General features: G+C 43.6%; 2 protein-coding genes across 2 annotated transcripts; both read right to left on the bottom strand.

Moving 5' to 3' along the window:
* Positions 1-13912: 13912 nt before the first annotated feature.
* On the bottom strand, positions 13913-183322 carry efnb1 (ephrin-B1). Its single transcript, XM_067997070.1, has 5 exons — positions 182667-183322; positions 87065-87342; positions 34029-34121; positions 29246-29377; positions 13913-25551 (listed from the first exon to the last, which is right to left on the bottom strand). The coding sequence occupies exons 1-5, from the start codon at positions 182783-182785 to the stop codon at positions 25166-25168; spliced, it is 1008 nt and encodes a 335-aa protein (XP_067853171.1). The 5' UTR covers positions 182786-183322; the 3' UTR covers positions 13913-25165.
* Positions 183323-206549: 23227 nt separating this feature from the next.
* LOC137332802 (S-antigen protein-like) lies at positions 206550-227316 on the bottom strand. Its single transcript, XM_067996737.1, has 7 exons — positions 227202-227316; positions 222646-222765; positions 218815-218861; positions 216948-217000; positions 212263-212324; positions 210316-212156; positions 206550-206849 (listed from the first exon to the last, which is right to left on the bottom strand). Exons 1-7 carry the CDS (start codon positions 227314-227316, stop codon positions 206550-206552), a joined length of 2538 nt encoding a protein of 845 aa, XP_067852838.1.
* Between the last annotated feature and the right edge of the window lie 61042 nt (positions 227317-288358).

Here is a 288358-nt window from a genome sequence, read left to right on the forward strand (position 1 = left end):
GCGGGGGGGCGCCGAAAATCGGAGAATCCCGGAATGGGTCGGGAGCCCGACTCCAACCCACCCACTTCCGGGTTCCCCACTGACACGCCGGCGTGCGCACGCAGCCCCTGCTGGTGGGAATCCCGCAGGCAATTAAAGCCAGCGGGGTTCCACTTGAAGCTATTTACTTTGCTTGTTCAGGTCATTAACTGACCTGATTAAGGGATTATGTGAGGAGGGGTGGGATTTTAGAGCAAACTGGGACTGTTTCCCGTACTGGGGGAAACACTCCCAATTCAAATGGACCTGTTGCAGCCATCAGCCTGTGGCAGCTGCAAAGGTCCATTTGACAGGTGGTGGGGGGAGACCCTCACTCATTGCAGGAGGCCACTCTGTCACTTGGGACAAAGTTTGGCCTCCACCACCACCCTCCTGACAATCAAAGTCACCAACTTGCACACTTACCCCGGGGTCCAGAGACATGTACCTACCTTGCGGACCCCCTCAGATGTACAGCTTCCGGATGGGGGCCACCGTAGCTGCAGTCATGACCTCCTCGGAGGGCAAACAGCATCACCAGCCTCGCCATCCACCTCTGACACGTGGAGCTCCACAACAGCGTGCTGTGACACATCCACCTGTACAGCAGGAGGGAGGGCAACCGCAGAGAGAGATGCGTCGCAGAGGGCACTACCCTCGCCACAGGGTCCACAGACCGAGGGTCAGCCTCCTGGACCTCTCTGAGCAGCAGTGCACACGGAGGCTCAGAGTCACTCGACATGTAGTCGTGGACATCTGCAGCCTCCTTCATGCCAAGCTGCTCCTGGCTGGCCCGAGCACCATCTTCTTACCTGTCGCTGTCAAAGTCACCACTGCCCTCAACAACTTCTCCTCCGCATCCTTCCAGGGTGCCACCGGGGACATCGCCGACGTCTCTCAGCCGTCTGCACAAAAGAGCCCTGCAAATACACCTACACCCACTCTACAGTGACACAATGGGTGGCATCAGTTGTGGGTCTTCATAGTGATCCTCAGGAAAGGGCATTATTGCACAAACCAGACAAGATTCGCAAAGACATGGCAGTAATGGTGACAATATAATATGTAATGTGAGTCGGTCAGAAATTCAATATAAGTAACAACCATGACAAACCCTCAAACATCCTTGTGCATCCCCTTCATGCTCACGACAGGTTTGCCTTACGTTGCCTACTGCACATATGTGATGCATGCCCTGTGGCTGCAGCACAGGTAGTGGCAGGTTGAGTGAGGCTGACCGTGAAAGAGATGCACGAGAAGGTGAGTATGAGATAGAGCCATGAGATTGTATGAGGATTGGGTTGAGTGGTAGTGGCGGGATGAGTACTGGCGAGGTGAGTAAGTGCAGGTAAGATGAGGATGAGGTTTGAGTGGGTATGAGGGGTGATGTGACTGACTAGTGTTGGCAGTGCAGAAGGAGGTGTGGGGTGGGGGCGGTGATGTGGCAGACGGAGTGTGGGGGAATGAGTAAGTGTACTCACTTTGGCTGACCTACTGAGGTCATTGGAGCGCTTCCTGCATTGTATGCAGGTGGGCGATATGTTGGTGGTGCAGGTGACCTCCTCTGCCACCTCGAGCCAGGCCTTCTTGGTGGCAGAGGCAGGCCGCTTCCTCCCGCCCGCCGGGGGGAAGATCTCTGTCCTCCCCCTCCTCCTCACCCCATGTATTGATACCTGGAGTGAGGCATCATTACACTGGGAGCAGCCTTCCCCCTGGGCTGCTCCATGCTGTAATTTTTTCTATTTGTTGCAGCATCTGTCAGTGGAGGACTGCCCCTTTAAATAGAGCTCCTCCAGCTGACAGATCTTACTGCGCATGTGCAGCCCGCCCGACACGCAGATCAGCAGTGGGGAACCCGGAAGACAAGGTAAGTGGATCCAATTGGGCTACGATCGCGCGGGGGGCTGACTAATTTCACCGGGCGCATTACCCACGTGCCCAATAGCCCCCCCGCCGAGAACCCGCAGCCCTGGTAACATCGGGCCCAATAGAACTGATATCACCACATTACCATCATCATGTACTCACTCACTTCAATAGCACTGTGGTTGATGCCAAAACTACACCTCCCAATGGGAGTGAATCAAGGTATTCTGTTATTTCCAGTAGGAACACAGACTACCCTTCAGGTGGTCTATCTGATAACATGGAACAATACTGTCATGTTTTTTGGTGCTCATGAAGGTGAATAATGTTAGTGCTGAGAACAAAACATTTTTGGCACTCATTATTCCATCAAACATTTCCATGCCAAGTATAACACAGGATAGAGACAGAGCAAAACATCATCTACACTGTCCCATCGAGCATCCTCTGGGTCAGGAAAAGCACAGGATAGTGGCACAGTAAAGCTCCTTCTACATTATTTCATCAAGCACTCCCAATAATGCATCAGGTTACAAGTGCCTCCCCCATTGCAACAACATGGTATTTGCATACTGTGACATTAATGAGCAAGATGCCAATTTAATGCCATTTAGTGACCAAGTTATGGATAGTTTTGCACTGTGCACTCTTATCCACTGAGATCTGGATTGGGGCTTCCCAAATGTATACACTATTGTGAGGATTGGAGCCCAGGTCCCAGAAACAAAAGGACAGCATTCAAACCTTTTGAGCCACCCAGCTCTCCATCAAGGAGAGGAAATCTTCACTCCCTTCAATATGCAGGTCCCAGGGGTGAAAGTATAATGCTTTAACTCTGTGCACCATTCAATCTTTGTGGGGGACAACCAGGTAACGAACAGGAGGAAAAGACTCCATGACATTCCCGTCCTCAACCATGGTGAAGTCCAGCACATGAGTGCAAGACACAAGGCTGAAGTGTTTGAAAGTATCTTCAGTCAAAAGTGCAGAGTGAATGATCCTTCTCAGCCTCCTCTCAAGGTCCCATCAGCATAGCTACCAGTATCCAGTCAATTCGGTTCAGTTCACATGAAATTAAGAAGCCACTGAGGGCTATGGATCCTAACAAACTCCCAATGATAGTGCTGTGCCCTCCCAGAAACAGCTGCCCCCCTAGTCAAACTATTCCGGTACAGCAATGACACTGGCATCAACTGACAATATGGAATATTCCCCAGATATGTCCTATCCACAAAAAACAGGACAAATCTAACTCGGCCAATGACCACTCTATCAACTTCCTCCCAATCATTAGTAAAGTAATGGAAGAATTAATCAATAATGCCATCATGTGACACCTACTCACCAATAACCTGCTCATGGATGTTCAGTTCTGGTTCTGCCACAACCACTCAACTTCATACCTCTTCACAATCTTGATTCAGACATGGACACAAGAGCTGAATACCAGACAAAAGGCGAGAGTAGCTGACCTGGACATTAAGGCAGCATTCGACCGAGTATGGCACCAAGGAGTTCTAGCAAAACTGAAGTCAATGGGGATCAAAGGGAATACCATCCAATGTTTGGTGTCATAGCTGATGCCAAGAAAGATGTTTGTGGTTGTCAGAGGCCAGTCATCGCAGCCCCAGGATGTCACTGCAGGAGTTCTTCAGGGAAGTGTCCTAGGCCCAATGATCTTTAGCTGTTTCAATATGGCCCACAAGAAGTTCTCGCAAAAGTCAGTTTTCAAAACTTATCTCAACCTCTTCTGGCCATGGTTTGGCTGTTGGGTTCCACACCGTGCGGTCCCCCTCCTGATGATGTTAACTACATCACCCTCAAACTCAATATGATTTTAAGTCCGAAACTAGGGGCTTAAATTTAAACAAGGCCAATTATATAGGTATGATGGGCGAGTTGGCTAAGGTAGATTGGGAAATTAGATTAAAAGATATGACAGTAGATAAGCAATGGTGAACATTTAAAGAAATAATTTATAATTGCCAGCGAATATACATTCCTTTGAGGAATAAAAACTCCACAGGAAAAGTGTTCCACCGTGGCTAACTGGAGAAGTTAAGGATAGTATTAAATTAAGAGAAGATGCTTACAATGTTGCCAAAAAGAGTAGTAAGCTTCAGGATTGGGAGGGTTTTAGAAATCAGCAAAGGATAACCACGAAATTGATAAAGAGGGAGAAAATTGAATACGAGAGTAAACTAGCAAGAAATGTAAAAACTGATTATAAAAGCTTTACAGGTATATAAAAAAAGAGATTAGTGAAAGTAAATGTGGTCCCTTAGAGGCAGAGAAAGGAAATGGTACAGACGTTAAACAAATATTTTATATCTGTCTTGACAGCAGAAGACACAAAAAACATACTGGAAATAATGGGGAACCAAGGGTCTAATGAGAGGGAGGAACTTAAAGTAATTAAGATTAGTAAAAAAAAAGTATTAGAAAAATTAACGGGACTAAAAGCCAACAAATCCCCTGGACCTGATGGCCTACATCCTAGGATTTTAAAAAGGAGGTGGCTGCAGAGATAGTGGATGCATTGAAATTTGATCTTCCAAAATTCCCTAGATTCTAGAACGGTCCCCGTAGGTTGGAAGGTAGCAAATGTAACCCCGCTATTCAAGAAAGGAGGGAGACAAAACAGGGAACTATAGGCCAGTTAGCCTGACATCAGTAGTAGGGAAAATGCTAGAATCTATTATTAAGGACGTAGTAACAGGGTACTTAGAAAATCATTATATGATTAGGCAGAGTCAACATGGTTTTATGAAAGGGAAATAGTGTTTGACAAATTTATTAGAATTTTTTGAGGGTGTAACTAGCAGGATTGATAAGGGGGAAACCAGTGTATTTAGTATATTTAGATTTTGAAAAGGCATCCGATAAGGTGTCACACAAGAGGTTGTTACACTAGGTTGGGCTCATGGAATTGGGGGTCATATATTAGCATGGATTGAGGATTGATTAATGGACAGAAAACAGAGAGTAGGAAAAAACAGGTAATTTTCAGGTTGGCAGGTTGTAACTAGTGGGGTGCTGCAGGGACCGGCTTGGGCCTCAGCTGTTTACAATTTATATTAATGACTTAGATGAAGGGACCGAGTGTAATGTATCCAAGTTTGCTGACGATACAAAGTTAGATGGGAAAGTAACCTGTGAGGAGGACGCAAAGAGTCTGCAAAGGGATATAGACAGGTTAAGTGAGTGGGCAAGGTGTTAGATGGAGTATAATGTAGAGAAATGTGAGGTTATTCACTTTGGTAAGAAAAATAGAAAAATGAATATTTTTTAAATGGTAAGAAACTATTAAATGTTGATGTTAAGAAGGATTTGGGTGTCCTTGTACATGAATCACAGAAAGTAACCTTGCAGGTACAGCAAGCAATTAGGAAGGCAAATGGTATGTTAGCCTTACTTCAAGGGGATTGGAGTACAAGAGTAAGGAAGTCTTGCTGCAATTGTACAGGGCTTTGGTGAGACCACACCTGGAGTAGTGTGTGCAGTTTTAGTCTCCATTTGTAAGGAAGGATACACTTGCCTTGGAGGCAGTGTAATGGAGGTTCACTAGATTGATTCCTTGATGAGAGGGTTGTCCTATGAGGAGAGATTGAGTAGAATGGGCCTATACTCTCTGGCGTTTAGAAAAATGAGAGGTAATCTCATTGAAACATAAAAGATTATTAGGGGGCTTGACAGGGTAGATGCTGTGAGGATGTTTCCCCTGGCTGGAGAGTCTAGAACTAGGGGACATAGTCTCAGGATAAGGGGTCAGCCATTTAAGACGGAGATGAGGAGGAATTTCTTCACTCAGAGTGGAATTCTCTACCTAGAGGGCTGTGGATGCTCAGTTGTTGAGTATATTTGAAGACTGAGTTCAATAGATTTTTGGACTCTAAGTGAACCAAAGGATATGAGGATCGGGCAGGAAAGTGGTGTTGTGGTAGCAGATCAGCCATGAACGTATTAAATGGCGGAGCAGGCTCGAGGGGCCGTATGGCCTACTACTGCTCCAATTTCTTATGTTCTTATGTCGAGGCACCAATGATGTAATCAAGCCATGAGTTTTGAATTTAAAGTAGGCCTCCATCTGCCTGTAGCGAAAGCCTCGGCCGACTTTCAAGTCGTTGTAGATGAAATGGGGCCGAGTGGAAATGGAGACCCCTCAGGCCAGTAAATGGACTTGGCCTAATCTTAACCTTTCCCACGCACTACTCTCACTGTGCAAGGAGGATTAAAATTAAGGCCTTAAAGTCTGATGTATTAGGCCAATTAATCCCATTGAATTTCTTTCTTTTTGTGTATACATAACATTTGGTAAAACCATCCAATACAGCCCAGAAATTGTTGAAATTAAATGAGAATGCAAAATTTCAGAAACTTCTCTCAGGATTTGGTGTTCAGAATCCAGTAGGAACAATATAATTCTAAATCAAAAGATCTGAGCACTTACTGCACCTTGCAGACTTCAGCCATCAACCAATGCCTTTTATTGTTACATCAAAGTGAATCGGCTCCTTCCGATTTCCTCCAGTAAATGGCATTTTCTCCCCGGCAGACACTAAAAATCAGGCAAGTTTCTAACAGATGAAAAATCACACCTTATTCTCATTCGGCAACCTCCACTCTCCAGTCCACATCCGACTCTCACACATTGACATAATTGTTTCCATATCGGGCAACTGCAGAGAATGCTGTGTAAAGCCATTACACTCTAGAGAAACACTAACCATCTTTCACACTTTTTTGATTGTCGCAGCAGAGAGAAAAATAAATATATTTGAACTGGGAGTGAGTAAGCTGCCATAATGTAATTATTCAAAAGAACAACCTATTTGAAGTGATCAAAAATCACGATTATTTTCTTTCTTTTTTTTCCTGAGGTGAGTTAGCTGTCTGGCACACACATGACATTCATTACTCTGCTGCAGTTATTACAGGGTTCAGGTGCTGCCTGGTTCCTGCATTTCTACAATACACACATTGTAGAAAGTGCGTACAGATACTCATAAAAATACAGAGCGAGGATCTCCAGGGTTTCAAATGCAATAATACACACTTAAGGGTTTATAGGCAATAAAAAAAAAGTCATTATGGACTCAAGAAGATGAATTTCCTTTTTCTGTCAGTTGTCTTGGCTTGTGTTTCAAGTGAAACATCAAATTAACACACTACCTTTCCAAAGCTGTCAGCTATCAAAAGTATCTCCTAAATGTATTAAAGATTTTATTAACCCTTGAAAGACTTAGTATGATTTTAAAAGATATATTTACTCTCCTCTCCTGAAAGTATTGACTAAGGCCTGCATACGGTATCACATCCAAATAGCCATTCTTTAGTGTGAGTCAGTGAGTGCTGACAGGATATTTGTTCTTGGAGGGCACTGCATTCACCTGAAATCTATACATGTGTACTTTCCAGTAGGCATCTCATTGATTACCAATCAGGAATGGAAATCCTGACTGATTTTTCCCTCCACACTAGCCCTGGGGCTCTTGGTGAGCCTGCAGGATCTGTAGTTCAGAGGGTAAGTTAACAGGCAAGTGATTTGCTCGAGTCTTAACAATGCCATTATGAAACCTGCTGCTAACAGACTGCCCAGATTTTCTCCCCTTCCTGTAGGGCAGCACATGACACCTCCCCATGAATGGAGATCAGTGTTTCTGCATGTGGGGATCCCAGGCATGGACTGTCTTTGTTCATGAATCACCACATTATTGCTCCAATGAACTGTACAACCAACCATTGCATTTAGAGCATTTTTTTCTTTCGAAATTGGCATTGTATTGATTTAAATTGCCGGTTAATCCTAAGCAGATCACAGTCACTCTCCCACAGGCTATACATTTCATACCCCTCAATTCCCTGTGCATGGAGCTCTTATCATAGGCACACCATCAGGTAGAGAGGCAGCCAAGCAGAATACAGAAAGAGAAGAAAAACACCCTCCTTCTGGCCAGGGACACACTCTCCTGTAGCCCCTACCAATTAACTTCACAGGAATATTAGGGGAAGAGCTGGAAGCAGATTGTCCACTTGCCCTCTCACTCAAGCAGGGACTGATAAATGGAACCAGAGGGAGGGAGGGTGAAGTTACATGAAAAAAAGTTATAAATAGTTGCTTTTGGCCTGTTTTACAGCAGTCATATTCACAATATAGCCTGAGGGCAACCTGTAGCCTATCTTCTCTTCACCTGTGGCCCTCGACAAACACTGCTCCGTGTGTCTCTGAGCCTCCAGTCACTGTCTGTCTGTCTGTGAGGTGTTAACTGGAATTCAGTGCTGTTGCCTTTCCTCTTTCTCCAAGAAAAAGCTTTAATATAATGATTAGTACAGGAGTTTGTGCATTTGTGAGAATGGACTTTGAGCAAAGTAATGCTTGAGATTATGACCCTTGACAAAGACTGAATAAGTAACAGCCATGTACATTAAATGTTCTTGGACACATTTTGTGTAGAATTTTCAACATGATCTCTTATCACCACAGGACCACAGTGGAAGTGATTCTCCCAGATTCCCCGCCCCATCCACCAGTGAAGTCAGTCAACCCAGCTTGTACTAAATGTTTCTATAGAAGGGGGAATTTGAACATTGAAGAGATCATAATTAAATATACATTTAAAATGAACACTATGTGCTGCCAGTCTACAGTTTTGAACTCTCCCATGGGCTGCCACATTGTAGGAGTTACCAAAGATTAAAAATCTGAGCCTCAAGAAGACATAATGAAAACTGGGAATGTTCACGCTGTAGAAATGAAAACTCAAGATACTGAGGGATATAGATAAATTGATCTCTAATAAATTATTTGATATAACCACAAACTCTAACCAAGGGCGTAGGCTCAAGATCAGAAGAGGAAAAATGAACAGATAATTTAGATTGAACTAGTTCATGCAGAGGCTGGTGAATGTGTTCAGAGAGACAGTGGAGACAGATAATGTCAGCAAATCCTAGAGAAAGCTGGATAGTGTTTTGCCGATAGATGTGATTGGAGGCTATCAGAGGTAGAGTACAGTATGGTATTTTTGAACTATGGGAACGCCCACCTAGAACAGAAACCTCTTTTCCTATGATTCTGCTTAGAGCACATCTCACAAAATTGTGCAATCTCAATGTGTGATTTTCTGTCCATTAGGTTATAATAAAATGGAAAACCATTGGTTAGGAATGCAGAAGCGGAAGTTTTATCCCATATTCTTTTTATTCTCTCTCATTGGCTCCACTAGTCTCCTGAGGATGCAGACTTCTGCAGCACTCCAGTACCTCTCCAACTGGCCATTCTTCATTTGTGAGCAGGCTGCTTGATCAAGGAGGCCATCGCAGCGAAGCCCAATCCCACTCTCACCCGAGACTTCTCTACACACAAGACTTTTTTTTTTAAAAGCAGGGGTCACGGGTTCGGGAGAGGGAACACCGGCTGATTTTCCCCTTCCTAGCCCAATAGTACTGCGAGCAATTATAGCTTGTTACTGCTGCTCCAGTTGAGGTCAGTTAACTTTGTACAGACTAAGGGTTAAACCTGGGACCACCTTGGTTTGTTTGGGTCAACACCACACCAGACAGCACGTTTACTCACCAGGTCAGATCTGCCTGAGCCCATGAGTAACCAACTTGTTGTGTGTCAAGTCCCCCTAGCCCACACAGCACAGGTCTTCCTGAGCCATTTCTCAATCTACTTTTGCTCCTGTTCACCAAATTCTCAGTGATAATCTTAATAGAAATATCACACACACAAATGGAAAGAAATACACATATTTACTTATATACACATTCGCTTGTACGTACAGACAAGCAAGCAGACACCACATATGCACTCACTTACATAGTCAATTGCGGCTACCTTCATTCTCCAACACACTCGTCTCAACAGCTCACTTGTCTCCAGGTATAATTGTTGCGCTGCCTCACTTGTGACATGTTGTTAGTTGCAGCCCCTCCAGCTATCAGTGAGGTTGCGGTTTGTCATTTTCAAGAGTTTTTCTTTTAAATGTAAGAATGTTTCTACCTGTGTGAGCACCACACCTAGAGCTAATAATATGTTCCAATGCATTACATCAGAGAGTCTAGGAGCACTAAGGGGCAAACAACAAGCGCCTGTCATTTCCCACAATGTTCATCTTGCTTTGTATGATGGTTTGTCTGTTCCTGCAGCAATGATTAAATCACTGAAGTTTTTAATTTTCCACATTTTTGATCTATCTACATCAACTCTTAAAGTGTTAGTTGTTGCAATTCTTGAAAAACTGTGACATTCCTGTTTATTCAGCAATGTATGATTATCCACTATGTAACTGGACAAGTTCCAGTTTATTTAGTTGGTCAGCATTATTCACTATATAACAGGACAAGTTCCTGTGTATTCAGCAGGGTATGGTTATTTACTGTGCAACTGCACAAGTACCTGTTCATTCAGCAGGGTAAGTGCTGTGTAACTATAGTTGCTGTTTATTCAGCAGGGTAAAAGTTATTCACTCTATTACTTACAAAGTGGCGTCTTCAATAATGTAAGGGTTTCTCACTATGTGACTGGATAGAGTTGCTGTTTATTCAGCAAGGTAAGGGTTATTCACAGTGTGATTGCTGTTTATTCAATGGGCCAGAAATCGCTCAGAGCAGTGAGGCAATGGTCATTGCCGCTCCTGCAAATTAAATTAATGAAATTACTTACTGCGGGCTCTGCGGCGTCGAATTGCTTGAATTTGAACTTTTAAAAAAATTGTGCGCTATCAACCCAGCCTCTGAGCAACGTGAGTTGCCCCGTGGCTGGAAAAGTCGGTGAGAGAAGACACGCCCACAAAATCTGTCAGGAAGAGATGTCACACCCACAGATTCCACCTGCATTGCTCAAACAGGTAAGCAGACTTCATTCATTTAAAGTTTGTATTCTCTATATCATTGTAAATAAAGATTTTAATTTTTTTTATAAAACATCAAATAAATAATTGAATTAAAAAGAGGGAAAAAGTAAAAAAAAATTTTTTTTTTTTTAATGACCAAAAACTATTAAAATAAGGAGTAATGAGACTCCACATTTTTAAAAGTCAATATTTAGTTGTTTGGCAGTCATTAAAACTTGGATTAGATCTGTATTTTTAAGCGTACCTTTTTGATGGCGTAATTAGTTACTTTCCAGCTGGGCAGATAAGCACGTTTGCACTTTTTCAATGATTTCTCTGATTGCAGTGTGCGATGGCCCTTTAATTCAAAGCTGTCAAATCGCCAGTGAACCTCTAGGAGCAAGTTCCGGATTTCAGTGTTTCACTGCGCATGTACAAATGCAGGAACTTGCTCCTCCATTTCGCTACCAACAACAAAGACCCCAATAAGTTTAACTGTGTGTTATCAGTGATTAAATGAAAAATTGATGGAGAAATTCCGCTCTACGTTGCATCTGGTAAGGCTCTAGTACCTCGTAGTGCTGAGTTCCCAAATCAGCCATGTAGTTCTGAGGACTGACCAAGAGGAGGCACTGCACTTCCCCAAGGGGAGAGGAGGAACCTAATAGATTCATTTCAGGATAGCTTCCATCAGACATTTCAGTATAGCATCTGCCTGGAAGCATGTTACCTGTGAGCAATCTTGGCATCGACAGAATGCTATAGTCTTCAAGTTTGAAACGTCAAAAGAAAAATTGACCCATGCTGACAAAATCCTGCTTCCTTCCTCTTGGCATATTGGTTGTCTTTCTCCAAAGTGTTTACATTTTGTTTTCAGTTTTGGCTAATCCACTTATTGATGGTCTGGCTAAAATCTTAACTTCAACACATACACAGCACAGCTGCTGATTTGCAACAAAGAGGAATAATAATAAGTATCCTGCTGCAGCTTTCGGATCAATCAATATTATTAATATTTTATGAAATCTCTACAGATCAACAGAAAAGCGCCTCAGAAAATCTCAATAATAATTAAATAATTACATCAGCAACTCTCTTGCTTCCAGAACCAATGTTGTATATATCAAGCACTCCTAGGTCTGGTATATCATGGGTTCGTGAGTAAAGCTCCATCAGTACTGTTCCATTAAGTAACTCCAAGTTAGGTACAACAGGGGTTAGATAAAGTTTTGTACTAACTTTGAGCAAATTATGAGAGTTTGAATAGAATTATATTGTAATATGGCATAACTTATTTCCAGCCCTCAAAGGATTACTAGGAATGTAGAAGACCAGTCTGACCTGGAAGAAAGGCTCCAACAAGACCATAAAATTACCATATGTGTTTGTTTAAGCATTTTGATATTGAGATTCATACAAGGATAAGTATAAACAGAGATGATCAAAAGCGGTGTGGAACACGTTGGCCCCTAAACTGCTGGGACCATTGAAATGTTTTTCCAAGGCAAACAGCCAGTCAAATATAAATATACAATGTAGGATACAAGATTAAAGAGATATTGTAGAGTTTTTAAACAAAATTATCTTTGGGGACAGGAAGAAACTCTTACAATCTTTCCTCAGGAGATTAAATAGGATTGAGTTATATCGTCCATGAGAGGGGAAATTATACATGGTATGTGGAAGTGGAAGACTTGATAGGAGGAATGGCATGTTCTTTCACAAATAGAGCTGAACCCCATCAAATGCAGAACGACTCTGTCACATACCTTGAATTGAGATTCCATCACCTCCAGATAAACCATCCAATCAGTAACACTTTGTCAACTAACCCATTTAACAGTTAATTCAGCACTCAAACACAAACCACAGGAATGCTCTATGGCAGCACATATTCTAGTCTATATCTGAAATGTACTACTCTCTGTAGGAGTCATTTAGTAGTGGATTAAGTATAGTTCAGCATTTGGATAAATATTATCAGCTACAGAACAAGGCTGCAAAATAAAACCAGATCTCTGTCTTTGACAGTATCCTATGAGTTCCAAAAAAATGGATACCTTTATTATTGAGGAATCAGATGAAGGTCCAAGGGCTTTTAGTGCAGGACAGATGTGTGTTCAGTAGTGATGTCTTCCAAAGTCAAATATCCTGCTGTCACTTATTGCTGATATTGGCCATTTGAGTGAGGAACAAAGGGTGCTGAAAACACCTGGAACCCTAGCCAAAGACAGCACCTTCAGGAGACTGCAGAGATGCATGGCAACAGGACCAGCCAATGTATATTGTATATAAATTACACATAAGTTTCCCATATACAGATTGGATACTGAACAGAAATAAAAATCTTTTGAGGAAACTGAGTTTTGCAAAAGTACAGCAAGCAAAGTGCAAAGTCTGAAATGTAGATTACAGCATAAAAAAGGATCCTTTATGGTCTTATTTGAAATCATGATATGAAATTAAAATAGTCAAAAGACTTGTATTTATATGGCACCTTATCACATCTCAAACCGCTTTACATACAATGAATTAGTTTAAAATGTAGTAACTGTTATGTCGGCAAATACAGCAGCCACTCTGTACAGCAAGATCCTACAGATAGCAATGAAATGAATGACTAATTAATCTATTCTGGCTGATGTTGGTTAAGGGAATAATAGTGGACAGGATATCAGAAGAGCTTCCTGCTCTTATTCAAATAGTAAACAATTTTACAACACCAAGTTATAGTCCAGCAATTTTATTTTAAATTCACAAGCTTTCGGAGATTTTCTCCTTCCTCAGGCAAATGTCCACATCATTCTTCAAATAGTGCATGGGACCTTTAGTATCTAATAAAAATCTGAACCACCAGAATAGGCGACAAGGCATTGATTTAACATCTCAGACAATGCAGCACTCCCTCCTACTGCACTGAGTGTCAGCCTGGATTGTGTGCTTATTTCCTGGAGTGTTAATTGAATCCACAACCTTCTCACTCAGGAGCAAGAGTGCGACCAACTGAGCCATGATCATCAAATCTTACTTTGTAGGGTCCACCTAATTAATAAAAACTTTCTTAATCAAATTGAGTTCATGCTGTTGAAAGTAACAAGATAAATTTTCAAATGAATTTTTATCTGTATGTTATTTGTAAGATAAAGACCTCTTGTAGATAAAATGAAAAAATATACTCCTTTCAGTCAAAATTCAATACAATATTTTATTAATATTTAAAACATAAAAGCAGTGAGGTTCAGACTCAGAAGCAGGGTGAAGTGTGGCTGATTGATAGGAGATTGGTGTTTGAAGTTTTCTTAAACAATATCACAAGTTCACTGTGACGTTATCCCCTGCTTCATTTGTGTATGTATCTCTCTTTGTTTTGGCCTAAACAGCATTGATAAGAATTCCTCTGGTTTCCATGTATACTGACCGTGTAGATGTGTCCATGAAGATTTGCCTTTTAGAAATTACGATGTTGCTACACAACAACCAGAGGATCTCTTACTCCCATATATTTAATAATAAACAATAATTAGCACAGTGATCCTCCCCTCCCCCATCCACAACTCAACTCCATCTCTACTCCTCAGCATCCTACCTTGATATACCTCCACTGGCTCTGTCTAAAGACCAGATTTTCTAAAGAAAAGTTACAGCTCAGTGCACATGGGGTCTGCAGGAGGTCAGTGCAATGCAGAGACATTACATCAATGCAAGTGTTGGGAGTGATTTAGACTCCAGAATTGGAGGTATAGTGCCGAAATTTGCAGATGATACCAAATTGGGGTGGGGGGGGGGTAAAGCAAACAATGTGGAGGACTGCACCAAAATAAAGGAAGACATAAACAAACTTGCAGAGTGGGTGGATAAACAGCAAATTAAATTCAATATAGTGAAGTGTGAGGTGGTTCATTTTGGTAGGAGGAATAAGGAAGCCACTTATTCCTTGGAAGGTAAGAAACTAAATGAGGTAGGAGAGCAAAGAGATTGGGAATACAGATATATAACTTGCTAAAGGTAGCAGCGCAAGTTGATAAGGCTATAAAGAGTGCAAAGTAGTGAGATTCATTTTTAGAGGAACGGAATACAAAAGCAGAGAGGAAACGTCAAATTTATATAGAACCTTGGTTAGGCTACACTTGGAGTAGTGTGTGAAGTTCTGCTCTCTCTACTACAAAAAGGATATTGAAGCACTAGAAAAAAAATACAGAAAAGATTTAATAAGGATGTTACCAGAATTGAGAAGAAAACAGCTATCAGGAAAGGTTGAGCAGGCTGCAGCTCTTCTCTGGAAAAGAGGGGTATTTAAAATTATGGAGGGGTTTGATAGGGTGGACATGAAGAAATTGTTTCCAGTTGTGGGTGAGCCCAGAACAACTAAGCATAAATATAAGATAGCCAATAACAGATCAAATAAAACAGAGGAATTTCTTTACACAGAGCATGGTGAAAATGTGGAACTCGTTGCCACATGGAGTGATTGAGCAGATAGCAATGACATATTCAAGGGGAGGTTTGATGCATACATGAGGGTAAAGGGAATAAAGGGATGGGAAGCAGCATGGAAAGAGGCAATTAGAGTGGGAAGAGGGTTGTTTGGAGTATAAACACTGCCATGGACCAGTTGGGTCGAATGGCATGTTTCTGTGCCACTTGGAAATATATTGCCATTCCTTCATCGTTGCTGGGTCAAAATTCTGGAACTCCCTACCTAACAGCACTGTGGGAGAACCTTCACCACACGGACTGCAGCGGTTCAAGAAGACGGCTCACCACCACCTTCTCAAGGGCAATTAGGGATGGGCAATAAATGCTGGCCTTGCCAGCGACACCCACATCCCATGAACGAATAAAAAAAAGATTCAATGTAATTCTATGTCTAACCTTGTCACCCTTCTTCCACCACCAGGGGCAGCATTAGGACTCTGCAACCGGCCTCAGTAGATCCTGTGATAAGTTTAACTATTGATGTTAGGGGCCCCCAGACCGAATCTTTGTGCAGGGCCCCCAAAAGGCAAAAGCCTTTCCTGCATACCAATCCCAACAAAAAAATAAACAGGGCAACGGCATAATCCACCACAGGCCTGAAACTCAAGGGGCTGGAGGATTACTCAGCTCCTAACATCACGCGTCCATTCATTTAATGAGTCAGCAACTGTGGATCTTTGGATGTAGTATCTTAACCAGTTGCAATTACGTGTCAGTGTGGCCCGGGGGTATGATATACTACAAATTAGTGCATAGAAAAGCCCGGTAATGTTAATCAACCCCCACCATCTCCAATTGACACAAGAAAATCACTTCCAGGTAGAAACTAAACAAGCTAAAATAAAATATGTACAGGTGTAAACAGAGAGGAATAGAGAAAAGTGAAATACAGGCTAGAATCTAATCAAGGGGTTCAGGTGGTTTATACTTGGAACAACAGATAGCCTGGAGCGAGTTACAGTGTAGAATCTGATTGAGGTGTTCTGATGATGTATAGATAGAAAAATGGCTATACAGGAATGAGTTATATGCTGGAATCTAATTGAAAGGTTTGGATGATGGTATGAATTGTTGTTTTCTCATCATTATCCAAAGCAGCAGGACATTTGAAGTTGATTTTGAGATTCACGGGCAGGAATGTATTATTTTATGTAATATAGATGTCATTTCATTGAAAGGTTTAAACTTCAATTTGTGCTGATGGTTGGGGCTAGCATCAAGGATGGCAGCTATCCAACCTCTTCACATAACTAATGAATGGTGATGCCAACAGAAGTGTATTTATGTCCCATGACATTGTCAAAAGGGGGTATTTGCCGAGATAGATTTCATCATGGTGTACCAAAATCAGTAAGCCCATACACTGAAGCAATTGGAAATTCTCATTTCACCTGTCTCACCAAAACCTTTAAGTCTGTGTGCCGTGTCCCCTCTCAGCATGAGTCTGTCCATTTCAGTATCACTGTGCTTCAATATATGAACAACTCTCAGCTAATCACTATGTCATAAGTTACTTCATCTTCTCTCTTACTCTTTTCAATCTTGATGTTGTCCTGCACTATGGACTTTAGCCCTGCATCAAGATTTCGTAATTTAAGGAAAACCATGCCGAAGACTCTTGTCAAATGTTTAGACTTCTCTTCCCCTCTTTTCCATGGTCATGTACTGTCATGATTTGGAGTAGCTAACTTAGATGGAACACTGTGTGTGGCAGGTGGGGGAGGGGGAAAGGGAAGGAGGCCCCAGTAATATGGGAACACATTCTAAATACATTGAACAAAGTTACTCTCCTGCCAGGTACTGGGTAAATGTACTACCCAGTGTGGTTGGGATCAAAATCCAATTCCTGGTCTGTGTTGAGTTAGTTGATCTCAGCCAGGGGTCAGTAGGGGTGCTATACCTGGTCTCCGTGCCCTGAGCTTGGAAGGAGAAAGGATATCGGCCATGATTCCCACTCCAGATTGTTATCTAGTGACTCTTTCTAGAAACTGTAGCTGCAATGCTCTCCACATTCAAATAGCTGATTAACACTCACAGGTGAAGAATACACACTTAGGCTAAGTGCTGAAAGTTTGTTGGTGTCTCAGCCAGAGGTAACATTTTTAGGAGAGGAGAAAATTGGGCAAAAGAAGATATTAATCTGGCTAGCAGAGGAGAGGTTTTAATTCTTATTAACTATGATGTCATTTTTTGCATCCTTCCATATCATTGCTGAATGGCCTGAACAGTCTCACCGTGATTGAAAGATCTATTTTAAATTTACGGTTGATTCTGCACTGCCCGAATCTTCCATTCGAGAGCAGAAACTTTGTGGCTCCTGACTGATTTAATGAGACACCTCGATGGTGTTGGTGAGTGGAAGGAAGCATCACAAGGGTACTCCATCTCATGCTCTGTCCTAACAGATTAACTTTAATGCATTGAGTGCAGGCAGCATTTAGGCTTTAGTAAGCCTGTCTTATTACTACTGAGCATGTAAAGACACAAGAGCACCTTCGGGCTCCTGCTCTCTGTCCTGTCTAGTTACCACTATGGGGGATCCTATTTAAACACTTATTTTCTTGGAAAACTTAGGTGAAGGGCCAAGGCCCATATTTCAGGATACCAGAAAGGCTGGAAGGAGTAGACAAGATGACAAAATAGATAAAGGTATGATTAGTGACACCAAACTTGGGTTGTTACAGCCTGAGGATTGCAGAAGGAAGGAAAGACAGAAGGAGGTAAGGAATTCCAATTTTCAGATCCTGGGAAAGAGTGAATGAGAGTACAAGGTGGTGTAATGAATTTTGATTTCAATGGAGCGAGGATACAGGAAGGAGGAACACAATTGATCCTATAGGTATAAGTATAACACTTAAATTGGAGACTTGGAATCCTCAAACCTCCCCAGTCCAACTCAAAACTGAAAAATAAAGGCTTGTCAATTTTGTCCAATCACACAACCGCCTTTAGGATCAACTTCAGTAAAATCTAATCACATGAAGAAACCATGTGTTTTTACAGTGGGTTCCTGATCTCAGCTAGATGGTCATAGATACTAACTGGAGAGTGGGTGATGTCCCCCAGGATGGGGAGTAGGGGAAGGGCAATAGCTGAATGAATCACTGTTGAGTTGAACTGATCTATTCCCCAGTGACTGGCTACACAACCTGGGAGTGGGACACCCAACAATGCTCTCTTACCTGCAAAAGAGTTTATAGTGGGTGGAGCAGGGGGGATGGGTTCAAATGTGATCTGACAAAAGCACGAGATTGTTCACATATAGTTGTAACAGCAGATATTTCAACAACAACAACTTACATTTATATAGCACCTTTAACATAGTAAAACATCCCCAGGTGCTTCACAGGAGTGATTTTCAAACAAAACTTGACACCGAGGCACATACGGAGATATTAAGACAGGTGACCAAAAGCTTAGTCAAAGGGGTAGGTTTTAAGGAGCAGAGAGACATAGAGATGCAGAGAGGTTTATGGAGGGAATTCCAGAGCTTAAGGCCTAGGTAGCTGAAGGCACAGCTGCCAATGGTGGAGCGATTAAAATCAGGCATGTGCAAGAAACAAGAACTGGAGGAGCGCAGAGATCTTGGGATGGTGTGGGGGGGGTGCTGTAGGGCTGAAGGAGGTTATGGAGATAGGGAGGGGTGAGGCCATGAAGGGATTCGAAAACAAGGATGAGAATTTTAAAATTGAGGCATTCCGGACTGGGAGCCAATGTAGGTCAGCGAGCACAAGGGCGATGGGTGAATGACGCTTGGTGTGAGTTAGGATACGGCCAGCAGAGTTTTGGATGAGCTCAAGTTTATGGAGGGTGAAAAACGGGACAGCATTGGAATACAACTCGAACACAATTAAGGGATATTACAGCTTGAACCAGGTATAGCCTGAGTGGAACTAGGTGTGAATTTCTAAATTCCCACCTATTTTGCTTCAGATGTTGAGTGCGTAAAACGGGCATTGAAAGATCTTCAATGGAAAGGAAAATCAGGCAGGATGTATAACGGGCAACAGATGTGCTACTGCCTATTTTACACCCCGCTGAAGTTGAATGTTCTGCCCATAGTAGGTATCTGTAAATGTACATTTGAGACCTTGCTGGGTGTTGTGTGTATTTGAGGGGAGGTGGCAATTTTTTGAGAGTGTACTGGTGGCAGGGAAACCACACCGACCCACCAGCATGTATTCCAAACATTCCCTCCATGTATGTGCATCTACAGTGCCCATCTGTATGTGCCTGTAGTGTTTAGTGATGCATATCTATATCCTTCTATGGTTCATGTGTGTCAGTGTATAACTGTATATCTGTCTATAGTGCATACTTCTATGTGTATTTAGAGTGTGCATCTGTAGGTGTCCGCGCAGTGCGTATCTGTATGTGTGCACACAAGTACATATAAACATCCGTAAATAGGGGGGTGCCGCCAGAAGACTGGACAATTGCAAATGTTACATCCTTGTTCAAAAAAGGGTGTAAGGATAAACCCAGCAACACTAGTCCAGTCAGCTTAGCCTCAGTGGTGGGGCAACTTTTAGAAACGATAATCCGGGACAGAATTAGCAGTCACTTGGACGAGTGTGGATTGATTAGGGAAAGGCGACAGAGAGTAGGGATAATGGGAAGGTACTCACATTGGCAGGATGTGACTAGTGGAGTCCCGCAGGGATCTGTCTTGGGGCCTCAATTATTCACAATATTTATTAACGACTTAGATGAAGGCATAGAAAGTCTCATATCTAAGTTTGCCGATGACGCAAAGATTGGTGGCATTGTAAGCAGTGTAGATGAAAACATAAAATTACAAAGCGATATTGATAGATTAGGTGAATGGGCAAAACTGTGGCAAATGGAATTCAATGTAGATAAATGTGAGGTCATCCACTTTGGATCAAAAAAGGATAGAACAGGGTACTTTCTAAATGGTAAAACGTTAAAAACAGTGGATGTCCAAAGGGACCTAGGGGTTCAGGTACATAGATCATTGAAAGTGTCATGAACAGTTGCAGAAAATAATCAATAAGGCTAATGGAATGCTGGCCTTTATATCTAGAGGACTAGAGTACAAGGGGGCAGAAGTTATGCTGCAGCTATACAAAACCCTGGTTAGACCGCACCTGGAGTACTGTGAGCAGTTCTGGACACCGCACCTTCGGAAGGACATATTGGCCTTGGCCTTGGGTTTACTAGAATGATACCTGGACTTCAAGGGTTAAGTTATGAGGAGAGATTACACAAATTGGGGTTGTATTCTCTCGAGTTTAGAAGGTTAAGGGGTGATCTGATCGAAGTTTATAAGATATTAAGGGGAACGCATAGGGTGGATAGAAAGAAACTATTTCCGCTGGTTGGGGATTTTAGGAGTAGGGGGCATAGTCTAAAAATTAGAGCCAGATCTTTCAGGAGTGAGATTAGAAAACATTTATAAGCACAAAGGGCGGTAGAAGTTTGGAACTCTCTTCCGCAAACGGCAATTGATACTAGCTCAATTGCTAAATTTAAATCTGAGATAGATAGCTTTTTGGCAATCAAAGGTATTAAGGGATATGGGCCAAAGGCAGGTATATGGAGTTAGACAACAGATCAGCCATGATCTTATCAAATGGCAGAGCAGGCACGAGTGGCTGAATGGCCTACTCCTGTTCCTATGTTCCGGAGAACGAGGAGAGGCAATATAAACTAGAGGGCACAATTCTAAAAGGGGTACAGGAACAGAGTGATCTGGGGGTATATGTGCACAAATCGCTGAAGGTGGCAGGGCACATTGAGAAAGCTGTTAAAAAAGCATACGGGATTGTGGGCTTTATAAATAGAGGCATAATGTACAAAAACATGGAAGTCATGAAGAATCTTCATAAAACACTGGTTCGGTCACAACTGGAGTATTGTGCCAAGTTCTGGGCACCGCACTTTAGGAAAGATGTGAAGGCCTTAGAGAGGGTGCAGAAGTGATTTATCAGAATGATTCCAGGGATGAGGGACATTAGTTACGTGGATAGATTGGAGAAACTGGAGTTGTTCTCCTTGGAACAGAGATGATTGCGAGGAGATTAGATAGAGGTATTCAAAATCATGAAGGATCTAGCTAGAGTAGATAGAGAGAAACTGTTCTCATTGGCGGAAGGGTCAAGAACCAGAGGACATAGATTTATGGTGATTAAGGTGAACCAAAGGTGACATGAGGAAAAACATTTTGACACAGCGAGTGGTTGGGATCTGGAATGCACTGCCGGAGAGGGTGGTGGAGGCAGATTCAATCATGGCCTTCAAAAGGGAACTGGATAAGTACTTGACAGGAAAAAATTTGCAGGGCTATGGGGGTAGGGCGGGGGAGTGGGACTAGCTGGATTGCTCTTGCATAGAGCTGGTGCGGACTCGACGGGCCAAATGGCCCTCTTCTGTGCCGTAACCTTTCTACAATTCTATATCTCGATATAGTATCTTTGCATGGTTGTGTGCGGCAATGCACTGCATCTGTACGTGCATGCAACAGGTCTCTCCACATCTGCTACCTTAAACCAGCTGTGTTTGGAAGGGGTGTTTCATTAGTTGTTTTTGATCCACTTAATCTTTGTCATTCAGCCAATCAAACCCTTCTCCAGCCTTGGAACAAATGGATCCATTAGCATCTAATCGTATCAGGACAGGAAGCAGAGGAGCGTGAAAACCCTTTCAAACCTTTTACTAATCAAGATTTTTCAAAATAAGCTTTTATCCGAAACTGATTCAGAGAGCAGACAGTATCCATGCAGTGCACGTATTCTGGCTACATTTCAAAACCCATCTCGGACACTATCTCCGTAAATTAAACATGGCTGAAGTGTGCACATATCACTGTTTTAAAGAATCTCATTTTTGTTGCACTGTCTAAAAACATTCGAAATGGGCATATTTTCTCAGGCCTCTCCAGCCGAGAGATTCTCAGTCTATTTTTAACCCACTTTATAAAATGTAGACTTTGCGACTTGAGTATGATTTTTTTTTAAACAGAGAGAGAGGTACTCGCTGGAATCCTTTACCAAGTATAGTAACTGAAATAGCTATCCCATTGGCAATGTCTCCAGGTACCTTCACTGTCCTGTGCCAAATTCTGTGGCTTTTTTCTTTCTTTATCCTCACAACACTGGCTCCTTCACAGCATGTGTTGACAGGAGGCTGGTCTATATCTTCAAGGATGGGGAAAGAGGATTTTTGCCCTCTCTGTTCTTGATCCTTCATCATCCCTCTCATCATCTTTAATGCCTTTCAGATTTTGAAATCCTGATTGGATGTCCCAATGCTGCTACTCAGACAATATTGTTATGTACACTGTCATTTCATTGATCCTGTTTGTTCAATTTTCTTATGTTGCCTGCATGTTATTTTGTTACAACAAATTTGTTCTGTTGGATACTGTCAAGCTTCTCAGATAATCAAGCATGAAAAAAAGATTAAAACTGCAAGTGCTGGAGATTAGAATTGAAAATAGAAAATGCTGGAAATACACTACAGATAGGTCAGAATCTTGGAGAAAAGGTGAGCATTGTATACAGAGACCCTCTGTCAGACATCCAGTATCCTTCTCGATTATGCCACATTAGATATTTGTTATTGATTTATTGAGCTTACTGGTCAGAAAAGAGGACACAAGCAATTGCACAGATCCTCTTACCAACTGAGCAATCAAACTAACCTCACCAGCTACGTTCATCTCAGCTCCAAGTTCATGCAATGGGTACTGTGGCAAGCAGACTACAAGATCCACAGCTGGGTGGAATCAATTAGATGGTTTACACCAGCCTGAAAGCACTCAAGAAAGGTCTTATGTTTTCATTGGTGTACTGAAAAGTTTTGTAGACACAGTTCTTTTATTACTAGGAACCCCGGGTATGGGGGCCAAGGTCAATTATATAGGTTGAAAAAGAGAAAGAAAGATGCTGTGTTAAATAAAGTAGTGATTAGGTGACACCAAGCTTAGATTTTAAAAGTCTATTGATTGTAGGAGGAAGGGAAAACAGAGCGCCAATAAGGTCCACCATTTACAGTTCCTTAAAACAATGAATGAGAGTAGAAGATGGTGCAATGGGTCTTGATTCCATCACAGTGAGGATGCAGGGAGGAGGCAGTGTATGTAGGACTAGACATCTGGAGCATAGGAGGAACAAAAGAGGAAAGTTCAGAGGAGCACTGATCATAGTAGTATCAGTAAACAGAGCAAGAGAGAGAGAGAGAGAGACACACACACACAACAAAGGTTGCAACAGAGAGGCTTGATGGACAAGATGACTTGTTTTTCTGTATGACATTGAGGAAATAGAAAGAAGAATTAATCAGTTTCAAAGTGTGAAATTAAACAGCGGTCCACCAGGAAGTTATTTCAGTGAATAACATGAGGGTTATCAGCAGCCTCCACTGCAGCTGCAAGATCAAGCCCTTGCTGGAAGGTGCACACCTTCAAATATCCAAGTCCACTGGACTAAAATTAAAGAAACAACTCCCATTCTGACTGAGTCTTGCATAAAACCAGGACTGATGACATTCCCTGCACCCCATGAGTTTGAGGCATTTCATATTGTCTTAAATAATGAAAATCCTCATCTATCTACAACATGTTCTGAAAGGCAATGAAGGTCACAGTCTCAAACTAGTTTGTAAAGATCAACTCCTGCCCATCGGGGGCCTTTGTAAGCAATTTCAGCGCCAGAAGCCCAATCCTATCTGGATAGTCTGCCAATACCTTTTGGATTCCAGGCCAATATATAGCATCTTGGCCCTGCAACTATACCTAGGAGGAAAAAAAACAATTTCTCCCCCTCAGAATCGCCCCGCCATCTCTCTGTATTATACCATTTAAAACAGAAACCAAAATTTAATCTTTGCTTTTCTTTTATACTTTCTTGGACTGAATGGCAGAGTCTGGGCTAGCTGGCCACCTTCAACATACACTGCATTTCTGTAAGTTGATCATTCCTTGCATACCTCACCAGGCAAGTCCAGGCCAATTGAGGTGAACCCCAGCAACATACATACAAATCATAGTCTGGACATTAACTAGGCTAACCTTAATAAGACCAACTACCAATCAATTGCGTCCCAATTGCCAAAGACCATCTGAACATTATTTTGCTAATCTCTGCTGTATTTCTTGTCAAAATATTTCCAAAGGTTGTTGGGGTGAAGTGGAGGCTGGATTGGTATATAAACTAAGGATAGATTGGTAAGTATGTTTATAATTTACATAGATCACATTACAACAAAAACTTATCTTTCAATCAAAGATTGAGAAATGAGGAAGAGGGGTTGCAGCTAAAATGAGCAGGCAAAGTAAATATGAAATGTCCTTCCCCCACCCCCACATCCCCCAATCAGAGTTTTTGCGTTGCAAGTCTCATCACCTGAGCAGTTGAAGTTCAGAAAGGTTTGAAGCAGCTCCAAGGTCCCTGTGCTACAGAGAACCAACTGCTTCATAATCCTCAGTCTTTTTAATTGTCTGTTTGGAGGTGGCCCTAGTTTTGCATTTAAACTGTGGCTTTTCCTCACATCTCAAAAGATAGAGGCTCTCATCATCTTGTTTCTTTTCAATTCTTTCTTGCATTTGGAAAATGGAAGATAGAAGATAGAAGAGGGAGAGGGAGGGATGAGTTGTGTGTTCCTCCCTCTTTCAAGCCTTTTACATACTGAGGGAATGGCTGTACGAAAAAGAAAGAAAAGGCTGTAGATAGACCCTGGCCCATCAGGAACACCCATTCTTCAGCCTCCTTTGTAGCAAAGGAAAAGTCATCTTCCATTTCTCTTTTTTTTTCTTTTTTCTTTTTTTAAAACGCAAGTTTGCTGAACTTAATACTGAAACCTTCCTTGCTGGCCACTATCATAGTTTTATTTATACTCTCCCAAAGACACTTCGTATATGGGGAGTCTGTACGTGTCAGGAGAAGATTTAGATATCATTAAGTAGGCCAGGCGACACTCAGAATTCTCTCACTTTTTCATGGCTGTCAAACCTTGTAGTAGATGTTTGCAGGGCTCTGTGGAGGCATCTCTTGAACAATATATACTGGATGGCCGTAGTCACCGCTAACTTTTTCATAGTGAGGACAGTAGTTGTTATCATTAGTCCTCAGCGGGATTATGATGTCACTGGGTTCTGAGCCACTATTTCCACTGCACTTTGGGCTGGCCAGTGTGTTGAGGGAAAGGACTGCTGACCTCTGCTGGGAACTCTTCCTGTGTCGCTTTCTAAACTTTATTAAGAGGACCACGAGGAAAATTATGATGAGGATAAAGATGATGCAGCCTGCTCCGATCGCAGCGAAAAGTGCCATTTTGGAGCCAAAGATTCCTTCGTTGTTGTTCAGCTTGCCTTTAATCTGACTATCAGTACCTGTGGAAAGGGAAGAGGGAAATGAGTGAGCTTTCAGATTCCGAGCAGTGTTTAAGTTCAACTCAACAGGTTCCGTTAAACTAATTAGCATAATATCATCAATAAAAAATAAGATTAGCCAAACTGCCCGTTAGTTTTGGACTTCTTGAGGAGGGGGTGATGGCATAAATGTCAAGGATACGAGGTTATGGATCTCTACTCACTACTGGATCATTTTGGCAAGGGGAGGGCTCCGTCCTCTTCAGATATTTTTCTTTTTGTTTCCCCGAGTTCCCTGCACAGTAGGTGCACGTTGTTGGTGACCCTGCAGGTGAGCATGAGTTGGTCACTCTGTATGAGCGCAGTGTTGGGCACAATGTTGCCTTCACTAGCACCATACGGAGCTGCACGACACCAGAAGACCCAATGGTGAATTTTCCGTCCTTTGCTATGGGAGTGTGGCTGGCTTACACCTGGCTCAAGACTCCAGATGTGGCTCCGATAGGAAACTCAGCAAGGGGAGGGTGTGGACAGTATACTGGTGCTCTAACATGTGGTCCTAACCTGCCAACTTCGTTGAATATTTTTGATCCAGCTGACTTCATTACATCTAGTAACACGTCACGCATTAATAGCAGCTCATTATGAAGTAGAAAACCTGAAATCGGTAAGACTTGTATTCTTTTCTTCCTCTTTAAAAATCTTTGCACAATGCAACATCACTGCTTACAACACTGTATTAGAAGGCACCTATTTTTAGGTGCCCCAAAAAGCATATAAATGCACAAAGCCCGAGAGTGGTAAGATTATTCTAATACAGCTGAGCTGGCCTGAAGTTAGGAGGAATTATTAAATGTTGCTGCTGAGTTGTTGGGATGGAGGTACCCAGGAGAAATCAGACAGCTTTCTATGGTGGTGGGGGGGGGCGAAGAATTAGCAGCATCACTCATACTGGCCATGCAACAGCCAGACAGCATCAGAACAGGGAGGGAGACCAGCGAACATGTTGAGAGTGTGGCATCAAACTGCATCACACACAAAAAGACAACTGAAGAATGATTTATCGAGCACTGCTGGCAAAGGTCTGGGTCTCTTTATTATAGTCTCAGAGGGGCATTGGTACACAAAACAAAACTCAAGTAAGCAGGAAAAAAATAAGTTCCAGTACAGCAAAGAAAAAGAGAGAAGTTATTAAAAAAAAGAAAATCTAAACTATATCCAAGAAAATCTGTGAGGAGTAATTTTAAATTAGTTCAGTATAATGTGCGAGACAGAGATGTGAGCTAAATAACAACACATAGACAATGCTGATGTCGAAGCGCTTTTAATTTTAATTATCATTTGTCTCTGGAATTTTCCTCCTTTAGATTCTGTTACTACCATCGACTTGTTTAATGTCGAGTAAGCAGGGTGCTGCTGAATCAATACCTGGAACAATCTGTTGGTAAGGAAGCTTTCAATCTGCTACACTGTTTCCTCCAAATCAGATCCCAAGGGATCTAACTCCTGCCAAGATGGAAACTAGTCTGACTCAATCCATATCTGACATTATCATCGCACAACAGTCATCTGTTTTGCTTTGAATGCGAGTAAAATGGATCAATCCTGAGTTTGATTCAACCCTGCCTTGTAAATGGTTCATTAAGAGACTCTCAGATTAGCTTCAATGCCCGGTCTGTGCTGAGCAAAGTGGTCGTACCCTGGGTGGCAGTTAGGGTTCTACAATTGGTCTCAATGCTGTTGGGTTAGGGACAGGAAAAAAATAAATCAACCAGGATTCTTGCTCCTGATCGCCATTGAGTAACCCCTGCTGAAAAGCACGTGTATGTGGTCTTTGGGGGAGACGAGAATCAGGCTCGGCTCTGAGGCTCCCCACACCATGTTTGAATAGCCTGCTGACACTCACTACCTAGATTCACACACCAAGAACAGCCATATGGATAAAACCACCTGAAGGATGATTTATAGAGCAATGGTGGCAAAGACCTGGATGATGCCCATGATGCATTTGAGCAGTACAGTACAGTACAGCTATTACTCAGTACAGCTATTACTCAGTAGCTCAGCTTACTGGTGGCTGAGCCTTCAGTCACTTCGGGACAGGTTTTCATTTTACTGCCCGAGCATTGAGCATTGAACATCGCTGGGTGGAGCGCAAAAAAAAAATTTTGCAGAGAGGATCGCATGTCCCTAACATAAATTCCCTGATAGTCCTTCCATTGAAATTAACGGATGGAAAACCTGGCAGGTTCTGTAAGGGGTACCTTTACCTGGTGAGAACTTGCCGCCAGATTTTCCTTTCTGCGCTCAGTCTAGGCAATGCCTAACGTCCAGGTGGCAAAGATGAAAACTGACACTCTTAGATCTACTCTCTGGAACTCCCTTCCGAAACTCTACTGCCTCTGCATTTCCTAAAAACCTTCTCTAGACCCATCGCTTTGACCAAGCTTTCAGTCACCTCTCCTAAATTTCACACTGTGCTTCAACAACTATTTAAAATTTGTTTTTCTTTAATGTGCCGTGGGACATTTTTCTCTATTAAAGGCACTATTTAAATATAAGTTATTGTTGTCGTCATTGTACTGAAGTGGTCACCAAGCTGTTTTTTTAAAATAGAAGGCTTGGGGGAGATCTTATTGAAATTTTTACGGTATAGATAAATTTAATTTAATGGTATAGATAAACTGATTTTGAATGAATTGTTTGACATAATCACAAACTCTATAACCAGGGGCACAGGCTCAAGATCAGAAGAGGGAAGGTGAACAGACAGTTTAGATTTAACTACTTCATACAGAGGGTGATGAATGTGTGCAACAGGCTGCCCAGGAAGACTGCCTTCCTGTACCCTGATCCAACTCTCAACCTCCCCCACAGGCAATCCCTGGGACAGTGACAGACTCTGTTCTGATTCAGACTGTGTGGAAGGGGGCAGACCCAGTTAAGAAAATGGATGGATTCGCAAAGACTTCAGAGAAAGAAGGAGGGAACAGCATTTTCTTCTCAAAGTTATTTCTTTTTGTGTCAGTTTTGTTTTCATTAAGGTGAAGGATGTTACTGCTGGGGAATAGGAACACATTCCACTTGGTGCCTCAGAGTAAAGTTCGTCTAACACCCCAGCAAGCACTCCCAGCTCAGGTTAGTTGCAGAGTAAAACTCCCTCCACTTTGCCCCAACACTGAACCTCAGCCCCAACTTCAGAAGAGCACTCCTCTGTACCAGTATGACATTTTTCCCCATTTCTCACACCAGGCATCCTGTGGTCCCTCAGTGAAATTGACAACTTAGCCCTGACTTGTACTGAAATAGGACAAATTTTCTGCTTAGGCTTATGCCTTCAGGGAACTGGATTAGGAATGCCTAGATTCATTTAACGTAGAATCTACCAAGCCAACAACGGAGACTTTAGGGACAATTTTCTGAATTCACGCTAACCTCACCCACTAGAAACGCATACTGAAAAATTGGATGTGTGCTTCATACAATTCCAGGACCATTTAAATTAATGGTTAGAGGCTTTCTGCCAGGAGCATGAAGTCAGAAAATTACTCCTTTTAATCCCATCAGTCGGGGTTGCATATAAACCCAGGATCCAGAGGCAAAAGTTTAATCTATTTACCACCCCTCTTCCCACCACCATGGCATCATCTTAAAATCTTTACCCTCAGGAAGCAGAATTATGGAAAGACATCCCAGCAAGTCCTTCCTTCCTCACCTGTGTTCCCAGATTTCTCTTCTGAAGATGGCTCTTTCCAGAGGGAGATAACGCTCTTCACTGTGTTGTCCTGGCCTTTCCCCGGCGCTCTTGTAGGATTCTGTTCTTTCAGTGGCGGTCTTGTATTTGGATCTGGATGGAAAGGAAGTGGAAATTACTGACTGCACCAGCTGTTTGGTACTCCAGTGTCTCGATCAGTGCAGAGTTGTTGGTTAACATCAAGGTGTCAAACGTAAAGGCTATGAGGTAGTTGCACATGGCATCAGTGCCGGGCTACAGAGCAAGTATTGGGTGGGTATGAGCAACAAGCTTTTGATCCTGGCAATGCCATCCGAAGGAAAGGGTGGGAAATTTGGAAGGAATGTCTGCTGACCCTCACTGGGCAACTCGCGTTCACATCTTTTTAATTGGCCAGGAAGTTACCTGGTTGCACGAAGGAGTGAGAGTGGGGTCAAGGTCTAAAAAGGTGATGTAAGATTTGGGGATTTGGTGATGCAATAGTCTTTCATCATGACTTTCATCATAGCCTTTCAACTAGTCCAGATTGAAGGGCTGTATTAGTACCTTATAAACCGATAAGAGTGCCATCTAGGACAGGTAACCAGACCAGCACACTAATATGCACAACTTGATAGCATACTCTAGTAAGAACAACCTAACCTCCGTGATCCCAAAAGTATGGATATCCACATTTTCCAGACTCATGCACTTCACTCAGATTCTTACCTTCTCTACCTACCTTCCAAATGCATAGATCTAGTTTCAATATGTGTGCACTTTTGTGCCATGATACAACTATTTCCAAGCCTGCCCTGAACTTGAGCTGGAACAAACAACATTGGGGTCAATTTTAACTATTGGGCGGATTTTGGTGGGCTATGGGTGAGGCGCTCATGCCACCCGCCTGAAGTTCCTGCTGCGAGGTCAGCCATTTTGAGGGCTGGACTGCATTTTAATATCACAGGTAGTTCGCAGAATTCTGGAGGGTCTAACGCTGAGCAGAAGCGGAAATCACAGGGGATACGTGGACAAGCCTGAAGTTGGCCTGAAAATTTTTGTGGGGCCAGGAGGACCATGAATGGCCTCGACATCAAGGCAGCATTTGACTGAGTATGGCACCCAGGAGAACTAGCAAAACTGAGGTCAAAGGGGGTTAAGGGGAAACCTGTGGCTGGAGTCATACCTGACCCAAAATAAGATGGCACTGTTGTTGGAGTCCAATCTATGTTACTATGTTCCAATCATCACAGTCCTAAGACACCAGTGCAAGAGCTCCTCAGTGTGATGTCCTTGACCCAACCATTTTCAGCTGCTTCATCAATGACCTGCCCTCCATCATAACGGAGGAGTGGACTGATGGTTCTACAGTGTTCCTCTCCATTCACAATTCCTCCAATAATGAAGAATCCCATGCCAGCCTACGGCATTCAGGACAGCATCCAAGCTTGGCCTGACAAGTGATAGATAACGTTCAAGGTACCAGTGCCAGGTAATAACCATCTCTAATAAAGCTCAACCACCTCCACCTGACCTTCAATGGCACCACCATCACTGAGTCCCCTATCAACAATCTAGGGGTAACAATTGACCAGCCACATGAACACCATGGCTACAAAAGCAGGGCAGAGTCTGAGTACTTTGATAAGTGGCTCACCTTCTGACCCCTCAAAGTCTCTCCATCATCTACATGGCTCAAGTCAGGAGTTTGATTGAATACTCACCACTCAGCTGGATAGGTGCAGCTGCAACATTCAAGAAGCTCAACACCATCTAGTACAAAGCAGTTTGCTTGATTGGCATCTCTTTTACTGAACTCAATATCCATCCTCTCCACCACAATCACACTGTGGCTGCACAACGTATTACTTACATGTTGCACTGCAGCAACTCACCAAGCTAACTTCTACAGTACTTCCTCGCCCTGTGACATCTAACGCTGAGAAGAACAATAGCAGCAATATCACAGGAATATCACCACCTGCAAGTTACACACCACCCTGATCTGGATGTATATTTCACATTGTTCACCTGAGGAAGGGGGAAGCCTCCGAAAGCTTGTGAATTTAAAATAAAATTGCTGGACTATAACTTGGTGTTGTAAAATTGTTTACAATTGGATGTATATAGCTATTCTTTTATCATCGCTGGGTCAAAATTACTGGAATCCCCTGCCCAACACCATCACAGGGGCACCATCAGCACAAGGACTGTAGCAGTTCAAGCACCATCTCCTGAGAGTAACTAGGGATGAGCAATAAACAGCCTTGCCAACATCACAAGAACAAATATTAAAACAATTAGCAGTACTGGGTAGGGAAACTGGGGCAGTTCTGTGCTTTGGTAACACTAGAGAATGGACCTGGGCTTCGATAGCACTGCAGAATGGCCACGGGTTTTGGCAGTATTAGGGAAGGGGGGGGCGGGGGGGGGTCCTGAAGTCTGGCAGCACTGCAGTGAGGCTGCTGTGATTTGGAAGCACGGGTCAACCCTTTGATCTGGCATCACGATGAGGAAAACCTGGGAACTGGCAGAATGGAGGGGAGGTGGAATATGAGATTTGCTTCAATCGTAGTTTCTTGTATCTGGCAGCAGTGAGGGGCGGAGAGGGCACTGGGTGGGGACATCACAGCTACGGCAGCATTATTTTGTAACCTCCTAAGAAATTTCTGTAAACATTCCATTTTCAGTTTTGTTATTGGTTCTTGGAAGTTAATATCTGTCTCTGCCTGTGTGTGTTCTCTCTCTAATTAGAATGTTCACATTTTCTAACTACCAGCAATACACAGGTGATAATCAGGTAACAATTAGAGCCTTTTTATTTGCTTTCAATATTCAACTTTTTTTTCCCCAACTCAAATTAGGAAGGGAAAGAGGAAAGATGCTGTATATGTTACTGTCTTTTACCCTCAATTAAGTGCACTTTTAGCCAGGGTCACACTGTGCTACAATTGGCTTATGTACCCATGGGTTAATGAGGAGGAAAAGAAAATCAGGCACATTTTCTGCTCTTTTAATTAGTATCCAGCAACCCCCGTTGGAAAGTGCATTGGTGCGTATGGCTATTTGGGCGAGATGCTGGAGAGTGGCTAACACCAATGGAACCGCAGCCCGATAAGACGCAGTGCCTTCAGGGAGACACAAGACTTTCTTATAACTCATTCTCTGAGGGGCCACCAAACTCCGACTTCAGATCTCATTCTCGTTTGATTTGCTTTTGTAGCTGAACCCGTGACATGTCACTCTCAGTGTCAACGTGAACACTGGCATAACTGGAATGAAATCATACAAAGTCCTTTCTGGTACAGTGCGGGAGAGATTAAGCTGGGTATGTAGCAGGCAATGTAAAATCAGCCAGTTTAGATTCAGACTAAATGATTGAAATGGCATTTTAAAAGCACAGAGATATATAAAGACAGATTATATAACAACAACTTGCATTTATATAGCACCTTTAACGTAGTAAAACGTCCCAAAGAACTTCACAGGAGTGATTATCAAACAAAATTTGACACTGAGCCACATGAGGATATATTAAGACAGGTGACCAAAAGCTGGGTCAAAGAGGTAGATTTTAAGGAGCGTCTTAAAGGAGGAGAGAGAGGTAAAGAGGTGGAGAGGTTTAGGGAGGGAATTCCAGCGCTTAGGGCCTACGCAACTGAAGGCACGGCCGCCAATGGTGGAGCGATTAAAATCGGGGATGCACAAGAGGCAAGAATTGGAGGAGCTCAGAGATCTTGGCGGGTTGTCGAGCTGGAGGAAGTTACAGAGATAGGGAGGGGCGAGGCCATGGAGGGATTTGAAAACAACGATGGGAATTTTAAAATCGAGGTGATCCCAGACCAGGAGCCAATGTAGGTCTGCAAGCATTGGGACTTGGTGTGAGTTAGGTTATGGGCAGCAGAGTTTTGGATGAGCTCAAGTTCATGGAGGGTGGAAGACGGGAGGCCGGCCAGGAGAGCATTAGAATAGTCAAGTCTATAGTTAACAAAGGCACGGATGAGGGTTTCAGCAGCAGATGAGCTGAGGCAGGGGCGAAGGTGGGTGATGTTATGGAGGTGGAAGTAGGAGATCTTGGTGATGGAGTGGATATGTGGTCAGAAGCTCATCTCGGGGTCAAATAGGATGCCAAGGTTGCGAACGGTCTGGTTCAGCCTCAGTCAGCATTCACAATCATGGATAGGCAAATATACAAACAGAAATATAGAGACACAGCTATACACAGATGAGCAAGACAGAGGTGCACATGCAAATAGACAAAGAAATGTGCGGAGCAATACATATGCACAAACAAAGATTCCGCTTAATGAACTGCTGGGCATAGAATCAGTCACACAGACAGGTAAACAAAGACAATCAGACACACACAGACAAATGCACACAGGCATCCATAGGGTCCCAGATATCAGGTGCGTGCATCTACACGTGTGTACACAGATTGTTGCTCCAACAATGCTTCTGCACAGGATAACGGAGAGTTTTTGGAAACCCTAAAATCCTGCACAGAATAAAACCCTAACTACTCAGTTTCAGGACTCTATCCTGAATGTGTTGCAGGAGGGATCTCAGGCATTCCCCTTAGTTTAACTATCATGTCCTGGTACAATAACTCTTCAGTTAACAGATGCATTCCCAGCACACTTTCAAAAACACTACTGCAGTTGGGTACCTCAGAACTGTGAGTGGACTTGTTGTAGTTTTAACAGATCATGTTGCAGGCAGCTGTGATTTTAGTTGTACATTTCATGACCATACTATGGGGTTAGGACAGTAACTCACTGTTTACCTTGTCCAACTTTCATAACAATCTTCATGGATCGAGTCTTGCACACTCCACCATTTCTGTTCTCCAAGCCTTCGAGTGACCCATTGGAAGTAGCTGGAAGGAAGAACTCAACATTATTATCCCATTCAGCGATTAGGTATAAATCAAGACTAACATACGCAGGAGCTAATAGAGACTTACATTTCTATAGAGCCTAATCACATTGAAACATCTCAATGTGCTTCCCGTATAGTGAATTACTTTGAAATGTAGTGAAATGTTGCTATGTTTATAAGCAGCTATCCTATGCCAACAACTTTCCGCATACAGCAATGAGACAAATGACCAGCTGATCTATTTTTTGGTGGTATTGGTTGAGGGAGCAATTCGGACAGAAGACCTTCAGAGAAAAAGCAACAAATAGAGGAAGGGCACCTCAGAGACTGTGTTCACTCAGCTTACCCCCTTGTCCACCCATGACATTTAACCCCTCATTCATTATTGCTCATTGCTATACCGAAAATGTATCAACACTACAGTTCAAGATGTGATATTCAAACTCTCTGATTTCCTTATTGACCAGAATTCATTAAATACATTTGCTTTACAGTCACCAATAATTAACCACAAACAAGGCTACCTATTGATATGTTCTGTCTGTTACTGCTAACTGCATTTAAGTCAAAATTCAAGCTTGGCATCACCTCGATTTTAAAATTCCCATCATTATTTGCCATGTCTTCCATCTTACTGTTTTCAACCTCGTTGGTGTCCTTCACTGTGGGTTTCTCAATATGAAGCTTTTTTTTGCTCAACGCAGGAGCAATAACGTTGTCACCATGAGCGATTTCTCACGCCAGTAAGTTATTGTTCCCAGGTGTAGGTGACTGCATTGTGTAGCGATCCTGAGTGACTGGGGTATGGGAGGACGGGGTCTTGTCTCCTCCCACTGCTGGGGTGATGAGGGGGAAATTGGATAAATAAAGCAAAAACCATAAGGTTCTGGAGAGAGAGAAAGAGAGAAAGAGAGAGAGACAGAGAGAGAAGAGGAGAGAAAAGAGAGAGGAGAAAGAAGAGCGAGAGCAAAAGTGAGAGAGAAAAAAAAAGAGGAAGCACTAAAATGAGAGAGAACGCACACGAGAGCATGCATGTGCACAAGCACATGAGGGATGTGCTGTTGCAGTTACTAACCTGCATCATTGCTGCTGGTTATTAATACATGCACTCTGTTCTAAATATGTAAATGTGTTTGGAGTTTAGTCTGGGAGAAGTTGAAGGCCCTTGTATCTGGCGTTTATGCAGGTTTTATAATTGGTGTCCAGATAAAAATATCTTAAGGTGGCGAGGACAGATCAAGCCCAGCAGTTTTTTTTTCAAACTGGCCAATCACCTTTTGACTTACGAAGGAGCAACGGGTAGAAATTAGTCTTCTCCTCAAATCAAGGGGTCAAATGGAGGAGAGATACATATTTTGTCATGCAAAATTACTTTTTTAGATTTATCTCTATGTTTAAACTGTTATATCTGTTTAGACTGACATTTTACATATTTAATATGGATTACAAAATCTCTTTTCCTTCCCCCCTCCTGTATAGAAAGAGGACAAATTTCTGTTAAATTTCAAATACTGTACTTTGCTAAAGAGGATTAGTATCTGGCCAAACTATTAAGCTATTGCTTACTGAGAAGTGATAGTGATAGGGAGTGAGGGAGTGAGGGAGTGTGAGTGAGGTGCGAGGGATTGAGTGAGCGAGCGAGAGATGGGAAGTAAAAATGGTCCATTGGTAGGTTGTTTTAAAACAGTTGTTTGGATTTAAAATTTTAATTGTTGCTGTAAGACTGGCTTCAGTGCCACTTCACATAAATGGAGCAGAAACTGATTTTTAAATTGTTTAATCTGTTTAGGCTCATGTGGAGCATAAACACCAGTTGGGTCAAATGGCCTGTTTCTGTGCTGTTCATTTTATGTAATTCTATGTAAAGTTAAGCCTGATAACAATATTTCATCTGAGTTTGCTGTAGATCTAGTGAATGATATGGCAGGAAGGGGAGCTCGGAGGATTTCATAGAATCGTAGAATGGTTACAGCACAGAAGGAGGCCATTCGGCCCATCGAGCCCATACCGGCTCTTTGTAAGAGCAATCCAGTTAGTCCCATTCCCTTGCTCTCTCCCTGTAGCCCTGCAAATTTTTTCCCTTCAAGTAATTATCCAATTCCTTTTTGAGAGCCACGATTGAATCTCCTTCCACCACTCTTTCGGGCAGCGCATTCCAGATCATAACTACTCACTGCGTAAAAAAGTTTTTCCTCATGTCGGCTTTGGTTCTTTTGCCAATCACCTTAAATCCTCTAGTTCTCGACCCTCCCGCCAAAGGGAACAGTTTCTCTTTATTTACTTTATCTAAACCCTTCATGATTTTGAACACCTCTATCAAATCTCCTCTTAACCTTCTTTGCTCTAAGGAGAACAACCCCAGCTTCTCCAGTCTATCCACGTAACTGAAGTCCCTCATCCCTGGATCCATTCTAGTAAATCTTTTCTGCACCCTCTCTAAGGCCTTCACATCCATCCTAAACCGTGGTGCCCAGAATTGGACACAATACTCCATTTGTGGCCAAACCAGTTTTTTTTTATATAAAAGGTTCAACATAACTTCCTTGCTTTTGTACTCTGTGCCTCTATTTATAAAGCCCAGGAACCCATATGCTTTTTAAAACCATTTTCTCCACCTGTCCTGCCACCTTCAAAGATTTGTGCACATATACCCCCAGGTCTCTCTGTTCCTGCACCCCATTTAGAATTGCACCATTTAGTTTATATTGCCTCCCCTCATTCTTCCTGCTAAAATGTATCATTTTGCATTTCTCTGTGCTAAATTTCATCTGCCATGTGTCCGTCCATTCCACCAGCCTGTCTATGTCCTCTTGAAGTCTATTACTATCCTCCTCACTCTTTACTACACTTCCAAGTTTTGTGCCATCTGCAAATTTTGAAATTGTGCCCTGTACACCCATGTCCAAGTCATTAATATATATCAAAAAAAAGCAGTGGTCCTAGTACCAACCCCTGGGGAACACCACTGCATGCCTTCCTCCAGTACGAAAAACAACCGTTCACCAATGCTCTCTGCTTCCTGTCATTTAGTCAATTTCGTATCCATGCTGCCACTGCCCCTTTTATTCCATGGGCTTCAATTTTGCTGACAAGCCTATTATTATGTGGCACTTTATCAAACGTCTTTTGAAAGTCCATATACACCACATCAACCGCATTGCCCTCATCAAAAAACTCAATCAAGTTAGTTAAACATGATTTGCCTTTAACAAATCTGTGCTGGCTTTCCTTTATTAATCCATACTTGTCCAAGTGACTATTAATTTTGTCCAAGATTATTGTTTCTAAAAGCTTTCCCACCATGGAGGTTAAACTGACTGGCCTGTAGTTGCTGGGTTTTTCCGTACACCCTTTTTTGAACAAGTATATAACATTTGCAATTCTCCAGTCCTCTGGCGCCACCCCATATCTAAGGAGGATTGGAAGATTATGGCCAGTACCTCTGCAATTTTCACCCTTACTTCCCTCAGCAACCCAGGATGCATGCCATCTGAACCGGGTGACTTAGCTACTTTAAGTACAGCTAGTCTTTCTAGTACCTCCTCTATCAATTTTTAGCCCATCCAGTATCTCAACTACCTCCTCTTTCACTGTGACTTTGGCAGCATCTTCTATCTTGGTAAAGACAGATGCAAAGTATTCATTTAGTACCTCAGCCATGCCCTCTGCCTCCATGCATAGATCTCCTTTTTGGTCCCACCCAGTCTCTTACTACCCGTTTACTATTTATATGCCTGTAGAAGACTTTTGGATTCCCTTTTATGGTAGTCGCCAGTCTATTCTTGTACTCTCTCTTTGCCCCTCTTATTTCCTTTTTCGCTTTCCCTCTGTACTTTCTATATTCAGCCTAGTTCTCACTTGTATAATCAGCCTGACATCTGTCTTATGCCCTCTTTTTCTGCTTCATCTTACTCTCTATCTCTTTCGTCATCCAGGGAGTTCTGGCTTTGGTTGCTCTACCTTTCCCCCTCTTGGGAATATACCTAGACAGTACCTGAACCATCTCCTCTTTAAAAGCCACCCATTGTTCGTTTACAGTTTTGCCTGCCAATCTTTGATTCCAATTTACCCGGGCCAGATCTGTTCTCAATCCCTTGAAATTGGCCCTCCTCCAATTAAGTATTTTTACTCTAGATTGCTCCTTATATCCTTTTCAATAACTAATCTAAACCTTATGATACTATGATCACTGTTCCCTAAATGTTCTCCCACTGACACTTGCTTCACTTGACCCACTTCATTCCCCAGAACTAGATCCAGCAATGTCGTCTTCCTCGTTGTGCTGGAAACATACTGATCAAGAAAGTTCTCCTGAACACACTTCAGAAATTCCTCCCCCTCTTTGCCTTTTACATTATTACTGTCCCAGTCTATATTAGGATAGTTGAAGTCCCCCATTATCACTACTCTATAGTTCTTACACCTCTGTAATTTCCCTGCAAAATTGCTCCTCGATATCCTTCCCTCTTGTTGGTGGCCAATAGAATACACCCAGTAGTGTAATGTAGCCTCTATTGATTCTTAACTCTAACCAAGTAGATTCTGTCCTTGACCCCTCAAGGACATCCTCTCTCTTCCAGCACTGCAATATTCTCCTTAATCAATACTGCCACCCCCTCTCCTTATTTTCTTTCCCTGAACACCATGTATCCAGGAATATTTAGTACCCAATCCTGCCCCTTTTTGAGCCAGGTTCCGTTATCGCCACTACATCATATTCCCATGTGGCTATTTGCGCCTGCAGATCACCAACCTTATTTACCATGTTTCATGCGTTTACACACATGCACTCTAAACCTATCTTAGACCTTCTTGTATTCTCTCTTAGTCTGATCCCACCTAATACTGTGCTATTTCTTACTCTAGTGCTATTTGTCTCTCCCAATCCTTTGTGCACCTTGTTTCTCCTTTCCAGTCCTGGTGTCCATCCCCCTGCCAAATTAGTTTAAACCCTCCCCCACTAATGAACCTCCCCGTGGGGACATTGGTCTCTGTTCAGGTGCAACACGTCCGTCTTGAACAGGTCCCTCCTGCCCCAGAACTGGTCCCAATGCTCCAAGAATCTGAAGCTTTCTCTCTTGCACTATATCTCTAGCCATACAATAACCTGCCTTATCTTCTTATTTCTGTACTCACTAGCGTGTGGCACTGGGACTAATCCAGAGATGACTACCTTTGAGGTCCTGCTTTTTAAACTTTCTCCCTAGCTCCTGAAACTCTGACCGCAGGACCTCATCCCTTTTCGTTGGTACCCACATGGACCACGACTTCTGGCTGTTCCCCTTCCCCCCTGCAGAACATTCTGCACCCTCTCAGTGGCACCAGGGAGGCAACACACCAAGCGGGACTCATGGCAGCGGTCACAGAAATGCCTGTCTGTCCCCCAACTATCGAATTCCCTATGACTGCTGCCTTTCTACACTTCACTTTGCCTCCCTGTGCAGTCCTTTGCCCCATGGTGCGATGCACTCCTTCAAGGTGTCATCATCCTCACTGGTATTCAATTCAAACCTGGTATTCACCCGGTTTGAGGGTGCCACACACCTAGAAGATTCCTGCACTGCCTGCCTCTTCCTACCCTTTCGGATGGCCACCCACTTGCTATCCTGAACTCTACGTGGCTGTGGAGTGACCACCTCCTGGAACATACAATCCAGGAAACCTACAGCCTCCCTTATGCTCTGCAGTGTCTCCAGCTGCCCCTCAAGCTCAGAAACCCTCAGCTTAAGCTCGAGCAACTTGGAGCCATTTCCCGCACAAGAGTTAGGGGGAGCCCTCTGATGGGTACCCTATGGGCAGACAAGCCCAATTTGATATCGGGATCCAGACACACTTGGCGGTATCAACCCTGGATAGACGCCAGTCGTTAGGAACAATAATTGTTACTGTGGTCGCCACCGCACCATCAGATATAAATACAAAAAAGGATAAGAAGCACGCTATATTTAACAACAATGAGACACAGTCTCCAAGTGACTGGCTGAAGCAGATGTCACCATATAGGGAAAAGGTGGGGGAAAAGAGTGATACCTGGATAACTTCTCAAATAACCTTATTATCTGGAAGGGGAACCCTGCTAGTGTTCGCAGACTGCCAAGGGGACATTAGACCTTGAGCGAAAATTCTCCAAATTACTAAGACAAACATTCTTACGCAATGGCATGGTTAATGGTATTCTACAGAACATTCTAGTTGGAAAGCAACCCACATTTGTATGCTTCATAGTAGCACAGTTCAGAAGCTTATTGTCACCCCCTGACGACATTTCAAATCTCACTAATTCAGGAAAGGTTTACCTAAAATACCAAATTATACTGGGGTCTGTAGATTTGATAATCATTCTAGAGCTGGTACTATAACCCCACAAAGTGTTTTGCACATTTGGGATGCCTGACATGGAAACATTCAAGGAAATGTCAATATCTCTGGCAAGGAGCAGGCAGCTGAAATGTTTTGGCTGTGGTGTACCCAATTGCACAACCCCATTCCTGCCTACATTGCAATGAAACTCCTCAAACATTTTTCCTCAGAGGGAAGGGTGAATTATAGCTAAGGAAGCTACCAACTGGAAAGACCAATGGCTAGCTTCAGAAGTTTCCCATGGCGGGAGGGTCAACACAAAATTGTTACCTATCAGAAAAGGGAGAAACAAAATTCAAATTCATTTGCCACCTTCAAAAGAAAAAGATAATTTGACAAACTGGAGTCCGTGGATGACTATGTTAAAATAAGCAATTTGGAGCTCAACGTGAAAAATGAGCCACATTCACTATGACAAAGGCAAAATTCATCAACGATATTCAAGGATTGATCAGCTGACCGTATATAGGTCCAGCCCTTATAGCAACAAATTGTACAAGTACCAGACCCGCTGGAGTAGTTAATACAAAGTTTGATTATCGGTGAGAAAAGTTCAGTCAGGATTGTCTACTAATTGAGAATTTGTGCCTTTCCTACTGGGCCTCAATATGGGGTTTTGGTATTAAATCGCTTCACTTGCTTGACAGAATCATTATGTCGGTATCTGATGTGTTACTGATGAGATGTCAGAAATTGAGGCGGAGGGGAACGCAACAATCCTGAGGGTCTGGGTTGTGGGAATCACAGAAATTTACAGCACAGAAAGAGCCCATTCCGCCCATCGTGTCTGTACCGGCCGAAAAAGAGCTATCCAGCCTAATCCCACTTTCCAGCTCTTGGTCTGTAGCCATATAGGTTACGGCACTTCAAGTACATATCCAAGAACTTTTTAAATGGGATGAGGGTTTCTGCTTCTACCACCCTTTCAGGCAGTGAGTTCCAGACCCCCACCACCTTCTGGGTGAAAAAAATTCTCCTCAACTCTCCTCTAATCCTCCTGCCAATTACTTTAAATCTATGCCCCCTGGTTATTGACCTCTCTGCTAAGGGAAATAGGTCCTTCCTATCCACTCTATCTAGGCCCCTCATAACTTTATACACGTCAATCTCCCCACAGCCTCCTCTGTTCCAAAGAAAACATCCCCAGCCTCTCCAATCTTTCCTCATAGCTAAAATTCTCCAGTCCTGACAACAACCTCAAATCTCCTCTCTAGTGCAAATCACATCTTTTCTGTAATGTGGAGACCAGAACCGTACACAGTGCTCTAGCTGTGGCCTAACTAGTGTTTTATACAGTTCCAGCATAACCTCCCTGCTCTTATATTCTATGCCTCGGCTAAGAAAGGAAAGTATCCTGTTTGCCTTGTTAACCACCTTATCTACCTGTCCTGTTACCTTCAGGGATCTGTGGACATGCACTCCAAGGTCCCTCACTTCCTCTACACTTCTCAGTATCCTACCATTTATTGTGTATTCCCTTGCCATGTTTGCCCTCCCCAAATGCATTATCTCACACTTCTCTGGATTGAATTCCATTTGCCACTTTTCTGCCCATCTGACCAGTCCATTGATATCTTGCTGCAGTCTACAGCTTTCCTCCTCACTATCAACCACACGGCCAATTTTTGTATCATCTTGCAAACATCTCAATCATGCTGCCTACATTTAAGTCTAAATCATTAATATATATCACAAAAGGCAAGGGACCTAGTACTGAGCCCTGTGGAACCCCACTGGAAACAGCCTACCAGTCACAAAAACACCCGACGACCATTACCCTTTGCTTCCTGCCACTAAGCCACTGAGCCAATTTTGGATCCATCGTGCCACTTTCTCTTGGATCCCATGATCTTTTACTTTTCTGACCAGTCTACCATGTGGGACCTTGTCAAAAGCCTTGCTAAAATCCATGTAGACTACATCAAACGTGCTACCCTCATCTACCCTCCTTGTTACCGCCTCAAAAAATTCAATCAAGTTAGTCAGACACGACCTTCCCTTAACAAATCCATGCTAACTGTCCTTGATTAATTTGTGCCTTTCTAGATGACAATTAATACTGTCCCTCAGCATTGTTTCCAATAATTTGCCCACCACCGAGGTTAGGCTGACTGGCCTGTAATTACTCAGCCTATCCCTTTCTCCCTTTTTGAACAACGGTACAAGATTAGCAGTCCTCCAGTACCACGCCTGTAGCCAGTGAGGATTGGAAAATGATGGTCAGAGCCTTCGTTATTTCCTTCCTTTCTTCTCTTAACAGCCTGGGATACATTTCACCCGAGCCTGGCAATTTATTAACTTTCAAAGATGCTAAACCCCTTTCTCACTAGGTTTATCCCATCTAATATTTCACACTCCTCCTTAACTACAATGTCTGCATCATCCCTCTCTTTTGTGAAGACAGACGCAAAGTATTCATTAAGAACCATACCCATGTCTTCTGCCTCCACACACAGGTTACCTTTTTGGTCTCTAATAGGCCCCACTCTTTCCTTGGTTATCCTCTTGCTCTTTATGTATTTATAAAACATCTTTGGGTTGTCCTTCATTTTACTTGCCAATATTTTTTCATACCCTTTCTTTGCTTTCCTAATTTTCTTTTTAATTTCACCCCTGCACATTCTATACTCCTCTAGGCTTTCTGCAGTATTCAGCTCTCGGTATCTGACATATGCTTCCCTTTTTTGCCTTATCCTACCCTGTATGCTCCTTGTCATCCAGGGAGCTCTAGATTTGGGAGTCCCACCCTTTTTCTTTGTGGGAACATATTTGCTCTGAACCCTCACTATCTCCTCCTTGAATACCTCCCACTGCTCTGATGGGAAGATGGAGTTGTGGCTCCTCCCACCCCTGCGGAAGGCGAAGGAAAAAGTTGGGTATACGAGACAAAACCCAAAAGGTTCCATGGAGTGAGGGAGAGACACGATAGTCAAGGTGCTGTTACAGTTGCTTACTTGTATCATTGTTACCTAGGACCTTCTTGTTTGTATGCCGTAGAACCATACTAATTGTTGCATATCCCCAGCGAGTCTTTAGGTGTGTTTACACACAGCTTTATCAATGCAAGTTGTTGGGAAGGTTCACTGGGGAAAAAGAGTTCACCATTGCTTCCATTAGCTACCTCACTGCTTTAAAATAATTCTCTCATTTCTCGTGTCCTTAATTGAAAGGCTCCTTTATATACTGCGTGCACCTCAACCTTAATCTCTGAAGCACCTACTTGGCTGAAAAACAGTCAAATCATTAGACCATACAGCTCTCAAAATTGAAGCTCCCACTTAGCAAAGGAGACACAAGGGCACAACACTGTCAGAATTAAAATTATACACAGAAGAAAAGGCCCAACAAAAAAAAAATCAAAATGACTATGAGATGAGAGCTAATGTTTGTTGGCTACCAAAGTGGAATCTGTTTACATTCCTCCTGCTGAAGCATAGAAACAATTTTTGCTGGCTGCCTGTTCAAGACTGGTTATACATTCAACATTCGTTAATATCATTTTTGGAAGGATTCCAAGCCAACCGAGGCCTCAGGAATATCTATTTGCTCCCTTACTTTCTGGACTAGATTCAAATTTAATGCTGGTTTGAATTATGGATTAGTTTGATGTGCCCAGGTCTGATGAAGACTACATTTGGTTATTTTACACACACTGCCAAAACCGTTTTCACTTCAACTATCAAACTGGCAAAACATCACAAATAATGTGCAACTTTGTAGCTTTCCCATCAGCACACAGAAGATCTTACGTCCAAATCGCCTACTTTGAGATTTGTCTAACTGTCAAGGCTCATCACAATGCCTCCTGTTTTAACACATTCGATCCTTTAACCTCCAATAAGTGGTACTCCTTAACCTCCCTCCCATAATTGATAGGCTTTTAAAATCCAAGCGTTTGCTCCGCCAATAATTTTGTGAACATACAAAATGAGTAGCTAACCATACTGACCACAAAAGGTGCCAGATTCAATCGCCAGTTTGTGCTGATTCAGTAGTCCAGGTACAATATGGTGCAGTCAGGCCAGGTACAAGATGATGCACCTGGGAACATTACATTCAGACCGTGAATGGGATGGTGCAGTGCTGCACTCAGCAAGGTATGATATTATACTCTGCACCCGTGAGATCAGTACAGTCAAGATTCCTTTGCATGGGTTTTGGAAACCAGCGCCATCCCAGCAGAAACAAATCACTGCCGAGTAGTTTTGACCTTCAGCTTATTAACTCAGTAATGCAGACAGACTAAAAATCAGATTCCAAGTAACCATGGAACTCATCTGATGATTAAAAATTACAGTACACTAAGCTTCCGTTTAACCAAGAGTTCAACACTACTCCAACAAAATAATAAGTTGACACATCTGAAAATATTCAAGCTGCAGATTAACCCGACAAAAGTATATGTTCTGAGCATCTTCTTAAAAAGAATTTGTGCTAATATGTGTCACTACTAGTTTTTTTTCCCCAGGAGATGCATCTCCTGAGAGACAGCAGAAAGCTCCCTTTTTTTTTACAATTTTATACTGCTTGTAGTCCTTCAGAGCAGACCCTGGGGAAATGTGCCTTCAGCTTGTATCAGATACAGAGAAGAGTTGTCAACTTAGTGTATCAATGATTAACAGAGCAGGCAGTATAGTGTTGTAGAGTGTCAGCGAAGCTAGTAACAGTTAAGTGGAAAACAGGTTAAATGGCCATCCATAATTTTTTTTTGAATTGGAAGAGAATCGATAGCTAAATCGCTATTATTTGGAGCGCAAATAATGTTTTAGGCTGTTGGATGTATTCTTAATGGCCATTTAGTATGTGACAGGGTGCAGAACAGCAGAACGTTCCTTGTATGGGGTTGATCTCGAGCCCCCGAAGATACATTACTCAGAGTCCAGGCTTTGGAGTAGGGGCTGCAGTGGCACTGTGGGATTTGCAACTGCTTGTGGAAGGGGAACTTGCAAGAAGAAAGACACTCATGATGCTGATGTTATTCTTGCTGGTGCGATATGGTGCTAGGCCTGCTATAAAGGTATTCGTAAGTTTTAAAACAAACTTTAAAGGAAGCTTTGATGGAAAATACTGATTGTCGCTATGGAAACCAGGCTTGGCTGAGATTCTGAATAAAGCAGGCATTATGTCTGATGGAAAGGGAATTAGGAAAATTTGGGTGGTGTAGCCTACCTAGAGAGGCAACAAGTCTCCATCTTATGCATTTCTTAATCAAAATAATTGGCTGATGACTTAGGGTAAATGCACATTGGCTTGACATCACTCAACAAATGCAATAGGCCGAGGCAGTTCCCTCTCCGTTTCTTGAACTAACTCCACCCCAATCCACAGATTGAATTATTCATGTTATTCAGTTAAATGCATGCTACAAGTGTGTTATAAATAGAACGATTCATGGCAGCATCATGAGAGATGTCGCCACTCATCAGGTCGTCCATGATGACCTAAAGCATCATCACTCATTGAACTTTCCACTCAGACTCCTCACAGAGAAATTTACCACAGCTCATCAATGGCCATGACAGATAATCTCCAGGAATTGTAAAAAGCTTCTCAGGAGAATGAAATGATGGGCATGATAAGTCTGCTGCACTACAAACTATTTCACTCCATTATTATGCAAATTACCTGAACAGATTCAATCCCTTGTCTGGCCAATCTTGGTTTAAGGAGTATTTTGTTTCATCCTTTTTGGCCCTGGGATTCTTTTTCTGTTTTCTTTTCCCTCTCCCAGGAGATGACATAGCTGCTAGGGAGTAGGAAGCATCTAGTCATGATGCTCCAGGCATCATGAGTGTGGGGCTGACTTGACGGACCAGCTGGTCTTTCCCTGCCTATCATTTTTGTACGTTCGTAAGTAGGACCCTGCTCTTGATCACTATCCAGCGACTTCAGCTGGAAAGCAAATGTGTGAACATTGCGCAAGGATAGGATCACCTGTGATGTTCCTCCCTCCTGACCAACAAATAGTCTGCCAATAATCACAGTCTAGGCTCAACACGCAAGGAATAACCACTTGGACTGCTTGTACACATAATACTTTACCCGAAGAGTCACTAGCTTCAGAGGAGGGGCATTGGATTGGGATGAATGGTGAAAGTGATCCCCAAAATACTGGTACAAAACCTGAAATCTCATGTAATAAACACAGAATTTGACTTTATTAGTCACCACAAACGAATGCTCTGATTATTGGGAACTGCCGCACCTTTACATTATATGCAAGGCAACTTGGTTTTCTGTTTTCATGCAAAATGGATACAATAATAGACAAGGATCCTCAGAGCACTGGCAACAATCCCAGAATCCTATTCAATAAAAATGGAATTTAACTTATTTAATTCTGACCTATCTGATGTTAGAGGCAACAATTTCTGTTTAAATAGGATGATTTCAGATTTTTTTTCTTGCTTGCTGGCATTTTATTACATTGAGCTGCACTCAGCATTGTTGAGCTACTAAACAAATTAGTTTAACATTCCAACTCATGGAGTGTAGACAGCAGTGTGCCTAATTTATCAGCTGTGAGCCTGTTGATACTCATGCTGCAAGGACTCCTTTGTGTTTCTTTCTTTTCCCCTCCCTTTCAACATTCGATGGAGCTGCTTCTTCGGCCTTCAGTCTGCTGGCTGAGCATGTGCCGGCTGAGCATGTGCCAAGTAATATTCAGTGTGAAATGTTGATTGAGAGGGGTTAAATATTTAAGGGGAAAGATATTTAACTGAGCCATCACATAATCCAAAACACTGAATATACGGTAACTGTACACGTTGTGAGGCCTCTCGTGCTGCATTTATGTCCAGAGCTGTAAATAAATCCTAGCTGCATGGTGTTCAGCTGTGAGCCATATCTTAAGGTGTCAACTCACACCAGAAATATTACCAGGGTGAAAAGCTGCAAGCTCTATCTGCCACATTGGCCTCAAGGGATTGCCAAATGGCACTAACTATTCTTCTTTCTGCTATGATCCTGTGCTTTTCTCTTTCTCTCTGCACAGTCTCTCTAGTTGTGGGACTTGCACATTCCCTCCTGCATTCTATTCCAACAGAGCGAGGCTTTCATTTGTACTACAAATGCTGGGCGAATCCAACCTCCATGGAGCATTCTTTACTTTGTCTTTTCTTTCCTCTGTCTTGCAGGAGCACAAGTGGCAGGAACTCCAGCCACAGTTTATGCACGTACGAGATCGCAATCTGAGGCAGGAAAGCAGAAGATCAAGTCTCACAGGTAGGCCTCCTATAGCATAGCACAACTTCTAGTTGAAATCTTGCTTCCCGGTGCTGTGGAATCTGACCGTTTACATTGTGAGGCTGGTCCCACAGCGTGAGCAGCAACAGACAGTCAAGAAACTCCCAGAATTTGCCAACTGTTTCTTTTTTTTCTGGTCACCAGATCTTTCCCAATGTTCGGGCAAGGTGTGCAGAGCCCAATGTGAAAATCTCAGTCTCTATAGTTGGACTGAGGGCATGCCAGAAATACTGGAGACTAGTATCACAAAAGGTGGCCATTTAGATTGCTGCTCTGGCACTATTACCTTTGAGAACCGAACAAGACCATCCCTTGTTTTCCAAAAACGAAAACCTGCCTTCTCATGATATCCTTTAATCCTTTCTCTATCCAGAAACAGTTACAATAGTGTCTTTTACCCATACATATCAATGGCCTTCCCTGGTAACTTATTTCACGCTGCTATTACCAGGTGGGTGGAAAAAGTCCTGCCTTATTTTCCTTCTTTTTAAACTTTCTCATTTTTAATGTGTCCCCTGATATTTCAAATCTTCAGCATGATGAACAGTTGCCTCGATCAACTTGTCAATTCACTTCTGAAATTTCTGTTCAGACACCTCAAAATCTCTCCTTCAACAGGAACAAGCTCAACTTCTTTTATCTTTCCTCAAAGGGGGAGGGGAAAGAGAAAGAAAGGAATCAGTGCTGCACAATGATACACTTTCTTATATTTCTCAAACTGCTCATAGTAAAGAAATAAGCTCCATTTATTTGGTGCCCTTCACCTGCTAGGTGAGGAAAGTGCCTAAATGCTATGCAGCATGTCACATAAGGTGTTTGCCACAGACTGCTATCAGTTCTGTGGCTGAGCAGAGCTTGGATGCTGAGCTTCTGAAGCCTACATCTATGCAGAGACTGTGATGGGTGCTGGGACTCCCTACTGTTTGTATTTGAAGTGTGATGCATCCCAATCTGAGATAATTGCCTTTGCTTTGGTTTGCTGGGAGTGGGGGGGGGAGACTTTGCCAAAACTTGCTGCTGGCCCACTTATCTGCATTTGCCAATAGTTAAATCTGCCAATTCAAATTTTCAGTCACTGCAGCTGCCTGGAATGTGAATCTTCTAAATTTTAAAAAGTGTTTGTTGAGCGTGGTTGAAACAGGCCCATCTATCACTGACATCGGGTCTGACTGCACATGGTCAGTGCAGCTCAGTCCTGCGCTCTCCCATGTTGGATGGAAGTCAGCACATATGAGAAGTTCTTAAGGTTTATTCCATTTGAGCACAGAAAGTGAACTCTTAAACTGTGATATTCCAGTAGAAAGGTGTATATTAATTGGTAATTAACTCACTTCCAGATTCAAAGCATCTGTACAAATGCATCCTGGCACTAACTAATCACCAATTAACGTACACTTTCTCCTTCATTACTGCCTAAGAACACACAAGGTTTTCAAACCCTCAGGGCTCTTTACAGGCCAGACAAAGTCAGCACGACTTCCAATCTGGCCTTTAGGAGCCTATTTGATCTCAAAAGGCAGAGAAGAAGAAGAAAATCTGACAGTACTCTTGCTGTTGTGCTCGAAGGATTTCTCGAGCTTATGCAGGGGTTTAAGCAGAATGTCAAGCTGCCGATGTTAACCATAATATTCTTTGAGGGTAAGTTAGAACATACAGCAAGTAGTTCATGTACAACGTTTTCCCCCCAAATTTTCTCCCCTCCTCTCCTGAAGATATCAGGGACAATTGTGGTCTGCCTACCACCCTGCTTGCAGCATGAATGGAGCAGCAGGCAGATGAAAACCTACCACTCACTTACCACCTGAGGCCTGCCTGACTTGATTTTCAAACAGGTTTCAGAATAGGTCGCCGATCTTCCATCTGAAGCACGTGGAGTCACATTAAAATATTGAAATCAGTATCCAATGTTGTCTTTAGGACCCTGATGCATTTTTGGTCTTCCATTGGATGGGGCACATGCTCAGCGTGCTCTGCCCAGTGGAACCGGTCAAATCAGCAGTCCTGAAAGGGGCCACTAAAGACCGCTCAAAAAAATGTTCCTCACCAGCTTTGCCGATGACTTTTGTGGGGCTAAGAGAAACATGGACCTTCCCGCCCACTGCCAGTCCCTCCGTGACCCCGCACACCAACCCCCCCCCCATCCCACCTCCCCCCTTTAAAAGGCCCACTCCCAGCTCGACTCCAAGAGGGAGCTGCCAGATTCCCCATACACCCTGATCGATAAGCTGCCTGGGGGCAATCATTCACCACTGCCAGCTCGCCAGTATTACTCTAATTAAGCCCAACCATAAAAATGGTTCAGGTCTCCGGTGAGCTTCATTGGTCAGGCGGTGTGATCAGTTTGCCTAAAGATGCCAAAAACAAAGTCTGGCCCCATCAACTCCAGCCATCCACTTCTGATGCCGACAGTCAAGGGAAAAGAAAACCGGGCGGGGTGTATAACAGGCGGCCAATCCGCTGTCACCAGTTTTGCATCCCTGCCAAAGTTGAATTTTACTCCCATGTGAGGGGCTGTCAGAGTCTGTCTTGACCATGAAAGCCCCCCACAGTCAAATAGTCTTCAACATTCACACATGAAGACTGACCATTTGGGTGATCTATTATACAGCCAACAGAACTGCCGCCCAGTATAAAATGGCACCTTACGGAAAGGAGAATAAATTTGATGAGAGAAAAGTGCAACTTACATCGTTATAGTCATTCTATTTTAAGTCATTACTGGAATCACCCTGGCAGATTCCAACTGTGATGTTCCTCAGCAACCTATTCCTTAGAGAAGCACAAAACCAACAACAACAGCAAGAACCAACTGCAAAAATCTTAAATGGTTGCCATTCCAAATCCCACAAATCTTTTCAGCACGATTTTAAAGCTGTGGTTGAACGTCTTTAACAGCTGTTGAGTACTGAGTAAGCCTTTAAATAGACACTTCACAGAAAAGAAAATATTAACCTGGGTTCTAATCTCCTATTGATACAACAGGAAGGATCTGATGTAAGGTTGTGATACCCAAGTGATCCATAAACTAATTCCCTCCCATGTTTTCACATATAATTTGCTTCATATCTCTGAACAAACATGGTTAGTTCTGCCTCTGCAGACTCACCCCAAACCCACCTCTTGAATTGATTGAATTTTTGAGGAGGTAACAAGGAGGGTCAAGGACAGTCAATGAGGGTAGTGCATTTGATAAGTCCACATGGATTTTAGCAAGGCTTTTGACAAGGTCCCACATGGCAGACTGATCAAAAAAGTACAAGCCCATGGGATCCAAGGGAGAGTGGTAAGTTGGATCCAAAATTGGCTTAGTGGCAGGAAGCAAAGGGTAATGGTCGACGGGTGTTTTTGTGACTGGAAGGCTGTTTCCAGTGTGGTTCCGTAGGGCTCAGTACTAGGTCCCTTGCTTTTTGTGATATATATTAATGATTTGGACTTAAAAGAAGGGGGCACAATTAAGAAGTTTGCAGATGATACAAAAATTGGCTGTGTGGTTGATAGTGAGGAGGAAAGCTGTAGACTGCAGGAAGATATCAATGGATTGATCAGGTGGGCAGAAAAGTGGCAAATGGAATTTAATCCGGAGAAGTGTGAGATAATGAATTTGGGAAGGGCAAACAAGGCAAGGGAATACACAATAAATGGGAGGATACTGAGAAGTGTAGAGGATGTGAGGGACCTTGGAGTGCATGTCCACAGATCCCTGAAGGTAACAGGGCAGATAGATAAGGTGGTTAAGGCGGCATATGAAATACTTTCCTTTATTAGCCAAGGCATAGAATATAAGACCAAGGAGGTTATGCTATAACTGATAAAACACTAGTTAGGCCACAGCTTGAGTACTGCGTACAGTTCTAGAGGGTACAGAGGAGATTCACGAGGATGTTGCCAGGACTGAAGAATTTTAGCTATGAGGAAAGAGTGGATAGGCTGGGGTTTTTCTCTTTGGAACAGAGGAGGCTGAAGGGTGATTTAATTGAGGTGTACAAAATTATGAGGGGCCTAGATAGAGTGGATAGGAAGGACCTATTTCCCTTAGCAAAGAAGTCAATAACCAGGGGACATAGATTTAAAAAGTGATTGGTAGAAGGATTAGAGGGGAGCTGAGGAAAATGTTTTTCACCTAGGGAGGGAGATGGGGGTCTGGAACTCACTGCTTGAAAGGGTGGTAGAGGCAGAAACTCTCCACTCATTTAAAAAGTACCTGGATGTGCACCTGAAGTGCTGTGACCTACAAGGCTACGGACCAAGTGCTGAAAAGTGGGATTAGGCTGGATAGCTTTTTCGGCCGGTGCGGACTCGATGGGCCAAATAGCCTCCTTCTGAGCCGTAAATTTTCTATAATTCTTTCCTCGGATTCACTTGCAACCCAGCCCAATCCACCTTTACCCATGCCAAGCCCTGTTTGCTTACTCAACTTCACACCAAACACAGTGGGGGAATAATTGGATAAGGGCCGTTTTCGGGCGGGGGTAGCATGATGCGCTAGTACCCCGTGCCCGATGGCCCCTACGCAGGCAGCACGTGAACTTTGTGCTGCCTGCTACTTACCACAATATCTCCGTGCAGCCAGCACTACTGAGAGGCTGCACGGGGAATGAGGAAGTTGGAAATGGGGCGCGCACAGCACAAGTCATCAGCAGCCTGCACCTCTTAAAGGTGTAGGTGCACATTTCAAATGGCAGGTACACACTTCACTAGGAGGAGAGAAAGATGGCCACGAGGATAGCAGGACCGGCACGAGAGAGGGCTCCACACTTCTCCAATGATGCACTGGAGGCCCTGGTGGAAGGGGTAGACGAAAGGAGGGCAAACATGTACCCGCAGGGTGGCAGGAGACCCTCCAGACTGCAGCTCCGCAAGCATTGGCAGGCTGTGGCGCAGGACCTCAACGCCAGGAGCATTGCACCACGCACATGGGTGCAGTGCCGAAAGAAGTTCCATGATCTGACATGAGTGGTCAAGGTGAGTGAATGCAAGTGTCAAGTGGCACATCCAACCAACTACACCACTGCTCCATACATCACACTCCCCATCACCCACCCACCAACAAACACTGCCCATTCATACACGATGCAGCACTCGGCACGCTGCATCTCACCAGCACATAGTGCCACACAACCACCACTCACAGGTCACACAAACTGGCAGCTATTCGACCACGACAGGCACATCACCCATACACCTTGCAGGATACTCACTGATACACCCTCCTCTGTCTTGCAGGAAAAGATGGCACTTAACAGCCGGCAGCAGGAGGGACCTGAGGGCGGACAGGCAGATTCACACGTCCTCACCCCTCTAGAGGAGACAGTTATTCAGATCACTGGGGGGCCGTCGCTGCAGCCGTGACAACATGCTACGCTGGAGGTCCCGATGAAGGGAGTCTCTGCATATCTAATGCTCCTTCTCCTTTCCCACATCTCCCTCCTCCCATAATCTTTTCTGTCTCACGTGCTGCAGATGCTGTCGGCATGCATGTCTTACTTGCTCCTCTCCCCACTCCACAACTCAACCTGTTTCCCTTTGTCATTGCAGATACCCAAGAACACGTGGCAGCACCGTCCGAAGAGAAGGAGGGAGACACTGAAGCCACAGTCACTCGTTCTGACACTTGCTTCCCCCAGCTCAGAGACTGACACTGCGCGTCCTTTAGAGGCTAGGTTAGAGGAGGGATCTGCACGTGGTGAGACACTGAGCACAAGTGCACAGGAGCCAGGGCAGGGGGGAATGTGTACCACAGGTGCCAGCTCGCCAGAGGGCAAGATCGCTACTAGTTCTGCTGCAGAGGAGTCAGTTGAGGACTTCGATGGGCCAGGCTACAGAAGACGGCTGATGGGCGTACACCACCAAATGCTTGGGGCACTGGAAAACCTGCCAGAAAGCCTGCGTATAATGAGAAGAGACATGGAGGAGTCCAGCTTCAACTTGGCACAGGGCTTTGCACCGAGTTTGGAGCCCATCCTTTCCAACTTGGAACCCACCACAATGCAGTGTCTGATGACTGATGCCACAGCTTCCATTGCTGCACAAACATCTGCTATCTAAGGTCTGACTGCTGCATTTGGAGCTCAGGCTGCTCCCTTGGAAGCTCATTCTGCTGCTATCATGGGTCTGGGGACCACTGTGGAACGGGGCTTCCAGGGCATCACAGCACTTCAGCAATCCGTTCTCCAGGATTGCCGAGGCGCCGCCCCATGCGAGTGGCATGTGGCACCATGGCAGTTGGACCTGCTGTCCTCTCTCAGGACGACAGCCTTCCAGCTCCCACCCATGCCACTCCGCCAGTGCCCCTGTTGTTGCCTATTGGCCAGCCAGGCCAGACTGCTGCAGCCCATGCTGCAATGGTGCAGTCTGAAGCCGGGGTCTCCTGGCCCAGAGCTACTTGAGGTCGTCCTCCAAGGCCATCTGGACACTCCTCCATTGAAGACTAAGCAGCCTCCCACCACCCATGCTCCAGCCATTGGGGAAGCACCTCATAGGAGCACTAAGGTAGCTAAAGGCACTCAAACAAAAGGCACTAAGGCAATGCACAAGGGTGAATAGTTTTGTTCGGGTTCCATAATTTTATTTATTCATTGATAAATGTGACTTTGAATTTGCATTTGGTGGTGGTTTTTATTTGTGCAATGAGCTGAGGGGGAAACCAATGTGTAATCAGATGGAGGGCGATTCGATTGTCTTGTGGGAGGGGAAAGGTGGAGAGTTTAGAATTGTTGGTGAGTTAGGGGATGTAGTTGACATTATTGATAGCGGGCACGGATCAGGCGAGCACACAGAGCCCTTGCAGACAAGGCGTGTGGTCCCTGCTCCACCCTTGTGTCTTCCTCCACTTCCTCTTCCGGCTCCACCACCTCCTCCTCCAGGTCTTCTCCAATCATTGGTGGCAAAGGCTAGTCCATCATGATGGCGAGGTTGTGCAGCATGCAACATACCACCACGAATCTGCCCACCCGCTCAGGGGAGTACTGCAGGGCTCCTCCACACCAGTCCAGGCAGCGGAAGTGTTGTTTGAGAAGGCCTATGGTGTGCTCCATGATATTGCGTGTGGCAGCATGGCTCTCATTATAGGCCTGCTCTGCACGTGTGCATGGGTTCCTGACCGGTGTCATGAGCCATGGCATGAGGGGATAGCGTGTGTCGCCCAGCAGCTGGCCTCTGACTTGCCGAGTCGGGTGAAAGACAGCTGGCACGTTGGACTGCCGCTGCTCCCAGGGTAGCAGGCATCAACCTCCATGATTCGATGCGTGTGGTCGCACACCAGCTGCACGTTGAGGGAGTGGAAGCTCGTTCGGTTGACGAGGATGGCTGAGTTGATATGCGGGGCACAAGAGCAATACGCGTGCAGACAATGGCACCCTGCACCATGGGGAAGCCAGCAATGCGAGCAAACCCCCGGGCTCGCTCGTTTTGCTTGTCTCTGTCGAGAGGGAAGGTGATGAACCTGTTCCTCATCTGGTGCAGTGCGTCTGTGACCTCCCTTATGCAGCAGTACACTGCATACTGCGAGATGTTGGACATGTCGCCAGCAGAGGCCTGAAATGCTCCTCAGCCGTAGAAATTCAGCGCCACGGTGACCTTCACAGCCACAAGCAATGCTGTCCTCGCCCTGCTCTGAGGCTGCAGTTGTGGCCGCACCAGTTGACAGATCTCGGTCACTGCTTCCTTGGTGAACCTCAGGCGTCGGATGCAATTCTCCTTGGTCATGTTGAGGGAAGAGAATTGGTCCTGAAAGGCCCTCATTGGGTAGGGCCTCCTGCTCAGTGCCCTGCGCCTCCTCATCCTCCGTCTCCTCACAGCTTGATCTGCTAAGCGTGGCCTCTCTGCATGCTCCCAGTCGTGTTCAATGCCCAGAGGGAACCCTAGCAGACCACCCATGGTTGCCAGGAATGTCGTTCAACCATCGTTGTAACTTTCTGAACCGCAAGGCATTACCTGCCTAACCACTCTCAAATGTACTCTAGGAACTCTCAGTAAGAATAGGGAGCTTCAAAAAAAACACTTCCTACTCCAACAGCAGCCAGAAGCAATAATCCAGCAACTACCTGCAACACCTGAATGGCCCCTTTAAATAGCACTGGTCGAAATGGTGTTTATCACTTTAAATCAGCATTGCACACTGCACGTATTTTCTCCCTACTTTACCTGCTTCCAGCGTTCGGTATTTGCGCATCTGCTAACTCCTATACCAAGATGGCCAAAACAACGGGCGCCATACGGCCCAATTTAGCGCCCAGTAAGTTCTTCCAACTTGATCCATTCAGATTTGGCAGATAGTCTCGAGCTGCTTCACTTCAGCAAAGAGCTGATTCCACGGTATTGTGACGACGGGAAAAGGAAAGAGAAAGAGAAAGGTCTATTTGTTCGAGGTGCCAGCTGATGGAAGACACTGAAGAGGAAACTCGATGCATGAATGGAAATATTCACTCTTCGCCAATCCCCCAGTGCTGCACCTAATCCAACCTCCCGCTCACCAGTCTTGAAAAAATTAAAATTAATTATAGACTAAAACCAAAAAAAATTATTTGAACTGAAGAAATGATGACACAGCTGCCATGTATGCAAGGGTTTGTCTGGGCAGAGTAGGTTTTGTTTAGTTCTGGTAAGTCAGGCCTATAAAACACATTACTGAGTCTGTCTGCAATTTAGAGCCCCGAATCAGCAATTATTTTTCCAGTGTTTATTGTAAATGGGGGGATTAGGCGGACGTTACCATTTATTGAAAACAGGACCCTTCCTGACCTGCTTGCCTAAACAGAAAGAACACAATGAACCCACTACAAAGGAAAGTATGTAAAACACGCTGGGTGTTAAGCAGTGTGCAAACTGAGCGCTGACAGATGTTTGCAATGTGTCTTGAGTCTCATACAAAATTAAAAATATATGTAGCATATACAGTACAATAGCACTGCCACGAAATACAGCTGTTGTTGAGCTTTGTAGCCACGGACCAGTTGCTTAAAGCTGGTAACTTGGTGAACTGGGGTACGGATAGACCTCCTAACATCATCCCAGATAATAATGATTGTGTGCCCTGGAACCTATTCCAAAGGAACACTGAGGTAGAAACACACAGACAGAGAGAGGGCGTTCCGAAGGGCCGCATAGTCGGCTGGGGGTGGCGCGGTGGAGAGGCCTAAACTTTCCTTCTGGGGCCCGCTGGCTTCTGCTCCCACTGGCCCCACAAGGGAAGTCAATAAAGTATAAACACTTACCTATTGGGCCTCTTCTGGTCCCGGTTATTCTTTTTGCTTGGCTGATCTAGCAGGAAAGCTACAATCGCTTCCCCACACAGGCCTAAAATAACAGACAGGCCCTGATCATGTCATTAGAGCCCAATCTGCATATTTAAAGAAGGACCCCATGGGTTTCTGGCAAAGTGTCAAACTACCGCCCATCAACTCAACTATTCCAATGCTCTCCTTGCCGGCCTCCCATCTTCCATCCTCCATAAACTTCCAAAACTCTGCTGCCCACAGCCTAACCTGCACCAGGTCCCGTTCACCCATCAGCCCTCTGCTCGCTGACCTACATTGTTCACCAACACGTCGAATTTAAAATTGCCGTCATATTCAAATCCCTCCATGGCCTCGCCCCTCCCCATGTCTGTAACCTCCTACAACCTTCTAATAACTCTGTGTTCCTCCAACGATGGCCTCTTATACATCCCCCAATCCCTTCACCCCACCACTGGCAGTAGCGCTTTCAGCTATCTGGGCCCTAATCACTGGAATTCCCTCCCTAAATCTCTTCACCCCTCCACTTCATTCTCCTCCTTTAAGGTGCACCTTAAAAGCTACCTGTTTGACCAAGCTTTTATTCACCCCTCCTAATATCTCCTTCTTTGGCTTGGTGTCAATTTTTGTCTGTTGCACGCCTGTGAAGCACCTTGGGAAGTTTTCCTATGTAAAAGGCGCTATACAAATGCAAGTTGTTGTTGTTGTCGTCAAGTACTGAGAAATCAACACAGAATTTGTTTACCCCATATGGGGTGTACCTTCTTTCTCTATAAGGATACACCCAATATACCCAAATCCAGAGACTTAAGCACAGATTGGAAAGAGCCAAGGTTTAAGATTCTCCAACTGTGAAGCACACAGCTGTTGAAGTTTAACCAACTAAGACTGTGCAGTTCACAAGTAATAGAGGACTGGCAAGCTTCCCACTGCTTTTCCAGAGAGGACTACCTTGCCAGTTGGAGCATTGATTTTCAGGATTATCTGGATTAGAGAGGGAAGAATTCTAACCCTTATTGCCAGGTTTATCCCTCCAGATTTCACTAATGAGCCAGGTTGGCTGGTCAGTCATCAACAGTGCCCCAAAGTTCTGAGAACCTGTCCAGTTCAGTTATCAGATTACGGAGTATCACATGAAGTTGATCCTGTGCCAACATTCTATTGTCAGGTATGTTACCTTGAAGCTAACTTGACCCCTAACAGACTCCCACCCCTCCCTCCCAAGGAGGAGAGTCACAAAGTTGTTCATTCAAGAACTGACCGGCAAGATCTTGAACCTTTGCTTGATGGGCAGCAGGTACCAGGAACTCCTCATGAGTGGCATGAGGAGGAGCACAATTCACCATAAAACTTGTTGGTGCATTGCCACCAGCCTCCTGACCACAGCATGGACACATACTATGCCTTGCGAAATGGTGGTTCTCCAAGTCAGAGGTGCGGCACCTCAGCTACAGCTACTTGTCTCTCTGCAACCAATGACAGGCATTGATCCTTGAATAAAGAACACATTATCATGCCCTGTCTCCAGGTAACATCTTGAGCAGCTAACATTGCAAGTTTCAGATTCATCAGTTTTATGAAGGACCTATGCAGAACAACTTGCTACAAGCCAGCCATACTGATGTTCTGAATGTTCAAATCCAATGTCACGTACCAGGTTAGTGCAGGTCGAAGTCTTTCTTCACAGCAATGGTCCCCATTTCTCCTTTTTGCTACCAATCCATCCTACAGCTTGGTTCTGGGTCTTGCACATGAAAGCACTTCCACTGCATGCCTGGGAGTTCTGCAGCATGTTTGAACATATCTTACACATAAGCTTAACCTTCATTGGACCTGTACTGTCACTGAAGACAAGGACAGATGGGCGGGGCAGGAGAAAGAGTGCATGCGTGATGCGATGGTGTTACAGTGAGGTGTTTGGGGTATATCAGAGAGTACTACAGTACAGAGTATATCAGAGTGTTCAAGTAAGGGGTATTGGGCATATCAGATAGTATCACTATTAGGGCCGTAGATATACAGAGAGGTGCACAATACGGTATGTCAAACAGCAAGTGGCATATATCAGGGGTTGCTACAGTGAGGCATGTGGAGTATATCAGATAGTGTTACAGTGAGCAGTTTCTGTACCAGTACAATTTCTGTAACATACTTGATTTTGGACTAGTTGCAGCCTACCCATATGTTGAAATTAAATGGGCTCCAACTGTGCCCAAATGATTAGAGCACATCATTCAAAGTCTCAACTTTTAAAATCAAAACTTAATTCTACATAACCCCAGAAGATACACAAATAAAATCAGTCATGCAGTGCAGAGACCAGGATAAAATCTGAGGCAAAACATCCTTTCACTGTAATATTAAGGCAGAATGGCCTCTAAAAGGGGGGGGGGGGGAAGGGGAAGAGGGAGGAAAGGGAGAGAAAAGTTCTCTCAGAATAACTTGCTACTGTAGAAATAGTTTCTGTGTCAGTTGTTAGCAGTACCATGAATTGGATCTGACAGTTGCAGGAGACGAAAAGGGCATTTCAATCTATTGTGCTGCCCGCTGACCACTGAGGTTCAGCTCTCATCAGATCACAGACGGCAGCCAAATTAAGCCAAAGCAGTTTTTGTTGAGGATTGTAGTCAGGAGGATTAGCCCTCGACTCAGCCTGGGAAATAATATTAAAGGGCGACCTTTAGAAATCTTTCGAGACAGCTGCACCATGGGAGACAGGAGCCAAGAACCCAGAGTATTAAAAGCAGATCATGCCATGCAGGATCCACATTATACGTGTAGAAATAAGAGTGTGAAGTAATTTCCAATTCTAGCAGATTTAACATTTCTACAAAATTCAAAGGCTTTCCTATACACCAGTTTTCCCCTCCCCTCCTCCTTAACTCCTTTAATGTTTGTTCAACAGGAGCAAATTATTTTCCTGTAAGACCTAAATCTTTAACCTTTGAAAATTGATTAAAGTAAATCCCTGGTCTGACCGCCTACTTTTATAATTCTGTCACTGATTGGCTCTCTATTATACCCCTTGTGCTCAAAAAGGTACACAAATGGAACCTGCCTTCACAATTTGACAAAATAATATCTCCCACCAGCCCATCTTCTCCTCTCCCAGTAGATGATGTCACGGTTGATGGCTGGAGAATGACCTAGATTCAACCTATGGCATAGTCAGGGGAAGGGTCCACTGAAGACAGGACACAATGCAAGCTTTACAGTAGAGATACATCAATGGGGCTCATATGGCCTAGGAGTCATTTTCCGCTCACCTCACCATTTCCTGTGGCCCTCAATAGTCTTGCTGCTCAAAGTGCCTCCAAGTTTCAGTACAAGGCCTGTCTGACTGTGGGATGTTGACCAAGCTGGGTTTTAGTGCTGTTCACTTTCCTTTTCTTAGTCTCCAACAAAAGGCGGCAAGGAAATGCTATTGGGTGAATGGGTTATCCCAATTTCTATATAACAATTGCAAGGGACCTGAATCACTGCTACTATAATTTTATTCTTTCCAATCTCTTCTTGTGGAGAAATGCTTGGCCTCCACTCACCAAATGTCCATAGTGACACGATTGAATTTAGGAGCTCACTGTGTGGGGAAATTACAGCCCGAGACCCACATCCAATAATGCCACAGGACAGCATTCTTCACAATTGTCCTCATGCAAGACATTGGTTGGAATTTTGTCCCCTTGACACAAATGCCAACAATGCTGGTATTATTTCCAGTTTTGAAATCTTTATATTAATAAAGGTCCTATTACTTGTCGGAATTTCAATAATTTTACTTCCGAGACTAACTTCACTTCTCAGTTTTAGCTAGCCCCAGTGGGGAAAGCTAATAATTCCCATCAAAGACCAGTGAAATCCATTACTGCTCTCTTGGCCTTAGCGAAGGGAGCAATCATGAGCACTCAGGTCAACAAACCTTCCATTTCTGAACGGCAGACATTCTCAACTATGGTTGCCATCTGCTGTTAAAGCACATTGTTGAGAGGATGTACCACTCCCAGGAATTGGCTTTTATGTCTGCCATGGCTCACTGGCAGTACTCTTGCCCCTGAGTCGGAGGTTGCGGCTTCAAGTCCCACTCTAGAGACTTGAGCATATATTCTGGGCTGGCACTTCAGTGCAGTACTGAGGGCTTGCTGCAGTGTCGGAGGTGCCTTCTTTCAGATGAGACGTTAAACCTAGGACCCCCCCCACCGCCTGCCCTCTTAGGTGGACGTAAAAGATCTGGCTCTAATCAAAGAAGAGTAGGGGAGTTCTCTAGGTGTCTCGGCCAATATTCATTCCTCAACCAACATCACTAAAACAAATTATCTGGTCACTTACCTCATTGCTGTTTGTGGAATCTTGCTGTGCGCAAATTAGCTGCCGCATTTCTTACACTACAACGATGACTACACTTCAAAAGTACTTCAGGGCTGTAAAGCGTTTTTGGTTGTGAAAGACGCTAGATAAATGCAAGTTCTACTTTCTTAAATGTCAAAATATGTCAATAAATGGACTAGCAATCAAGTCCATTACCAGAAGTTACACGTGTCCCTTTGTAAAGCACCCATGGTTAGGCCGCTGTAGAACTGGAAAAAGGGCGCATGCTCCACCTAGTTTTCACAGAAACCTGGCAGACATGTCCTGAAAAAGGTGCAGGACCCTTCCTTTTATATTTAAATTTTCCAATGCTGCTTTCAAGCAACGGCCAGGGATGCCCAAAAACAGTGAGGACCAATATGAGGATGGACATGCTGCTGGCGCAGATCGGGGGCAGGACTTCGCTCCCAGAAATTGGTACACATTGCACCCGTTTTACACCCAACCAATGGGCAGAAGGCATACCAGTTTCTACCCTATAGTGTCTAAATTTACATTTTAGATATTTCTGGTTCTGTGGCTCAAATCCATACGAGCTCCAACTGTCAAATCATTGTCTCCACATAAGTGACAGGGCATTTGTGGTGCTAGTTGGTAATCTTGCCTCCTTTGTGAGTGGATGCGTGTTATAAAAATACAACAGAACTTTTATCCAGATTGCAGCTCATCAAATCTCTTTCACCTTCAAAAGAACCAACCCGATTTACATTTCCATTTATTTCTGATCTGCTCTGCCAGTTTACTGACTGGGTGGTAAAAGTTGAAACTTACCCCCACCGACTCTACTAGTACCCTGTTTTCATAAGGTCCACCATATGAAAGCGGGGCATTAGTAGAGTCGGTGGGGGTAAGTTTCAACTTTTACCACCCAGTCGGTAAACTGGCAGAGCAGATCAGAAATAAATGGAAATATAGATCGGGTGGGTTTTGTAACAGACGGATGATCTGCTCCATCAGTTTACTACCCAGGCAGTGAAGGTAATAATTACCCCCATGTCCAATCGCAGCTCAGCAGCAAATAAGAAAAGAAATAGAATTCTGAACTATATAGCTAAAACAGTAGAGCATAAGTCAGGGCAATTCATGCTTAAGCTATATAGTCTCTAGCCAAACCACAGCTTGAGTTATTGCCAGTGAGACATAAGGGAGACATTCAAACCCTGGAGGTGGCACAGAGAGGAACTAGGAGACTGATCTCTAATGTCTGATGCAAGGAAAGACCAGAGAAACATGGGGCATAAAATTCAACTTTGGCATGTGCACAAAATGGATAGTAGCAAATTGGCCACTCAGTATAAACCCCATTGGATATTCCATTAACTTAAATGGAAAGGAAAATTGGGTGGGGTATAAAACGGGCAGCTGATACGTTACTGCCTGTTCTGTGCCCCACCGAAGTTGAATTTCATCCTCAAGGTCTTTGCAGCCTGGAAAGTGGCCACTAAGAGTCACCTAAATGCACATCAGAGGAGGAGAGGTCATGTTGTCTTGAATAACTGTCTTTCCTTTCTTCTCCAATCTACAGGATTTTAAACTCCAATATTAGTATCACCTAACCTCTATTTAACCGCATTTCTCCTGTATTTCAATCCTGGTGGTGACCTACAATATGAACCTTGACTTTTCAACCTAAAAAAAAGTGAATTTGTAATTCTTATTTTTTTTGTCTATTTTCTCCCTAGTTCTTACTTTTTGGATGACTGTTGGATAAGAAAGGGCGAACAATCAGAGCGTAGGTCTTTGCTGAGTCAGAAGGTTGTGGATTTATTCTCCACTCCAGAATGAGTGCGCACAATTGTAGTTGATCCATTGAATGCTGCATTGTCAGAGATGCTGCCCATCAGATGAGAGGGCCATTATTGTGTGGTTCTGGCAGAGAGCTTCGCCTGAAGCCCAAGAATTAAAATGAATAGACAGAAATTGTGGGAAACCCCTGGTTTCCTGATATTTGTGGCCACCTGGTAAGGCTCTCCAACAGTATTGCACATTTGTTAAAATTCGACCCTGAGATTTAAACTGAGGCTTCTGCTTGTTTAGGTGATTCAGACAAACATGGCACTATTCGAAGAAGAACAAGGAGTCCTCTTGGTGTTCTGGCTCACACCTCTTCCTCAACCAACATCAACAAAACCAGATTAACTGGTGATTCATCTCATTCTTGTTTGTGGAATCTTGCTGTGTGCAAAATGGCTGCTGTGTTTGCCTACATGACAACTCTGCACTTCAAAGTCATTCGTTGTATCTGAAGTACTTTGAGATGCTTGAGAGAAAAGATAAAGCATTACATAAATGGAAGTATTTATTTTCTCTTGAACAGTGTACTTTATAGCCAAACTGCACCCTCCGTAGAAGACTAAAAAAAAATAGGCCTTCTGTCCCAACCAGAAAACAGTGCATGGTGCCAGGAAAATTAAATAGAAATGGAAGGTGAACCTTTTTTTTAAAAAATGGGAAGAAATGCAGTATTCAAGGACATAAGAGGGTGAGAAAGGGTTAATGTCACCCTTCTCTGAAGAGGGCAGCCTCACAGAGAGGATTGGTAATCTCAGAAACGTTTCTGTGCGACAGTCTGCTGCAACAGGGCACCCAATGGGATTAAAGAGAATAAAACCTGGTCTCTGCCCAATTTCAGTCACTGAGCTTTTGTATCATTTAAGTTTTCTCAGACAACAAAGGTTTAGTGAGCTATGGGACACAGTATAACAAAAACATACTGAAGTCATCTATTTTTCAGAGGGATCACTGCAATAATATTAAGTTGAAGGGAAGATATGTATTGGATACACATTGGGAACAGAACACTTTTTCCCATAACGTTGCCTGGCCAAAGGAAAGGAACTGTGCCCAAAGTCCTCTGGAATCTCTTCGATAGAAAGAGAGAAAAAGTGAATGGAAGAAATTTGAGACCCCTGAAGATTCTATTCTAGAGTTAAGCAAATTAATGGAGGACCCCTGTGACCCCCATCCAGACATCAACCTATTGATGTGTTTCACAAGTCCAAAAATGTGCTTCAACCCTAACCCCAGAAGAGCATCTCCCATCCACTAGTGCGATATTCTTCACTTCTCACATCAGCCATCCTGTGATCTCACTCGGCTAGGTTGCTAATTTAGTACTAAAATGGGAACAGGTTATTGCAGTTGATCAGACGCTGGCTATTCACTTCTGGGTCTGGGTTGAAATCCAGCATCAAGTAATTGGACTGAGGACCCCTCTCTCTGCTAGCTGTAACAGCCCTGCATGAAATGATTTTGGACAGTCTCAACCCAGTTCCTGGTAGGCTTATGCCCAAGGCATATACGTGCCCGAACTTCAGATGGATGTAAATACAAGTCTTAGTAACGACATCTGTGTAACTTGATGCAGCGACATGCATTACTCTCTCAAATAAATAATGGCAAGCAGATGCTCATTCTCTAGCACCAAGCCGGTCAGCCAGTAAAATGGCAGTGAAACAGAGGGTGCTGGTGGCAGCAGGAACACTGGGTGAACTGTCAAAGTCACATCCGTTTCCAAGCCCATGAATTAATCTAAACATCTTACAGTTATGTGGAAAATCAAAACAAGAATTCCCACAGCAACCATAAAAGACACCAGCATGTACATGACTCAGGAATGTCTGGCTATAAATATAGCATTATTCCACCTCAGCTGTCTGGGCAGACACATTCCCTTATCAAAAACTTGCTGCTCTAAATACTTTGAGAAGTAAACATGCTGTAAATTAGTTTTTCCGAAGTAAAGCTATTTCTCCCCCGCCGCCAATATCAGAGGTGAACTTATTCTCTGCTTGTCATGCTTCCTAAATACAGGTAAAAGTTGTATGTGTCATGGAGCCCTGGGTGCATATCCTGAGCTGAAACACTCACCTTATACAATAGACAAGTCCATTTGATCTTTATTGTACTCATCAAGACAAAGAATGTTGGCACTGGGCAATACAACATTTTCCCATTTCAGAGACACAGCATCAAGCAGGTCAAGTGTAATCCAGGTTAGCAATGCAACTACGTCTTTCAGATGAGATGTTAAACATCTCAGGTGAAAGTTAAAGATCCTATGGCACCGAAGAGCAGGGTAGTTCTCCCGATATCGTGGTCAATATTTATCCCTCAACCAATATCACTGAAACAGATTATCTGGTTATTATCACACTGTTGTTTGTGGGACCTTGTTGTGCACAAATTCACTGCCACATTTCCTACATTACAACAGTGACTACACTTCAAAAGTACATCATAGTCTGTAAAGCGCTTCCGGTCATCTTGAGGCCATGAAAGGCGCTATATAAATGCAAGTCTTTCTTTTTCAATAAAGTATAGTTGCAACCACTGGACTTGGGTGGGGGGGGGGGGGGGTGGATGAGCTATCTCCCCTGATTCCAAATTCTAGAATAGCCTCTGGTGTCCCCAAACTTTTTATACATGGCTGCATCTTTGAAGTAAAGCACTCTCTGCTCAACAACATGCTGCAGTGCCAACGTCAACTGGGCATCCTACTGCACCAGTATGACATTTTTACTCATTTTCCAGAGCAGTCTGTTGACACTTGAGCCTTGATTTTTCTGCTGAGTACGGCCTGATTTTTGGGCTGTACTTAGATATGCAGGAGGGGTAAATAGGACAGCCATCCATTATCCCAATTGCGGCCCATTTTTGTACCCACTAAAATTCTGATGAACGGTGGAAGCACCCACCCATTCTTGGGTAAGTGTATGTAAATGAGACGTAGTGATGGCATGCATCCTATTTTCTGCCATTTCCACCTCATTTTGCTCAGTAGTAATCATGCCCGTTTTATATGGGCAGTCAGGATTGGTAGGCAGTGGGCAAAAGGCAGAAGTTAGTACAAAGAGTCAAGAAAAGATAAGTGAATGCTTTACAGAATTCTTATCTCCCCACCTGATTTCAGAAATGTTTTTAATTCCACACCTACTTTAGCATAAGTTTTTCTGGCATTCCCTCCCACCCTTCAGAGAGGGTACAATGGGTTTCCCATTGGAGAGTCGCCTCTACTTTTGTAACAGGAAAAGAAGTAGCCATGAAACGGAGGACAGGATACTGAGGCTGCACAGGAGACTCATCGCACCCATCCACTGGCACCGCCACACCACAGGACAGAGGCAGAGGGACTCCTATCAGCACATATTTGAGGAGCAGGGGTAGCAGTTTGAAAACATTGCAGAATACCACTCTTTGCTGGCTCTTTCCTTCAAGTACACAACCTTCCCTGTGCACTCCAAATCACACAGCTCACATTCATTCCGCCAGATGAAAGCAACTTTCAAACCTTGCAAAGATCAATGTCTGTACCGACAGCAGTGATTTAGTGTAACCATGATTTTAAGTAATTTTAAGTAATGTGAGCCTAGTGCTTGTTATCACAATGCTTCCCCATGGTGTCTATGTATGAGTGGGGACTCTTAAATCTAATCTTGTGCTTCTTCTACATGCTACCTAAATGGCAGGAAGCTAGGAGGCTGGATGTTGGGTTCATAAACTAGCCTTTTGGTATTGAGGTGGCCATCATCTTATGGCAGCTAAGTCCCAATAGGGACCTGCTGCTTGTAAGACTGCATGGACAGCATGGCCCTGCACTGTTTCAGCCACATGCAGGAATTGCACAAGATTTGCTGGAAGCCCCATATATGTTGTAATCGAAGAGATAACAGCATGATCCGTGCCACTAGTACAGTGTACTGCCTCTGCACGGCCAGTGACCCATAGAAAAGCAGATCTAATAGTACAAACGAGGGTACTGGAGCCCCGTGAGATACTTCCCTGCACCCCACCCAATCTCTTGGAGGCTGGAAGAGACAACCTTCTCCAAACTGGCACCCCAGATCTCAATGGCAGCAGTCTGAGCATCCATGGAGGAAGTCCTTAGGGATTCTGTCATAGGGCCTCCGCTGTACATCTGCCTAGATTTCCACATGCTCCAGGTTGGACTGCAGTGCTCCAAAACCATCCATCACAGTATCATGCATGTGGACTCCTTTAATTACACTGCCATCAACAGCTGACACAGCCACCAAGTGCTTGCACATTAGCTTGATGCTCTGCAAGAATATTTCTTTCAAATTCAGGATCTACGAGATTTAGGTCTCTAGGCTCTTCAGCTGACTAATGACTTCTAGTCAGCAACATCCTCCTCCTTGACTTGCACCCCCAGCTGCTTGCTTACACTTTGTGTTTCAACAGTACACTCCTCCCTGTCTCACTTTTTTTAATTCACTCCAGTTGATGTCTCTGCACTTGTGCTTGAGAGACAGTGAGTCACCATGCATGTACTGTACAGCTCGCTGGCCAAGATGCAAGCAGACCTGGTTTTTCTTCTCCCTTTGGTTCTTTTTCCTCAGTCCCACCTGGGGGTGGGGGGGGGGGGGGGGGGGGGTGGAGAAGAGAGATTAGAATGGATTGCTGAGGAGCAGAGGTCACTTCACTTTCAGTAACAGTGACCTGAGGATTTCCCGATATTGCCTGCTGACAGAGTATAATACGATGAGAAAAGAGAGAAGCAGAATGTCACGACAACTACAACTGGCACTGGTCAAGGTATTTGCCAGTCTCCCTATGGCTTCCTTCCCCAGGAGCTCCAATGCTTCTTCCACATTAAGGGAGAGATGGTCGAGGTTTGGCATGAACCACCTGTAGCCAATCTCTCTCTACTGTTATAGGCTTTTTTATTTGAAAGGAAATTTTTTAAAATGAGAATGGCCTGGTTCCCATAAAATACTGTCAAACACAGGTGTCTGCATACATCCCATATTAATGGTAATGACAGGTGCATGAACCAAGCAATTACATACCATCTGGGCTGAAAACGTGCAAAGATGTGAGTGAAGGAACACTTGCAGGTTAAAGTTGGGAGTGTAAAGGGCACTAGACTACTTTATGGGCATTGATGGAAAGCTATTTCAAGAATTTTGACAGTGAGGAAAGGTGATTGTGAGATGCAGACATGTCCAGTTCAGTGCATTGTTGAAAGGTGCGGTTAACTCCTCTTACCTTGCCAGACCTGGTAATGTCATTAAACTTTTTCCAGCAGTGAGTTGTCATGCGTGGGGTCATTGAGTTGCCCTGACCACCTGATGCCATTGCTGCTGTGCTGATCCTCTTGTCAGTGTTACTACGTGCCAAACAGTAATTCTCCTCCTCCTAACTTCATGGAGAAACACTCCCATTGCCTTATCACTAATTTCGGAGATTCTGATTTCTCTTGTAGATTAAAAGACATTATTAGACTGGAAAACTTTCAAGACTGGTAGAAATACAATTTTTGGTGTGTTGTCCCTTTTAACTGTTGCAAGCCTTCAAATCTGGTGACAACACACAAAGTTTGCAATGCCCCAAATGGCAAGCTCCCAATGAAGGGCATTCCTGACATCAGGGGCTCACCACCATTTTTCAAATTAAGCTAGCCACATAAACTCCAATAGGGGCAGCCCATGTTTTAGTAGGTGGGCGCAAGTCACGTTCTGCCATTTTTCCACTCGGGCTTTAATGCAAAAAGAAAATCTAGGCTTAACTGCATAGTCTCACACGGGATGAATGTCTTAATTCGGTGAGATGCTGGAGGCTGCATATGGGTCAGCTGGAGTGGAGCAGAGAAAGAAAAAAAGAAATTGAATTTTTTTGGCTGTGCAGAAGACGGCAGAACTCAGCAGCAAACGCTCAGCGTCACTGTCATCTGAAAAGCCCATTAAGGATTCAAGCAATGTCGCGGGCACAGGCAGTCCTTGGGTGCTCCTAAAAAGAGCTGCCGTGCCTGAAACTGTTGATTAACAGACAGCAGGGCAGAGTTTATGAAAACCAGTCAAGGCTAATGATGCAGTCGCTCCTCAATCCCAGCGCCACACAACTTCTCCTCATTTATTCTTTTCATTCAGCTCATGCCTCTAATATAAAACAGATGAGATGACTTGCCTCATATCATTTCTGCCACAGAAGCACAGAGACACATTTCAGGAAGAGCAGATCCCCAGCAGTATTCAGCATGTTTCTGACAACATTTTAAGTTCAAGAATTAGGGAGACTCAGAGGAGAGATCTGATGAGTTTGTTCCAGAAAACAAAATAGCTTATCTGATATATTTTTTCACTAAAAAGCTATTTCCCATTTTAACTGGCAGCAAGACACATCAGAGTCATATCATAGTTCAGTGACAGTATATACGATGCTACAGTGACTCAGTGGGTAAATGCACCGTCAATTGTGGAAACGAGCACCTATGTGAACTTTGTGATATTCTGTATGGCTGAATAATCTGCCAACGCTCACTGCTTCAGGTCATACATGAAGTATGACCAATTGGGTGAGGTATTGAAGGGTGGCCAGCTGCTGTGGCATTGCATCTCAGCAAGAATCAGCACTTTCATGAGAGGAAGGCAGAAAAGACTTGAATAAATAAATAAATGAAGATGTCCAAAAGCACAGCTGCATTCATGAAAATCATGCATACCTTTTTTCTATCTTACATTTTGTATTGCAGGGTTAGTTGAAGTTTGGCTAAATGTAGGTGCTACCTGTGCCTGAGTACATCGTTTAGCAATGAATCCTAACTCTGTTCAGACTAATATGACATGATCCACTTCAAAACTAACACTAATAGAAAATGGTTCAACTCAAAACTAAACATTAACAGGGCATGATTGTTCTCTTAGTGTATTTTGAATTTAATGTCCAGCTCACATTTCCTACTAAGAGAATACTGTCCAACTCAAAGCTGATTCCAAAAAGACACAGTTGAACTGAGAACCTACAACTCTGAAGCACCCCAATTGCTGTCCATCAGCTGAATCAGCACAGATAAGGGATCAAACCTGGGCCCTTCCTGGTCTGTGACACTCAGCTGCTCACCAGATTAACCAATAGAACCATTTTCCCCTTTTAAGGAATTCTTCATTCTTGGCTTTCTTAATATAGTGATGTTTTTACATATGTTTACTCTTTCAAGTTGTTAAAAACATTCAAAATAGTAGCAATGATTGCAAAAATTAGGAACCTTGAAATAAACAGAAGATTCAAGGAGAATGATTTTTCACAAAGACACAAGGGGCCTGTTAACATGCAAGACCAATGATGTAAACAAAACAAATAGTTTCTTCTTTTAAAAAGAAGAAATGTTTGGAAATACAGCGGGATTGAGATCAACAAAAAAGGATGGAATTGGCGAGCTAAGTTGCCTTTTCCTGTTCCTAAAATTTTCTGTATTTTCTAACTCAAAACACACTGAACACCATACAATGGCCAGGTCTCTCAAAGTCTTTCACTGTGTTAAATTTAGGCAGGGTTTCAAAAGACAATTCTTTTTGCCCACTTTAAATATGGCCATACATTTCAGGATACTGAGTTTTCTCTCCTGGAAAAATATGTTATCTTCTATAACATTCTGCCCAAGTTGGTATCACTGCAAACTAAATTCTAAATGGTAGAATTTGACCTCAGAGTTCACATGGTGCACTGAGTTCATTTCATCTGTTTATGTCACATCTGAACCCTCAGCACTATTTATATAATTTAAATATAATGACAATTACTACTTCTTCCCCCACCTACAGGTGCTGACTCTTCTGAGGTTGTTCTGCAAGCAGAATATCAAGTATTCTTCATCTGCGAGTCTAGCAGGAAGCCATTCAATTGTTGAAGGTGGATTGAAAGCATAACAGCTTAGCTAGACAGCAACCACACTTCCTAGCAAGGTTCACCAGATAGCAATTAGGAGTGAGAACTCTGGCTACTCTTCCACCTCTCTAGCCCGAGGGCACTGAGGCCCCAAATGCTGTACTCGCCAAAATCGATTGTCACGGAATGGCCTGGGGATTGAACCATGGGGGCTTTCCTGGACTCTCTGGATTAGTACCAAACTGGGCAGTGCAGTTATTCACTCCCCACAGAAAGTGCTTCTGTTTCTATGTACAGAAATTTTGCATCATGTTGATAAGCTATCTGAATTTCACTCTTGTTGGCTCACAACCTCATGATGGGAATCGCTGCATTGTAACACGCGCACTTATCTGTGATTCTCGGTGTCAGGGTTTTTTTTGAGGTTGTAACTGGCAGGGTAGATAAAGGGCAACCAGTGGATGTAGTATATTTGGATTTTCAAAAGGCATTCGATAAGGTACCACATAAAAGGTTGTTACACAAGGTAAGGGCTCATGGGGTTGGGGGTAACATATGGATAGAGGATTGGTTAACAGACAGAAAACAGAGAGGAGGGGTAAACGGGTCATTTTCAGGTTGGCAGGCTGTAACCAGAGGGGTACCACAAGGATCGGTGCTTGGGCCTCAACTATTTACAATCTATTTTAATGACATGGATAAACTACACTCGGTCCCTTCATCTAAGTTTGCTGACGATAGGTGGGAAAGTAAGCTGCGAGGAGGACACAAAAAGTCTACAAAGGGATGTAGACAGGTTAAGTGAGTGGGCAAGAAGGTAGCAGATGGAGTATAATGTGGGGAGATGTGAGGTTATTCACTTTGGTAGGAAGAATAGAAAAACAGAATATTTTTTAAATGGTGAGAAACTATTACATTTGGTGTCCAGAGATACTTGGGTGTCCTGGTACAAGAAACACGAAAAGTTAGCATGCAGGTACAGCAAGCAATTAGGAAAGTAAATGGCATGTTGGCCTTTACTGCAAGGGGTTTGGAGTAGAAGAGTCAGGAAGTCTTACTACAATTGTACAGGGCTTTGGTGAGATCTCACCTGGAGTGCTGTGTACAGTTTTGGTCTCCTTATCTAAGGAAGGATATACTTGCCTTGGAGGTGGTGCAACAAAGGTTCACTAGATTGATTCCTGGGATGAGAGGGTTGCCCTATGAGGAGAGATTGAGTAGAATGGGCCTACACTCTCTGGAGTTTAGAAGAATGAGAGGTGATCTCATTGAAATATATAAGATTCTGAGGGGGCTTGACAGGGTGGATGCTGAGAGGTTGATTCCCATGGATGGAGATTCTAGAACTAGAGGGCATAGTTGCAGGATAAGGGGTTGGCCATTTAAGACTGAGATGAGGAGGAATTTCTTCACTCAGAGGGTTGTGAATCTTTGGAATTCTCTATCTCAGAGGGCTGTGGATGCTGAGTTGTTGAGTATATTCAAGGCTGAGATAGATAGATTTTTGGACTCTAGGGGTATCAAGGGATATAGGGATCGGGCGGGAAAGTGGAGCTGAGGTTGAAGATCAGCCATGATCTAACTGAATGGCGGAGCTGGCCCGAGGGGCTGTATTGCCTACTCCTGCTCCTATTTCTTATGTTCTTATGTAACATCTAAAGTCGACAGATCCTCTGGACCTGATGGCCTGTATCCTACGATTTTAAAAGAGGCAGTTGCAGAGATAGTGGATGCATTGGTTTTGATCTTCCAGAATTCCCTAGATTCTGGAACGGTCCCCTTGGATTGGAAGGTAGCAAATGTAACTCCTTTATTCAAGAAAGGAGGGAGAGAGAAAACAGGGAACTATACACCGAGTTAGCCTGACATCGGAAGTAGGGAAAATGCTAGAATCTATTATTAAGGACGTAGTGACAGGGCACTTAGAAAATCAGTATATGAAAGGGAAATAGTGTTTGACAAATTTATTAGAGTTTCTTGTGGGCGCAACTAGCAGGGTAGATAAGGGGGGAACCAGTGTATGTAGTATATTTGGATTTTCAAAAGGCATTCGATAAGCTGCCACATAAGAGGTTGTTACACAAGATTAGGGCTCATGGGATTGGGGGTAATATATTAGCGTTGATTGGGCATTGGTTAATAGATAGAAAACAGAGTAGGAATAAATGGGTTATTTTCAGGATGGCAGGCTGTAACCAGTGGGGTGCCACAAGGATCGCTGCTTGGGCCTCAGCTGTTTACAATATATATCAATGACTTAGATGAGGGGACCGAGTGTAACGTATCAGAGTTTGCTGATGAAACAAAGCTAGGTGGGAAAATAAGTTGTGAGGCTGCAAAGGGTTATAAACAGGTTAAGTGAGTGGGCGAGAAGGTGGCAGATGGAGTATTACGTCGGGAAATGTGAAATTATCCACTATGGTAGAAAGAATAGACAAGTAGAATTTTTTTTTTTAAAAAGGTGAGACACTAAGAAATGTTGGTAGTCAGAGCAATTTGGGTGTCCTTGTACATGAATCACAGAAAGTTAACATGCAGGTACAGCAAGCAATTAGGAAAGCAAATATTAATAGATTAAGGTGAATGGGCAAAACTGTGGTAAATGAATTTCAATGTAGGCAAGTGTGAGGTCATCCATTTTGGACTTAAAAAGGATAGATCAGAATATTTTCTAAATGGTGAAAAGCTTGAAACAGTGGAGGTCCAAAGAGACTTAGGCATCCATGTACACAGATCATTAAAATGTCATGGACAGGTACAGAAAATAACCAAAAAGGCTAATGGCCTTTATATCTAGAGGACTAGAATACAAGGGGGTAGAAGTCATGCTACAGTTATACAAAGCCCTGTTTAGACCACACCTGGAGTACTGTGTTCAGTTCTGGGCACCACAACTTAGGAAGGATATATTGGTCTAGGAGGGTGTGCAACGTAGATTTACTGGAATGATACCTGGACTCCAAGGGCTTAAATTAAGAGGTGAGATTACACAAGCTAGGGTTGCATTCCCTGGAAATTAGACGATTAAGGGGTGATTTGATCGAAATTTTCAAGATATTAAGGGGAACCGATAGGGCAGATAGAGAGAAACTATTTCCACTGGTTGGGGAGTCTAAGACTAGGGGACATAGCCTAAAAATTAGAGCCAGGATTTTCAGGAGTGGAGTTAGGAAACCCTTTTACACGCAAAGGGTGGTAGACGTTTGGAACTCTCTTTTACAAACGGCAGTTGATGCTAGCTCAATTGTTAATTTTAAATCTGAGATTGATAGATTTTTGTTAACAAAAAGGTATTAAGGGATATGGGGCTAAGGCAGGAATATGGAGTTAGGTCACATATCAGCCATGATCTCACTGAATGGCGGAACAGGCGAGGGGCTAAATGGCCTACTCCTGTTCCTACGGGAATGGCTGCTGAAACCTCCACCTTGAAGCAATGTTTTTCCTATCAGGCAATCACACAAACAGAACAGACATATGTTGAGAGCAGGATTGTGACTAGGATTTCACTGAAGTGTAATGGTGGGCGTGTGAAATCTTCGTGCTGTGTCAACTTGAACGGTGAAAAATATCTAGCAGTATAATTACAGATTTTGTCCTTATAAACCTGGATTATGCTGGACAGAGTACTTTGCACCGTATAACATTAGGGTTAAATTATTGGTAACAGCTCAATCATAGATGGTGGTAGCAATTTGAGGTAATCAATTAAGGGTATCACACAAGAATGATACTGCACAACTTTAAAGTATATATTAACTGGTTTGTTTGTCCTGTAGTGTTTTGGTACTGATACTCTAAATAAGCTTTAAAAGGATGTAGCAGTTTGGGGGGGGTGGGGGGGAAGAGAAGAGGACTTTTTAAATGCAGAAAGGGATATTAACATTCAAAGTTGGCCCAGATTTCAACTTCACTAAGAAATATGCATTAGATGTCAGTGACCTATACAAACATGGCAGAGTCTGACATTTAAACTGTTTTGAACAAAGTGTTTTTGATGTACAGGAAAAGAAAATGTCATGCTGCACATTCATCTCTGCTGGATGCTCTGCTGCTAATTTCCAAAAGCATGACAGACGGTTCAGATAATGGTGTGAATCAACTGGTGTTCTATTATTAGCAGGTGCTGGTACTGGGAACCATTGTTCCACTGACTCGAGCAATGAGCCCAGATTGAAGGGGATGATCCATCTCAAGAAAGCACAGAATGAGAAAAGACCATTGGACCAATCAAGCCCACCCTTCCACAAGCTGTGTATAATCCACCCAATCATGGACGTGACCCACCAATATATTCTTCTGAGTGAAAGATCTACATAAATACTCCCTGATAATTAAAGTTAATTAAGCAAAACTCCAGAATATCCATCAATCAGCACATCTCTAATATTCAACCCTGACCGGGCTGCTTGCCACAGACAACATCTTCTCTCTTCCCAGGCCACACATCACTACAATAATGGAATGCTTTGTTTGGTAGATACTCAGGTCACAGCAAGGCAATTTTTCCACAAGGGTGGTGATGTATCTTCATGTAGTAGCTTGTGATTCAATAGTAGCCAAAAACTAGCAATATGTATGGAATGCTGCAAGCAACACAAGGCCGAGGGTAGGAGCAGGGAGAGGAAGGGGAGATTAATGTTTGGCACAACATGTTTGGCACAACATGTTTAACTTATTGGTGACACACTACCTCACACCAGAAAATAACCAGATATTTCTAGCGGTTGCAGAACCTGGGCGGAACGCAACCAAATGCTCAAAGAGAGAAAGAAAAAAAAGAGATAGAGTGAGCCAGAAAATGCGAAGTGTGACACAGAAAAGAAGAAGCAGAGAGAGAAGGAGGGGAGGAGAAGACAGAGGGCATGAGAGAAACCATGGAAGAAGGACAAGAGAGAGAAACAATTTTTCCAGACTTGCCAATTTCAGCATCCTTAATTAGAGGGGTGCGAGAGGCCGTGCATTTTTAGTAGACTGAACCAGTGGTAGAAAGCTCCTGAGAACTTATGATTGGTGTTTTTGCTCCTTTCTATTGCCAAGAATGGCATGTAGCCAAAAACTACAAAAGAATAAAATATCCCTAAATTACAACAGTGACTACATTTCAAAAGTACTTAATTGACTGTGAAGTGCTTTGGGGTGTCTTGAGGTTGTGAAAGCCACTATATAAATGCAAGTTTGTTTTTATTTTCTAAAGTAAAGTATGGTTTTGTTCCAGAGCATCAGGATTTTAATTTAACAAAATGGCGTGCACACCCCTGATCTCAGCTGGAGTAGCAGTTGAGATGCTACAAGGTGTCTCAGCACCCTTTGGTTAGGGAAGAGGTAATAAAAAAAAACAGCCAGTGTTCCTGCTCCTGACCATTGTCCAGTGACCTCTGCTGGGAAGTGCATTTGTTTGGACAATGGGTGAGGATAGATTGGATTCCATTGTGGTATCCCTAAAAAGTCAAATAGTTGACACATAGGCTCGATATTTACGGGGAGGTGGGGTTCGTAGCGGCCGGGAAACCCGGAAATGCGGGTAACATGGAGGTCCTGCTGAATTTAACGGCAGGACCTCATTTTTACATTTTTTCTCTGTCTCCCAGATGGAGAGGCTGGGTGGCAGCTGAACGGGAAGGCCTGCGCTGGTAGGCTGCACCTGGAGAGCGGAGATGAGGGAGGGAGGGAGAGATCAGAAAGCGTTAAATCTAAAAGCTTGCTAAAATTTGGGCCACACAACCTCATTAAAATATTTAAATTATGGACCCACCTCTGGAGAGTCGGTTAGTCGCCCACCCCACAACCTGCCTCTGTTAAAACTGGAAGTGGGCGGGTTGGGGTCGGGTTTCTGATTTTTGAAATTTTAACAACCCCCCCCCACACACGCCCCAAACGCCTCTCCCGCCCGCCCTGTGGGTTAAACTTCCTCCCTTACTGTCTAGATTCAAAGATGAAGGATGGGCCCTTGGTGCTTTGGCCAAGCAACCGTCCTTGATGCTTGACCCAGGCTGTTAGTGTTGCCAGACTATTTAACTGTGGAGAGCATCACAGCCAAGCCTAATCCTGACATTAACATATACAGAAACACACACACATATATTCACTTTTTCATGTGGAGGCACAGGATAGTATTCAGGAGAAGGAACCCTGGTTACTGTTTTCTCTCCCTAATCCATGGGCAATGATGTGAGTTGTAGCACCCAAACTGTTGCCCTAACTGAGGTTACCTAGCTCAGTACAGACCAGGAAATGAACCTGGTACCTCCCTGGCCTGTGTGGCTCAGCACCACAGTACATGGTGCATTTACCACCTGGTTTTGGATTAATTTTAATTAACTTTTCTCCCCATTTAAAAACACAGTGCAGTGTGGTTTTAAACGCTGTATTCCCAGCAGTGTTCCCTCCAATACACTCACAAGCTACTTGTGACTGGCTTAGGATCCAAGCAATTGAAACACGGTTCATTGGCAATTCTCCAAATCCCTGCTGACGTTTGAGAACAGTTACCTTGGCTCTGCTTTTGCACCATTAACAATTTTATTTTGTTCCCTCCTGTTCCACAGTGGGTCAAAGATTTCAGACGAGAGCACTTCTTTAATCTAATGATCTTAAAAGTATTAAGCCTCTGTGACCTCTGCAACTCTCCTAGTTCCAATTGACAGCATTGGTTCAACCAAGCAGCCTCTAAATCAGCTGTGACTCAAAACCCAGTTTACTTTGCTCAGTGACTAGAATTGGAAACTTTGTGTTAAATTCAATTTGGCACACCATACTCTTTTTATATATTTTTGAAAATTTTGATCTGTTCACGTTCCTGCCCATCAGCAATGTCACTTTGCAGCACGCTACTGGGAGGGAATCAAGTCAAGTCACGTGTTCAAGACTTCATGGGAGGAAGGGGCAAATTATCATCTACAGAAAGAATAAAAGTCGGCATTAACCTCCTGGTCCCAATGGCTCCGTTGGTAAATGCACTGCACGGTGTGGCACTAAGCCATAGAAATTGGGAAGGTCCCAGATTCAATGCCAGGTTTGTGCTGAATTAGCTGATGTCAACTGAGATGGTAATGGGCCACCACGATTGGCCTCAGTGCTCCTGGGCTAAAGTGTGCAAAAAGAAATCAGCCAAGGTTCAAGGCCATGTCCATTCCTGCACATTGAAGACTGTTCTGGAGTTTGAGGAACTCAGGTGAGAAAGATATTGGGCTCAGCCTTGCGGAAATATCCTGCCGACACTCACCGTCCAGACTCATGCGTGAAGAATGATGAATTGAATAAAGTACTGAAGGGCAGCTGGTGCTGATGAAACTGTACCCCAGCAAGGAGTCAGCGATCAGGGAAGGGTGATAGGGAAAACATTAGGGAGATATAAAAGGTAACTATCATTATATTGAAGAGCAAATACAACATTTCCAAATATACAATTACCCATTAAATCCTATTAATGTGATCTCCAAAGGCCCCTAATTTCTCAGATGCCTTATCCCTGCCTTCCGGTTGTTTCTTGGTGCTCCTATCTTTCGCCTCACCCTTCACTATTGTTCTTAATCTGTGCCCTTCAGTGATGATCTCCTTATTTGTGTGCTTTTCCCCCACACAGTCTTTTAGGCCTCTTCACTGTGCAGGCATGCTCTCACTGCCACCAGTGTCCGTGGTATTTCACAGCCTCCACTCTGCAACAGAGGAGATCAGCGAGTGCGTTTTAAAAACGATGAATGTACGGTGTCATGTAAAATGTCAGATAGCCAGGTGAAGGATAGAATACTAGAGCCTAGTCTTCAGTTGCTTCCAAGCCTTTGTTCTCAGAGATCCCCCTTACATATCATGTACCCCTTAGATAACTCCCTCCTATAAATGGATGAGAGTCCCCAATTGATACCCACCACCTGAATACAATTAACTCTAATTGATATGTTAATTGTATCCATGTGATTTATGTCAGTTACAATCAGTGTTCCAATGACATCACTGTGGACTCCAGCGAGAGACTGCGACCATGATGACCACATCCTCTTTAGACGGTAGGTTTAGATAGATACAGTGCTGCTGTGTTGAAGGAATGTTCTGGGTGAGGTGCTATAACAGCTCCTTATTTGTCTCAATTTACCTTCCCTCTGATTCTCCCACCAGCAACCCCCACCCACCCCTGCAAGTGTGTATTTTGTTTCTTTTATACTATAATGATTGTGCAATCATCAAGTGCCTGGCTGTCCTGATGATGGTACCAGTTCTACTGCATATCAGAGGCTTGAATGCAGCCTCACTAAATTCATTAAAGGTCAGCATCTTGCGCCCCCCACCCCTCCCCCTGGAAAGTAATGCGTTTAACAGAAGCATGTGTAAAAGTGTGTGAAAACGTGTAGGGAGGTGGGTGGCGAGAGGACTCCAGTCACAGGACACAGCTCACAGAATAGGTTCAATTAACTGGACATCAATGAAGTAGGTGGGTGTATGATCTTTTCCAAACAAAGGGCATCATCACATCACATGAATGAGTTGAAAGTTGGAGCCTTTTTTTAAAATCATTCTCCCTCCTCCCTTCCTCAAACTCCAGAACAATCTTCAATCACTCCACTTAACTCAACAGGTCTCAACATTGGAGAAACAATTACACAGTGTGTTGGTGGTGTGGGGGAGGGGCGGTGGAAGCACTTCTGAATTCATCCTCTACTTGACTTTTTTATCCATTAAAGCTCTGACACTGACCATGGAACGCTAATTAATAATTTAAACTGATGCAATGCCTCAGTAAAGGCTTATAAAGGCAGAGTCCAATTAGAATGGTCAGAGGAATAGACATCATTGTTGCTCTACGGTTGTCTTACAATAAACTATTACAGTTATCAATTGACCTGACAGCCCTAGTCCTCCACAAGTTGTGGTTGTTTGAAGCCTGTTACAGAGACCACCTCTTTTGTTTGGGCAGTAAGGGGTTTGAGTGTGTGTAACACTATAATGCCTTTACAGATAGGCAGGTCTGATTTATTATATTACTTCAGCTGGAGTATGCAGGTGGGTCATCCTGAGCCATGTATGGAAGTTGGCTTCTCGACCATGTGTGGTACTGAACCATACAGACTAGGAAGATCCCAGGCCCAACTATAATTGGCTTCAGAATCCCCATAGTAGGAGGAAAAAAATATCAACCAGGTTTCCTGCTCCTGATTGCTGTCCAAAGAACCTTGCTGGAAAGTATTCATATGTGGACAAGATCAGGCCTAGCTGCAATGGTGAGGGCAGTCCTCTAGTACTTTGCCCAAGTGGCCATTTTTCATGTTTAAGCCAAGACAGTGACTGTCAGTGAACTATTTGATCACTGGAATTATCAGGCTGGGAGCTAACCAGACCCCAAACTCCATAAGTGAACTCATCTTTCAGACTCCTGTGCATGCCTAGTACTATACTGCAAAACAATCAGTCCTCTTAAGAGAGTCTGTACTCTTCTTAACATTGCCAACAGATTTGAGCCAAATGAATAGGCTGATAGCATTGTCCACCCCGGTACAAACACAGCCCAAGTTGGAGGAAACAGAAGAAAGCTCCCACTTACGACGTCTCCCTAACCTCCTCCCCTTCCCTTTTGCTTCCAGCAATCATAGAGGTCCCAGAACTTTTCATGAGGCATAAAATCTTTCTGAATGAGGCCAAACTGTTGTGGCTCGTGCTGAACTGCTTTAAAAGCTTGTCCTACATCTTGAAGATTAATATCAGATGTTTCTGTTGTAACTCAGCCCAGTGTTTTGCACCCAAGAGTATGAAAAGATGTTCTAGTGAGAGGTCAGCAGGCACTAAATGAAAAAGAAAAGGGAGCAGGGCAGGGATTTAAAAAAAAAGACAGCTCTTCCCTCAGGATTAAACCCTGACCTTCATTCTCTTGTCCTGTCACTAAAGCCTAGTCTGATAAAAGATGTTCTAAATGAGTTTTGGCATATAGCTAGGAGTCTAGAATGGAACTAAAACGGCTCAGGAATTGGGGCTGTTTCCACAGACGAGTGGCCCACAACAGGCACCTGGCTAGTGGGAAGTGGGGAGGGGGGACTTTGTGCTTTGTGGCAATTTTGATGTTTTCCCCTTGTACATTTGCAAATTTATTGTACCTACGGCCACCCACACCGGTTGCTCGAGATTAACCCTTCATCACTCCGTCTACCAGGAATTGTGTTTCCTCCCGGTGGTGTTCATTACTCTCAGCTCAACTGATTCTTAACACCCAATAGCAGAGAAAATTATATTTTCAGACAGCTATCAGCATGCCAAGTTGATCAAAGTAGCAATGCAGAGGTTTCATGGAAACAAACAGGTGGTTGTATTATCATCAAGGAGCAAAGAGTTCTCCTGGTGTCCTGAACAACATTCCTCTTCTGATGGAAACAGGAATTTCTGCCAGTATTTATATGATTTTACATTGCTATGGAAAATTACAATTAAAAAAGACATCTGCCATCTCTGGGAGGTGTGTGTGAAGTTTGCCTGGTTCCTCTTTCCATGGAATCCTCTGCATTGCTACTTTTGTGATTTGGCTTGCTGATAGCAGTCTGAAACAAACTGACCACTCGCTCACTGAAATATTGTTTCCGCAGATTAATTTTGAATTTAGCGCAGGCTGTGTCCTCTGGTTCTACTCTTCCAGACAAGGTGAAATAGCTTGTCATGGTCTGCATCAGTCCCCTTAGAATCCTAAAAACAGCAATGGTCTATATTATCTAGTCCCTTTAGAATTCTAGAAGCAGCAATCCTATCACCTCTCAACCTCCTTTTTTAAGACTAGTTTTAGCCTGCACACAGTGGAATATGAATAGGAATATGGTATTTTTCCATTGTTTAAGGTGATGGAAGAATGTAGTGAGTATTCTATGTTTTTTTCCAGTAAGTGACTGACTGTGATTCAGGGTTAATTGCCACACCTGGGATATGCTAAGCCACACATAGTACAAAGGCACATGTTTTTCCTCATCATAAACTTGATCTGTTAATGAAAACTCCAGACTACCTGTAAGCATGAGAAACGCATCATGAAAAGACCAAATTGTAACATCTCCCTCAACCAACTCAAAAAAGAGATTTACTGGTCATTCATCTTATTCCCCGTTTGTGAGATCTTGTAGTGTGTAAAATAGTTGCAGTTTGCCTACACAATAGTCATTACGTTCTAGATTCATTTTAGGTGAAAACATTACAAGACATCTCTAAGAGGTCTGATAAGGTGCTACATAAATGCAAAGCTTTCTTTCTCTACACGCCTCCTGACAAACTCCATGCAAAGGATTGACAGCCCTCATCCACAACAGGGAAAATGATGTCATGTGACAGTCAACCTATGAGGCAATTTCATGGAGTTGGATGTTTCACATGCCTTTGTGCTCCCAGCTCTCCCACCTTCTTCCACTTCCCCAGTGTGTAAAGTTTCTTTACCTTATTAAAAGTTTTAGAATTTGGTGTTGAATTTTATTTTCTGGTTCGGTCATGGGAAGACAATTAAACACAACACGCTGGGCAGTTCAGTTCATTAGGTGCTGGCCTTGAAGCACACGGAGCGATCGAAGACAGATTGAGTCTGTTAACTGTGATAGGCAGCTGCCAATGCTAATCACCTTGACACTCTTGAGCCAAAAAGAACAAAGAGCAGTAAAAATCAATTTAGGAGTGGACAAGAGAGAGACAGAGACAGAGACACACAAAGAGCGAGCGAGCCACACAGAGAGCGAGTGAGTGAGCGAGCCACACAGACAGGCAGACAGAGAGGGAGCGAGCGACACAGACAGGCAGACAGAGAGGGCAAGCGAGCCACAGAGCGGCAGACAGAGAAGGCAAGCGAGCCACAGAGCAAGTCAGAGCGAGACAACACCTGATTAGGATGGTGGCAGAAGAGGAGGGATGGTGGGGGAAGAGGAGGGAGAGGATGTGACATGGTCCAGCACCTACCGGTCTTTATCTGTTGTCCCAAAATGGTAACATTGCTAATACCCTAAAAAAATGAATTTCTGTCTCCTGAGTTTCAACAAAACAAAAGCATTATTTGAGAAATTTGTGACCCATTCTACGGGACAAATCAAGGCTGAGAAAAGCAAGAGACAATGCATGGTAAATCATGAAATTGTGAATAAACACCAAACTTGGATTTTAAAAAGGCTGTAGATTGCAGGAGGAAGGAAAGACCAAGGGAAATAAGGAGTTATAGTTTTGAGGTCCTGGGAAAGCTTTGAGCTGTAACCTAGTATCCAGGGCTCTGCACCCTGAGATATCAGAATTATCCACTTCAGTTACAGCAGGGAAATGGTAACAAGGGAACACAGTGACAATCTCAAAATGAGTATTCAGATGGGCAGCACCATTACAGGCATTCCTAATGTCACAGCCTCCAGGCTGTATGATGCTGCTCCTCACTCCAATTGCTCTTGTTTTAATGATTGGTTGTTCAGAAGTTACATGATATTGTTCACACAAGAACCATAGCAACAGGCAGTGGGGTAGAACAGGAAAAGTGTGTGCAAGCTGACTGGGCCCAATCCCTCCACAGTCAAATCACTCTCCGATTACTGCTTACTGACTCCAACAGAAACAAGGCCTGTCATTCAATTAGTGGGCACAGTCTGCCAGGAGGAAAGTTTTTTGGGCATGATACTAGAATTAACTTCTTTAGACTCCACCTACCCTTTCTAGTAATTAAAATCTTTCCTTCTCTTTGTTGAACTTTGAAGAAAACCAGTCTCAGTTATTATCAGCAGTCTCTCTTCAGATGGTTTAAATTCAGTCTCATGTGTGCTCAAGGTGACTCTTTCCCAGATGGGTTTTTTCAGGAATGCCTCATTTTTTAGAAGGACTTCAGTTTTTGTCAAAAGAGGAGGGGGGGGGGGGGGGGGGGGAGACAAGAATTTCTTATTGTGTATTGCAAGGGGAAAATAGTTCATAATACACAAGAAACCCAGTCCCTCCACCCCTGCCCTAATCGCTTGGCAGTGGTGGGGAGCAGGATAGAATATAAATCAGAGGAAGTAATGATGAAACTGTAGTGCTCTGGTCAGACCACAACTTGAGTACCGTGATCCATTTTGGTCAGCGAGGCACAAGGAAGACATTCAAGCGTTGGAAGCCATGCAAAGAAGAGTCACCAAGCTGACTCCTAGTGCTAGAAATTTGCATTATGAAGAGAGACTGGAAAAACTTGGGCTTTTCAGCCTTGAAAAGAGGTGTTTGAAGGGTTATCTTACATGTATATAACATAGTAAATGATATGGAAAAAGCAAATCCAAACAATTACTTTAAACTAAACCATAAGATTAAAACAAGGGGCCACAGGTCCAAACTAGTAAAAAGCAAATTTAGGACCGAGTGATCACCAAAGGAATGGACATCCAGATATAGTATTAAAGTTGAAACTCTGCAATCATTGAAGAAACAATTGGATGCTGCAATGAGGGATCTTTGGGGACAATCTATATTGTCCCCAATGATGAGCCTTCCTCAGCCATAATTATCCTGCAATCTTAAGTGTAACAATTCAGTTATTTGATACAATAAATTACACAATCAAATAGTTGTAACCAACAAATGTAGTTGACTGATTGGATGTTTCAAATAAAAAGGGTTGATTCTGCAGTGTTCAGGTTAAAGGGACAGTGATCTTTTGAAAAGCTTTTTTTTAAAAAAAACCTCCTTAGGGTTTTATTTCCTCTTGTGCACTATTTTCACTGCACCATTTAATACATTTCCATTAAATTCCTTTTTCTGCTACTGTAACCCAGTCATTAACCAGCTTATTTTAAAAAAAAATATGCATAACAAAGGAAAATAAATGTCATTAATTATAATTTACATCCAAAAGCTCTCATGTAATGATGCAGACAATTCTTGTTATCACCCTGCCCCCAAAATAAGCAACAGTCCCATTTTGGGCTTGCAAAGTTGTCAAAACATACAATTTACTCAAGTCCTGGGAGGTTTTTTTGGTGCATATGTTTCCTGCAGGAAATTCAAAAACATAAAAAGCTACTTGTAAATTTTCAAAGTGATCATAACCACTTAAAAAAAAAATCTTATGTAAATGTTGCCAAACTGAAGTGTTGTCAATTATTGGGTTAACTTCAGCTACAACTCACAAATGATTTGACACCTGCAGTGATTTGTAGTAAGAACTTTATCTTTACTGGAGAGAGGCCTCTTTATAAAGTACACCCCCATCCTTCCTCCTTGATATACCACGCCACAGACAAAGAATTTACTGAGGTGCAGCTGGATGTCAACAGAATCTGCTCAGGTGTACTTCATTTGTACTCTACTTAATATTTACAATTGGCTTCCCTGCCCCTGCCTTATAACTCCCTGTGCCATGCAATACATCAAGACGACAGGAAGTGCAACCAAAGTCCTACCTTGCCTTGTCAATCACTCTTAGGTCAGGTACAGCGCTGGTTACATGCAATGTAAAGCTCCCTCTACATTGCCCTAATGTGGAGATGCCGGTGATGGACCGGGTCGGGTGGACAAATGTAAGGAATCTTACAACACCAGGTTATAGTCCAACAATTTTATTTTAAAATCACAAGCTTTTGGAGATTATCCCCTTCGGATAATCTCCAAAAGCTTGTGATTTTAAAATAAAATTGTTGGACTATAACCTGGTGTTGTAAGATTCCTTACATTGCCCCAAGTCCAACATCCCCTACTGCACCCCTCTGAAATTTCCATTGCCCTGCACTCACATCCTTGTGCCTCTGTGGGAGTTTCATGCTGAGACCCATATCCACTATGAGTTACAGTGAGACTACCCAAACTTGATTCATTGTAGAACCTTACAATAGAGACGTCCATGCTATTAGTCTGGCTGCATTTGAATCCAGGGTAGCATCTAACACTGGATGCCATTTAGTCATATTGAACAAAAATTATTTGAAAGATCATCTAAGAGTGGAACTTAACAGAAATCATCAAATTACCTCTAACTGGTATGTACACAGATACACATCACAACATCAGCAAAAAGCTGAAACAATCCCTCCCACCCCTCAGGAGTTCATCGGCATATTTCAGATGGAACAAAGATTAAGAAAAAGCTCATATCACCTTATACCTGATCTAACCCTTCCCCCTGTTAAATGAGGCAGATCTGACTCACTCCCTTAATTACTTAAATCCAGACCTGACTCAATCCCCCAATCACTCTGACCCAGACCTGATGTGCTCCCCAATCTCACAGACCCAAACTCAGCCCACTCCTACATTATACAGACCCAGCCCGACCTGTTCCAGCAACCACACTGAGCCAGACTGACACGCTCCCCAACTCACAGACCCAATCCATTCTCCCAATTACATTGATCTGGACCTGACAATTCCTGGGATCGATTGTGGAATAAAGGGGGAGTCTTGTCATTATGTATTACAGACGCTCTTTCACTCATGCGAAAGCAGAATTTATGTCCCTGCACAAAAGAGAGCCAGCTTTCCTAAAGCCAACCTGGGAGATAATCCTGTAACATGAAATTAAGGCCACGTGACTGAAGGGGACAAAATTCACAGGTCTACAGTATAATTTCACGGATCCATCAATGCAATAGAAATAGCAAGCCAGAGAATTGCTAGTGGCTTGCCTCTTCTTCACCTGTGGCCCTTAAAAGACATGCTGTTGCATGTCTCTCTAGGTCTCCGTTTATTGTCTGTCCAACTTTTGGCTACTAACCTTCTTGGGATTCAGTGTTGATCCCTTTCCTCTTCAGCAAGAGAAAGCTTTAATAAAATGATAGGTTTCCATCATTTCTCTCTCCCTTCCAATTGAGTGTTGGCCCAGCCTCCACTCAGCAACTACCCAAGTGATGTGACAGAAATCAGCAGCTCACCATGTGAGGAATCACAGGCACAGACCCGCATTCACTTGTTCTGTGGTGCAGAGTGTCAACAGTATTCCTGAGAACGTCTCTCGAGCAAGGCATCAGTTGTGGCTGTGACCCTCAGCAAAAAGTTACTTAGGTATTTTGAATCAAGATTCTCTAGTCACACAGTGTTTATTTCATGTAGAATGTATACACTGGTTCATCAAACTGGAAATGAGCTAGTTTGTCTCCAGCAATCTCACATTATATCAATACAAACAAACAGTTACAAATCACAGTGCCCCCGGCCCATGGGTACTCACAGATGATGAAGTAATCCTGGCCCCTAATGAACTCCAGCCCCATGTAGTTGGGGCTAAACTCCTGGAATTTGATGGTGAATCTTAATTTCTTATCGGGTTTGTTACACGCAATAAGCAAGTGGGGGTTGATGACGGTGCTGCATGTCTCTGACTGCGCCTTGGTCACCAAGTACAGCTTGTAATATTCATACTGGTCTTGATTGTTCGCTTTCGGACAGATTATATCCAGCTTGTCGCCGATCTCTGGATACAACACCAGGCCTTTCCCAGCTTGGAACCTAAAAAAAAAGGATCAAAAGGAGATATAAGTTTGACGTTTTAATGGAACAGAGTTTCCAGCCCTCGTCCACCACCAACGGGATACCATAGGTCCCTTTAAAACCCAGCAACTATAATAACTGCCTGATAATGACCCTTAAATACAACTACAGTATATGTTTAAATATATGCGGAAGAGCACAAGTATTCTTTCCCCTCACTATTTTCTCCCACCGTCTTCCTGGGGTAAAATGTATGTTGAGCCTGCTCCTTTTCTCATTCAATCTCCACACATAAAACACTTTACAAAAGAATAGTGATTAGGAACTCGAAACCTAGCTGATTTTCCTCTCCTTAGTCCAGGAGCACGGAAGATAACTGTAGTACAGCTTTGGGTGAGATCAATTAATTCAGCAGAGACCAGGATTGAAGTAGGAATATTCATGGTCTTCAGAGCTTGGTACCACTAATTGGTGTATTTACCCAGTGAGCCATTGGGGCAGCTTAAAATGCAAGGTTTGAGTGACACTACCTCCACTTTACTGTACGAAAATGCAAAATTTCTATTACCAGTTAAATTAAGTCATAATAACATTGCTCATCAAATCGCCTGGAGTGAACTGAAAACTCTACCGTAAAGCCCAGACTGTGACCATCGAGGAATATCACACTGCATTAAATGCAAAACCAGCCATAGTGCAAACGTTCCAAACAGCAGTGAAAGAGTTTTTTTTTTAAAAAGCTAGCTGGCTCCCCTGATGTTACCACAGTGAGTAGCTGAGCCAACAATCAGGAAGGTCCCTAGTTTGATTCATGATCAGTGGTGAGGTAGCTAATCTCAGCTGGACTAACAGCTGGGCTGTTATAATTGGCCATAATGCCTCAGGGTTGAGGAAAAAGAAAAAAAGCGAGCCAGGATTTCTGCTCCTGACTGCTGTCCAGTGAATTCTGCTGGAAGGTACAGCCAGGATCTGACTCAGTTGTGATGCTCCATGATAGAACAACCTGTGGACACTCACATTAGAATCAGCACTTGGACAGGATACAGTATGGCGGCCACTACCTGCAGAACTGTATCCCAGCAGAGTTTGCACCTTCAGGGGAGATAAAAACAAACAAGACTGGAGCTGTTCAACCCTTGGAAGTATGTCTGCTACATATATGTGCAACAGTTGGGTGCGTGTACGCACGCACAAACACAGGCACACAGCAGTGAGTGAACTCTAATGCCTCATCCTTATTACAGAACGGCTGTTTCCCTAGAAACAGGAAACATCATGTTACAAGAAGGTTTTTCTCATAGCTGTCTCAGGCAAATTACTACTCTTTCATTCCATCCATAAGTAGACCGAGCTGCCAGGCCAAAAATGTCAATTCCACATCGCTGGCCTATACATGCCCATCCTCAACATTGAGGAAGCTCCACAGGAATAATAGGACCATTGGGAATGAATATGACTTTGCATCATCTGCATGCGAACAGGATCACACATGCCAAGTTGTTCAGTGTTGCTGAATCTGCCCAGCAGTATAAACAGGGGGGGATGGAATGTGAGCAGGAGAGAACGGGATACAAGCAGAAGAGAATGATGTAAGAGCAGGAGAAAACAGGATATTTACAGGACATAAATGAGATATGAACAGGAAAGAATGGGATATAAATCGGGATATCAGAGAGCTCAGGTCAATCCAAGCACATCATCCAAATCTACATGTTGTTGTACAACCCCCAAAGTGCATAGCATCCTTACTAGCCCAGGCAGCATTCTGATATCCAGACAGAACAATATAAACACACACAGATAGAGAGACACACAGGCTCAAATACATACAGACACATGTATGGGAAACAGGAATGTTCTGGAAATTAACCAACTTCATGTCGGACGACGAGAGGGGAATGAAATTAAAATGGGCTCAGCTTCCCTCCTAGCCAAGTAGAATTTGGTGGAATCCCATTCAATCTCTGGGCTCAATACACACAATGGAAGTAAAACATCGGAGCGCCAAATCCTGCAACACCCCTGGGGGAGAAGGCCTTTAGGTTAAGCACCATGGGACATTTTACTACGTCAAAGACGCTATATAAATGCAAGTTGTTGTTGGGAGAGCTCATCATAATTAATGACTCGGTCATGTCTCATTCTCTCATCGTGTCAAGTAGCTCGGAGGTTCATTGCATGGTCTGGAGAGCCTCATTTATTGCAGTAATGTCTGAAGTGACTAGCCTGAACCCGGGGTGATGCCTAATGGCTTCTTGATTTGGGAAGAAATCTTCCCTATTGTTTTTTTTAAACCAAGCTTTCTTTACTGTTGTTTTGGTCAAGAAATTTACAGACTTTTTCAGGCCAGGGTTTGATAGAGTACATTTGATTATAGATTATCCAATACTAGCAGGTACATACAATGTTACACAGTTCGATATATTAGGATGGGGATCTTTGGTGACACCAGGTCATTCCTACACAGAGGCCTGGATTTTAAGGGTTAATTTTTTTGTGTCTTATTCTTTAGGTTTTGAAATCCATTGGATACGGTGGATCCCCAGCATTAGGAACAAGCCAGCCGGACCACAGGAGAAAAGTGCAACTAAATAGCCCATGAGACTCAACAAACAAGTTCCTCCTGATGGCTTAGCAAGTAAGGGACATAAGGTCTGTTAGATACAGGCTTACTTCTAAGTTAACTAATCTCAGCCCGGATGGCAGTCGGGTAGGCTGGAATTGGCCTCAATGCCCCTGGGCTAGGTTGATTTGGTAACTCCCCCTGGAAAGTACATGTGTATGAAAATTAGGGTCAGGTTTGGCTGTGAGGTCTCAATTGACAATGTCCAAGTTCACGCATGAAGGAAGGTCAATTGGGCAAAGTACTAAAGGGTGCCCAGTGCCTTCAGGAGAGGAAAGAAACTGGAATAATTAAAACAGGTAGATCGGATCAGTGTCCCACAAGGATCTGTGCTGGGGCCTCAACTATTCACTGTTTTTATTAACTTCTTAGATGATAGAGAGCCACATATCCAAGTTTGACAATGACACAAAGATAGGCAACATTGTAAGCAATATAGATGGAAGCATTAAATTACAGAGCTATTAATAGAGTAAGTGAATGGGCAAAACTGTGGAAAATGGATTTCAATGTAGGCAAGTGTGACATCATCCATTTTGGACTTAAAAAGGATGGATCAGAGTACTTTCTAAATGGTGAAAAGCTCAAAACAGTGGAGGTCCAAAGAGACTTAGGGGCCCATGTATATAGATCATTAAAGTGTCATGGACAGGTACAGAAAATAATCAAAACGGCTAATGGAATGCTGGCTTTTATATCTAGAGGACTAGAGTACAAGGGGATAGAAATTATGTTACAGCTATACAAAGCCCTGGTCAGACCACACCTGGAGTATTGTGTTCAGTTCTGGGCACCGCACCTTAGGAAGGATGTATTGGCCCTGGAAGGAGTGCAGCGTAGATTTACTAGAATGATACCTGGACTCCAAGGGTTAATTTACAAGGAGAGATTGCACAAACTAGGGTTGTATTCCCTGGAATTTAGAAGATTAAGGGGTGATTTGATCGAAGTTTGCAAGATATTAAGCGGAACTGATAGGGTAGATAGAGAGAAACTATTTCCACTGGTTGGGGAGTCTAGGACTAGGGGAGTCTAGGACTAGGGGGCATAGCCTAAAACTTAGAGCCAGGACTTTCAGGAGTGAAGTTAGGAAACACTTCTACACACAAAGGGTGGTAGAAGTTTGGAAATCTCTTCCGCAAATGGCAGTTGATACTAGCTCAATTGTTAATTTTAAATCTGAGATTGATAGCTTTTGGTTAACCAAAAGCTATTAAGGGACATGGGGCTACAGCAGGTATATGGAATTAGGTCACATATCAGCCATGATCTTATTGAATGGCGGAACACACTCGAGGGGCTAAATGGCCTATTCCTGTTCCTATGACTGAACACATTGTGCTGGATTCTCTTCCAGTGTGGGCACGTCACAGGTTCTGATCATCCCATTGACTCCGTTACAGCCACAAAGGAATGGAGCAGCAGCTGGCTGGATTATGTCCCAACTATCTTATGTCCCTGCTGCGCTACATGACTGGATGCAATGCTTAATGTTCTGATGTTTCTTGGATTAAGGTTTTACCAAGACAGATGGCTGTCACAAGCTAACAGTTTAAACTCAGTATTTCACTCTCTAATTCCCCACGCAAGCTCCAATGTGTTTTAATTATCATCTACAGAGAGTAGCCCGTGTTTTTTTTTTAAATGTCCAGATAAGTGAGCATTTTTTTTAAAATGCCCCCCTAGTTCACAATTAAACACTTTAATAGGTCAGATATGTGTGTTTTTCTTAGTCTGCTGGTAAGCACTTGAGGTTAAACAAACCATCTGGTAAACTCGTAACTTGATTCCTTATGAGAACGTTGTGGTAACCCTATCAGCCTTTGTAAAGCCCAAATGAGACCAAAGGAGTCTTATCAAATGCTGAGATCCCACTTGCCCAAAACAGTCTTTATATTATACAGTATATATTTTAGCAGGTCTCTCGTGACATTGCTCACAAGAAATCAGGTGATAGGCTGTTTAGTCATGGTATCAACATTATATTATGTAACGTATTGGTTTCCTGCTAAAGTGAGGATGTGTCCCTTTAGAGCCACAAAGTTTAATTGCTATAACTACACAAAGCCTGAGGTCCATCAGTATTTAATTGTTCAGTGATGTAAGTTCACAGTTTGGAAGAGAGCTGTAGATTTCCATTTCCAGGCAGAGCCAGATTAAGAATTCTTGAGGCCCTGAGCACCAAGGAAATTTGAGGCCCCTCTGCATAGGCAGGTGTCAGCAGTGATACTGCCTTGCTCCCTTCTGACAATATTTTTAAATACTAGAATATTTTGATCCAGCAGTTGCACGTAGTGTTTCTGTGTTATGGTGGGTTTCACTGGGGCCCCTAGGAATGGACCCCCATTGACCAGTGTGTTAATTTGCCCCTGCTTCCAGGTCAGGAAAAACAGCATTAAGCCGGAAATCTGACATGGAAGCTATATATATTTATTCACACTTAATGCAATTGTATGTATATTTTGTACATATTTTATGTATATTGTAAATATATGGAGCTCACTCCTTCAAAAAAAAGTATCCAAAACCAGGTTGGCAGTTTTTGAAATGTAGTAGCTGACATCACATTGCTGGTAGCCTGGGAACTGTAACTTCAGATCCTACAAATTGTAGTATTTTGAATCCATCTGAAAGAGTGGCATGTAGGAGCCGTTGTGATGGGGTTTGGGGGGGGGGGGGGTGGTCAAAATCAGAGACTGGCACAAACCTTGGAGGGGGATTAAAGCTGGTCAGATGAGGGAGAAAACATTGTGCATTAGTGAATCTAATCGCTGGAAAGAAAGGAAAAGAACTTTTCTTGACCTCAGGATGTCCCAAAGTGCTTTACAGCCAATGAGGTACTCCTGACTTCCCTATCCATCCACCTTGTCAATGGACTCCTGGTATCAGAAATAAGCCACGTGTAGAGTTGGTTGAGAGCTGGAAGTAGAGCAGTGGGTGTGAACTAATTTCCTCACATTCCACTTGTGCAAAGTGTTCGCACATCTGTTAGACTGCTAACAAACTCAGTGGCATTTCAGCATTTTAAGAGAAGAGTGGACATCAATAGCCCTGTATCATCTGACAAGATGAAATTGCAATCGGTTAAGGAACAATGTAGAATGCAGCAGCAGAAAAGCAGAAACACCCATGTAAATGATCTCAAGTATATGAATTCCACAGAATTTTGAAGTAATCATTCTGCCTTCTTTATGGCTATTCAACTTTTGTCCCCCTCCAATTTTTACCTCTTCTCTCATGAAGGTGTGAACTCACACTGGCCTATGTTTCCTCAGTGCTGGCAGCTCTCTGGTAACTCGCTTAAGTGGTATTTGTCATGAGCATCCTCAGCCTAACGATAAGTCAGCTGGCTATTTATCCCTGGAAGGAAACACGCAGCTGAGGCCAATTCTATCCTCACCTGATGTCCACAAACAGGCACTTTCCAATGGGCCACTGGATAGCGATCAGGAGTCTCTACCCTGGCTAATTTCCACCTCTCCCCCACAACACGGCACATTGAGTTAGTTCGGCACAGGTTGTGACTGAGGCTGGGATCTTACTGATCAGTATGGCTCAGTACTACAACAACAGCCTGTTCAGCTGCAACACTTTTACACACAACCAATTTATTTTACCGAACGTATGTTACACATATACATAGTATTGCACATGATGTAGAAACTTATGCAAAGGGAAGATCTGCTCACTGCATTTTACATTTAGGCAATGGGAAAAGTCACCACCACCAGTAGAGTAATCCAACTACAGTGCTGTTTATATATTCTTTAAATGCAACCCACTAAAGCATGGCTGAGTCACACTGACTGTTTAGTCTCTTTCTTTACTTGATCTCACTATGCATGAAGTGCAGATCAGCAGAATCTTAATGACTCCCATTCCTGATTTTTCTTAATATCTACATTTCTCTCTCAGGATGTTCCATCCAAGGGGGAGTGAGAAAAGAACATGCTCCTCTGGAAGGGCTTTGATGTTACGGTCTTCACATCTCTGAAGTGTGTTCGGATGTTTTACTATGTTAAAAGCACTATAAAAATGCACGTTATTATTACTGTTGTCTCTCACAGGTGCAGAAGACTTAGAGAGTAAAAAAGCATCTGATGAGCAGCCTGGCACCTCTAAAAGGAACCTCTTCTCTATCTGATTCACCAACACTGTGATCATAGCTCTCCCTTTCTCTCCTCTCTCTCTCTCTGCTCTTTCCTCCTTCCCCTCCCTTTGCTGCATCCATGACGAACTGAATGAAAGCAGAACAGTGCCTGAACAGGGCAGCCATGACAAGCCTAATGCAGCAAAGAGCTACTGACTGTCTGATGTGTCCAATGTCACCAGAAGCCACCCGGAAGCATCTGGATGCATAAAAGTTAAGTGCTGGTATCACCTTCATTGCCGCAAACAAGGCAGTGCCCTTGTGGAAAGAGGCTGCAAGTCAGGTTCCAACAGCTGGCATATCTCAGTCACGGGAAAAATGCAGCCTTCTCAGACACTGCCAAAGGAAAAATTCCGATAGATTGTCCGTAGACTGTAGATTCTACAGAGCAGATACTTGCAGGTATGGTGTTGACTGCATGTACGCTGCTGCATTCTCCTGGCTTCCATTCTTTCCTACTCCATATCCTCATTACCTTCTTCCTCAAAGCACAGGATCAATGGAAAGCACAAACGGAAATCCCATTATTTCACTATTCACAGCTCCTTTTAATTCTCAGCAAGTTTCACAAAATACCTATAAAGATGTACAGAACCTGCAGCTTCACTGTGGAAATGACTCTCAGCCAAAGCAGTGTGGCAGAATCACAATCCCGTGTGGCCTTTCACCTTCCCATCTGTGGGACATTATACAGGTTTCTCCAAACCAGGTTCACTGGTACTGTTCTTGGCACATACAAGATCACAAGATAATTACAGATGAGTTACAACATTCAGCCAATCTCAGCTCATCCATCCAGATTAACCATAAAGTCCTCCATTTAGTTCTTAAATGATTCCAGGGTTTTTGCCTCCACTACTCTATCTGGGAGTCCATTATATATGTTGATTTTTCTTTGTTTGAAGAAAAACTTCCTGTAACCAGTTCTTAAATTTACCTTTTACTAGTTTAAACCTATGATCCCAAGATCTACTTTCACAGGTTAAATTAAATTTCCAGAATTACCTCTTCCATACAATTTGCAATCTTGTATACCTCTATAAATTACCTCTCAAATGTCTCCTTTCAAAGCTGAAGAACCCAAGGTTCTCCAGTCTTTCCTCAAAACTGGGGTCAATAAGACTGTGAATCTGCTTTGTGGCTCTTCTCTGTATTGCCTCCAGTGCTTGAGTGTTTCCCTTGTGTCTCTGAACAGAACTGGATGCATTGTCCAAAGTGTGGTCTGGCTAGAGCACAGTTTGACCATGATTACCTCTGACTTGTATTCTACTCTCCTGGCTATATAGTTACATAAAATAAATTTAAAATTTTAGGTTTTTTTTTCATTGGTTAAGTTAAAATTAATCAGAAATCTCTTAATTGTTTGACTTTTAAAAAGGATTCCAGGGATTGATTTTCCCCAATTTGCTATAAAGCAGAGTTTTATATTGATCTTTACCTTTTTGCTAAAATTAGCAAATTAAGGAAAATATGCAGTCCCCCCCAATGCAAAATTGATATCTGAGACATCTCAGTCCAGTTCCTATTGAGCACTGGCCCACAGTACAACTGCCCGAAACTGGAAATCACACTCAGAGGGCACAAGATGACAACAAGTTGCACTCATACAGCACCTATAACAGAGAAAACATCCCAAGGCGCTTCACAAAGATCTAAGGAGAAAATGAACACCGAGCCGAAGAAGGAGATATTAGAAGGGGTGATCAATAGCTTGGTCAAAGAAGTAGTTTTTAAGGAGAGTCTTAAAGGAGAGGGAGGTGGAGAGGCATAGGGGTATAGGGAAGGAATGAGGCAGAAGCAGCTGAAGGTATGGCCATCAATGGTGGGGTGAAGGGGAGGGGATACAAAAGAGGCCAGAGTCGGTGGAATGCAGAGTTCAGGGCGGGGAGCAGGGGGTTTGTAAGGCTGGAGAAGATTACAAAAAAGATAGGGAGGGGCAAGGTCATGATAGGATTTAAACACAAGGATGAGAATCTTAAATTTGAGGCATTGGAGGTCTGGGAGTCAATGTAGGTCAGTGAAGACAGGGATGATGGGTGAATGGAACTAGCTTGCAAATGGAAAAAATATCAAACTGGTGCAATAGTGTGCACTACTGGTGCAAAAGTGTGTGTTCTTCTGAGGTTGGGACTGAGGCTCACTGTTGGGGCAAAGCAGAGGGAGTTTCACTCTGCATCTAATCTATGCTATACCTGACCTGGGACTACTTAATGCTGACACTAGTTGCCTGAAATGGAAAGTGTTCCACTTCCAAAAAATAACACCCCTCATTAAGGAGGAGTACAAAATGCACGTACAAAAACAAAGGAGTTTTGATAACATGACTGCCCCAAGGGCAGAAAACACAGTAGTAAAGGAGGTTGTACAGACAAAACACAGACAGTATACAGTACAACAGAACCATCAACATGGTAGACTTAAACCAATTCAGCCTTCTGTGTTGCTTAACCACTTCATGCCTTTCCCAACATCCAGCCTCAACATGGCTCACAGCCTTCAGTGTATCACGTACTATACAGTCTCTGCCAACTTATGCAGGAACCAACAGGTTTCTGTTTATACACACACCTAAGCGCATATTTGTATAAATGTTCTTTAACTGGTCCATGTCAGCCTCCTGTCGCCACTCTCCCCTGTTTACATTGGCATCCAGCACCATTCTTTGTCAGATGCCAATCAAAGGTGACGCCAGGCAAATCCAGCAGCTCTTCAAGACCCAGAACAAGTGAGTCGGCCTTTATGGCAAGAGAACTACTGTATGCAATTGGCATACAGTTATAAAGTAAATGCATCCAGACACCAGACACGTGTGTACACACACATGCACAGGAACTGACTCAGTGTCATTGACTGCATACACAGAACTCTCACTGTTGATGCTACTCGAACAGAAGTGACCTGGTCTTCGGAGGCTGAATGACATAGCAGAGTCACTATCTCATAGCCTGATCCTCTAGATAAAATTAAAGAGTAGAACCAGATTCCCTTCCTTTTATCATTGGGAATTGCAAATTGACAGGGATATTTAGGAGGCAGCAAGAAGAAAAAGTAGAGAGCAACACATGGAGGTTGTGGGTCTCTGAATGTGGTTCTCACAAGATCATTTTTTTTTTTAGAACATCAGAAAGGGTTCCAGAGACATATACACACAGAATCAAATCAGCAGCTTGCAACTTTGCTGGAACCATTTCCAGATAGTCAGTTTGATCACATACTAAGTCTAATGAATTGGAAATAAGAAGGTATTGTACAGTATAATGTAGCTGGGGTTAAGCAAGATTGACCCCAGGAATATATTTATGCAAACGGTGTGCTCTGGATACATCAAAATTGTCACTATCATCTCCTGTCTCCGCATTGATATTAATGCAGAAGAGACTGCATTATTTCCTTCCTCCCCCCACTTGCATGTCCTTTTTAAAATTGCTCCACCTCACTAGAATTGCTATCTGAGAGAGTACGGTCTACAGCTTAGTTCAATCAACAATTTCTAGAGATTGCAATGAGACAGAAAGCAAGAAACTCCAACTACAAAGAGTTAACATTGTTGTGAAAAGAGAGACAAGGAAAAACAAGTTGGGGAGACAGGGCAATTCCCCAGGAGACTCAACAGGAATTTAATGTCACTTCAATTATATCAAAATCTATTTATACCCATTCCTCTCTGAAGGCATGTGCTTGTGCCCTGTAGCATTAATAACGCAGTGTACGTGCCTCGGGAGGCAAACAGGAATTGCAGCGGCACGTAGCATCGGGTCCATCTTTTTGATTCTGAACGCAGGGGACCGAGCTCTTGACCTTCCTACACAGGGCAGCAGTGCGCTTTTGCCATTATTGGTCCTCATGGACATTCCCCCGACATTGGGGACAATCTGCATCCAGAATGAGAAAGTGAATATAAGTTTGTAGTAACTGGCCATGTGCAATATTTGTATATCTCTATCATATCCACATAAAGCCCCAAAGTGCTTCATAACCAAATGAATTATTTACTGAAGTGCAGTCACTATTATGTAGGCAAAGACAACAGCCAATTTGCACACAGTAAGGTCCCACAAAAAGCAATGAGATAAATGACCATTTAATGTTTTTGGCAACGTTGGTTGAAGGAGAAATATAGACATAACACCATAAAACCTCCTCCTTTGATTTCACATGGGATTTATTATGTCAACCTGAACCGATGAAACAGGCAGACGGCGCCTCAGTTTAAGTACTCATTCAAAAGGCAGCAGTTCCAAAAATGCAGCATTCCTTCAGTACTGCAATGAAGTCTCTGCCTTGATTATGTGCTCAAGTCCTCAATTGGGGCTTTAACCCGCATCTTCTGAATCAGGTGTGCTACCAACTGCTTCAAGGGAACTGGCTGAATTATGGAAGCATTTTTACTGGATAATATGAATGGGACATTAATGTCTCTTGCAGATACCTCATGATGCCATACAGTGGTCCAAAGAGAAAATTGAAGAGAGAGAAAAAGACAAACAGAAAGAAAGAGGCTGAGAGACAAAGAAAGAAGTGAGGCAGAGAGTGAGAAAAAGAAACAGAACAGAAAAGTGACAAAGATGAGAGAGAGAGAGAGAGAGAGAGAGAGAGAGAGAAGAAAAATAACTACTTGTATTTATATAGCACCTTTAAGTAGTAAAAGATCCCAAGGCACTTCAGAGATACAAGGAAAAAAATGGATGCCAAACAAAAGGCGGCAATATTAGGAGGGGTGACCATAAGCTTGGTCAAAGAGATAGGTTTTTAAGATAAGTCAAAGACGGAGAGGGAGGTGGAGAGGCAGAGGGATTTAGGAAGGGAACTGCAGAGTGTGGAGCCTATGCCATCAGTGATGGGGCACAGGAAGGGGGCAATGCACAAGAGGCCAGAGACAGAGGAACAGAGAGTTTAAGGGATAGGGCGTTTTAGCACTGGAGAAAGTCACATAGATAGGGAGGGCTGAGGCCATGGGTGGGTTTAAATACTAGAATAAGAATTTTAAGTTTGAGGAATTGGGGGACCAAGAGCCAATGTACATCAGTGAGGCAAACAGCACTTGGTATGGGATAGGACACAGGCAGCAGAGTTCTGAATGAGCTGAAGTTTATGGAGGATAGAGGATAGAGGATAGAGGATAGAGGATAGAGGATAGAGGATAGAGGATAGAGGATAGAGGATAGAGGATAGAGGGCTAGTGAGGAGAGGTGATGGAGAGTGGTAGAAGTGGGTGTCATCAGCAGATATGTGGAAGCTAACCCCATGTCTGCGATGATGTCACCAAGAGGCAGCACGTAGCTGAGGGATACGAGGGTGTCAAGGTCAGGTCCTTGGGGAACTATGGAGGTAACAGTTTGGTGATAGTAAGGGAAGCCATTGCTTGAGCTGCTCAGGCTATGATTGGATAGTTATGAGTGGAACCAAGAGAGGACAGTCCCATTGAGCTGGAGGAAGATGGTGTGGTTGACTGTGCCAAAGGCTGCACAGAAGGTCAAGAAGGACTAGGAATGATATTACACCATAGTCAAAGGGTATATGTCATTTGTGACTTAGCTTAGGGCCATTTCAGTACTGTGGCAGTGGTGGAAACCTGATTGGAGAGATTCAAAAACAGAGTTGTGGAAAAGATGGGGATATTTACCCCCAGCCTCCTGATAATGTCCCTCCTCCCTCAGCAATACGGAAATAATTGTGTCCCAAAGATCATTTTCCTATAACCTGCAATCCTGTTCCCAACCAGATATTTATCCAAAGTGTTAAGTCGCTACTTTCAATTACACTTACTGGGAGTTACTTGCACATATGCAATAGTGTGCGTGTATAATTAAAATGTAACTTAGTAAGATGGATGGATGCAGGTTATATTCAGCTGATATTTATGCGAATTGATGGCATCTTACTCTCTCTCCTTGCACAATGCATCCTCTGCGAGAGAGGGAAATGAAAAGGCACACATGCAAGTACACACATGCATAGACCTACACACTGCGACTTAAATGTCATTTCTATTATGGAATTGCTTTCACATTTCTGAATTCAGTCCACGGAGCAAGTTCAGAAACCAGCAGTGACTCTGAACAATGGTGTGGTTGGCACAAAATCATAATCCCAAGCTCTGCGGAGCTGCTCCGATGTCAAGCAAAGATTTGTTCAAGGCAAGATTAATACGCGTCAACAGTGCTGAAACCACATAGCTGACTTGTACAGGTGGTTGCAGCCAGAATAACATGGTGACCCCAACAAGCATCACATTTACCTGTCCCGCTACTAGTACTTTGTGTGGAATGGTCTAATCAGACCACACCTCAAATACAATGAACAGTTCTGATCATCGTGGCACAAAAGAATCAATTAAGTGCCGGAAACAGTGCAAAGAAGAGCTACATGGCTGATCCCTAGCATCAGATGACTGAGCTATATGAAAAACTAGAGAGACTTGGGGTGATCAGCCTTGAAAGGTCAATTCAGCGTTGGCCTCAGAGGTATAACGATAGTAAACAGTATAAGGAAAAGGTAAATCTGGAACACTACAAACTAAACCAGGACAAAGGACTAATATCAAGAAGTCTTTTACACAGCGGTTGAATAACAGTTGGAATGGGCTTTCATGTATGAGAGCTAAAAACCTTTGATCATTAGAGAAACATTTGGGATGCTGTAATGAGGGGGACTTAAGGTTCTTTCTGCTTAGACAGAATTTTAGAATTTCGAGCATAGAAGGAGGCCATTTGGCCCACATATCTGCACTGCAGTGATAGTCGGTGTAAAAATAGGAAAGGTACAAATTCATTTAATCTTAAATTTTATATATTCTTTTGCCTTTTAAAAAAATATATATAAACCCTTAACCTAAACAAATGATACAATAAAAAAGGCTGCTCCACATATTTACGTGACGAGATCAATTTATTTATGCGAATGTGGTAAAAGGAGGGTGAAACATGTATCTACCTGCAGTGGGGAAAAATGCACTATTTATTTTCCAGTAACCAAAAGACACTTGCGTCATTATTTCTGGAGGGAACTCTTACAAACTGCTTTCTGAATCCTTTCAATGGAGAAATAAACCCCTCTCCCACTCACCCCCGACACTCTTCTCCCCCCCCCCCCCCCCTTTGCAACAGTGTAACTTCCAACCACACTGTGAGCAATGGCACAGAAGATCTGCTATTTTCTTCAAAAGTTTTGACACCTTGCCCCATCCGATCTTGAATGGAACTGACTCTTGCTGGGGTACAATTACACAGGCAGCAGTCACCTTGCTACTTTTCCCAAGCAGCAACACTTCATATGTGAGCGTAGTGAGAATTAGCAGGTTGTTCAACATCCTACCCTGAATCTGTCCTCATCCAACCTCCTCACATCTCAGTTCTCCAGGAGACACCAGATAGCGATCAGCAGCAGGAGCCCTGGCTGATTCTTCCGCTCCCCAGCCTAGGGTTGGTGAGGTTAATTATATAGTGCCCTTACCACTTTAGCTCCAGGTCTCAAACTCCATAGGTACAAATGTGCTCAAATTTTACAAACATCTCAAAGGGACTTCATGAAAAATATATTTGTCAAACATTTTTTCTGGGATGGAAGAAGTCACATTAGCTGTCTGTCATCTTCAGCACAACAGAGTAACAAAATTCATGATGTGTATTTCAAAGCCATTATTTGTCATCAAATGGAAAGAGAATTGCCAGAAATGCTTTCATGAAGACAGTACCCCTTCAAAATCCCTCTATGTTACTCCCCCACCCCTCCCCCCCATACTCTCTAGCATTCTTTGTCAGAGCCCCCTCTTTGGAACTGCATCTCCGCTGTGTGCCTCCCAGCCGCATCAGCAACACAGAACTGTTGTCACACGCTTCGTGTAGTGGAAAAGACAACAAGCAGCACTGCTTAGTACCAACATAAATATTAATGAGATACACAATGCATGAATATTAATGATACACACATCATGAATATGTATGAGCTTTAACTGATGCAACAAATTCAGTCTGGCAGAGGACAACCTGGTTTATTTTTTATATAAAAATAATGTTTTTGTCATTGTGATGGGAGTCAGTCTTCCTCCTTGTTTCTGCGCATTTTTTCCATTGCTCCTTAATCTTCACTTTTTGGAGAGGCAGGCATAGTATACAAATTCTTTTATAAAACTGAAATAAAACATTTATTGAATAACCTTTAGACTAGAGTGGATTACAGAAAAAGGAAGCGATTGCCTAGAGAATTAAAGTCTGTCGAGTGGCAAAATGGCTTAGGTGTTACTGTGCAATTTCAGAGACGCGTGTATTATCAGTGCAGAGAGGCTATTGCTAAGGCAAATAAAGTACTAGGATACACAGATAAGACAATTCAGTATAGTGTTCTTCTACAAGACCCAGGTTAGGCCACATCGGGAATACTGGGGGTGAAGTTGGTCTTTGGCAGTAGCGCAAAATGGACGATAGCGAATCTGGCACCCATTTTACATCTCCCCTTGACTTAAATGGAAAAGAATAACGGACAGGATGTAAAATCAGACGGGATGTAAAATGGACGGCTAATTCACTATCGCCTATTTTGCATTATCACGCAAAACTAATTTCATCCTCACTGTATCCAGTTTTAGTCTTATCGCTTGCCAGGTAATATTAAGGTTCAAAGGAGGTCTACTAGAATGATCCCTAGCCTAAAAGCCTTGAGTTATCATGATAGGCTTGATGAGCCGGGGCTTTTTACTCTAGAAAAATGTAGACTTTGGGGAGATTTATTTGAAGTATTTAAAATGCCAAAGGGACTTGACTGTGTCTCTGTGAATAGACTATTTGAGATAGCTAGGTTAGGCAAAACGAGGGGTTACATGACTGCTAATTGTAAACAATTTTACAACACCAAGTTATAGTCCAGCAATTTTATTTTAAATTCACAAGCTTTCGGAGATTTTCTCCTTCCTCAGGCAAACGTTTGCCTGAGGAAGGAGAAAATCTCCGAAAGCTTGTGAATTTAAAATAAAATTGCTGGACTATAACTTGGTGTTGTAAAATTGTTTACAATTGTCAACCCCAGTCCATCACCGGCATCTCCACATCATGACTGCTAATGGGAGAGAACAATGTGAGTCACAAAGCTTTGTTGCATCATGAATGTTTGGCATGAGCTGGATGGACCAGCCAGTCTTTTCCTGTTCGTCTTTTCGTATATTCCTATATTTGTAATGACTATTTAGAGACTCAAAGCTACAATGGGTGGGAGGAGGCTCATGTGGAGCATAAACACCAGCATTTCCCAGTTGGGCCAAATGCCGTGTTTCTGTGCTGTACATTTTATGTAATTCAATGTAATGTGCAGTCTCATTCCAGCCCTTCCCCCTTCATCTCTCCCTCCCCCTCCCCCTCCCCAGGGACTGCCTAGATCATACAAGTCAGCCAAAACTCATTTCATGCAGAACCCCTTCAGCTACAGGAGACTTTCATCCACAAGGTAGGTTGGGATGAAAGAGATGCTTCGACTTATTTGATCTCATCCTACCAGAATACCAACCCTACCATCTTTGCATTATAATATCTAGCTGTGTTTTTTTAAATAAATGAATTACCTGCCCCGACTTCAACCAGGCTTCACGGCAACCATTTCCAGCTGTTGATTACCCACCATGTAAAAGAAATACTTCCTGACATCTGTCCTAAACCTGTCCTTCATAATCCTGAACCCATGCCCTCATGTCCTGCTGCCTTAGCATATCTGAAACTGTTGTTCAAAGTTTACATACTCTTTCCTGTTAAATAACTTGTGTACTTTTTGAAGGTTCCTCTATAACATCAGTCACAGCTGGATTTGAAAGCCAGTCCCTCAGGCCACTCCCTCTTCTCAATTTGCTCAAAAGACCTGGGAACCTTTGGTAAAGCAGCAGATTTTAATTCTGCATTCCTCACAGCAAGGCAAAGTCTTGGCTCAGAGCAAGTTATTCGAAACAATCTGGAGTCCGGTGATACACAGATGGACTAGGTCATTCAAAGAGTGCATCACTTCAGGCCATTGCTGAAATCCCAAGAGTTCATTACATGCCATCCTACATACCTGACAAATTTAAATAGGAAGGGCTGTATGCTTGTGGTTCACAGTAAACCAGTGTCAGTTGAGAGCAGGCATGATTTAGAAAAACTTAAATAAATCGTTTACAAGAAAAAAATGCAGACATTTCTGGCCTTCAAAACCAGCCACTTGTTCTTAATGCACCTGCCGCTTAGACACATGCAGTTTCTTGTTTCTCCTTCTTCCCTGTTCCCTTCCCACGCCGCCATTTGAAGTTTTGTTTTTAAAGACCTTTGCTCGTAAAGAGCACTCTCTGAAGAGTGGTTTGAAGTTACAGATTTGCTGCCTCACAGAGGCAGCTGGGGGCCTACTCTTTTAAGGTGAAATTCTGCAAATTCCTCCATGGAACTGGAAAGCAGGGAAAGAGCAATTAGATTGGAAATGGAATTAAACTATTAACAAAAGAAAAATCAAGTGACATTCTGTGATTCATTGGCAACACTTTGAATCTTTTATCAATCAAGCATTTGGAAAAGCTTTTACTAATCAACTTTAGTGTTCGTCTTGAATTTCAAGTGTAGTCCAAGTCAAAGAGCTGTTCCACTTCACACAACACAACCAGAGTTAAGAATAATGTATTTTTCATATCCTCTCCTCTCAAGATACTGACTCTTACTCAGGTAACAAGCAACAGACACCAATTGGTACATCTTGCAAGGGTCCATTCTTCATGTCCAAGCTTAGACAATGAGTGCTGGCAGGATATTCTATCATGAGAGGTACCATGGGACCTTGCTGTGCTCAAATTGGCTTCTGCGTTTGCCTGCATTACAACAGTGACTATATTTCAAAAGTACTTGATTGGCTGTGAAGCACTTGGGACAACCTGAGGGCATGAAAGATGTTATATAAATGCAAGTCATTTTTTTCTACCACAGCCAAGCCCAATCATGCACTCATCTAGTGTCCATACATGCACTCCTTCTAGTAGGAGTCATTATATAATGATCAGGAGCAGGAGCAGGAGCCTTGGCTGATTTCTCCCCTTGCTAAATCAATAGTCCTGAGGCAATTGTAGCACCCTACTATGGATATTTGGGGGAGGGGGGGGTGGTGAGACATAGTGGCAGCAGCCTAGGCTAGTTTTGTGAAGCCTGGAAAACACTTCTGCTCCTCCTGGCCCAACAAATCTAAAGAGGAACCCACCTTTGGGCTCCTCTCTGGCCGGGCTGGGCTACCAGCTGATGCTGGTTGGAGTGTGTGTGGCACGTGCTCCGCCCAGCTCAGTCCAAAAATAGAAATCGGGCTCCAATCTACCTCATGGGACCCCGATTACCATTTTAAATGAGTTTACCTCCTGACTCGGGGACTGCGCCAGCCAGAGGTAGGCCTGGGGGAACATTGCCACAACCAAGGCTCAGTACTAGGTCCCTTGCTTTTTGTGGTATATATTAATGATTTGGACATGAATGTGGGGGGCTTGGTCAAAAAGTTTGCAGATGATTTAAAAATTGGCCATGTGGTTGATAGTGAGGAGGAAAGCTGTAGACTGCAGGAAGATATCAATGAACTGGTCAGGTGGGAAGAAAAGTGGCAAATGGTATTCAATCCAGTGAAGTGTGAGGTAATGCATTTGAGGGAGGGCAAACAGGCAAGGGAATACACAATAAATGGGAGGAGACTGAAACATGTAGAGGAACAAACGGACCTCGGAGTGCATGTCCACAGATCCCTGAAAGTAGCAGGACAGGTAGATAAGGTGGTTTAAATGGCTTACAGGATACTTTCCTTTATTAGCCAAGGCACAGAATATAAAAGCAGGGAGGTTATGCTAGACCTGTATAAAACATTGGTTAAGCCACAGCTTGATACTGCGTAAAGTTCTGGTCACCGCATTACAGAAAAGATGTGATTGTACTAGAGAGGGAACAGAGGAGATTTACGAGGATGTTACCAGGGCTGGAGAATTTTAGCTATGAGAAAAGATCAGATAGGCTGGGACAAAGGAGGCTGAGGGGTGATTTAATTGAGGTATATAAAATTATGACGGGACTAGATAGAGTGGTTGGGAGGTCCTATTTCTCTTGGCAGAGGGGTCAGTGGCCAGGGGGCATAGATTTAAAGTAATTGTTAGAAGGATTAGGAGGGGAGATGAGGAGAAATTTTTTCATCCAGAGGGTGGTGGGGGTCTGGAACTCACTGCCTGAAAGTGTGGTAGAGGCAGGAACCCTCAACTCATTTAAAATGTATTTGGATGAGCATTTGTAGTGCTGTAACCTATAGGGCTACGAACCAAGTACCGGAAAGTTGGATTAAGCTCGATAGCTCTTTTTCGACCGGCACGGATACAATGGGCCAAACGGCCTCCTTCTGTGTGGTAACTTTCTATAATTCTATGAACCACAGTGACGGTGCTAACGGGGCGGCAGGTCACTGCCCACCATTTCTGGGGTGATGCCGCCCTGTTTCCACCAGGCCTGAAAATTCACCCACTTGTGTCTGAGACAGAGACTCTTCTCCATTGGGTGCAATTTTAAAAAAAAGGAACAGCAGAAACAGTCAACAGAAATTTAATGAGGCGTCTGAGATCTACTGAGAATGTAATCCAAAAACTCATGAAAAGTTAACTGCAGTGTTTCTTTTTTAAAACACAGGAACATCTGCCTTACACGAGAACTGTCAAAGTCCCTGCTTGCCTTGAAAGTCACACTTCACTTACCAGCACAACACCAGACCCAGGGGACTCCAAATCTGAGAGGCAGGAGGAACTCAGTAGATAAAGAGTAAATGTGGGACTCCTTGAAAGGCTGACTGGGTAAATGCATCTGTCAGTACGGTACTAATCCACACAGACCAGGACGCTTCCAGATTCAATTTTTGGTCTGTGCTGGCTTAGCAGATTGCAGCCAAGGTGATATTTAAGGCACCACAATTGCCCTCAGCACTTTTCGGGATGGCAGGGGATTAAAAATAACAGTCAGGGTTTCCACTCCTAATTACTATCCAGTGATTCTTGTTGGAAAGTATACATTTGTGGATGTCCAGTCGAACGGAATTGGGCTCAGCCAATGATCAAATAGCCTGTAAATGCTCACTGTTCATTCTCACAAATTAAGCCTGGCTAATCGGGTGAGGTCTCAGAAGGCTGCAGGCACCCTCTGACTGTACCTCAGCAAGAGTCAGTACCGGGGTTAATTTCAACTTCAGACGATAGTGTAAAACGGGCGAGATCGGCTCGGCCATCCTATAAACACCCCTCCCGATTGACTTCAATGGAGTTGAAAATGGGGAGAAGTGTTTAATAGGTGGCTAAACTGATATTGTCTGAAGTCAAAATTACACCCAGTGTCCTCAGAAGAGAAGGTGAGGCGAAAAAGTTGAAGAAGGAGAAGCTATAGGATATATAGAGAGGGAAAAGGGTTTTAAAAAACCCACCAACAAGCAGGACTAGAAGCTGTAGTGATCCACACCTGGACTAGATACAATAGTCATTACAACAACTTACAATGTAAACTTCTTTTAAAAAATGCATAAACTTAACATAATGGCAATTTTGTGTGAGTGATTGCATCCCATCATCTGAACAGGGTAAGTTTCTCACAAGACATCACCTTGACAATTACCCTTTAACAATCCTATTTTTTAATCACATGGACAGAAATAATAAATAGATATTTATAAAAATGAAGTCAGGCCTGCTTACAATGTATGCTTTACAGTTTAAAGAATTCTACATCACAATATTTATAAAGACAGAAGAATTAAGAAGCAAAGAGCCAAGAATCTGGCATGGTATGATGGTGGATAAACCAGATATTTCACTGTGCAAGTACAGTAATTGCAAGAAATGACAACCTGATTCAGGCTGCATTTAAAAGCATCACTTGCTTACACAGAGCCTTCAAAGACAGCCAGGACATTTGCCCCATTGCTGGAGAGACAGATGCAAGAAATCTTTCACAGAGGAAGCCTGGGGCTGCTTTGACCCCACAGTCAGACAGGGCAGAAGTTGATAAGCAGGTGATGGGTTACTCTCCCGCAATCAGACTCACACTGGGACCACAGGCCCACTGTATAACAGATGCTGTCACTCTGTCCCTCTGAGGAGAGGATGGGCAGGCAGGCTAATCTAACAGTTACACATTCTCAACAGGTGTTTATGGGTTCCACCACCCCCTCATTTCATTTCACAAATAGCACACAGCCAACTGCTTTTATAATCCTACTATTTGGTTACAATGAGCACATTGGACACCTAAACCCTGCTCCACCCCATTTGTAACATTAACCATTATTCTCCCAATGTTTCAGTTGGTAAGTGTATAAAAATGGTGAGGTTGAGCCATATAGACCAGTAAGGTCCCAGGTTCATTTATTGAGCAATGCTGTATTAGCTGATCTCAGGGAAGATGTTGTAACCCTCTGGTATCACCAAATAGCCATTCTTCATGTGTGAGCCTAGACTGAGCGTGTCACCAGGCTGTGTGACTGTGGGATGCACTACAGCCAAACCCAATCACCCAATATCCACACATGTTCTTTCCAGTAACAGTCACTGTAGCAGGAACCGTGTCTGATTTTCCCCTTCCACAGCTCACAGACACTGACTGAAGCTAACTAACACCTGAAGTACTAAGATCAGCTTAATCAGCAGATCAAACTGGAGATCTTCTTAATCTACATAGTTCAGAACCACACCAGTCAGTGATTATATTCATTGAGCCATGATGTGGAGATGCCGGTGATGGACTGGGGTGGACAAATGTAAGGAATCTTACAACACCAGGTTATAGTCCAACAGTTTTATTTGAAAATCACAAGCTTTCAGAGGCTTTCTCCTTCGAAGGAGAAAGCCTCCGAAAGCTTGTGATTTTCAAATAAAACTGTTGGACTATAACCTGGTGTTGTAAGATTCCTTACATTCATTGAGCCAACAGAGGGGCTTGTCATTTTTTTTCTCTCTCTTAAAAATGGCCAGATGCAATCTGTGATGATAATGACAAAGTTGTTGATTCCTCCACTCAAATGTCTTGCAAGACCCTATAATGCAGCTGCCAATGCACATTTAAAATCCGCAAGAGCTGCCCATTAACCCCAAACATCACACACCATTAACTCAGATGACTGTGAAGGTGTATAACGTAATTAGATGCGAAAGCAACCATTTTCTCAGTATGTGAAACTTGGTAATTCAATTTTGGTTGTTAATTAGAGCAGCCAGGTGCTATGTTCTCTTGTTTTGGGCTGTGTAAGCACTGGGTGAAGGGAGAGGGGCCTCCATCTCGGTTGCTGAAGGTTAAGGGCATCATTAATAATGTCCAGAAAAAGAGAAGGAACTCTGTTTCTATTGTGCTTCCCTCTTCACCAAGTCAGCCTCTAACACACTTTAAGCCTTGGGCCTTGAATTCAGGCCTATTCAGAACTCAAGCCAGACAAGGCCTCATTCTCCCCTCCAATTGGATTTACATGATTTCACCACTGAGGCATAAACAGCATATTCAGGTTACTATGGAAACGACAGCTTTCTCCTTCTCCGCGTAACAAAGTTTTATTTTCTTGGCCGCATTGTGTCTGTTTAAATCAACTAAGTGCATGATAGCATTTACTGTGAATACATCTGGTGTACGGCCTCTTAACAAAATTATCACTCATTAAAAGTCCTTCGATCTCCTCTTCTATTGAGCCACGCAGACAGGCAGAATTGTAAATCTCCCCATGAATACCTCCAGACCCTCCTCGGTATGCCAGCTAATTTATTTATAGCTTCATCTTCCTGTCAAGTTCTCTCTGTTTCTTGAGGGCACAGTCTGTATCTACCGATGCATCACTGCAGGCAGTACCAACGACAATACTGCACACCCTCTTACCCTGAATTACTATGGCCATTCTATACGTTAAAACTAAGAATGGAGTACTTGTGAGAAGCGTAATGTGAGACCAGGGGTGGGGGGGGGGGGGGGGGGGCGGGGGGAGTGTTGAGTGGAGTTTCACAGCAGTCAGTGCAGGACTGCTGTTGTTCCTAATTTACATAAAGAACTCGGGAACTGAAACTAACTGCAGGCTTATAAATGAAAAAATAATAGGGAGATCAGTAAAGACAAAAGGATGCAGCTAAAGGTTTACAAAATGGTGATGCAATTGGGCACATACAAGGCCAATGAAATTGCACACTAACTATGAAGTATTACGCACTGATCAAAAATGTACTGATAAATTACAATGAATAGGATACAAGCAACACAAGGAATAATAGTGTCACTTGTAACATCCATACAATGTGGCAAAGCAATTAAAAGAGCTAGTCTAATGCTAGGATATATAGCCACAGTAATATAGAACATGTCTACAGAAGTTGTGCTCATGTTTTACAATACACTGGTCAGGCCACACGTAGAATATCTTGTTCAGTTTTGGTCATCACACTACAAACATAAAATACATTGGAAAGGATACAAAGAGCAACACTACCAATCCCAATTGTAAAAGGAATTAGGGTGAGGAACAATTAAAGAAGCTTGAGCTCTATAGTCTGAAAGGAGGAACCTCACTGAAATATCAAATATTAGATTACTTTGTAGCAATATTCTGGATTAATGTTAAGAGGAAAGGACCAGAGGAAATAAATGAAAATGAGTGAAAAATCAATTTAGAACAGATATCAGGAAGAACTTCTCTACTCAAAGCAAGATAAATCTATTATATATTATATAAAATGCTGAATGGGTCATAACATTCCATCTCAAAATACTTTGAAAACTCCGGTGTCAAGCTTGATCCAACGAAAAATCCAAATAAAAAAACATCAGCAGTACCAGCAGCACCTTTAGGTGGCGCTGAGAATAGCCACGTTCCATGTAAAATCTGTTATAACATTAGCTGGAAAAGCAGGAATTGTTAGAGAACAAATTTTGGTTAATCATCTTGTACTTCCACACATTGCTCACTTAGGCTATTGCATAGTTATTATCAGTACCAGTTTCGTGCCAGTGGGGGAGGGAGGTTGAGTTCCCTTCAGGCCCCGAATTCTCTATCTGTGGAGATTGGGCGAGGGGGAAAACATTTCCTGGGACAAGGCTAAAGACTCTTCAGGTGAGATTTGTTTTTTTTCCTTCGCACTTTGTGTGCGCATCAGTGGAAAAAAGACAAGCTGTGTTCAACAGTAGAGAGTAGAACACTTAAATAGTGTATTTCAGGGGCCAGTCAACAGGCTGACTGCAGGGATGTTGGGGAGGGGGGCTGGCCTCCTTTGAGGAGGGATTCATGGTGAATTTACAGTTATCTGACTGTCCACCTAAGCTTTGTGAGGTTGAGAAGAGTAGGTCAAAACATTATTAAAGTTACTGATAATAACTGGTACTACAGTTTCTGTTAAATAGACACTAATGAATTTCACCAGGTCCATCTGACTTTGTAGAACTTTGTGGACTCCATCATGATTTTGAACTCGAAAAGGCCATTCAGCCTATCTAGCTAGTCATGCTCGGTCCATGTTTCATCTCCCAAATGGTACAGGGCTACGTCAACTAAGATAACATGGATATGGGAATAGAAATAGAGACTCTGACAACATCTTAGAAGCACCAGTCCCTTCTCTATTAATGGTAACCAGATGAGGAGGAGGTATGTGTTCAAGTGGTGGGTAATTGCCAAAGATCTTGTAAAGTTTAAAATGGAGTAAAAACACTTCCAAGTTTAACAAAAAAGGAAAGGATGGTGTAAAATGGCAGAAAACAAAACTAAGGAAAGATACTGCTGCCAAAATAAATCTTCAAATAAGAAACTAGAGCTTGTCCGGGCCCTACTACACATCCTGTGTGTTCTCAGACAGTATGTTCTGGCTACAAGCGCCATCACAGATGTAAGCCAGAAACCAAACAACTGGCAACCAATTATTGACCCGCTTCCAAATTCAAATCTTTCCCAGACACTCAAATATCTTCCAGGATGGCAGCAGTGTGGCAGAAACAGAATACCTTAGTCAGGATCTCCTTTGACTCTTAATGGTTTTTCCTCACTTGAGGACTGTAATGGCTGCAGTAATTGTCCAGGTTGAGCTCTCTGCCTGCAGGTAAGTACTTTGCACAATGACTCCCAGATGTGATGACTGCATTCTGTGTTGAATTAAGCACAGAAAGTCAAGAGGCCTTCTTACTTTCGGTTTTACTGAAGGCAGCCTTGATCTGGGGATTTCTACTGTTACAGTACAGACACACACAAAAGGAAATTTCCATTTTCCAAATCAGAGGAGACCCAAGTGTTCGTTTGCCCTCTGGCCTAGGCCTGAGAAAAGCAAAGGGGGCATTGTTCTGCTGCCCAAAATTCTTCCTTTTGCCCTCAGTGCTGAGCAGCCTTTCCCCATAATTTATACCTGAAAGTAAGTTCCCAGACATTTCCGTGCTCTGACAAACCAGCACATACCAAAGAGCAGGACCTCTTTTAGGGCCTATGCAAACCATTTCCTGACATGCAAACATTTGTGCAGTGAGAGGCTAGGAGCCGTGGAGGAGCAAATACATCACTAAAAGCTAATGCACAGTAATCAAAAAGGGTAATGGCATTTATCTCAAGAGGGTTGGAATACAAAAGTGAGGAAGAGATGCTTCAGTTGTATAGAACCTTGGTCAGACTCCATCTGGAGTACTGCATTCAGTTTTAGGCACTGCACTTCAGGAAAGATATATTGGTCGTGGAGGGGGTTCGGCGCAGATTCACTAGAATACTGGGGCTTAAAGGGTTAAATTATGACAATAGGTTATATAAATTTGGTTTGTATTCCCTTGAGTTTAGAACTTTCACCCCCAGGCTGCAGAACAGTGCCACCAAAAGTACAACATCCCCAGCAAGACAGGCAGATAACATTCTGCACATCTCTCCCTTTTCTTCCTTGCGCACCAGAACACTCAGCAACACTTGCACAATTCACCCATTACACTGCATTCTGGTTAAAGAGGGTGTGTGGTGCTTCACAGGGATGCCAGGGTGATGGTGTTGTGTTTTGTCAGTAACCTGGGGTGATGGGTTAACAGTGGGATACTCCTCCAAATGGCCTGTCTATGGCGAGCATTCGTGCAGTGAGAGACTAGGAGCTGTGGAAGAGCAAAGGGGTTTAGATGTCCAACTTGGCATCTTGCACTATGGCTACCCAGCCCCCCCACTGCAATTACCTCCATGCACAACCCTGAAATCCATTCCTCAGCCTCATATCCCCACGTCGCATACTTCACCTCTTCCATGCCACTTGGCACACATCCAATTGCTAGCCTTACCCTCATTCACTATCTTCCTGCAGGACAAATTGGCACACAATGCTCACCAAAGACAGGCCATTTGGAGGAGTATCCCACTGTTAACCCATCACCCCAGGTTACTGACAAAACACCAACACCATCACCCTGGCATCCCCGTGAAGCACCACAGCGCCAAAACCTTCTACTCTCCTTTCATGCAGATCCACCTCGGCAACAGGTAGCACAGGAGAAGGAAGGTGATGATGGTGATTAAGAGGATGAACAGGACCGAGCCACCCAGGAATCGTAGCCGCAAGATATTGTGGAACGTGGGAGGCAACAATAAGCTGCCAAGGAGCAAGGTGACATGAGACAAAGGCCAGCTTAATCTGATGGGCCTTCTGTAGAGCGTGTGCAAAACCATTTACCTCCCGCTATTCCGGCCCTCAGATGCCACCTAAGAGAAGCTCTAGAATAGGTGCCCATTAGGAATGTCATACTTTCTCCGGAGGAGCCCTTGAGGGGGGGATAGGTCAGAAAATCTTCCAGTGGTCTGACTCTGAGAAGCAATCCACAGGAAGTGCAGGTGGCTGAACTCAGAACGCTTTAAAAATTGTTCCATTGACACAGTAATCTGTATTTAAAGATCTCCAGCCTCTTCTGTTTCAGGAACTCCTCACTTCAGCCTTGAACATAACCCAGAGAGCTACTGCACCTGACTGAACTGTGTCTAACTTACTTCAAGTGCAGCAGTAGTCCAACTGCAGGAAACTTGGATGTCCTTCATCACTGGCTCTCACTGACATCATTAATTGAGACCAGTGGCGATTCAGATGGCTGATCGCGGACAAGGTTCAGAAGTGCAAGGAAACTCAGGAGAAGCCGTTTATTCCACCTGATTTTCCTCACAGGAAAAGGTTTCCATGCCATTCTAGCATGGTAACTGCACTGGAAACAGCAATGAGATTTGCCCCCTGGAGTTTAACCATCCTACTAGCACAAGGCACTGGTAAACTTCCCACTGCTTATCCAGCCAGGACCACCATACTATTAGGATACTGCCCTGCTGGGTCACATGAAATCGAGTGGGAAGAATCCCAGATCCCAGTAACAAATCCCATTTATTAGCCAGGCCAAATAGCCAATCACTTCCAGTACTATGAATCTGCTGAGCTTAGTGGGTTGGCTCTGTTCCTGGGGCTGCCTTTGTCAGAACAGGAGATTAATAGTTGATTTTATAGGGCTATTTAAATTGTGAAGGAATGGGACAGAATAGACACAAACAGATTGAGGGGGGTCTAGAATGAGAGTGTTAATTGTATCCATATGATTTATATCAATTAGTGTTAATTGTATTCAGGTGGTGCGTATCAATTGGGGACTCTCTTGTATCCATTTATATGAGAGCTTATCGAGGGTGTGGTGTGGATCTCTGAATAAAGGCTCGGAAGCAACTGAAGGCCAGGTTCTAGTATTCTATCCTTCACCACCTGGATATCCAATTTATTACAGAGAAGACATGGATATAAGATTTAAATATGAGATTTAGGACAGACCAGGAGAAACTTTTTGTTCATGCTGTGAGGCTGTGGAATGCAGTACCGGACTTATGACTGAAATAGAGATCTCGTCAACATCTAAAAATAGGTTAGCTAGGCGGTGGAAGGAAAAGGGAATAGGGTAGGTACACATGGGATTAGGCTACTGCTTGTGTGGAGGATAAACAGACAGGTTGACCCAAACAATCTATTCCCATGTTGTAATTTCTATGTGTCAGCCGTGGCTCAGTGGTAGCAACGCACCAGAGTCAGAAAGCTGTGGGTTCAAGTCCCACTCAGGAGACTTGAGCACAAAATCTAGGCTGACACTACTGTGCAGTACTGACGGAGTTGCTGCACTGTTGAAGGTGCCGCTTTTCAGATGGGATATTAAACAGAGGCCCCTCTGCCCTCTCAGGTGCACGTAAAAGATCCCATGGCACTATTTCAAAGAAGAGCTGGGGTGTTTTCCCCAGTGTCCTGGCCAATATTAATCCCACAACCAACATAATTAAAAACAGATTATCTGGTCATTATCATGTTGCTGTTTGCAGGACCCTGTTATGTGCAATTTGGCTGCTGCGTTTCCTACACTACAACAGTGACCACACTTCAAAAGTACGTCATTGGCTGTAAAGCGCTTTGGTACATCCTGAGGTTGTAAAAGCTGCTGTATAAATGCAAGTCTTTTTTTTTCTTTCTTTAATTCTATGAAAAATTCAATTACCCCAAAGAGACCCCACGTACCACTCCATACTGCTTAAGGATCGTGTTCCAGCAATGATTAAGCATATATTACAAAGCTCCTCACAAGCAGTACAGCAAGCCACGCAATTCAGCAGAATATCACTCAGATAAACTATCGCAAAGTCATGAAAGGATTTGAAGACTGGGATGGAGGATCCTAAGTCAAAGACAGGGATCAGAACTGCATTTGTGATGACATAATTATGGATTGTCACTGACAATCTCAAGAGACAAAGTCAAGGATTCAGAGGCGGTAATTTTGGGAGTACACACTGGCACAGGGAACCTCGCTGGCTGCCAGCGTGTATCGGAAAATCGTAATGCCAATGATTTTCTGGCTTGCACTGGTGGCAGGCGAGGTTTCCCCGCTGCCATCATGTAATCAGAAAATAGACTCGAGAGCATTCTTGTGACAGGCAGAGGTCATAGTTTAAAGGTCAACACCTATGTGGAATATTTGAAGAAGGCATGGGAAGTGAGTTTTTTTTTAAATGCTGATATATTACCATTCAAATACTCATTCATAAATATGATTGTGGACTCCTGTAAATCTTTACACTTCCACTGCCTATTCTCCAAACTGAAAGAGCACACTGTGGAAAAGAGCTGGTATGAGAGGGGGAGGGGAAATGCTAAAATAAAAATAATACCACAAAGCCTCCAAGTGCAAAAAAAGTTAATCGGAGCCTGAAACGAAAGCACGTGACTTGGCAATGCTTTCTTGGGCCTAGCAGGCCTCCCTGTATAGAGGTACAATAGAACGGTAGGAAGCTCTGCCAGGCCTGGCAACCAGCTCAGCAAACCAGTCTTCAGCTGTCAACATTCAGATTGCTTTCAATGGGCCTCATGCTGTCAGTGTAGCAGGGCCAGCTCAAAGCCCATTTTGTGAGGTGAGCGGAGCCTCTGAAAACTTACATAGCTCAACTTGCACAAAGCCTCACGAGAGAGATTGTATTATGGGATTTCCCGCGCACCCCCCCACCCCCAACCCAAAAAAAACCTTTTTTTTTGCTTTTCCATTCTCCATTGACAAGTATTTTCTTTCATTGACTTATTTAAATTTACATTACTTTACATTTCTAATGGCTATAGACAAATGCATTGTTTTTCTATTCACTGTGGTAGTCGGGGCCTGTTCATGATGTCCTTTACATTCCTAGTGACCAATTTCCCTTATTCTTAAACATGCGAGCTGCCCAATGGCTGAATTGCTAGACACTGCTAAGTTGGGTACTGAACCATATTCAACATTCAACACTCAACACGTTTACCCAATGCAGAGCAACAAATCAACAAAACCAATAGAATGTTGATATATATATATATCCAAAACAGTTGAATACAAGTCAGAGAAAACTGTGATCAAACTGTACAGTGCTCTGGTCAGGCTGCACCTTGAGTACGATGCCTAGTTCTGGACACAAGGAACGATTAACAAGTTGGAGGCAGTGCAAAGAGCCACAAGGCTGATTTCCAGTGTTAAAGGTTCAGTTACGAAGGAAGATTGGAAAAACTTGGGCTTTGCAGCCTTGCGAGGGGGTGTCTGAGAGGTGATCTTAGAAGGTTGTAGATAGTTAATGGCATGGAAAAAGTAAATCCAGGAAATTACATTAAATTAAATTGTGGGTGCAGAACAAAGGTTCAAACAAGTAAAAGGCAAATTTAAGACTGATATCATGAAGTGTTCTTCACACAGAGTGAGCAATGGGTGGAATAGACTTCCAAATAGAGTAGTGGAGATGAAAACCATGGAGTCATTTAAGAAACAACTGAATGTTGCAATAGGTGGGGTGGGTATTATTATTGATTGATTCAGACTCAATTAATCCAATGCTCTCCTGTCCGGCCTCCCACCTTGTACCCTCCGTAAACTTGAGCTCATCAAAAACTCAGCTGCCTGTACCTATCTCGTACCAAGTTTTGTTCACCCATCACCTCTGTGCTCACTGACCTACATTGGCTCCCGGTCTGGGAACACCTCTATTTTAAAATTTTAATTCTTGTGTTCGATCCCCTCCCTATCTCTGTAACCTCCTCCAGCCCTACAACCCTCAGAGATCTCTGTGCTCTCCAATTCTGGCCTCTTACACATCCCCGATTTTCATTGCTCCACCATTGGCGGCCATGCCTTCAGCTGCATAGGCCCTTAGCGCTAGAATTCCCTCCCTAAACCTCTACCTTTCTACCTCTCTCCCCTCCTTTGAGTCACTCCTTAAAACCTGCCTCTTTAGCCAAGCTTCTGGTTACCTGGTCCTAATATCTCTATGTAGCTCGGTGTCAAATTTTGTCTGATAACGCTCCTGTGAAACGCCTTGGGACATTTTACTACGTTAAAGGCGCTATATACACATTGTGATCCTGTGATCTTGCAATATTCTGTCAATGCTCACCATCGAGACCAGAAACATCTATGGAGACTTACATCAGCCAGAGTCAGTACCTGCAGGAGTGAAGGGTAGAAAACTGGGAAACATTTTGTTAATTCATTTTTCTTCTCACTGGCCAGTCATTTGCAAACGTGTCCTCCTTCAGTGACCACAGATGGTCACTCTCACTAGTACCAGATGGTCCAGCAAGAGATACATCAAGTGGAGTCAGATTTTTCCTTGCCCTTTGTCCTTCCTGTCTGTCTGTCTACATTCCAACAGAACCTTTTTTTCGCATTGCATTAAATGACAAGCTCGCACCCCACTGCTGAAATTCGCTCCTTGGGAATTGATCTTCTGAATTTCTGGTTGGAAGCAAATGCTCGTCCACTTAGCCTTCAATATCACAAATCAGAGCCCAGGAATCCCCTAAAGCAAATTAGGCCCACCATGAAACCTAAATTTCACACTTGTCAAGACACTACGGTTCCAACACCTCACTCAAGAAATCCTTTTCTTATTCTGAACAGAAATCCATAATTCCACCATGGCCCGGGTTGAGTGAATACAGAACCATCCACTCACTCACCTCCTGCTCAGCCCACCATTGCCAACCCCCAGGAGACTCTCCCAACAGCTACTGAGGGGAGATCATGGGGGGGGGGGGGGGGGGGGGAAGATAGAAATTCCTTCCTATATTAAAAAGAACTATATCTTCCCTGTTGAGTTTTAACTCATACTAGAGTCGATAAGTGTGGGTTGTAATTGGCATTCACAATAAGCATTTGGTACATAAATTGCTAATGTAGTTATCCTGTCACTGATATCACATAAATTAGATACACATTCACTAACAGTGCACAATCTTATCTTAAATCTGATAATCAAAGGCCAGTTTCTCGCCAAGCTGCCAGACCCTTGCCGTTATGCGTTTCAGACTAAGTCCCTCCCAACACAGTTTAGTTCAATTTCCCCGAGTGGTAGTCTGACACGAGGCATCAACACCCCACAGCTTTGATCTCATGCAGTCTTCGATCACATCATGGGGAGAGGGCATGAGAGAAAAAGGAGAGAGAGTAAAATGGAGAAGAGATAGAGAGTGATCCTTAAAACATTGATTTAAAAACATGGTGAAACTCCCAGTTACTATACAGTTGTGTAAATCACTAATGAAAAGTACTGCTCCTCAGAAAAAAGAACAGAACAAATAAGGTGATCGATCCTACACTAAATCTCTTCAGCAGATTAATCGTGTTACAGGGTTTACAATGTTTGTTTTGAAACAATAAACGTTAATGAGGTGGAGAATTCTTCACTGTGTAATACTGTGAGACGTGCAGTGAGACCAGTCAATGCACTTAGATTATTCCACCATGTAGGCTGCAGAGTTGAAAATGTTACACACAGCAGCTCAGCAACAAATTTAACCAAACTGACAGGTCCTACTGAAGGGTTCCTAACCCCAGCCCTGGTTCCTACTGTTCTATATGGTAAAAGAAAAGAGACCTGTAATACAATGTGCATGAATGACTATATACTCCTGTAACATGTGAGATAAATACAAACTTACACTTACAAGGTGCCTTTAAGACAGCAAAACATCCCAAGCCACCTCATGAGAGAATTTGAAGAGTCAGAGGAGATGGCTGAAGTTGTGGTTCAAGAGGTAACTTTTGAGCAGGCCTTTGAAGACAGGAAGAGATATAGTAATATGGAGGAGTTTAGGAAGAGAATTCCAGAGTATAGAACTGAGAGAGTTGAAGGCTCTGCCACTGATAGAGCAAGGTGGGGTCAGTAGGCCAGTACTGGAAGAGCAGAGGGTTTGAACTGTGGCAGAGGGCCAGAGAAAGGAACCGGTGACATGAATGATGGGTGTTCTGAGGACAAGGCCACTAGTTCAATATGCCCACGTGTCAATATCAGGTGAAGGCAGCATTGAGCTCGAGGATCAGGTTCAACTATGTTGCCCCATGGGGAATAGCTGGTCAACATTTGCCTTTTAGCCACACACAAAGAGGTGCACTTGTGAGAGGTACTGGAGGGTGTTCAATGCACATGAAACTGTACCCCAGAACAAATCAGTGCTTTCAGAAGGGGATAAAATGGGCAGTGTGGTGGGGGGTGGGGGTTAGGAAAGAGAATACTACACTTGAGGATAGCTCCAGGTAGCAACATGTCTCAGAGTCCAATGACTATGATAAACCATTTCAACTTCACTCTCCATGGCCTGTGATCTCATCAGAACTATCTAATACTGCCTGATAACAGGCTGTTGATTGCAGGGCCTTCCCGCTCCTCAGCTAAGGGAGCAGCCCACTGTTCCTACTGCTTTTACAATGGTGTTCTATACACAGTTGGTAGATGTGCGTTGAGAAAGCATGGTGCTGGAGTGACTTGCTACTAATTTTATTTAAGTGCCCCCTCCCTGACAGACATTCAGAAATAATCCCCATATTCATTTTTTGGGGGGTGGGGTTGTCTGTGATTCAGACCATCTTGGTTTATGTCGACAGAAGGCGATTTGAAACGACCATTTTGCACTTCCAGTTGCTTGCGCAGGACTAAAGCAGCATCATCACCCATGTAGTCATCCTTCCCATTTGTTTCAACACGAGATGAGTAAACCTTAGTTGTCAGGAAATGTCACTGCACCTCAAAAATACCAGTCATGTGCAAAGGACAGAATGCTGATGAAAATAACTTGCGTCTCTCCTGGACACCTTTCCTCCACCCCCCAGCCACCCCCCCCAAAAAAATAGTGGCTATTCATTCTTAACCATTTTTCTCATTAGTCATAGAAAGCAATCCCATGGTTTTCTGGTACAACTAGCAACAAAGTTGCAGTCTTTTTAATCATGGAAACAGACTCAAAAGTGGGAGTTCAGTCTGCTTACGGTGCTGACCTCTACTCATTGTGCTGTTGTTCCTGCAAATAGGAACCTGGGGACAAGAGGCAGTGGTAGGCTCTGTGAGTGCACTAAACGCCAGCACGCAATTACTGATTTCCACTGAGGGAAGTTAAAAAAGCAGCAACTTCAAATTAAATCACACCAGGAGGGCAAGACTTTTCCCATAAAAGGAGCTGCCTTTTCTAACCAATCAATAGTTAAAAAAACAATTACTGAGTCCTCCACAGCACTAATTTTTGAATTAATTATGTCAAAAGGAAAGCTTCTCATAATGACTTCTAACCTGGTGTGCTGGTGAGGAGGAGGTTGAGCTGTTAATGTAACAGAATCGACACTCGGGGCAAACATTACAATCTTTATTCAACAGAGCAGAAACAGACAGCAAATATTTGTCTTGGTGCAGAGCAGGAGAGAATGCAGTGAGGAACTGGGCCTTTCTGATTCTATTACCACCAGACAAATGACAATCCCTCAAGGACCTGACATGGGGGGGGGGGGGGGGGGGGGCGGAATATGGCTCCCAACTCTATGGCAACAGCAGCGGTGTAGAAGCTGTCTCAATAACATAGTTTAGCAAACTCAGGATGAGATGAGGACCCAGGTGGTTTCTATAGTCCATCCCATCTTTCAGTTTCTCTCCCTCCATTCCTGATGGTGCCAATTCTGAATCTTGCTGGGCTTTAGTTCCATCTGCCCTTCAGTACCTCACCCAAGTAGCCATTTTTCATGGGACAGTGAGCCTCAGCAGTGTACTCAACCTTGGGGCATCTTAGTCAAGCCCAATCTAGTCCCCACCCAAACCCTACCCACCCACCCACCCACACTTTCCCACAGGATAATGATCAGAAGCAGGAACCAAGGCTGGTTTTCCCCCTCACTGGCCCAGGGCACCAAGACCAACTGCTCGCTCCAACCAAGATCAGCTGACTCAGCAGATTCAACAAATCAATCCTGCAGCTTTGCTATTCTCTAAGTCTCAATATTGTGGCAGGTGATGCTTTTACCGACTAGGGCAATGGGGAAGTTCCTTTCCACTCAGAAGAATTATTGGAAAAGATGTGGCTGGGTGCTATCTAGGTGTATGAACTCACTCTGTCACAGCTGGCACACAAGTGTGTGCTAGAAAATTTCACACTCTTAGCCTTGCTAACTATGATGGAAGGGGGGGGGGGGCGGGAGAAAAGGAGACAGATATGAAGGAAGAGGAGGAGGAGAAGGAAGGGTGGTAAGCTGGAAGAATAGCATAATTAGGCTGAATGACATGCAAGTAGCCATAGGATCAACCTGTTACCCATTTGTGAACATACAAATGTAAGAAAAAAAGCACAAAAAAGCAAGGAAAGACCATCAGGCCCAACAAGCTTGCCCCATCCAGTCAATGATCAACTTCACAACCCCTAACCATGCTGCCTCCTGGAAGAGGCAAAAAAAAAACATGGTCAATTCAGGAAAAACTTTGGGAAATTTCTCTTTGATTCTCCAAGGAAATCAAATAAGCTCCAGGAGACAATGATAGACCATAACTCCTCAATCACAACTGACTAGCAAGTTGCTCTCGACAACGGAGAATGTCCTCTTCTCTCGGGAACTGGTGGAGTTCCTTTTTAAAAGGACTGCAACTGCTCCACAATCCCTACAAGCCTTGTTAAGAATGTAATGGCTCGCTGTGAAAAGAAATACCTCCTTGTATCTAACCTAACTCTTTGCCTAAGGATTTTAAAGGCATGATCTCCAGTCCTACCACCCCTATCCATTTCAAATAAGCTGTAATCGGACTGAGTCCAAACCCTTCATCATTTTAAAAACCTTAGTCATATCCCCTCTAAGCGTGCATTTTTCCAAAGTAAATAACCTATCCCTTGGAATCGATCCTTATAACTAAGGGTCTGAATTTTAACTGCCAGTGGGTTTCCAGCAAGAGAGTTAATTTCCCGCCCACCCATGATAAAATTGGCTGGATCTCTTTCTAACAGCCGGGCCTCGTTTAAATCCCACCATCCAACTTTCCACCCCATCTGGGTGGGAAGCAACGGAAAACCGCACAGGCTGGAGGCAGCCCACCAACAGCAGGTAACTGCCAGGCCATCCCGGGGGTGTCCCACGATCGGGGTGGGGGAAGGGGGGGTTGCAAGTTCGCAGCGGGCGAGGCCTAAGCTTTCCTTGCGAGGCCTGGAAGAGCACTGACATCACCAAGACATCAATAGGGAATGGCCCGTGGTCATAGCATTGGCTGAGTAACACATCTTCCTGCGACCTACTGCTACAGTGGCTAATTCTATTCATTTACTTCTCAGTAAATCCTGCCCAATACAGCAGCACCCTTTCAAGCAGCATCAATGAGAAATCAGATGAAGGATGCAACAGCAGCAGCTTTACAGATTGAGCACCCATGATGGGACACAATGGTGATGCAGCAGAAATGCATTTCCAGGCCAGCAAAAAAGGATCGCATATTTGCCAGGCCAGTGAAAGGGGCTTTGAAGTCAACACTGAGACAGCTCTCTTCCCTTGAGTGAGGAGGAGATTTTGGCCCTTGACCTTGATACCCTGTCACACACAAATCCCAAATGCAAAAAGTTAATATCTCTTTTAATCATTGGTTTTCAGACGATCAGAGATAGCCATCTCTAGAAGGGCCATCTCAGAGCCCAAACCACAACCCTCTCCAGAGTGTGGCCACACAGACTGAGCTGCACTGCTGGCAGCCCTGCTAACTATTTCAATCTGTGTACACAGAGTTCAATTCGAAGTTTAAAAAAGGAAGACAACGCATTCTCCAATTCCAGAGAATAAGGTTTCATGGCCGAGGATACTGTACATTAATTGAGTATTCACAGAGCTCTCCTAAACAACTCACCTTCAGAATTTTGACTGCAAGTACTTCTGGATACCCCAAATTATTTTTTTCCCTAATCTTCTCCCATTCTCTCCTGATGGTGCTGACTGTTGACCCTTAGTAGGTTCACAGGCCAAGTAGCCATTTTTTATGTGCGGAAAGCATCAACAGGCTATATGATCACGAACTCTTTCAGGTCCTCTCTGCCATCCATTCACATACCAGCAGGGATCACTGGAGAATGAACGGAACCTTGGTTATCTTTTACCTCCTTTCCCTAAACCAGGGCCATTGAAACCAGTTGTAGAACTTTACTTGGTGTCCCAGCTGAAATCAGCTGACTTATTACAAACCAGGAATGAGAACCATAGACCTTTCTGGTCTGTATGACTCAATATTCTATCAGGTAATCCATTTCCCAATTCAGACATCAAGGGGCTCCACAAAAATGTAAAACTTTGTTGTCCATCCACCCTCCAATACACAGAATGTGTTGGGAAACACTTTTACTTGGATACAGTGCATTTATTAATATTTACTTTTTAATTTTTTGGTAAAAATAAATTTTAAAAACACACAAATTGTTGCAGCAATTATTTCACAAGCTCTCCACTTGCATCACTGAATAGAGTTTGTTGGAGCACCATTCCCCTTTAAGACAATTCAGCCACTAATAACATTCAATACAACACACAGCTCACATTCTCTTCAACTTCCTCAAGGGTCCCCTTCAGCTATCATTTTTCTCTTTCACTACATTATGATTTTCCAATTTCAACAGATCATTTGCATATTTATGAATATTACCATCTAAAATAATTCATTTCCTGGCTTACTTTTCTGAAGATTTTATAAACTGCACCTCTCATATTTAAAAGAGACAGGTAATTTTGTCACTAGGTTTTCAATAATTTATATCGGAGAGAAGTGACATTTTCACAGTGTCCACTTGAACGGTGAAGAACAGCCATTAGTATTATTATAGATCTGTCCTTCAAGGCTTGGGTTGTAACTGCGGAAAGTGTTTTGAGCTGTGTAACACTAGAGTGCAGTACTGATAGTTACAATTCTGTCACTGGTGGTAGCAGAAAGAATCTAAAGCGAGGGATTAAGAGAAACAGCAGATCTCACATTGTGAAAGTGTTTTAAAGATTTAACTGCAAATTTCTTTAGTATATCAGTGGCATATGGGACCTTCCTGCTCTGTAGGGCTCAGTATTACACCACAAGGTACATTTACCAACTCAGCCGGAGAGTTTGTCATTCCTCTTTATAAAAGATTTAGGAGGTCATAATTCAGTGAAATACACAGTCCCTTTCGGGATTTTTTTTATTCAAAAGCAATATGTACATTCTGGTTAACTTTGTCAGTGACACAGACTGTGGCCTCACATTTTGCTGTTGCTGGGGCACAGTCGAATCCAGCAGCCTTTTAATATCATTGGCTAATACATTTTCAGTCAGATTAAGTTAAAATCTCTCGTTAGAGAAGCAGTGTCCCTGTGATCGGCAGCCAGCGGTCTATTTTAAAACTCAAAGCCAGTCCAGTTCAGAATGGGCGTTGCTGCGTTGAAATTTGAGTCCATGGATTAAGGGTATTTTTGGCATTGGAATGATATGTTTGCACTTAACCACTCCCTTCCCATTCCTATATTCCCCCTCTCCCTCCACAGCAACCTTGTAATCCTGAATTCACATTGTAGGTTTGCCTGTTAACCCAGCTGGACTAGATTTTCTTCAAAAGAAAGGTATATTATCTCGTTTCCCGAATTTCCTCCCACCCAGGTACCATACCCAAGTCTGGGGTTGCCAGATGACCAATTCAAAAGGCTGTTTTGAGGATGGGTACTGAGCAAGGTGGATAACTGGAGGGAAGAAAGTGGTATGAATTGATTGTGTTTACATGTTTACTTGATCTCTATTGGGGGAATATACAAAGCAACAGCAGATCAGCAAGGTACGGGGAAAAAACTGCTACAGTTGGCATCAGTGTCCCAAAGTTGTGGGGAGGGGCAGGAATATACAGCAGGATTCGCACTCATCATTATCCAATGACCTCTGCTGGAAATTGCACTTGTGCACAATGGGTGAGGACAGGGTAAGGATCAGGCTCAGCTGTGATTCCTTAATGCTTGAACAGACTGCTGATGTTCCTCGTCTAGGCTCAAGTGAAGAATGGCCATTTTGAAGAGGCACTGCAGGGCTGTCCGCACCTTTGGAACTATACCCCTTGCAAAAGTCAGCACTTCCCTATTTGCTTGGGAGCGAGCTCCTACCTGGAATGTGTAAGATGGTTCAGCAAGTTGAACTGTAGCCTCAATCCACCAAAAAAAAAGTGGGCATGTTGCAACATGCAGAGTTAGGCCGAGAAAGGGTTAACATAAGTTGGGCTCCAGGCATAAAAACAATCACAGATAATTAGCAGGTGCGCTGAGCAACTGCTGCTAAAGCCAAAGAACAAGCTTCTCAAAACAAGATATCAAATTTTAATTTCCTGCTGCTCCTTGCAGAGAATATTGACAGGACAGGGGTTTGAAAGACTCAGCCAGACACTGAAGTCTTTACACAGTCCTGGAATGCAGCAATCACTTTCCTGGAATTAAAACCTGCAATTTATTCTGAGGCAGGCTCGATAATAGGGTAAATACACCATTGGAGTCTGACCTGCCTTTCAATAGACAAGGAGGAGTGTTGTGGCCAAGTCTCTGAAGTACCTCAAGCAGAGATTCAGCTTTAGCTCATCCAGAGTTCAGGGGAAAAGGCCCAGGGCTGGAAGCTGGGGGTTCTTGAATCCCTGTAGGAGTGGAGTTTATTGACAAAAATTTGTACAAAATAATAAATAGTAAAACTGAAGTCAAAGGAAGGCTGGGACCGATTAGGGACAAAAAAGGAGATCTTCTTGTGGAGGCAAAGGGTATGGCTGAGGTAATAAATGAATACTTCACATTGGTCTTCACGAAAGAAAAGGATGCTGCCATTGTAGCAGTAAAGGAGGTAGAAGCGATATTGGATAGGATAAAAATAGTTAAAGTGACGTACTTAAAAGGTTGACAATACTCAAGGTAGAAAAGTCACCTAGTCCAGATAGGATTCATCAGAGGGTCTGGCCGCAATCTTCCAACCCTTAGATATGGGGACGGTGCCGGAGGACTGGGGGATTGCAAATGTTACACCCTTGTTCAAAAAAGGAGAGAGGGGTAAACCCAGCAATTACAGGCCAGTCAGCCTAACGTTGGTGGTGGGGAAACTTTTACAGAAAATAATCCGGGACAAAATTAATTGGCACTTGGAAAAGTATGGACTAATAAATGAAACTCAGCAGGGATTTGTTAAAGGAAAATCGAGTTTGACTAACTTGATTAAATTCTTTGATGAAGTAACGGAGAGGGTTGATGAGGATAGTGCGGTTGATGTTGTGTCTATGGACTTTCAAAAGGTATGTGATAAAGTACCACAGAAAAGACGTGTTAGCAAAATTAAAGCCCATGAGATTAAAGGGACAGTGGCAGTGTGGATACAAAATTGGCTAAGGGACTGAAAGCAGAGACTAGTGGTGAACAGTTGTTTTTCAGACTGGAGGGAAGTATACAGTGGTGTTCCCCCGGGTCAGTATTAGGACCACTGCTCTTTTTGATATATATTAATGACCTGGACTTGGGTATACAGGGTACAATTTCAAAGTCTGCAGATGAAACAAAACTCGGAAATATAGTAAACAATGTGAAAGATAGTAACAGACTTCAGGAGGAAATAGACTTATTAGTGAAATGGGCAGATATATGGCAGAAGAAATTTAACGCAGAAAAGTATGAAGTGATCTATTTTGGTAAGAAGAATGAGGAAAAGCAATCTAAACTAAATGGTACAATTTTAAAAGGGAGTGCAGGAACAGAGAGACCCGGGGGTGTATGTACACAAATCTTTGAAGGTGGCAGGACAAGTTGAGAAGGTTGTTTAAAAAGCATATGGGATCTTTGGCTTTATAAGTAGAGGCAGAAAGTACAAAAGCAAGGAAGTTATGCTAAACCTTTATTAAACACTGGTTAGGCCTCTGCTGGAGTATTGTGTTCAATTCTGGGCATCACACTTAAGGAAGGATGTCAAGGCCTTGGAGAGGGCGCAGAAGAGATTTACTAGAACGGTACCAGGGATGAGGGACATCAGTTATATGGAGAGAGTGGAGAAGCTGGGGTTGTTCCCCTCAGAGCACAGAAGGTTAAGAGGAGATTTGATAGACGGTTTCAAAATCATGAAGGGTTTTGATAGAGTAAATAAGGTGAAACTGTTTCCAGTGGCAGAGGACACAGATTTAAGGCGATCAGCAAAAGAACCAGAGGTGACATGAGGAAACATTTTTTTTAAAAAACACAAGTTGTTACGATCTGGAATGCACTGCCTGAAAGGATGGTGAAAATAGATTCAATAGTAACCTGGATAAATAACTGAAAGAAAAAAAATTTACAGGGCTATGGGGAAAGAACAGGAGAGCGGGACTAATTATATAGCTCTTTCAAAGAGCTGGCACAGGCGCGATGGGCCAAATGGCCTCCTTCTGTGCTGAACCATACTATGATACTACTATGAAATGGACTCCTTTATGCCAAAACATATTTGCATTATTTATTTCAGGCGGCAATTTGCTGATCTACAGCACAGTCACAATTCAAGGACGTTTCCATTGGACTCAAGAGTTTTGGTGAGACTGGGGATTTGAAGTGATGGGGATAATGCTACATACTTTTAGGAAATTCTGCTCAAAACTGGTGAGGAAGGGAGGCAAAGAAGGAGAGCAAGAAAGACCATGAGGAAAAGAGACAGAATACAAGACAGAAAGAGATGGGAAATGTGGAGACAGAGGAATACTGAGATAGAGAGAAAGAGAAGCAGAAACAGGAGGGGGATAGTTGGGAAAAGACACAGGAAGGAGGGAGGAAGAAAGAGGGGAGAGGTGGGAAGTGATGGAAGAGAGAGATAGAGACAGAAGTAAATGTCACAGATGGGAGGGGAAAAAAAAGATATAGATAGGAAGAGGAATAAAAGTTCGAAACTAGGGTCTTAAAATTTAAACAAGGCTAATTACATAGGTATGAGGAGTGGGTTGGTTAAGGTAGATTGGGAAATTAGATTAAAAGATATGACAGTAGATAAGCAACGGCAAACATTTAAAGAAATAATTCATATGTCCCAACGAATATACATACCGTTGAGGAATAAAAACTCTACAGGAAAAATTATCCAATCATGGCTAACTAGAGAAGTTAAGGATAGTATTAGATTAAAAGAGGCTTACAACGTTGCCAAAGAAAGTAGTAAGCCGGAGGCTTGGGAGGGTTTTAGAAATCAGCAAAGGATGACCAAGACATTGATAAAAGAGGGAGAAAATTGAATGTGAGATTAAATTGCAAGAAATATTAAAAAAAGATATAAGTATATAAAAAGGAAGAGATTAGCGAAAGTAAATGTGGGTCCCTTAGAGGCAGAGACAGGAGAAATTATAATGAGGAATAAGGAAATGGCAGAGATGTTAAACAAATATTTTACATCTGTCTTCACAGTAGTAGACAAAAAAAATTACCAGAAATAGTGGGGAACCAAGGGTTTAATGAGAGGGAGGAACTTAAAGTAATTAAGATTAGTAAAGAAAAAGTTTTAGAAAAATTAATGGGACTAAAATCTGACACATCCTAAAGTTTTAAAAGAGGTGGCTGCAGAGATAGTGGATGCATTGATTTTGATCTTCCTAAATTCCCTAGATTCTAGACCTGTCCCTGTAGAGCGGAAGTAGCAAATGTAATCCCGCTATTCAAAAAAGGAGGGAGAGAAAACAGGGAACTACAGGCCAGTTAGCCCGACATCAGTAGTAAGGAAAATGCTAGAATCTATTATTAAGGATGTAGTAACAGAGCACTTAGAAAATCACAACATGAGAGGGAAATCATGTTTGATAAATCCATTAGAGTTTTTTTTGAGGATGTAACTAGCAGGGTAGATAAGGGGGAACCAGTGGATGTAGTATATTTGGATTTTCAAAAGGCATTTGATAAGGTGTTACAAAGGAGGTTGTTACACAAGATTAGGGCTCATGGGAGCGGGGGTGATGTATTAGCATGGATTAAGGATTAGTTAACAGACAGAAAACAATGTGTAGAAATAAACTGTTCATTTTTGGGTTGGCAAGTTGTAACTAGTGGGGTGCCGCAGGGATAGGTACGTGGGCCTCAGTTATCTACAATCTACATAAACGACTTAGCTGATGGGACCGAGTGTAATGTATCCAAGTTTCTGGATGATACAAAGCTAGGTGGGAAAGTAAACTGTGAGGAGGACACAAAAAGAGTCTGCAAAGGGATATCGACAGGTTAATTGAATGGGCAAGAAGGTGGTAGACGGAGTATAATGTAGGGAAATGTGAGGTTATTCACTTTGGTAGGAAGAATAGAAAAATGGAATATTTTTTAAACGGTGAGAATCTATTAAATGTTGGTGTTCAGAGGGATTTGGGTTTCTTCATACACGAAACACAGAAAGTTAACATGCGATTAGGAAGGCAAATGGTAGTTGGCCTTTATTGTAAGGGGGTTGGAGTACAAGAGTAAGGAAGTCTTGCTGCAACTGTACAGGGCTTTGGTGAGACCACACCTGGAGTATTGTGTGCAGTTTTGGTCTCCTTACCTAAGGAAAGATATACTTGCCTTAGAGGCGGTGCAACGAAGTTTCACTAGATTGATTCCTGTATGAGAGGGTTGTCCTATGAGGAAAAATTGGGTAGAATGGGCCTATACTCTCGAGTTTAGAAGAATGAGAGGTGATCTCATTGAAACATAAGATTCTAAGGGGGCTTGACAGGGTAGATGCTGAGAGGCTGTTTCCCCTGGCTGGAGAGTCTAGAACTAGGGGGCTTAGTCGCAGGATAAAGGGTCAGACATTTAGGACTGAGATGAGGAGGAATTTCTTCAGTTAGAGGTTTGTGAATATTTGGAATTCTCGACTCAGAAGGCTGTGAATGCTCAGTCATTCAGTATATTCAAGACTGAGATAGATTTTTGGACTCTAAGGGAATCTAGGGATATGAGGCGATTGGGCGGGAAAGTAGAGTTGAGGTCGAAGATCAGCCACGATCATAATAAATGGCGGAGCAGGCTCGAGGGGCCGTATGGCCTACTCCTGCTCCTATTTCTTATGTTCTTATGATAGATGAGATGGGGGGAGATTCTTGGAGAGAGAACTAAAGAAAAAGGTGAGGGAGATTGAGTAAGAGAGAAAAAAAAGAGGGGTGAGGTGAGGAGAAAGGGGGAACCTTGCTTCCAATTATCAAGAAAGCCTTAATCTACAATGACTGGTCAACCAATAATTGTCACTAGGATTAGGTGATACAACAGCATGTGACACATGCACACACAAGCACAGTTTCATAAAAGCATCTGGCCATGTTAAAGCACAGAGATTAAACACAACCCTGAGTTTACAACAGAAATCACCAGTTTGCAGGTTATATTAGTGCTGCAAGGTTGTTTACTGGGACCAGTGCAGCCAGGAGAGTACAGTGCTGTTACTAACACATAAATAATAACACTGATTAACATGGAACACCATAAACCTCAGTTCACTTGGCTTTTCTTAATAGAGGCATCATGTCATCTCTATAGGATGCAATGATCCAACATATTCTCAAAAATGCAAGCCAGATACTTACAGATGGTTGAATGAAAATGGCTAGCTAAATTTACACCATGTTGCTGTCCTCTTGGTTCAGGTGCATACTGTTCCGTTACTACTTCTCTAGTGGTGGCTCAGCAGTTAAAAATGTGGTACTGAGCAATATAAACCAGAAGGTTCAAGGTTCAATTCCTGGTCTGCAATGAGTTAGCTGACTTCGGTCTTATGGCAGTAGGGACACTGCAATTGGTCTTATTAATCCTGGTCTGGGAGAGGACAGGGCCAGGATCAGCTATGATGCTCTCCATGGTTCAGTAGCCTACTGATACTCACCGTCAGGTAAAAAATGCCCACTTTGGGGAGGTACCAGGGAGCAATGCGATGGTATGCATATAATCTAGCAAGAATCACAGTCAGGCGAGGAAGGGGAATCACTCCTTTATTAAGGCCTTGTTAGCAGCACCTCCACCTTCAGGGATCATTCAGAAACAGATTTGTGCCAAATCCACTGCATTGTTTTAAAAAAGTTATAATTAAGTTGTCATTATTGTATTACAGCATGGAAGATCTGCTTGGGACAGAGCCTTCGAGAAACCAGCTAATTGGTCAGATACAGAGTTTTTATACAGTGTCTCTACAAGTGAGGAATTCAAACAATGTGTTTTGTATTAGAATGTCGCAGTGAGAAGTATGAGGCGGTGGGGAGGATAGGGATATCAAAAAGAAATTTGCATCAATAGAGTGAGGGGTTCATAAAAGGAATTGGCAAAGATAATCCAGGAAAATTGTTTGACTACAACAACAGCTTGCATTTATATAGCGCCTTTAACGTAGTAAAACGTTCCAAGGCGCTCCACAGGAACGTAATCAAACAAAATTCAACACCGAGCCACATAAGGAAACATTAGGGCAGGTGACCAAAAGCTTGGTCCAAGAGGTAGGTTTTAAGGAGTGTCTTAAAAGGAGGAGAGGGAGATAGAGAGGTGGAGAGGTTTAGGAGGGAATGCCAGAGCTTAGCGCCTAGGCAGCTGAAGCACGGCCGCCAACGGTAGAACGATTAAAATCGGGGATGCGCACGAGGCAAGAATTGAAGGACCGCGGAGATCTCGGAGGGTTGTAGGGCTGGAGGAGGTTACAGGGATAGGGAGGGCGAGGCCATGGAGGGATTTGAAAACAATACCAACCAACACATTAAAAATGAAGAAATTAGGAGTAAGAAGGCAAGTCAGGTAAAATGTTTTCACCCAGGTGATAATAGTTGTGGAGCAGACTTGAGAGGTCACTGCAACTACATCCAAGTGAATTGTGATGTCAAAGCAGCCGACAGCTAGCTTAGAATACATTCTCCCAGAACACTGCTGTCTGCTCTACAAGCTGAGCAATTACCTGTACCTCTGTATGTATATAGCACCAGTAACCGAGAGTTAGGATATGGTGAGCCAGCAAACAGCCAGCATACGAATGTTCTCTTATCACTAATTTTATTATAGAAAAAGTTGCTGAATGTTGCCTTTGACCCAAGTTCTTTCCACCAGTAATCATGTCATCCTGATATCAATATCTAGCTGGTAAGCTCATGAGTGGCCTAGTTGTTCTGTAATTAGCAGAGCTCTGGACCAATGCTTGTAAAAGGTACAACAGGTGGAGGTGGTAATTCAGTTTATACAGTAATGGCAGCTGTCTCCCTCCCAGCCCCAGCAATAGCCTTGCTTTAACAAAATCAAGAGTTGGTACAATGTACTCTAGTCCTGTGTTATCATACAACCAAACTGCCATCACCAATAGCACCACTCTGCAGATTCCAGCTTCACTGGTGGCTCTAACTAAATACACTCCCCAACCCTGTCTGCGCTCAACCCCTTCATGAAGGGCTCCTCTCATACTTTGTTTAACACTCGATCTGGCAGATACAGATCAAGTCTGATGAACGAAATTCAACCAAGGCAGGACAATGCAATCAGAGGACTACCAGGAGAAGAAACAGTCACAGACAACATGGTTGTGTATGAAGAAGCATCAGTGATCATGACAGAATCCTTGGATCCCTTCTGGAATGATGCAATGTGTGAAATCTGAAACTCAACAATGAGGAGGCTGAACTAAGGCTCTAAGAAGTTCTATTCATAAGAGATCTCGTTACACCCCGAGGTATGAAACTGGATTCAGATAAGGTCAGAGCAGCTTTGGAGATTCCCAGGCCACGAACATCACAGGATTCCAGAGGTTCACCAAGCTTGTTACTTCTCTCATTACATTTTTGCTAAAGCTCAGCAGCGTGTGTGAGCCACTGAGAAAACTGGCACTTAATAATACAGAATGGTGTCGGTTACACATTCACTGAGGTACTACAATCTGCAGGAGGAACTCACCCTGCAAACAGACTTCTCAAACAGGCCTTGGGAGCAGAATCATTGCAGATTGGGCTGCTAGCTACATGTGGGGGAAGCAAACTCACTGATAGAGACTTGGAATGCTCAGATTGAAAAGAGCTCCCAGCAGTTGTATTTAGACTTGAGAGCATTCGTCAATACACTTACTAGTGTCTGTACATGCAGAGCATAAATCCTTCGAAGTTATAATGGAAAAAAGCACTTCATATTGCTCCAAAAGGCTAGAGGCAAACAATGAATCAGCATGCAGTGTTCCTTTACTTCTAGAGAACAGTATAGAGTCCAACTTCTTCTTAATGATGTTGAATCAGAGAAGTTAAACAGAAACTAGAGTATAAATGGTTTGAAGAGGGAATTAGTGTATTTCTGGAGAGAAGAGTGATTGCAGTATATTTTGTGAAGTAGGTCGGTGGTGGAGTTGATGTGTAAAAGCTGATAGGGCTGTTTGGCCTTTTCCTGTTCCTAAAAATTATTTTGTCTCAAATAAAACTTAAAGTTTAAATATCCGGTTGAGAAGAAGACAATATATACAGACAAGCTGAAATTCCTCCTTTGAGGTTGTTAACTTGTACTTAACAGATAACTGCATATATCACAATCTTCACTGAGGTGATCAAAGATATGCCTGATTTTATGATTTAAGTCAAACTAGGACCCTTTACATCACTGCCTTAAAGCTGCAGTACATCTCCTCCATCTGCCTACATGATGGCGATTCACGACAACCACAATGACACCAAATGTGCCTGCAGGGTTAATTTTTCTTTTTCTAAATTAGGAGGTCGAAGATCCAGAATATACACTGCAGAACGCATAGCTCTCCTTGATGTCACCCAAACTGATTTGGCATTGGCACTGATCAGAGGCTGTTCAGTGTGGGAGGCAGGTACCATGTTAGGTCGCATTTTCACACAAGACTGAATTGCAATCCAGAGAAGCCGTGGCAGTGGGGGTCTGCAGTGTAATACTGGAATTACTTATCAAATTAGTAGTTTTCCAGTCAACTCAAGTTGACTTTGACTCATCCTCCACTTCCTGTTCTACCAATTTTCCCAGGACTCATATGTAGCATTGCCATTATTTACCAAGTCCAAAAATAGGCATGGGTCAGATTGAGGCTGGAGTTCTCGTGCCAGTTTGTGTTTGTGAAAGTTCACTGCAAAGTTAACAAAATGAATAACCAATGTCTCTACATAGTAACACATCAAAATGAAAAAAAAACAACTTTTTTTTAAAAATAAAAGCAGACCGATTGCTCAGTTTACATTTGAGACTATCCCACATATCGTACCCAAAACCAAATTGCCAGTTTCAAAGCAGACAGATGACACCCATCCACCACATCCCAAGGGTTCTCACCCCAATGTATCCTCTTTTCCCTTCCGAGAACAGGTCATTCCAAAGGCCACAGATATAGTTATTCAACCACCAACAGCCGGGAAGTACACTTGTAATGGAGCCAAGATGCCAGTCAATGTCATCCCTTACACCCAGTCAAACTCCCCTGGCCATGCAATGATGACACTGCCATTAACACACCAGATGTCAATACAGCAGTGATTGATAGGCCACCCACTGTTTACAAACAGTTTGCAGGAGTGAATCATTAAAAAGGTATTACTTTTGTTTCAAATATGTAAACATAGAGGGGAGTTAAATCTGTGATTTATGTTGTTTATTTTTACAGGAGGGCGATGTATAATGGGTGCAGTACGAGGAGTGAACTGGTAAAAGCCCTGGGTCTCTGTGGCCAGAACACACTGACTCTTTTGTTTGCTGCACTCCAGATGTCTTTCTTCCTTATTTCCCCCATTTTGGGAATAGTCCAGCACAAACACTCAAGTCAAAGGGAGGCTAAAGGCTGAAAATATGGATTTTGTAAAAAGCAACAAGAAACAGAAATGGAAAGAAAGAATCAGAGAGCATGTTAGAGTGAGAGCAGACAAAAGGGTAGAGACAGAGGGCAACTTAATGAGAGCTGGGACAAGTGAAGGGGGAGGGGAGAGAATGAGAGACAGAGGGAGTGAAAGCAAGGCAGACGAAGAGAAAGGGTGAGTGAGGGATATGAAAATAGCAAGACTGGGAGGAAGGGGGATAACAGAAGAGATGATGAGGGAGGAGAGAGAGGCAGAAAGGCACAGAGAAGCAGAGAGGAGAAGAGAGTAGGAGGGAGGCCAGAGAAACAGGGGGAGAGGAGGGAAATGCAGAGAGGATGAGATGGCCACGTAGAGAGGGAGAAAGAAAGAGCCCCACAAAGGCAGGAAGAGAGATACACATGGAGAGCAGCATAAAGAGAAAGACAGAGACAGAGGCACAGAGAGAGAAGAGAGGAAAGAGGAGAAAGATGCAGACAGAGAGGGAGGGGGGGGGAAGCAGAAGGAAATGGAGATACAGAAAGCAGAAGTGACAGCTGTAGGCAAAGGGACACAGAAATGTGGAGAGGGAGAGGCGGAGATGGGGAGAGAGAAATGCAGAGTCGGAGAGGAAGAGACACAGAGAGGCAGTGGGTGTCTACATGTGTGTGTGAGAATAGATAATTCTATATCTGCAAAATTCTCCTTTAATCTCCCCTCTTCTGAATATTCAGACTTGCTGGGATACTCTAGGCCTCCCTCTATCACCACATCCAAGTAGACATTTATTCTTCATGTGTAAGCCTAGATGTTGAATATTGGCAGGCTATTTAACGATGGCATCAGAGCCAAACCTGATCCTGTCCTCATCCAATATCCATACAAAGGCACTTTCTAACACTAGTCACTCGGTAGCAATCAGTCTGGGAACTCTGGCAGGCATTTTCTCCCTTTTCTGAACCAGGGGCATCGTGACCAATGGTAGTGTCCCTACTGATGCCCTGTATGAGATCATGGACTCAGGAATCAAACCTCTCTGGCCTGTCAGTAACTCTGAGCTTAACCTTTAAAAGAGGGGGCTACTTAGGGATATTCTTTTTTAAATTATAAAGTGTTATGAGCCATCTTGATGGCGAGATAGCTGGGGTTAGTGCCAATCATGGGACTGTACCCAAGAACAAGTCTGTGGCTTCAGGAAGGGAGGGGAGAAAATTGGGGGAAAAGGGATTAAATTGGAATGAGATGGAACACTGGTGCAGCAGGTCTCATCCCATTGTCAGTCACTCACTGTGTCTATAATAAGGTATGAGTTCAGCTCTGGATGCTACACCTTCTACAGCCACGGTAACTGATGGGGGAGCATCCACTTAGAAACAGGATTACAATGTGTAGGTAAACATGTACTGAGTGGACGCACACTGCAGATTAGAGTTTTTTCAACTTTACGTTATTCTGGCTGCCTTAACAGAAGAGTTTCTCACTTTGGGGGGGGGGGGGGGGGGGTGGAGAAGGGGGGCGGAGGGGAAGAGAGAAAGAGGAGGAGATAGCTCACAGGAACACTTAAAGCCCCAGCAGGCACACTAAGTTCTGATGGCTCTGAATCTCACTCAATGAAGTTCAATAATTTAAAATAAAAAAGGAAAGAAAGGAGAGTTTCGGAGCCAGTAACAAAATCAATTCTTTTTTTTTTGAAGTTCCTTCTTTTGAAGTTAGCTACAAAAGCTGGCTTGGAATCGATCTGTTTAATTGTGCAGAGGCAGAACCGAAACGAATGGTGATCATCCAGGCCCTTTCAGATTGTGAAATCACTGTGGTACACTGTCGATCATCAGCATAATCGATTAGAATCGGTCCAGGCGTTTTACAGAGGGGCGTCCCTGTAGCATAGCAACGTGCAGTTAGAGTAGTAGGAATGGGACACTAAGACAGGACGATGGTAGGCATTCCAGAAGAACACCCGAGGGAAGAACAATCCTGGGGGTGAGCCCAAGTGCCAGAAACCTCAGATTCAGAATCCTGGATTGGATTTAAAAGAGACTTTAAACAAGTAAAAGCAAAATTCTACTGCATTGAAATAGATACTCATTGCACTCTAACTTATTCTTTCCCAGAGCCTCAAAATTTTTGAAGGCCTTAACTCCTCCAGTTTTCCCTTCCTTCTACGACTGACCGATTTTTAAAACCCAGTTCTGACATCACCTTAGTGGTGTTCCCAACTACGGGCGTGGCCCTTCACCTGGGTTTTTCAATAAAACAAACTTAACATGCAGCAGAAAGGCTTTTTACAGGCACTAAATAATCACTCCCCCGCACCCCTACTTGGTGCCAGTGAGAAAAGTGTGAACCAAAGGTTTTCAAACTAAGGTTGCCAAACCCTAGAGGGTGCAAAATGAGATCCCAGCAGGCCCTGAGGTCACCGATTTTTAGCTATTAATCATCAGATTTCTGGGTTTTTTTGGAAGCTGTTGAGTTATTAGCTCATTAGCATACAGCTTCAGAATAGTGTAACACATTTTCTGCATCGATAGCACCATTTTCCTTTAAGTAGCTGAAACTCAAACTATCTTTCAGAAGACACAACAGGGGATCCCCAAGAGCGTGCCAATATTTTCAGGGGATCTCTCACGTGGAAAAGTTTGAAAACCACTGCTGTAATCTCCTAACAGCACAGGGTCAAGAGCAGCATAACTTCTCCAACCAATAGGAAGTCATGTGATAGTGCTTCTCTTTCTTCCCCTTCCTGCCATAAAAATCAGAGAAAATAAACTCAGTGAGGTTTCTCTCAGAAAATAAGTTTATGTAAGGCAAGGGTTGTTTTAAATGAACATGTTAAGGATGCCATTTAATGGCACACTATATGCCCTACCCAGCAACAAGGCTAGATACAGGTCTCTTGCACAATGCCTCACAACTTGAGTTTTCTTCATTTTTCTTTCCCTCTCCATAAGGGCTGAGAAACAGTCAGAGTATGGATTCCATCTTAAGCAGCTCAAGAACCACATTGGTAGAGATCTGGGAGGGAAGCAGGAAGAGGACAGTGAACATTCCCACCTACCACCACCCCCCACCCAAAAGAGATAGTGTGTGACACAGGAGGACTGATGTAAAGGGCAAATAGAAAATACCTTAAAACTATATTTTGAACACACAAACCCCAGGTGTAGAATGCTGCCAGTTACTCATTACATGAAACATGACCTGACTTTGTGAAGCCCCCTCCCCCTAGAGACTTGGCAGCTAAAGCATTTTTATTTTTAAAATCACAGTGCAAGTGTTGACTAGTAAGGAGTATTACTACTTTTCCAAGAGGCACCAAAAGAGCATGAAACACAAACACACAAACACAATTTTTCTTTCTTGCTTCCCCCCCGGCCCACAACCCCAGTTTTCTCCCATCTTCTTCGGAAAAGGCTGACTCTTGCCAGGGTACCATTCCACAGGGACCAGCAGTCCTCCCAAACTCCACAGACTTCACAGGTGAACCTAGACAGGGGAATGTCACAACAGAGTCCAATCCTGTATTCACCAAACATCCTCACACACAAACTTTATAGAGAGAGTTACTGGATAGTGCCTGTAGAACTGTATCCCAGAAGGAGTTACTGGATAGTATCTTTGAAACTATCCCAGAAGGAGTTACTGGATAGTGCCTGTGGAACTGTATCAGAGGGAGAAAACAAATTTAAGGGGGTTTTAACCCTCAAGGAGCACACAGCATAAGGTAATGTCTTATTACAATGTCAATGTGACCTCCTATGTTATAAGTCACCATGGCGACACCATCAGTAATGAGAAAAGTATGTTTGCAGTTGATAGTTACTTTTTATTTCTTCCCCACCACCCAACAAGTGGACTTTTCTTTGACACACTCATGTCCCAGCTTCCGGCCCAGTCCTGTTAACAAATCGGTAAGTTTTTTTTCTCCCTTACAAATATGAACTTTCCACCTTGGACTCTGCACTTAATTTCTGATTAATGTTCAGTTTGATGAATGTTTGACTACACAAGAAACGCCCAAGGAGGAAGCTCGCAAAGTTGCCGTAGCAACACCTAGTGAAATTAATGATCTTATAGAAACGAGAGTGGAGGGCTGTATTCACTCCCAAACTCTTCAAAAGGAGGAATCAAGTCTAATTGAAATCCTGGAGGAACCGGCTTTGTTGCAACCAATCACCACCTCAGGCCTAGGCTGTTTATGTTCCCAGTTTTGTTTTATTACAGCAAAGTTTGCAACAGCCCTTCATTTGAAGTCTGAAGGGGGGAGAGGGTTAGAACTGCAACAAGGTCTCTAAAAGAGAGAGGGTTAGAACTGCAACAAGGTCTCTAAAAGCGAGACGGGATTAATGCAATACACAACTCAATGCAAGAGTTGTTAACTCTTCAACCACACCTCCGTATTTATACACCAGGAACACACAAAAGCGTCTGCAGCTGTATCTCAACATTATGCATCAAACCTGCATACCAGCAAACATAACACTAGTGAAAAGAAAGACTTGAAATTATATAACGCCTCATCACTTCAGTCAGAAACAGCTCGAAGAGCTTTATATGCAATCAATTATTTTGAAATGCAGTAATTGTTATCAAGAAAAATGCAGTGGTCCCTTTTCTCTCAGCAAGATCCTACAAACAGCAATGAGATGAGTGACGAGTTAATCTCCTCTGGGGTGTTGGTTGAAGTAGGAATGTTGCCAGGACCACTAGTCTTTGACTAGTGCCATAAGACTGTTAACATTCACCTGAACTACTAGAACGGCAGACATGGCCGCAGGTTAACATCTCATCCGAAGGACAAGCACCACCAACAATGCAGCACTCCCTCAGTACTGCACTGGACTGTTGGCCTGGAATGGGGTGCCTGAGCTGCAGCCCATGGGCCCATGCAACCCCAACGCCCTCGAAGCTCAGTTCCATCTATTATTGTATTTCTTATCCTGTTTGGTCTGTGTGAATTTTGTGGGCCTGCACGTTTGGAAAGAGATTTTTTAGAGCTCTGTTTCCTCATTAGTGGATAAATCCTATATCAGAACACCAAGATGTTTTACTACTGTATCAGCAATGAGAAATATGCAAATTAACAGGAACACTGATTCAAACTTATGGTGCATATTTTCCATTTTAGCGGTTAATCCACCATAAAAGTGGTGGGGCAGGAGTTCTGCCCAACGCGCCCCCCCACCCCGATGCAGCACCTAATTTGTTTCGGCAGACTCCTGGCAAGGTTTTGCTGAGGAGCTGACCACCGGAGGTGGGGGGTGGAACCCATACTGCCATTACACTCCAAGGTGGGAGGTGGGGGGTGGGGGGGGGGGGGCGGGAGGGAGCGAGCAAGCAAGCAAGTAAACAAGCAAGCAAGCAAGCAAGCAAGAGCCAACATAAAGTGTATGAGAGAACAAGTGAGACAGCATAAAAGACAACACATGCAACAGATGAGAAACACATGCAAAGAAAGAGAACATGTATGGGGGGGGGGGGGGGGGGGGGGGGGGGGGAGGGAGGAGAAAGAGGGAGAGTGAGTGAGAGAGATGGCCAGAGAGAAAGTGCATAAGTGTAAACGTGCAAGTGAGAAAACGTATGCAAGAGAAAGAATAGGTGAGGCAGAAAGAAAGCATGTGCAAGAGAGAAAGTGAGATTGGCACTCAGGAAGCTTACAAACATCATGAAACAAAATGAGTTAGAAAACGAATTATAAAGTGAATTGAACACCAGAGTGCTTTGAAAGGAAATGTGTTTCATACTGTAAAACCCGAGCAACCACTTATCAAGCTGAAATCCAATCTGTTAATGTAACAGTGATTAGCGTGTATTACATACACTTATCCACACAGCAGTGCAGCAGAGCAGCAGCTCCTCCGACTGATAAAAGGTTTTTGAGAGCCAGACAATTGAATAACTGTCAACCCCTTCGTGCCCAGGGCGGCTGAGAAGTTACAGACAGGAAAAGGTTTACTCTGTCTCCATGAATCTCCTTTACAAGGAGAGCAGAGAATTAATAAGAGGGAAGTGGGAAAATCAGCCTGATAGAAAACACTGGGTCTAAACTACAAGCTTGTTTCTGACACAGAAAAGGTTTTTTTTTAAAACCACCAATTTTCTCCCCTCCCCTTCTGAAGGCAGACTCTTGCTGGGGTACGATTCCATGGGTGACTGGAGGTCCTAAGTACCTCATGAGTGGCCTCGCTAGAGTTGTTCCTAATAACCTTTGGGGGATCGGGAAATATTCAAATCGAGCTTTCCCTTGGGAAACTAAACGAGTGGGTAGAGTCCATGATACCAATGACTGTACGTGGAAGGAGTGAACCTGATGGATTAATGACCTTTCCTCGTTCCATTCGTTTGTTGTTATGAGATTCCCTCTCTTAAACCTAAAGAAAAGGTGTTCCTATCACTACCAATTCCTGACCCACTTCCAGACACTGACTCCAAGGAGGTACATATTACTGGCCAAGAGCAACACACTGCTTTCAATTTTGCCACCCTCCCTGGGCAGGACAGGTAAGATACTTAACAGCATTGGGGAAAGGTACGTTGGGGGTAACGGAAGAAACTACCTCTCAGCACCAGGGGCTGAACTACACAATTGTTCCTAAGATATTTAAAAAATACCAGATCACCTGTAATCATGCTTCTGTCATTTTATAACAATAGGGATGTCATCAACAAAGTGTAATAGAGAAAGTTTTACATTGTGTAATTGTCACAATTACACAACGTGCTTTCTATCAGTAAGAAGAGACAGAGGCGGAGAGAATGAGAGGCAGAAAAGGAGACTAGAAAAGTGAGCAAGACAAAGAGAGACCGAAACAAAAAAAAGACAACAGCTTGCATGCATATAGCAATTATAACTTAGAAAAATATCCCAAGGGAATCCACAAAGGCGCAATTAAAGAAAAGGGGACTCCGAGCCAGAGAAGATGATATTAGGACAGGTGACCAAAAGCTTGGGCAAACTGGTGGGTCTTAAAGAGGGTCTTAAAAGAGATGGAGGTAGAGAGGATTTAGGGAGGAAATTCCAGAGTATGGAGCTTAGACAGCTAAAAGCACAGCTTCCAATGATGGGGTGAAGAGAGAGCAGTGCACAAGAAGTCAAAGTCAGTGGAACAGAGAGCTCGAGGGGTCAGTGGTTGTAGGGCTGCAGGAGGTTACAAAGATTAGGGAGCTCAAGTTCATGAAGGGATTTAAACACCAGGCTTAGAATTTTAATTTGGAGATGTTGGCGGACCGGGAGCCAATGTAGGTCAGTGTGGACAGGGGTCATGGGTGAACAGGACTTGGTACGGAATAGGAGATGAGCAGCAGAGTTTTGAATGAGCTGAAGTTTATGGAGCTTGGAGGATGGGAGGCCAACCAGGAGAGCACTGGAATAGTCGAGGGAGGTTTCAAGGCATAGATAGAGTCTATTAATATGTTATATGGTGAGGGGTGGGGGGCGAAATTTCCTATATGTTTATGTATAACAAAATCATCAACCAGTTCTTTACAAACAAGTTTATAATTCGGTTACACATCGACACAGAAAATCTTCCCCTGCAGTGAGGTGAGCAATAGGAGTAATGGAACTGGCTGGCCTGCTGGTTCAGTGAATAAACGAACCACAAGGTGGGGTTCTGAGCCTTAATGACCAAGAAGATCTCAAGTCCACCTATGGGTCTGTGCTGAGTTAGCCAGCAATCTCTGCTGGTAACATGTGGTGATAATAGGAACAGTGCAGCTGAGAAGTTATCCCCCGTTCCCCCATGAATGAATAGCCTGCCGACACTCACCATCTAGGTTTATACATGAAAACAATACCCTTGGGTGTGGTACCAGAGAGCTACTCACTGCCATACTCCAGCAAGAGTGGCTTCAGGAGAAGAGAGGGGAGGAGAAAATTGAAAGGGATGATGCAGGAGAAATTGAAAACAAAATAAAACTGGCCTGACATTTACTTATCAGCAATGCTGCACAGCACACACCAACACACACCAGGTCACTAATAGATCGTTTTTTTAAAAACATGTCTCATCATTCACTGTTCCCAGCCAAGTACAGATTACAGAGAACACCACATAAAACATCACTCGCAGGGGAAGCCAACTAATGGGCTCTAAATGGCTTCTAATGATTTACAGGGACTCAACTAAAGTAGTAAAATATTGGAACAAGGATTTCAAAAAAAGCAGGGACACAGTGTACTGCCTATACACTCACTATGCATGTATTGTACAGTGCTCTGAAGAACCATTAGGAAGCTTAATAATTCAGAATCCGAGAGACTCATAGATCACAAAATGGAACACATGCACAAGAAACAGCTGCAATTCTACTCTTTCCAATTCTGTCCCTTTCTTTCCTGCAGGCATTGACTCATGTTGGGTTGCAGTTTCACAGGCCGCAGACATAGTGCACCTGATACTTCACCCAAGTGGCCATTCTTCATGCCTAAACTTAAACTGTGAGCGTCAGCAAATTATTTGATTATGCCAGTATCACGACAGAGCCCAATCCTGTCTTCACCCAACATCCACACCTGCACACCACAGTAGGACTCAACAGATACTTAACTGGAATTAGGAACCCTGATGGATTTTCATCTAGGACCAAGTGTAGGATCTTTATTACCATCTCAGCTGACATCAGCTAACACAGAATGTACTCATTTCATTATACAAGACATACAGTTTCCCCTGTGTGATGCACAAATTTGCAGACTTGAGTTACTCTGTCACAGAGGTAGTGTGTTTTGTTTTCCCACTACTATCATTATTTCTCTGATCTTTGTTTCCTTGTTCATCCTAAACTACAAATACAGCGTCCCCCCTGTGTTAAAATCAAGACTCATCACATAGTCTCATATTCCAACTCATTCTTTCCCAGAGTCTCAAACTGCAGAGCTCCTTATTTCCTTTAGTCTTCTCTTCCTCCTACAATCTTGAGGCTTTAAAATCCCAAGCTTGGTATCACCTTACCATCACTTCACAAGATACTTACTCTTTTCCACCTTGCTTAAGCCCTGGCCCTCCATCCTAGGTTTCTCAACCAAAAAAAAAGTCCCATTGCAGGAACTACAATGAATCTGGTTGGGTATCACAGGCATCTTGACTGACCCCAGGCTTCCACAACATCATTGAATCTCCACCCCGCCAACCCCCACCTCCCACCTCCCGCCAACCCCCACCTCCCGCCAACCCCCACCTCCCGCCAACCCCCACCTCCCGCCAACCCCCACCTCCCGCCAACCCCCACCTCCCGCCAACCCCCACCTCCCGCCAACCCCCACCTCCCGCCAACCCCCACCTCCCGCCAACCCCCACCTCCCGCCAACCCCCACCTCCCGCCAACCCCCACCTCCCGCCAACCCCCACCTCCCGCCAACCCCCACCTCCCGCCAACCCCCACCTCCCGCCAACCCCCACCTCCCGCCAACCCCCACCTCCCGCCAACCCCCACCTCCCGCCAACCCCCACCTCCCGCCAACCCCCACCTCCCGCCAACCCCCACCTCCCGCCAACCCCCACCTCCCGCCAACCCCCACCTCCCGCCAACCCCCACCTCCCGCCAACCCCCACCTCCCGCCAACCCCCACCTCCCGCCAACCCCCACCTCCCGCCAACCCCCACCTCCCGCCAACCCCCACCTCCCGCCAACCCCCACCTCCCGCCAACCCCCACCTCCCGCCAACCCCCACCTCCCGCCAACCCCCACCTCCCGCCAACCCCCACCTCCCGCCAACCCCCACCTCCCGCCAACCCCCACCTCCCGCCAACCCCCACCTCCCGCCAACCCCCACCTCCCGCCAACCCCCACCTCCCGCCAACCCCCACCTCCCGCCAACCCCCACCTCCCGCCAACCCCCACCTCCCGCCAACCCCCACCTCCCGCCAACCCCCACCTCCCGCCAACCCCCACCTCCCGCCAACCCCCACCTCCCGCCAACCCCCACCTCCCGCCAACCCCCACCTCCCGCCAACCCCCACCTCCCGCCAACCCCCACCTCCCGCCAACCCCCACCTCCCGCCAACCCCCACCTCCCGCCAACCCCCACCTCCCCAAATTGCCCTGGGATAACAGCGTTACTCCCCGATTGAAGCCGTCCACCATGGGAAATAAAGATGTGTTCGAAATAGAGTCTTGGTAGATCAGGACATGATGAGCATGCACCAGGGTTAGGTGAATAAACATTTTGGATTGTAGCACAAGACTATCATAGTATATTACGGAGAGTGGGTGGGGGGGGGGCTTGAAAATTCAGGATGGGGAGGCACTTGACATTTATTGGAAGTTCACCAACAATGCATCTCTACTGGAAACATCTCTTTGAAGCATAAGAGCAGATGTTTAAGAATGTATGCCAAGCAGCACACGTTTGAGTAGAGCTGAAACCAAGGATCCTCTGGGGCAGAGTGATCATAATATGATAGAACTTCATATTGAGTTTGAAAGTGATATAGTTAAGTCCAAAACCAGGGTCTTAAATTTAAACAAGGCCAATTACGCAGGTATAAGGGGCGACTTGGATAAGGTGGATTGGGAAATGAGATTTAAAAATATGACGGTAGATAAGCAATGGCAAACATTTAAAGAAATAATTCATAATTCTCAATGAATATACATTCCCTTGAGGAATAAAAACTCCACTGGAAAAATGGTCCATCTGTAACTAACTGGAGGAGTTAAGAATAGTATTAGATTCAAAGATGCTGCTTACAGTGTTGCCAAGAGGAGTGGTAAGCCTGAGGATTGGGAGGGTTTTAGAAATCAGCAAAGGATGACCAAGAAGTTGATAAAGAGGGAGAAAATTGAATGAGAGTAAACTAGCAAGAAATGTAAAAACAGATTGTAAGAGTTTCTACAAGTATGTAAAAAGGAACAGATTAGCAAAAGTAAGCATGAGTCCCTTAGAGGCAGAGGCAGGAGAAATTTTACTGGGGAATAAGGAAATGGCAGAGATGTTAAACAAATATTCTGTACCTGTCTTCACGGTAGAAGACACAAAATATACTGGAAAGAGTGAGGAACCAAGGATCTAATGAGATTGAGGAACTTAAAGTAATTAAGATTAGTAAAGAAAAAGTACTGGAGAAATTAATGGGACTAAAAGCTGACAAATCCCCTGGATCTGATGGGCTACGTCCTAGCGTTTTAAAAGAGATGGCTGCAGAGATAGTGGATGCATTAGTTTTAATCTTCCAGAATTCCCTAGATTCTAGAATGGTCCCCATCGATTGGAAGGTAGCAAATGTAACCCCACTATTCAAGAAAGGAGGGAGAGAGAAAACAGGGAACTGACATCAGAAGTAGGGAAAATGCTAGAATCTATTATTAAGGACGAAGTAACAAGGCACTTAGAAAATCATAATATGATTAGGCAGAGTCAACACGGTTTTATGAAAGGGAAATAATGTTTGACAAATTTATTAGAGTTTTTTTTGAGCGCGTAACTAGCAGGGTAGATAAAGGGGAAACTAGTGCATGTAGTATATTTAGATTTTCAAAAGGCATTCGATAAGCTGCCACACAAAAGGTTGTTACACAAGATTAAGGCTCATAGGATTGGGGGTAATATATTAGCGTGGATTGAGGATTGATTAACGGACAGAAAACAGAGAGTGGGAATAAATGGGTCATTTTCAGGTTGGCAGGTTGTAACTAGTGGGGTGCCACAAGGATCAGTACTTGGGCCTCAGCTGTTTACAATCTATATCAATGACTTAGATGAGGGGACCGAGTGTAATGTATCCAAATTTGCTGACAATACAAAGCTAGGTGGGAAAGTAAGCTGTGAGGCAAAGAGTCTGCAAAGTGATATAGACAGGTTAAGTGAGTGGGCAAGAAGGTGGCAGATAGAGTATAATGTGGGGAAATATGAGGTTATTCACTTTGGTAGGAAGAAAAGAAAAGCAGAATACTTTTTAATTGATGAGAGACTAAGAAATGTTGCTATTCAAAGGGATTTGGGTGTCCTTGTACACAAATCATAGAAATTTAACATGCAGGTACAGCAAGCAATTAGGAAAGCAAATGGTATGTTAGCCTTTACTGCAAGGGGGTTGGAGTATAAAAGAGTAAGGAGGTCTTGCTGCAATTATGCAGGGTTCTGGTAAGACCACACCTGGAGTACTGTGTACAGTTTTGGTCTCCTTACCTAAGGAAGGATATACTTGCCCTAGAAGGAATACAACAAAGGTTTACTAGATTGATTTCTGGGATGAGAGGGTTGTCCTATGAGGAAAGATTGAGTAAAATAGGCTTATATTCTCTGGAGTTTAGAAGAATGAGAGGTGATCTCATTGAAACAGAAAACATTCTTAGAGGGCTTGACAGGGTTGATGCTATCTCAAGATTAGGAAAAATTTCTTCACTCAGAGGTTTGTGAATCTTTGGAATTCTCTATCTCAAAAGGGCTGTGGATGCTCAGCTCTTGATTATATTCAAGATTGAGATCGATAGATTCTTGGTCTTTAGGGGAATCAAGGGATATGAGGATAGGGCAGGAAAGTGGAGTTGAGGGAGAAGATCAGCCATGATCTTACTGAATGGTGGAGCAGGCTTGAGGGGCCTTATGGCCTACTCCTGCTCCTATTTCTTATGTTCAACTCTGAGCTCATGAGAAATTCAGCCAGGCCACCAGTCAGACCCTGCTCAGTGTCCACAAGAAGTCAAATCAGCATCAAACCAGGTAAACAAAACAATATCAGGAATCTTGTGGGAAACTGGCAAAGACAACGAGCAACAAAGGAGGGATTCAGTGCTGAAACTTGAGCCACTGTGCCCTATAGCACAATCTCTCAAGAGTCTGTCATGCTTTCCATGAAAGCCAGAACAAAGGACAGACTACACTCTTCATCCCATACTTTAATGCTTTGTTTTAAGAAACATTATTTCCTTCAAGGCAACACATGTGCCTCTCCCAATCGCTGCTTCCGTTCTTTTTAATAGCTCCAATCATCTGCACCTTACTAACAAAAACATGGCCCCCGGCTCAATCATATGTCGTGGTTGCAAAAGGCCATGTTCCTAGGCAACAGGAAAAAAAAATCCAGCAATTTTGCCCCCGCTTTCCTTTTATTTTTGCCTCCAAGGTAACAGTGCTGGGGAACTATCCCTCAGCTTGGGGCTGGGAGGTAGGATAGGAATGGGTCAGCTAGAATTAAGGCACAGTTCTCTCTCTTCCACTTCTGCCCCAGTGATCTTTGATGTTTTGCTCAAACAGATAAGATCCAGTTAACTCAAGTCATAATTGTATGCAGCACAGCTGTAACAAATATTTAAGAATCTGGCCCCAGTGAAATATGGAAGAAGAAATCTTCCTAATTTTTGAAGTTTTACTTTAAAGCGATGTATTCAAGCTTCTCTTTAAATGGGTCAATCCTATCTGCTTCAACCACTCCATGTGGCAGCAAGTTCCACATTCTCACCACCCTAAAATTGATCTCACTGCTGCTCCCAGCTGCAACTCATATCTGATGCAGCTGCTTCATTCTGGTATCGGGCTCCAAGCTGCAGGCGGGAATTCTTGATTTACCAGAAAACCGAAGCACATTCCTGTGGTATGAAGCACAACGAACTGCAGCCATGACTGGAAGTGAAACGATCAAGGAACGAAGTGGCAATGCTTTTGGGGGCGGATTGCTTGGTGCAGCAAATCAACTGTTGGATCACACATTTACTGACTTCCCACGGGAGTGGGTAAGGGGCTACAGATTTGCATAGCGTGCACATGCCTGCCATGCCAGTGTTGCACATATCCACTATCCAAATCTCTAACTCAAGGCTTTTGAATTTTTCTTCTTGAATATTTAAGATACGATGCTGCAGCCAATCCTAGGAAATACCAAGGCAACGTCACAGCTGTGTCAAAAGGCACTTTAAAGCAATGAGTGCTGCTGACATCAGGCATGTAGTTCTCCCAACGTCAGCTGCACTCCTAAGTGTAAACGACTCAACCTGCAGAAAACCAACATCATCGTGGGCCCATCAATCTGTGGCTCTATAAATTGCTGTTGGATTAAGGCAAGTTAAACATATGGAGCTAGGCTAGGGTGTCTGCACAGATCTGGCAATTGGGTCTGGGCATTTTCACTCCATAGGCCTCTGGAGACTGAGTGATGTCATAAACAAAAGGAGGAGCAACACACAGAAGTCACTCCCCCGAGACAGAAATGAGAAAAGTAAATAAATTAAAAGCGCCTTAAGGGACAAATCTCTGACACAGTTACCCAGCTCAGCTGGCAAATTGCCTCCAGGGACTGGGGAAAGAGAGAACTGCGATCACTCCAAATCAACAGGTGTGCTTATGTTTTGGTTCAAACAGAGAAAATAAAGAGAAAGAAAACAGATGACAGAATGTTTGGAGAGCCGTAGTTGAACACCATTCACAAGTGAGGACACACCCCCCGGCCTCAATCGAGAGCACAAGTGCACTAGAGCACTGTTCTTGGCACTTCACTTTCTCCAGCTTGCACCACCACATGCACACTCTCAACCTCTCTTCAGCATCGGCTCACTTTATTTCAGAGCTGTCCTGGCCCTCATTTCCATATCATCTTTTGTCTCATGTGGTGCTTTAACAAAAATCTTTCTTCTTTCCTTTCAGGCAGCAAGGACCGTAAGTTTAAACACTTCCAACATGATCCCACCAACAAACAGCTCTTCCCCTCCCCGCTTTCCAAAGGCTGTTCTGTCGAAGGTTTACACCAGAAATATTAACTCACCTGTTCTCTCTACAGATGCTGACTAACTTGCTGAATGCTTCCAGCATTTTCTGTTTGTGTTTCAGACTAAAGAATGAGAAAAGTTCGATCACTGCATCAGTCTATTCTGGTGTGTTGTGCTGCAGGAAAGATCCATCATTTATGCTTCTTTCTATGGGAACTAAACTGATGCAAATTTCTGGAAGAACAGAACACTGTCCCAATTTCAGCACCGGTATCAACATCAAGCACTCACAAATCGATTCTCCCAATGACTTAATGGGCAGTTGGGTGCTGTAATTGGCCTCAGTGCCCTGGGCCTTTGGTGGATGGGAAAGAGGACGGGGAAAATTACCCAGAGTTCTTACTCCTGATCACTATCCATTGCTCCCTGCTGGAAAGTGTATGTGAGAGGACAGGATCAAGCTCAGCAGTGATACTCTCCACAGTCAAATACCCTGACACTCTGTCTAGGCCTACAGGAGGAGCAAGGGAAAAGACTGGGCTTGATGTGATTTCTGTTAAATCGTGAAGTATATTTATGTAACAGAGCCTTGACTCTATCACTTCTGAGTTTTGCAAATGCTTACAATGTAACCTGAAACGTGCACAAATTTGTAATCCATTGATTCTGGAAATGCCGTCAGGAATGAAACAAGTTGGATGTAGCAGTGTGCAAGCATGAAGCAGAATCGAGATGACCAGAAATCTAATACACTTTATTTTTTTTTGTTGCTTTGGTTGGAACACTGCAAATGGAATGTTTCCAGCAAAGCATCAGTCAATCCCAGCTGCATGGGATCAGAGGCCCTCAAACTTCACAAGGTCATGTCTAAGAGACTTACTGATCAGCTCAACATTTTGTGTCCTTTGGGGGTGCTGGTTGTAGGGTAGATTCCACGAGGGACCACATTTGACATTTCAAAATAACAGCTGCCTCTCTTGATATGAAGCAGACATGACCTATTTGAGATAGTGGTCCATGGTCTAGTTCCTCTACTTATTTCCACCCCTGTTCCTCAAATCCATCATAAATGCCTCCAACTGGAGATGAATCAGATATTACTGGTCAGTTGCCCTTGGTGGGGAGGAGAGGAGTAGTCACTGGATCCGAAGCGCCATCTGTTCTCCAGATCCCCAGCCCTACTATCCGATAATCGCAGCCCTTTAGAAAGCAATGGTCACATGCACAGCATGGTCTGGATTTGAGGGAAACAAAGCGTGGGGCCCAGCAGAGGTTGGCCAATCCTTCTGACAACTACATCCTCGTCATATATCATATAGCAACATCAGCATAGAAAAACATCCCAAACGCTTCACACAGGCATAATAAAAAAAAATTGACAGCAAGCCAAAGAAGAAGGTATGAGGAGGTAATAAAAGGTTTGGTTAAAGTGGGTTTTAAGAAGGGTCCTAAAGGAGGAGGAGGGGGAGGTGGAATGGTGCAGGAGCTTAGGGAGGGAATTCCAGAGCATGTGGCCTAGACTCTGATAGTGTGGCAATGGTGGGGTAAAGAGGGAGGGTTATGCATGAAAGGCCAGAATCAGAGGAAGAGAGTGCTCAGGAAGGTTCGGGTTGTAGGGCTGAAAGAGATTACAGAGATAGGGGAGGGCAAGGCCATGGAGGGATTTAAACACAAAATTGAGAATTTGAAATTGGAGGTGTTGGGGACCAGGAGCAAATGTAGGTCAGCAAAGACAAGGGTGATGGGCAGACAGGGACTTGGTGTGGGATACGACGTGAGCAGAGTTTCAAATAAGCTGAAATTTATGGACCGTACAGGATAAAAGGTCATCCAGGAGTTGGAATTGTCAAGTCTGGAAGTGACAAAGGCATGGAATTTGTGATGAGGGTGCGGGGCGGGGAGGGGTTGCAGACGATGACTTGGTCTTTCCAATGCTTAGCTAGAGAAAATTGTGGCTCATGCAAGACTAGATGTCAAACAAATTGTCCGAAAACGGAGAGGTGTTGAAAAGGGTCGAAAGAGTGGTGGAGAGGTACAGCATGGTGTCGTCAGCATACATATGGAGCTGATTCCTTATCTGCGGATGATGTCCCCAAGGAGCAACATGTAGAGAATGAGCCCGAGGATACATCCTTGTGGGGCCAGGATGAGAAGCCATTGCTGGAGATGCTCCGGCTATGATTGGATAGGTAGCGATAGGACCAAATGAAGGCATTTCAACCAAGCTCAATACCACAGAAGAGGTTTCGGAAGTGAATGGCGTAGTCGACCATATCAAAGGCTGCAGCGAGGCCAAGGAGGATGAGGAGAGAATGTAATTCGTGACTTTGGTTAGGGTCATTTCAGTGCTGTAGCAGGGGCAGAAACCTGATTGGAGCGATTCCAACATGGAGTTGTGGGAGAGATGGGTATGGATTTGGGAGACAAGAACATGTCCAATGAATCTGGAGAGGAAGTGGAGACTGAAGATGGGACATTAAATAAAAAGGACAGAGGGATCACAGGTAGGTTGTTTGAGGAGTGTGGTGATGACAGCGTGTTAAGAGAAGGGGACTGAACCTGAGAAGGGAACCATTTACAATGTCAGCTAGCATGGGGGTCAGGTAGGAAGGTTGGGTGGTCATCAGTTTTTTGTTTCAGATTTCCAGCATCTGCAATTTGTTCAAACCCCAGATGGGAAAAACTGCAAAAACCATATACAGAAGTAGAAACAATCGATTGCCCAATTGATCATCATTAATTATTTTTATCACATGAGTGCACTTTGTGGCTCTGGAACTTGTTAAACAATGTCATAAAAAGGTCAGACAATGCCATTTCAAATGAACACCTGGAAAAAAAGGCAGTTTTGTGTATTTCTCACTTTCACCCACACACAGAAAGACAGACAGTAACTCAGTCAGAAAAGACATTTTAAAACTGCTTTTCTGTTGTGCTGAGACCCATTCTCAAAATTTGCATCTCACACAGCTGGCTACAACTAGATAGTAAACGTTCCAGGATTCACTAAGACTACCAGTTGGGAAGGCCAGATAGAAATGTGTCTTCCTTGCTACTGCCATGAGCAAATCTGGCAAATTTACTTAACAGGGTGCAGCTGGCTAATTGAGACATGCATCTGGAGCTTAAACCACGAGCAATGATTTTAGCACAACATAACAGCAGCTTTTAAAATGTTACAATACCACCAATCTACAAATTCCAATAAATAAGTAGAATATATTGAGATTCTTATGATTTTAAACAGGATGAGGCTTCGGGTCTGTCACAGGACACCTCTCCATTGCTACCAGCATAGTCCCAGCAAAGACAGAAAGCAAAATGCTGCTTTAAGTTACAGACATTGCCAAAGCACTACAGACTTAAATTAAGCTCCATTGTAGCCGCAGATCTATCAGATATCTGTATATTCTCTAATGACAAATTGTCAATATAACCTAATTCACCATTAGTGTCAGCGTCCTCCTGGGGTTCACATGTATTAGAAAAATATTGTGTAGTGTACAATGTGTTTCCAAAGTGTGAGGAGCAGCATAGGAGGAGCTTGCAGATCCTGCTCCTAAAAAAAAATCACAGCCAATGTACTACATTGTGACACTTCATTCATCACCTGACACTGCTGCAACTACTAGTGACAGATCTGCAGCCATCAATTCTGCACCCCAGTGCCACATAGCTCAAAATGCTCTCTCTAAACACAAACTAAGTTTAGAAGGAGGAAACTGATAACTGTACCATTGGGTGTTCCTCACAGTTCAAGTGGATACAGTATGAAACTTTCAAACACGAACCATTGCACTTTACTGCAGCTGTAAGTCAGCTTCCAGCAAAGGTGATCAAGTGCCTCATGTACTTCCCTTTCTCATCCAATATATTTGAAGAGTTAACATGAAGCTGATCCATGAAGTAATTTATCATTTTTTATACCCTCTCCCTCCGAGCCTTCCTCTACCTTCACCAGAAAGAAGCACCACATTGTTGAGGAACGCACTCTCCTGTCTTTAATTCATTTAGGAGTACATAAAACTTTGCTGAGTATAAAAACAGCACAAAAGAATCTCACCACAATTGACCCTACCACAGAATTATTACTGTCCTGGGTAAAGTATAGAAACAGACATTTCCTACATTGGACATGGCCCAACATTGTGTCCCTGGTAGCATACATCATGATGGTCTCTTTCTGCAGCAACCATACAATAATCTCAGTAATTGGCTTCCTTTTACTAAGTATCTAATCAGTCCACACACTCATAAATGAATGCTTGAGCCAAGTCTTTTTGTTTCCTCTGGCATGTATGTGTGTGGGAGGGGGGCAGTACAGAGACCATCCATGTAACACTGCAATTTAAGCTGCTAGTGTCCTCCAGAATTGCAAAACAAAAATCACTTCAGGGCCCTGTCAAATCCTAGTAATTCCCAAGAATCTTATGTTGTTTTATTTAGGAACTCCTGGATAAAACAACATCCATCTTGGCAAGAGCTTACTCAATTCCTCCCTTGTGTGGAAGGAGAAGGATCTTCCCTTCAAATCTTATAAATCCCCCCTCCCCCCTGCCAAGGCTCAGTGTAAAAATGCACCCAACAACATACATTTCTATAGAGACAGACATATCAGAGCACTTTACAGGTTAAGTGGATGCTGGGGGCAGGGGAAATAAACTGGAAAAGAGTTGAAACAGGGCAAAAGCATAGTTGGAGAGGAAGGTCTTAAGAAGGGATGTAGATATGCTAAGGGAGGGGTTTCCAATCGGTGGGAGTAAGATGGGTGAAGGAGCAGCCACTGATGGTAGAGAGAGTAGAAAACAAACGTTGGAGTGGAAATTGTGCACAGGGACATAGGACTGAAGGAAATCAGAGAGATGGCAAGGGACAAAGTCAATTCTCAGAGATACAAGATACCACTGGAGCTTAGCAGGGTCAGGGATGAGGAGGATACAGGCCTTAGTGCAGGTGACTACATGGACTCTGATATTCTAGATGACTTGTTTATGAATAGTAGAAGCTGGGAGGACAGCAACAAAAGCACTCTCGAAGTCAGCTGCCAGGTAATAAAAGCATGGATTAGAGTTTCAGGAGCAGAAGTGGGCAATGTTAGAGGTGAAAGAAAGCAGTCCTGGTGACAGACTGATTTTCAATGTTAAGATCATGCCCTCCCAATGTTAAGATCATTTCCTCTGATAAAATGATAAGACAGAGCTGAATTCTAGTGGCATTATCTCATTTTGAATTCCTATTATTACAAGGATTTCTCTAAGAATGTCACAGGACAGTGATGGAATGATTCCAAAGTCACGAGGATCACTAATGTGATTTGAGGGCTTCTGCATAAGACAGACCGACAGGCAGGGGAGTTAGGCAGCAAGCTATTATTTGGAAGGTACGAGTCCGAAAGGGAGGAGGAGAACAGCACAGAGGAAAGAATAAAAAGAAGCACGATAAAGTCAGCCAGCTTTTTGCTGAAATGACTCACCTTTATTATTGTCATTATGTGATGCTGCATTTCTCCAGTGCTATATGATAAGGTCTGAGAAAAAGGTCACCTCCTGTTAGTCGACTCTTTATTGGCTACCAACCCTTCTCACTCAGTCATATTTTTCTTGTCTTTCTCCATTTTATCAATATATTGCTATGGCCATCTCAAATTTGCTCCTTTGTTCCTCCCAAGCTAAATACACTTCCAAAATGGTCTTCCTCCTTTGTGCATCCTCTCCATGTTGAAATCAAAACTCATTGTACCATCTTTTACTGGAACTCATTATTTCCCCAAGACCTCAGATCTGTGGAACTCTTCAACTCGCTCAGTCGTCTCTTCCTCTTACAACCTTAAGGCTTTCAAAGCCCAAAATTGGAGTTGACTAACCACTACTGCTTGATTTGTGGAGTCTTCTCTGCTATTGTTTACAATCTAGGTGGTGTCCTGAATTATGGGCCTTGATTCTTGACCTGAGTTTTTCAATTAAAGAAGAAGAAAATGTAATGATGGAACAATACAATTACCACTCAGTCTGATATCGTGAGTTTCTCAAAGAACACACCAAAATCCAGAGCTCGGCAAAACTCCACGCTTTGATCACATCCCAGACTCACGGCATGAGCTGACAAGTTGCAAGATGCAAATGCAGTGGCTCTTTTGGTAATACTTTTTAAACAAACATTTCTGGAGACCGAGCCTTGGCATAATTCCCTACATTACAACAGTGACTACACTTCAAAAGTACTTCATTGGCTGTAAAGTGCTTTGGGTCGCCCTAAGATCGCTACAAAGACACTGTATAAATGCAATTCTTTCTTTTTTCTTCAATACATTTATGTATATCAGGTGCATGACTTTGTCCAAGCAATTCTGTGAGGTCTGGTTCCTTACTACAGAAATGTCACTAACAGAAAGTTGCATTGCAGGCAGAAAGTGGTCAAATGTGGAATAAGAACAAGTTTGAACAGAGGCTGCAGCATTAAGAATGAGGCAGATATAAAATTAATCTGGAAAGTGAGAAACATTACATGGAGCGTCATCAAGGGCTACAACATGACCACGAATTTCTTCTCAACTAATTTTCTTCCCTTTTTCCCTTCCTTTCTTGAAGGTGCCAATTCGTCCTGGGATACAGTTCCATAGACACTGGCCACTTTCCAATGCCTCACCACTTAGTTGCTAATCTAGACAGGGAGTATATGAGGGGGAAAAAAAAAATCAGCCAGGATTCCAGAACCTGATTGCGATCTTGTACTTCCTACTGGAAAATTAGCGCGAGTAAATGTCGGGTGAGGATTCAATCAGGCTTGGTAATAGTGCCGCCTAGGGTCAAATATCTTCCCGTACCCCTCAATCCAGACTCTCACGTGAAGAATGGGCAGTTAGGCCAGATTTTAGAGGGTACCTGCAACATTAAGGAAAACCCAACAAGAGTCAGCACCTTCAGGATGGGAGGAGGAAGAAATTTGGGGGTGTGGGGAGTAATAATGGTTTCCTGCTTCAGTCAAAGTTGAAGCGAACACTCCCTACTGTTCTATCCTCACCTGGTACAATATGTAAAGCAAATGTTTTCAGAGGAGATAAAGGAACGATTGTTCTACCTGGGTGCAATTCTCCTTCAAAACAAAACACAATGAACAGAGCCTCTCTAATAAAGATTTGGCTTAAAATGTTTAGCAGATCAAAGGGAGACAAGCAACACATTTGGCAACTACATCTCAGCTCAGTGACTCATACCTGAGAATTTTCTAAGTTTTCTTGACAATCCCAACTCAGGGTGAATTATAGCATGCCAACTGCTGTGCTAGTCAAAATCAGCTAACAGCACAAACCTGTGAAATCCCTTTCAGCTACAGGAATTCACCAACTGCTTCATTGGCCGCTCCCCAGTCCAACGACATCCCCCCCCGCCCCCCCAACCATCCCCATAGCTTCGCAGACAAAGACAAATTATTCCATAGTCAAAACCACAGAGTTGCTGCCAGATTTTAAAGCCTACAATTGCCAGCCATGTCTGACTGTTCAATGCTACAGCTGTGGGAACTCTTTTCTCTCTCTCTTTAGGTCATTTTTGGGCCTTCGCCCCAGCCCAGCCCCATGAACCCATCATGTTCCCTGCATGTACAGGAGTTTATTAATGGTATGCTGGGTGTAGTTCACATAAAAAGCAAAGAAACATCAAAGTGGTGTTGGCAGCCTGCCTCAAATCTCCAAGAAATGTAAAAGGTGGATTTTATCTCTATGTGTGGGCATTTGAGGACTAGAAGGATGGGGTGGGGGGATGGAAGAATGATAATTCTATAGACTACACTAAAGAAACCTCAGATCTCTCCCTGTATTGCTCTCGTCTGCACAGGAGAGAGGAACCAATGCTCTGAATGTTTATGACTGCACTCAATATCCGTATCTGATCTCTCCCAGGGTGATCACAATCTTCCTACCAACACTAGTCAACTTCTAATCACAGCTTTGTTGATGAAAAGATGCTCCAATGGACTCGATAACAAACTGACAGAATCCCATCTTTTGACTGATGACCACCTTTATTGAACTGCAACTGTTGCTGTAATCGCGATCAAAACTTTATTTACACCAAATGAAATCACTGCAGATCTCAGTCTGTTCTGCACCAATCACTAAACCATTGCAGTTCAAAAATCTTTTCTCTTCTGCTGAAAAACTGAGGGCACAATTCCATTTGCTTTTCTCCCCTTATGCCCCAGGGCCTCAGCCTGCTCCTAAATCTGCCATAGTTGGATAGTGGGAGAAGATACCTTCATTCCATTAGTGAAGGCTGAATTCAGACCTGGGTCCCAGAGTGAAAGTGTCCAAGCACACTACACCACCCAGTTTCTTTTATTTTAAAATAGAGATTTGTCACACACTTTCACGCACACACATTTCTCATTTTGACTCTTACTACAGTTTGGTTCTACTTTTGTTGCAGCCCTCTGGTATCTTGCTCAAATGGTCATTGTTCATTCCTTGATGGTGAGATTTAACATAGCTCAGTACCACACACAGAGTGCATATACTCACCAAGCTATCAAAAGAACCATCCATTTCCCATTTGATAATAAATTCTGGGGCAATGTTCTCGACACAGTAAATCTGCTGGGCATTACAGCCCCTGACTGAAAATAGCACTCAACACACAATTATAAGTCACCCATTGAATACAAGAGCATGAAAGGAATACCAATGGGGAGGTTTGATGCAGCCTATCATTCAGGCTCTTAAAAAGGACTCCCCTCAGACCATATTTGTCTAGGTGCTCAAACCATGAGTGTAATATTAACCAAACCCGCCCAGTGAAAAGCTGACTGGATTAGGTCAGGCGCCGTTTCACACCCGGGCCCGATTTTACTCTCCACTGACTTCATTGGAGAGTAAAATTGGGTGGGTGTAAAACAGGTGGCTGACCTGATCCAGTCAGTTCCCCGCAGGGCGGGTTAGGTTAAAATGACCCAACATATCTCTCTCATCCTTGATGAATCTGGAATATATCCAATTACTATCTTTAACCAAATCTGTATTCATTGCAGTAGATGGGGGCAATTTATACCAACCAAGTCTGCAGGCAATGCATTGGGTGTTGCTGAGTAGCAAGAGACCAGTAGAATGTGAAAAGCTGGAAGAATGTGGCGTTTAGCCTTAGCGGGACTTCAGCCTCATGGTGTAGTTGGTCTATAATTACATTTGAGAACTTAAACAAGTATATTGTGGTGTTTGATTTTATTAAACTATCAGGAGAAAATCATTTAGTTTAGTATGGAGTCTGTGATTTGCAATATCAGCATGATATAGATGGTCCTGGATGCTGTGTGTGTCTGGGATGGCCCCATGTGCAGCAAGTGGCCCAACTGCTTGTGCTCAAGCTCCAGATTTCTGAGCTTGAGGAGCAGCTGGTGTCACTCTAGTACATATGGGAGGCTGAAGGGTTCAGGAGGTGGTCACCCTGCAGGCAGAGCAAGTTAGTGGGTAATAATAAAGAGGTAATAATAAATTTGTACAAGGCAACATTTAGGCCACAGTTAGAGTACTATGTACAGTTTCGGTGCTCTCTTATAGAAAAGACACACAGCACACCGTACCAACCAAGCCTGCATTCACTACACTGGGTGCCAGTCTATATCACAACTTAAAATGGTTACTTCTCAAGTTACATTTACTTCCAGCCCTCCTAAGAAAGGTCATTGAATATCATTAGGTTTAAAGTAGTTATGGAAAAAGACAAGGAAAAATCAAATGTGAAAATACTCAACTGGAGGGGGGCTAATTTCAGAGAGTTGAAAGAGGATCTGGCCCAAGTGGATTGGAATCAAAGATTGGCAGTTAAACAGAAAATAAGCAATGGGAGGCCTTCAAAAGAGGAGATAGTTTGGGTACAGACTGGACACCATCCCACAAGGGGGAAAGGAAGAGTTCCCTGCATGACTAAAAGTTATGGAGATTAAAATGAAACAGAAAAAGGAGGGTTATGATAAAGGTCAGGTTCATAATTTAGTAGAGAATCAAGCTGAATACAAAAAGTACAGAGGAGAGGTGAAAAAGGAGTGAGAGGGGCAAAAAGAGTGTATCAGATTAGATTAGCGAGTAACATAAAAAGGGAACCCAAAAGTCTTTTATTAAAATATAAAAGGAAGGTTGAGGCCGATTAGGAACCAAAAAGGAGATCTTCTTGTGGAGGCAGACGGTATGGCTGAGGTACCAAATGAGTACTTTGCAACTGTCTTCACTAAAGAAGAGGATGCTGCCAATGTCATAGTAAAGGAAAAGGTAGTAGCGAAATTGGATAGGATAAAAATAAAGAGGTGGTATTTAAAAGGTTGACAGCACTCAAAGTAGAAAAGTCACCTGGTCCAGATGGGATATATCCTAGGTTGCTGAGGGAAGATGGAAACTGAAGAGGCTCTGGCCACAAACTTCCAATCTCCTCAGATATGGGAGTAGTGCCAGAGGACTGGACGATTTCAAATGTTATACCCTTGTTCAAAAAAGGGGAGAGGGATAAACCTGGCAACTATAGGCCAGTCAGCCTAACGTCGGTGGTGGGAAAACTTTTAGAGACATTAATCTGGGACAAAATTAAATGGCACTTGGAAAAACATGGGTTAATAAATGAAAGCCAGCACGGATTTGTTAAAGGCAAATCAAGTTTGAATAACTTGACTGAGTTCTTTGATGAAGTAATGGAGAAGGTTGATGAGGGTAGTGCAGTTGGTGTTGCGTATATGGACTTTCAAAAGGCGTTTAATGTAGTAAAGTATTAAATAATAGACTGGTTAGCAAAATTAAAGCCCGTGGGATTAAAGGGGCAGTGGTTGCATGGGTACAAAACTGGCTAAGGGACAGAAAGCAGAGAGTAGTGGTGAAAGGTTGTTTTTCAGACTGGAGGGAAGTATACAGTTGTGTTCCCCAGGGGTCAATGGTGGGACCACTGCTCCTTTTGGATATATATTAATAACCTGGACTTGGGTATAGGGGCTATAATTTCAAAGTTTGCAGATGACACGATAATCGGAAATGTAGTAAACAGTGAGGAGGATATAAATACTTGAAGGGGGAAAAAATTTACTGGGCTATGAGGAAAGAGCAGCAGAGTGAAACTAATTGGATCGCTCTTTCAAAGAGCTGGCACAGGCACAATGGGTCAAATGACCTTCTTCTGTACTGTATCATTCTATGACAGTAACAGACTTCAGGAGGACACAGACTGGTGAAATGGGCAGACACATCACAGATGAAATTTGATGCAGAGAAATGTGAGGTGATTCATTTTATTAGGAAGAATGAGAAGAGGCAATATCAACTAAATTGTACAATTTTAAAGGGGGTGCAGGAACAGAGATACCTGGGGGTGTATGTACACAAGTCCTACCACCAAAGACAAGTTGAGAAGGCTGTTAAAACGGCATACGGGATCCTTGGCTTTATAAATAGAGGGATAGAGTACAAAAGCAAGGAAGTTATGTTAAACCTTTATAAAACACTGGTTAGGCCCTAGCTGCAGTGTTGTGGCCAGTTCTGGGCACCACACTTTAGGAAAGATGTCAAGGCCTTAGAGAGGGTGCAGAAGAGATTTACTAGAATGATGCCAGGGATGCGAGACTTCAGTTACGTGGAGAGACTAGAGAAGCTGGGTTTGTTCTCCTTAGAGCAGAGAAGGTTAAGGGGAGATTTAACAGAGGTGTTCAAAATCATTACTCTATTTGACAGAGTAAATAAGGAGAAACTATTTCCATTGGCAGAAGGGTTGGTAACCAGAGGACACAGGTTTAAGGTAATTGGCAAAAGAAACAGAGGAGACATGAGGAAAAATTTGTTTACACAGCGACTTGTTCTGATCTGGAATACACTGCCTGAAAGGGTGGTGGAAGCAGATTCAATAATAACTTTCAAAAGGGAATTGGATAAGTACTGGAAGGGGAAAAATTTGCATGGCTATGGGGAAAGAGCAGGTTAATGGGACTAATTGTATAGCTCTTTCAAAGAGCCGGCACAGGCACGATGGGCCGAATGATCTCCTGTATCATTCTATGCTTCTACGAATGAGACAATACAAATAGATTCTAGAAAGAAAAATACGAGATTGAAAGAAATGGTGAGAAGGTGGGAGCTATCGAACAGAACAGACTTATTCAGCCTAACGGCCTCTTTCCAGTTCCTGAAATTTCTATATATGCCAACCGGCTGCGTTTCACTGAGCATTTTGGAGTCGGCGTCCGCTTGCCCATCCTTGTGCACAGAAATCAATTCCACCCCTCACTGCTGCTCCTGCCTCTAGTCTTGACGCTGCTGCTCCAAGTAAAGGAACTCTACTGTATGCAGTTCGTAGGAATTCTCACAGCTGTTTGTGAGATTAGGAATTCCCAACCACAGCTTGCAGCAGAGTCCTATCCCCTGGAGCAGTAACAGAATCAGGTAGGAAAAGAACTTCCATTTATACAGCACCTTTCATTACCTCAGGATGTTCCAAAGCACTTTATAGCCAATGAAGTACTTTTGAAGTGTGGTCACTGTTGTAATGTAGATAAATGTGGCAATCAATCTGCACACAGCAAGGTCCCACAAACAGCAATGAGACCTGGCCAGATAATCTGCTTTTAAAGTGATATTGGTTAAGGAATAAATATTGGCAAGGACATTGGGAGAACTCCCTTGCTCTTCTTCGAATAGTGCCATGGGATCTTTTACGTCCACCCGAGAGGTCACAGGGCCTCGGTTTAACATCTAATCTGAAAGTGCACCACTCCCTCAGTACTGCACTGAAGTGTCGACCTAGATTTTGTGCTCAAGTCTCTGGAGTGGGGCTTGAACCCATAACCCTCTGACTCAGAGGAGAGAGGTTGAAGAGTGCCATCATGAAATAGGAAGAGGGAGAAAAGAGCGTCTCCATAAACAGGGGGCAAAAAGAAAGAGATGGAGAAGAGTGCTTTTAAAAAACAGTTTAACAACTAGATTCAGCCACAGGATTACCACTGCATATCCACAATAGCAATTTCTAGGCAAGAAATTAAGGACAACTTGCAATTTTTGCTACAATCAACCACTGTATAAGTGATAACTTGAGCTGCAGATATAGCTATCAATCTATGACAAACCTATGCTCCGCTGAGCTTTCAATGCGACTGCACAGTTTTTGCTACTTTTCTGGGTTGGCGTGTTCTATGTTCCCAATCTTGTCCCGGCTTCTCTTCTATTGATTCAGCAGAAAGAACCTCAACACTCCCCCACCCCCAACCTACCTCACCAAGTCCATTCAATCCTCACCTCACCCTTTGGATCTCTTTGCACTCATTTATGGCTCATTCTTTATTGTTTGCACTGTGCTGTCACCCTGTTGCCGTGCAGGTCACCCAAGCTCAATAACAAAAACGCAAATGGTTCAAACTTTATTGAATCTATGTAACCTCTACTCAATCATCCAGACAGGAGATAACCACATTACATTGCAAGATGACACCATGAGAGAGTAAGCTGCTCTGGCAGTCAGCCAGTGCCCCGCAGCACAACAGATCCATTCAACCCCCATCTTCTCCAGAACCTTACGTTCCACATACGCTGTGGAATGGCCTCCACCAAACGTGGTTGAGTAATATGAATAGGTGCTCTGAATTCATCTTGTTTACATTACAGGCCAGAATCAGAGCACCAGCAACAACACTGGAACAACTACATAGAGAATCACAAAAGCATATGAACACCTGAAATAAGAAAGGACCACTTAACTCAACAAGCCTGATGCTTGGCTGTCGCAATCACATATAGCCCCCCATGTAGGGTCGCCAACCCTCCAGGATTGTCCTGAAGTCTCCAGGAATTAAACATTAATCTGCTGGACTCTGCTGCAAGCAACTTGGGAGAAAATTCTGAGGGGCATTAAAAAAAAATTGTGTGGTTTCTTTTCATTTTCTTTGAACACTTTTGTTTTATATTAGTTATAAAAGTATAGATGGGAGGTCATGTTATGAAACCTCCAGGAATACGTCCAACCAGAATTGGAAACCCTGCCCCCATGCCATCTAAGATCTCCAGAAACTCTTAACTCCTATGTGAATCAAACAAGTGTATTAACGTAACCCTTAATTTCCTTTGTTCAGATATCATGTTCATGGCTTTAATGTTTTTTGCCACAGACAATATCAATGTTAATATTGAGAGGTCAGGACAGGTCGGCAATATAAGAGCTGCATTACTAATCCGAACAGGTTGACTTTGAGATCAACCAGCCTATAGGCAGAACAAAATGGAGAGTAGTGGAGTCCAGCAGTCTATCTGGAAACAGGGAGCAAAACACCAAACAAGGAGCTAAGATGTGTGCATCCCATCATTCAGAGTATAACACTACCCACCCACCCCCCACCTTATATGATGCTGTCCCCAAATATCACAATGAATTATGAACAGGGTAATTAATATCAACTCTGTGGTATCAGAGTGGAGTAGAAACAAAATGTGAAATTCTTTCTAAATAGTAACTCGCACAGAAGAGTAGGATTGAGAATGGGTCCACATGATGATAACTGGGAAAGGGAAAAAGTTACCCAGGAGTTTAAGACTATTTCTAAAACAGGATGAAAAAATGCAAAAATATGGAGATACCAACTTGTACCATTAGACAAAGGGAGAAACAGATGGAAGGGAAGAGGAGGAAGAATGGAGATAAACAGATGAAAGTTTTGGTGTACATTTTCCCAACTTGAATTTGAAGAATACAAAATTATATTTAGTTGCATGAAAACCAATCTCACAAGAAACAGAATTAAAAAGCCCTGACTGATGGAGTCATGAATAATAATAATTATTAATAATTTGAAATTGGTCTGTTGATGCTGCATACTCTATGCTGTCACTTCCACAGGAGATGACAGTAAATGTAATTATCTTGCTTGTTAATGTCATCCCTAATAGGGTTGAAGAAGCCCGTCACTTCCATCTCTTATGCTAACATATTCTAGAAAACCCGCCACACAACCCCTGCAGCTGCTTCCCCCTCGACCCCCGTCCAATCCTTTCAGAGACAATTTTTACTTTTTTTTAAAAAAAAGAAACACTCTCTCCGGCATCCATCACACAAATCACATTAACTCCTTCATGCTACAAGGGGCCTGTGCATCCAGACTCAAATTAACACAGAAAACAAGAACAATTCCTTTCACTCTCCAACAGGACCTGAAATTCCAGCAGGGGCACCAGTCATACACAAACTAAATTAATCCCTGTGGTATTCTGAGGGAATCTGCATTTTTATACTCCTACAATTCAACTCATAATCCACCCTCCTCATCTATTCAACATTGTGGTCTCTGGATCAGCAATAATTACAAGGGATTTGGCTCCAAACCACATGGAGGCCTTTTTATCTTTTCGCCACAATTAAAGAATAGTCATTTTCAGAGAAGACATTAGAACTACCAGGGGTCCTGTTGGGAACGAGCCCGTGTAAATAGCAGGCAGTTTAACTCTCAATGCACGTTATACTAATCTTTCACATTTGGCACTATTGTTTCATAGGTAAAGACCTGGGACTTTCTTTCTGCCCCTGCTCCTCCCCCCACCGGGCAAAAAACAGTTTTCGCCCCTCCTCCCCTGAAGCTTATGCATGCGTGGAGTCTTTTGAATATGATGAATCGGCAGGGCTGTGCAGAAATTCTTGCCAGTTCTTTCCACTCACTGCCCTGAGGCTTCTTAATTCTCAAAATCAATTGTGGACATATATATCCCAGGTAGGTTTTCAATGAGAAATGAAGACAGGAATCAAATGGGGAAAAATCATATACAATTCATCAGTGCCCAGGAAACTCGTACACACAATAATCCATATAACTCCAATGTAACACCCAGATTGAAACTAGTTGATGCCGCATCTTTTTGAGGTCTTTGCTAGCATGACACAATAGCTCTGTGGCAATGCAATTGATCAGGCCTCCCTCCATTGGCTACAGTTATATAGTGTGAAAACACCTTTAGTCGCTTCATGAAAGCACAATCACAATTGGGTCCTTTCTTTTTTGTTTTCAAATTCAATTGTTTATGGCAATTGAGCCTTAAAAGTATCAATGAACATAGACTGCAGTTGCTTTTCTGCACCATTATAAAGCTGCCAATTACTACAGCTTATCACTTTATAGTAGAATGTTGTACTAGAACTAGAACGAGATCTAGTTCAAAGTAATTTAGAAATTTACAACAACAGATATTCAATATTCAAAGGGTCAAATATTAACTGAGACTGAATAAGGCACATCCCAGAGAACAGGAGAATGAAGACTGTCAGGTACAAACGGTCATCTATGGGATGATATAAAAACAGAAAATGCTGGAGAAGCTCAGCAAGTCAGGCAGCATCTATGGAGAAAGAAACAGTTAACTTTTCAGGTCGAAGACCTTTTGTCAGAACTGGACTTTTTGTGAGGAAAGAGATGTGGCTGGGATAACGTTTAACCATTTCTTTCCACTTTTCCCAACCAGCAAGTCTTTACTTTTTTCCAAGGTTGCAATCAATTTTCCATAATGGCAACCATTGGATCCTTTCACTCAAACCCATTCTGGTCCTATTTGCTTTGTTTGCAGAGAGCATTGATCTTAGGAGAGATGCCCGATTACCTGCAACTTTTCTAAGGACACAAGTATTGAAGCTTATAGAAGATCCAAGATTTCATCTCCAGTTTGTGCTGAATTAGCTGATCTCAGGTGAAATGGCCCAAAGGGTGCTGCTATCAGCCTCAGAGCAGGGACTGAACCGGGAACCTTCCTGCTCTGTATGTCAAAGTACCACACATACTGTATATTTATCTACTGACCCACTATATGGGGGAGGCTCCAGAAGGCAGGATTTCAAAGTTCAAAACATTTTATTTGACTGTCAAATGTTTAACAAGTATTTTTTTAAGTCATTAATTTATAGATAAAAGCAACAATTCAGAGATAAGCTGCCCACATCAGCTCTGGTTTCAGCTTATCAGTGGCTGTAGCACACAGTCACATGTAAGGTTCATCTGTAGGGGAAAAATTTACAGAGCTATGGGGAAACACCAGGGGAGTGGGACTAATTGGATAGTTCTTTCAAAGAGCCGGCATGGGCACGCTGGGCCGAATGTCCTCCTTCTGTACTGTATCATTCTATGATTCTATGTACTTAGTTACCTAATTTCTCCCCAGTTAGTTACTGTTAATCTTATCAGAGTCCAACTATAACTAGAATCCAAGGTTCCTTTATCTTGTCTCGTACCTCAGTCAAACTGAACTTTGTTTTATGTTTGAACGAATTCAGTTATTTCACACTTGCCCCCTCCTCCTGTTTTGGACCTTTTTGTGTGTGAAGTATTTACTCATCAAAGCGAGGGATGGTAGAACTAGAGAATGATAAACTGTCCAGTTCAGACCCTATTGACAGCATAGGTTAGTTGGAGAGTAGAGCTTTTCTGCTTTGTCCCAGCAATATGTCTCAGGCCCAATCAGAGGACCCCATACTGCAGCAGTGTGACATTTTCCACTCAACATACTAGTTGTACCAAGCCTCCCTCAATCAGATTACCAAATTAGTGGCAAATTCAGGGCACTTTAATATTCTAAACCCAGGCCCACTGGGTTGAATTTGAACCTATGCCCCAGAGGTGAAAGGGTGGTGCCTGTTTTTTCCTCTTCTAAAATATCTCCATTGACATGGCAAGATTCCATGCCATAAACCATTACAAGGACCATTCTCTCATCAACTGAGAAGAAATCAAGATAACTGTCCCCCCGCCCCATTCTCTGGAATGGAGCAATTTGCCATAATGATAAAGTGGTTCAGCTAGTGATCCTGCTAACACAAGCACTTGTCACCACTGGTGCAAGCAAACCTGACTGAAACTCTGTTCTGCTGGTCAACTCCACTGCCACGTTGTACATTGTACTGATCAAAAACAGATTTATTTAAAAACTTAGATGATGCTTTTGAGAATTATCAACTGATATAAGTAGATCATAATTACAGTGTACAGCAATTCACTAGTCAAACACCTGGGAGTGCTTGATGAGATATTGTAGACACATCTTTCCTCTGCATCTAACTTGCGCTGGACACAACCTGATACTGATACTGGGTGCATTAAGATCCCTAACCTTGACGAGCATACAACTGAGTAAAAGACACTATGCGATAAATATATATTTTACAGCCACTTCCATATTTTATATAAACGGGAGTTCAAAGCTATTCTACTTGGATAAAAAAGTTTTTTTTTCCTCTTTTGGTGAGCCAGTAGAAGAGAACCAGTAATAAAGAGGACTGAAATAAAAAGCTGCTTCAAAAGGAAAATTGGTGGAAAATTTGCCCCAAAGCATCAAATAACAACACTTACAGTCACTTTGAAAAACTGCTTTCATATGAAACCACATAGCCAATAAAGCAATGAAGCTCAGGGTAAACATGTCCTGCAGGAGGGCCTCCCAGCATCAAGTTCTGCCAAGCAGCTGGCTGTAAAATGTTCACAGACTGCACATTTTTTCATTAACATATTGGACCGATCAATAACTAGTAAATTTTTAAAATATGTATAAAAGTAAAGAACCACCTGACTCGCTGGACAGATCAGCAGGCAGATGCACTGTGGTTAACCATACAAATCAGGGAGCTTCCAGATTCAGTTCCTGGTTTGGGCTGAATTAGCTGATGTCAGCCAGGGCAGTAGTTTAGGCAGCACATTTGGTGTCAGTGCCCCATGATATAAAAGGAGGAAAGGGGAAAAAACACCCTGATCACAATCCAATGACTCCTGTTGGAAAGTGCACAGGTTTAGAAGTCAAGAAGGAAGAGGATGAGGCTCAACTCAACAGCCTGGGCTCACAGATGAATGACCATTGGGTGAGTTGCTACAAGGCAGTCAGCATCTGTGGAACCATATCCCAAGAAAAAGTTAGTACCTTTAGCAGAGCTGGGGAGAAAACTGAAGGAAAAGAAAGCTAAAACAAAAAAAAAGTATAACTGGATTTCAAAATATTTCCAACAGTTTCCTTTACACAGCTGATCGCCTTGGTTGTCAGGAGACAGTGAGGTAAGTGACACTCTCAGCTTTCAATTTCAGTAATCCAACCATGCTGGATATGAGTCCGATATTAGAAAAAAAAACACATGGCAAGAAAGAACAGGCCTGTCACTGACCTGTTTGCCCACCATCTTAATGAATTATCAAAAAGGGCCCCTGAATACTAGCTCATGAGAAGGATTACTCAAGAATGTCCACAGAATGCCACACAAACTACTAGAAAAATATGATTACACAATGAACACTGTGATTAGCTCCTTAATCCTTACCCTGCTGAATAAACAGCAACTCCATCCAGCTAAATAGTGGGTAACCAATATGCTGCTGAATAAACAGCAATTCACTACAATTGCAGCAAGTAACCCTTACTCTGCTGATCCACTCCACCCAGCTAGAGTGAATAATCCTTACCATATTTAATAAATGGCAACTCTGTCCAGGTGCACAGTGAGTAACCCTCTCCTCACTGAAGCATCAATTCTATACAGTTAGTGAGTTACCATTTCCCTACTGCACAATTCCACTCAGTTACACAGTGAGCAACCTATTCCCTGCAGAAGCAGCAACTCCATCTACTGAGAGTGAGTAACCCTTTCCATGCTGGACATCTCTGTTTGTGAGTAACCCTTATCCTGAATAAACAGCAATCCCATACAATAATAAATCAGAGGAGATTAAAACAAAAATAATTGTTTCTATGGGATTATCTCACATCTAATTTTCGTGTATTGGTTCCAATAGACAGCAGGTGGTGGACTGTTCCTGCCATTTTTGGGAAGACTTCTATATCAGAATGGTGACTGGTGAGATAGCAATTATATTCCTCACATTAATATAGCCACTAGATGGCCTGAATAGCTATGATCAGAAAAAGCTGCACTCCAAACACATTCCCAGTTTAAATAGAGATGGCTCCATAGTTACAATTGGCCTCAGTCCTCCTGGGCTAGAGAGAACAAAGCTAAAATCAATCAAGGCTCCTGCTGCTAACCACCATCCAATGACTCATCCTGGATGTCAAGTCAGAACAGGAATGGTCTCATCTGTGGTACCCACCTCCCCTGTAGTGAAACGGCACTCTTCAGCCTCACACATGAAAAATGGCCACCTAGACAACAGATAATAGTGCCCATGGAACCCAGCCAAACCCGAGTAAAAGTCAACACCTCCAAGAGAAGAGGGGAGACAATTAGCAAGGGGCAGAAAAAGATTTCCATCATTTCTGACAAATGCTTTAGGAAAATACATCATCTTGATTTAAAAATTCTGATTAAAAAAATCTCAGTGATTTTGCTTGGAAATTACAGAGAGGTGCAAGAACCATAGCATAGTGATAATGGGGGACTTCAACTATCCTAATATAGACTGGGACAGTAATAGTGTAAAAGGCAAAGAAGGGGAAGAATTTCTGACGTGTGTTCAGGAAAACTTTCTTGATCAGTATGTTTCCGGCCCAATGAGGAAGGAGGCATTGCTGGACCTGGTACTGGGGAATGAGGTTGGTCAAATGGAGCAAGTGTAAGTGGGGGAACATTTAGGGAACAGTGATCATAGGATTTAGATTAGCTATGGAAAAGGACACAGAGCAATTTAGAATAAAAATACTAAATTAGAGGAGAGCCAATTTCAGTGGGTTGAGAACAGATCTGGTCCAAGTAAATTGAATTCAAAGATTAGCAGGCAAAACTGTAATTGAACGATGGGTGGTCTTTAAAGAACGGATGGTTGGGGTACAGTCTAGATACATTCCCACGAGGGGGAAAGGTAGGACAACCAAAGCCAGACGTCCCTGGATAATGATAAATATAGAGAGTAAGATGAAGCAGAAAAAGAGGGTGTATGACAGATGCCAGGTTAATAGTACAAGTGAGAACCAGGCTGAGTGTAGAAAGTTCAGAGGGGAAATAAAAAAGGAAATAAGAGGGGTAAAGAGAGAGTATGAGAATAGACTGGCAGCTAACATAAAAGGGAATCCAAAAGTCTTCTACAGGCATATAAATAGTAAACGGTTAGTAAGAGGAGGGGTGGGGCCGATTAGGGACCAAAAAGGGGATATACGCATGGAGGCAGAGGGCATAGCAGAGGTATTAATGAATACTTTGCATCAAGGAAGAAGGTACGGCCAAAGCCACAGTAAAAGAGGAGGTAGTTGAGATATTGTATGGGGTAAAAATTGATAAAGGAGGTACTAGAAAGGCTACTTAAAATAGATACATCACCAAGTCCAGATGGGGTGCATCCTAGGTTGCTGAGGGAAGGAAGGGTGGAAATTGCAGAAGTACTGGCCACAATCTTCCAATCCTCCTTAGACACAGAGGTGGTGACAGAGGACTGGAGAATTGCAAATGATACATCCTTGTTCAAAAAAGGATGTAAAGGTAAACCCAGCAACTGCAGGCCAGTCAGTTTAACCTCGGTGCTGGAGAAGCTTTTAGAAACAATAATCCTGGACAAAATTAATAGTCACTTGGACAAGTGTGGATTAATAAAGGAAAGCCAGCATGGATTAGTTAAAGGCAAATCGTGTTTAACTAACTTGATTGAGTTTTTTGATGAGGTAACAGAGAAGGTTGATGAGGGCAATACGGTTGATGTTGTGTATATGGACTTCCAAAAGGTGTTTGATAAAGTGCCACATAATAGGCTTGTCAATAAAATTGAAGCCCACAGAACAAAAGGGGCAGTAGCAACATGGATACGAAATTGGCCAAGTAATAGGTAGTGGTGAACGGCTGTTTTTCAGACTGGAGGAAGGTATGCAGTGGTGTTCCCCAGGGGTCGGTACTGGGACCACTGCTTTTCTTGATATATGTTAATGTCTTGGACTTGGGTGTACAGGGCACAATTTCAAAATTTACGCAGCGAATGGTTAGGATCTGGAGTGCGCTGCCTGAAAGGGTGGTGGAAGCTAGGTCAAGTGTGACTTTCAGAAAGGAATTAGATAGGTACTGAAGGAGAAACATTTGCAGGGCTATGGGGAAAGAGTGGGGGAGTGGGACGAGCTGGATTGTCCTTAGAGAGCTGGCGCAGGCTTGATGGGCTGAATGGCCTCCTTCTGTGGCATAACGATTCTATTTAACAAAAAGTTATGGAGGAAGAAAAAATTGCTAGAAATCACGAGTCAGAGGTGGGAAGTCAATTGTCATTTACGACAGAGAAAAACCTAGTCTATAACTCAGATCTTGCATCACATATCACTGTTTTTATCTTCAAAGCAACATAACCTAATGACATCAAAGGAACCAGCCTGTGACAAGTGAAAATAAACAGAAAAGCTATAATTTACATGCAAAAAATGCACCAAAAAATACCAGATGCACGTCAGTAAATTTAAGTGGTCAGACAGACTTGGGAGGGAGCAGAGGGGTGGGAGGAGAGGAGGGGTTCAGATAACAATCACCAATTGACCCTGTGGTCCATGATGTCCCACAGACCCCTCAACTGCATTCCAGCACTGTATGACAGATTCAGGTCTGCTGTACCCCTGTAGAACACAGTGACATAAAACCCAAAACTGCTGCAATTCAAAAAACATATCCTTAGACTGCAGTTTGTAGCCTAAAGAAATCAATTGACCAAAAGCAAAATAAAACAAGTCCCACAAACACTGACTATGTGTGTAGCACTGTCATCACTAGGATTTAGTTAAAGTATACTTGGGCTGTCTGGAGACAGCATTTGAACTGTGTAATGCTGGGCTGTAGCATAAACGCAAGCACCAAATTTAGCAGGGGTGGGGGGGGGGTGTTCTAAATAAGGTCAACATGTCCTCTCCAGATTTTTTTTAAATAGGGGTTCTTCTCCCGTTCCAGGTATCAGAGTGGACCTGTAGTCGCACCTCAACTCTTCATAAGTGATTGTGCTTCTCGTGTGAAATACTGCTGCTTAGAGGCCTGTCACTGGTGACAATGGGAGCAATTTGAGGTGGTGATTGAAAAGCATCACAAGACATTATAGCACATTCCAGTTTAAGTGCAATTCTCCCTATAACATCTTTGCTATCAATATGCTAAAGACACCTATGGGAATACTCGTATATTGGACAGAAAGCAAGGTGTTTCATGAACATCTTAGGTTGCAGGTCATGATGGTAAACCATGCCAGTTTCTTGAACCCATTGCTGCATCACTGTCATATTACCCATGATGTGGAGATGCCGGTGATGGACTGGGGTTGACAATTGTAAACAATTTTACAACACCAAGTTATAGTCCAGCAATTTTATTTTAAATTCACAAGCTTTCGGAGGCTACCCCCTTCCTCAGGTGAAGGCTACCCCTTCCACATCGTTCACCTGAGGAAGGGGGTAGCCTCCGAAAGCTTGTGAATTTAAAATAAAATTGCTGGACTATAACTTGGTGTCATATTACCCAGTATCCATGATGAAAGGAGCAAAATCTGTTATAAATGGCATTGCTTCCCCCTCATTTATTTTGCCCCCAATTTCCCCCCGCTCTCCCGATTCTTACTGGGATCTAGTTCGTGTGTGAGCCAGACAGGAGTGTCAACAGACTATTCCAGTAAGGGCTGCATCACAGCCAAGTCCACACCCAACATCCATACATATACACTTTTCATCAGCGTTTGCTGGAACTGGGTCAGGAACCCTGGCTAATTTTGTAATGATACAGCCTGAGCATTTATAGATATTCCCTTAATCCGGTGAATGTTCTGTTCTGTGCACACCAATGAAGCCCAAAATCACCAAAACTATAAGATCTCCTTCATAGGAGGGCACCACCAATAAAATAAATAAATGGTTCATACAAAATAAAATTGTCAGGTCATTTTCAATTAACGATTATTAAATTGAGATTAATGATACGTTCAATCCTCTATTTTGCTCATTGTTCAGAAAAAGCTACTTCAGTAAGTTTCATATCAGTTCAAGCATGTACTTTAGGGACATTCCCTTGACAATTAGCATCTAACAACATAACTGTTAGGCAACCAGTATGATGCAGATTGCTCTAGCCTGAAGATATAGTTTGCAATCAGAGGATAAATGATATCATGTGGTTTTGAATCTTAATAAAAGTTATTCCTTTTTCATTCAATCTTGGATTACAAAGAACCCTAAAACAAGCTCGAAATAAGTTTACTGGCTTTTCACTTCCGTAGCCCAGAAGCAATGAGGCCAATTGTAGCCACTCCAGTGAAACGAACAAGCTAAGCAGCAGGGCAAGAATCGAAGCTGGGATAAATGGCACTCATTTTTTTTACAGCGCAATTTTCTTTTAATGTAATAATAGAGAACTTATCACAGTCTCTTTGTGGTCAGCTACACATAACCACGTCCCACAATCCAAACAGAACTCCAAACTCAGTATAGAATTCCAAACACTGGCCTTTCACTTCCACTGTAAAGAGCCCCTGTCCAAGCACAATATTTAAATACAAGCTCATGAGGCAAGCAAAAGCAATCTGCTCTAATTATCCAACAATTAATATTCGGCACCATAAAATACAGCTCATCCCCAGCCAAGCTTCACCTGGAGACCAAAGCATACTTTGCAACTCTAATCACTTTTATGCAAAATTTGTTGGGTTTTTTTTTTGCTCTGATGTTTGTTCAGGCGGAGCTGCTGAGTGAACAGTTAAATAAGGCTGTGGGACAAAGATTTGCTAAATGTGCTTTTTATCTGTTCTGTATTAGGAACCCTGATTCAAGCAAAGCATTCCTTGGCAAACATACTTAGTGTATCGGAGATCAGAATAACAGAAACCTGCAGGATACCACAGGGTGTGGTGTGTTTTTCTTACATTCATGATTAAGTACAAACTACTGATTCTTTCGGATGGCAAGCATTTATTTTTATGGGTTTTAACTGCAGTAAGTGTGCAATAAATCTAACTTATTTAGAATAGATATTTTTATATTTAATTAGCATTACAGAACAATTCTTGAGATGTTCAGTTGGGAATTTTTTTTAAAAAAGGAAATTCTCTAGTCCTCTCCTGAAGCTGTCGACTCTTGCTACAGTACAGTTACATAAACACCAAGCATCCTCAAGAAACTCAACCAAATGGATATACTTCATCTATGAGCCTAGGCAGAGTGTGTTGGTCAGCTATTCAAACATGGGAGCAGCACAACCAAGCCCATTCTGCTCTGACCCAACATCTAAGTATACACTTAGACCCCAGCAAGGGTCATTGGATCACAATCAGCAGCAGAAAGTCTGACTGATCTTTCCCTTTCCTAACCCAGGGTGTCGACGACAGATGTAGCAATCTTAGTGCCACTGCACCCTGCCTCAGATCAGCTAACTCAGTACAGATTGGGCATCGAACCTGATACCTTCCTGGTCTGGACACCTCAGATGGTGCATTGAAGCACTGATGCACTTGGCCAAATCCCCAGACACAAATTCACATTGAAATGCCTCACTGTGCCATAAATAAAACTGGTACACTCCTATCTTTTGTCCCCTCTTCCCAAGCGCAGAGTGTACAGTTAGACAGGATCTCCGTAATGCTGAAGCTCTTGGGATTTGAAGTGGCAGAACAGCATCACTAGAGTGAAAATAAACGACATACTGGAATGACCTGCAAAAATCCCACATTTAGTCATAACCTCACATCCCATGTACAATATAACAACCTCCTGCATAAATCTATGCATGTGGAAGGGGGTGGGGGATGTAAGGAGGAGACTAATGTGGGATTTACAAACTTTGTCAGGATGTACCTTTAATTAAATGGAACGTTCTCTAAATAACCAAGTTTTTCTTGGTTTTTTTTTTTGTGTATGTTACTTTGATCTTCTGAGAAATTAGATCAGGCTAATCTCCCACGAGGGTTCAGATTTGGATCATCTTTACTATTTTGCCATCCAATCTTTCAATTTGAACAAAGCACAATCATCATTTGATAGTAAATTAAATCAAGGCCCTGTCTGATAGTTCAGGTGGACTTTAAAAATCCTACGGCACTATTCAAATGCTGCTTTTATATTGGGCTCGTTTCAGTTCAGATCTACGAGCTGCTTTCTGACACTTACACAACTAAATCCAGCTGCCTTATTCTGGCAGCAGACTCGTAGATCCATGAAAAACTGGACACATGATTCTGTGGCTAGGGTAATGGAGTTGGGTGTAGTGGTGTAGCTCACAGACACTGGTCTCCTGGAATCGGATTTAAAATAAAGCCAATATAAAACAGCTAAAGAAAAAAGGGCTTTTCCAGGTGTTCTGGCTAACATTCCTCCCTCATCCAACAGCCCGAAACAGAGATTAATTCATTCATCTCATTATTGTTTGCTGGTATAGCATGGCTGGGCATTTGCCTACATAACAGTCATTATAATTCAAAAATAATTCATTGTATGTAAATAAGATGGAAAAAATTCTGCATGACAGGCTGCTGTACACATTGAAATATTAGTTATTTGATCTGCTCAATCCCAAATGTCTGTTTGCTCAATTTCAGATTACAGCCTTTAAACGCCACTTGAAGTTATGGATTGCGACTAAAATTGTATTTCTAGTCATTAGACTGCCCTGCGCTGGTTTAAAGAGGACCTTTCAGCACCCTTGTCAAAAATAAAACTCAAAAAATAACAACCAATGTTAAAAAAACATACTTGTTACTTATTTTACTCCTTGAGCTCCTTTTTCCTCCAATTTTCTCCCTCCTCTCCTGAAGGGATTATTGGCCCCTAACTGCAATGCACTTCCAAAGGCGCCAGCCATCATCTGTTATATCATGCAAGCGGCCTAGACAATGTGTTATCAGGATATCCAACCAGGAGAGGTATCAAAGTCAAGTCCATTCCTGCCACACGCAAAAACAGACGCAAACATTCCAGGAGTTCTTGAATAGTGATCAAGAGCTGCTTCGCCTCCCTGGCCCAGTGGGGCTGAGGCCAATTATTGCAACTCTACCACCACCACGGGATCAGCTAATTTAGCACAGACAGGGGATGGAACCCAGGACCTTCCTGGTCCATTTGGCCCAGATACTCACTGTATAAAATTGCTGACCCATCAGGGCATTCATATGAATATTTTTGTTTGGGATCTATGAACATTATCCGTGAGAAGGGAGACAATGCCGTTGGACTTTAGGCGAACAAAAGATGAAAGTTCAGAAGAGTAATGACAGCAGAAGAGATGGCAAGCTTGCTGTATATTACACAATACAACTAAAACATGAGTGTTCTCACTGATTACTCTACATTTAAATCAATAAGGGAGGAGAGGCACCCCTTTGTTTGATGTTCAAAAATATAAAGCAGTTTCTTTTAAAGAGCTATACTGTTTCTATGATCTTGCACCTTCAATCAGAGAATCTGACTGACCCTGGCACCAAAAGTGATTCTGCATTTAAAAACCCTTTGGCTGAAATGTAATCTGGGTCCTGAACACCTCATATCTAATTAAATATCAACAATCTGCAGATTAAAAGGAGTCTTGCACTTCAATTTTGGCTGAACTCAAGTGTTTTAAATTTAAAATGACATTTAACAAGACAGGATCTCAACAATAATAAATTTTTCCTTCAGAAAATAAAGTGATATTTTTAAGGAATTCATGAGGCCAGTTACACATTTGATTAATTGTGGTGTAAAGCTCCTTTAAGATAATAATGTGTGAACTTTTCTTAAGTGTCTTTTTTTGTTTGCAGCTCAGGTCATAACTTTGGGCCCTTATATTCTACTTATGCCTAGTCTGGCGACAGTTTTTTTTTACATCTCTCAACTGTCCCATTTTATAGGACATCCTGGCATTAAACAACACCGCAGAAAAAAGCAACAAGAGTGTACAAAAGACATCCAAGCCAGCTGATTTGCTGATTGCCCAGAAACTGCACTGCATTTTCCTCCAGGTGCCAACCCAAATTTCACACTTTCAACACAGTGTCTCCTAAATGAAGCATTGTTAAAGTACATCACCTCCCTGAATCTGGCCTGGGTGGATCTATTATTATACAGTAACTGCTCAACAGGACCTCAGCTCTGAAACAGCATAGGAATTGCTGATTGTGACTCCAACTCTGTTATGGTCCAGCATTTCCTGAACATGACTCCAGGTTTGTTATGGTACAGCTCAGTTAGAGACATTCTGTGACTGTGACCATGCTGCATTATCCCTCCTCGTCCTACTCAATCTCTGTGTAGCATTTGATACAGTGGCCCATACCATTCTCCTCCATCATCTCTCATTTGTTGTCTAACTCCTTGAGTCTGCCCTTGCTATCTATCTGCACGCTCCCAGCAATGGTTTCTCTTCCTGTCCCTGCACTATCAATCCAGTGTCCCCAAGGATTTGTCCTTGGCCTCGCCTCTTTCTCATCTAAATGCTGGTCCTCACCATTATCATCTGCAGGCATGGGACCAGCTTCCTCATGTATGCTGATGACACCCAGCTCTACCTCTCCAAAACTTTTATTGACCCTACAACCACCTCCATGCTTTCAGACTGCCTGTCCAATATCAAATCATGATTGAGCCAAAGCTTCCTCCATCTTAACATCAGGAAGACAGAAGTCATCGTTTTCAGCCCCTGCTATAAGATCCATCCCTTGCCATGGATTCCACTGCTCTCTCGGGCCACTCAATCAGACTGAAAAACTTTGGTATCCTGTTCAACCCTGCATTGAGCTTCAATGTCCACATCCTATCCATTATTAAAACTGTCTATATGCACCTGTGCAAGAATGCCTTCCTCTATCGCAGCGAGGCCCCTTTGTGACAAAAGTATAAGTAAGGGTTGCAGTGACTTTGGCCTTTTACATGCTCCCCCTCCCTTCCCTCACCATTGGTAGCAGAGTCATCAGCTACTTTGGCTCCACTCTCCTCCTAAACCCCTGCACTTCTCTCTTCTCCTTTAAAAGCCTTCTCAAAACCCATCTTTTTGACAAGAAGTTGCCTCTTCTAATCTCTCCTTCTATGGCTCAGGATCTGTTTCCATTTGTCACACGCCTTGAGATTTTGTTTTGCATTAAAGATACCATGTAACTGCGAGTTTGTGTTGTATCTCGGGAATGTGGTCCCAGCTCTGTTAGGGTGCAGTATCTGCTGAAGTTGTAAATTAAGGAGTTTTGGATTTCACTGAATTGAGTGAATGGGGTGGGTATCTATAAATAAGTATATTTAAAAATCAGATGAAAACTGAGGCAAAGCAACCTACTTAATGTTGAAGTAAAAAAAAAAATGGTGAATTCACAACAGCAAGGTCACAAGTTAAAGGGTTTATTATATTAAAGGAATGCAACCAAAAGTAGACGTAGATCTCCCACCACTGGCTGCAGAGATCCAACAGGGGGAACGTGTAAAAGGCCAAAGTCAGAGGACTAAAGGGTTTGGGGGAGGGGGGGGGGGGGGGGGAAGATTGGCTCTCATAAATATGGGTCTACAAATCTATCAGATTAAAATGCCTCTTGTTCATCAGCAGATCAACTCCTCTAAAAAAAAATCATGCCTCCATACTGTGCATCATAATACAGCAGGTTCACAAGATTATCGACCTGCAAGCAATATAAATGGGAGTGACACAATGAGGTCATGCAACCCAGAGCAGAACCAAAAAAAGGTAAAAACACCTTTAGTACATGTGCTGCCTGTCACTCCTATTTGGTTCAGTTGAATAAGTTCCATCAGCACTCAGTGGGGAACCTGGATAGACCACCATATGATGAGATCTTACTTCTCAAGCTCAACTCAACTGTTCAGATTCCCCCCTAGTTCGCTGAGGGGGAGACCCAACATTGTCCAAACTTTGGGTAGCTGTATCACGCCACCTGCTGGAGAGATCAACCATATATTCTGACACCAAGTCATGAGGGGAGGTAAACACAAAGGGGGTGGGAAAGAAGGTCTCACCCACTCTCAAGCCATTGCCAGCAAACATTTGCGCAAATAGCAAGAGTTGAAAGAAATTAATTAAAAGGAAGAGTATGATATTTCAAATGCTGTATGTAAATAGACAGTATGAATGCAGTGCATGAAGAAGTGAGCAAGAGACTGAGCAGGAGGGAGGGAGAGCAAGATGGATTGGGTTCCAATGACTGTTTGAAGTGTTTTATTAACAGATAACTCCATCCACTTGTGCTGGACGATACATCTTGCACAAGCTTTCTGATGAATTATAAACCGTCAGGAGTATCTTATCAGGGATCTGGCTGTGTTTACCATGGATCTCTTGCCTTCTACCCCTCTGAAAAAAATGGTCTGAATCCTTGTTTCTCAGACTCAGGGTTAATCAGTAATTGTTCCATTCAGTTGTCCCCCACCTCTACCTAGTCCTACTTCTATGTCAGTTTCATTCCTGCAATGTTCCTTCATGCAATAGCTGCTTTACTGAAATTAGAGTGCAGGCCGCTTAATCCCCTCATCCCCCCCAAACATTATTTCATATTCGTTTAATCAGTGCAGGTGATTTATTATTGCTCAAATCCACTTAAAAACTGCCATTTTCACTGTCCCTGGGACTTTTTAAAATTAAAAATTGCAGCACTCAGGCAGCAAACTGCACTACACATGGCAAGTACAGAAACTCAAGTTTTTAAATGGGATGTCACGCCATGCAAAATCACTTGCTCTACTTCCCGTCTCTCATTTTGAAATTACCTGTATTTGGGCATAACAAGATAAAGTGTTACAAACTATAGTCTACACCAACCGACACAAACACATGCTGACCATGTCAAACCTTCAGTGCTGATTTTTACAACATCGTACTCAAGTAAATATGCACTATACAAAGAAATACATTGCACTGTACATTGCATTGTAATGTCTTGAATTATACTGTGTTGAATGCATGTACTGTACTCTTGAATTACAAGGCTACATTCGGAATGCTTGGTGTTTTCAGAAGTTCGACAGCTTGAGTGACCCATTACTTTTAGTCTTTCACCGAGTTACAATATCCGTGTAAAATATCGACACCTTCCCCTCCCACCAGCACCTTTTTATGCATCCCTCTTCAGTGAGTCTGCGGGTTGATGAGCAACGGTAATTAGCAAATTAATACCCAAAGTACGGCTACATACAGAGTATCCAGTGAGACTGCGAGGAAAGCGCAACATTTCATCCCAAGTGAGAAATCTGTCATGCGACGGAAAAAATAAAGCCGACTAGTCAAAAATGAAGCCGACTAGTCTATGGGGAAATCATTGTTGCGTTTCTTGGGTGCAACTGATTAGAACGAACGAATCCTGGTCAATTTCAAATCAGTTTCAAAATCTGCAACAAATTTCATTTTTTTTAAACCTAAATTATTTTGACACAAATTCAGATATTTGCCGATATCATTTGTTTTTTTTCCCCTCTTTCCCTCGTTATTTATTGAGTTTCCCTGAGACTTTCCTGATACCATCAATTATTAATTACTTCATATTCCACGAGGGCTTATTTTTTTTTCTGATGATGTAGCCGCCCGGGGAATGGTAAGTTTTCATAAGTTTTTGAAAAGTTTCCTCACGAGCCTGTCTCCGAAACCGAACTTCCTTAAAACTCGGTTTCGGGGTGGGAGGGAGGAACAATCACGCAAGGATGTGCAACGGTTTGCAAAAAAAAAAAAATAGGGTTGGTTGGATGGAACTAACTCAAAATGTACACCTGAATTAAAGTGATAAAATACAATTACGATAAAATACAAAGCTAAACTCGGAATCGGTTTGAGCCGGAGTGGGGGAGCACCTCGCCACTGATGAGCGATCTGAGCTCCGGTTTAGCTCGGCTCGTGGCTTTCTGCTCAATATGCTGAACGCACCTCACATTGGCAACCTTAAATGGAACAGCATCGCAGGGAGAAAGGTTCCGTCTGCAGTTTTATATACAGAATTGCAATGATATGAAAAATGCTTTGTGCGCACAAATAACAAATAAAAGAATAATAATGATGTTCTCCATCTTTTCTTCTCTTCCCACACCCCCCAATTATTTTGCATTGTCCCTTCACGTCCCAGCGCCTTTGAGAGAGACACGAGCTGAGTGGAAGGTGAGGTTCTCCGAAAGGGAGAGAAATAACTCCAAGCTCCCAACCGGCAGCCTCTCCCCGCCCCCGCAGAACAAAGAGCGAGATCCACATTCACTTGGGTTTCAAATTAAACTGCAGCTTCACAAGGATCAGGAGAGGGGCAATCTTTGAATGCCGCGGTGCGGAGCGGTCTCAAAGATCAAGAAGAGTCGGGTTTACCCTCCCCAAAGTAAAGTGATAAAAGGACGCTTGCACTTAAATGATGCGGTTTGTATTTTTCCTGCCCCTGATCTGAAGTTAAGAGAATTGCAGCACGTTCCTGAAGTATCAACAGCCTGGCGCTCGGCACCTGGGAGCCGCCTTCATGCACAAAAAAACCAGAAACTGCTTCAAATTGCAAGAGAAGGAGATCAGCAACCGCATTCAGGCGGTGTTCTATCTACCTATCTAAGGGAATTCAATTTAAAAATATTTAATAAAACTTACTTTGGGTTCTGGGAATACCAGGCGACAGAGTCCAAACTCTTGGCTAAGGGTAGAGCGCTCCTGCACAGTGTGAATATAACTCCCCAGTAATATTTCCATAGCGAGTCCCAGTTAGCCATTCTCCAGGCTGAGGTAAGACAAGTCAGAAGGTGATCTCTGAGAAATTAGCGGATCTCTCAGGAATGACTGGATCGTTCTCTCGATGCTGTGTGTCTGGATTGTATCCTTTTTTGTATCTCCAGAGTTGTATCCTTCTCTCTGGATTATAGCAGGAACGTATCCTTATCCACAGGAATGTATCCTTCTCTCAGGATTGTATCCTTTTTTTTCTTTCCGGGGTGTATCTTTCGCTCCCGCTGGATTCCTATGAGGGCTGTACACTTCTCCCTCTCTCAACTCCTGTGGCTGCCGTCAGCTCGACTCTGCTCTCACTGCTGCTCCTATACCCCTGTGGAGATGTCTCTCTGGGAGGGGTGTCCTCCAAAGGCTCAGATCAATGTTGGCTGCAGGTTGTCCATGTGCGACCTCGATGTTTGTTTGATTTCCCCTGTTCACTGACTCGCTGCAACTCCGCTTCTTAGCTCTCGGTACCTTGAGTTGCTACCTCTCTGCTCGCTACTTACTCACTAGCGAACTAACCTGCTCTACCTCCCTGTCCCGCCCCTCAGGCACGCTATAGACACCACTAAACCTCCTACCAATCACAAACGCTCTGAGCCCCACTCAGCCAATCACAAAATCCGAAAGGGGTCCTCACACAGGGCTCTTAAAGCCGGATTTAATATTGCCCCAATCGACAGCTAACTTTCAAACTGGAGATGCTGCATAGCTTCTTAATAATAATATATAAACACTGTTATATTAATCATCCACGTCTAACAATCCGCCTGATAATAAATTATAATCGCTCTAAAACTGGATAATGTTTTAAATATATTTTAATTGTATCGAAATTAATCATTTATTAAAGTGCAATTTTACATTTTTAACAAGTTTTGTTCAATACTCTTTTCCCAGTGTTCTCTCCCTACAAATGCATGTATTTTATTTAAAATATAAGGTACATTTTTACAGATTGAGAAATTACCAAACTTCAGCAGAGAAAGTAACTTCTATTTATTTGTAAATCGTCTGATGTTTGAAATCGTGCTTCGATAGACAGTGAGATGTTTAGAGAGAGAGAGAGATCCACGTCATTAGCCTTTGGATATGAGAGTAACGGACTACCAGAAGCTCAGAGCAAGTTCAACGAACCATCACCAAAAGAGGACGAAATAAAGTTAAATAGGGACCCAATAAAACAAAGAAAAAAGGAGAGCCGGATCACGGCTGATTGACACACAGTTAAACCCAATGATATATTACAGTACAATTAAACACATAGGACAGATTGGGAGCGAGTTCAATTATTTGAACCACGAAAGGCTGTTTATTTTCTAAATGATTAAACATACTTTTTAAAAGAAATAAATAGAATAAATAAACTCAATCTAAGTTGGATCAGAGTCTGTATTTGTAATCTAACAATGGTAGGAAGAAGCCAGTATTGTAACAGTGAGGCGACATGAATTCATTTTGAGCATTATTGTTGTAAACCCTGTGGTAAGATGGAACCGAAAAAATGTTATAAATCACACAGAGCTCAGCTGTCAAAAGAGTAGTGTAGCCGATGCCTGACAGACCAGTAGGTCCCTGGTTCAAGTCCCGCTTTGTGCTGAGTTAGGTGATTGATTGGGGCAGTGAAAGCGGTACTACAACCAGGCTGTGACAGAGCTACGGAGAGGACGAGGGGCACAATAAGTAAAAACCTTCACCTGGAATATTTACTAAAATGGAATAAATTCACCAGAAGGTAGAAGACGAGCCGAAACTCAAACAATAGACATGGGAGACACAACTGCATTTTAGAAGCACCAAGGAATATGTTAACATACCAGGCTGTTGCTTACCATAACCATAAGATCAGACTGCTTTATCTCAACCCTAGCCTGCTGGTACTTTTGCTCAAGTGACTATTCTTGATACGGGAGCTTGGACAGTGAGTGCCAAAAGGCTATTGAACCATAGGCGATAACACAGACACGTTTGAGCCTGTATCGATCAATATCCATAAGCACATACACACATACATGCAAACGTATACACACATACACATATACATACGCACAGCAGTTTCCAGTAGTGTCACAGATAGTAATCAGGAGATTACTTTTCTCCTGCCCAATGTGGGGACACTAAGGCTAATTGTAGTGTCCCTGACACTAGCCTATGTGAGATCTGTTAATTCAGACTGGGGATTGAGCCTTCCAGTCTGTATAGCTCAATAGTATATTGCATTTATATCTACTCTCTGTAGATTTCACATTCGGTCTCTGTCTCTCTGTCCTCTCATGTGTTTGTGTGTTCTCTTTCTTTGTCTCTCACACATGCAAATTAAGTTTCCCTTTTCTGAACACTGTTATCAATTACTTGATGAATTTCCCCCTCCTGGTGTGACTGGAAAGATATAGTTCCTGATGCTGTTCCTTTATGTGCACAAAATCATCACAGAGTTCCATTCTTTCGGACAGCAAGTCACTGTTCCTGTGCTTAGAAATCAAAGTAAGCTTCCTTCTGGGTCCCTAGACTTTGAAAATGTAAATCTAGGTTTATATTTAGGATCTGTTTCACGTAAACTTTTACTTCTGCTTCTGCTTCTTCCCCCACCACCCCCACCGTTTCTCGTCTCCGGTGGGAGTTGGCATTATAAGGGTTGGATTGGATGGTGTATATGGTGGCAATATCTAATGGATAGGGTCAGTATTGGGACTGATGGTCTTTTCTTGGTCTTCTTATGTTTGTAGGTCAAGAAGCATTAATTAGGTGACAGGTTGTAAAAGTCTAGTTTGTAGAAGAAAGGGAAGACTGAGATGAATGAGAAGTTTTACGGTGTTGGGAAAGAATAAGTTAAAATAAGAGACAGTCTTAATTTAACACAAAGATAATGCAGGAAAGAGGAAGAGCATAAAGGACAGTTGATTTGGAGCTGACTTAATTATCGCCTTGTCAATTACTAGTCCAGGATAAAAGGCAAATAGGACCCAAACCTCCACAAAATGGTGGCAATATTCTTAGCATTAGAAATGACAAAATAAATCAAGAAAATAAAAGACACGTATTTTAAGGTAATCTTTTTTTTAAATAAATATTTATCTGAAGGAAGATTTAGTCAAATTCAATTACTGCTAGCTCTTGATTGTCTTTTTTTCTCTTACTATAATAATATAACAACTTAAATTTCGATAGCACTCTTCACATAGAGAAAGATATCTTGAAGCACTTTACAGGACAAAGGGAAAATGTGAACACCGTGCATGAAAAAAAGGAAACAAAAAAGTGGGAGGATAAAGCATAGTCAAAGAAAACATTTTTAGAGGGCTTTGAAAGCAAGGAGTCGGTTGGTGATATAATATTTGTTAAGGTATATTTGGGAAAATCAAATAATTTTCATATTGTTAGTATTTTCTCGAGTGACGAGCAAATAATATATATGAATTAGCTGAGATAATTTTATATGTGTATGTATCTATAAATGTAAAATATAACCTCAATCAACAAATAAAATATAGTTTGCATATAACTATTTCATATTCATCTTATAATCAGAAATATTTTGCATAAAGTAAAATTATTTTTATGTTTGATGGCATTATTGTTATTATAATATTAAACACCTCAAGTAGGTTTGGTTGTGATGCAGCGCAGCGCACTAGTGACCAGCTGTAAAGTGGATACTCGGCTCCTGGGAGTGATACTTTATTCCGTGGTAGCCAGCGCCTCCCACTGGCAGCTGCTTAATAGCACTTCCGGCCCGGCCACTTCCACCAACAGCCTGTGAAGGCTGCGAGCCCGAATAAAACCAGTGTAATTCTACGGGTGGATTTCAAATCTCCACCAACTGCAGCACTTTTCAGTGATTTATTTAGTGTTATTACTGCATCGACTTTTACTACTCTATGAATTTCGTATTCCGTTTCAATTGTACTCAGCGCCTTCTCAGATGGCAGCTTACCTGCAAATTCCATCTATGTTTTACTTTATTACTTCCAATGCAGATATTCTCTCGCCCTTTTCCAGTCCTTTTTCCTTCAGTGCCTGTTTCCAATCCTTCCCAGTCTCTATCTTTTCTCCATCCCCGTGTCTGTCTTTTTCTCTCTTTTCCTGAGGCTATTTACTTCTGTCTCCCCAATCTCATCAGTCTCGCCAACCACGCTCACACTAACCCATTAAATGCAGTCACACTAACTCCAACTACATCAAACATACACTAATCCCATCTCACACTCTCAATAATGCTAACCCAACATACACATTCACACTAAGCTAACCAAGCACACTTACACTAACCCATCAAACAACACTCGCACTACCCCAAACACAATCACACTCACCCCATTAAGCACACTCATACTAAGCAGTCAAGCACACACACTCACTAACTCATCCAATCACATTAGCTCAAACACTTTTGCACGAACCCACCAAGCACACTCTCAAGAACCCCATCAAACACACTCACACCAACACTAATGCATCAAACACACTGACCTTCATACTAAATTATCAAACATACTCAGACTAACCCAGTCAAATGCTCATCTTCACACTAACCCCGCCAAAAGCATTCACACTCGCATGAACTACACTCTAACACAAATCACATCAGGCAGGCCTCGGGCTGCCAATAGGCGGACGATTTTCTTTCTAATTTTCAACTGCCAGTCACCCCGTTTACACCAGAAAGTGGAGCGGGTGGCAGTTGAAAATCACCATCCATATAATTCCCCAGTTGCTTGCAATACTCACCAGTAGATTGTTTCTATTTGTCTTTTGGATGTGGGCAAAGCTGGCAAGGGTTCATTTATTGCCCATTCCTAGTTGCCCTGAGAAGGTGGCAGTGAGCCTTTTTCTAGCAATTGTTTTTAGAACTGAGGGGGGCTAAGCCACTTCAGAAAACATTAAAACTCAAGCACAGTACTGGCAAAGGAGCCCAGGTGTCGAACAGAAAACCTTTGTCACTGTATTTTGACTCACCGGTTATAACGTGTGCCCTCACATAATCTTCCCTGATTTTGGAAGGTGGTGGACTAAAATGGACTGTGGTTTAGGTTATAAATATAAAAATGCTTGTTGATGTGTATTTTTGTAAAGGTAAATTAGGATTAATTGGCTGGGGAGGAGCAGCAATGAAGAGAGGGGAGGAAGTTTAGTTATCTCCCTCATGAAAGTAAAATGTATTGACTTGCTACAACATGACTCCAGTCTGGTCATCTCTCTTTCTCATCATACTGCAACAATACGGCAATCAAATCCTTCCTTTCTGCTTCCCTTGGACATAGTACTTCAACCCCTGAGGCTAAATCCTACCGTAACAATTTTTCACCATCAGTTTGCAGCCCCAGATCACAAATTCAGATGAAGCCTAACATTGTAACAGAAATATTTTAAACAATACAGAGAGAGAACTTCCTTCCCTTAGAATTTCCAGTTTTGAATTATTATTCCTCATCTCAATCCATATACACTCTTCATTCAGTTAACATTTGCAATAAACAAGGTAATGGATTTTCCCTAAGTTCACAAGATGTAGTAGTATGGTAGTTATAGTACTGGCACTGCACAGAACAATTGCCACAAGGCTTATGAAAAACTAAGGGCCGATTTTCTGTGCCAGGCTAAATTTAAGCTTTTCTGCCCAACTGCTGGTGCAATACTAGTCAACAGCTCAGTCAGCTGACTGCCCCCAATTTCATGTGACCAACTTGTTTGAATAATTTTTCTGTGCAGCTTTGATCTTGCACATAAGGCAACCTAATGGGAGATGTGGAAAATCTGGCTAGCAGATCAAATTTAAAGGGATATGCCCACTTAAAGGTAAGTAGCTGCATATTGGGATAAATATTGGGCTGGATTTTGCTGTAAAAATAACGATGAGGCAGCAACTTCCAGCAACCGTACATACGCAGTTAAATGCCGAAATTTGGACGTTGCTGTACCAGATGCTCCTCCAAAAGCTGTGCTAAAATGATGTGAATTTCCTGTACTGATGTCACAGATACACACTAAACTCGGCAACAAAAGTTAAGTCATTTCAAGTCTAAGTACCATTTTAACGGCATGGTAAGTCTTAATTACTGCCAAACAACCTCTCTGGCACTGAAATTAACTTTTACAAGTGTGGAATCTCATTCCTTCAGCTTTTAATTATTGTTGGAGATTTTTTAAAATTTAAATAAAAAAATGTTTTTCTTACTTTTTCTTTTTGTCTCCTTTAACTCTGTCTCTTAATCCAATCTTTCTTTCCCTCTCTTTATTTTGCTTACTTTACCTGATTTGACATTGAATTCACTATTCTAACTTACACTTCCTGGTTCAGTCTGCGCTGCTCATTTACAATGCTTCAATCTGATTGGTTAAGGAGATATACAGCTGCTTGCTTTGTTCACACAGGTCCTCAGATGCCCTGTAGAGGGCACCGTGCTGTTTGGATTTCTAATTTAGAGGAACTTGCCCTGCAAAAGCCCGTAGAAAGTCTATGAGCTGCCGCTCAACAGCAAAATCCAGCCCATTGTTTCAGTCATTATAAAACTTCAAAATTAATTTTAAATATTTATCAATCTTTGTGTGAGTGTAAGTTTCAGTGTATGTAAGTGACAGAGTATGTGTTTGAGTGTGTGTGTGCACATCTATGTGTGCGTGTGCGTGTGAATGTGAGTGTGTGTCTATGCATGTATTTCTATGTTTCTGTCTGTGTGTGTCTATGTGTGTGTGTGTTTCTGTGTGTGCCTGTGTGCATGTGTGTGTCTGTGTGTGTGTGTGACTATGAGTGTTTGTGTCTCTATGTGTGTGTTTCTGTGTGTATGTGTCTGTGTGAGTGTCTGTGCATGTATTTCTGGACCTGTGTTTCTGTGTGTGTGTCCATGTGTGCATGTGTTTCTGTGTGTGCCTGTGTGCATGTGTTTCTGTGTGTCTGTGTGACTGTGAGTGTGTGTGTCTCTATGTGTGTGTTTCTGTGTGTGTGTGTGTCTGTGTCTTTCTGTGTGTGTTTGTTTCTGGCTGATTCCGTATGTGGGTATCATGAGAGATTCCATTACTTTCCCTGAGAAGTAGTAAAGACACAGCTCCCAAATTAAATTTTCGAATGGATTTCTTTAGATTTTTGCTTTAAATTTCGAAACAAACGTTGTTCTTTTTTCAGGAGATTAAAGTGACATCTTTTCTCCTTTTCAAGTACTCTAAGCAACACAAAGCACAATTATTATGGTAATTAATTTAACAGGTTATTCCAATTATTTGACATTTCTTACGCTATCGCCTAACTGATTAAAATTGATGTTACAAAGTTCATTTCCTTCCATGGTAATTTAGCAGGAAATAGGGGTCAAGCCTGATGTCTCTGATTTACATAAATATTCATTGCCTTTTGCCTTCACTCTTATCAAAATCTTTTTGTGTTTGTTTTTCCATATTTCTTTAATAAATTCTCTGTTGCTTTGACGGAAATATAAACTAGTATTTTCGTAAATTAATTCCAATATAGATAAGTGTGAGGTGGTGCGTTTTGGTAAGAAGAATAAGGAGGCCACATACTCCTTGGAAAATAAGAGTCTAAATGGGGTAGAGGAGCAAAGGGATCTAGAGACACAGATACACAAATCATTAAAAGTAGCAACTCAGGTTAATAAGGCCATAAAAAAAGCAAACAAAACACTGGGGTTCATGTGTAGAGGGATAGAATTGAAAAGCAGAAAAGTTATGTTAAACTTGTATAGAACCTTGGTTAGACCACACTTAGAGTACTATGCACAGTTCTGGACTCCATATTATGTAAAGAATATAGAGGCACTGGAGAAGGTGCAAAAAAGATTTACTTGGATGATGCCAGAAATGGGAGGTTATATCTATCAGGAAAGATTGAATAGGCTGGAGCTCTTTTCTCTAGAAAAGAGAAGGCTGAGGAGTGACCTGATAGCAGTCTTTAAGATTGTGAAAGGGTTTGATAGGGTAGATGTAGAGAAGATGTTTTCACTTGTAGGGAAGACCAAAACTAGAAGGCACTAGAAGTAAACTAGAAGGTTATGTTGACAGGATTAGATGAAGAGGGGTGAGAGGAGGCTCATGTGGAGCATAAACACTGGCACGGACCACTTGGTCTGTTTCTGTGCTGTACAAGCTATGTAATTCTATCCAATTCTATGTTGTATTTACACTTCAGGAAGTGACATGGTGAAATAAACTAACTGTTGATAAACAAGAACTCACCATCAAAATCCCTTTTAAAGCAGCAGTCCTACCATCATAAATTCTTTGAAAGAGGAAGATCACCATCTGGACCCTTTTAAAGAAAATGTATCACCATCCTAATCCTTTCCAAAGAGGTATCGCGCCATCTTAACCCTTGTTAAAGAGATAATGTTGAAATCAAAATTACTTTCAAAGAAGGAGTCTCACCTTGAAAAAGGATATAAGAAGTGCAAAGAGAGAATTTGAGAAAAGATTAGCGGGTAACATAAAAGGAACCCAAAAATCTTTTATAAACATATAAAAAGTAAAAGGATAGTTAAAGGAATGGTGGGGCTGATTAGGGACAAAGAAATAAATCTTCTTCTGAAGGCAGAGGGCATGACCGAGGTATTGAATGAGTACAATGCATCAACCTTCATAAAAGAAGAGGATGAAGTTAATGTCGCAGCAGAGGAGAAGGGAGTAGAGATATTGGATAGGATAAAAATAGATAGAAAGGAGTTGCTAAATAGGTTTGCATCACTCAAAGTTAACAAGTCACCTGTTCCAGATGGGATGAACCCTAGGTTGCTGAAGGAAGCAAGGGTGGAGATAGCAGAAGCTCTGACCACAATCTTTTAATCCTCCTTGGATATGGGAGTGGTGCCAGAGGACTGGAGGATTGCAAATGTTACATCCCTATTCAAAAAAGGGGAGCGGGATAAACCTGGTAACTACAATCAGTCTAATGTCAGTGGTGGGAAAACTACTGGAGACCATTGTCAAGGACAAAATTAATTCTCACTTGGAGAAGCATGGGTTAATAAGGGACAGCCAGCATAGATTTGTTAAAGACAAATCATGTCTGACTAACCTAATTGAGTTCTTTGATGAAGTATCAGAGAGGATCGCTGAAGGTAGTGTAGTAGATGTTGTGTATATGGACTTTCAAAAGGCATTTGATGAAGTACCACATAACAGACTTATTCAGAAAACGAAAGCACATGGGATTAAAGGGACGGTGGTAACTTGGGTACGTAATTGGTTAAGGGCTCGGAGGCAGAGAGTAGTAGTGAATGGGTATTTTTCTGATTGGAGAGAAGTATGCAATGGGGTCCTCCAGGAATCGGTGTTAGGACCATTGCTTTTCTTGTTATATATGAATGACCTGGACTTGGGTGTTGGAAGTACAATTTCGAAGCTTGTGGATGATACAAAACTTGGCAATGTAGTAAATAGTGAGGAGGATAGTAACAGACTTCAGGAGGACATAGACAGACTGGTTAAATGGGCAGACACATGTCAGATGCAATTTAATGCGGATAAATGTGAGGTGATGCACGTTGGGAGGAACAACATGGAGAGGCAGTATAATCTAATAGTATAATCTATTTTGAGGGGGTTACAAGAGCAGAGGACCTGGAGGTACATATTCACAAATCTTTGAATGTGGGAGGGCAAGTTGATAAGGCGGTTAAGAAAGCATATGGGATACTTGGCTTTGTAAAAAAACAAGGAAGTCATGCTAAACCTTTACAAATTACTGGTTAGGCCTCAGTTGGAGCGTTGTGTACAATTCTGGGCACTACACTTTAGGATGGATGTCAAGGTCTGGGAGAGGGTGCAGAGGAGGTTTACCAGAATGATACCAGGGATAAGGGACTTCAGTTATGTGGAGAGATTGGAGAAGCTGAGATTGTTCACCTTAGAGTGGAGAAGGTTGAGGGGAGATCTAATAGAGGTATTGAAAATAATGATTTTTTTTTAATTAAAGCAAATAGAGAGAAACTGTTTCCTCTGGCAAGTGGGTCAGTAACCAGAGGTTATAGATTTAAAATAATTGGCAAAGGAACTAGAGGGAAATTAGGAGAAATTTTTTCATACAGGTGATTGTTAAGATCTGGAACGCATTACCTGAAAGGGCGGTGAAAGCAGATTCCATAGGAACTTTCAAAAGATAATTGGACATGTACTTGACTAATTTGCAGGGTAATGGGGAAACAGCTGGTGTGTGGGACTAAATTGGACAGTCCTTTCAAAGAGCCAGCACAGGCACGATAGGCCGAATGGCCTCCTTCTGTGATGTAAAATTCTATGATTCTATCTACACACCTTTTAAAGAGGTAGAGGCAGAAGAGGCCTTTGATTGTGGCATAAAAGCCAATGTCCACTCACTGGTGACCTTTGGCACTGGCCCCAAAAAGGTTTGCAGGGTCAGAGGGAGGTTACCTCATTTAAATAATGGTGACGCACACCCGTGCCACTAGGGACATATTACAGAAACCTGCTCCAGGACAACGGGAATCCCAGGGGAGTGTACCACGTCCAGTGGGTGTGTCCCGAAAACACCTAAATACTTTGCTCATTGGCTCATTTATAAGGGCAGGAGGTCAAATAAAAGTTTAAAATTACCAAATCTTTGGGGGTCCAGGCCTCACTGCCTAAACTGGTCCCCACAGCCATCATTGGACATCTCTTGGCCACGCCCCCTCCTAAGGGGCTGACCTTGTTTGGGGCAGAGTGAGGCTTCGGCCTTCATTGGGCCTCACAGAAACTCTAAATGAAGGCCATTTCACAGCACAACAGGTCCAAAACTAAATTGTGGCCCTTCCGCCCCACTCCCACCAGAGTTATGTCAGGAACACACAAGAAGAGCCACAGATTTTCAGCCCTAGAGTCTAACAGTTGGAGTCGTTTTTAAAGAGGGAGTGTTATCACTTGAACCCCTTTTATAAAGGGAATCTACTCATCAGGACCCATTGCAAAGAGGGAGCCTCACCATTGGGACCCCTTTTGAAGAGGGAGTTTCACCATCAGGAGCCTTTGAAAGAAGGTGTCTCACTACCCTGACCCCTTTTAAAAAGAATATGTCATCTTCAGGAAGTGTTTTAAAGAGGCAGTCTCAAGATCAGGACATCTGTAAAAGAAAGAGTTTTGCCACATGGATGCTTTTTAATGAAGAAATCTTATCATCAGAATCCCTTTAAGAGGAGAATGGCTATGAAATTCCTGGACAGGCCTAGGGGAGAGGATATGAAGCAGAGCAAAACTCCTGCCCGCCCGCTGCCAATGCTCCTGACCCCATTGCAAATCCTAGGTTCAGGTAATTTTAAATATTTTGGGCAGGTGCTTGCGCCATTTGCAGAACAACAGAGTGTTCACCTGACCAGTGAGTGGGCAAGAATTTCAATCCAGCACCTTTCTGCAGCAGGGAACACCGGAGGCTATTTCTCAAATAGTGCTGCTGGCTTCTTCTGGTGGTTTCAGCCTTTAAAATTCAGGGGTCCAGGCTGCTTCCCTGACCTATATCCACCTGGAGGGCCCACTTTCACCCTTCTAGAGGCTGGTGGCCAAGTGGCTAATCTTCATGTGTGAGCTTAAAGAGTGAGGTATTCGATTGCAGAGCATATCGCCAGATCCTGTCCTCAACCAACATCCAAACATGCGCACTTGTCAGCAGGGATCACTGGCTAGTGGTCCGGTGCAGGAACCATAGCTGATTTTGCTGCTCCCTAGTCTGGGCACTGAGGTCACTTGTAGCAAGCCTATTGCTATTCTGGCTGAAAACTGCTAATTGAGTGGACCATGCAATTGAACCTGGGATGCTCCTGCTGTATATGATTCAACACCATATCGACTCTTACTAAGGGACTACAACCAAAAATTTAACCTGTCTTTTCCCTTTCCAATTGCTGATAGTCCTGCTGTGTATTTCCAGCATTTCTGTTTTTTTAATCACACCACTGTGAGGCAATTCAGGATCAGATCATTTCTAATACCCTCATTTTTTCTGTGTAGCCAGGCAGCTACTTCAGATCTTTAAAATCGGACCCTGTCTATAAACAGAAGTGCCAAAGAAAATGAAAGACATATTATTGGAAAAGCTTTGTCCCACAGACTGACTTCCTGTTGAACTGAGAAACCGCACTCTTAACAAACATGTTGTAGATGTGTCACATGCTCCTTCAGGCAGTGTCACCTTATTCCCAAAACAAGGGAAATCTGCCAGCACAAACATCAAACTCAAGACACTGAAATATATATTTTTTTGTGGAAACCTCGTGACACCTCCCAGCAGCAGGATTTCCCGTTTCAGTGAATGTTTTTAAATTGAGAATACGCTCAGTTTTGTGGTCACAATCATTCCTGACTTTCTCTGATCTCTCTGGTGTTCAGGCAGGTGAAGGCCAGAACATTATGACGCACAAATGAAAATGGAACATATGTCCGACGGATTGGTCTTGCTTGTAATTGTTGGCTTCGTAAGATGTGGGGATGGAATAACTTGTAAATTTAGTGTCTCCTCTACATCCCACTGTTCCCTAGAGTGTTTCCTCTGTATCCCACTGATACTCAATACATGTCCTCTATATCTCACTATTCCTCATTGTGTATCCCGTATGGGGTGATTTTTCCACTCCAGGCTAAGCTTAGGTTTATCTGCCTCGCTACTGGTGCAAAGATATTCCGCACTGCAGTGAACAGACTGCCCCTAATTTTCTGTAGTCAGCTCAATTAAATAATCAAAGGCAGCTTTAGCCTTGTGCAAGGAACCAACCTAATGAGGATGTAGAAAATCTGTCCAGCGGGTCAAATTCAAAGGGATGTACATGCTTAAAGGTAAGTGATTGCATATGGGGACAAATATTGTTTCAGCCTTTATAAAGGTTCCTCCTCTCTATCCTCCTTTAAGATGCTGATTACAACCTACCCCTTTGACCAAGTGTTTGGTCACCTGTCCTAATGGCTCCTTCTTCGGCTCGGTATCTATCTTTGTCTGATTGCGCTCCTGTGCAGCACCGTAGGACGTTTTATTATGTTAAGCTTGTGAGTAACTTTAATGCTTTAACATTTAAAGCAAGACAGTAGCATAACATTTGGCCACGTAGCGCCTCCTAAGCTTCCATTATGGTGGGCAGGAAGCGCACGGTCATTACGAGCCAAAAGTACGCCACGCACCATATTGGTAAAGGTCAAGAAATCGGCATGCAGTGCCCATGCTTGAAACAGGCAATGAGCCCTTTGCTTGTACAAAAAAGGGGCCTAATGCCTATTTGAGGCCCCCACTGCAAGATTGGTTTGCCCTGAGGACTCGTCACGATGAGTTCCAGATATCTAATCCTTTTTCCACTGGTCTTGCTAACTGTCCCACTCCCTGACTGGTGCAACATTGTAATGTTCATGACCTGCTCTTGCCATTATTCGAACATGAGTGTGGGAACTAACATCTTTCATCTTGCTTCTTTGAATGTAAAAGTGATTTACATAATATGCGATTATAGGTCAACAATGGATCACACATTTAGCAGCAAATTTGGATGACATATGAATTGGTTTCTTGTGTACATAGTTAATTCTATTTATTTGGGAGGTCCTATCAACTCTGCAATGACATCACCACATAAGGTTTCAGTGCAAGCTGTATCCCGACACCACTTTGAGGGGATAAAGTATACAAGTTAATTGCACCTTGACGTGGTGTAAATTTATTGAACACCTGTTTCTGCCCGAAATAACTGGCGTGCTGCACACCCTGTAAGTGGCAACTCTGTAATTGACAATAATGGTCGTGGTAAACGGTTTGTGCTATTTGCCCAATTTAAACAATTGCCCCAGATTAGTCAATAAACATTTCACCAACGAGAACTAGAATTGATAATGCATGCAAATGTGATTCAAGAATAAACTTGTTGCCACTCACCTCCAACTTGCAGTCTTTCTCTCCAGCAAAATCCTTGTCTTTCTCTATTTTATTGATATTACTTTGGTCAACGATCCTCTGAACTTTCCTTTCTTATTCTATTGTGCTCCAAATATGCTGTCTGTTATCCTCGTCCTCCAAATCCTTAGTGTTGAATCAAGACTCATCGCACATTCTCCGTCTTTAACTCACTCCTTTCCACAACGTCAAAACTGTGAAACTCCTTACCTCGCTCAGTCTTCTCTTCTACAATCTAATTCCTAAACTAGGTGTCACCTAACCACCGCCTCTTGATTTGCCTTGTTATCATTCCATCTCTTTTCAAACTTGGTGATGCCCAATCTGTCATTCTTTACTCAGTTTCTCAATAATTAAAAAAGGCAAGTGCAAATTTTACCCTTGTTGAGAAATGAGTCTGCCTTAATACCTCTTTATACAGAAGCTGATTGTTTACCAGTACTGGGTCTTCCGTGAGCTCCTTCCACTTATTTAAGTACTACTCACCATTCTATTTTGGATCATATGTCCTGGGAGATGGTGGATGTGGAGATGTAATAGTGGAGTTTTCACTATTTGTCTTCAGATTTTTTGCTATGGTTCTGATTTATTTACCATATTAATATACCATTTTTAATGTCATCAGTTTGTTTGGGTTGACAAATGGCTAATTAATCACGTTAAGTGTTACTTATGCTTTACATGTTGCAAAAGTTGAAAATACAGTTTTTTGCAGTGTGGGAACACAGAGGTGTTACAGAAGCTATTTGGCCTTTCCCTTCGGAGTTAGCTCAGCTGTAATGCACTGTGGGGAGGCCCTAAAGTAATGTTGTTCTGTAACTTTCACTTCTCTTTCCTGCCCATAGCAGCTGACTGTGGCTGTGCCTTAAAACAGTCACTTTGTTCATTCAAAGCAGATTAACTCCCCCATCAATCATGCAATGCTAATCATTCTGTGAGCAAATGGAATTAGATATTTCCTACCTATTTAACCCAATTGAGGAGTCTTGAGAATGTAATACTGGAGTGAGGATTTGTCTTAGGAGTTGCCCTTTTCATAAAACAATCCCAAAGGGGCAAGAAAAGATTGGATTGTGGCATCTCAACAAAAAACAATGCTTGCAAGATGAATTGCCATATTTGACATATTGCCTCATCCAACAATTAAGATAGACATGACAAAAAGAGATCATGAATCATTTTAGGTCATTGAGCAATGAAGAGAGGCTAAGGAGACACAAAATAAAAACAAATGCTGGAAATACACAAGAAGTCTGTCAGCTTCCAAAAAAACACAAGTTAACCTTTTAGGTAAAAAGACACTTTATCAGAATTAGAGGCTCAATTTAAATTAGATGGAAATAGGTCACATGATCCCCAGATTTGAAGTGTTTTGAAGGGAATTGATAGAAAAGCATTCTGCACAAAATCAGGACGGGAACTACAAGCTAACATTTACTTTAGGAATAACTTCAGCAAGCATCAGGCCAGCTTGCCACAGTTGATAACATTTTTGCCTCTGATTAGAAAATTGATGGGTTCAAGTCCCACTTCATTATTTGAGCATATAATCTAGTATGACAGTACCGAGGGTGTGCTGCTGGCCCTTAATTTCCTTGGAGCCTGAGGCAGAGCCCTCGGACAAAAGTGATGGGAGTGGATTGGTGGGGATGGAAAATTGGAGGGACCCAGAAAGCCCAGGTCCCTCAGTTGGGATTTCCTGCAGGAGGCAGAGGCAGGCAAGGGTTCCTTCCACCCCATAAGTGGCCTACCCTTGAAAAGAAGGCTGGGCCAGCGGGATGGTATCACCAGCCAGATTTCTCGCAGTGCCTGCTTCCTGAGCTGCCAACAATCTGGATGCTGGAAAAATACTGGTGTCTGGATCAATGGAGGGATGTGAGTGGGGCTCACTGGGGTGTTCAGCCTGGGTTCAGAAATCAAAGCAGCCCTCATAAAGCGGGCTGATTTCCACATTTTTTGGACTCAGCTGGTCGCAGCATCTTCTCCCTATCCCTCCACCGCCCCCAGTGGCTGTCAGGTGCTGCATCTTGCATCTCCCTCCCCTTCTACTGGCACCCAAGATGCACCCACACTGGAATGGGTACTCACCTGATTTATTTAAATGAAGCGACCCCGCTCTACCAAGCTTACAGCAACAGAGCAGGATTAAGGAATTTTGGCTTTGCTATCTTTCAGCTCAGATATTAAGCTGTCCATCTGCTCAGGTAGATATAAAAGATGCCATGGCACTATTCAAAGAAAAGCAGGGAGTTCTGATGCCATGGCCAACATTCCTTCCTCAGTCAGCTCAACTAACGGTACTAAAAATCATTTTAACTGACATCCATCTCATTTTCTGTTTGTGAGATGTTGCTCTGCAAAATTGGCTGTGTTTGGTTACATAATAAGATGATGATCAAGTGTTTTGAGATATTTTGAGGATGTGATTAGGTGTTATGTAAATACAAGTTCTTCCTTTGAGTTACTAAGGCAAATTTTCAGGCACTGGGCAGGCGCAGTCCTCAAAATGCGTTGTACTTGTCTGGACCTTAGTACACCCAAATGTGGTGGGCCCAGAAGGCAGTCAACCAATCCCCGGCCCAATGTCCATGAAAAGAAGAAAAGAAGCTTGTCTGCAAGGCCACTGTCACCCTTCTCTAATCAACTGATCAGAAAGGAGATGGGCTCAAATCCTTAAGGCCTGCTTCTTCTGGGTGTTCCACCGAGCTGCCAAATGAACAAGAAAATGAGGTGGGGTGACTGGGAAGGTCCGTTCCCACCTCATTTGAATGACTCCCCCTGCCTGCGCCTATTGGTAGTGCAAATAGTCCACCCACCATCAGGGATAGTCTTTAAAATCTTGGAACAATGTCAAGGGGGCAGAGACCCAGAATCAGAACATAAGCATTCTCCAGATACTAATCACAAGAATATTAGTCCAATTGACGTTTTTCCGGAGTAATCGCCATCTGGTACAGCAATAAATGCTGCCTTCATTGAAGTATTCAGGAAACTGACCAATTCCCGGCTCAGAAGGGAGTGCACAGCAATGAGCTTGGCGGTAGGAAAAGAAATAGAAAATGGACAAACTCATTGAACTTTTTTTGCTTCTACTTTTTTTTTTACTTCATCTTTCTTTCCCCCTCTCCTGAAGTTATTCATACTGGGATGTGGTTTCATGGGTGCCAGCAGCCTTCCAGTACCTCACTCAACTGCTCATTTTCTATTTGTAAATATTCAACACTAGCGAGGAGTGGGTACAAGCGCCTGATCCCTTCATCAAACAGCATCCACGGGCACACACTTTCCAGCAGAAGTCACTGGATAGCAGTCACAAGCCAATGTTTTTTTCCGTCACTTGTTTGTTGTGGCCTCAGTTGATAATACTTTATTATGCCCGGAGCAGGAATCAAATCTGGGACCTTCTCGGTCTATGCAGCTCAATTCTTACATTTTTATGTTCTTAACTCAAACCAAATGCAATTTTGGAAACCAGTATTAAATTATCTTAAAGACACACACCAACAAGGAATATATATTCACTAGACTTTAAAATACTGTACCTGAAAAGCAGATATTTTGCCTGAACCCATCAGGAAAGACTGAATATTGCTTTGGTATCACCCTGTGGGTGCCTACACTTCTGTATCCCAGAATACGTAGTCATTTCTACATAAACAGGTGCCTGATCTGAGCAATCCTGCATTTCAGTGAAAATTAATAGAAAGGAGTTTGGTCCATTGGAATTCTGTGCAATGCGAGTGAATGAGTTTGAAACAAATCCCTTCCCATTCATTCCTATTGTATGGAATACCATTAGATCAAAGTCCATCCCATTGTACAGAATACAAATAGACAAAATCCTTTCCTCTTCACTTCCAAAGTGCAGAATTCCTGACCTAAGCATAAAATGTTTCTGAACTAAAACTCTGCTCTTAAAGCTGAGCAGAGCACACCCTACAACAGCCTTCACCTGGAGACAGAAGACATTTTAAGACATTAATCACTTTTGTGCAAAGTATTGATTTTTCTTAAGTGTTTTCTGCTTTGATTGAATTGCTGAAGGAGTGATTAAAGGGGAGCATTAGTGTCAGGGTAAGTACCTACAGGAATAGTACTGACCCTTGGATAGATCCCACATGGTAAGGTTTCTCAATCAGTCCAATTGTTTTCCAGTTATCTGCTACTGGAGAGTTTGTTTTATGGAGCTTAGAACTCTCATTTTAAAACAGTAGTAATTTTTCCCCTCTTCTCTCCTTTTCTTCTGAAGATACTGACTTGCATTGGGATATGGTTCTACTCCTGATCTTTATCAAGTAATCCTTGAAGGAAAGTGCGCATATATGGACATTAGTGACAATAGAATTAGAGTGGGTTGTGATGCCAACCACTCCAATAGTCAAATAGTGTGCAGAAAATGCAGGTGGCGAGGCCTACCTCCTCCGCACTGCTCAACCATTACTTTCCTTCCCTTGGACCTGCCAGGGCCACTACTAGCCTCTCCTTCTGTGCACAAATAGCTATAAAAAGCCCAGTGGCTGACTGCAGTTGATGAGGCATTGTGTCCGACGGATTTCCCTCCTTGTTACTTGTGTTACCATCGTTTCCTGGGGCCACCATGGGGGAAGTGACGGTAGACAATGGGAAGCAGCAGTAATGGCCCTGAGGTGCTCCTATGGAGGAAAAGAGCCATGTAGCGGTCTTCTTTCTCTCTCCATACAGCCCCCAACACTTAGCTGCTGAACCCCCAGTCTCAGCCAAGACCATCAATGGGACACCTGCGTGTATCTTTGAGATGCTTTTATCTTTTAATGCTGCTCCTGGCTATTCTAGTGCTGCAGCATCGCTGGAATTTTCGGCCTTTGCTGCAGCGAGCTTCCTCTTGGTGGCAGGAATCCCGCCAGGAGACTGCCCAGTATCCTTAATGACCCCGATTGCTGGGAGGTGAATCTCAGCCTCATTGTCTGGACTCACACCTAGACTCACACTCTGTCTGTAGACCCTCTCACGTGGGTTGTGCCTCCTGTGACCTCGGCCCCTCCATTGGTCCCCTCTCTGCTCTTCTCCAGGTCCTTGTGGCTCACCTCTTTCTTGTGCAACTGCAGATCCCAGAACTGCACACTGTGCCTGCTGCGGATGGTAATGTGCCTCCTCCTCAGATGTACATCCATTGCGCCCCCCCATCCTGATCTTGTCAGTTTGAGGGGCTCCAAAATGTAGGTAAATTTGTCTGAACACAAGAATTCTGTCTCAACTAAGAAATCTCAGTCTAAACACAAAGAACTCCCAGACAAACGTTTGTCTGAGAGAACTGAGTGCCCATTATGATGAGGTACCAGAGGATGGCCAGTGCCTGTGGAACTGTACCCTGGTATAAGTCAGCGCCTTCAGGAGAGGAGGAGAGAAAACTGGAAAACAGAGAGAGAGAGAGAGAGCGAGAGAGAGAGAGAGACACTCACAGGGGTCAGTACTACACAGTGGATTAGTTTTGTAGGTGTGAGTACTCACCCCAACAGTGATGTTCCTTTAATAGGTTCTTGTTTAAAGAGATATGAATTATCTATAAAAATCCCGATTAAAGGATAAAAGTTTTGGGAAAATTTAGAGATTTATTTCTCAGGATTTGACTGTCGTTACACATGAAGGGGAATGGAATGGAATGATTCCCCACCGCACTGGGTACAGATTGAGCATATTACTGCTGATCAGCAGCCTGCTGTTCTGTGTTATCCGCTTCTCCCCACGGTACACCACCCCTCCCTCTCCTTTCCTCTCCTTGCAGTGATCAAGCTTTCTATAAAAAGCCCAGTGGCTGACTGCAGTTGATGAGGCATTGTCTCATGCCAAGCCCACTACACGACATTGTTAACGTTGGTCCAGTTCCAAGCTCCCAACTTGATAAAACAACAGGGAGCCAAAATAGCAACACATGGGAAAACTGCCTAATGTTAGGGTGACATCATTAGTCACTATACAGCAGTATAGATAAGTCCATTCGTAATTTCTTTTTCCTTCCATCTTTTTCTACTTCTCTTCCATTATACCTTTCCATTTTTCTCTGTCAGTCCATTTATCTCTTTTTCTGTTTCTTTCTTTCTCAAACTCTCATTATCTCAATTTCTGTTTATCTCTATTTTTTTATTTCTATTTTACTCTCTCAATTCCCTTTCCCTTAAAAGGGGTGAAATTGGCCTTTGGCGAAAGTGTAAAACAGACAATAGTGAATCGGCAGCCCATTTAGCACTGCGCCCAATTTTCTTTCCCAATGACTGTAAAATGAGCTGCCCGATTCGCTATCGCCTGTTTCAAGCTTTCACCAAAGACCAATTTCGCCCCCTTTGTCTTTTCTCTCTCTCATTCTCTTTATATTTTTTTCTCCCTTTCTCTCAGAGGCTTGCCCATCTCTGTCAAATTAAAATTGAATGCCAGCCCCCACTCTCTCCCGTAAAAAGCCCTCAGCCCGCTCTCGAGTCTCTGTTCCATCAATCACTAGCAATAGCTGTGACTTAACACTGCAGCTGAGAATGTTCCAGCATTTAAAAGCTCCCTATGCCTGTGATTATGCCAGCAGCCAATTTGGATAGAAACAAATTATCCAACTATCTGCTGCCTGTGTGGAGTCCCACCCATTGTGAGCACTATCACAAACTGAGGCACATTCAGGGTAGGAATTTACAACCATTTTAATTAATGGCTGGAAAAGTGGGTGCCAGCAGCACAAAGTCAGAAAATTAGCCCTATGTTGCAAGAAAGTTTTCAAAAGTGGTGGTCCATAAATTGAACTTAATCCCATAATGTACATGATTGGAAATCGGTTAAAGGAGACAGTGATCCCTGACACATGTCTGGGGTGTCATGTATTCTTGTTTGCAAGCAGGAAATTAAAACAATACATTAGGAGTGAGAGTTAAAAATAAAATTGAATACATCATCCAATTCAGCCCATTTCACATTAATCTACAAACTCCCAAATTTTGGCCTGGAGCTGGACTGCCCCTATGCAAAGTGGCAGTACATAAAGACAACACTCTGCCCACATCCCAACACTCTGCCCACATCCCAACACTCTGCCCACATCCCAACACTCTGCCCACATCCCAACACTCTGCCCACATCCCAACACAGTTTGTCATGTTATTCAGGGAAGTTGGTGGCAATTGGGCTGCAACCTCGTGCCCAATGTTGTGGGAAGCAAGGGGTGCAATTTCTGACTGCCTATTATGTCCCTGCTTTCCCTAGAAATGTGGTAGAGGTTTTGCATGTTGCCATAATTGTGTTGGTGGTTAGATTAGTCTGAGATTTGGGGTAGTTCTGGGGAAGAAAATGTCTTCATTCAATTCCTAGCAATATAGGTGTGAGGAGCTCAGGAAGCATCTATTTCCCTCAGAATAGTGATGGAACCATGTAGAGTGACTGGGGGGACAGGGTATGTCCAAGTATCACAACAGTTTTAAAAAATATTTTTACTCTCCCAGTATTCTCCCCACCTCAATTTAAAGCACTGATTTTTTTCTGGGGTATAGATCCACAAGCACTAACTACCATCTAACGTTTTGCCAAGTGATCATTCTTCATGAATTAGTTCAAACAGTGCATGCTATTCATCTATATGGGCATAACAGCCCTATCCTCACCTAGGGAATGATTTTAACTTGGATCCGGGAACTCAGCGGGTGGGTGGATTTGCATGTGGGAAGTCAAGTGTGCGTGCTTAAACCTGCAATCGCAACTCGATTACAGGCAATTATCTTTGCTTCCGGGTTTCGCGTCTCCAAGGTGCACAGCGGGCCTACTGCGCACCCGAATGAGGTGATTTAAAGCCCAGTATTTAAAGGGCCAGTCCAAGAATCGAGTTTGAAGGAGAAAGGAGAAATGGAGTCCAGGAAAGAAAAGGCTGCCCCCTAGATTTAACAATGCCTCCCTGGTCATTAAACTGCTGGCTGCAGTGAGAGCCAGGGGGGAGGTAATTTTTCCCAGCGATCGGAGGAAGAAACCTGGTTCTGCCAGCAAGAAGACGTGGCTGGCGGTGGTAGGAGAGGTGGGCAGCAGGAGCACGGTGCCCAGACCTTGGTTTCAGTGCATAAAGCAGTTTAATGACCTAACCAGATCAAGAAAAGAGTACATTTGCTGATTCACCCACATCCTGTGTTGTACAACACCCCTCCCACCCCCAACCCCCACTCTGTGTTGGCTCATCGACTCCATCACGTTACTCCTCACACCCAGTTAAACTTCAGTATCAACTAACCTTCACTTTCTATGCACTTCCTCACCTCTCCATTTGTGCACCCACTCATTCCCAAACCTGCAACATGATGATAGTCACTCTTTGATGCATCTGTTTCATTGTCAGCCTCACTCAAACCAATGCATCCATTGGGTGAAGACGTCACCTTCAGTTACTTACAGGTCTGCTGTTTCTCCCCTTGTAGAAGAGATGGAAAAATGTAAGGGAAAGGAGTAGAACTGGAGGTGGATTACCACAAATAGTCCAGTTCATTGATGCAGAGGAGGCGGTCATGGACAACAGTCATACCATTGCATGTCTATCCGTCTATCATGTCTTCCAGGGCCTTCATGCCTCCAAGAGGAAAGAGCTGAGATGGAAGAAAGCGATTCCTCAGAGGACCTCATTCCTTCTGAGGGTACACCGTCACATGACATGCAGCCATGCAACAGCACAGATACTGGCACTTCGGTGGGTCCTGTTAGACAGCTAGTTGGGATGTCACCTGGTGATTCACCACTCACAAGTGTGCACGAGCAGACATTGGTGGCAGGGACAGCTGTGGAGAGTCTGCGTCGGGGGCCACACTCCTCTCCAAGCTCTGCTCAGATGGACACAGATGCTGAACCCCGGGGGCTATAATTGAGAATGAGAATGATAGAGGTACAGCTGCAACTTTGCGAGGTACTGGAAAATGTGCTACTGGTCAGCAGAATGGTAGGAGTGATGTTGCGCTGGCCCAGGAGAGGGATGATGGCGAAAGGGACATGGCGGTGTGGACTCCACTCAAAGCACTCCCACATCTCACCCAATGCCCCCCCCTCCCCCGCCTCAACCAGTACCTGCAATGCTGCCTCCTCTCCCGATGGCCAAGTCTACCCCTGCACAAGTGCAGGTGGAGCAGTTTTTGTCGGGGCCCTCACTGGCTCCAAAACCCAGAGATCATAGACCGAGAGCATCTCACCTGTCAGAGCAGATATCTGAGCTACCTGCCAATACCTCTGCCTAACCTACAGGGGATGCACCACAAAGAAGCAGTAGAAAGAGAAAGACTGAGCAATTGTAATTCACCAAGGGTATACACAAGAGTGTTTGATGAGCTGTCATGTTGTTAATTTATACTTTTTTTTGTAATGTCACATTAAATTTGATAATTATCATCACCACTGCCACGTCTTTGCCATTATTGAGCCCCTTTTGTAATTCGGCCTTTCATGTGCTTCATCATGAATGCCAAGACACAATGCCATCTATTGGGCATGTGTGCAATGTATGTATGCGTGGTTGAAGGGCTGTTTTGTGCAAAGGGAGGGCATTGGTGGTGGTGATGGTAGTTTCAGGCGGCCTGGGTATTTCAAAGTCTTCAATTTGCACATCTCATTATGGGAACCTGTTAGAGATGAGGGAATCCCTGGCATCAAGGACAGTAATGTGCGCCGCTGCTCTGGTGATGGGTTCCCCATCTTCATTTTCCTCCTCCTCCTCATCCTCTTCCTCTTCCTCAATGTTGCCGCCAGATGAGGATGCTTGATGAGCGCATTCGACCTCCTCCATCCTTAACCCTCTCCACTGCACTATGTTGTGCAGGACACAGCACATTCTGATTATTATGCACACCCTCGCTGGCGAGTATTGAAGGGCTCCCCCAGATCTATCCAGGCACCTGAAGCACATCATCAACATTCCTATGACTTGCTCAGTGACAAACCTGGTAGTGATGTGGCTCTGCTGTGCCTTGTTGGTGGGGTTTCTCACAGGTGTCAATGAGCCACGTCTGCAGGCGGTATCCCTTGTCTCCAAGGAGCCAGCCCTTAAGTCTGCCTTCTGTGTAGAAGAGAATATTGGACTCACGCAAAATCATTGAATCATGACAGCTGCCAGGGAATCTGGTGCGCACCTGCAGAAATCTCTTCTGGTGGTCGCACACCAGCTGTGCATTGATGGGGTGGTATCCTTTGCAGTTTATGTCCTGGCTCATGTGGAGGTCCTCGGATTGCTACATGTGTGCAATCAATTGTGCCCTGCACCTGTGGGAAGCCAGCCAGAGAGTTGAAACCCACTGCCCTCTCAGTCTGGCTGATGTCGTCACGGGGGAAGTTGACATAGTCAGATGCCCTGGCAAACAAGCCATCTGTCACCTGTCGTATACACTTATGTGCAGACGACTGAGACACCCTGGAGATGTCACCAGTGGAGCCCTGGAAGGATCCAGAAGCCAAGAAATTGAGGGCAGTGGTGACTTTAACTGCAACAGGCAATGCTTGGCCACCAGGCCCAGCCAGAAGCAACTCTTCACGAAGGAGCCTGCAGATGTCTGTGAACACCTGCCAACTCAATCTCAGCTTGCGTAGGCACTGTTCCTCAGAGAGGTCCAGGAAGCCCAGCCTCTGCCTGTAGACCCTCTCACGTGGGTAGTGCCTTCTGTGACTTCGGCCCCTCCATTGGTCCCCTCTCTGCTCTTCTCCAGGTCCCTGTTGCTTACCTCTGTCTTGTGCAACTGCAGAACCCAGAACTGCACGCCATGCTTGCCGTGGATGGTAATGTGCCTCCTCCTCAGATGTACTGTGGAATACATCCATTGCACCCCCCCCCATCCTGATCTTGTCAGTTTGAGGGGCTCCAAAATGTAGGTAAATTTGTCTGAACACAAGAATTCTGTCTCAACAAAGAAATCTCAGTCTAAACACAAAGAACTCCCAGACAGACGTTTGTCTGAGAAAACTGAGTGCCAGCTGAAATACCTCACCTTTTATTCACGTGTCAATCACTGGTTTAAAGGTCCAAATGAGCTTCGACTGCAACTCGCCTCCATTTCAATGGCGTGTTTGAGAGGCCATGGGAGACACATTCAGGAATTGTTAAATCTGTTTCTGTTGCAGAATCCACAAAATGTAGCTAAAGTGTTTCAACTACCTGAATTGGCCCTTTAAATATCAGCACACTGGCTTTAAGTGGGGACGGGATTTCTGGGTTTCTGTTGTGGGCACATCCCAACGCGCCTGGGTGAAACCCAGAAGTGGGCGCGTTGGAGCCAGGATGCGGTCCCCTTCCAAAAAGCTGCTACTTTAACCTCCCACCCGCCCCCAACCCATCCGTTTTTGGGGGTTAAAATTACCCCCATAATGGCAGTCAGATTTTTAAACAGGAAGCTGTGAAGACAAGTGTTGCCAAGTCTTAGAAGGTTAGAATGAAGGAAAATAATTTGAAGTTATTTTGTTTAAGTCAAGCAAATCACCCCACTGATGTGGTGGAGCAGATCATGTTCATTATTTTGCATTATTATGCAAAGGCAAGTTGTACTGGTTGAATTGAGTGAGTCCAATCATAACTTGCTCTGTTCACCTGATGTCAAAAAAGCAACTTAACATATCTGGCCTTGTCTTACCAAGTGCTTACGTGGCCTGCTCTTGAAAAGATTGCCGAGGCGCATGTTTCGGAATGTGAGAAAGATACGAATATCAGTTCTGATCACAAGAGTGTCCTATTGTTACTCCCCAGGTTGTGCTGTTGTATAGTTAGATTTAGGAAGTACAGGCACACACCTAAAAAGGGAGTGACCAGCACCACTGTACCCAAGAGAATATTAAAGGCAAGACCCTAAAATTGTAACAGTTCCCAAACTTGATAATAATGTTGTGGGGAAGTGCTGATTGGATGCCAAGGCACCTGCGGCTTCCTCATTGAGTGGGGAAGGATAAAAAATTAGGGGTTCAGTTATTACCAGATTGGTTTTGTGCCTCTCCTAGTAGCTGCTTCATTTTGGTATTGCCAAACCTGGGAGCTTCCTGTACGCATCCGTCAACCACACTTGGGGGAGACAAGCAAAACAGCTGGGCAAGATTTTACTAACTATGGTTAGTAATTTGTTTCAGTTTCTCCCTTCCTCTCAGGTGCTGACATGCTGGGGAGAAGCTCCAAAGTCACCAAAAGCTGTCCACTACCTTGCTTAACTGGTCATTCTTGCTATCTGCCTGCAGGCTATTCTACCAATCTTGTCCCTGTCCAACAGCCACACACATACAGGTTCCAGCAAGGGTCAGGAGATAACAATCTTGCTGATTTTTTCACCCTTCTAATCCCAAGAGCACCCAAGCTGCTGCCGAATCTGAGATCAACAAATTCAGCGCTGATTGGGGAATAACCCTGGGACTGGTTTGGTCTGTATGATGATGCTTTTACCAACCAAATCATTGGGAGAGCTACATCCCAGTTTAACTTAATCGCTATAACCTTGCTACACCAATACCTTAATTGCAAGAGCTCCAAACCGGAAGAAAATAGCATTCTCACAACTAGTATTCGACACCCCCACCTGCATGTGAAAATGGCACCACCACCCCAACACCTGTCATTTTTATGAATGAAAAGCTTTTATTTGTCAATCAGTAAAGGAAGTGGCTCTGAAAGGGCTATAAGAGATTGTCAAGTACAAGAGAGCAGGCAATTCAATCTATTCTTAAACAGCAATTGAATGAGGGGCCATGTTCCAGTGAGAGTGAAGGAGGGGAAAGGAAAAGGATCATTAAGTACACAGAATGACTGGTAGTTGCTCAAATCTGAAGTTTTTTATTGAAAAGGAAGGACATTGTTTCCCCCTCCCCCCCAAAAAATACACAAACAATAATTATCAATGGAGTTTTGGGAATTGAGTCCACTGTGTTGAGTTAGTCATCACAGGCCACTCAGCCTTTCCTCCAGGAGTCTGCTTGTCAGTCCAAAAGTAAGATTGGGTGACTGCATCCTACACATCAGAATGAACAAGCTGTTAATCAAATCAGGGAAGAGGCCACACCTCAGCTAGAATTTTATTGTGGCATAGATGTATTTAGTTCAACTCCTTTCATTGTTTCAATCATTTAAAAAATCTTTTAGTTTGTGATAAATACATTTATTTTCAGTTTTTCTGTTCCACCTTCCACGACTTTACCCAATTGCCCAAATTTAATCTGTGAGCCTAGATAGTGAGTGTCAGCAGCCTATTCAACTTTGGAAAGCATCATAGAAAATTTAGTCTTGTCCTTATACAAATGCTTGCACACACACATACCCAGCATGGGTCATTGGATCAGGACTGATTCTTTTATTTTCCCTCAGAGGCACTGAGGATAATAGGAGTATGCCCACTGCTGCCCTGGCTGAGATCAGCTGAATTAGCAGACTAGTAAGTGAACCTGAGGCATTCTTGAACTGTAGGGCATAGTGATACATCAGGCAGTGCCTTAACCCAATTTGACATGTGGGAGCTTTAAAAAATGGTTCATTTTAATGTACTTTTGTGCTCATCAGTTGCTGCAAAATGTATCATACGGGCCCCCACACTCCCCACCCTCCTCTCCCCAACTGCGCTCCCGCGCCCCACCACCCCCCGAGGCACTGAAGACTGTATCATTCCCAGGTATTGTACTGCCTATCACCCCAGACACTGCAGGTCCTTTTACCCCAGACACTGCAGGTCCTTTTACCCCAGACTCTGCAGGTCCTTTTACCCCAGACGCTGCAGGTCCTTTCACTCCAGACACTGCAGGTCCTTTCACCTCAGACACTGCAGGTCCTTTCACCTCAGACACTGCAGGTCCTTTCACCTCAGACACTGCAGGTCCTTTCACTCCAGACACTGCAGGTCCTTTCACCTCAGACACTGCAGGTCCTTTCACCTCAGACACTGCAGGTCCTTTCACCTCAGACGCTGCAGGTCCTTTCACCCCAGACGCTGCAGGTCCTTTCACCCCAGACACTGCAGGTCCTTTCACCGCAGATGCTGCAGGTCCTTTCACCCCAGACACTGCAGGTCCTTTCACTCCAGACACTGCAGGTCCTTTCACCCCAGACGCTGCAGGTCCTTTCACCCCAGACACTGCAGGTCCTTTCACCGCAGATGCTGCAGGTCCTTTCACCCCAGACACTGCAGGTCCTTTCACTCCAGACACTGCAGGTCCTTTCACCCCAGACGCTGCAGGTCCTTTCACCCCAGACACTGCAGGTCCTTTCACCTCAGACACTGCAGGTCCTTTCACCCCAGACACTGCAGGTCCTTTCACCTCAGACACTGCAGGTCCTTTCACTCCAGACGCTGCAGATCCATTCACCCCAGACACTGCAGGTCCTTTCACTCCGGACACTGCAGGTCCTTTCACCCCAGACACTGCAGGTCCTTTCACCCCAGACGCTGCAGGTCCTTTCACCCCAGACGCTGCAGGTCCTTTCACCCCAGACACTGCAGGTCCTTTCACCGCAGATGCTGCAGGTCCTTTCACCCCAGACACTGCAGGTCCTTTCACTCCAGACACTGCAGGTCCTTTCACCCCAGACGCTGCAGGTCCTTTCACCCCAGACACTGCAGGTCCTTTCACCTCAGACACTGCAGGTCCTTTCACCCCAGACACTGCAGGTCCTTTCACCTCAGACACTGCAGGTCCTTTCACTCCAGACGCTGCAGATCCATTCACCCCAGACACTGCAGGTCCTTTCACTCCGGACACTGCAGGTCCTTTCACCCCAGACACTGCAGGTCCTTTCACCCCAGACGCTGCAGGTCCTTTCACCCCAGACACTGCAGGTCCTTTCACTCCAGACACTGCAGGTCCTTTCACCCCAGACGCTGCAGGTCCTTTCACCCCAGACACTGCAGGTCCTTTCACTCCAGACACTGCAGGTCCTTTCACCCCAGACGCTGCAGGTCCTTTCACTCCAGACACTGCAGGTCCTTTCACCCCAGACGCTGCAGGTCCTTTCACCCCAGACGCTGCAGGTCTTCTCACTTCAGACACTGCAGGTCCTTTCACCCCAGACGCTGCAGGTCCTTTCACCCCAGACGCTGCAGGTCCTTTCATCCCAGACGTTGCAGGTCCTTTCACCCCAGACGCTGCAGGTCCTTTTACCCCAGACGCTGCAGGTCCTTTCACCCCAGACGCTGCAGGTCCTTTCACCCCAGACGCTGCAGGTCCTTTCACCCCAGACACTGCAGGTCCTTTCACCCCAGACGCTGCAGGTCCTTTCACCCCAGACGCTGCAGGTCCTTTCACCCCAGACGCTGCAGGTCCTTTCACCCCAGACGCTGCAGGTTCTTTCACCCCAGACGCTGCAGGTCCTTTCACCCCAGACGCTGCAGGTCCTTTCACCGCAGACGCTGCAGGTCCTTTCACCCCAGACGCTGCAGGTCCTTTCACTCCAGACGCTGCAGGTCCTTTCACCCCAGACGCTGCAGGTCCTTTCACCCCAGACACTGCAGGTCCTTTCACCCCAGACACTGCAGGTCCTTTCACCCCAGACACTGCAGGTCCTGTCGCTGCCCAAGGGGTTGTCACTGCAGATCAAACCTGGGATTATATTTGTTCAAATTTGGATTCACCCAGAATCCAGTGGTGTTCACATTCAGATTCCCTTTAAACAATTACTTTGATAGTTCTAACGACAGGAAGGAAGCTTGCATGGCCGTACAAATGACTGCACGCTTCTAGCGATAGTTGGGCGCCTGTAAATAAAAAACAAATAAAGAATTGACTTTCAGCATCTGTTGCCATGCAATCTGAGAAAATAATTTAAGGAAGGGAGAATGTATCCGTCAGATAATCAAGGACTGCCTGAAACTCAACTTCATTAAATGACTGAATTTGTGTCGGCTCCTGTAGTGTACAAGGTGTGTGCCGGAGTTACCTGTGAACCAATCCAGCCATGGAACAACTATCCACATGCTCTGGTTCTTTCCATTATCAAGAAATCCACGTGAAGGGCTAGGGCCCAGAGTCTGATAAGATTATGTGAGATGATGAGGAAAATTAAGGAGTTTGTCTGTTGGTGCAAAGTTGTGGAATCCATCCAATATTAATGGAGCAGATTCAAACCAGCAGCAGCCCCAGGGTATCACAATGTAAACAAGGCAGATTCCCAGACCAGCAGCCCCAGGGTATCACAATGTAAACAAGGCAGATTCCCAGACCAGCAGCCCCAGGGTATCACAATGTAAACAAGGCAGATTCCCAGACCAGCAGCCCCAGGGTATCACAATATAAACAGGGCAGATTCCCAGACCAGCAGCCCCAGGGTATCACAATGTAAACAAGGCAGATTCCCAGACCAGCAGCCCCAGGGTATCACAATGTAAACAAGGCAGATTCCCAGACCAGCAGCCCCAGGGTATCACAATGTAAACAAGGCAGATTCCCAGACCAGCAGCCCCAGGGTATCACAAAATAAACAGGGCAGATTCCCAGACCAGCAGCCCCAGGGTATCACAATGTAAACAGGGCAGATTCCCAGACCAGCAGCCCCAGGGTATCACAATATAAACAGGGCAGATTCCCAGACCAGCAGCCCCAGGGTATCACAATGTAAACAAGGCAGATTCCCAGACCAGCAGCCCCAGGGTATCACAATATAAACAGGGCAGATTCCCAGACCAGCAGCCCCAGGGTATCACAATGTAAACAGGGCAGATTCCCAGACCAGCAGCCCCAGGGTATCACAATATAAACAAGGCAGATTCCCAGACCAGCAGCCCCAGGGTATCACAATATAAACAGGGCAGATTCCCAGACCAGCAGCCCCAGGGTTTCACAAAACCATTTCTTCTCGAAGTGCAACAAAATCAAGGAATATCACTGTAAGACAATGGACATTTTCCTATGTTTACCCCTAAGCCCAAAAATTGTGAAAATCGACATTTTCCTATGTTTATCCCTAAGCCCAAAAAACTGTGCTCCCAGTATCTGAAGTGCGGAGCATGGCGATCAGTGCATCCTATTCACGGCATTCCCAAATTTCTGGCCATTGGTTTTAATTCTTCAATCTGCTTTCTGAGTGAGCAACCTCCATGCAGGGTGGAGTGTCCCAATTCCAGGGCTCTAGTGTCAGCATCAACACTTTTACATCATGTACAGCACAGGTTAGATACAGAGTAGTACTCACTAAACATTGTCCCAAATAGCCCTTCCAGGTCAGGGTTAGAAACAAAATGCAGCTCACTCTACACTGACCTATCAAGTACTCTCAGGTCAAGTATAGTAAGGGGTCTGTTGGTTGCAGAGCAAATCTCCCTCTACACTGTCCTATCAAACACACCTAGAGCATAAAGATTACACAGATAAATATAGTTTAGGGATGTTATGCTACCCATCTTGGTCATTCTTCCATATAAATCTATAATCAGATTTAATATGAAATTATTGCTAAGTACTTTTTCACAGATAAAGAGCCCTTCAAACTGAACAGTGCTAGAATGTATTAGAGGGCTTCTGTTGAGGAATATTTAAAGGGGTTGGACAGAAATATCTGTTTACTAGATTTCCTTTGTATAGTGCTTTATTGTTCTTAAAGAAAGGTTTTTACATGACTCCCTCAAACACCCCAGAAAAAGTACAGCATGGGTTAGATACAGAGTAAAGTTCTCTCTACATTGTCCCATCAAGCACTCCACAGTCTATAGATTAGTCGAGAGGTAAAGCTCCCTCTATGCTGCCCAACAATATGTGTTAATCCTTAGCTTTAGAAGAGTGCTTCCTATGCATCATCGTCAATTTATCCATTCTTCACACCAACCATCTTTGTAGAAACTCTTAGTGAGACACCTAAGTGCCAATTATTGCTGAGTAGTGGACAGTTATGTGCTGCAGACTCAAGGACTGGGTTGAGATTATCCCAAAAGATTTCACTTAGGACCTTTTAGGCACTAGAGAAAAGAGATTTTCATCCCATCGGCTGGATTAAAAAAATAAAAGGACAATATTCTCAACAACTGTGCTGCCTTGTTCCTGACATCCATTTAACTACAAGTTGGATGGAATATCTGTCTCTCAGGCTCTGAGCAGCCATTGGATTACAGAATATTCTACAGCAGTGGAAATCTATTAAAGAGGCACAATCGCCATGAAAGATTGTTTAGCCAAAGGCAGGTATATGGAGTTAGATCACAGATCAGCCATGATCTTATCAAATGGCGGAGCAGGCACGAGGGGCTGAATGGCCTACTCCTGTTCCTATGTTCCTATGTAAACCCATTCTAGATTGTGGAGAGCAAAGACCTATAATGTTGAGTGCAGTAAGCACCATGATGCCATTTGACTAGATTTATGTCATAGCATTTTATGTTTGAGAGAAAGTTTCACAGAGTAATTTTTCACAGATAAAGATCCCTTTAAACTGAACAGTGATGGGATGCATAATGGGGCCTCTGGTGCGGAATATTTAAAGAGGATTGTACAGAAGTACCTGGTTACTGTGGGTGGGATCCCTATTTAGAGTGCTTTATTATATTTAAAGAAAGGTTTTTATTGTGTTCAGTAAAGTTTCCACACTTTCATGGGTTTGGCATGTTAGGTGCTACAACCTGTAATGTCAGCCTAGATCAGTTGGTACCACTCTTGCCTTTGAGTTCAAAGGTTGTGGGATCAAGCCCCATTTCAGGACTTGAGCACATAATTTAGGCTGACACTTCAACACAGCACTGCGGGAGTGCTGCATTGTTGAAGATGTTGTCCTTAGGAAGTGATATTAAAGTAAATCTTGATCTGTCTACTGCAGTTGTTCGATTACATATTAAAGATCCTATGGTATTATTTGAAGAGCAGGAAATACTCCTGGTGGCTTGGGCCAATATTCCTCTTTCAACCAGCATCATGCAAACCAAAAGCAGATTAACTGGTCATCCATCTTATTGTTGTTGTGTGCAAAATGGTTGCTGGGTTTGGCTGCATAACACTTCAACGTAATTCATGGTGTGTGAAGTGCTTCGACATATTTCAGAGATGTGTAAAGGTGCTATATAAATGCAAGCATTTCATTCACATTATATCTTACTTCCAGTTACAAACAGTGAGAATCTTACAGAGCTCTGGATATTTCATTAGCAGTATTATTGAGAGCTGGCAGAGTCAGAACCTTTTCTTTTATGAGAAGGTTCAGAACAGTTGAGGAGGATTGAACTGGGGTTTGCACACTGAGCAAGGGGGGATAGGCAATGTGCGGCCTATAGGGACATTGGTGTGAGAAATGAAAGGCTGGCATTTCTTTGGTCATTTGATGGTCCTGGGACCCCTTTTAGGTGTGGCTGATGTCAAAAAGATTACAAGGAGGGCAGGAGTGCAGTGGATCTTCAGAAAGGAATTCTACACATCATGGTGTTTCCCCAGTTCCACTGGCAGCCTCTACATCATTTACTTGGTCTGGCTAATATCCCATAATAGCCTTGCCCACGTGCTTCTGGGGACTTGTGCTGCACCACATTTGCTGGAAAGAATAGGTTAAAGACAAGCAGACAGAAAAGCACCCATTTACTATGAGGGAGGGCCTCCGCTGTTTTTCTTGCTTTCTCCAGACTCTGAAGCAACCAAACCAATGAGTGTGTTTCCAGTTTAACCCTGTGCCAACTCTTGTCACACCCCTGCTATAAATAGGAAGCTGTTTTTTTCATGGGAAAGCACAGGGTGAAAGGTTAAACAAACACTTGAAGTGAACAGTGCTTCCTTTAAAGAGGCAATATGTGCCTTCAAAAGGACACTGACTTTACTTTCACATAAGGCTGGCTAGATCTTACAGCGGGAATAGCAGAATGTACGTGTGTAAAATACAAATGTGCATGTACATGGTTTAATGCAAATCTGTATAATTTGCATGATCTCTGGTGTACTCCCACCGATGAATTGAATTTTTTTTTGATCAGAATAAAGTGCTTTTTTTTTCATTTTTCTCTTAATTTTTTTCCCTGACAGTCCCAGATTCAACCCTTGATCTGTGTAGAGTTAACCAATTTCAATCACAGCATCAATAAGGACACTCTATGGTAAACACAGCCATCCCTGTGGGGGGCCCATGCTCAAAGGGAATGCGATTTGGAGACTTCTGGCTGAAGTGTTGTAGCCCAGTAGCCATCCCACACTGCACTCAAGTGCAACTCCCCAGTGGCAATGTGGGATCATTGGATTTACCCTTTAATTTCACCAACAGCATTCCTGTGATAGGGAGCAGAAAAGTCAGCCAGGGTCCCCGCTTTGATCCCTATTCAGTGAACCCTGCCGGAAAGTGCATGTCTGGATGGCAGGTGAAGACAGGATTGCACTTGGTTTTGATGTCCCACATGGTTCAATAGTCTGCGGAGACTCACTGTCTAGGCTGAGCTATGAAGAATGGTCCAAGAAGAGTCATCACCTTCAGAAACTGAGGGAGTAAACAAAAAAAATTGAAATAATACATAATTTTAAAAAGTTTAATATGTAAAACAGCAGAGGAGGAAAACGAAACCGAACTTTCTGGTAAATGTGGCAGTTTGGTGGAGTAAAGTATTGGTGACCTGATCACTCGAGGCCAACTCGACTCATCAAGCAACTGAGTGTCAGTCTCACAGTTGTACAGAGGGCACAGAAAAGAATCAGAGGAAAAATCACCCTCTGGCTGCCAGCTTACACAGCAGTTAACCCAAACTGATGGGACCATGTAGAGGAAGCTCTGCATTTTTAGTGTATGGGGGTCTCGGTTTTCATCATATATAGAGGGTCTCATTTTTTTTACACATGGGGGTCCTTGATTTTTTTTTGTGTACACGTAGGCTCTTGCATTTTATTTTGTGTATGAGGCTCACTTTACTACATAATCATATGTGGCCCACTCACTGATTTTGACACATGTATCCAATGCTCAGCTCCAAAAGGTTGAACATTCCTACTGTAGTTGACCTGGGAGTGCTTAAATTTTGGAACTGAATAATAAGGTAGAAAAAGCTACCTCATCCAACAAACATGAAAAATTTATTCCAAAAAATATTTGAATTAAATGAAAGAAAGGAATCCAAGCTCACATGACCCCCAGGTAGAACACATTGACCCATAGTGCTGCGGGCTGATGTGGAGTAAAGCTGTGTCCCATCTTTCAGTTCTATGTGCTTTGACTCTAAATTACTTCTTTACAAAGTCTTTAGTCAGCGACCAGTGGGGGAGGGTTCTCTAACCTGCCTCTGAAAAGATGCTCAGTGTGTAGGAATCAGATGCCAGTGTTTACACTGTGCTGAAGGATCCTGGGCCTGTGGGCTTGCTACCCACCACTAAGCTTGGCTTCTCTGAGAGGAGTGAATTAAGAGGGACTCAGTGTCGATTACAGTGTTTGCACTGCTCACATTAATCTGGATTAGTGATAATCCCAGATTTAGAGCTGGCACAGCGGAAAGGGGTTTTGAAGAGAGATTCTCAATGAATACGTTGATCAAGGCTTGGTGTTTGATCTGGGATCTAGGGCTTGCAAAGTCAAAGCTGATGAAAGATGGGCCTAGGGTGGAAACAGAGGCTCAGCCAAGACCTCCCCTTACTGACACTAGAACTGCTGAAACTAGATACACATCTGACTGAACAAATAGCTCAATGTGTGTCACAGATTGGGCTCCCTAATCAGGGAGCAGTCACAGGAATTCACAGCAAGAAGTTAAAGTACTTCAAGCATCTTCAATCCAGCCTTGCAAATTTTGTTCTCAATCAAGGATTTCTATACAGATTGCTCTAAACTAACCCAGGGTGCGAATGTCTCAATTAAAAGATGTTAATTACAGTAAAATGCTTCCTGTTGCAGTATGAAAGTCTTACTCAGGGTCAGTGTGAGAACGGTAAGCAAATTCAGAATCACCTGAACCCAAACTTGAGCCTTGAGCCTTGATTTTAACTCGAGGCAAGAGGTCAGCGTGCGGGCATCAGGGCAAACGGCAGGCCCAGGCCTTTTTAGCGCCTGGGCCTCATTACCATAGTGCAAGCCTATGGGGTGAGGACGGTGGGCAGAGGCAGGGCGAGCGCAGCAGAAGGCCGCCACTGGGGAACCTACGGGAACGGACCTCGGCAGTCACGTGAGTGGATCGGGGATGGACGCAATTGCCATCGGGGAGGGGAGGAAGCCCAGAGCAGGGAAGGCCCAAGGTTTCATTGTGGGGCTTGGAGGAGCACTCCTGCTCATTCTGGTCCACAAGGAAACTGTAAAAAACAAAATGAACTTACCTTCTTGGCCCTTTTCTGGGCCCACTGCTCCTTGGCGCCTGGTTTTCCTGGCGAGGCAGGCACCAGGTGCAAAACACGACGCAAGAATCATATCAGGGTCTGAATGGCGTCATCAAGCTCCCAACTTTTGCGTGTCGATGAGGTCCTCATCTGTCTGGGGCGAGGGCCTCACACGTTGGCCAAAATGTGCATAATGCGAAGTAGACGTGGATCTGGTGGGCAGGATGCTGCTCCAATTTTAACACCTCACACGCTCTGTTCTCGTCACTTGACAGTAGCTAACTAAACACAGATCAGGAATCCATCGATACAAAATGCTACTAACTAGACCGGGTTATAGGTACCTCCAACTTATACACAATGTATATATGAACCTTTGCTTGGGGTCATGGTGAGAACCTGAGGAAAATTCAGAATTTTCTCTACCAACTTGATTTTCTTTTACAACTGAATGTTTAGTGCCCTATAGAATGAGGGTTAAAGATTAAGTGACCCAAGATCCAACTGTGTTTGAGTCACAGAAACACAGCTAAACCTCAAATAGCTGAATCTCTGTATTTCACATGCCTTTATGGATGCCATTCCACATTATAAGCACGAGTCAAATAAGAAGGCCTCCAGGCCTGGAGAGCACCACTGCTCTGGACTTAGTAAGATAACGGGCTGGATTCTTCTCCATGATCTCCTCTGAAATAGAGCGAGATAGCGGCAAAGAATAAGGCAAAATTGGGCAGTGAGGCCTACCAACTCCTCATCACCCTGAGCTTCATTTCCATGCTTCTACCCTTGCCAGGACCATTTCTGGCCACCCCTTCCTCACCAGCTGCATGCAAATGCCGGCAGTTGAGGGACAGGGCCCAGGTCTCCAATTCATTTCCTTCTTGTCTGCCACAGTTACCGCCGCTTCCCAGGATCCACATGCAGAAAGTAGCCATGGCCTACAAGGTTGTAGGTCTCTTGATCTTCAGGGCTCTGCTGCCCCTTTAAATGCTTTCTGTAGCATACTGAGGCACGTTGTCGGAGTAGAGTATGAGGGAGCTTCATTGTGCTTCTGTTCCATGCTCCAGCTGACCTGGACTGATCAACAGGATAATGTGGAGGAAGCTCTGCCCTACTCTACATTTAACCCATGGTTTACCTGACCCTACAAGCGCTTTATACTGACACAATGTTCCATTCCCCAACCTTAACATCCATCTCCTTAATAAGTGCCAAATTCATAAAAAAGAAGTTTTAAACTGGCTAAGAAAATGCAGCGGTAGGCATGATTGCTGATACAGTGATAATGCGACAAAGCAGTTTTACATTCCTCTGTACAAGAGCCTAGTAACTGGCCTGGCAGGAACTGTATCATTGTACTGTTGCCATGGCATTAGGACTATCAGGAATTCTGTACAATTCAAGTGCAGTGACTCGGTCCATTGGAATTCTATACCAGAATCAGCTGTTTGTTTACCTGCAGTCAACTGTTCAATAAAGAATCCCACATACTACAGGACAACCTATGGACATTCTGAACATTTTTCTAATTATTTTCTCCTCTTCTTTCATGAAGTTGTGGACTCTGGTATCTCTGGCATATCTCTGGTACCTCTGCTACCCTGCCTATCCAGCCATTCTTCATGTTTGAGCCTTGACAATGAGAATTGACATTCTATCTGATCATGGGGGTGGGATATCACAGCAAAATCCAATCCTGTTCTAATATCATGTTCACATAGGCACATTTAACTAGTAGCTCACTGCCATGTATCCATTATTCTGTACATAAATTATCCACTCCTAATTTAATTCCACTTGTAACTCACTCCTGGGTATCTGTTATTCTATACATAAACCATCAGAACCCCTTGATTAGTTTCCAAGTGTTACTCTCTGGTATCCATTGTTTTGCATTTAAATCACCTGAACCTCTCAATCAGATTCCAGCCTGTAACTCAGTCCCAGGTATCTATTATTCTATTTATATAAACTATCCAAACCTGTAACTCATTCCTGAATATATGTTATTCTCCCTTTGTTAAGTGGAACACGGGTGCAAAGAATTCAGTGTAGGGGGCCGCTGGAGGCTGGCACCAAAAAGGTACGTTTTAAAAAAAATACTTAACTGAACGTGCAGCCGGGAGGAGCAGGAGTGGTCCTCACAGCTTGATATTAAAACTGCGGGCTACTGCCAGCCATCACATGCCCCTCACTCCCAATCCCTCCCAATTGCCTCTTCCGTCACCCCGGACTCACTTTAGGTCTTAGGCTGGTGTCCCAACTGGCCAATCTTGCTACCTCCCTGCAACCAGCGAGTTGTCTCTGGGGCTATGACTGGTGCCCGCAGCTCGGCAGCACAATACTAATGAGGCTGGCGGAACCATTTGCCATGTGGCGATTAAGCGCTGCATCCAGATCGTGCCTGAATTCTAGGCCATTAAGCGATATTGTCTGCTTTGCTCAAGACCCAGAGGACCCTCATTAACTAACAGGATAAACTGTGCTGGCTCCATGTGTGCTGTAAGCTCTTCCATAAGTGATTCACTGCTGTGTTTAAACCATGCAGGCTATTTAGGCAGTGAGTATCGAGGAGGGGATTGACACCAGCTGGCAGAGAGTAGCTGAAATGGTAAAGCTCCTCAATCAAAGGACGATGGAATGAAGTGCTCCTGTTAGTGTACAATCCAATCCAATTGACAATCTTTCAACTAATGGGGAATCAATGAAGAGCAATGGACCCCGCTGATGTGTCCATTCGTTACTTACACATGACAGCAGCACAGCAGCGCACATACTCGACTTGTTATAAACTGATAACCAAATTAGTCAGTATACTTCACTCCCACATCAGAAAATCAGGTCCATGCAATCATTTCAGAAAGGATGGAGCTCTTTTATTTTCCAGAGATACTGCATGCTGACCTCTCAGCTGAAATCTCTGATCTTGGACAGTGTGAGAGTGAGAGAGGGAAAAAGAGAAAATGTGAGGGAAAGAGTGAGAAAGAAAGTCAGAAAAAGGAGTGAGAAAGGGACACAGATAGAAAGAAGTGCACAGGGATGAATTCTCCTCCACAATCCCGCCCAAAATCAGGTGGGATAGCTGCGGAGAATGAGGGAAAATTTGGGCATTTGCCTCACTGCCCAATCTGGATTTCCTCCCCCCCACTCAAATGCGTAGGCATGCCCAGGTTTTAAGATAACACTGTGCATTGCTGCCATGACAAAACATTTTCCCTGTGTCCCCTAAAATGTGGCAAGCAGCAAACACCAAGAACGCTGCCAACACAAGATGTCAACGCTGCCAATGCATGCCGCCTTTTCGCAAACTCACTAAGGCAGTTGCCGGCGCGGACACGATGGGCCGAATGGCCCCCTTCTGTGCTGTATCTTTTCGATGGTTCTATGGTTCTATGGCACTTGGATGAGCCACAACTCTCAATTGTTTTTCCAACATCTGTCCATTTTCACTCCGCTTGCAGGAGAAAGAAGCACCTAACTCGTTCTAGTGCCTGCCAACAGAATGGCATCAGCTATCATATGACCCTTGACTCCAAATGAGAAGAAGGTCCTGGAGAATCTGGGCAAGGAGGCAATAGATGGAGTGTGGAGGGAGAGGTCAATGGCCTCTCTCAAACCTGTAGATAGTAACATCTTTTCTTTTATATTCTTCATCTCCTTATTCACTCACTTTTTCATTTTCCGAAGCAGGACTTCACTGCAGCATACCCTCTAGCCAGAAGGTTGCAAATCCTCCAAATCCACCCACACTTGCTTCCTTCACTCATGCTTTATGCTTCATCAAGTGCTCCCTCCTGCAATTTAACAACTGAACTCCTCCCCCCCACCAACCCCCAGAGTGGATGTATCTGTGCTGCTTCTTGCCACTGTAGAAGTGGATGATGCAGGATGATGTAAGGTGCTTGCTTGAGGCTGCACGTTGTGCTCTGCCACCTCCTCCTTTTGGGGAATCTACAGGAGTGGAAGAAAAACAGATTTTACAATGATGGCAGTAAGACATCTTTGCAAAAGAGCTTACCTAGCAAGAATTTTTCTGGCAGTGTGTGGGTTGTATATTCCCAAGTTCTCTGGAAGTATGTGGGTTGTATATTCCCAATTTCTCTGGCAGTTTGTAGGTTGTAAATGCCCAAGTTCTCTGGCAGTGTGTGGGTTGTATATTCCCAAGTTCTCTGGCAGTGTGTGGATTGTAAATGCCCAAGTTCTCTGGCAGTGTGTGGGTTGTAAATGCCCAAGTTCTCTGGCAGTGTGTGGATTGTAAATGCCTTTGTTCTCTGGCAGTGTGTGGGTTGTAAATGCCCAAGTTCTCTGGCAGTGTGTGGATTGTAAATGCCTTTGTTCTCTGGCAGTGTGTGGATTGTAAATGCTCAAGTTCTCTGGCAGTGTGTGGATTGTAAATGCCTTTGTTCTCTGGCAGTGTGTGGATTGTAAATGCTCACGTTCTCTGGCAGTGTGTGGATTGTAAATGCCTTTGTTCTCTGGCAGTGTGTGGATTGTAAATGCCTTTGTTCTCTGGCAGTGTGTGGGTTGTAAATGCCCATGTTCTCTGGCAGTGTGTGGGTTGTAAATGCCTTTGTTCTCTGGCAGTGTGTGGGTTGTAAATGCCTTTGTTCTCTGGCAGTGTGTGGGTTGTAAATGCCTTTGTTTTCTGGCAGTGTGTGGGTTGTATATTCCCAAGTGCTCTGGCAGTGTGTGGTTGTAAATGCCCAAGTGCTCTGGCAGTGTGTGGTTGTAAATGCCCAAGTTCTCTGGCAGTGTAGAATACATAACACCCTGTTGCCTGCCTGTGTAGTGAGGTCGCAATTTACAACCTTGGGAAACACACAAATTTTTATCCCAAAGAATCTGAGAGTTCTAATCCCTAGAGAAACCAGCAGAAATATATCTCAACATTTACCCATAATCCATTAGCATTAAATTGCTAAATCACATCCAAAGACGCTTCCCTCCCCGGGCCTAAAACTGGAGGCTCAGTAAGTACTGAGTTAGCAAACGTTACTCAAAGGTTAAATGCACCATTTGGTGTAGTACTGAGTCATACAGATGATGAAGCTTCCTAGGCAATGCTGAATTAGACGATCTCACCAAGGACAGCAGTTGAGGTGAGATAGTTGACCTCAGAATCCCTGAGTTGGGAAGGGGAGAAATAATCAGCCAAAGACCCCTGTTGGAAAGTGCATGTGTGTGGATACCAGGTGAGGACAGATTTTGGCAATGATGCCCCCCATGATAAAATAACCTGCTGACACTCACTGACTAGATGTACACATGAAGATTGGTCACTTGACTGAGGTAGCAGAAGGCAGCCAGCTTCCAATGAATGTTACTAAAGCAAGAGTCAACATTTTCAGGCAAAGAGGGGAGAATACTGGAGGGAGAGCAATTTTTCCTCTCTTCTCCCAAAGGTACTGACTCTTGCAGAATTTGGGCTTCATGGGTGCTGACACCTATCCAGTATCTCATCCAAATGGCTATTCTTGATCGTTCATCGTCGCTGGCTCAAAATCCTGGAACTCCCTACCTAACAGCACTGTGGGAGAACCTTCACCACACAGACGGCAGCGGTTCAAGAAGTCGGCTCACCAACACCTTCTCAAGGGCAATTAGGGATGGGCAATAAATGCTGGCCTTGCCAGCGACGCCCACATCCCATGAATGAATAAAAATAAATATGTGAGCCTAAATAGGGAGGATTGGCAGGCTATTAAACTATGACAAGCATCACAGTCAAGCCCAATTCTTTTCTCAGCCAACATCCATGTATCATTTTGCAGCCAGCATCACTGGATGGCAGGAAACCTGACTGATCAGCCCAGAGACCAATTCTAATGTTCAAATTGACATTCTGGTTGAGATCACTAACTCAGCAGAGATTAAGCTTTGAACCTGGGACCTTCCTGGTCTTTATGAGTCAGTGCCACACTGAGCCATTAAGGCAGTCAGTAAAGAAGCTTGAAGATCCATACAGGAGTGATTGTGAAGCGAGAATGCAACACTGTGTAATCTGGACTGTAAATTTAGTCAAATTGTCTAATCTGAAATAAACATATTTACTTAACAGAAATTGAAGCTTTAAGTCCACAGGATACAAAGGGCTTAGATAGAAAATCATTTGGCTATTGAATTTCTATTTGGTTAACATGACCTGTTGGTTCCAGGATTCTGCTGGTTAATCGATTATAATTGATGAATCAATGGTAAACTGAGTTACTGATTGATTTACCTCTCCTCTGTCCAGGCACCATGGCACGTCTTGTGTATGGTAAGCACAGTTAATGAGATGATTTAATCATTCACTCTATGCATTGTTTCATTGTCAGCCTGGGCTTTAATTCAGAGCTAAGCAGTGATGGAATGTTGTGCTTGGAAAAGTATGTAGCACGATTGAGCTGGATTTCATGTGGAGTGAACGAGGCAGGATTTATGTGGAATTAATGAACTGGGATTCACAGAGAAAGACAGATGTGGGAGACAATTTGGCCTAAGCATCTCATCTCTTTCTGTAGAAATCTACAATTCCCTATCACAGAATCCAATTGTCTCTTAAATAATTCCAGAATTTTTACTTCCAGTACCTTACCTGAGAGATCATGTCAGGTACTGCTCACTCTTTGTGTGGTAAAGTGCTTCCTGACATCAGTCCCAAATTTGTCTTTTTACCAATTTTAGTCTATGTCCCCATGTCCTACATTTAAGGTTTTATGTGAAATAATCCTCAGGATTAACTTTTTCTATTCCACTTAGTATCATGTATATCTCTTTAAGGTTTCCTCTTATTCATCTTCTTTCAAGCTGAAGAATCCAAGTTTTTCTAACCTTTCTTCATAACTTAGTGCTCTGACACTAAGGATGGAGCTTGTGTCCTTCTCTGCCGCACTTCCAGGACTTGCATGTTTCCCTAGTGCCTTGGTGACTAGAACTGAATGTACGTATTGAAGTGCAGCTTGACCAGCACGAAGGATTTAAACGCTACTGATTTGATATTGTAGCTCAGCATACTGTTTGCTTTGTTGACTGCTGCTCCACAATGGCTGGGCAGGGTAAGTATTGAGTGTACTATCACTCTTAGACTCTTTCAGTCTCTTGACTAGCTGGTTTCACACCATTCATTGAGTAAATGTCCCTCATTTTTTCTTTCATTGTGTTAAACTTTTCACTTATCTGCATTGAATTTAATCTACCATAATTCTCCCACTTGCAAATGTTGTTTAGGTCCTTCTGTAGTTCCTTCAATGCTCCGTCAGACCTTAACCATTCCTTTCCTTTGCAATTTAATATATCTGCAAATTTGAGCACTCTGCATTCTTTTTTCAGAATTTAGGTCATCAATGTAGATTAGAAACAATAGGGGCCCTCCGCTCAGTACTCAGAGTTCTCAGTCTGATATTGCTCCCCTAACTAATACCTAATGCTTCCTCTTTCAGCCAATATCCACCTTCAAATTTTACCTAAGACATCTGCTGCCTTTAGCTTGAGCAGCAACCTTGCATGTGGAACCTTATCAAAAGGCTTTCTGAAAGTCTAGGTACATTACATAATAGAGCTTTCCAGTTGGGTTATCAGTTCATCAAAAAGTCAAGAAGTTGGTCATGTAGAATATCGCCCTTCTAACATTGTATTGGCTGCCACTCTAGCCCAATTCTGGACACCATACTTTAGGAAGGATGTCAAGGCCTTGGAGAGGGTGCAGAGGAGATTTACTAGAATGATACCAGGGATGAGGGACTTCAGTTATGTGGCGGGACTAGAGAAGCTGGGTTGTTCTCCTTAGAGCAGAGAAGGTTAAGGGGAGATTTAATGGAGGTGTTCAAAATTCTAAAGGGTTTTGATAGAGTAAACAAGAAGAAACTGTTTCCACTGGCAGGAGGGTCAGTAACCAGAGGACACAGATTTAAGATAACTGGCAAAAGAACCAGAGGGGAAATGAGAATTTTTTTTATGCAGCGAGTCTTTCAAAAGGGAATTGGATAAATATTTGAAAATGAAAAATTTGCAGGGCTATGGGAAAAGAGCAGGGGAGTGGGACTAATTGGATAGCTGTTTCAAAGAGCCGACACAGTCATGATGGGCTGAATGGCCTCCATCTATGCAATATAATTCTATGATTCTAGCCATTGGAGACTTTTTCAATACTCCCCTTTGACTCCCCCAACATCCTAAGTTTTGCTAGGGCTTCATGTTGCCATACTTGGTCAAATGTTGCCTTGATGTTGAGGGCAACTACTCTCACCTCTCCTCTGGCATTCAGCCATGTATCTGTTTCTGGATCAAGGCTGTGAGCAATCACCATGACAGCAACATGATAGGGTCATCCAGTTTTATAGAGTTGCTGGCCTCCCCAAAATGCAAGGTTCAATAGATGGCAAGTATGTAGCATTGCTAGCTCTTACAGTTAACCAGCTCAACTTCCTTAACAGAAAGGGCTACCACTCGCTGATTGTACATGACAGCATGCAAAGAATCCTTCACATCAAAACCAGCTGGACCTTGCCCTGATACATTCATCCTTGTGGCTGTCTAATGTTTCATAGGAATGCCATAGTGACTGTAGAGGAGTGCATCCACTAACCTGGCACCTGCACTGTCCCACCAACCTTGCCATCTACCAGAGTGAAGGGTTCCTTGTGCATCTATCAACTTTAGAGGTTATAACTGTTTTGATGTCCATGGTGCCCAAGGGAAAAAAGGAATAGTGTGTTATCTTGCCCATTCTCATCAGGTGATTGAACTTTTACCGGCACTGATCTGCAGTTCAGGGGGGTGAGACAGATGCTGCCACTCTCTTCCACATTCCCCATGAGACATTTCTCTGCAGTTTCCTCCCATGGGCACTCAGAAACATTTCCCCACCTTGGCTGCATCTAATGCAGGAGCATCTGAAGGTTATTCTCATTAAAATTGTGCCTCCTTCTAATATCCTGCTCCCTTCTTTGGATGCCTCTGCCTGTTCCTTCACTTGAAGGCATGCTTTAAAAGAGGCTCAAAATCCCACATTAGCCATCCATTACAGCTACCCGACAGCCAATTCACTGACCTAGATACTTTCCTACTTATCTGCTGCTTCCCCTTTCTCCTGCTGCTGCAATCTTCAGCCATTCTTGGCTTTTCAGTGACTGTAGTTTAATTTCCTCCCTCCAATTCATTAGTCCTGTTTTACATGGCATTTGCACTACTAAACCGTCAATGGATATTTAAATGATCTTGCCCCCGCAATGTACAACAGGATTAGCACTGGACAGCATTGGCAGGCACATGTCCTGGCTCAGGGGTGCAACTCAGGAGTAAACGGCACCATGAAATTCCGGTGCCAGGATTTGCTGCCACCAAACACCCTTTCTCACTCTCAAGTAATGGCCTTTTCCTCACCAGCAGTTTGACATGCTCCCAAATGTCAGCTCTGTCTGATGTGGGGAGCTAACTGCCCGCATCCTCTACCAAAAGGAGCTGGCACTGAATCGTATTCTAATACCTTGCAGTTCTGGACGAGTATGAATGAGTTGATTTTTACCCAGTCTGTACTTCAGTGGTTACAGCCGCTGGCACTGTTGATGAAACCTCTTTGAATTGATAGCCACGTGTTTGTATTGAGTAATTCTGTTTACATTGGATTAGTGGGGTCTTATATCCACAAAAAAAACAACTGTCATTCTTTGACAAGGGAGTGGGTCTAAATGAAAGATAGGAGGCTCTGGATAAATCAAAGCAGAAGGCAGCTGATCCCAGAAAGGAAAGAAATGCAATCTACCAGTGTCAAAAAAAAATTTCAAATGCCAAAGAACATAAGAACATAAGAAAAGTCAATCTTAGCCGTAGCAAGATGTTTTTTCCTGGAAGACTCTGAACACTTAGTGAGACGTGAAGTGTTTGTGTTCCTGTCCAAAAGGGCTTCTGCCTGAGATTTCATCTCTCAGGTAATTTGTCCCACCATCTAAGGTGTCACCTTTCTCACCTGCATGTCCTTGCACAATTCAAATGCAATTGCAATGCAGTTTTTCAAAACTAAGAAGCTATTGGGTTACAAGGTGAAAATGAATTGAAGTAAAGTACCTATCCAATAGTCTTTGCTTTCTTCTGTACTCTGAAGCAAAAAGAAGGCAAAAGAAGGAATAATTTTGCATTAGAAACTGCGGCTGATTTGTCAAGGCCATCCATTGGTGACACCTTAACACAGTAACAAGAATACATAAGAACACAAGAACATAAAAAATAGGAGCAGGATTAGGACATATGGCCCCTCGAACCTGCTCCACCATTCCATAAGATCATGGCTGATCTTCCACCTCAATTCCAATTTCCCGCCCTATCCCCATATCCCTTGGTTCCCTTAGTGTCCAAAAATCTATTGATCTCAGTCTTGAATATACTGAACGACTGAGCATCCACAGCCCTCTGGGGTAGAGAATCCCAAAGATTTACAACCTTCTGAGTGAAGAAATGTTTCCTCATCTCGTTCCTAAATGGCCAACCCCTTATCTTGAGACAATGGCCCCTATTTCTAGACACACCAGCCAGGGGAAACAACCGGTCAGCATCTATCCTGTCAAGCCCTCTAAGAATTTTATACATTTCAATATGATCACCTCTCATTGTTCTAAACTCCAGAGAATATAGGCCCATTCTACTCAATCTCTCCTCATAGGACAACCCTCTCATCCCAGGAATCAATCTGGTGAACCTTCGTTGCACCCCCTCAAAGGCAAGTATATTCTTCCTCAGGTAAGGAGACCAAAACTGTACACAGTACTCCAGATGTGGACTCGTCAAAGCCCCGTATAATTGCAGCAAGACCTTCTTACTCTTATACTCCAACCCCCTTGCAATAAATGTTAACATACTATTTACCTTCCTAATTGCTTGCTGTACCTGCATGCTAACTTTCTGTAACAAGGACACCCAAATCCCTCTGACTACCAACATTTCTTAGCCTCTCACCTTTTAAAAAGTATTCTGCTTTTCTATTCTTCCTACTAAAGTGGATAATTTCACATTTCCTCATATTATACTCCATCTGCCACCTTCTCGCCCACTCACTTAACCTGTCTGTATCCCTTTGTAGCCTCTTTACGTTCTCCTCACAGCTTACTTTCCCACCTAGCTTTGTACCATCAGCAAACTTGGATACATTACACTCGGTCCCCTCATCTAAGTCAGTGTTATATATTGTAAACAGCTGAGGCCCAAGCACTGATTCTTGCAGCACCCCACTAGTTACAACCTGCCAACCCGAAAATTACCCGTTTATCCCTACTTTCTGTTTTCTGTCCATTAACCAATCCTCAATCCACGCTAATATATTACCCCCAATCCCATGAGCCCTAATCTTCCGTAATAACCTCTTGTGTGGCACCTTATCGAATGCCTTTTGAAAATCCAAATATGTCCAAATACATTCACTGGTCTCCCCCTTATCTACCCCGCCAGTTACACCCTCAAAAAACTCTAATAGATTTGTCAAACACGATTTCTCTTTCATAAAACCGTGTTGACCATGCCTAATCATATTATGATTATCTAAGTGCCCTGTTACTATTTCCTTAATAATAGATTCTAGCATTTTCGTACAGGAAACATACTTGACATATTTCATATAACTACAGACTTTACTTGATTATGTCATCAAAAAGGGCTGAGAGTGTAAATGTGGAAAGTGGTGTGGATGGGTGAGCAAATGGAGGAGAACAGAATGGTTGAAAATGTAAGTGGGGGAGAGTGGTGCTGGGTGGGAATGTAATTGGGAGAGTGGTGCTGGGTGGGAGTGTAAGTGGGAGAGTGGTGCTGGGTGAGAGTGTAAGTGGGAGAGTGGTGCTGGGTGGGAGTGTAAGTGGGAGAGTGGTGCTGGGTGGGAGTGTAAGTGGGAGAGTGGTGCTGGGTGAGAGTGTAAGTGGGAGAGTGGTGCTGGGTGGGAGTGTAAGTGGGAGAGTGGTGCTGGGTGGGAGTGTAAGTGGGAGAGTGGTGCTGGGTGAGAGTGTAAGTGGGAGAGTGGTGCTGGGTGGGAGTGTAAGTGGGAGAGTGGCGCTGGGTGGGAGTGTAAGTGGGAGAGTGGTGCTGGGTGGGAGTGTAAGTGGGAGAGTGGTGCTGGGTGGGAGTGTAAGTGGGAGAGTGGTGCTTGGTGAGAGTGTAAGTGGGAGAGTGGTGCTGGGTGAGAGTGTAAGTGGGAGAGTGGTGCTGGGTGGGAGTATAAGTGGGAGAGTGGTGCTGGGTGGGAGTGTAAGTGGGAGAGTGGTGCTGGGTGGGAATGTAAGTGGGAGAGTGGTGCTGGGTGGGAGTGTAAGTGGGAGAGTGGTGCTGGGTGGGAATGTAAGTGAGAGAGTGGCGCTGGGTGAGAGTGTAAGTGGGAGAGTGGTGCTGGGTGAGAGTGTAAGTGGGAGAGTGGTGCTGGGTGGGAGTGTAAGTGGGAGAGTGGTGCTTGGTGAGAGTGCAAGTGGGAGAGTGGTGCTGGGTGGGAGTGTAAGTGGGAGAGTGGTGCTTGGTGGGAGTGTAAGTGGGAGAGTGGTGCTGGGTGGGAGTGCAAGTGGGAGAGTGGTGCTTGGTGAGAGTGTAAGTGGGAGAGTGGTGCTGGGTGAGAGTATAAGTGGGAGAGTGGTGCTGGGTGGGAGTATAAGTGGGAGAGTGGTGCTGGGTGGGAGTATAAGTGGGAGAGTGGTGCTTGGTGGGAATGTAAGTGGGAGAGTGGTGCTGGGTGGGAGTGTAAGTGGGAGAGTGGTGCTGGGTGGGAGTATAAGTGGGAGAGTGGTGCTGGGTGGGAGTGTAAGTGGGAGAGTGGTGCTGGGTGGGAGTGTAAGTGGGAGAGTGGTGCTGGGTGGGAGTGTAAGTGGGAGAGTGGTGCTGGGTGGGAGTATAAGTGGGAGAGTGGTGCTGGGTGGGAGTATAAGTGGGAGAGTGGTGCTGGGTGGGAGTGTAAGTGGGAGAGTGGTGCTTGGTGAGAGTGTAAGTGGGAGAGTGGTGCTGGGTGAGAGTGTAAGTGGGAGAGTGGTGCTGGGTGAGAGTGTAAGTGGGAGAGTGGTGCTGGGTGAGAGTGTAAGTGGGAGAGTGGTGCTGGGTGGGAGTATAAGTGGGAGAGTGGTGCTGGGTGGGAGTATAAGTGGGAGAGTGGTGCTGGGTGGGAGTGTAAGTGGGAGAGTGGTGCTTGGTGAGAGTGTAAGTGGGAGAGTGGTGCTGGGTGGGAGTGTAAGTGGGAGAGTGGTTCTGGGTGGGAGTGTAAGTGGGAGAGTGGTGCTGGGTGAGAGTGTAAGTGGGAGAGTGGTGCTTGGTGAGAGTGTAAGTGGGAGAGTGGTGCTGGGTGGGAGTGTAAGTGGGAGAGTGGCGCTGGGTGAGAGTGTAAGTGGGAGAGTGGTTCTGGGTGGGAGTGTAAGTGGGAGAGTGGTGCTGGGTGGGAGTGTAAGTGGGAGAGTGGCGCTGGGTGGGAGTGTAAGTGGGAGAGTGGTGCTGGGTGGGAGTGTAAGTGGGAGAGTGGCGCTGGGTGAGAGTGTAAGTGGGAGAGTGGTGCTGGGTGGGAGTGTAAGTGGGAGAGTGGTGCTGGGTGGGAGTGTAAGTGGGAGAGTGGTGCTTGGTGAGAGTGTAAGTGGGAGAGTGGTGCTTGGTGAGAGTGTAAGTGGGAGAGTGGTGCTGGGTGAGAGTGTAAGTGGGAGAGTGGTGCTGGGTGGGAGTGTAAGTGGGAGAGTGGTTCTGGGTGGGAGTGTAAGTGGGAGAGTGGTGCTGGGTGGGAGTGTAAGTGGGAGAGTGGTTCTGGGTGGGAGTGTAAGTGGGAGAGTGGTGCTGGGTGAGAGTGTAAGTGGGAGAGTGGTGCTGGGTGAGAGTGTAAGTGGGAGAGTGGTGCTTGGTGAGAGTGTAAGTGGGAGAGTGGTGCTGGGTGGGAGTGTAAGTGGGAGAGTGGTGCTGGGTGGGAGTGTAAGTGGGAGAGTGGCGCTGGGTGAGAGTATAAGTGGGAGAGTGGTGCTGGGTGGGAGTGTAAGTGGGAGAGTGGTGCTGGGTGGGAGTGTAAGTGGGAGAGTGGTGCTGGGTGGGAGTATAAGTGGGAGAGTGGTGCTGGGTGGGAGTGTAAGTGGGAGAGTGGTGCTGGGTGGGAATGTAAGTGGGAGAGTGGTGCTGGGTGGGAGTGTAAGTGGGAGAGTGGTGCTGGGTGAGAGTGTAAGTGGGAGAGTGGCGCTGGGTGAGAGTGTAAGTGGGAGAGTGGTGCTGGGTGGGAGTGTAAGTGGGAGAGTGGTGCTGGGTGGGAGTGTAAGTGGGAGAGTGGTGCTGGGTGGGAGTGTAAGTGCGAGAGTGGTGCTGGGTGGGAGTGTAAGTGGGAGAGTGGTGCTGGGTGGGAGTGTAAGTGGGAGAGTGGTGCTGGGTGGGAGTGTAAGTGCGAGAGTGGTGCTGGGTGGGAGTGTAAGTGGGAGAGTGGTGCTGGGTGGGAGTGTAAGTGGGAGAGTGGTGCTGGGTGAGAGTATAAGTGGGAGAGTGGTGCTGGGTGGGAGTGTAAGTGCGAGACTGGTGCTGGGTGGGAGTGTAAGTGGGAGAGTGGTGCTGGGTGGGAGTATAAGTGGGAGAGTGGTTCTGGGTGGGAGTGTAAGTGGGAGAGTGGTGCTGGGTGAGAGTGTAAGTGGGAGAGTGGCGCTGGGTGAGAGTGTAAGTGGGAGAGTGGTTCTGGGTGGGAGTGTAAGTGGGAGAGTGGTGCTGGGTGAGAGTGTAAGTGGGAGAGTGGCGCTGGGTGAGAGTGTAAGTGGGAGAGTGGCGCTGGGTGGGAATGTTAGTGGGAGAGTGGCGCTGGGTGGGAATGTTAGTGGGAGAGTGGTTCTGGGTGGGAGTGTAAGTGGGAGAGTGGCGCTGGGTGGGAATGTAAGTGGGAGAGTGGTTCTGGGTGGGAGTGTAAGTGGGAGAGTGGTGCTGGGTGAGAGTGTAAGTGGGAGAGTGGCGCTGGGTGAGAGTGTAAGTGGGAGAGTGGTGCTGGGTGAGAGTGTAAGTGGGAGAGTGGTGCTTGGTGGGAGTGTAAGTGGGAGAGTGGTGCTGGGTGGGAGTGTAAGTGGGAGAGTGGTGCTTGGTGGGAGTGTAAGTGGGAGAGTGGTGCTGGGTGGGAGTGTAAGTGGGAGAGTGGTTCTGGGTGGGAGTGTAAGTGGGAGAGTGGTTCTGGGTGGGAGTGTAAGTGGGAGAGTGGTGCTGGGTGAGAGTGTAAGTGGGAGAGTGGTGCTTGGTGGGAGTGTAAGTGGGAGAGTGGTGCTGGGTGGGAGTGTAAGTGGGAGAGTGGTTCTGGGTGGGAGTGTAAGTGGGAGAGTGGTTCTGGGTGGGAGTGTAAGTGGGAGAGTGGTGCTGGGTGAGAGTGTAAGTGGGAGAGTGGCGCTGGGTGGGAATGTTAGTGGGAGAGTGGCGCTGGGTGGGAATGTTAGTGGGAGAGTGGTTCTGGGTGGGAGTGTAAGTGGGAGAGTGGCGCTGGGTGGGAATGTAAGTGGGAGAGTGGTGCTGGGTGGGAATGTTAGTGGGAGAGTGGCGCTGGGTGGGAATGTAAGCAAGGGAGAAGAATGCTGACTGAAAATGTAAACAGGGGAGAGTGGTGCCAGAAAGCCATAATTGTATCACTTCCCCAAAATGTGAACTTGAAAGTAAAAGCATTTCTGATATGACCATTGGTCCCCAATACAATTTCTCCAACACTTCCTCTGCTCCAAGCAACCACTAGGGTCAGATTTGAGAAACATCTGCCCTTGTTACACTTGACTCCATTTTCACCCAGTTGTTAAGGATTTGATTTGCAACTTCACAAAACTAAAATGTTTGGAACAATCTCAATCTAATTCGAATATCTGCAGCAGAAGACACAAATTGCCACTAAATTGGCAATCACACTCAGAGATGGCACAAGAATGGCTGGAATGGGAAACATTAGTAAAAAATGTGCTTCTGCAGTGGGTGGAGTTGGCGGGGGGGTGCATTCTTACCAGTTTTCCTGCATCAATTTGTCTCCTTTCCTCTCCTGAAAGCACTGATTGTTGGGGTACAGTTTCACAATGATCAATTGCCTCCTGGTACTTCAACAGAGTCCCAAAACAAAATAAAAATCTATGCAACTAAAAGGTGCTGTGCTATATTAGCATCCAAACACCTAACACGGTTTTATGAGATTCCTTTGTTCACTCTTTCAATGAGGGTATAATCTTTGTTAAAATAATGAAGAAAGGAATCTCATGTGAATGTGTTAAATATTTCAATGCTAATATTGCACAGCATGATTTCATCCTACAGATTGACTAATTCTGTTATAAACAACTTGTTTTGTTTTTGAGAGGGGAACTCTTTGGTGGATAAATTGAGCGTTTTAATATTCTTACTTTCAGATTTTATCAGAAGCTTAATGGGGGAGATACAGGTTGAGGTGGGAGCTAACGTGTGTGCTTCTGCGTGTGAGCATGTGTGTGTGAGAGAGTGTTTCTCTGCATGAGTGGGTGAGTGTGAGTGAGTGAGACTGTGTGTGTTAGAGTGTGAGTGTGTGTGTGTGACTGAATGTGTGAGCATGAGTGTGAGTGTGTGAGTGTGTGTGTTTTGCTCTGTGCAGACCACACAGCAGGACTGTCAAACCCCCAGTCAAATCATTCTTTTCAAATAAAGAAACAAGTAGACTAATCATGTAGAATATATTAACCATTGCAGTCCAAGAGATAAAAGAGCACCGGAGGATTACGAGCAGTAGCAGGCAGAGTCCTTAATCCTGTTTAATTAAAGTGACCTTTACTATGCAGTGGAGTGACAGCTTCTCAGCACCATTTCCCTTCTAAGACTGGAGAAAGGGTTTGGAATTTTTGTTCCAGGAATGCAAATACATTTCGGCTTAGTGTCCGATACTCAGGAGGAGGGGAATGATATATCAAATCTTAACCACTGGCACTGACAAATTGCAGATAGTGGGGCAGGTTTTTTATCTGCACACCTTCTGAATGGTAAATATTTTAATTGACATGTACATACCAGAAGCTGCGATTTGCTTGTTGGTCATATTCATGCTTATTTAAAGGCTCCATTACATGTGAATGGGTTCATGCTGCTGTGCCATGGCCATGACTAGCAGCATCCCAAGCAATGGTCTGGGTGACCCTGCAGCCTGCCTTGGAAGGAGCTAATAATAAGGCGGTATTCTGGTGCCAAATTGTAGGCCGAGGATTGGGAAAAACAAGTGTGGGTATGACGAATGATGGCGTGGGAATAGGAATAGGGTGCTGGTTTGACTGCGAGACATCTTGTTTTATTCCAGGTTGAATGGAACAAGTGTAGAGTCAAGGAGATGGGGAAAATTCCTACACTGAGGTAGGGAAACAGTTGATGTGGTTCAGGGGAGGACCAGTGAACGACTTCAGTAGCTGCTAAGGAGCATGTGGTGTTCCCTCACCAATTCACAAAGGGCACAACGGATTTCCATTGGGAGTTTGCCTGTATCTTTGCTTTTCAGAAGAAGCAAAAATGTAATGGATGGATGCCAAGTGGTCAGGCACCACCAGAAGTGCACAGAAACCCTACACCAGAATATACAGATCGAGGCACAAATACCTGCATTTGTCAGAACACAATGTCTGCATAGGATTCACTTTACCAAGGAAGCCATCAATGAGTTATGCAACATGCTGCAAGTGGACATACAGCCCAGCTCCACAACAGACAGCAAACTACCAGTAGCTGTTAAGATCAGAACCGCCCTTAGCTTTTTTTCCAATCAGCTGTGCACAAATACACTAAGTAGGTCATGGGCGTATTCTGCACTAAAGCAAGTAATTTGATCACCTTACCCATGGACAATCAGCAGCAGCATGACAGGGCAGTGCAATTTTACAGAGTGGCAGGGCTCCTGAAGGTCCAAGGAGTCATAGATTACTCATGTGACCCTAAGTGTTCCCTTGCTCAATGTTACTACCTATGACAACTAGAAAAGATTCCACTTTCTCAACATGCAACTTGTTTATGACTAGCATGCCGCATTATACAAGTGAACCCAAGTTTCTCTGGGAGCTGCCATCAATCCTTCGTTTTAAGTCAATATATTATCTCATCCTTGACCCAGAAAGTCAAGTCTTAGGATGTGAGATCAAAGCTATCATCTCCAGGCATGGCATATGATATCTGTGTGGTATCTGAGGACATAAGCTGAGCATCAGTACAATGAAGCCATTCAAGAGTACACCATTGGTATGTTGAAGGCACGCTTGCTGCCTGGATAGATAAAGTTGGGCCCTGCAATGTATTCTGGTTAGAATCTCAAGGAATGTGGTAGTATGTTGCATGCTGCGTAACAAAAAGGTCTCATCAGCGAGACCCCAAGGGGAAAGGTCTCCAGAGGCAGCATTGGGGTCAGCAAGAAGAACAGCAGCATCACAAAAAAGATGCAGCGGACTGCCCATTTCCAATTGCAAGAACCATTCATATCATTCTCATACAGGAGGCCTTCCACTTCTAGCCACTGCTTTAATAATCCTGCCTACATTTTCCCCCTTCCCACTCAAAGGTGCCATCATCCATAGATCCTTCATTGAGCGCAGCAACACAACCTTAATGTTTCCATAATTTTAATGGAAATCCATACTTTGTGCATACTTAGTGCCTCTGACCATTGTGCGTCTTCTTGGTGTCAGTATGTGAAATATAAGCTTATAATACTATAATACTATACTAGGGTACAGAGCGTATAATTTCAAAGTTGGCAGACGACACGAACTCGGAAATGTAGTAAACAATGTGGAGGATAGTAACATGCTTAAGGAGGACATAGACAGACTGGTGAAATGGGCAGATGAAATTTAATGCAGAGAAGTTTGAAGTGATGCATTTTGGTAGGAAGAATGAGGAGAGACAATATAAACTAAATGGTACAATTTTAAAGGGGGTGCAGGAACAGGGAAATCTGGGGAGCACATACACAAATCTTTGAAGGTGGCAAGACATTGAGAAGGCTGTTAAAAAAACATATGGGATCCTGGGCTTTATTAATAGAGGCATAGAATACAAACTGGATAGCTCTTTCAAAGAGCCGGCACAGACATGATGGGACGAATGGCCTGCTCTTGTGCTGTACTTACTGTGATACTATGATATTATGAATACAATCTTTGTGCATCTCCAAGGCACTGCCTCAATAGTAGGAGGGCATGAGATGGTTAGTTGCTGTATTGTAATTGGAGCCTCATGGGATTTAGGTGGGCTTTGCTTTAAGGCGCCTAAGTCCTGAGATGAACCTGCTGTAGGCTGCACCTCTGGTGGTACTGCACAGGCATCCTGGCCTTGCCTCCTTTCTGTGGCATGTGCAGGCATCAAAGAGGACTGATGTAAGGGCCCCTACGTACCACTATCCTGAAAAATTGCAGCTGCATCTATTCCTACCACTTTCTGTTACTGGGCACTAGCTCAGTATGGCCAATGTCTGTGGGAAAGAACTAAAGGTCCCAATGAAATAAGCAAAGCCTGTGTAATGTTTGTCTACAACCCATTTGGAGAGTGGAAGAGACAGGCTTCTTCAATCTCTCACCACTAGCCTCTATAGCAGTAGTCTGAGAATTGATGGAAGAAGCACAAATTGCTTTAGAGCCTCCATTATGGGGGCCTCTGCTGAAGATGTCCTGGGAGCTGCCACATGCTTCAAGGTGGACTGCAGGTCCTGCATATGCTGTGAGTAGACTCCTTGATCAAATTATCAACTGCAGCTCTTCAGCCAAGGGACAATGCAACCTGTACCTCAGCCAGCTATATCTTCTACTCAAGTGTAACAAGTAGCTCCTCCTGCTCACCTGTGCACTTGCGTCAACAAAAATAGATGGGGACCCTACTTCACTTCCACATGTTAGAACCACATGGCTATAATATGGGATGGAGGTGGGTCAGGGCAGTGCTCAATGCAGAGCAGTATCTCCTGCAGTATGACACAATAAAATCAAGCAGATTACCTTGCTATTGTTCTTTCTTTCGAAATACTTCTTGTGTCTATGGATTGACGACTACAATAACAATAACAACTTACATTTATACAGTTTTAACATAGTAAAACGTCCCAAGGCGCTTCACAGGAGCGTAATCAGCCAAACAAATTGCCACCGAGTCAAAGAAGGAGACATTAGGACTGGTGACCAAAAGCTTGGTCAAGGAGGTAGGTTTTAAGGAGCGCCTTAAAGAAGGAGAGAGAGGTAGAGAGGCGGAAAGGTTTAGGAAGGGAATTCTTAGAGCTTAGGGCCTAGACAGCTGAAGGCATGGTCATCAATGGTGGGGCGAAGGAAGTCAGAGATGCACAAGAGGCTAGAATTAGAGGAACACAGAGTTCTCGGAGGGTTCAGCTGTCCAGGCCCTAGGCTCTGGAATTCACTCCCTAAACTTTTCTGTCTCTCAAGCTCTCTCCCCTCCTTTAAGATATTCCTTAAAACCTATCTCTTTGACCAAGGTTTTGGTCACCTGTCCTGTTATCTCATTATGTGGCTCGGTGTCAATTTCTGTCTGAAAACACTCCTTTGAAGCAATTTGGGACATTTTACTACATTAAAGACACAATATAAATGCAAGTTGTTGTTGTAGGGTTGGAGGAGGTTACAGAGATAGGGAAGGTCGAGGCCATGCAGCGATTTGAATACGAGGATGACATTTTTAAAATTGAGGCATTCGGGGACTGTGAGCCAATGTAAGTAAGCAAGCACAGGGATGATGGGTGAACGGGATTTATTGTGAGTTTGGATACAGGCAGCAAAGTTTTAGACAATCTCAAGTTTATGGAGGGTGGAAGATGGGAGAGCATTGGAATAGTTGAGTCTGGAGGTAATAAAGGCATTTGGTTAATGAGGGCTCTGGAAGAAAATTGCAGTGGGTTAGCAGTGGTTTCACAATGGCAGGTGTAGGACCACCCCGCCTCAACCCCATTAATGGGAGGAGAATCCTAATCATTTTATTGTCCTTGTCCCAATTCCAACTCGAAATATCAAAAGCCACTCCCTGCTTCTATATATCAAATGTAAAGTATATGGCCTGGACTTTCCGCCCTGACCCATCAGTTTTCCAGCAGATGTGGGGCAGATAGGGTCAAAAATGTGTTCAGACAGGCGCTCTGCTGGTGTGTCCAGTGGCATAAATAGTACCTGCCTATACTGTGTTTCCCGTTATATGTCTTATACGAACGCTAGATGTGGGGCTGCCTATAAGGTCCTAGCATCCAGCGTTCAGTGGTTGGCAGAGGGAGCCTCAATCCTCAAAGACTCCTGTGTACATTCTCAAAGTGCAGCTGTGCACAGGCTCCATCAGCAGGAGAATTTTTTTAAAAAGTGATATTTTTTAGGCAGCTCAGTGGCTGCCTTCTTCCTCCTGTTGCAGCAGGCCACAAACTTGCAGTAAGTCGAATACCCAGTAAACAGGCAAGTTATCTGGCATTCTCATTCATGGAATATAAGTGATATTCCTCAATTGCTATCTGAGTACCTTCTATTCATTTTGGAGACACACTGACACACAGCTCTTGGTGACATTTTAAGGAGCTAGTTTTCCCTTTAAACTTTAACGCAGCCTTGACAAAAGTCAAAGAATGACAGAACCCGGAATAGTTTATTCTGAGTTAATTCAATTCAGCCTCTCTCTTTAACCAGTGCTTGGGCCTGTCAATTAAGCATGTTAACCATTTGTCTTAAGAGAATGAAATCAAGAGGAGAGGCTTGGTGGGAACCTGGTTCCCTACAGTGACAATGGCAGGCTGGTCAATGGAATTAGCACTCACAAGGCTAGGGCTGCCCATTGACAATACATCTGTTAGTTGAGGGGTCAGTGCATCTGTTTTCACTTCCTGTGCTAGCTTTAAGCACATATCCTTCCCAGAGTTCTCAGAGGCCCCTCATTGGCCCTCCTCCCATTTTTTCCATACCGACTGTTGTCACAGTGGATTAGCAGGCTCTTTCTCCCATTTGCCATGGTCTCGGCCCTTGTTGCTGGCCACCTGTTACTCTAGACACTCAAGTTACCTGAAAAAAAAAACAAGCAGTTGACATAGAGATAAAGTCGACACACAGATAAAGATAGACATTTAGATAAGAATGTTCTGGATTGGCTGAGCTTCCTTAGCATGCAAAAACTTCCTTGGTATTTAAAAAAAATCATTCTCAACTTCAGTCTTACAAGATTCTGTCCACATTCCCCAATTTTCTCCCTACCTTTCCTGAAGGTGTTGATTCTTGGTCAGTTACAGTTTCTCAGCTGCCAGCTTTTCTCCAGTATCTCACCTAATCAACCATTCTTCATGGCTGAGCCTAAACAGTGAGTGTCAAGAGCCTATTTGAGCGTGGGGGGCATCACAGCCAAACCCGATCCAGTCTTCACCCAACATCCCCACATGCACACTTTCCAGCTGTAGGTTGCTGATAGTGATCTGGGAGGGGAACTCTGGCTGATTTCCACCCTCCATACCCCAGGGATGCTGAGGCCAATTGTAGCAGGTGTGATAAGCTAACTGAGCACAGACTGGGACTGAATCTGGGACTTTCAGGAAGCTGGGAGAAAACTGTGGGAATTATTTTTTTTAAAAAGGGAGTTTTACCCTCACCCAAAAATAATTTCTATCCTTGTAACAAAGACACTGCAAATCACATCAGTGCAAATTACACGTGACTGCGCCTCACACACACACAAACTCTGCTATCACTGCAGTATATAGTATCCAGCCTCATGCAAAACTAAAGTCAAACCCTAATTCTCTTTTCTCCTTTTGCACAGAGTACCATTGTTTAGTTTAAGGCCGTGTTCATGTAGCTGGTTTTAAATTTGATGTTGCATCTCAATTCATATCTTGTACTTATGCTCAATCACATTTTACAAAAACCTTGTAAAAATATCTATTATTCCCTTGGCAATTTCATTTCAGAAGCAAACATTTTTTTTCAATTTTTCTCTCTTCCTCTCCTGAAGGTACTGATTCTTCCTGGAGTACAGTTTCATGAACACCACCATCCACTCACCTTGTGTGCAAGCACAGCAGAGGTCTGATTTAGTTGATTTAGTTGGGACCAGATAATGCAACATTCTCTGAATACCTATCAACTGGCCTCAATACAAATAACTGAAGTAAGTTGTCTGCAACGCCTCCATCTCCACCCCCACTCCCACCCCCTTTCTGACCAAAAATCACTTCCAATCTGGTCCTTTAACAGATATACATGCTTCATTGTTGGGCCTCTATCGACACCTGTCACATTGAATGTTAACTAGACCTAAATGGGGCATCGATCACAGCAGGTCAGTCCTGGTTGACAAGGGTCTGTCTCGGGGTTGCATTGGCTAATTTACTATGTCAGATGGAGGTTGCCAAATAGTTATAAGAATGATGAGATCTTTAAGTGGAGGGATTCTGGCCTCAGGCTGTTTTCTTTCAGAGCCTGTCTGGTTTAGGGGAGCTGCAGCCACCCTCAACTCCTTTACGACAACGCATAGCACTGATCTTTAGGATGATAAGCTGTTACTGTGTGGGCAGTGTGTGGGCCTCAGGGTAGGGACTCAAATGGACTGGGCGTGTACTGGTAGGATGTAAAGCTGCACCAACCATTGCTCTGCTGAATGAGTTGTCTGATCTTATAGGTAGGCTGTCCAGAAGGCAAGCTGCCAACTGTCAGAAGATGCCTGGCTAGCTGTGAAACGGTACAACAGCAAGGAGTCAACACCTTCACAGAGGAGCTGAAGGAAGAAATTTGATGAGAAAAAGACTTTTTAAAAGATGTAAATTTTCCCACTCTTCAGCATCGCCAACACTACTTCCAGTTGGCCACCAAGGAAAATGCGCACACTCTGTCACTACCCCAACCATGTTTCGATGTAATCACTGCAGCATCCACAAGAGCATCAGAATCCTGAACTGACCAGCCCACCCACACCACCTGACAAAACTACCAGAGTACAAAATGTTCACCTCCCATCCCAATTACCTGAAAAAATTACCCTGTCCCCATGCATTTCTCTGAATATCCCAATTATCATTACTAAAAAGAGGAAGGTGGATTTGAAATCAAAGGAGTTCTGATTAGATCAATTTCAACTCCTTTTCAAAACAGGCCAGGTGAAACTTGTTTCGAAGGGCCAATACTGTGTAGAACAACAGTAGGACGTACAGATTCAGTACCACAGGGACCGATTTTCCTCTGTTTTGTGTCGGGTGCACTTATTTCCCACAAAGCAAAGGAAAAAAGAGCAGACACCCTTCTGGAGGTTCCCCAAGGTGGGTGCCTGAAGTTGGCACAAGTATGTACATGTAATGGTAATAAGATGGGAATGACATCACCACTAGCCCAACCGCATGTTTCTTTGTCTACACTTGGTGCAGGCCCAAATGTTGCAGTGGGACTTAACGCTTGTGCCCAGCCCGTTCAGATCAACAGATATGAGCAGGAACAGGCAGCAAAGACCTGGAGACATCAAAAAAGTGAATGCTTTTTTCTGACAGCAGTAGCAGGACAAGCATCAGGGATGGAGACCTTCGGGCTGCTGTTTTTGGACAACAGCAGAAGGCCTTGAAATGCAGCCTCCTCCTGCACTACTCCTCTCAGAAGTACAGTTATGTAACTCTGGGCCCATACACTCTGTTAGGAGGGTAAGGATTTCTGCCAGCTCTCCTCCTCCTCCTCCTCCTCCTCGGTGGTCTCCCTGCAACTGGAGCTTCATGTGGTCTTTCCACCTTTTGCTGCTGGTCCCTCTTCCTCCTCTAGCCAGAATGAAATGGCCATAAGGATTCCTATTTTCAGAAAACAAAGCATTAAGCTTCTTGAAGGTTGTCCAGCCACTACAAGCAAAAAAAAAGTGATTCTGCACCCAGAATAACAGAGAAATACAAGCACAATATCTGCCAAACATCTACAGCAATTTAAATTAGAGCAGATGAGTTCCCCCTTTAAATATCACCAGAACTGTCCGTTTCCCACCCTGTACTGCCCATGATTTTTGGGCAGTTTTACGAAGCAGCAGTGCAGCACTTAATCCTTGAAAAGTGGCATCTGGTTCCTAATTGCATTGTAGAATCCTCATTAATATATTTTTATTTAGCTCCCACCTGTTTCTGGCAGGAGTGCTGGCCACCTAATCGAGACCTGATCGAAAATTGACACGGACAGGTCTCTGGAATTAAATCGGCGATTTGTCGATTCAATTTTCGCCCTACTGCTGTTCTGTTCATGCTGAAAAATGGAGTGAAAGGGCGATCTCATGACACTCTTCGCAATGCAAGAAGTTTTCCTTGTGTCTTGGTCAACATTCCTCTCAACAAATACCACCAAAAGCACATTAGTTAGTCATTCATCTAATTGCTATTTGTGCAATTTTAGTTGCATAACAACAGGCATGGCACTGATAATAGTCGTGGCACTCCAAAAATAATTCACTATGTGAAATGCTTTCAGACATTTTGACAAAGTGATAAGGTGCTGTATAAATTCAAGTCATTCTTTCTCTCTGTTTAACCATATAAAAAAAGCATTAAAAACAGAAAGACACCTCTCTAATGATTGGAAAATGTGTTGAAAAGAGTCACCATAACTAACAGAGCAAGACATCATTTGCCTTGTGACAGGCATTGGGTTAGGCTTGCCTCTACTCCAACGCAACTCTCTATCACACTGGCTGTTTCCAGTATACAATGCTGTGATGAATGTCGAACACAATTATCCTCTGAGTAACCTGTTAACTTTAGTGTGAGTGTTTGTGACACTTATCAGCTGTGGAAAGCTGTATCTTCAAAGAAGTAGGAATTACTCTTCAAACCCTTTAGTCCGATGTAAATCTCATCTTATCTCGACTTTCTAACAGACAGCATGTGAGGAAAAAATCTGGTTTATGTTAAGTTTTGGAGTTTAAAGGAGGAACAAAGTACCAGGGAGTACATAAATAAAACAGGATGCAAGGACGCTAGAATACTTAGCAATGAGTTATTTCATTCAGAGAATTAAAATTGTCCAAATGCCCTTGCTAACCTGTAGATCATAATGTATCTGGATCAGAGGAAATAGGATCAGAGGAAACACTGAGAGGTGAGATCAGGAGAATTCCACTGCAGTTAGTCATAGTCATACTCTCCACTTCAGGCCCTTTGAGTTATTTTTTCTTTTTCTGTCAGTTTCTTCCCTCCTCTCCTGAAGGCTTTGACTCTTGCTGTGGTACATTTCTACAACACTCGTTGCTACCTCATCCAAGTGGCTCTCCTTCTTGTGTAAGATTACACAACTAGTGTTGGCAGATTATTTGACCATTGACAGCATCACATTGAGTTCAATTCTGTCCTCCTCACATTCACAGATAAGTTCTTCCCAGCTGGGCTGCTGGATAGTGATCAAGAGCAGGAAATCAATCTGATTCCCATGCTCCCCCAATCCAGGAGCATGGACGCAAATTGCAGTACCTCTATCGCCATCCTAATTGGGAATAGCTGACACAACTGAGAGAGCGAATCTGGAACCTTTTTGATCTGTATGGCTCATCTAGTCATTTGCTCAACTAGCGTGGTGCCTTTATTTAAAGTGCTTCAGTGGTGAAAATGTCAACATTCCCCTCATTTGCTTCTATTTCAGCCTGTCTGGTTCACTGTGTGAAAATTATGGAGATTCCTACTTTATTTTTTAGTACAGGTTCTTTTGCAGTCTGAAAACCTGTATGGTGGGGGAAGGGAGAGTTTTTCTGTTTGTGTAATGTTGTGTGATACACATCATGCACTGAGAAGTAGAAGATTAACGGGACCCCTTTCACCTTTACAAATACCAATCTGTTTATTGCTTGTTCAAACGGCCCAGTGAGGACAGTTCATTATTCACAATCCAGCAGTCTCGCCAGTGTAAATGCCATACCACAAGTCCTTTAAGCAGTTCTAACCCATCCAGTTATTCTAAACACAAGTTATGGATCAGTGCCAGTTCATCATCAGGCCTGTTTCTTTAACTTCTATTTACTCTCTTTCACTCAAACGAACAAAATAGGTGCATGTCAGTCAATAGTGGGCTTTATGTCCATAGGCTCCATTCTCTCTCTAATCAACAACTGAACCCAGTGCAAAGTGAGGGAATACTAAGACATTTAGGAATACAAACTAGGGCACAAAAGGATATTAAAGTGTATTTCCTCTATACCCCACTGTTCCTCCCTGAGTTTCCTCATTATCCCACTCTTCCTTAATGTGTTTCCTATATATTCCTTTGTTCCCCAATGTGCATCCTCTATATCCAACAATTCCCCAATACATATATTCTTGTTATCCCACTGTTACCCAGTGTCTCCTCTATATTCCACTTTTCCAGAGTGTGTAACTTCTGCATCCTCCTGTTCCCAATATGTAACATCTATATTTTCCTGCTGCCATTGTGTAACCTCAACATTCCACTGTTCACCAGTTTATCTCCTCTATACCCCTTTTTTTGTCAGTCAGTATCCTATATATCCCACTGTGCCATGGCATGTTGCCTCTACATCCTGTTGTCCAGTGTTTATCCTCTCTATCCCACCACTCCCTAGTGTGTCTCTTCTATATTTAAATGTTCTTCAGTGTGTATTCTCAAAAGGTTATTTTGAGATATTTTTCAAAATACTGCTAGTCTATAGTAAGAATTAAATAATGAAAATTACACATCAGAATGGAATGGTAATGTGTTAGTTTCGTTTTAATGGATTGATCGATAAAGGGCACATTCACTCAGATACAGATTAATTCCTTGAACTTTCTAATCAGAAAGTTTTAACTGGAGTTTGCACTTTTACAAACACAATTCATATCCAGTGCTGTAACTGGTCTGTTGCTGGATTAGCATTTTAAATAAAAGCGATAGAGTTTTATTAACATGTCACTGTTCCAGTCTGGGACCGTCTATGCTGGGATGGATTTGGACTTTATGCTACTAAGAGTAGACAGAGTCCGAAGGAGCTCATTGGGACTATATCACACCTTCTTATCGACCCAGTGGTTCAGTGTTACAGACTTTTACAGACCCAGTCGTGAGGAGCTCAGTGCTTCTGTGACAGATGCTCAGATACCCCTGAAGCTCTCAGTGGTTCAGTGCTATAGCCTTTCACGTCCTAAAGAGATTAGTCTTACACCCTCATGCAGACTAACAGATGATGGGACATAGATGCAATTTTCTAATTTTCTGAGTCCTTGATGTCCCACATATTTCACCCATTGGTAGGAAGAAAATATGATGGGATCAAGGAATTTATAGAACAGACATTATTTGACAATATTGCCTGTGAAGGTACCAGCTCGTCAATGGGAGCCGTCTATTCTAATGCCTTTTCCCTGCATTCTTTTTATTTGTCCTTTTCAAGTATTTATTCAATTCCTTTTTAAATAACTTTACAGAATTTATTTCAATAACCACTTCTGGTAAAGCATTCCATGTTTCAATAGCTCTCTTTGTGAAATATTTATTCTAACTCCCTTCTTCATTCTCCTCGTGGCAATCCTGAACCTGAATCCATTTGTTACCAATTTGCCAACCAGTGGAAATAATTTTTCACTTTTTACCCTTCCAAAACCTTTCACAATTTTCAAAACCTCTATGAGACCCCCCTCCCCCCACCTTTAACTTTCCAACAAAAAGCTCTAATTTTTCAAGCCGTTTCTCATTATTATAACCTCTTGATCATGGTAGCATTCTAGTGAATCTTTGCAGTACCATTTCCCTGGCTCCAATAAGTTTCCTATTTCTTACTTTGCATTTCTCTGAATTGAGTTGCATTTGCTATCTGTCTGCCCACTCTCTTAGCCTGTCTGTGAATTCCTGCAATCTCTTGCATTCTTCCTCACAGTTTGCCATACCTTCAATATGATACAGTATTATCAGTAGCTATTTCTTATGTTCCTATGTCCAAATCATTAAATAAACAGAAAACAAAAGATCCCCAAGGTACACCGCTACCCACCTCCCACCAATCTAAAAATTCTCCATTTACTCCTCCTCTTTGTTTCTGTCTCCTAGCCTTTCCTCTACAACAACAATAACAAAAACTTACATTTACATAGCGCCTTTAACAAACATCCCAAGGTGCTTCACAGGAGCGTTATCAAACAAAATTTGACACCGAGCCACATAATGAGATATTAGGACAGGTGACCAAAAGTTTGATCAAAGAGGTAGGTTTTAAGGAGTGTCTTAAAGGAGGAGAGAGAGATAGAGAGGCAGAGAGAGGTTTAGGGAGGGAATTCCAGAGCTTAGGGCCTAGGCAGTTAAAGGCACGGCCGCCAATGGTGGAGCGATGAAAATCGGGGCTGTGCAATTGGCCAGAATTGGCTACATTTCCTTTAATACCACTTGCCTTTTTTTTTGTAACTTTATTACGTGACACCTTATCAAATGCTTTCTCAAAGTCCACAAACAACATCCACCACTATCCCTTTATCTTTGCACTGTGAGTTTCTCAAATAAATCTATTAAATTAGTTCAGCACAACCTTCCCATTACAAATCCATGCTGATTAGCCCATACCTTTCTAAATGTTCAATAATTTCATCCCATATTATGCATTCTAGACAGTAGACTTAACATTTGCAACTAGCACAAAGCTTAATGAACTGGGAGCACATATCAGGAATTCAGATGTGAAGGTTAGCGTGTCCGCAGCATTTTTCATTCATTAAAGTGAATGGATGGAAAGTTCTGCATGCACTCTGATCTCTTGCCTGAATTCCCAACATGCACTCCATGCCAGGAGTAGGAATTTGCAAAGTCTATCCCTGGAAGTTTACCCACAACCAAGGTAAACTATATTTGCCTGATGGTATCCCGGATTAAACTTTTGCCCCTTCTTAAACAGGAATGTAACATTTGCCATCTTTAACAGAATTCCCACTTCCAAAGATCTTTGGAAAATTATGGTTAGTGCCTCTGCTATCTCCTCCCCAACCTCCTTCAGTATTATGGAATGTATGCCGCTTGGCCTGCTGATTTTTCTACTTTTAATCCTATTAATGTTTTAAAACAGTTTCCTTTTAAATATTTATCTCCAATACTAGCTGTTCCATATCCTACTCAGGTACTCCAATAGTCACACTTTGATAACGTGCACATAAGAGACTTGTTACATCTTCCTCATGCATTTCTACAGATTTAAAAAGAGGTATATGATAATGGGCATATGGTGGGCGTAACCAGATGGTAGAAATGGAGGAGATACATTTTCTCAGATTTTGGCCGTAATGCAACATCTGACTTTCCATGTGGGTTTTGTAGTGGTATCAGAAGCAACCACTAGTTTTTAGTTAATTATATTAAAATTAGGCCACAATGACATAATGTAGACATCCACACATTTTCTCATTGTTCATGCCTGTATAAAATGAGCATTCATGGCAAGAATCCAACCATACGACCACCCCCAGAAGGGCCTTGCATTGGAATTGGGAGGAGCAAAACTGAGAGTTCTGCAGCTGTGCTCCTGGACGCTGGTATCTGAGCCCAAGTGGCAGGTTTGAAGTCTACCCCTGTGAGTTGAAGGGTGATGTTCATTCTGATGAGCTGGCTAAGACCTGATGGAGCTCACTTCCATTAGGGGCAAGGGGATTTAAGTGTCCGATGGTCTTCCCCACCATGCTCCCTCATACTATATTCCTCATTTACAACCTCTGTTTCTCCATTGAGAACTTTTTTGTATTTCCGTTTTACCAATATTACTATTGTCATTGCTTCTTTCAGCCGTCCTTTGTTGTTCTTCCTAAACTTTTGAATAGGCTATTCCGTGCAACACTGTCAATCTTGGCACAGTGAGATCAGTCTCACCTTTGAGTCTGAAGGTTGTGGGATCAGGCTCCACTTCAGAGACTTGAGCGTGTAATCTAGGCTTATTGTAGCATTAAAGGAACTTTGTACTGTTGAAAGTCCTGTCTTTTGGATGAGATGTTAAACTAAGGCCCCATCTGCCCTCTCAGGTGGATGAGAAACATTCCACGGCACAATTTGAAGTAGAGCAGGAGAGCTCTCCCAGTGTCTTGGCCAATATTTACCCTTCAACCAACAATGACCAAAACAGATTATCTGATCATTTATCTGATTGCTGTTTGTGGGAGCTTGCTGTGCACAAATTGGATGCTACATTTCTCTATATTGTAACAGTGACTACACTTCAAATGTACTTCATTGGCTGCGAAGTGATTTGGGATGTCCTGAGGTTGTGAAAGGTGCAATATAAATGCAAGTTCTTTCTTTCTAACTGCCTTGCCTGCATCAACACTACAAAACTAAGATCATCACACCAATTCTTACTCTAACTCATTCTTTTCCAGGATATCAGGACTGTGAAACTCATTACCTCCATCCATAGTCCCTTCTTCATTCAATTTACAAGCTTTGACATTCATTGCAAGGATGGCCTTGCGTAGCTGCTGCTTCTTTATTTACCTCTTCTTCTCTCCTGTTGTTTTCCACCTTGGTGATCTCCTGCGCTATGGGCCTTGGCCGTTCACCTAGGTTTTCAAATTATTAAAGAAAAACTATCCATACCTGTCAGTTCCTGTGACCGCTAACATATCTTGAAGTCAAAGCTTGCAGCAATTGGTAAGAGAAGCTGCTTTGTAAAGCTAGCCAGTCAGCACGAGAGTGCCAGTATAAGGTCATCCCAGATTCTCTGTTGCTGTTGGCAGCAGGTGGCTTTCTCTGAGGAAGCCCTGACATTCCTACCAGAGGTCATCTCCCAGCAGAAGCCAGACTTCAGACACTCCGCCATTAGGAGAAGAGCTTGTCTGGGCTTTTCTTTCTGGAAGTAAGCATCTATGTTTCACAAAGGGAAAAGGAGACCCTGTGGGGGTCTTTCACTGCCTCCTCTCTCATAGTTTCTACATGGGCTGCATTGACCAAGCAATGGCACAGCCTGGCTTTGGCCTTGTGTCCACAGCTGTTTGTCATTATGTTCTAACACATCTTACTCTGTATCCTTTCAAAAATCATTTCCTGTTCCAGGGTTTCCCTGTAAAGTTCATTTCTGTTGTCTTTTTCAAGCTCCTCTGATTCCTCTTTGGTTGTTCTGTTACAACACCAGCTTATTTCGAATGGGAAAGGCAGACACTCCCGATCTTTGTCGAGTTAGCTGATCTCTGCTGGGACATCGGTAGGAACGCTGTAATTGACTTCAGCAAATTTTGGCTTGGGAACTAGGGAAATCATCCAGGGTTCCTGCTTGTGATGTTTATCAGCTGGAAAATGTGTCAAAGTTGGCCGGTGGGGACATAGGCATCGGGCCTACGGTAAATCCGGGAGGATGGGGAGGAGATCGGGAGGGGACAGGCTGTGGCCGGCAGCTGCCCACAGCTTCAATATGGAGCCAGAAGGAGCAGAATAAAGTGGAAAACAAGGGAAAATCAGATGGGGTAGCCTACAGCCACAGCCCCACCCTGACCTAAATTTTCCTCCCCTGCCGCAACAGGAATGATCGTTGGCCACACCTTCATCTCCCTGCTACACGTAAATGACAGTGGGGAAATGGGGTCCAGCGATTCAGCGGATTTCCCTGCTTTCTGCTGCAACTGCCAATCCCAGGCACTGTCAGGAGAGAGGTGGCAATAATCCCTGCAAAAGCTGTTGAGACTAGATCAATTGAAAATTTCAAAACTGAGATTGGTAGATTTTTGTTAGGCAAGGGTATTAAGGGATATGGAACCAAGGCGGGTAGATGGAGTTAAGATACAGATCAGCCATGGCCTAATTGAATGGTGGAACAGGCTCAAGGGGCTGAATGGCCTATTCCTGTTCCTATGTTCCTAGCAGCAAAAGGCCCACTGACCCGCTTTTGGAGGGAGAAGGCCCTGTAGTGGGTCCCTTTCCTTCTCCTCAGGCCCAACAACTTACTTTTTTACATCTCAGCTTAGTCAAAGGCCCAAAACAGAAATCAGTCTTCAGCTGTTCTTCCTCCTTTAAGCTTGTCTCCCACTCTTCATAGGGCTTCAATGGTTGCACTCCTGTAGCAGCACTGTATATTTTTTGTTGACAGCAAAAAACCCGCTCTTAGTAGGAGGAATCCCGCTGGAAGCCTACCCTGCATAAATAATGATCTCCAACCCAGGAAAATGGATTGGGGTCATGGTCGGATCGGATGTCGACAAGTGGAAGTCCCATCCTGACCCTCCTCTGACAGAACAAGAGAAATCCAGCCCCTTCTCTCTGGGTTCACACATGAAGAATGGTCATCCAAATGAACCTAAACAGTGGATGTAGGCAGGCTGTTAAACTATGGGAGCACCACAGCCTACTCATTCGTTCCCTGACTTCTACACATTTTCTGGCAAGGAGTCACAGGATAGCAGTGAGAATTAGGAACTTTGACTAATTTTTACTCTCCCTAGTCCGAGGCACTGAGTCTAACAGTAGTACCCAACCGCCATTTACTAACTCAGCACAGATTAGGGATCCAGGAGGCCCATTTACCCACTGACCCATCGGAGGCTCAGGCATTTCCCTTGATAAGATTTGGGCATTACGTGTTAGCAAGTGGAATACTGTCCACTGTTAAAGGGAAGAAAAGATCAGCAAATTAAAAGGTTCTGAAGTAATTCTGGAGATTAGCACTATGACTAAAACAGAATATGCCACTGTTTATAAAGTAACATTAGTGGCACAGGCTGCTGCATCCCACGTCTTTTGCAGGATTACCTTTTTGTATTTAGCAAAGAGCTTTTGAAAAAGGAAAACCCACAGAAAATGTAAACATATATAGATGTAAATATGAATTATACAAACGCAGAGTGAGACTGTGGGTGGTCTGTTGTGAGTTGGAATTTGTTCACACGTCTTGGTTTCACAACTACCGAGGAGGATATATCGCCCAGGAAGCACAGGTTCCACGTTTCAAATTAACCCTTAATGAACTTTATCAACATTATAACTCCCAAAAATAACACCTGGGCACTTAGCTCGTGTTTTACTAAGTCCCACAAGCATGTCCCAGATCATTTTTTTTTACTGTTTTTCCATCTCCCTAGTTAATATTTTCTGTCTCATTCTTATACTTACTACCTTTGAATTCTTTTCCTTCATCCGCTCCCCACACCTTTTAATTCCTTAGCTTTTCCCAACCTTCTCCAATCCTTAAAATCATAGACTTGTTATCTAACCATTATTTCGCCTGGTCTTCTTTCCTATTCATTCCAACCTTTGTGGTGAATTTCTGCTAATTTTCTAATTTACTTTTAATATGGAGACTATATCAAATTAACAATTGATTAATTATTTTACCACCGTAATAATGTATTCACTGTGTAGTTACTAAAGATGCAAATGTCTTTATCAGTGCAGCTTCCTCTATACAAAAGTTCCTCACCAAAGGCTGCGACTGAAAATAAAACCAGTACAGTACTGAGAGTGACATTCAGAGGTGCCATCTTTCAGATAAGATGTTTATCCAAGGCCCTGTCTGCCTGCTCAGGTGAATGTAAAAGATCTCATGGCACTATTCGAAGAAGAACAAAGGAATTCTCCGTGTCCTGGCCAATATTTATCCCTCAACCAACACCACTAAAACATATTATCTAATCATCTATCTCACTGCTGTTTCTGGAACCTTTGGCAAATTTGTACATGTTTGCCTACACTTCAAAAGTACTTCATTAGCTGTGAAGTGCCTTGGGCCATCCTGAGGATGTGAAAGGCTCTGTATAAATGCAAGTTCTTTCTTTTTTTCTGTGGGAATTAAGGTAAAACCTGTGTGTGGTTGAAAATTTGGCTGGAATGAGGAAAATACTGAGCGGAGTGACCCTGGTATGGATGCTAGGGCCTCTATGGTATATAACCTGCATTATTAACAAGTTGGATTTAGAAACCCCATGCAAAATTCATTGATAATTCTAAACTGGGGAGGGGGGAGGAATCAAGGTTGGAGGAAACAGCCAGGGACCTGCAAAATGAGTCCAATAAAATCTGTAAATATACAGATCAGTGGCAGGGGAAATTCAATATCGACAACTACAAGGTAATGCAAATTGAAAGAAAAAGATAGTGTCATAAGTGTACTGTGGGTGATATAGTAATAGCTAAAGGTGAAGTAGAAAGGAATTGGGGAATGAAAGTAGACCCAGCACTTAACATGTCAAATCCCTGTGGAGCAGCAATGAAGAAAGTGAAGAAAACACTACATTATATTGCTAGAATCGTAGATTTCATACTAAAATTGTACATCAACCTGGTCAGGCTACACCTTGACTATTGTGTTCAGTTCTGGTCAGCAAGAACTAAGAGAAACGCTCAAGCTGTGGAGTGGTGCGGAGAAGAGCCACAAGGCTGATCCCTGGCATTGAAAGATTGAGTTATAAGAAACAACTAGAGAAACTGGGACTCTTCAGCCTTGAAAGGAGGTGGTTGGGAGGACACCTTATGCAAGTATGCAAGATATTAAATAGTGTAGATAAGGCAAAACTGGAGCACTTCAAGGTAAGCTCAGGTGGTAGAACGAGAGGCATAGATTAGTACTGATGAAAGAACAATTTAGGACAACTATCAGAAAGAATGGTGTTTTCATGATACAATGACATATTTTGGTATATGTTGTGTTGTTGTGGTGTTTGGCAAACAAGCCAAAAGGTTTATGGGATATGCTTTAATAAAAATAATGGAGTGGAAATTCTGTCCGGCACTGACCCTTAACCTTAAGGGATTATTTTTTGTGGCGATAATGTAAAACGGGTGATATCAGATCAGCTGCTCATTATATGGAAAGGCTCATTATATGTGTGGTGTACATTGGGCAACCAACCCAATATCGCTCGTTTTATGCCATTGCCGAAAGGTAAAATTACTCCCGTAGAAAAAAGCCTGCTGTTCCACACGATCCTTGATTATTGTTTTCCTTGCTAGTATTTTTACCTTTACTCTCCTCCTCTCCTGATGGTACTAACTCGTGCTGGGATATGGCTTCATGAATGCCGGCTGCCCTCTGATACCATATCCATGAGCTCATTCTTCATGTGTGAACTCAGACAATGAGTGCCAATAGGCCATTTGACAGTGGGGGCTGAGCCTGATTTCACCACACTTTCAGCAGGGCTAGCAAACAGGAGTGGGGATCCTGGCCATTTCTCCCCCCCCCCACCCCCAGCTAAAAAAGGCAACGAGGCCAATTGATCTAGCAGGCCTCTGCATGTGTGTCTTCACATTGCCATCTTCTTTATGTCCCCACCCATATTAATAATAGTTTCCTGTATTTAGTCAATCCTCTGTGGCAGATTTAGTAATCCAGTATCTGAACCATGCAAGTACGCAGTATTCTAGGGCCTGTTGATGATTAACTAGTCAGTCTAATGGGACCCAGAGGTTTAGACCTGTTAGTTGGTTCCAGATATCCCTGCAAGCCAGCCCCTAAAATGTAGGGACATACAGTGAGAAGCTTTACCAGTGCTCCGTGCTGGTGAGTTGCACGGTTTTAGCCAGTTAAACTCAAGTCTTGGCTCTTTTTCAACCAGCAGCTAAATTCTCTGAGTTTAAGTAAAGGGTGGAGGGGTTGTGGGGGTGCGGGGTTGATATTTGTCTATGGGGATAGAGTGTGCACTCCATTTCAGCGCATGCCAGACATCCAGCTGACTGATCTCAGTTTTGTCACCACACATATCTCAGGCATACCCTCACAGAGAAGAAGGGAGGCACTGAGTGAGGAAATCCCTACAAGTACCTTCTATTCTTAGCTCTTATTCATTCTCTTTCATGTTTTACAACCTTCTCTAGCCATACATCCCCGGTCTGCATCATTTGGTCCTCTGACTCTGACTTCTGTGCTTCCTGCCTTCCTGAGTTCCTCATTTGGTGGCAGATCATCCTTTGGAACTCCCACCCTAAATCTTTTCACTTTCCTACTTCCCCAACCAACTTTAAAAATCCTCAAAACCTATCTTTAACTCACCATCCCTCTCCTATTTCAAGTGCCTTTGTACGTTTAATGCACTAATGGCATTATATAAATGTAAGTTATTATTAAGACAGTAATTCAGAGTCTCGATATTTCAAAGTTTGGCCACGCAAAATGAAGACAAACAGAATCTTATTTTGGATTCAGCAGAAGGAGTCCTCTCGCAGGGGTTTGCTGGCTTGTACTGCCATTGAGGTGCTCTCGAAGAAGCAGGTTTTATTTCTGTCCCCTCACAGAACCTGCTGGACAGTGAAAACAGTTAGCCTCTTGTTAATATGCCCCACTCCTGTAACCCCTTTCCTCTCTTGTCAGTGACACTGATACTTTTGTTATGTGATAGAGGTGATTTCAATGAAGAAAGATAAAGGCCAGACATGTGGCTTTAATCTTTGCTGCCATCTACAGGAGGTTTTTAGTAGAACTGTATTTTTTTCCATTAATTCAAATTTTAAAGTATGGGGAAGGAACGCTGGAGTCGAATTTCCTGTGGCCTCACTCCACCTGTAGAAGTGTGGCAGGGCAGGACTTCTGTCTGCTCACTGCTTGCACCCCTGAACCCAGACCAATTCCCAGGGTCGGGGTATTTAAATATTTCAGATGGGTGCTGATGCCATTTACGGTACCAATGAGGCACCCATCTCAGGTGGAGGGGGGACGTATGTGGGCATGAAATCCTGGAGGAACTGTTCAAACATTGTCAAAATGTGGCCGTTTTTTAATTTGATATGTCTTTTAAATTTTGCATTCCTCCAAGGCCCTCAGCATTACTGGATGCCACAGTTGTCCCTTGCACCCAATGTTGTTTGGCTGCAAATGGTGACAAATACGTTGTATAATGTATGTCCTTCATTTACTTGTTGTCAAATGGGCAGGTCTAAACCTCTGGGTCCCATTAGACTGACTAGTTAATCATCAACAGGCCCTAGAATACTGTGTACTTGCATGGTTCAGATACTGGATTACTAAATCTGCCACAGAGGATTGACTAAATACAGGAAACTATTATTAATATGGGTGGCACATAAAGAAGATCTACCGTCTATGTCTCACTGTTCCCCTTGTCTATCCTTTTTGTCTCACTGTTCCCAGTGTCTATCCTCTATGTCTCACTGTTCCCAGTGTCTACCCTCTATGTCTCACTGTTCCCTGCATGTATCCTCTATTCCATTGTCTACCTTCTATGTCTCACTGTTCCCCTTGTCTATCCTTTTTGTCTCACTGTTCCCAGTGTCTATCCTCTATGTCTCACTGTTCCCAGTGTCTATCCTCTATGTTCACTGTTCCCAGTGTCTATCCTCTATGTTCACTGTTCCCAGTGTCTATCCTCTATGTCCACTGTTCCCAGTGTCTATCCTCTATGTTCACTGTTCCCAGTGTCTATCCTCTATGTCTCACTGTTCCCAGTGTCTATCCTTTATGTTCACTGTTCCCAGTGTCTATCCTCTATGTTCACTGTTCCCAGTGTCTATCCTCTATGTCTCACTGTTCGCAGTGTCTATGCTCTATGTCTCACTGTTCCCAGTGTCTATCCTCTATGTCTCACTGTTCCCAGTGTCTATCCTCTATGTTCACTGTTCCCAGTGTCTATCCTCTATGTCTCACTGTTCCCAGTGTCTATCCTCTATGTTCACTGTTCCCAGTGTCTATCCTCTATGTTCACTGTTCCCAGTGTCTATCCTCTATGTCTCACTGTTCCCAGTGTCTATCCTCTATGTTCACTGTTCCCAGTGTCTATCCTCTATGTTCACTGTTCCCAGTGTCTATGCTCTATGTCTCACTGTTCCCAGTGTCTATCCTCTATGTTCACTGTTCCCAGTGTCTATCCTCTATGTCTCACTGTTCCCAGTGTCTATCCTTTATGTCTCACTGTTCCTAGTGTCTATCCTCTATGTCTCACTGTTCCCAGTGTCTATCCTCTATGTCATAGAATCATAGAAGTTTACAACATGGAAACAGGCCCTTCGGCCCAACATGTCCATGTCGCCCAGTTTATACCACTAAGCTAGTCCCAATTGCCTGCACTTGGCCCATATCCCTCTATACCCATCTTACCCATGTAACTGCCCAAATGATTTTTAAAAGACAAAATTGTACCCGCCTCTACTACTGCCTCTGGCAGCTCGTTCCAGACACTCACCACCCTTTGAGTGAAAAAATTGCCCCTCTGGACCCTTTTGTATCTCTCCCCTCTCACCTTAAATCTATGCCCCCTCGTTATAGACTCCCCTACCTTTGGGAAAAGATTTTGACTATCGACCTTATCTATGCCCCTCATTATTTTATAGACTTCTATAAGATCACCCCGAAACCTCCTACTCTCCAGGGAAAAAAGTCTCAGTCTATCCAACCTCTCCCTATAAGTCAAACCATCAAGTCCCAGTAGCATCCTAGTAAATCTTTTCTGCACTCTTTCTAGTTTAATAATATCCTTTCTATAATAGGGTGACCAGAACTGTACACAGTATTCCAAGTGTGGCCTTACTAATGTCTTGTACAACTTCAACAAGACATCCCAACTCCTGTATTCAATGTTCTGACCAATGAAACCAAGCATGCTGAATGCCTTCTTCACCACCCTATCCACCTGTGACTCCACTTTCAAGGAGCTATGAACCTGTACTCCTAGATCTCTTTGTTCTATAACTCTCCCCAACGCCCTACCATTAACGGAGTAGGTCCTGGCCCGATTCGATCTACCAAAATGCATCACCTCACATTTATCTAAATTAAACTCCATCTGCCATTCATCGGCCCACTGGCCCAATTTATCAAGATCCCGTTGCAATCCTAGATAACCTTCTTCACTGTCCACAATGCCACCAATCTTGGTGTCATCTGCAAACTTACTAACCATCCAATCTTGGTGTCATCTGCAAACTTACTAACCATGTCTCACTGTACCCAGTGTCTATTCTCTATGTCTAACTGTTCCCAGTGTCTATCCTCTATGTCTCACTGTTCCCATTGTCTATCCTTTATGTCTCACTGTTCCTAGTGTCTATCCTCTATGTCTCACTGTTCCCAGTGTCTATACTTTATGTCTCACTGTTCCTAGTGTCTATCCTCTATGTCTCACTGTTCCCAGTGTCTATGCTCTATGTCTCACTGTTCCCAGTGTCTATGCTCTATGTCTCACTGTTCCCAGTGTCTATCCTCTATGTTCACTGTTCCCAGTGTCTATCCTCTATGTCTCACTGTTCCCAGTGTCTATTCTCTATGTTCACTGTTCCCAGTGTCTATCCTCTATGTTCACTGTTCCCAGTGTCTATCCTCTATGTCTCACTGTTCCCAGTGTCTATCCTTTATGTTCACTGTTCCCAGTGTCTATCCTCTATGTTCACTGTTCCCAGTGTCTATCCTCTATGTTCACTGTTCCCAGTGTCTATCCTCTATGTTCACTGTTCCTAGTGTCTATCCTTTATGTTCACTGTTCCCAGTGTCTATCCTTTATGTTCACTGTTCCCAGTGTCTATCCTCTATGTCTCACTGTTCCCAGTGTCTATCCTCTATGTCTCACTGTTCCCAGTGTCTATGCTCTATGTCTCACTGTTCCCAGTGTCTATCCTCTATGTCTCACTGTTTCCAGTGTCTATCCTCTATGTTCACTGTTCCCAGTGTCTATCCTCTATGTCTCACTGTTCCCAGTGTCTATCCTTAATGTTCACTGTTCCCATTTTCTATCCTCTGTGTTCACTGTTCCCAGTCTCTAGCCTCTATGTCTCACTGTTCCCAGTGTCTATCCTCTATGTCTCACTGTTCCTAGTGTCTATCCTATATGACCTCACTCTTCCCAGTGTCTATTCTCTATGTCTCACTGTTCCCAGTGTCTATCCTCTATGTCTCACTGTTCCCAGTGTCTATCCTCTATGTTCACTGTTCCCAGTGTCTATCCTTTATGTTCACTGTTCCCAGTGTTTATCCTCTATGTCTCACTGTTCCTAGTGTCTATCCTATATGACCTCACTCTTCCCAGTGTCTATTCTCTATGTCTCACTGTTCCCAGTGTCTATCCTCTATGTTCACTGTTCCCAGTGTCTATCCTCTATGTCTCACTGTTCCCAGTGTCTATCCTCTATGTTCACTGTTCCCAGTGTCTATCCTCTATGTCTCACTGTTCCCAGTGTCTATCCTCTATGTCTCACTGTTCCCAGTGTCTATCCTCTATGTTCACTGTTCCCAGTGTCTATCCTCTATGTTCACTGTTCCCAGTGTCTATTCTCTATGTTCACTGTTCCCAGTGTCTATCCTCTATGTTCACTGTTCCCAGTGTCTATCCTCTATGTTCACTGTTCCCAGTGTCTATTCTCTATGTTCACTGTTCCCAGTGTCTATCCTTTATGTTCACTGTTCCCAGTGTCTATCCTCTATGTTCACTGTTCCTAGTGTCTATCCTCTATGACCTCACTGCTCCCAGTGTGTACCCTTAATTTCCTCATGTCTGTATTCGCCATGTCTCAATGTTTCCAGTGTGTGTTTTCTATATCCCACTGTTCCCCGGGCATATCCTGTGGCACTTCTTTGTATATTAAAATTTGTACTGTTGACCTTCAGTGAAAAGCAGTTTGTAATTACAGGTCTCAAATATTATAATTTTTGTTTATTTTACAATATTTCCTCCTTTCAAATGGTTTCAAGTCATTATGTAATGATTATTTTTTTTTGAGCAGCCAGCTTTGAAAGAGTAGATGATAGAACATAAACTTCAAACATTGCCTTTTCTTTCTGGGTGTGTCATAATTATTTCTTTTGTGATTTCTCCTGAACTGTATAAGGAGGAAACAAAGGTTTCCCATTAGAAAGGTCAATCTGTGCAGCACAATGATGCTGAGCCTCACTGTCTTCTTGATTCTGCATCTTGAAAAGGTTCAATGTTTAAATGTACCACGCAATGTGATGCTAAATTATACAGACTGCGAAGATGCCAGGTTCAATCGCTCATCTGGGCTAACGTAGCTGATATGAGCCAGGACAGTGAGAGGAGCACTACAATTGTCCCCAACAGTCCTGAGCTAGGGAAGGGAAAAATTCACCAGGATTTGCACTCATTTTTATTCATATCCAGTGACTCCTGCACATTGTTGGGCATTGGTTGAGGGCAGCATTGGGCTCTGCTATTATGTTCTCCATGGTTGATTTGCCTGCCAACATTCACTGTCCAGGCTCACACAGGAAGAGTTGCCACTGAGGAAAGGTACTAAAGAATTGCAAGTGGCCATGGGAAAATATCCCAGCAAGAGTCATGTCTTCAGGAGAGAAGAGAAGAAACTGGGAAGGTGGGACTGGGGAAAAGAACCAATCCCTGAGTGTCAAGAGGTAGTCAGCAGTCATTATTGGAGGGTTGCATGGGCTGTACTTTGGGAGTGATATCATAGGGACCCACACAAGCTTGTTTCCATTTTATCTGCACTCTGTGTTCAAACAGGCTGCAGAAACAAAGATAATAATCATGTAATGGTTCCAACTCATTTAAAAAAGGAAATTTAATCAAAAAGCTATTGCATCTGAGGTCTATAATTATCAGTGACACTTTCCACTTCACACGCTCTTTCATCCTTAACTTTTGGAAAACAGGCTCTTTGCATCTACCTTCAAAACCTAATCATAAAATTCCCACCTCCAAGCAACCTTCCAGCCCTTCCCATCTCTTCCCCATTACCACACATTCTCTCTTGTAGTAACATTGTGTTAAGTTGATAATATAAATAGGCACAACAGCCATAAAATGATCATAGGGACACCAGCCAAGGTGCCCACATACATGCCCCACCAAAATGCTCGTGCCACCACAGGCCCCTTAACTGTGTATTAATCTCATCACTGCTCCAGTAATAAGCACAATTCTCTGTGTGCAACCAGCAACCAGTCCATAGCCAGTCACCAGTAGCTAGTGCCCAACTAGCCACCAGTAACCAGTCAACAGTAGCTAGCCTCCAGCTAGCCACCAGCAACCAGTCCATAACCAGTCTCCAATAGTTAGTCTCCAGCTAGCCAACAGCAACTAGTCCATAACGAATCACCAGTATCTAGTCCCAAGCTAGCCACCAACAGCCAGTCATCAGTAACTAGTCCCCAGATAGCAACCAGCAACCAGTCCATAGTCAGTGTCCAAGCTAGCCACCAGTGGCCAGTCATCAGTATCTGACCTTCATAACCTCTGACCTTCTGACCTCTGACCTTCCCCTCTCTGACCCTGAACGATCAGTCCTCAGCAAAGGCCTTAGCTTCATCCCCTTATGCCCCCACTTCTATGAATTTTGAGCTCAACACAATGCTGAGCTCTTCTTCCGTCGCCTTCACCTCCACGTCCACTTCTTTAGCCAGGAATCTTCCCCCCGCACAGCAGACCCTTTCTCCTGTCTTCAGAATTCTCATTCCACCTGGACCCATCCCTCTGGCCTCTTACCCTCTTTTGTTCTTTTCATTGCGAACTGTCGGCGTGACATCGGCCGTCTCAGCTTCTCTACTCCCTTCACTCACTCTAACCTAACTCCCTCTGAACTTGCAGCACTCCGTTCTCTAGGTCCAACCCTGACATTGTCATTAAACCTGGCAAGGGCAGCACTGTTGTTGTGTGGTGAACAGATCTCTACCTTGTGGAGGCTGATCGCCAACTCTTCGACACCTCCTTCTATCTTCCACTGGACCATGACCCCACCGCCGAGCATCAAGCCATAGTTTCCCAGATCGTCACTGACCTCATCTCCCCCCCTCATAGTCCCCCAACCCCTCACAGCCCGCTTCTACCTCCTTCCCAAGATCCACAAACAGGACTGCCCTGGGAGACCCATCGTTTCAACCTGTTCTTGCCCCATGGAACTTATTTACTCCTATCTCAACTCTATTTTTTCTCCCCTTGTCCAGTCTCTTCCAACCTACATCCCCGACTCTTCTGACGCCCTCTGCCTCCTTTAACAGTTTCCAGTTCCCCGACCCTGACTGTCTCCTTTTCACCATGGACGTCCAGTCCCTCTACACCTCAATCCCCCACCAGGACGGCCTGCGGGCCTTCGTCTTCTTCCTTGAATGGAGGCCCAACAAGTCCCCATCCACCACCACCCTCCTCTGCCTGGCTGAACTTGTTCTTACGTTGAACAACTTCTCCTTTGACTCCACTCACTTCCTCCAAATAAAAGGTGTCACTATGGGAACCCGTATGGGTCCTAGCTATGCCTGCCTTTTTGTGCGATATGTGGAACATTCCTTGTTCCAGTCCTGCTCAGGTCCCCTCCCTCACCTCTTTTTCCGGTACATTGATGACTGTATTGGTGCCATTTTCTGCTTTCATCCAGAACTGGAAAATTTCGTCAACTTTGCTTCCAATTTCCACCCTTCCCTCGCCTTCACATAGTCCATCTCCGACTCTTCCCTTCCTTTCCTCGATTTCTCAATCTCCATTTCTGGGGATAGGCTGCCAAACAATATCTACTATAAGCCCACCGATCCCACAACTACCTTGATTACACTTCCTCCCACCCCACTTTCTGTAAGGACTCTATTCCCTTCCCCCAGTTTCTCCGTCTCCTTCGTATCTGTTCTGACGATGCCGTCTTCCACACCAGTACTTCCAATATGTCTTCCTTTTTCCTCAACTGAGGACTCCCCTCCATGGTAGATGATAGGGCCCTTGACCACCTCTGTCCTATTTCCCGCACTTCTGCCCTCATCCCTCCCCTTCCCTCCCCGAACCATGATAGGTTCCCACTTGTCCTCAGCTTCCACCCCAACACCCTCCACATTCAATGTATCATTCTCCGCCACCTCCAGCTCAATCCCACCATCAAACACATCTTCCCTTCCCCTCCCCTTTCAGCATTCCGAAGTGGACTGCTCCCTCCATGACACCCTGGTCCACTCTGCCATCACCCCCAACACCTGCTCCCCTTCCCACAGCACCTTCTCATGTCAGTGGAGGAGATGCAATACCTGCCCCTTCACCTCCTGCCTTCCCACCATCCAGAGCCCCAAACACTCCTTCCAGATGAAACAGCGGTTTACTTGTACTTCTTTCAATTTAGTATACTGTATTCACTGCTCACAATGTGGCCTCCTCTACACTGGGGAGACCAAACGCAGACTTGGTGAACACCTCTGCTCTGTCCGCAAGTGTGACCCTGACCTGCCAGTCGTTTGCCATTTCCCGTCCCACTCCCACTCTGACCTCTCTGTCTTCGGCCTCTTACACTGTTCCAATGAAGCTCAACGTAAGCTCGAGGAACAGCACCTCATCTTTCGTTTACAACCTTCTGGACTCAACATTGATTTCAATAACTTCAGATCGTAACCACTGCTCCCATTTTTTTAGATAGCAGGTATTGGTAATGGTTCTGTTGTTGCCATTTACAGCTACTCCTGATCAATCTCTTGTTTCTTAACCTGTCCCATTACCACCTTCCTTGCCTTGCACCATCATCCCTTTTGTCATTTAATCACTCGTGCCCTCTACCTTATCACAGACCTTCCCTTTTGTTCTTTCCTCCCCTCCCCCCTCCCCCCTCCCCCCCTCCCCTCCTCACTCTGGCTCTGTAATTGCTTATAAACTTTAACTCTTTAACATCTTCCAGTTCTGACGAAAGGTCTTTGACCTGAAACGTTAACTCTGTTTCTTTCTCCACAGATGCTGCTTGACTTGCTGAGCTTCTCCAGCATTTTCTGTTTTTACATCAGTATCTAGTCCAAGCTAGCCACCAGCAGCCAGTCATCAATAACTAATCCCTAGATAGCAAGCAGCAATCAGTCCATAACTGGCTACCAACAACCAGTCCGTAGCAAGCTATCAGAATTTAGTCTGCAATGAGCCAACAGTTCTCAGCCAGCCAGAAAGCAGCCAGTCCTCAGCCAGTTGCCAGTTTATTGCCAACCACCAGCAGCGAGCCACAGCCAGGTGCAGGCAGCCACCGGCACCGACTCATCTGCAGCAGAACAGAAGTGGGAGGGGAGGTTTCAGTTACCTTAGGTTACAGAAGCAATGGGGTCAGAATTGGGAGCAGGGAAAAAGCTGTCAGAATTGGGGAAAGGAAGACAGCAGCGTGGGTGCACTTGGCTTTTAGAGTAGGTTTCTGTATTAACATGGGAATGATGCATGAGCAGGAGAAACAGTATTAACTCAGAATAAGTGCCAGCACTGTTGCTTGTCCTGCTCCTGATTCTAGTTTTAAGTGTTGGTCATGGTGATGGGTGCACCTATGATGATATACATTGGACAGAATCTACATGCAGCTCATTTTTGGATGAACTTGCAATATTGATGATATAATTATTCCTTCAGTGTGTGCGACATCGAGCAGCAGTGACAGGATATGCACTAGCTAGCATTGTGTAGCTTCTATCCATGTTAACATATGTCATATTGTCCCCTTAACTGTCAATTAGACTCCAGCCTGTAAAGGTTTCCCGAAGGCTTAGTGGGTAAAGGCACTGCTTGGTGTAGCACTGAGCTATAGAGACCGGAAAGTCCTAGAAACTAAATCTGAAATTGCTGAAAATGGAGAAGGACCCAAATTTGCTCAGAATCTGAGGTATAATGTGTGGGTCGGGGGGGTATAAAGTGGGCACGAGGCTTGGTGGGGAGGAAAATCAGATGAGACCTGGAGATGCAAGGTCTACACCCTGAAGAGCATCAGCAGCCAGTTTCTTTTGGGGCTTGGGGTTGGCAGAAATTCCATCCCCCCTCCCCCCCACCTTCCCCCGTACAAGGTCTCTGACAAGACAAGGAGGCAGGGTCAGTGGGATGGTTTCCCTCCTGGAATTACTACAGTCTTGCCTTCTTTCTTTTGGGATGCCAGGAAGAAATTGACATTCAGCTCATGTTGGGGTCCAAGTGGGGCCCACCGGTACCTCCAGGTGAGGGTATTATTGTGGATTTGGACTTTAAGAGGAACAGGAGAGGAAAGTTCAGGGGAGCATCAAAGGTAATAATATCAATAAAACGTAGACACAAGAAAGTTTGTGATGGAGAAAGTGAGAGAGGTTGGAGACTAGAGATGAGAGAAGGATCACCTTATCAGATGTCAAGCGTTTTCTTGTACCTTGTCAACGAGTAAGAGAGAGCTCTGTTCTTGCTTTATTCCCATAGTTTATCACATCATCTCTCAGTCTGACAGTTATCCAATATCTAACATGTTCTGGGGGTTGGAGTTATTCTCTGTAACGCACTCCTATATGTATGTACTCAAATTGCACTCATATGTTCATGCCCACAATATTAATAATTGATAGATAAAAACCACAACTTATTTCTTTTGGCTGATTTTTCTCCTCACAGCTGCAGGGCTCTTGATATTGAACTAATCTTGTGTTTTACCACTGGGGTGTAATATAAGTCTACACATTTTAAGCACAATTCCTGTAATTTTCCACATATAATGTGCACACCATATGGCATACAATTCCCTCTCATTGCCAGGTGATGCAGATACTGACTTTTAACCTCTGGGACCTGTGTTTGCAACTAACCCAGACTAATGGGATGAAAGTTCCCTTTCAGATGGCTGTAAGGGTCCTCTCTGAAACAAGGTTTGGAGTCTTAACTAAGATTGCTGCTTTTCTTTCAGTTCACGCAGACCTGTTCTGGGAGTGTTTGATGATACAGTGCACAGGAAGATATCCTCTGAATCTAGTCTGTGTTGTGCTTAACCTAGAAGTTTTTGATGGAATAGTGCAAATAGAGTTTTATTCTGCATCTAACCATGCTGTACCTGACCTGGGAGTATTTGACAGGACAGAGTAGAATAAGCTCTACATCTAACCATATTTTAAGTGACCCAAGAATGCTTGATATGGCAGAGTAGGAGGAGCTCTACTCTGCAGCTAACTCATGCTCTGCCTGACCTAGTAGTGTAAGAGGAGTTTTATTCAAATGTACATGACCTGGGAGTGCTTGAAGCTGCAGTTTGGTGTTTGAAATAGGAAAATGTTCCATTCTGCAGCATTATCATTACTAGCCTTGAAGAACACAAAATTCAAGGAAAAAGTGTAACTTTGAAAACAAATCACTTAGAACATTCACTGGGGTTTGCATCTGTTCTCCAGTGTATAACTGCGTGAGGTTATGTACAGAAATTACCCAATTTCATATAAAACATGAATCAGGGAGTCATCCCCGGGCCTCCACATTCCCTGAACACCAGCTTCATAGCCACAATTGCAGCTATCTGAGAGCAGGTCGCTGGTGCATTCTTTTGGCTAGGGAACAATGTGTGGAACGTGGGGAGGGAAGCCAAAAGAAAAGAGAGAAAATAATTATACTGCTGGCCATCAGTTTAAAAAATAAGCACAATATTTGAATGGTGCAGCATTGTGGCATTTAGGTGGAGGAGGATGAGAATTGTGGGTTTGTGAATGCAATGAATGCCCCACATGATGAGCTGCTGTGTGAAGAGACCAAGCAAAGGCCAGGTGCCTCCCCATGAGTAAGTGAAAGGACAGTTTGAGCCAGTGTCACCTCCATGCTGTGCTCATGCTTCTCTGCAAGGTAGATTTTAGAGCAAGGTTGTAAGAGGTCGTTACATTGAGTTACATCGAAACCACAGCACAGAAACAGGCCAACTTGTCTATGCCGGCGTTTATGCTCCACACAAGCCTCCTCCCTCTCTTCTTTATCTAACCCTATCAGGATACCCTTCTATTCCTTTCTCCCTCATGTGCTTTTCTAGCTTCCCCTTAAATGCATCAATGCTATTTGCCTCAACTACTCCTTGTGGTAGCATGTTCCACATTCTTACAACTCTTTGGGTAAAGAAATTTCTCCTGAATTCTCTATTGGATTTATTAGCGATTATTTTATATTTCTGACCTCTAGCTTTGGACACCCCCACAAGTGGAAACATTTTCTCTACATCTACCCTATCATTATCTCTATCAGGATGTGGAGATGCCGGTGATGGACTGGGGTTGACAATTGTAAACAATTTTACAACACCAAGTTATAGTCCAGCAATTTTATTTTAAATTCACAAGCTTTCGGAGGCTTCCTCCTTCGTCAGGTGAACGATGTGAAAATGAAATCCTCGAAATGAAATCGCATTTATAATTCACAGAACAATGCTTGGTGAGTACAGACAGTTGAAAAAACTGTCTGTACTCACCAAGCATTGTTCTGTGAATTATAAATGCGATTTCATTTCGAGGATTTCATTTTCACATCGTTCACCTGACGAAGGAGGAAGCCTCCGAAAGCTTGTGAATTTAAAATAAAATTGCTGGACTATAACTTGGTGTTGTAAAATTGTTTACAATTATCTCTATCAGGTCACCCCTCACCTTCTCTTTTCTAGAGAAACAAGCCCCAGACTGTTCAGCCTTTCCTGATAAGGCTATCCTCAGATCTGATATCATCCTTGTGAATCTTTTTTGCACCCTCTCTAATGCCTATATAGCTTTTCTATAATATGGAGACCAGAACTGTGCACAATACTCCGTGTGGTCTAAAAAAAGGTTCTATACATGTTTAACATAACTTCTTTGCTTTTAATTCTATCCCTCTAGAAATGAACCCAAGTGCTTGATTTGCCTTTTTAATGGCCTTATTAACCAGTGTTGCTACTTTTAGTTATTTGAGTATCTGTATCCCGAGAACCCTTTGCTCTTCTATCCTGTTTAGTCTCTTATTATCCAAGCAGCATGTGGCCTCCTTAATCTTCCTACCAAAATGCATCACCTCAAACTTATCTATATTGAAATTCATTTGCCAATTACATGTCCATTCTGCAAGTTTATTAAAGTCCTTTTGCATTTTGATGCATTCTTCCTTTGTATTAACTACACACCCCAGTTTGATGTCGACCGCAAATTTTGAAATTGTACTTCCAATTCCTGAACCCAAATGGTTAATGTAAATTGTGAACAACAGTGGTCCCAGCACCGATCCCTGTGGAACACCGCTTCCCACCTTTTGCCAGTCTGAGTAGCTACCCTTAACCCCTACTCTCTGTTTTCTGTTTTGTAGCCAACTTGCTATCCATTCTGCTACCTGTCCCCTGACTCCACATACTCTGACCTTAGCCATAAGTTGTGAATCATGTTGTCCATCCTCCTCCTCAACTGTGGTTGGTGTGCAGCATAGGAGAGCCCAGAAGGGCAAGGGGTGAAACGATCTGAAAAATAAAGAATCCCAGGACATTCCCAGATATGATCCACAGTCTTTGCTGCTTTAGATGATCTCAGCCATGGAACAGCTGGGGTGCTAGAATTGACCTCAATACCACTTTGGTATGGAGAAGACAATTAGCCAGGTTTCCTTTTCCTGATCCATGTTGAATGACCCCTGCTGGATGTTTACATCTGTACGGAGTCGCACAACACCAGGTTATAGTCCAACAGCTTTATTTGAAATCACAAGCTTTCGGAGCTTTGCTCCTTCGTCAGGTGACATCAGTTGAGGATAAGATCAAGCTTAACTGTGATGCTCCCCACTGCTGGGTGACACGCAGATGAATTCCATAGGCACCAGCAGCTGTTCATTACCTCACCCAAGTGTGCATTCTTCATGTATGAGGGGCATCACAGCAGAGCCCAATCGAACACCTACGCATATGCATTTTCCAGCCAGAATCACTGGGTAGTTTTCAGGAGTTGGAAATCTAGCTGACCTTTCTACCACCAGCCCAGAGATGTTGAAGCCAATTGTCGTTCCCTGACTGCTGTCACAGCTGATGTTAGGGAACTTAGGAGAGTTGGGGGATGAAATCTGAGACATTCCTAGTTTGATGGACTGCCACACAAGCAGTGCATTTAACCATTGAACCATTGGAGACCCATTTTTTTCTGTAAGTATAAGAGGGGTTAAATTGGTTAACTCCCGAAAATAGGCGCTGGGACTGTGGTACGCGATTAACCCGTGCCCGGTCGTTGCAATGCAGGCAGCACGTAACATTAGTGCTGCCTGGTGAGTTCAATGATTGCTGCGTGCAGCCAGCGCTACTGACTGCATGCACCAGCAGGGGGCTCCGATATCGGGAATGGCTAGCACCGCTTAAAGGCAGCCTACAACTCTTAAAGGGGAGATGCACTGTGGCTGCAGGAAGTGGTGGAAGTCAATTATGAAATGAATCTGTGCTGCAATAAAGTGAAGCATTGTGACATTGGGAACTCTGGAATTTTTAATGAGCAACAACTTGGCTGCTCAAAGTATGTGGGACCCTTATATTTTCAAAATATAAGGTACGGGTTTGAACAGAATCTGAACGGAGATCAGAAATCACACATGTAAAACACATGCATGTCTCATCCCTATGTTTACAAACTGTTGTTTTATTTTAAAATACTGAATAAAGCTTGCTCAAAACAACATCCCGCATTCCCCAATCTGCACGCCAGATCCCACCAATCTGCCAATCTGAGTTTGTACCAGGCCTGTGAGGCAGCTTGCACCAAAGTTCTCTGCTGATGCACTAGAGGCCTCGGTGCAAGAGGTGGAGAGAAGGAGGTACATCCTTTAATCCGCAGGGGGGCAAGAGGCCCTCCAGACATATGGTCCCGAGGCAGTAGGAGGCAGTAGGGGAAACCCTCAAACAAGAGAAAAAGATTAGTGAAGACAAATGTAGGTCCCTTACAGTCAGAAATGGGGGAAATTATAATGGGGAATGAAGAAATGGCAGAACAATTGAACACATACTTTGGTTCTGTTTTCACAAAGGAGGACACAAATAAGCTCCCAGAAATGTTAGGGAACCAAGGGTCTAATGAGAGGGAGGAACTGAAGGAAACCAGTATGAGTAAAAAAAATAGTGCTAGGGAAATTAATGGGGCTAAAGGCTGACAAATCCCCAGGACCTGATAATCTACATCCCAGAGTACTAAAGGAAGTGGCCCTGGAAATAGTGGATGCATTGGTGATCATCTTCCAAAATTCTACAGACTCTGGAACAGTTCCTACAGATTGGAGGGTGGCAAATGTAACCCCACTATTTAAAAAAGGAGAGAAAAAACAGGGAATTACAGACCAGTTAGCCTAACATCAGTAGTGGGGAAAATGCTAGAGTCTATTATAAAAGATGTGATAACAGAACACTTGGAGGGCATTAACAGGATTGGACAAAGTCAGCATGCGTTTATGAAAGGGAAATCATGCTTAACAATCTACTGGAGTTTTTGAGGATGTAACTAATAGAATAGATAGGGGAGAACCAGTGGATGTGGTGTACTTGGATTTTCAGAAGAATTTTGATAAGTTCCCACACAAAAGGTTAGTGTGCAAAATTAAAGCACATGGGATTGGGGGGAATATACTGGCATGGATTGAGAATTGGTTGACAGACAGGAAACAGAGAGTAGGAATAAACGGGTCTTTTTCCAGGTGGCAGGCAGTGACTAGTGGGGTACCGCAGGGATCAGTGCTTGGGCCCCAGCTATTCACAATATATATCAATGATTTGGATGAGGGGGACTAAATGTAACATTTCCAAGTTTGCACACAAAGCTGGGGTGGAATGTAAGCTATGAGGAGGTTGCAAAGAGGCTGCAATGTGATTTAGACAAGTTGGGTGAGTGGGCAAGAATATGGCAGATGCAGTATAACGTGGATAAATGTGAGGTTATCCACTTTGGTTGTTAAAACAGAAAGGCAGATTATTATCTGAATGGTAATAGATTGGGAAAAAGGGAGGTGCAACGAGACCTGGGTGTCCTTGTACACCAGTTGCTGAAAGCGAGCATTCAGGTGCAGCAAGCAGTTAGGAAGGCGAATGGTATGTTGGCCTTCAGTGCAAGAGGATTGGAGTACAGGAACAGGGATGTCTTACTGCAGTTATACAGGGCCTTGGTGAGACCACACCTGAAGTATTGTGTGCAGTTTTGGTCTCCTTATCTGAGGAAGGATGTCCTTGCCATGGAGGGAGTGCAACGAAGGTTTACCAGACTGATTCCTGGGATGGCAGGACTGACGTATGAGGAGAGATTAGGTCGGCTAGGCCTATATTCACTAGAGTTTAGAAGAATGAGAGGTGATCTCCTCGAAACATATAAAATTCTAACAGGACTAGACAGACTAGATGCAGGGAGGATGTTCCCAATGGCTGGGGAGTCCAGAACCAGGGGTCACAGTCTCAGGATATGGGGTATGCCATTTAGAACCAAGATGAGGAGAAATTTCTTCACTCAGAGGGTGGTGAACCTATGGAATTCTCTACCACAGAAGGCAGTGGAGGCCAAGTCATTAGATGTATTCAAGAAGGAGATAGATATATTTCTTAATGCTAAATGGATCAAGGGATATGGGGAAAAAGCGGGAACAAGGTACTGAGTTAGACAATCAGCCATGATCATTTTGAATGGCGGAGCAGGCCCAAAGGGCCGAATGGCCTACTCACACTCCTATTTTCTATGTTTCTATGGGATGAGGTCAATGCCAGGAGCCTAGTGCCACGAATATGGATGCAATGCAGGAAGAAATGCAATGATTTGACACGAGTGGTCAAGGTGTATGAGTTCAACAGTCATGTGGCATCTCCTACCAACTGCATCACTGGCCGCATCCACTGCTCCACGCACTACACCCCCCATCACCCACACACCAACAAACTCTTTCAATCAGTACTCAACTCTTCCAGTTAGATGCTCCATCTCACCCTCACACAGTACCACTGTTGCAAGCCGTACACCCACAACTCACAGGTCACACACACTGGCAGCTATTCAACTATGACAGCCACATCACCCAAACATCTTGCAGGACACTCACCGGCACACTTCCCGCTTTCTTGCAGGAGAAGGTGGCGCATAACAGGAGGCAGCAAGTGGCAGTGGCTCCATGGAACATGAACCTGCTGTCCTCCCTCAGGATAACGGCATTCCTGTCCCACCCCTGCCACTCTGCCAGTGCACATGCTGTTGCCCGTCAGCTAGCCAGCTCACTCCCTGTACAGTATTGAAACTTTATTATAGGAAGATAGGAACAGGATTAGGCCATTTAGCCCCTTGAGCCAGTTCCGCCATTCATGAGACCATGGCTGATCTGTGACATAACTCCATATACCTGCCTTAGCCCCATATCCCTTAATACCTTTGGTTAACAACAATTTATCAATCTCAGATTTAAAATGAACAATTGAGCTAGCATCAACTACTGTTTGCAGAAGAGAGTTCCAAACTTCTACCACCCTTTGCGTGTAGAAGTGTTTCTTAACTTCATGCTTGAAAGTCCTGGCTCTAATTTTTAGGCTATGTCCTCTCGTCCTAGTATTCAAGTATATGAGACCTCCAAAAACAGATACAAATGCATCAGCAGCCAGAAGCAATAGTCCAGCAACTAACCTGTAACTCCTGCATGACCCCTTTAAAAGTGGTCCCTTTAAATGGAGGTGGGGGCTCCTCCATGCCGTTTAAGACCTGTTCAGCTGTGTGAGATTAAGACACGTTGGCTGGAGCGTGGAGTTCCAAAACAACAGCTGTCCCTTTAAATCAGCGTTGCTCACTGATTTACATCATAATCTCTTTACTCTACATGCTGCCGGCATTCGTTAGGTGCGCAACCACCTTTACCATGATGGCATCCTGGTGAGTGACGCGACATCTCGGACGCCATTTTTGGGGCATAGGTGCCCACGTAGCGCCTACAAAATGTGAGCTAGGTGGCCCAATTTAGCCCTCAAGGTATTTAACAACAATGTCAGCCACCGCAGTCTTTGATATTGTGTCAGATGTTTCCTGCATCTGAAGCAACATGCTTTGCATTTTGTTTTGTAAATAAAAATAATTCACATGTACGTGAGGAACTCCAGCCAACACCAAGATTTCGTAAATTGAACAAAAGGAAGCTTTACTGGCTCTGCCCATCTCCCTCCCCCAGCCCAAATACCCCAGCCAGAACGCCAATGTTTGAGTGCAGATGGCAGTTGAATGTAGCGATGGGGCTGCGATCGGAGCCTTCTGTTAATTCCCCATGCAATGCTTAATCGTACATCTGAACAAAGCCTGCCTTGAGGCAAAACAGCTCATCTGCAATCCAGGGCAAAGGGATTCATTTTAGCTTTTTACCAACAGAAGGGAAAAAAATCCAATAATTGTCAGTGAAAGATTTTTTAAAAAATATTGGACTCACTTTAAAAATACCCCATGAGAATACAGAATGATATTTCCTTGTAATTAGGTCCTCACTGCTCAAAAAGTGTTACTGCTGATTAGGATATTTTTACTCTTTTCATTGTATTTTTTAATCTTCAAAGAATGAGTTCTCTCCCGGGTCAGCTATCCTGAGACCGGCTGCATTAGGAACTGTCCTGGGATCAGTATTTTTAGGAAACTTTAACCTTCCCTCTCCCCCATTCAACCATGAATTGCATCCCTGGCCTTATGTTTAAGAGATAAGATACGTTACATTGGATTAACAACAGCAACAAAAAAATGTTGGTTGTGCTTCTATTATGTGTGAATACTTTGTGTCTTAACAATAGGAGCAGTAATACCAATATTACGATTAGGCTTTTGATTTGTGTTACAAATTCAGGTCTGTGGTAACTATCTTCTTGGAGTATTAGTCACTCCTATAAGCAGTCTTAACATCTGAAATTTAAAGCAGCTAACACTGCACTGCATCTGCGTGTAAATTAATGAACACACTACACTACCCCACTTCAGTAGGTCATCTTGCTTGACTTTAACAGATTAACTCCTCTATGTTCTATCATACAGCTCAGGGCAGAACCTTCTTCATCTCCTGTTTCCTGTCTTTCACAGCCTGAATGTCTGTGTAACATCCTGTTTACAAAAATCAGACTGCTTTTCAGGTGGTTTTATCTTTCTTTTTATCTCCCATTTCACAGACAGACATAGATCAATGGATATTTCAATACAAAGAGTAAGAGCTGTTTTCTGATCACTCAAACAAGCTAACAAATCATTTTTTTGCTTAGTCTCTGGGAAAAACAACTTCTATTTACTATAAAGGTTGTTACTCAAACTGGCAAAAGGTGGGTGGTGTTCCACAGGAATTGGTGCTGGGAACATTGTTGTTCGCCATAGACATAAACGATTTGGACTCGGGAATCGCAATTTCAAAATTTGCGGTCGACACCAAATTGGGGGGTTATAGTTAATACTAAGGAGGATGCAACAAAATACAGGAAGACATTAATAAACTTGCAGAATGGGTGTGTAACTGGCAAATGAATTTCAATATAGATAAGTGTGAGGTGGTATATTTTGGTAGGAATAATAAGGAGGCCACATAGTCCTTGGAAAATAAAAGTCTAAATGGGGCAGAGGAGCAGAGGAATTTATGGGTACAGATACACAAATCACTAAAAGTAGTGACATGGATTAATAAGACCATTAAAAAAAAAGCAAACCGAGCACTGGGGTTCATTTCTAGAGGGATAGAATTGGAAAGCAGAGAATTTATACTAAACTTGTACCAAACTTTTGTTAGACCACACTTGGAATACTGCAAACAGTTCTGGTCTCCACACTATAAAAAGGATATACAGGCACTGGAGACGGTGCAAAAAAGATTTCTAGGATGATACCAGAAATTAGAGGTTATACCCATCAGGAAATATTGAATATGCTGGGGCTCTTTTCTCTAGAAAAGAAAAGACTGAGGGGTGACCTGATAGAGGTCTTTAAGATTATGAAAAGATTTGATAGCGTAGACGTAGAGAAGATGCTTCCACCTGCAGGGGAGACCAGAACTAGGGGCCATAAATATAAGATAGTCACTAACAAATCTTCACCCAGAGAGTGGTAAGAATGTGGAACTCGCTACCACAAGGAGTAGTTGAGGCAACCAGCATAGATGCATTTAAGGGGAAGCTAGATAAACACATCAGGGAGAAGGGAATAGAAAGATATGTTGCTAAGGTTAGATGAAGTCGGGTGGGAGGAGGCTCAAATGGAGCATAAACACTGGCATGGATCTGTTGGGCCGAACGGCCCACTGTTCATCTGGGTGCCTCAGAGGTGCCAATCATTTAAGTACTGAAATCAGTCAGATAGCCTCTCCAAAACCCGAGGGCCCCAGTGGGGTCCGGGGCAGAGCCACAGTGAGGGGTCTATAGGCAAAACCCCCAGCCGCTCTTGGATTTTATGCATTTTTGAAAGCAAAACAATGGCTTTCCTTACAAGATAATGTTGTTTATTTACCTACTTTCCTGATTTTCTTTTAATAATCCAATGGAAGTTGGGCATTTTTCTAGATCTAGGAGCATAAAGATTACTCATTGAATATATAAAAAATGAATCCAAGAATAGGCCCAATGCAGAGTCTTTCCACTTCAAGACACAATTAATTCCAAAAATAAATCCTTTACAACTATTTTTAAGGGGAAAAAGTTCAAAATTAAAAAGGGAGTGTATTTGTTAGAACAAATTCTATACTATCTTTCAAATTTTAATCCATATATAAAGTTATTGACATAAGTTCAAGATTTTGGTATTTAATTGCAGCTGACACAAATTGGACTCCCTAAAATGATATTACTCATCTGAACTGAGTCATTGGGCAAAAGTTCATACACAAAATCGATTTCCACTTGATTGCAAATATACCCCAGTTTCAAACATCTCACAGGATACTAGTATAGGAAAACCAAATGGTGTACAATGAAGCACCAAAACTCGCCATGGATGCTGCTCGATTCCATAGGGGACAATGTGCTCAACCACCATAAAGAAAAATATTCTCTCCCCTTGTGTGGACTCAACCCAACTTGCTAGTGGAAACACCACCCACCATCCTTTAAATGTGATTGGTGCAAGGATTGGTAATGGTTGTTTGAGGGCCACACGGTTGGTTTGTCTTTACTACCAATCATTCGGTGTGCGCAATTGTTCGGAAAGAGTTTGATTGACCTAAAATTAAGCTAAGAGGTAGAGAAGGATGTGCTCCTTAGGGACTCGTTGCAGCAGAGCAAAGAGTTCATTTTCCATGAGTTTAGAGCACATTTAAGTGAGGCTGTGAGATGGACATCAAATCTGTGAGACACATGGTCAAAAGGAATGCTGAAACATGACAATTTGTTACCTGTTACTTTTCGTGTTGCATGGTGCAGAGACAAATGTAGTCATGATCTATGGTGCTCTGGACAATCACGATTGTACTGTTTGTTTTATCGTAAGTTATTAGGAAGAGGATGCAGTGATAGCGAGTGTATATGCTGGTTATCATTGCATGCATATATATATATATATATATATATATACTGGTGTTATATTAGCACATAATCATTTGTACATTAGATATATCGCCGGGAATTTTCTCAGGGGTTCTTCCATTCGGCCGCGTAACTTCAGCGGAAGATCGGCAGAAACCCTGTTCACGTGTATCAGGGATTTCTGCTGATCTTCCACTGAGGTTATGTGATTGGAGACTAGCTGGACATAAGAACATAAGAAATAGGAGCAGGAGTAGGCCATAGGATCCCTCAAGCCTGCTCCGCCATTCAATCAGATCATGGCTGATCTTCGACCTCAACTCCACTTTCCCACCTGATCCCCATTTCACTTGATTCCCCTAGAATCATAACGTTACGGCATGGAAGGAGGCCATTCAGCCCATCGAGTCCGCGCTGGGCTCTATGCAAGAGCAATCCAGCCAATCCCACTCCCCCGCCCTATCCCCGTAGCCCTGCAAACTTTTTCCTTTCAAGTACTTATCCAGTTCCCTTTTGTAGGCCATGATTGAATCTGCCTCCACCATCCCCTCGGGCAGTGCATTCCAGATCCTAACCACTCGCTGTGTAAAAAAAGTTTTTCCTCATGTCACCTTTGGTTCTTTTGCCAATCAACTTAAATCTGTGTCCTCTGGTCCTTGACCCTTCGGCCAATGGGAACAGTTTCTCACTATCTACTCTGTCTAGAACCTTCATGATTTTGAATGCCTCTATCAAATCTCCTCGCAACCGTCTTTGTTCCAAGGAGAACAACCCCAGCTTCTCCAGTCTATCCACATAACAAAAGTCCCTCATCCTTGGAATCACTCTAGTAAATCTCTTCTGCACCCTCTCTAAGGCCTTCACATCTTTCCTAAACTGCGATGCCCAGAACTGGACACAATATTCCAGTTGTGGCCGAACCAGTGTTTTATAAAGGTCTTAACGTTTCTCCTTAGATTTCTACATTTCCCTTCACTTGACCCCTCCTTCCCTGCTTTAAGTTTAAAGCCCTATCTACTGCCCTGGTTATTCAATTCACCAGGGCGCTGGTCCCAGCCCGGTTTAAGTGGAGCCCGTCCCGTCGGAACAGCTCCCTCTTTCCCCAGTACTGGTGCCAGCGCCCCATGAATCAAAACCCCTCCCTCCCACGACACCCTTTGAGCCAGGCATTTAACTCTCTGATCTGTTTGTCCTAATGCCAATTTGCACATGGCTCAGGTAGTAATTCAGAGATTATTCCCTTTGAGGTTCTGCTTATTAACTTAGACCCTACCTCCTCAAACTTTCACAGCAGAACCTCATTCTTAGTTCAACCTATGTCGTTGGTTCCTGCGTGGACCACAACAACTGGATCCTCCCCCTCATGCTCCCAATTCTTTTCCAGCCGCAAGGAGAAGTTCTTAACCTTGGCACCGGGCAGGCAACAAAGCCTTCGGGACTCTTGGTTGCGGCTGCAGAGAACAGTATCTATCCCCCTGACTATACTATCTCCCACCACTACCACATTCCTTTTTACTCCCCCACTTGAATGCCCTCCTGTACCATGGTGCTGTGGTCAGTTGGCCCATCCTTTCTGCTGTCTTTGCTCTCATCCATACAGGTAGCAAATACCTCATACCTTTTGGACAAGGTCAAGGGCTAAGGCTCCTCCATCACTACCACCTGGGTCCTCATACCTGCCTGACTCGCAGTCACACCCTCCTGTCCCTGAACCCTGAACGAATCTAAACTACTACCTAGTCTAAGGGATGTGACTGCTTCCTGGATCAAAGTGTCCAGGTAATTCTCCTTAACCCGGATGCATCGCTATGTCTGCACCTCAGACTCCAGCCCAACAACTCTGAGCCGAAGTTCCTCGAGTTGCAGACACTTACTGCAGATGTGGTTGCCTGGGATCTCGCTGCTCTCCACTAACTCCAACTTGCTGCAGTTACGACAAACCACCTGCCCTGCCATCGCTTGTCGAACCAGAATCTATTTTTATACTTTATAGAGTTTTTAATCTCTCACTATTCTTAGTTTTATTAACTAATTAATTTATCGAGTTAAAGTTATTGATTCAAGCACTTAGTTAAACCACTGCCCGAACTGAGAGAGAGAAAAAAACAGTAATAGTCAACAATCAATCACCTACCTGCTGTCTGGTGACATCACTCTTTCAATTTCTGCTTGTGGTGAGTTGACTCCAACTGTGTCCCGATCTCACTCTGCACTCACTCTACACTCACTCTGCACTCACTCTACACTCGGGCTTTATCACCTCTCACTCTACACTCGGGCTTTATCACCTCTCACTCTACACTCACTCTGCACTCACTCTACACTCGGGCTTTATCACCTCTCACTCTACACTCACTCTACACTCGGGCTTTATCACCTCTCACTCTACACTCACTCTACACTCGGGCTTTATCACCTCTCACTCTACACTCACTCTACACTCGGGCTTTATCACCTCTCACTCTACACTCACTCTACACTCGGGCTTTATCACCTCTCACTCTACACTCACTCTACACTCGGGCTTTATCACCTCTCACTCTGCACTCACTCTACACTCGGGCTTTATCACCTCTCACTCTACACTCGGGCTTTATCACCTCTCACTCTGCACTCACTCTACACTCGGGCTTTATCATCTCTCACTCTACACTCGGGCTTTATCACCTCTCACTCTACACTCGGGCTTTATCACCTCTCACTCTACACTCACTCTACACTCGGGCTTTATCACCTCTCACTCTACACTCACTCTACACTCGGGCTTTATCACCTCTCACTCTACACTCACTCTACACTCGGGCTTTATCACCTCTCACTCTACACTCACTCTACACTCGGGCTTTATCACCTCTCACTCTACACTCACTCTACACTCGGGCTTTATCACCTCTCACTCTACACTCACTCTACACTCGGGCTTTATCACCTCTCACTCTACACTCACTCTACACTCGGGCTTTATCACCTCTCACTCTGCACTCACTCTACACTCGGGCTTTATCACCTCTCACTCTAACTCACTCTACACTCGGGCTTTATCACCTCTCACTCTGCACTCACTCTACACTCGGGCTTTATCACCTCTCACTCTACACTCACTCTACACTCGGGCTTTATCACCTCTCACTCTGCACTCACTCTACACTCGGGCTTTATCACCTCTCACTCTACACTCGGGCTTTATCACCTCTCACTCTACACTCGGGCTTTATCACCTCTCACTCTACACTCACTCTACACTCGGGCTTTATCACCTCTCACTCTACACTCACTCTACACTCGGGCTTTATCACCTCTCACTCTACACTCACTCTACACTCACTCTACACTCACTCTACACTCGGGCTTTATCACCTCTCACTCTACACTCGGGCTTTATCACCTCTCACTCTGCACTCACTCTACACTCGGGCTTTATCACCTCTCACTCTACACTCACTCTACACTCGGGCTTTATCACCTCTCACTCTACACTCGGGCTTTATCACCTCTCACTCTACACTCACTCTACACTCGGGCTTTATCACCTCTCACTCTACACTCACTCTACACTCACTCTACGCTCGGGCTTTATCACCTCTCACTCTACACTCACTCTACACTCGGGCTTTATCACCTCTCACTCTACACTCACTCTACACTCGGGCTTTATCACCTCTCACTCTACACTCACTCTACACTCACTCTACACTCGGGCTTTATCACCTCTCACTCTACACTCACTCTACACTCGGGCTTTATCACCTCTCACTCTACACTCACTCTACACTCGGGCTTTATCACCTCTCACTCTACACTCACTCTACACTCGGGCTTTATCACCTCTCACTCTACACTCGGGCTTTATCACCTCTCACTCTACACTCACTCTACACTCACTGTACACTCGGGCTTTATCACCTCTCACTCTACACTCGGGCTTTATCACCTCTCACTCTACACTCACTCTACACTCGGGCTTTATCACCTCTCACTCTGCACTCACTCTACACTCGGGCTTTATCACCTCTCACTCTACACTCACTCTACACTCACTCTACACTCGGGCTTTATCACCTCTCACTCTACACTCACTCTACACTCACTGTACACTCACTCTACACTCGGGCTTTATCACCTCTCACTCTACACTCGGGCTTTATCACCTCTCACTCTACACTCACTCTACACTCGGGCTTTATCACCTCTCACTCTACACTCACTCTACACTCGGGCTTTATCACCTCTCACTCTACACTCACTCTACACTCACTCTACACTCGGGCTTTATCACCTCTCACTCTACACTCACTCTACACTCACTCTACACTCGGGCTTTATCACCTCTCACTCTACACTCGGGCTTTATCTCCTCTCTCTCTACTCTCGGGCTTTATCTCCTCCCACTCTACACTCGGGCTTAATCACCTCTCACTCTACACTCAGGCTTTATTGCCTCTCACTCTCGCTCTACTCTCGGGCTTTATCACCTCCCACTCTCACTCTACCCTCGTGCTTTATCACCTCCTGCTCTCTCTCTACTCTCGGGCATAATCTCCTCTCTCTCTCTCTCTACCCTCGGGCTTTATCTCCTCCCGCTCTCTCTCTACTCTCGGGCTTTATCTCCTCCCGCTCTCTCTCTACCCTCGGGCTTTATCACCCCCCGCTCTCTCTCTACTCTCGGGCTTTATCTCCTCCTGCTCTCTCTCTACTCTCGGGCTTTATCACCTCCCACTCTCGCTCTACTCTCGGGCTTTATCACCTCCCACTCTCGGGCTTTATCTCCTCCCGCTCTCGCTCTACTCTCGGCTTTATCGCCACTCGCTCTCGCTCTACTCTTGGGCTTTATCACCTCCCACTCTCGGGCTTTATCTCCTCCCACTCTCGCTCTACTCTCGGGCTTTATCGCCTCCCACTCTCACTCTACTCTTGGGCTTTATCGCCTCCCACTCTCGCTCTACTCTCGGCTTTATCGCCTCTCGCTCTCGTTCCACTCTTGGGCTTTCAGCCGCCGCCCCACTGCCTCCCAATTTCACTTTACTCTCCTTTACTGGTATTGGTGGATTAAAAATAACCCGTGATGGCGTGATAACCCTTCCTATTCATGAACGCTGCTGGCTGGTGTCCTGATGCCCTGATGGCAACATGTGTGCAGTCAGTGACGCCCTAGATGCGAGGAAAACAAGCCATTGTTGCAAATCCCTGAGCTCTGTCATGATGACTATTGAGGTCAATGGGAAAGGTCAATGGGGACTGGTTAGTCCGTTCGAAGAGGCCTTCAACATTTTCCCTTTAATTAACGTAGACTTATTTTTTTTTTATTTCTCCAATACCAGTAAAGGAAATGTTGGGGCCAAAATTCCTTTGGTCCCATTCCGTCAATTGAAGCCTGACAAAGAAGTGAGGCCTAAGTTCACCGACTCTGGGGAATGCCAACCCCATCTCACATTGCAGGGCTAGAGTCATTAGTATGGTCAGGGCGGGCACGTCATGCCAGTAAGGGTGCATCAGCGGTGCCATCCCGAATCGCGGCCAAAATATCAGTGTAGTGCCATGCCATGCCACTCTGACAGAGCAGAGGAGATCCTGGAAGGGCCCAAATGAAAATAGCTGTTGAAGATTATTCAGCTCCATAGGGACTGTCTGCAGGTAATTGACTGCCTCCGGGTTTGATTACAATGGGTGCAACAATTACCCTGGTCAGAATTGCACCAGAGAGATGTTGTCAACAGCCATGAAACTCTACACCAACAAAGGTCAACATCAGGAGAGGAGGGGGTAAAATTGGGGGAGAAAATAGAATTATTGTGCTGCCAGAACACCGTGAGATAAATTCAGTTTTGAAACAAAAATTAAAAGCCACATTTGAAAAGGCAGCACACCTGCTCCCAGCCTCCTCTGGAGTCCCAGGCCTTTACTTGTGATTATTAAAATGGAAAATGAGAGCAGTTATCTGAGAATAATTAGGGAATTCTGTAAAATGAGACGTTCACAGCAAAGCCTCCTAAAATTCCACACTATGAACCTGCTTTAATGTCCTCACCTGTCAACACAATGACCTTGAAGCCCTTCGGCCTGGTTAGCAGGGGAGTCAGGGCAGATGGGAATTCCACAATAAAGGCTCCACTCAGTAGGCAACAGGTGTCTAAGTAAAAAAAATAACCAGCCATGGAACTAATGATGTAACCCGCTGGACACAGAAAATGAAGTCCGGGGCAGCCTGTATGGGAAGGAATGGGAGAACATTAGTATTGAAAATTAAGAAACAACAGCTGTGACCAGCATGTGTGCCATTCATAAGGTTATTTTATTAATACTCATAATATACTATTCACTGCATAATTTATTTCTCAATACCATATTACGAAAAATATAAGGCAAGAAGAACTTTTGTAATACTTATTTAGACGTTTCATATACTTTATCACATCAATTCCCCTAGACCTCAGATATCATGTGTGATTATGCAATGTAGTATAGCACTGGCTGTATTGAATTATCCTTCAATATTATATTTTTTCCCTTACAATTTTTCTCTTCTTCTCCTGAAAGCATTGATGCTTTAAGGTTCAAGGGTATAATGTCCAAAAAGTTAATACCCAATTTTTGTGCGTAAAGTGAGAGATACCGATCGGAAAATGAGGCATTTTGTCCGTCAGGTGTACTTCCGATTCTGACATGGGCACAGGAAGTGCTCACCTGAAGCAACTGTCACATTGAAATGAAATCCCCATGATGTAATTTAGATGGGAACACACTTTCCAGTATTCCAACCCACATAGCGCAGATTCACGTTTTTACCCTTTGAATGTGAGCACCCAGGATTGCTAGGCACTGATATTTGTGGACATGCATTTCAAGAGCCCTGCCTGAAGATTTTTAGGAGCACTTTCAGGCCATTTTTCAATCTTATCTCTTGCCTTAGGGCCTCTGCCATGGGGGGGGGGGGTCACTATTTCTTGGAGTTGTCACATGCTCTATGGTCTGCAGCACACGGCAGGGTGCTGCCCTCACTACTTGCAGTGAGACTTGATGCTCAAAAAGCATTTTTCTGTTAAAATCAGAACCCCTGAAATCTAGCTCCCCAGACTCATCACTCAGGAGTAATGGAAACTGGCCTTTAAAGTAAATTACTCCTCCTCCCCCTGTACCACTACCAGGTCCTCCTGTCCACTTGTGCTCTGTGTCTCATCCAGTTTACTCCCCTCTAGGTCATAGTCTAACTCCCTTAGGATGGATGAAAAGTCGAAGTTTCCCCAGCCTTTCCTCATAACTTATATTTCTGATATGATGAACCAGCCTCATGGCTCTTCTCTGAACTGCCTTCAGTGTTTGAATATCTCCATTGTGACTAATTTCAACTGATCTTGAAGGTAATTTCTCAAGTCTGCACTGCCACTGCAGAGCCTCGCCACCAGCAAGCACAGCTCAGAGAATCCAGGCTATGGATTAGCCCAATCTCTGACCCACGCTTGTATCCATTGAGGCTCCATACCAGGAGCAGAGTTTCAGATGAGATGTTAAACCGAGGCCTCGTCTGCCCTCTCAGGTGAACTTAAAAGATCCCATGGCACTATTTTTGAAGAAGAGCTGGAGAGTTCTCCCCGGTGTCCTGGCCAATGTTTATCCCTCAGCCAACATCACTGAAACAGATTATCTGGTCATTATCACATTGCTGTTTGTGGGACCTTGCTGTGCGCAAATTGGCCGCCGCATTTGCTACATTACAACAGTGACTACATTTCAAAAGTACTTCATTGGCTGTAATGCGTTTTGTGACATCCCGAGGTCATGAAAGGCACTATATAAATGCAAGTTTTTTTATTCTTTGCAAAATTACCACTTTTACTTAATTTTAAATGTTCTTGTATATTTATCTAAACACTTTAATTCCATGATGTGAGCAGTTGTGGGAGAAGTCCCTGAGCCTGATAGTACAAAGGAGATGGATTGGCTTTGGTGGATGCAGTCATTAACCCTGAGTGCTTCAGTGATCTTGTCACCAAGTCATTCTATGTTAATTCATCTCCCACACACTCTGTATTTCAGGAATTCTTCCCAGACATTGCAGTACCCAGTGATATCATCAGTACTCACTCTTTAAACAAAAATACTTAATTTTAAAAATCAGTATGAATGGACACATATAAATCCCGTATATTAATCATAATCCTATGTAAATGATTGTAAAGAGGGATGTTGATGGTGAGACTCCCTCTTTACATGGGATCAGTTTCAGTTACAACTCCCCCTGTACAATGACATATCACTGTGTTATCAGTTTTATTTACCACCTTATGTACAGTCAGGTATTATGTTTATTGCAGCTATTTCAGCCTCAATTAACACCCCATGTAGAGTGAATTATTCCAGCTATGATCAGTCTCAGGCCCCTCCCTATGATCAAGATAATATAACTGTTCTATTGCAATTTTACAATTATCAGTCTCAGTTACACTCTACACAATGAGAATATTACAGCTGTTATCAGTCTCAGTTACACTCTGTACACAATGAGACATTACAGCTGTTATCAGACTCAGTTACACTCTGTACACAATGAGATATTACAGCTGTTATCAGACTCAGTTACACTCTGTACACAATGAGATATTACAGCTATTATCAGACTCAGTTACACTCTGTACACAATGAGATATTACAGCTATTATCAGACTCAGTTACACTCTGTACACAATGAGATATTACAGCTGTTATCAGACTAAGTTACACCCCATGTACAATGAGATATTACAGCTGTTATCAGTCTCAGTTACACCCTGTGTACAATGAGATATTACAGCTGTTATCAGTCTCAGTTGCACCCTGTGTACAATGAGATATTACAGCTGTTATCAGTCTCAGTTACACCCTGTGTACAATGCGATATTACAGTTGTTATCAGTCTCAGTTACACCCTGTGTACAATGAGATATTACAGCTGTTATCAGTCTCAGTTACACCCCACGTACAATGAGATATTACAGCTGTTATCATTTTCAGTTACACCCCATGTACAATGAGATATTACAGCTGTTATCAGTCTTAGTTGCACCCTGTGTACAATGAGATATTACAGCTGTTATCAGTCTCAGTTACACCCCATGTACAATGAGATATTACAGCTGTTATCAGTCTCAGTTACACCCTGTGTACAATGAGATATTACAGCTGTTATCATTTTCAGTTACACCCCATGTACAATGAGATATTACAGCTGTTATCAGTCTTAGTTGCACCCTGTGTACAATGAGATATTACAGCTGTTATCAGTCTCAGTTACACCCCATGTACAATGAGATATTACAGCTGTTATCAGTCTCAGTTACACCCTGTGTACAATGAGATATTACAGCTGTTATCATTTTCAGTTACACCCCATGTACAATGAGATATTACAACTGTTATCAGTCTCAGTTACACCCTGTGTACAATGAGATATTACAGCTGTTATCAGTCTCAGTTACACCCCATGTACAATGAGATATTACAGCTGTTATCAGTCTCAGTTACACCCTGTGTACAATGAGATATTACAGCTGTTATCAGTCCCAGTTACACCCCATGTACAATGAGATATTACAGCTGTTATCAGTCTGTTACACCCCATGTACAATGAGATATTACAGCTGTTATCAGTCTCAGTTACACCCTGTGTACAATGAGATATTACAGCTGTTATCAGTCCCAGTTACACCCCATGTACAATGAGATATTACAGCTGTTATCAGTCTCAGTTACACCCTGTGTACAATGAGATATTACAGCCGTTATCAGTCTGTTACAGCCCATGTACAATGAGATATTACAGCTGTTATCAGTCTCAGTTACACCCCATGTACAATGAGATATTACAGCTGTTATCAGTCTCAGTTACACCCTGTGTACAATGAGATATTACAGCTGTTATCAGTCTCAGTTACACCCCATGTACAATGAGATATTACAGTTATCAGCCTCAGTTACATTCCATGTACAATGAGATATTACAGCTGTTATCAGTCACATTTGCACCCTGTGCATAGATATTTCAGCTGTTAAATGTGCAAACACGTGCACACACACACACACACACACCTTTTTTTAGTGAGTTAATTTATGAAACATTTCACCTGCAACTAGAAACATTGGCGGAATCTGCCCTAATTTGAATGTGGCACATCTCCAGGGGAGACAGGACTTCCTCCTACCACAGGGAGGAACTCTGGGCAACGTTCTTGCTTCGGAGTCATTATCATTTTGGAAGTGAGGAGTCTCACAGAATGGAGTTGTGCTGCAGCAGGCCTCGGTGGCCTTCTGTAGGGCGAAGATGCCTCTCTCCTGTATTTCACCTAACTAGCCATTCTTCATGTGTAAACCTAGACAGTGAGTTTCAGCAAGCTATTAGACCATGTGGCACCATGATAGCTAAGCCCGATTATAGTTTAACCCAATCTCCACATGGATGTGCTTTCCAACAGCAGTCACCAGATGACATTCAGCAGCCATAATTGGTTTTCCCCTTTCATGCCCTTATGACATTAAGACCAATTGTAGCAACCCTACTGCTGCTCTGGAATGAATCTTGCACCTCCTGGTCCAAATGGCTAAGAGATGTTATCTCCTCCAAACTCGATTATTCTAATGCTATGGTGGCCCACCTCCCATCCTCCACCCTCTGTGAACTTCAGTATACCCAAACCTTTGCTGCCCATATCCTATCCCGTACCAAGTCTTGCTCACCCCTGTCCTCACTGACTTACATTGGATTTAGATTTAAAATTCTCATCCTTGTCTTTAAATCTATCCTTGGCCTCACCCCTCCCTATCTCTGTAACCTACTTCAGCCCTGCAACTCTCCCTCCTGAATTCTCCATTCCACTGAGTCTGGCCTTTTATGCATCCCCTCTCCCTTTCATCACCCAATCAATGGCTTTCAGCCATCTACTCCTCATACTCTGGACTGGCCTCTATAACTATCACCACCCTCCACCTCTCTATCTCCCTCTCCTCCTTTCAGACAATCCTTAAAACCCACCTTTTTGAACAGCCTTCGTAATCTTTCATTCTTTGGCTTGGCATCTATTTTTCCTTGTGCCTCTGTGAGCACCTTGGGACATTTTTCTGCATTAAAGGCCTATAACTGCAAGTTGTTGTTGTCATTTACCCATTAGGTCATCAGGGAACTTAATCCCAATAACTTTAACCTCCTGTACTTGTTATCTGTTCACTTGTATCCCTCTTGCTTTCCTACATAGATCTTTCCTTAAGGGGACATGACTCTTAAACTTTTGCAGACTTATCTTAGGCAATGAAATTCCCAAAAATCTCTTGCATGTGGTGCAAGCAAAAATGCCCCCATCCAAGAAATTACGGAAATAATCGTAGCCATTTATTAATCCCTGATTCCTCTACCTCTTCCCCCTCCCCCACCCTCAACCAAAATACTTCACAGACAATGAAGTACTTTTGAAGAGCAGTCACTGTTGTAATGTAGGCAAACTCAGCAGCCATTTTGCACACAGCAAGGTCCCACAAACAGCAATAAGGTAAATGACCAGGTAATCTGTTTTAGTAGAGGTGCTTGAGGGAAAAATCTTGGCCAGGACAATTCCCGTTCTTCAAATAGTACCATAGGAACTGGAGGGCTTCATCCAACAGTACAGCACTCCCTCAGTACTGCACTGAAGCATCAG

This window comes from Heptranchias perlo, chromosome 15, assembly GCF_035084215.1.
Source record: "Heptranchias perlo isolate sHepPer1 chromosome 15, sHepPer1.hap1, whole genome shotgun sequence".
NCBI classification, from domain to species: domain Eukaryota; kingdom Metazoa; phylum Chordata; class Chondrichthyes; order Hexanchiformes; family Hexanchidae; genus Heptranchias; species Heptranchias perlo.

Coding starts and splice junctions, on each gene's coding strand:
- efnb1 (XM_067997070.1), bottom strand. CDS start 182,785: ATGGCTAACTGGGACTCGCTATGGAAATATTACTGGGGAGTTATATTC. Junction 87,343..182,666: donor TGGTATTCCCAGAACCCAAA/GTAAGTTTTATT, acceptor CTTTTTTTTTAG/GTTCCAAGCTGGGAAAGGCC. Junction 29,378..34,028: donor TGTTATGAAAGTTGGACAAG/GTAAACAGTGAG, acceptor CTTTCCATCCAG/ATCCAAATACAAGACCGCCA.
- LOC137332802 (XM_067996737.1), bottom strand. CDS start 227,316: ATGAATGTATCAGGGCAAGGTCCAGCTGGTTTTGATGTGAAGGATTCT. Junction 212,157..212,262: donor ATGCAAGCTTCCTTCCTGTC/GTTAGAACTATC, acceptor TTTGATCTGCAG/TGACAACCCCTTGGGCAGCG. Junction 206,850..210,315: donor AAGGACCTGCAGAGTCTGGG/GTAAAAGGACCT, acceptor GCACACATGTAG/CAATCCGAGGACCTCCACAT.